Source organism: Podarcis raffonei, chromosome 6 (assembly GCF_027172205.1).
Source record: "Podarcis raffonei isolate rPodRaf1 chromosome 6, rPodRaf1.pri, whole genome shotgun sequence".
Taxonomy (NCBI): Eukaryota; Metazoa; Chordata; class Lepidosauria; order Squamata; family Lacertidae; genus Podarcis; species Podarcis raffonei.
The window spans coordinates 92,421,945-92,662,519 of record NC_070607.1 but is presented as its reverse complement, the minus strand read 5'-3'; the positions used below and the strand labels follow the sequence as shown (position 1 = coordinate 92,662,519).

At 46.7% G+C, this 240,575-nt stretch overlaps 5 protein-coding genes and 3 non-coding genes across 10 annotated transcripts; 6 read left to right on the top strand and 2 right to left on the bottom strand.

The window, feature by feature from the left end:
* The first annotated feature begins 11,563 nt into the window (after nucleotides 1-11,563).
* PCMTD2 (protein-L-isoaspartate (D-aspartate) O-methyltransferase domain containing 2) lies at nucleotides 11,564-31,427 on the top strand. Of its 2 annotated transcripts, none has more exons than XM_053394510.1 (6): nucleotides 11,564-11,725; nucleotides 22,025-22,361; nucleotides 26,436-26,538; nucleotides 28,221-28,392; nucleotides 28,587-28,710; nucleotides 29,945-31,427. In XM_053394510.1, the coding sequence occupies exons 2-6, from the start codon at nucleotides 22,055-22,057 to the stop codon at nucleotides 30,328-30,330; spliced, it is 1,092 nt and encodes a 363-aa protein (XP_053250485.1). In that variant the 5' UTR covers nucleotides 11,564-11,725; nucleotides 22,025-22,054; the 3' UTR covers nucleotides 30,331-31,427. The 2 variants fall into 2 exon arrangements, with proteins under 2 accessions (XP_053250485.1, XP_053250486.1); XM_053394511.1 differs by lacking the exon at nucleotides 11,564-11,725 and adding an exon at nucleotides 12,375-12,483.
* A 7,694-nt stretch (nucleotides 31,428-39,121) lies between these two features.
* On the top strand, nucleotides 39,122-111,196 carry LOC128416582 (peroxidasin homolog). Of its 2 annotated transcripts, XM_053394508.1 has the most exons (22): nucleotides 39,122-39,430; nucleotides 56,528-56,599; nucleotides 65,080-65,151; nucleotides 68,195-68,266; nucleotides 73,011-73,082; nucleotides 74,238-74,309; nucleotides 75,188-75,357; nucleotides 77,340-77,457; nucleotides 79,472-79,641; nucleotides 81,337-81,609; nucleotides 82,636-82,752; nucleotides 84,616-84,774; nucleotides 85,854-85,966; nucleotides 88,031-88,187; nucleotides 90,004-90,112; nucleotides 92,415-92,572; nucleotides 94,514-96,017; nucleotides 97,975-98,109; nucleotides 104,890-105,098; nucleotides 107,049-107,163; nucleotides 109,613-109,706; nucleotides 111,083-111,196. In XM_053394508.1, the coding sequence occupies exons 1-22, from the start codon at nucleotides 39,135-39,137 to the stop codon at nucleotides 111,179-111,181; spliced, it is 4,356 nt and encodes a 1,451-aa protein (XP_053250483.1). In that variant the 5' UTR covers nucleotides 39,122-39,134; the 3' UTR covers nucleotides 111,182-111,196. The 2 variants fall into 2 exon arrangements, with proteins under 2 accessions (XP_053250483.1, XP_053250484.1); XM_053394509.1 differs by lacking the exon at nucleotides 56,528-56,599.
* Nucleotides 53,222-53,337, top strand: LOC128416780 (U5 spliceosomal RNA). Its single transcript, XR_008331297.1, has one exon. It is a non-coding gene; the product is annotated as a U5 spliceosomal RNA (small nuclear RNA).
* A 7,393-nt stretch (nucleotides 111,197-118,589) lies between the features above and the next one.
* Nucleotides 118,590-161,818, top strand: SRMS (src-related kinase lacking C-terminal regulatory tyrosine and N-terminal myristylation sites). Its single transcript, XM_053394507.1, has 8 exons — nucleotides 118,590-119,221; nucleotides 134,477-134,598; nucleotides 141,031-141,197; nucleotides 144,903-145,044; nucleotides 146,094-146,249; nucleotides 153,354-153,535; nucleotides 155,808-155,964; nucleotides 161,253-161,818. The coding sequence occupies exons 1-8, from the start codon at nucleotides 118,866-118,868 to the stop codon at nucleotides 161,444-161,446; spliced, it is 1,476 nt and encodes a 491-aa protein (XP_053250482.1). The 5' UTR covers nucleotides 118,590-118,865; the 3' UTR covers nucleotides 161,447-161,818.
* Nucleotides 161,819-165,940: 4,122 nt separating this feature from the next.
* On the top strand, nucleotides 165,941-166,056 carry LOC128416777 (U5 spliceosomal RNA). The gene has a single exon (XR_008331294.1). It is a non-coding gene; the product is annotated as a U5 spliceosomal RNA (small nuclear RNA).
* Nucleotides 166,057-169,869: 3,813 nt separating this feature from the next.
* On the bottom strand, nucleotides 169,870-169,985 carry LOC128416776 (U5 spliceosomal RNA). The gene has a single exon (XR_008331293.1). It is a non-coding gene; the product is annotated as a U5 spliceosomal RNA (small nuclear RNA).
* Nucleotides 169,986-170,819: 834 nt separating this feature from the next.
* PTK6 (protein tyrosine kinase 6) lies at nucleotides 170,820-189,601 on the top strand. The gene is made up of 9 exons (XM_053394506.1): nucleotides 170,820-171,611; nucleotides 172,517-172,780; nucleotides 176,209-176,330; nucleotides 178,547-178,710; nucleotides 180,605-180,758; nucleotides 181,542-181,703; nucleotides 182,587-182,768; nucleotides 184,534-184,687; nucleotides 186,820-189,601. Exons 1-9 carry the CDS (start codon nucleotides 171,490-171,492, stop codon nucleotides 187,005-187,007), a joined length of 1,512 nt encoding a protein of 503 aa, XP_053250481.1. The 5' UTR covers nucleotides 170,820-171,489; the 3' UTR covers nucleotides 187,008-189,601.
* Nucleotides 189,602-217,718: 28,117 nt separating this feature from the next.
* Nucleotides 217,719-229,815, bottom strand: PPDPF (pancreatic progenitor cell differentiation and proliferation factor). Its single transcript, XM_053394503.1, has 5 exons — nucleotides 229,647-229,815; nucleotides 224,193-224,283; nucleotides 221,170-221,244; nucleotides 219,200-219,296; nucleotides 217,719-218,165 (listed from the first exon to the last, which is right to left on the bottom strand). Exons 2-5 carry the CDS (start codon nucleotides 224,245-224,247, stop codon nucleotides 218,051-218,053), a joined length of 342 nt encoding a protein of 113 aa, XP_053250478.1. The 5' UTR covers nucleotides 224,248-224,283; nucleotides 229,647-229,815; the 3' UTR covers nucleotides 217,719-218,050.
* Nucleotides 229,816-240,575: the final 10,760 nt, after the last annotated feature.

The following is a 240,575-nucleotide window of genomic DNA, read 5'->3' as shown; positions in this document are numbered from 1 at the left end:
CCACTGAATCGAAAGTACAAAAGTTGGAAGTAGAAGAAATTCCAGACCTACGAAAACAATTGGACGACCATAAACTGAAATTGTCTATGTTTGAGCTGAAAGATAAACAAGCTAATTTAAGGGTTAGAGGAATTCCAGAATTGGAACCTGGCAGTTTGGCATATTTCATTACCAAAGAATTTCAGGACTATTGGAATTTGGAAAAGGAGGAATTTGGAATTGTGACAGCATTTAGATTGGGAAGAGGAGGAAGGAAAGAAAAGAACAGAATAAGAGATTGCCTGATTACATTACGATCCAAAGAGGAGAGAGACAAAATTCTGAGTTGCCACTACGAAAAATCCTTAGAAGTCGCACAGTCAAGAGTGGAAATCTTCAAGGACATACCGAAACTTCTTTTGGAGTTAAGAGGGGATTACTATGATCTAGTAGGCCTCTTGAGGAAGAACAAAATCAACTTTAGATGGGAATTTCCCCAGGGCCTATCTTTCACATACAAAGGAAGGAAAATTAAAATCAAATCGGTGGAGGACAAAATTAGATTTTTGGAGAAACACGAGGAAGATCTGCACAAAGAGACAGGACAACAGCCGGGTGTATCTGCATTGGATGTACTGAACCTATCTTTTGGATTGAACAACAGAGGGAAACCAACAGAGGAAGAACAACTTCAAGGAGCAGTTGGAGGAAAAGCAGAATAAGTACACCATGTCGCTACAAATATTAAGTTGGAATATTAATGGCTGTAATGTCCCCGAAAGGAGAAGGAAAATTTTTCATATATTACAAAAAGAACAACTGGATGTGATCTGCTTACAAGAAACGCATGTGACTAGAATAGACAGGAAACTCCTCATTAATAAAAAAACTAGGACAGGAATTTATCTCATCGGACAAAGTTAAAAAAAGAGGAGTTGTGATTTATGCAAAGGAAAATCTATCACCGAAATTAAAATTTAAAGATGAATATGGAAGAATTTTGGCAATTGAAATTCAGCCGCAAGGAGAGAGATTCTTAATTGTAGGGATTTATGCACCAAATGAAGGAAAATCGGAATTCTTTAAAAAGCTACATGAGATTTTGCTGGACTATTTGGACTACAATTTGATTCTGATGGGAGATATGAATGGAGTGGTTTCAACTAATATGGACAAAGCACAGAAACAGGTAATTACCAATGATGGTAGATTACCAAAAACCTTCTTTGAAATGACAGACATCTTGGATTTAATTGATACTTGGAGATTTAAGAACCCTCTAGAAAAAGAGGGAACTTTTTTCTCTGAGGCAAAAATGACATGGACAAGGATTGATCAAATATGGGCAACTAGAGGACTGGCTCCGAAAATTACAAGAGTGGAAATTTGTCCTAAAACTTGCTCCGACCATAATGCAGTTAAGATGGATTTGAAATTAATGCCAACTGGATCCTTTAGATGGAGAATGAATGACTCTTTATTCAGAAATGAAGATATGATTAAAAAGGCCCAAAAAACCCTGAGAGACTATTTTGAGATAAATTTGAGTACAACGGTCGAGAAAAGAGTAATATGGGACACAAGTAAAGCTGTTATGAGAGGATTTTTGATACAGCAGAACGCAATCAGGAAAAGACTACAAAATGAGAAAAAAGATAAAATCTTGGAAAAAATAAAAGAAGGTGAAAAGAAACTGAGATTGAATCCAAAATCACAGGAGATTTTGAAAGAGATAAAGTTATACCAAGTACAGTATACGAAATTGATGAATCAAGAAATAGAGTGGAAAATTAAACAAATGAGACAAAAAACCTTCGAGTCGGCAAATAAATGCGGGAAACTGTTGGCTTGGCAATTGAAAAAAAAGACAAAAATTGAATACCATAACAAACTTGGAAGTTACAGATAGGTAGCCATGTTGGTCTGCCATAGTCAAAACAAAAAAAAATTTTTCTTTCCAGTAGCACCTTAAAGACCAACTAAGTTAGTTCTTGGTATGAGCTTTCGTGTGCATGCACACTTCTTCAGATACACATCTGAAGAAGTGTGCATGCACACGAAAGCTCATACCAAGAACTAACTTAGTTGGTCTTTAAGGTGCTACTGGAAAGAAAAAAAATGTTTTGTTTAAACTTGGAAGTGGAAGGAAAGAACATACAGAACCCAGGAGAGATAAGAAAGTGCTTCCAGAGGTATTTTAAACAGCTATATACACAGGAGCCGCAGAAAGAAATAGACATTGATTGCTTTTTGAAACTAAATGGTCTACCAACAATTTCACAAGAAAATAAATTAATGCTGAACTATAAAATAATGGATCAGGAAGTAGAATCGGCCATTCAGAATATGCAATTGGGCAAGTCACCAGGTCCGGACGGTTTGTCCGCGAAGTACTACAAATCACTGAAGGATTGGATAATACAACCATTAAAGGACGTTTGCAATGAGATACTGGACGGGAAAAGGGCACCCGAGTCGTGGAAGGAAGCCTTTATTACACTTATACCAAAAACAGAATCTGAAAAGACACAGCTTAAAAACTACCGCCCCATATCCCTACTTAATGTGGATTACAAAATATTTGCAGACATTTTGGCTAAAAGATTGAAAAAAGTATTAGCTGAAGTAATTCATAAAGATCAAGCGGGCTTTCTCCCGGGCAGACATTTGTCTGACAATACAAGGAACATCATAAACATTTTGGAGAAACTACAAGAGGATATTAATATTAAAGCTGTTCTTATATTTGTGGACGCGGAGAAAGCCTTTGACAACATTTCTTGGAGTTTTATGAAGAAAAATCTACAAGGGATGGGGGTTGGTCAGGGGTTTGAGAATGGTATAGGTGCAATCTACTCAGAGCAAAAGGCCAAGCAAATTGTTAATAATGTAGTAACAGAAGAATTTAAAATTGAGAAAGGTACACGACAAGGATGCCCAATCTCCCCATTGCTTTTTATATCTGTTTTGGAGGTCCTGTTAAATATAATAAGAAGGGATCAATTGGTTAAAGGTATTCAGGTGGGAGCAAAACAGTATATATTGAAAGCATATGCAGATGATTTGGTATTGACACTGCAGGAACCAGAGTCCAGTCCAAAAAGAGTACTGGAATTAATTCAAGAGTTTGGAAGAGTAGCTGGTTTTAAACTAAATAAAATGAAAACTAAGGTGTTAGAGAAAAATTTAACAGACAGTGAGAAAGAGAAATTCCAGAGAGAGACAGGATTAACTTTGGTTAAGAAAGTGAAATATCTAGGGGTGAATTTGACAGCAAAGAATGTTAACCTATACAAAGATAATTATGAAAAATGTTGGTCGGAGGTGAAAAGAGATTTAGAGGTTTGGTCAAACTTGAATTTGTCATTGCTGGGCCGAATTGCTGTTATAAAGATGAATGTATTGCCTAGAATGCTATTTCTGTTTCAAGCATTGCAGATTATAGATAAGATGGAGTGTTTCAAGAAGTGGCAGAAAGATATTTCAAGATTTGTCTGGCAGGGCAAGAAACCCCAAATAAAATTTAAGATTTTAACTGATGCTAAAGAAAGGGGTGGGTTTGCCCTGCCGGACTTTAAATTGTACTATGAATCAGCTGCGTTTTGCTGGCTGAGGGAATGGCTACTTCTTGAAAATACGGATGTTTTAGATTTGGAAGGTTTTAATAACGCATTCGGATGGCATGCATATCTGTGGTATGATAAGGTCAAAGTACACAGAGCATTCAAGAATCATATTGTTAGAAAATCCCTCTTCAATGTCTGGATAAGATATAAGGACTTGCTGGAAAACAAAACCCCAAGGTGGCTGTCTCCAATGGAAGCAAAAGCTTTGAAACAACTCAATATGGAGGCCAATTGGCTGAAGTATTGGGAAATTTTAGAACAGGAAGGAGATAAGTTGAAATTACAGAGTTTTGAAAAGTTAAAGAGTAAGGTGCGTGATTGGCTCCATTATTATCAAATAATGGAGGTTTATAATTTGGATAAAAAAATTGGTTTTCAGATGGAAAAATCAAAATTGGAAACACAGCTATTAGAAGCAAAAATTTGTCAAAAATGTATAACTTGCTGTTGAAATGGAATACTCAAGATGAGACGGTGAAATCAGCCATGATTAAGTGGGCTCAGGATGTTGGACATAATATTATGGCGGCTGACTGGGAACAGTTATGGACCACTGGTATTAAATTTACGGCATGCAATGCCTTAAGAGATACATTATGAAAATGGTTTACAGATGGTACATGACACCAGTCAAGCTAGCAAAAATTTACCACTTGTCTGATAATAAATGTTGGAAATGTAAAGAGGCTGAAGGTACATTCTTTCACCTTTGGTGGACATGCCCAAAGATTAAGGCCTTTTGGGAAATGATCTATAATGAAATTAAAAGGGTATTTAAGTATACCTTTCTGAAAAAACCAGAGGCCTTTCTCTTGGGCATGGTCAGCCAATTGGTGCCAAAGAAGGATAGAACTTTCTTTATGTATGCTACGACAGCAGCAAGAATACTTATTGCAAAACATTGGAAGACACAAGATTTACCCACCCGGGAAGATTGGCAGATGAAGATGATCGACTACATGGAAATGGCAGAAATGACCAGCAGAATTCGAGACCAGGGAGAAGAGAAGGTGGAAGAAGAATGGAAGAAATTTAAAGACTATTTACAGAAATACGGCAAAATTAAAGAAGTTTAGAAAGAGACTGGTATTAAACAATTTGACTTTTGCAAAAGTTGTTTTTAAGAGTGTGTGTAATATATTATTATGAAAAAGCAGGTAATGTTAAATCAGAAGGATTTGCTAAAATAACAAATTAAAATAGAATGCAAAAAGGGAGGCGAGAGGAAGTCAAAGGAACAAGTTAATGAAAGGACATTTTGGAAAGTTTATTTTTATGTGCTGTTTTTCTTTTTCTTGTACGTGTTTGATTGTTCATTTTTCTTTCTTGTTTCGTATTTTTTCTTCTTTGTATTTGTGTAGTGTGTAGTGGTTTTTGTTGTTATTGTTATTGTTATTGTTATTGCTAGTGATGAGTTTATTGTTAAAATCTCAATAAATATAAATTTTTTAAAAAATAGAGTCTCTAAATGTACATTGGAATGTAGACATTGGGCAGGGAGCGTATGCAAACCTGTGATTGCCTCCAAAACAAAACTGTCATCTCTTTTAATGAGTAAGGGTCTGTGCATGCAGAGGACAAGAAAGGGTTAAGTTAGGTGTGCTGGTTAATTTGGGTGTGTTTATCCTGCACCTGCAACTTGTTAAGCATGGAAGAGTCAGCAACCCTGGGAGAGTGATTCAGAACAATCTGAAGCATAGATGTTGTTGTTGTTGTTTAGTCGTTTAGTCGTGTCCGACTCTTCGTGACCCCATGGACCAGAGCACGCCAGGCACTCCTGTCTTCCACTGCCTCCCGCAGTTTGGTCAGCATAGATACACTTCTGTAAAGAGTGTTCTCCTTCATGGAGAGCACGTGTTGAGGTGGGGGTCTGACAGGCCCCCCCTCTGTTGCTGGGCGGGATCGTTTAGATGGCCATTGGCAGTGATTGAGCTGTTTGGGTTACTGGGGAAATTTTGATGCTGCCAATTTGTGGGATGGACCAAGGGTTTTATATACAGGGCACGCAGCATTGAGCGTTCTCTTTCGCTGCGTGCACCGGATCACCTGCCCACCCTCCCTAATTTAGGGCTCTTGCGTTTGACCTTGATACGCCTATCATGGGGTCGTCTGCTTTTGGGGCAGGGGCCTGGTAGGAATTTTGTCCATTTGGCTGATTGGCTGGTGCCATTTGGTTTTTGCCTGCTGCGTAGCAAATCATCACAACTTGTAAGGTTGTGGTTAGGCATTGGTTAATTTTTCGGTTGGTGGAGGGGATGTGGTTGGCTGTGCCTGCCCCTCCAATGCTGCTGCTGCAAGGGAATTCCATTAAAGGAATCCAGGGGCTCGCCATGCTTTTCGTCCGATTCCCTGGCGTGGGGCTTGGGCATGCTAGTCCCTGGGAGCATGCGGGGAGAGGTGAGGGTCTGGTACCCAGCTCCATTTTCTCCCCAATATCGTTTTCCCTTGCTGGCTTTCGCTGGAATCCAGAAGTCAGTTCTGTCCCTGGGCAATGAATCATAGAATCATAGAGTTGGAAGAGACCACAAGGGCCATCGAGTCCAACCCCCTGCCAAGCAACCCCCTGCCTAAGCAACCACTCACAGAGTACTGGTCAGGGGTCCCTTTACCTTTACCAGTGTATAATCAGATGTACCAAGAGGCTAAAAAACAGTTTCTATTTGTGGGTTGTCAGGCTGCTGAATGGAAAATAATATAGTGCAACTGACTTTCGGGGTTGGTGTGTTGTGCGACAAGAACACAGAGTACAATGAGATTGAGGGTTTTGGGGGGGAGGCTCAGTTGTGCGACAAGAACACAGAGTACAATGAGATTGAGGGTTTTGGGGGGGAGGCTCAGTTAATTTCATTGTACACAGGTTGTACACTGACAATAAAGGTATTATTATTTATTATTATTATTATTATTATTATTATTATTATTATTATTGCGGGTGGCGCTGTGGGTTAAACCACAGAGCCTAGGAATTGCCGATCAGAAGGTTGGCGGTTCAAATCCCCGCGACGGAGTGAGCTCCCGTTGCTTGGTCCCTGCTCCTGCCAACCTAGCAGTTCGAAAGCACGTCAAAGTGCAAGTAGATAAATAGGTACCGCTCCGGCGGGAAAGTAAACAGCATTTCCCTGCGCTGCTCTGGTTCGCCAGAAGCGGCTTAGTCATTCTGGCCACATGACCCGGAAGCTGTACGCCGGCTCCCTCAGCCAATAAAGCGAGATGAGTGCCGCAACCCCAGAGTCGGCCACGACTGGACCTAATGGTCAGGGGTCCCTTTACCTTTACTACTACTACTACTACTATTATTATTATTATTATTATTATTATTATTATTATTATTATTAAACAACAAACAGTAACAATAACCCCCTAATAGGTCCTCCTGACCATTCTTCCTTAGTGAGGTATTCTCTCTCTGGTTTTAACAGGCCCCTCATTGGGGACTACAGATGGCCTTCTGCTCTCCAGGCCGTTTAACAGGAGCTGGGTCTGGCAGCAGTGCCACAAACTTATTAAAACTGCCATCACTAATTAACCATTTAAATGTAACTACATTTCCGTATTACCAATAGCCATTATACAGGTGCAGTTTCTGAGAAGCTGAAGGAAGAGTAAGATAACTTCCCATCAAGCAATCAAAAGCCAATGCTCTTTATTAGCAGGAATAACATTTCATTTTCATTTTCTTTAAATTCATTCCACAGTACAGTAACACGTGGGAACAAAATTGTCTCAAAAATGTAAACATACCTCAAACTCCCAGCTCTGCTGGTTATAATGGACTTAGGCTGATTAATCAACTAAAGCTTTAGTTGTTTTAGTCAGTGGTTAAAACGTGAGGCCCTAATTTGAAAGGCAATTAATATGTATTAAAACAAACTATTAACCACATACAGCCACAACAAAGGAGGTTTGCCTTCACCCGTCTAATTTTCTAATGAACAACAGATGTGCTTCTTGCATTTCTCAAGAATTCACCATATGGACAGCATCTACTGTGCTGTAGCTTGTTAATACTTTTTGATTATTTTATATTACTAGGAGCGCAGGAGTACATTAGCATCCGAGAAGTGCCTTTAAAAATGCACAAGTGGGAATTGGGAAACTGGGACTGACCTCTGTGTGAAAGCTTCCTCTATTTCAAGGGTGGAGAAGCCGTCTCAGACCAATTCACTTCGGGAATCTTATTTGGTGGGTGGGGCCGAAAGTAAAATTTGTGTGGAGCAACAAATGCAAATTTTACCTTTAGCAGTAGCCTAGTTCCTGCACATGCATCGTGTGCTTCACCCAGACAAGCTAGAGACATTGTGAGTTCAAAGACCAGTGGAAGGTGCGGCCAGAGGAGATTTCCAAGATGCCACATTCAAGCCCAAGTCCTGGGGTCCATCCCCCCCCCACTCTAATTTCATTTAAATATGCAAGTATCCTAAGGAAGCACACAGCTGTGGATGGGGTAGGAAAAGGAGTGCTTTTAAGCTGCTCATCCACAGTCAGAACCTAGACCTTTCCTACTATAGCGAGATGCACTGTATTCTCTATATAAGAATTTACATCTGTGAATATAAATTAGCATGCACAAATATTACGCCAATATGCACCCTCTTTTGGGAGGTGATGCAGAAGTGGCCCACTGTAGCAGGAACTGGACTTCTGCTTGGAAAGATGATCTCCATGAGAAAAAAGCCACGTCCTTCATCTCGATCAGGTCGGTCCAACTTTTCATTCCAAGTGGGCTGCAAGAATACTTCAGCACGAAACCCATGGGCCTTACACTGACGCGCTTGTCAAGCCCTCACAGGAAGCCATTAATAGTCTTCCTGGCCCAGGCAACTGTCCCTTCCCTGCTAGTTTTTATCAGCTAAGAGAGGAAAAGGGACACGGGTGGCACTATGGGTTAAACCACAGAGCCTAGAACTTGCTGATCAGAAGGTTGGCGGTTTGAATCCCCACAGTGGGATGAGCTCCTGTTGCTCGGTCCCTGCTCCTGCCAACCTAGCAGTTTGAAAGCACGTCAAAGTGCAAGTAGATAAATAGGTACCGCACCAGCGGGAAGGTAAACAGCGTTTCTGTGTGCTGCTCTGGTTTGCCAGAAGCGGCTTAGTCATGCTGGCCACATGACCCGGAAGCCATACGCCGGCTTCCTCGGCCATTAAAGCGAGATGAGCGCCGCAACCCCAGAGTCGGCCACAACTGGACCTAATGGTCAGGGGTCCCTTTACCTTTAAGAGAGGACAAGGCCCAGAGTACAAGTGGTTGCACCCTGTCCACATCCTTTAGCCTTATTAACTGAAACTCATCCAACACAACAGGGCTAGACGGTGCTCTGGATACCCCTTGAGATTCAGCTGCTGTAACAGAAGTCAAGATCCTGCTGGATGCAAACAATTTTGTCCTCAAAATGCTTTGCAAGAAAGTCACAGCAAGCTCTCATCAGTTCTGCCACCTCCTTCAGGCCAGACGGTAAGAGGACCCTCACTATCTGGAAAAGCTCTGCTGGACAGCGTAAGGATGCAATAGAGGCTGCAAAGTATGCCTTCATTGCTGCCTTGACTGCCTCCACGCAGGCTCGATGATTAGCCCTTACCTGTGTTTGATTGCATGCAACCCGAGTTTTCCTCCACTCATGTTAAGAGCCATCTCCCAGCTTGTTTCCTCTCCCTAACCTCTGCAGTGTATCAGGGAGCAAAACAGGCTCCATGAAGCGAGAGAGGGCACTCAGGGGTGGTAATGTCAATCATGACCAGAGCTGTTCAGATGTTCTGGAAGTCAGGCAGGGCTTCGACACTTAATACATTTATATAGGAATGACCAACCGCATTCCTCTTTGGGCAGTTCGCAAATGAAATCATAAAAAATACAATCCCTTAAAAACAGCAGTTTTCAGTGTCAAACCATGGGGGGGAGGAGAGGAAAAAGAGCGGAGAACAGATTCTTTTCTGTGCAGAGCAATGCTGACACCTTGTGACCAAGTCAGTGTAGGGTCTCTGCCAAAACAACAAACGGTGTGGGTGCTTAGCCATGCAGGAGAATATTTGCATTTATGTTCAAGTGTTCAAAGAGATTCACGTACATTACCTTGGAATCTTTCCAATAGCCCTGCAAGGTAGGTCAGTGCTTGGATTCCCAAAAAACAGGTTTTAATTTTTATATATTTATTTAAATTTATATCCGACTTCCCCCCCATGGAAACCCAAGGCAATGTGTATGTGGTTGCTAGGTGGTCAGGCATAAGCTGATCTAGGTCAGCTTAGCTTCAGCCTTCAGACCATATCCTGGGATAGTGCAGATTATGTTAGTCACTACTCTATAAGAGTTTCAGGAGGGGAAAGTAGCAGAGTTTAATTTAGGGGAAGCAAATGAGATCTCTAGAAGTAAAATGTGCAGGTTAGGAGTGGAGATTAGATTCCTGCATTGTAGGCAGTTGGACTACATGACCTTGGAGATCCTTTCCAACTTTACAATTTATTGATTCTAGAAATCTTTTTTTGGGGAACAGCTGCTGTAGCTAATAACGACTTGACAGGTAGAAATTCAACAAGTGAGGCCTAAGAATAATAATAATAATAATTTTTTATTTATACCCCGCCCTCCCCAGCCAAGGCCGGGCTCAGAGCGGCTTACAAGCAATAATAAAAACAAGATGAATGATTACAACTTAAAAACAAAAATAAAATACATTAAAATAATGAAACATTAAAATATTAAAATGTAGCCTCGTTGCAGGAGGAGAAGGAAAAGAAAAAAGAAAGAGAGGGAGGGAGGGAATCAAATTGGCTCCAAGAAGAGTCCTGCTGAATCAGACCATCTATATGTATGTGGTTATTAAACTAAATAATAAGATATATTAATTGTCTCATTTCCCCCCAAGCTCTGGCCTCCTAGGACCAGCTTAGTTCCAGCCTGGAGAAAGGCACCAGGATGCTTCCTTCACAGAAGGTGCGGGCAGGAGCGCCTTGGACAACTTTTTTAAAAATGCAGGCTGATCTATGTAACCGTTCACATTCATTCAGATTGTCTGGTTTGATCATGTTAATCGTATATCAACTGTTCTTATGGTGTCATACATCTTATTGTACAGTGGTAACTCGGGTTAAGTACTTAATTCGTTCCGGAGATCTGTACTTAACCTGAAACTGTTCTTAACCTGAAGCACCACTTTAGCTAATGGGGCCTCCTGCTGCTGCTGCGCCGCCAGAGCACGATTTCTGTTCTCATCCTGAAGCAAAGTTCTTAACCTGAAGCACTATTTCTGGGTTAGCAGAGACTGTAACTGGAAGCGTATGTAACCCGAGGGACCACTGTATAGGCTGCTGGTACTATACTATACTATACTATACTATACTACACACACACACACACACACACACACACTGGCACCTTAATAGTGAAGGGTACTTTTTTTAGAAAATCAAATAATAAAAACCTTATATATATATATATATATATATAAACACCTAATAATAAATATTTTTTTAAACCCAATGATAAATTATATTTTCTTAAAAAAACAATTTTTTAAAAAAACCTAATAATAAAATAAGTATTTTTTTAAAAAAAACCTAGTAATGCATAATAAATAAATACTATTTTAAAAACAACAACTTAATAATAGCTAATAAATAAGACACAATTTTAAAGACCTACTAATACGTAATAAACAAACGAACAAAAACCAATTAAATACATGGTAAGTAATATAACGGCAGATAACATTTTAGAAAGGCGAGTGGCCTCAAAGTCCTCCCCGCCCCCATTAACCCTTCCATGGGAGCCTAGGCCGCCGTCCTTCGTCATCACCAGCCGCCTTCCGTCGCCCGCGCCGCTCCTCTCCCCCGCACCCAGTGGTACTTCCCTCCCCTTTCCGAAAGGCCGCGGCGGGCGTCCCCTCCATCCACAAATGGACCATTCCCCTCTCACCAACCCTCCTTCCCTCCCCGTCCGCCGCGTCGCGCGTCGCTCCGTCTGCCCGCCCCGTGCCGTTGGCGCCTGCGCAGTGGCGCCGCTGCCCTGAGGGTGGCTGTTTCTCCAGCTGGGCGACTGTTTACAGTTGCGGGGGGGCGAGAGCCTCGGCGTGCGGAGGAAGCGAGCGGAGGCTTGAGGGGCGGCGGCAGTTGGCGCTGGAGGAACAGGTAAGCTTGAGGGGGCAAGGAGACCCCTCCCCCTTTCCTTTCTGTCAGTCTTGGGGGGGGGCTCCAGGTCATAATAGCCCCCCCCAATCCCGTGACAAAGGGCGCCTCACACCGCCTGGCAGAAAAGGCCCCGGCCCTTTCTTCCCCCCTCTCCCCCCCCCAGATTGTTTACCACAACAGCCAATGGGGTGCTTACCCCGCCCGGGTTAGGGGGTCTCCTCCTCCCCAGTCTCCAGCCTCCATGGTGGTGCAGGGCCCAGAAAGGGCTTCCTTCTTAGGGGGGGGAGAGGCACTTTGTTATGGGGTGACACGCTTCCTCACCCTCCCCCCCCAGTCACACCCCCCACCCCAGACTCCAAGGTCATGGTAGGGGGCTTTGGGGTGGGCTGGGGTGATGTGGGGGTGTCTCCTGGAAGTGTAAAAAAAGACCAGGCTTTGAAAGGGCTGGTCCCTCTGGATCAAGTACAGCAGCCTCGCCCGAATTAAACTTAAGTGGTTTTAATTGGGGTTTGAATCGGCGTGCAATTAACTGTTGCTGTTTCTTTTCCCCGGTTTTGTTGCGCTTGCTTGATTTAGCGGGTCCTGCAAAGTGCTGTTCTGCATAATGCTTTTTTTTTTTAATAGGGTAGGTTTCATGGCACTGAGAAGAGGGAGGGCAGCCTCAAGAAAGTTTGGGAAGCCACTGGTATAAACCAAGGCTGCAACCCCTACGCCTGCTAACCTTAAGAGTAATCACAACTGGACACAGTGGGGTTTATGTAAGGCTGCTGCTCTGTATTTCTCCTGCCCCACGGAGCAGGTGGTTTGGCCACTTTACTCTGAATGGTCCCTATTCTGCCATTGCCTACAGCTCCTCACATATCCGCTTTTAGTCCAGCATGCTTCTGCTGTTGCTGTAGTCAGTTTTTTAAAATTTATTTTAAGACACCTTGTGAGGATTTGCCGTAAAAGACAGGGCGCTATTAAGATAGCAACAGCACAATCCTAACCATGTCTACTCAGAAGTAAGTTCTACTGAATTTAGTAGAGCTTACTCATTACTCCCTGATAAGTGAGGTGTTGCAGCCAAAATGACAGCACTTGAGAATTTCTCTGCTTTGGTTCACTTTATCCCTTCTCCAAGTAATTAGAATAAAGGCTATAAAATCCCACCCCACACATATCTTGCTTAGACTGGGGTCTTTCTACCCCTTCTCTCCCCCCATCCCCCTACACCTTGAGGGTAGAACTCCATAACTTATTTCCCTCACCACACTTTTAAAAATCTCTCTTCCTCCCTGCACTGGGCCTGGCAGCCCTTTCCCCCTCTTTCCCCACTTTTCTTGTAATAAAAATACCCCATAACTTCCTTTCCTCCCTTATTCACCCCACCTCCACAATAAAGTAGATGATTCTTCCCAGCTTGGTAATGGGACAAGCCAGCTCTTTATCTCTCTTATAATGAGACCCCATAATGTGTATCTTTCTAGCCCAACTTCCAAGATAATGGGCATAAAACCGCAGTTCTTTTTCACTACCGTCTACACAAAGTTGTGGGTCACCCTCTCATAGTTTTCACTCTGCCACTGCAGACCCTAGAGACAGGCAGTCAAGGCATGTATCCATAGCAATGACCAGAGGAGAAATGACTACTGCTAAGAACACAGAGAAAAGAAACACCATGGTGCAGCTGCTGCAGCACAACCAGATGCCTTCATCTGCCCCAGCAGGCGCTGCAACCTTCCAACAGCCTTACCTCACACTCAAAGGCATATTCCTCTATTGTCTCCCAAGACAGAAGGATGCCAACCAAATTACTTTCTCCAGAGTAATGGGTACATTTTTAAAAATTTTGCTGTTGTCATCCATGGCTTTGTGATAATTCTCCTCCCAACCCCAAGCCTCTGCAATCTCCAATGGAAGCTAAGCATTAATATTACCGTATTTTTCGCTCTATAACACGCACCTGACCATAACACGCACATAGTTTTTAGAGGAGGAAAACAAGAAAAAAATTATTCTAAACGAAACAGTGGATGTATGATTTTTGTGGTTCATGCTGTGGCCACAGACATGTGATCTGACAGTGAGTTTGGGGTAGCCCAATGCAAAAATCCTGAGGATCCATGTGAATCCATGCTTTGTAACCACATTTTTGCACCACTGCGGCCCCAGGCAACAGTGGGTGCATGATATTTTTGGGTGCAAGCTGTAGCCATGGACATGCTATGTGATCTGATGGTGAATTTGGGGTGACCCAGTGCAAAAATCCTGAGGATCCATGTGGATCCGTGCTTTGTAACCACGTTTTAAGTGGGGAGGGAAGGAAAAGCACTCAAGGGACAAGGAACATGCGTGGGGTGGGTGGAGAAGGATGCTGTTAATAATGCAGAAGAGGGGTATAAGAGGAGAAGGCTCCTCTCCTCTCCCGCTTTGCTCCTTTAAAGCAAGCAGGGTCTCTGTCCCTCTCTCCTCCCCACTCAGTGGCTCTTCTCCTGCTTTGCTTTTTCAAAGCGAGCCACGGAGGAGGGAAGGAAGGGGAACCATGGATCCTCTCACGACTGCAGCAGATCCCCCCGCCATCCGTAGGCATTCACTCCATAACACGCACAGACATTTCCCCTTACTTTCTAGGAGGAAAAAAGTGAGTGTTATGGTGCAAAAAATACGGTAATATTAATTAAATTTATAAGCCACCCTTCATCCGAAGATTACAAGGCAGTATACAGCATAAAAATACAAAATGAAAACACAAAATACATATAACAACAACCAATAACCCCCACCCACAACCATATTTAAAAGACCATAGATTGCTTAATCAGCCAAAGGCCTAGTTTTAGAGTTGCTACATAACACAAATTAGAGCTCAATACACTCTGCTGCCACCTGGCTCTTGGCACTTTTCTGATCTCTGCTGCAGAAGGGGAAAAGCCTCCAGGTAAGGTCAACCAGTAGGAGGTGGGAGAGCCAGTGGATCTTATTCACCTTCCCCAAGTCTCTCACTAGTGCCTACAAACTCCTTCTGGGCATCCTGCCAAGAACAAGCTATGCTGGTTCAAAATGTATTGCTCTGGGGAGCCCATTGGGGTGAGTGTTCTGCTGAGAGGCAGTTTTCTCCTGGGACTGTGACCCAAAGTCACCCCTTGGACCACAACAACTGTTTGCATTCAGGCAAATTCTCCTATCTGTGTTTTTCAATGCTGAGTAAGGTTACCACTCCCACAAAAGTTCCTCTGAAACTCTATGCATTTAAATGGTTTCCCCCCTATGTGGGTTCTTTGATTATGCAGCTCTTTCCACAAACAGCACACTTAAATGGTTTCTCTCCTGAATGTGTCCTTGGTAAGCCCTCTCTTGTGAGAATGGGTTACCATAATATTAGTTCTTTGTATTTCCAGCCCCAGCCTCCAGAGCAGTGGGTGCAGTCCCTCAATCTTTTTCACTACTTATCCCTAGCCTTATGGCAGTGGGATAATGCAGCCAGCCCCCCTACTCCTTTTGATAATAAGACCACCTAATGTTACCACACCATCTCGGGCATTCGGGTCTAAAACAGGGATGACCCTCTAGCTATTATTGCTCTCCCATTTCTCATCAGCACAACCCAGTATAGTCAGTGTTCAGAGACAATGGGAGTTGTAATACAGCAAATCTTGAAAGCCATAGGTTTCCCACCCTGCTCTAAAATTTCACTCATCCTTCCCCCACAACCTGTTTCTGACACTGCAGGTGAAGATCTTTTACAATAAAGGAGGGCAGCTGATTGAACCTGCCCCAAATATACTTGATAGAGAAATGCTTACTATGGCATTGAAATCTGGGGCTCTGATTTGAACTCCATTAAAGTTTTGGAAACTGCAGAATAATGTTTTTCAAAAGCTATACTCGGGAATTTCAGCAGTGCTTCCTCGTACAGAATAATAATAATAATTTATTATTTATACCCCACCCATCTGGCTGGGTTTCCCCAGCCACTCTGGGCGGCTTCCAACAAAATATTAAAATACAGTAGTCTGTCAGACATTAAAAGCTTCCCTAAACAGAGCTGCCTTCAGAATCCAGGTGGTCAACAATTAAAGGCAAGAGCTGACTACACTCAGTTAAAGCATATTTTTAAAATTGCTATTATGTCTATTGAGCTTTTCCCTGCACTGTGCTTTATGGAATTGGGAATTGGGTGATAACAAACCCTGGAAAGCAGCTTGTCAACATGTTTTAGACTGTTATTATTTACCAGAGCTGAGCTCTGCTTTGACCTTGAGTAAGTGTCAGCTAAGGGATTTGCTCTCCTGGATAGAATCTAGAAGGGACCTGCAACTATTTAGAGACTCCGTATTTCCTCCTTGGTATCCGTTCCTGAGAACAGAGCATTTTCAGCTAATTATCTAACCAAACTTTCACCAGTTTCCTTAAGAAATGCCTATATTGGGCTGCATTTCCAAGTGATGCCCTCTGCAGTCTCGGATAGTCTCTACAACAAGGTCCCATATGCAGACAGACTTTGTATTTATAGTCAGTGTCAGGTGGAAGACATCACTCATTATCTTTTAGCCTATCCCTTATATAGTGATCCAAGAGATTTCTTTCTAAAACCTTTGGTCCCACAAGCAAGCAGTCACACACCTTGACAGAAATGGTTTGGTTTCTTTTGAGTGACACTAATAGCTTCATAACAAATAATGATCCTCTATGTTCTGGCTGCAGAAAAAAAATAATTCAGCAAAAAGGGGTCACTATAAATTTATGTGACGAGTTGGAGGTTTAATCTGAAATTGAAGGTGGATTTGAGTTTGTTGGTGTCTTTGGTAACTTCTCCCCCTTTCATAATGAATGCTGGCAAACTGGATTTTAAAAAGGGAAAATAATACTAGAATTGTAGTTATCAGAGGTACACAAGGAAAAATGTGTTTTAATGATCAGGAACTTGGCAGAATGTTTGCAGATTTTTATATTATGAATGTATTCTGTTTATTATTACTATTGCTTAAAACAAGTTTGTCATGGCTTTCGGCTAGAGCCATAAACTTACGAAGTGAAACAGTATTCACCCGCAGTTTACCTCCAATATCACTGATGGTATAAGCATTGTGTCCTGCTTTAGTCCTAGGGACTCTTAGTTAACTGTTGCAATGAGAGCTGCTGTAGAAGTTTATCAGTAAATGCAAATTTCCCTCTTTCACCCATTATGATATGGCCTTATCCTTCACCATTTCTAGAATAAACCATGGAGGTTCTTCCTGGTTTACTGAAAATGTTGCTATTGGCTTTGAGATCTGAGCTTTGATCATTAAAAGTATTTCATTTTTCCAGGTGGCATCCAGTGAGTATCCAGACAGACGTGCAAAGTTCTGTAACTCCACCTAATTATTTGTACCATTCAGCATCCTGGCCTTTAGTCCACATAACAGTGTTTTGGTTCCGTATCTACGCACGAGGCACGGGGCAGCTGCCAGCGGCTGTAATTCTAGTGCCAGAAAACAAATGGAATACACAAATCATTCAGTGGCTCTAATGCATTTTGAATCCAGGGTGTCTGCAGCAGGTCTTGGCTGCAAAAGGAGCATTGCTCTGTGTTGTGGGAAGACTATTCGTTACCACCCGCCACCCTCTCTCCCTGTGCTACACAGTTCCTCTGTGTTAGGGCAACGTGGACAGGAGACTCTGTTTTCAGCAAGCGTGCCCTGGGTTGGCCGCAAACCAATTCTCTCTTGTAGTGGCAGAACAGAGCATGCAGAGGCATGCTAATAGCCCTGTGACTGGACTGCAGCCAGATCAGATGGCAGCTGCCTTGTGTTGGGGTGCTTTTTGACTTTGTGATCATGTTGCTTTGTGAAGAATGGAAAGCAAATGGGGTGGAGGGAGAGGTTAAGCCTCTTCTATTGTGGGTGTATGTAAATAAGGCCTAAGCTGTATTAAAGGTCAGAAGGAGAAAGCTGGAAAGAGGTGCATTCAAACTTAAATCACCCTCTGGATGCTGTTGGGAGGTTAGCTCTCCATCCCTGGAATATTTTCTGCAGCCAAATACTTCACACTGAATAGGAATTCCTAGACTCTGTTAGGTTTCTCTTTTTTAGAAAGCAACAGTTAGTCCCTTCACAGCTGGAGGTACACATTTCGATAATGTGAGGATTGTATGTTACCACCTTAATTTTTACAGTCATACCTCGGGATGAATACGCTTCAGGTTAAGCATTTTTGGGTTGCACTCCGTGGCAACCCGGAAGTAACGGAACGCATTGCTTCCGGGTTTCGCCACATGCGCAGGTGCTCAAAATGACATCATGTGTGGAAGTGGCAAAACGCGACACGCACAGACGCGCAGTTGCGTGTTACGTTCGCTTCAGGATGCAAACGGGGCTCTGGAACGGATCCTGTTCGCATCCAGAGGTACCACTATACTGCACAGTTATTGTGCCTGGTGCTTTACGGAGCAACACAGGTCAACGCCAGAAAGAACAAAACAGGCCCTTGTCCCAAAGAACTTACAAATTAATTTCAACAGGAAGACAAATGAAGGTAGGGGAGCTCTACGGAAATATAAGCAAAGTCTTTGGGCTGTGTTTCTCTTGAGGAAAAAGTAAGTTTTTCAAAGGATTTGACTGCCACCAATACGCTGACTAATGCCTGTAGGGTTCATATGTCATATGCATTGAATACCAGTTATTGGGGGTAAAGGAGAGAGTTAATATCTTCATGCAATGCTTCTGGGCTTCCCAGCAACATCAGTCTGGCTGGCCATTGGAAAATACAACTCTGGACTAGATGCAGCAGAGGCTTCTTGTGCTGGATGCCCTCGGGGTTCTTCAGGTATCTGCTGGACCAGTTAATCAACAACTAGATTGGTCAGAAGGCTAGTCTGGGGAAGAATGCAGAAGCAAATGGCCAAGTTATCATCCCTTTTACCTCTTTGTCAACATATACATAGTTAGCAGAAGCTGAAATCTCATCCTGGCACTGAGCCTTTCCAGAAAGTAGGAGAAAGACATCAGGCCCTGGGCACTTACACCTCTAAAGGCAACCAGGAGGAGCTTGTATGGGGCATAAAGTTACAAATTTAGCTACTACAGGGGCATAGGTGCGGGTGGGCCACTTGATGGTCATCCCTGAATCAAATAGGTCTCATGGAATACTTCTATTCTGTTGCTGCCTTAACTCCTCTATTGCCCAAAGAGTATCTGTGCTAAAGAGATTACACTGTCTCGGTGTCTAATTCTGAGCACAGTCAAATATGCAGTTTATAGTCAAAACATGCAGATAAGCAGGCATATACAAACGGAGGAATGCATTGTGCATAAATTTTAAACTCAATGTGTGCAAAGTCTGGTTTACTTTTGTGGTAATGAGTCTGAGCATTGCTGATGAGAATTGTTTCAAAGATGCTCAAGATTTCTGCAAGGATGATCATAATCTCCTGTGCCTTGGTTAGATTTTGCAGTACCTTCTGGTGCTGTTCCTAAGTTTTTGATGTGCACGGTTGAAACGTTGTTTCTGCTGAATACATGCAACAATGAAGCTGAGGCAGAACCTTCTAAAGCAGGAACAAACACTGAATTTGCCGCTTCTGCAGTTCTTGCCAGAAAAAGCACTGTAAATAAAAATTCATGTTGTGCTCTTCCAGTATGAAATGTTAGCTGTCTGTAGAGAAAAATGAAACAGCTTTGGCATTGCAAATTAGGTAATTTCCCATTAGAACCGGTTCTTTTAAAAAGGGCTGGTATTGTTCAAAGATTGTTGCATATTATATTGTGGTACAGATCACTGCAATGATCTCCAAATTGCTCTCTAACCCCACTACCATTCACCTCTGGGTGTTGGTGTGGTGTTTGTACATTTGCCTTAACAGTAAGGTTTTGGTTTGAGTCTGTTTGCCATCCCTCTGGTATATTTTGTTTATAACTAGAGCTACAGCCTCAGTTGATTATAAGGCTGGGAGCCAAGGTACCGGGTGTACTACTTTAAGGGCATGCCAGGTTCACCTAGGAGGATTTTTGACTATTCATTTCTATTTTAGCTTTTAGGTCGAATTGCTATTTTTTAATTGGCCAGCTGGCCACACTAAGGCAGACATTTGCCTTCCATCTTCTACTTGCTCCCTTATGCACATTAATACAAAAGGCTGTATTTTCTCTGTAAAGCAGGCATTTGTGTAGGTCTACATAGAATCATAGAGTTGGAAGAGACCACAAGGGCCATCGAGTCCAACCCCCTGCCAAGCAGGAAACACCATCAGAGCACTCCTGACATATGGTTGTCAAGCCTCTGCTTAAAGACCTCCAAAGGAGGAGACTCCACCACACTCCTTGGCAGCAAATTCCACTGTCAAACAGCTCTTACTGTCAGGAAGTTCTTCCTAATGTTTAGGTGGAAACTTCTTTCTTGTAGTTTGGATCCATTGCTCCGTGTCCGCTTCTCTGGAGCAGCAGAAAACAACCTTTCTCCCTCCTCTATGTGACATCCTTTTATATATTTGAACATGGCTATCATATCACCCCTTAACCTCCTCTTCTCCAGGCTAAACATGCCCAGCTCCCTTAGCCGTTCCTCATTAGGCATCGTTTCCAGGCCTTTGACCATTTTGGTTGCCCTCCTCTGGACACGTTCCAGTTTGTCAGTGTCCTTCTTGAACTGTGGTGCCCAGAACTGGACACAGTACTCCAGGTGAGGTCTGACCAGAGCAGAATACAGTGGCACTATTACTTCCCTTGATCTAGATGCTATGCTCCTATTGATGCAGCCCAGAATTGCATTGGCTTTTTTAGCTGCCGCGTCACACTGTTGGCTCATGTCAAGCTTGTGGTCAACCAAGACTCCTAGATCCTTTTCACATGTACTGCTCTCAAGCCAGGTGTCACCCATCTTGTATTTGTGCCTCTCATTTTTTTTGCCAAAGTGCAATACTTTACATTTCTCCCTGTTAAAATTCATCTTGTTTGTTTTGGCCCAGTTCTCTAATCTGTCAAGGTCGTTTTGAAGTGTGATCCTGTCCTCTGGGGTGTTAGCCACCCCTCCCAGTTTGGTGTCATCTGCAAATTTGATCAGGATGCCCTTGAGTCCATCATCCAAGTCGTTGATAAAGATGTTGAATAAGACCGGGCCCAAGACAGAACCCTGTGGCACCCCACTAGTCACTCTTCTCCAGGATGAAGAGGAACCATTGATGAGCACCCTCATCATGCATAGAGTCTTATGCATATTTTTCTTACCAACACAGTCTGCCTTGTGCATGTGTTCAGGCATGCACACGTGGCTCAGTTTGGAGTCTGATTTTCTCGGGGTGTTGTTGTTGTTGTTGTTGTTGTTGTTGTTGTTATACCCCGCCCATCTGGCTGGGGTATAAATTATTAAAGAATGTCTCTTTAAGAGCCAAGTGAAGCTTACATGGGAGATCTGAAGGGATTCTCCTTGACAGTCCATCTCATTTGCAAAGTTCTCCTTCCAGCAAACTGCAGTGAACTAGCACAAAGGAGAGCTGTGTTTTCTTCCACATGCAAGCAAGCACCTCCCAGTTTGGAGCAAGTTGCTTCATCAGGTAATCTCCAGCAACAAGAGTGGTCAGTTGGGATGTTTTTGGAGTAATGCCCACCCAGCCATTCCTGATTTAGGCTGCAATCCTGACATGCTTTAAGTTTGCACTGTTTGCGTTCATCCCAAGAACCCTCCTTGATCCATTGTCCAGTGGTGGCACTTAGAAAACCAATATGGTAGGGATAAGGAATCTGACCCGCCAGATGTTCTTGGACTCATCAGCATGGTCAGTAGTCCAACAGCCTCTGGAGGGCCACAGATTCCCCATCCGTGCAGCATGGGGTTAAGAAGTAGGCTCAAGAAGCCTCAAGAAATGTGAGACCAGACCTGTTGTGATACATAGGCTTGAGGTCTCGCCAATCCTCCTCTTCTAAGAAATGTTCAAAGTTCCTCCATGCAGTATTAGTGCTTTTCTGCTCCGAATGTTGGCAAAAGGCAGAATATGCTTCGGTGTGGGGAATGCAATATAGAACTATCCAGAATCCATGATGTTTCCATAACCAGAAGCAACTTCACAGAACAGCTGACAACACAATAAAAAGTGTCCAGAAGGGTCACTGGTATATCATATCAAAGGGTTTTTCTGCTCTAATGTGTTTGAAATCCCCCAGAGCAAAAAAGGAGAGCAGTAACTGGTGATGTTTGTATATGTGAAAGTGATTTTGGTTCTGTGTCTTTTGACATGCAGGATATGCTCTACAGTGCACTTAACATCACCTGGACTTTTGTACTTGAACAGTTTTCTTTGACTGGTACAGTGACTTTCTCCTTTTTCCCTCCTCTGCTCTCCAGAATTGGTTTTTGAATTTGTTAGCGTGGACAATGGGAGGTGCTGTGAGCGCAGGAGAGGACAATGACGAGCTAATTGATAACCTGAAAGAGGCTCAGTACATCCGGACAGAGCTCGTGGAGCAGGCCTTCAGGGCTGTCGACCGGGCAGACTACTACCTGGAGGAGTTTAAGGACAATGCGTACAAAGACTTGGCATGGAAGCACGGGAACATCCACCTTTCTGCTCCCTGCATTTATTCGGAGGTCATGGAAGCCCTGGATCTGCAGCCTGGGCTTTCCTTCTTGAACCTGGGAAGTGGCACTGGCTATCTGAGCTCCATGGTTGGGCTCATCTTGGGTAAGTGACTCTTTTGATCAGCTAAATGATCCCTGCAACTCTAGTTTCTTACTGTGTGGGGTCAACACATATTCTTTTCACTGACAGTACGGTGGGCGCGTTTAACCTGTGGGCATGTTTTGAGGAGAAGATTAAGAACAAACATAATACAGTGGACCCTCTGGATACGAATTTAATTCGTTCCGGGGGTCCGTGCACACCCCGAAAAATCCGTATACAGAGGTGCCGCTTCTGTGTGCGGCGTGATAGAGTGCTTCTGCGCATGCGCTTCTGCATATGTGCGTGACGTGCAGAGCGCTTCTGTGTGAGTGGCGAAACCTGGAAAAATACTTTCGGGTTTGCCGCTTTCGCAACCCGAAGTTTACGTTACTCAAGAGTAATTTAACCCGAGGGTCTACTGTAGTGGTCTTCAAATATCTGAAAGGCTGTCCTGTCTTGCAGAAGGTAGAGCAGGCTTGTCCTCTGTTGCTCTAAGAGGGCAGGACAACCTACGGAGTGGAGATTGCAAGGTGGCAAGTTTCAGTAGAGCTATTTGACAGTGGGACAGGGTGCTTCAGGACAGGCTCGACTCTTAGCCAAGACCGGACAGCCATCTATCTGAGATGCTGTAGTTGCTTCCAGCATTGAGCAAGGGGTTTGGATCATAGCTGTCAACTTTCCCCCTTTTTTAAAGGGAAATTCCCTTATTCCGAATAGGATTCCTCGCAAGAAAAGGCAAAAGTTGACAGCTATGGTTTGGATAGTTGTTGTTTTTATTTATTTATTTATTTATTTAGTTAGTTAGTTAGTTAGTTAGTTAGTTAGTTAGAAGAAGAAGAGTTTGGATTTGATATCCCGCTTTATCACTACCCGAAGGTGTCTCAAAGCGGCTAACATTCTCCTTTCCCTTCCTCCCCCACACAAAACACTCTGTGAGGTGAGTGGGGCTGAGAGACTTCAGAGAAGTGTGACTGGCCCAAGGTCACCCAGCAGCTGCATGTGGAGGAGTGGGGACGTGAACCCGGTTCACCAGATTCAGATTACGAGCCCACCGCTCTTAACCACTACACCACACTGGCTCTCACACTAACTAACTGGTTAGTTAGTTAGTTAGTTAGTTTATGTACTGCCCTATACTCAGGGCGGTTCACAGAATAAAATCAAGATATAAAACCACAAAGTACATAAAAAAAAAAAACCCCAACCCAATAGCCCCTCCCCACAAAACAAAAACACATTTTAAAAGGGCATAGGATGCAAATCAGATCAACCCAAGACCTGGTTTAAAAGAAATGTTTTTGCCTGGCGCCTAAAGGGGTATAATGAAGGTGCCAGGCGAAAGTCCCTAGGGAGAGTATTCCAAAGACAGGGAGCCACTGCAGAGAAGGCCCTGTTCTTGTGTTGCCACCCTCCAGACCTCTCGAGGAAGGGACACACGAAGGAGGGCCTCAGAAGATGATCTCAGGGTCCGGGTAGGTACATTTGGAAAGAGGCAGTCCTTGAGGTATGGTGGTCCTGAGCCATTTAAGGCTTTATAGGTCAAAACCAACACTTTGAATTGGGCCCAGTAACTAATGGGTGGCCAGTGCAGTCGGACCAGGATCAGTGTAATATGCTCAAACCTCTTAAGATCTCTCCTATCTTCATGACTCCATATTCTGCTCTTCTGTGGGGTCACTTCAGACAGAAGATGGTGAGTAAATCATCTTGCACATCAAATAATGTGCCAAGTGGCCCCATGGTGTCTGGTTTGGAACAGTGCATCTCTCTAGGACCAGAGTTGGTTATGTGCCTAGGAGGGCTACCTGTTCTTCACTACTACACATAATAACACATAAAGTTTGAAAAAGAAACACATCCAGCACAAGCACAGGTGGTTGCCTGGCTTTCCAAATTATGTGTGTATGCGTGTGTTCAGGAACAGCCTGAGCACCTTGCTGCACATTTATTATTTATTTAGAGCATCTTTACCCGGCCTTTCAGCTTTAAAAAATGCCAGGGTGGCTTACAACACACTTTGAAATCATTAAAAATGGAACAGTTAACAAGTAATGAAAGAATAAACAGCCTTTTATCCGGCAGCTGAGTCTTTGAGAGCACCCTTCTCCTCTCCCTTTCCCAATAAAAATAACCTGCGTTCAACAAGTTCCTTTTTTTAATTACAACATTTTATTTATTTTCATTTTCAATGCATCCTTCCTCCGAGAAGCCAAGCGTTGCACACATGCTGCCTCCCCTATAACTTCACAACAACCCTGTGGGGTAGATTATGCTGAGAGTGTTTAACTATCCTGTGAGTTTTATGACTGAGCAGCTATTTGAATCCAGGTGGTCTCACTCGTTAAGCCCAACACTAATTGCTACACTGCATTTTCTGTTGAAGTTTGTTCCTAAATACGACTGTGTGTGCTCTCTCCATCCCATCCCACCCACCCTTTTGTTTTTCAGCAGCAATAATAGCTTATAGAAGGGAGTTATCAGCAATAAACAATTGGGGCAAGCTGCAACTCTGCCAGTTATTTTCTGGAGTTCAAAATTAGTGCTTGTTTTTGTTTTTGAGCTTTCAGTGTAACTGCTGAATGGCAGGGATGTATCTAGAAAGGCTTAAGCACCATTCTTTTAGATTCCGAAGATGGACCCTGGAGCAGTTCCCAGGGTGCATAGATGTGAAAATGTTTGCCTAACTGGATCATCCATGCAGCGCGCCTCATTGCTGGCCCCGTACTCTGCTTCCAGGGTCATCAGTTAGGATGGTGCACTTGGGCAAAACGTTTTCACACACATATGCCATGGAAACTGCTCCAGAGCGATCCTGCAGATGCAAAATATTGTGAAATTTCAATGAGCAGAGAAAAATCTGGATTTTGCATTGTTGAGCTGACTCTCCTAAACTTGATGCTTTACTCCCTTGCTCAGAGAAAAACAGCTGTGGTCCCCTGCCCTTGAAATTCCCATCAACTGTTGCTGTGCTTCACTCATTTTTCATGCTCCACTTCATATTGTAGCACAGCAGTAAATAAAACCAGGAATGGGTGGTTGGCAGCTTGTCATTTGCCTCCCCCCCACCCTTCGAGAAACAGCCTTCTCTAATGGTGTTATGAAGCTCTAAGAATGGAAGTAAATGCAAAACCAACTGGAGGAGATTCTTGCTTAGTTGGGTCAAAATATGTTGGTGTAAATGGCCTTCTGGTCTAGAGAAATGGGAAAGATTTGTTTCCTCTGGAGAAACAGAGGGCAGGTAAACAGAAGCTCTTGGGAGAACTACCTTTGAGCCCATTAATTATATGGGAAGGTAACTTTCACTAGATATACCATCCGTAAGCAACTTAACAGAAGTCTCCGAATGCATTTCTCCAAGTTTTTAAATATGCTTTGCTAATAACTTGAAAATAAAGTAAGCTTACAAAATAAAAAAGCCATGTAAAAGCCAGGTGTTGGATTGTTGTTGTTGTTTAGTCGTGTCCAACTCTTTGTGACCCCATGGACCAGAGCACTCCAGGTGTTGGATTGGCCAAACCCAAACTTGCACATCTTTCAGATGTACTTTCTCATGCTCCCTTCGTGGTTTTCCTCTCACTGGCATCCTCTCCTGTTCCTCCCTGCCTGTTACAGTGGTACCTCGGGTTACATACGCTTGAGGTTACAGATGCTTGAGGTTACAGTGCTTCAGGTTACAGACTCTGCTAACCCAGAAATAGTACCTCGGGTTAAGAACTTTGCTTCAGGATGAGAACAGAAATCGTGCTCCGGCGGCACAGCGGCAGCAGGAGGCCCTATTAGCTAAAGTGGTGCTTCAGGTTAAGAACAGTTTCAGGTCAAGAACGGACCTCCGGAACGAATTAAGTACTTAACCCAAGGTACCACTGAACTTTTACTGACATGTTGGACTCATTTGGTAGCCATTCAGTTCTGCAGGTTGGGTAATTTATGCTAGTAACCAGCTCTCAAGTTTTGAGGAATTTGCTTTGTACCTGCGCCTTAAGAGAAGATCAAAACCAGCTCAGAGTCTGAGCAAAGCTTTCTGGGTTCATTCTGGTTCTCCATCCAGTTGTTTTTCAAATGTTTTTTCCCCTTGCATTCCCTAAACATATGCAGGCCCTTTCGGCGTTAACCATGGCGTAGAGCTTCACTCTGACGTTATAGAATATGCAAAGCAGAAGCTGGACTTCTTCATCAGAACCAGTGACAGCTTTGACAAGTAAGATTGGACATGCCTATTTGCATTTAAACTGATTTCCAGAACATTGTAGCAATCTAGGTGGTAACTCCTAGTTAGCAGCATACGGTGAGTTCAAGATGCATATGGGTGTCTTGCATATGCAATATTAGGTGCTAGGACGCAGAAAGAAATCGAGAACAGTTCTGTCTTCCACTCTTGTGGATTTTACATACCTGATACATGCCTGAGCTTAGAAACAAAAGCAATTAGTTGGGTTCACTCTAGAAATTTTATTCAGCTTCTTTATGGTACATTACAAAGGAATGCAGTTTTTGAAAAGGCTTCTGAGATAAAACAATGCAGTGGGTGAAGTTTTTATTTATTTATCAATATTAAAATTAAGATTTTAATCAAATCTCTAAGTGGTTTACATAACGTAGTATAAAATATTGATTAAAAATAGCTTTAAAAACAGTAGACATAATTAAATTATCAAAATATAGATAAAGCCAGCATTTTCTTTTTCTTTTATTCCCCAGTTTTATTTATTTATTAACATTCTTCTATTACATTACAAATATAATAAGCTCTGTAATGTAATATGACAATGTTTACCAAGCATTTTCAAAAAACAAATATACAGAATAAAAATTACGCGTCAGGGTAAGCTTGCCTAAAGAAATGAGTTGTTTTTCATACAACCCAAAACTTGCTTTTCCATCGGGAAATTGACATTGTGGTTTCACTGGGCAAGAAGGAGGAATATACACCACGCTGCAAACCAAACATGCTTTTACTGCTGGACCCCCATCCCCAAGGAAAGTGTACTTCTGGGAGAAGGCAGGAAGGAGCCATAACCCAGTGGCAGAGCACTTGCTTTGTACACAAGAGGTGTAGGTTCTGTCTCTGGCATCTCCAGTTAAAATTAACTTATATGGCTGGGAAAGAGTTCAACCTGAGACTCTGGAGAGGTGCTGCCAATAGTAGACTGACGGCTCACAGTCGCGTTGGTGGGTGGTTTTTGCAACCCAGCACGGGCTCCCTGGCCTCCGGAGCCATGCCATAAAAGCCTGCCATTGCTCCATCCCTGGGCTGGCTGCAGAGGCTGCAGTGCTCCTGCCTGGCCTTGGTTTAAATCAGCCAATCGACGGTGGCCTGGGGGCGGAGCAAAGACCAGGTAAGGAGGCTACTGCCTGCACTGGCCATTCAGTCATCTCAGAGCATCGTGGAGAGAGGTCCATCGTCAGGACGTTCTGGAGGTAGTTGATTGGGAACAAGGGAGCTGGGAAGGGACCGGGGACAGTGGTGGAAGGCATGGGGGGCTGGCTTGTAGCCCACATAGAGGATGCAGCACAGTGGCTCTGGGTGGCAAGGTTGGACGTTTTTGTTTGGGTTAGGTCCATAAGTTATCTCGTAGCCTTGGTATCTTGCCCTTTTTTGTTTTACGATGCAGTGTTGGGGGTTTTTTAAATACTGGTTTTGATAGACCAACTGTATAAGAAGGTAAATTGCTCATTTCGGCCCCAGCTACCTTAGAAAACTGTGTTTGCCAAGTTTCCATAACAGTATTCCAAAATGGCAAAGTTTGCAGTTCTGGAATGTATTGGCCATATACTTTGCTTGCCTCGATATTATTTGGATTGATATTTTAATATGTGGGGGCTTAGAAGCTCCAGCCTGTGAAATACTTGTGCCATCTACAAGCGTCACTCACTTCTCAGGTTTGAATTCTGCGAGCCTTCCTTTGTCAGCGGCAACTGCTTGGAGATCTCTCCAGACTGCTCTCAATATGACCGTGTCTACTGTGGTGCGGGAGTCCAGAAGGAGCATGAAGATTACATGAAGAACTTACTGAAAGTTGGTGGGATCCTCGTGATGCCATTGGAAGAAAAGGTTTGCTTGTGGGACGACAGGTCCTCTCATTCCTATGTACCGTTTACCCCTTGCTTTTTGCAGTGAGCTCAATTCACCAAATTACCAGCTGTGTGGCAGAAAGGGGAGAGGGTTCATTTTCAAGGCTGAGAAATAGGCCATCTATTCTTGCTATCAAGAGGTGATTCATCTTATGTTTTTGTTCTCAAACGCAGCTGACAAAGATAACACGAACTGGCCCTTTGGCCTGGGAGACAAAGAAGATCTTAGCTGTTTCCTTTGCTCCTCTGATCCAGCCCAACCACGCAGATTCGGGGAAGTCAAAACTTGTTCACTTGCGTAAGTGTGCCACTTATCTATGCACCTTCTCTATTTGTCTGTTTATTTGTTGGGTTGGGCTGTGAAAGGCTCAGAGAGACATTCCTCAGAGGTGGGCACTCTTTGCCATAGCTTGCAGTCTGACTTGCCCTAGGCTGTGCACTTTCTCACCATGGAAACAGGACTCACCCAGCATTCAGTTCTGCCTGTGTGTGCTCATGCTGGTGATATCATCACTGCATTGGCTAGCATGGAGGCACCAGTTACACAGCAACTTGTGTGGTGACCTGCCCTACTTTGAGAATGGCATGGGTTAGCCAGCTGCCGGCTCTTGTATGACGACATATACCTCGGCTTTGCTGGCGAAATCTGTGGCAAAGCTGCTGTGCTCTCCTGACTAGCTGTCAGTTTCTTCCAGCCATTATTATTGTTATTATTTACTGAATTATATACCGCCCTATGGGACGCGGGTGGTGCTGTGGGTTAAACCACAGAGCCTAGGACTTGCCGATCAGAAGGTCGGTGGTTCGAATCCCCATGACGGGGTGAGCTCCCGTTGCCTGCTCCTGCCAACCTAGCAGTTCGAAAACACATCATAGTGCAAGTAGATAAGTAGGTATCGCTCTGGCGGGAAGGTAAACGGTGTTTCCATGCACTGCTCTGGTTCGCCAGAAGCGGCTTAGTCATGCTGGTCACATGACCCGGAAGCTGTACGCCGGCTCCCTCGGCCAATAAAGCGAGATGAGCGCCGCAACCCCAGAGTCGGTCAGAACTGGACCTAATGGTCAGGGGTCCCTTTGCCTTTATACCGCCCTATACCTGGGGGTCTCAGGGCGGTTCACAGAATAAAATCAAGATATAAAACCACAAAATACCTAATAAAAATAAAAACAACAACCCCAATAGCCCCTCGCCACAAAAAAACACATTTTAAAAGGGCATAGGATATAAATCGGATCAACCAAAGGCCTGGTTTTTGCCTGGTGCCTAAAGGTGTATAATGAAGGCGCCAGGTGAACTTCCCTGGGAAGAGCATTCCACAAACGGGGAGCCACTGCAGAGAAGGCCCGTTCTCCTGTTGCCATCCTCTGAACCTCTCAAGGAGGAGGCACGCAAAGAAGGGCCTCAAATGGTGATCTCAGGGTCCAGGTAGGTTCATATGGAAAGAGCCATGATCTGAGGAAGTGTGCCTGCTCTTTAGTCCATGCCAGCCAAGGTCCTACGCTTCTTACTCTTCCCTCTCTCACATTTCCAGCACCAGTGATGGTCCGCACGCTTCAGGACCTTGCACGCATTGCTATCCGCAGCACCATTAAGAAGCTGATTCACCAGGAAACGGCGGGCAGAAACGGCAACGGCCTCAGGAACCCGCCGAGGTTTAAGCGAAGGCGCATCCGCCGCCGCCGCATGGAAACCATCGTCTTCTTGGACAAAGAGGTCTTTGCCAGCCGGATCTCCAACCCCTCCGACGATAACAATTGCGAGGAGTTGGAGGAGGAGGAGAGCAAGTTGGAAGAGGTGGAAAAAGCTGTCCCTGAACTGAAGCCCGAGCCTCCTATAAATGTCTTGAGAGAGAAGGTCTTGAGCCTGCCTCTGCCTGACCCTTTGAAATATTACCTGCTTTATTACAGAGAGAAATAAGGGTCACTGTCAGCATCCAGCAGAGAGGTAGGCAGGACAATAAAACAACTCAGTAGGGCTTGACAGATGTATGCCACTCGCTTGCCTGTTAATGTGACCACGCATGGTGGTAAGCTGGCCGGGGGAACGTGGCTGCCGTGTACTTAAAATGTGATAGCATTTTTCAGATTCCTTCCCTTGGTTAGTGTGCTCCAGTTTTGTCCTACAGCAGAGCTTCCTCGGTTGGGGTGGGGGGGTGGGGGCAGGCTGGCAGCAAAGCGTTCAGCTGCTTACTGAAATGAGGGTCTCATTCAGTATCGGAGGGAAACCAACTTTGCCGAGACATCTCTGGATTTCTCAACTATTGTTTTTTGCCAGGTGGCGGTTTCAGAATCATTTTGGGCAGCACCCAAACAAGTTGCTTCACCCTAAAAGTGGAAATCAGGAAGAAGACAGACTCACACCCACAAAGTCTGGTCTCCTCCAAAAGCCCACAAAAAAAGCACAATTTTACAAAAAAAAGTACAAAATTGTGGGTTTGGTGTATGTGCGATGCCCAGTTAAAGCTGTTGTTTTTAAATCAGCAGGGGCTTGGTTTAGGCAAACACTTTTTTTTTACAAGGGAGGTTACCCTCTAAGAGTATCAATATGGCCTCCTAAAAGACTCATTAGGAGAATTCCTATTTGATAGGAGAGAGAGAAATGGGCATTGTGAGGTTGAAACAGAAATAATTAAGATGCAGTGTTTTATGCTGCAAAACTCACTTTCTCTCCCTCTCTCTTTTTTCTTTCTTTTTTTTCTTTTTTTTTCCTTTTTTTTTTTTATTTGATGGCATGAAAAACTTGCTGGGCTCATCCAGTTTGTGGTTACATTCTCTGAAAGGATATTAAGTGGTTAGGGAGAGCAGCAGAGGGGGGAGGAAGTGCAGAAACTGATTAGTATTTAAAAAGCCATCAGACCTGTCTGAAGGTCTGTTGCAGGAGTGCTGAATTGGGTATGTAATGTTGACAGCTTTGAAGTTCTTTTTTTAATTGGGGTAAGCACCTCATCACTTGCAAGGTGCTTCTTTTTTTTTTCAGAGGGTGCCCAGAATCTGGAATCAGTGTTTGTTTTTTTTTTTAAAGAAAACCTAAAAGGCTAGGTGCATAGTGTTGTCATTGACCCAGCAGAGACCTCCGCTGCAGCATAGGTGACTCTTTGTGTAGCTTTTTCTAGGCGAAAGGCATATAATTATACAGCCTCATTCATCTTAGTTTGATTTTGTCCCTTTTCACCAGTTACACAGCTATACTTTAGTTTGACAGTGTACAAAGATGTGTTAGACTGCTCCGTGGCACATCTACTTAAATTATTTCTCTAGCGTTGGTAGGTAATCTTTAGCCTAGGAATTTGGAGTGAGAAAAGAAGGAAGAGTGGATCTTGTTGAAAGTCTAGGATTTTCCTGGAAGTTGAAATTTAATGCAATTCTTTTGGTCCATTTTATAGTCTTTGGAGTTTCCTGTTCATCTTGTAAAATGGTCATCTCATTGGCATTTTCATCTCAACTTGCAAATAGACAAATGAAAATTGTCCCATGTAGGAGTCGATCATCTCCCACATGCATATGTGAATCCATACTTAAGGATGCAAGTGTCTTTCTTATCCAGCCCATAGTATTCAGAGGTGTCCCCAAGCTGTACTCATGAAAGCAGGGATCTGCTATGATCTGCAGCCCAGACATTGCATGTCCAGTGTTCTATTATTTCATTTTGTGTCAACTGAAAGGTTTTAAGGCAACAAAAACTAATCCTTTGTAGAACTCTGGTCCCCATTTTGCACCTGCAAGTTCAAAATGCATCTTATAAAGTAAAATCTGAAAAGTAACACACCACAGCTGTCTGTCAAAATCCTTATGTACTTCTTAGTTCTCCTGTGCTTCAACCATTCAGCATTTTAAATTTATATGAAGCTGCCTTATACCGAGCCAGACTAATGATCCATTTAGCCTGGCGTTATCTTTTGTGGACGGCAATGGCTCTTGTATGGCATGTGCCTCCCCAGTGAGCAAGACCAGTTTTCATCTCCCAAAGAGCAGCTTGCCAGAGAAGCTATGAAGTTGCCCTCTGTAACGTCGACTTAATTTTCAAATGATCTGGTGAACAAGCCTCTTTGAGTTGTCAGCGAAAGCTGCCCCAGAGGGAGGCAATCTTTCCATTAACCATGTTTGACTTCTTTTCCCCTGCAGCGTTATCAAAGACATTGTGTAAGGGGTTCTCCCCCTATCATCTTGTCTAGTTTAAAATCTTCCAGGACTCTCCTTTTTTTAACAGAAAGATAGGCTCTTGTAGGGCTTTCCCCTCATTTTGGTTGAAAATAAATTCATGAGTAATTATGCTCTGTCCACTTGCTGTGTTATCGAAATGCAAAAGTAGCAAATGTTCGCTTGCGTGTGTATGTGTGCACACACAACATAATTGTGAAATAACGTAGGCTGTAGCATTGTAACAGGAGGGAAATTGTCAGTGGTATTCCTACACACCAGCATTTACACAATGTTTAATCCAGTTCAGTGGTTGTTCTTAGTAAACTAACTGTAGCTGCTGTCATTGTTATTATGATTATTATTTTGTGAAATCTGTTCATCTTTTATTTCGCCCTCGGACATCAACCGTCTGCAGTTTCACATACCTGCGTTTAAGCCTCATGTGGTTGTTTCGTAGCTTTCGGTAGGGTCGCCAAGTTGTCCGCATGCAGAAGGAAGCTTTCCTCCATAGGTTTCGTTTTCATATGGTAGCTGAAGATGTACATAGCTGTAGAAATGAAGGTTTTCAGGGGTGGGGAGTACTTTCTGAGGCATGGAGAAACGTTGGAAGCAAATGATTTAAAAAACAAATTTTTATCAAAATGAAACGTCTTGTGTCAATAAATATGTTCCCATTGTAAGCCTCCTTCAGTTGCTTTTGCTTGGTGTTCAGAAATCCCATACTGGAAAGATTTTCTAACCTGCTGTGGCTGGAGAGTCTGATGCTGGAGAGACATGTTTTGTTGCAGCTGGGGCAGAGGAAGGCGTCCAGTTGTGCTGCTGTAGATGCACCAGGGCCTCTGCACTCCTCCCAGCAGTCATTTCTCATCACACTAGAGTGATATTTAGCCACATTGATCTGCTTGATTTCGGTGGAGTTGAGGGTGGATGGCAAGCTCAGAAAGAAACTGATAGCAGAACGTTATGTTTCTACTCCCTGAAAACCAGCAATGACATGCCAGAATAATAGGGTATTGTGAAAGACCTCCATATTATTATTATTATTATTATTATTATTATTATTATTATTATTGAAGTCTGATGTTATGCACTGTTAATACAGTCTATGAGGTTTACCTGGAGAAAGAGTGACATCAGCACACAGCAATAGATGGAAATGGGTTTGGAATTTGGGGCAGGGGAACAGCTGGCCCCTACCCAAAAAATGTGCTCACGAGCTTCCTTGCTAACAGTGACTTTGGATGCATAACGGGTTGTTTTTACTTACTGGGAAATCATTAAATGGCTAAAAAGTGCAGGCTGGCATTTTGAGGACAACATTGGGTCAACTCTGCAAAAAGCTTGCATGCGCAAGCAGCCCTTGATGTCTGGGAGCGCTCACCATAGTCACATAACTCGGCCCATCAGTCGATGCATCAAGCTTTTGAGAGAGAGAGAAGGTGCTTTTGTTTGCCACTAGGGGGTGCGCTCTTCCCAAGTTGTAGGAATCCTCCAAGGGCGATGGCTTCCAGCAAAGTTTGTCCTTGGTTGTTGAGTTAGAGCCAAGGAAAACAAATAGCAGATTGTTTGGAGGCTTGAAACATGGAACTGCAAGCAACAAAGTCTTCAGTGTCGTGCTAGAAAGCTGCTGTTGTTTTTTTTACCACTATGTCGTTTTCCTTTCAAACCATGCCAGGTAATCGGGGTAGTGAAATGAAAGGTGCCGGAAGAAGAAGACCCTTCCTCTTCAGTGCTGCCATCGTGGAATGTGCAAGCTTCCAATTCCCTCTCATCAAATTCCCTTTTGGGTGTAGGCGCAACTGAAACAGCTTGGCGTTCTGTCCTTTTGCAGAGACACGGGTGGCGCTGTCGGTTAAACCACAGAGCCTAGGACTTTGCCGATCAGAAGGTTGGCGGTTCGAATCACCGCGACGGGGTGAGCTCCCATTGCTCGGTCCCAGCTCCTGCCAACCTAGCAGTTCAAAAGCACTTCTAAGTGCAAGTAGATAAATAGGTACCACTTCAGCGGGAAGGTAAATGGCGTTTCAGTGCGCTGCTCTGGTTCGCCAGAAGCGGTTTAGTCATGCTGGCCACATGACCTGGAAGCTGTATACCGGCTGCCTCGGCCAGTAAAGCGAGATGAGCGCCGCAACCCCAGAGTCAGTCACGACTAGACCTAATGGTCAGGGGTCCCTTTACCTTTAAAATGTACCACCTTCAACCATCTGCCGAGACGAAAAGCTTTACAGCGGAAGTGTATAATCATGCTCTTGGAGCGCAGTGTTGGGAACTGCCGGGTGGGGTGCGGGCTTACCAAGAAGTAAAACGGGAGCAATTCAAAGTGCCGTGCATGAGTGCGCATGCTCACACGTGCATGCACAGGAGAGGAGGAGGAGAAGGGTCGCTGGAATCAGCCAGCGCAACCCTAGTCAGCCTACGCTGCAAACCCTGCTATCATACCACCCATTCACAGAATGAGCAGGTGCAACCCCGGTTAAAGACCTCGGAGCAATAGTTCCATCTCACTCACGCGTGAGAGCCAAGCCACCCACCACAAAGAAAAACAAATAATCCTTAGTTATTGGTACACACACACACACACACACACACACACACACACACACACCCCGATTGGCCTGGGGAAAGATTCTTTCCTTCCTTAATCCCCAGCGGAGCAATGAGTCAATCCCCAAGCATGAGCAAACCCATCCACTGAGTCAGCCAGGGAGGTGGAGATGGGGAATGTTTCTTTGCAGTGATTGGTTGTGTTTGCGTGAATGTATAAGCGGATATAAATTTTGATGGTGGCAGGGGGGCTGTCTGTGGTTTTTAAAGACCCATGTTAGGGAACTCTGGGGTTGTTTTACAATGCATGGTGCTTTGTGTTGTAATTATTTCATGTTGTTTTTCATATCTTTTTATTTCGTATTTTGCTTTGAGGTGCTTGTGTAAAGCGGCCATTGAGCTTAATTGACGGTGCTGATCATCTTATTGGACCCCATGCACCACGCAGGTCCTCTGTGCTCTTGGGCTGAGGAGCAAGGGCAGCCCTTCCTGACCTCTGTGGGCCATAACTGAAGGCTCTCAGAAAAGAAAATCGCTTTCTTTGCCACTGAAGAAAAAAGCTGTTCTGTGAAATATTTGGTTTTGACTCCTTAATCCTCAATTGAAATGATGTCTTAAGTATCATAACAGCATTTGCTAGCAGAATCACGCACCGATGACATTAATCACCCAAACACTTGTTGGAGGGCTTCAAAAGAGTTTTCTCCAGATCAGTTGCAAGTTAGCTAGGTTGCTGTTTTTGGCATCCGTCTGTTTCAGGAGACAATGGAGAAGTGCCCCTTTGTGGGTGAAGTCAAACAGTTGGATGATTACAGCGCCTGCTGTGGCTGTAGAGACCGATATGGGAGAGACATGTTTTGTTGCAGCTGGGGCAGAGGAAGGCATCCAGTTGTTGTGCTGCTGCAGCTGCACCGTGGCATTTCTTCTCTCTGCGCTCCTCCCAGCGCTCATTCCTCCTCTGGTCACTGCTGTGGATGCACAACCTGACCGTCTGTCTCGAGGCACTGCAGTCGTCTGCAAGGGATTCCCACAGGTCAGGGCTAATCCTGCCAGCCTTCATGCCACATCTGCAGACATCTTTGTAGCACAGAGTGGGTCTGCCAACAGGCCTAGTGCCTGAAGCCAGCTCCTCGGGGAGCTAGGTGGCCCATTGATGTCACAGGTAAGTACTCAAAGTCTAGAAGGTAGATCTCTACATTGATCGGCCCAGCAACATCTGGGCAGCACCAAGTTGCTCTACAGGTCAGGTATGGGGAATCTGTTACCTTCTAAGTGTTGTTGGACCACAACAGGGGTCAGCATCCTTTTTCAGCCGTAGGCCGGTCCACTGTCCCTCAGACCATGTGGTGGGCCGGACTATATTTGGGGGAGGGGAAAATGAACGAATTCCTATGCCCCACAAATAACCCAGAGATGCATTTTAAATAAAAGCACACATTCTACTCATGTAAAAACACGCTGATTCCCGGACCGTCCGCAGGCTGGATTTAGAAGGCGATTGGGCCAGATCCAGCCCCCGGGCCTTAAGTTGCCTACCCCTGGACTACAACTCCCATCATATCTGGTCATCTGCAGGACCACAGCTTCCTCATCCTTACTATAGGGGCAGCTAGGCTTCTTTGGCCTGATGGTTGCATTCACCCTTAGTCAACCTCCTGGGACCCTTATATGCTATCTCATGCACACTCCTCACATGCAACAGCTCCCCTCTCCTCAGATTATCACTCCCTCGCCACTACTAGAGATGGGGCAGAAGTTTGATCCCATTCACATTGAAAGCCGAAGCAATCACATTTGCACTTTTTTAAACTTTATGAGAACTGAAGCACAGCCAACCTTCGATAATTCGTCGTTCTCCGAATTTTGCGATGCCGTTCGCCAGCCAAAGGATGTTTACAAAAATGCATATACAGGTGAAGACAACACAGAATGAAATAGCATGTTGAGGGAAATAACTTGCAAAAATCCATGCATTAGTAAAAGCTGCATACAAAACGTGCTTAGGAGAAATTTGCACTAAAATACTGAAGATTTTCCACGAGGATTAAAAATAAATAAATCATAAATTGAACATTGACAGTGATATATAAATGATGGGAAATTATAATGAATGATGGGATACTCTTCATGAATGCGTCCAACTCTGCCAGGAACCCAGTGAGGTTCTTTGCTCCGACAAGCACAATTAATTAATGTTAGTTAATACCCAGAGGCCGGCCAAGTGTGAATAATCCCCGAAACTCATGACGGCTGCTCTATTTGGCACTGGTACGGCCTTAAATGGAGTAATTTGTCTGGTCTGGGTCACCGCATTCTAAGGAAATTTGGGGGCGGGGGAGTAGCAGAGACCAAGTGGAGGTAACTGAGGGCTTAGAACAGGCATCCCCAAATTTGGCCCTCTAGATGTTTTGGAACTACAACTCCCATCATCCCTAGCCAACAGGACGCCAGTGGTCAGGGATGATGGGAACTGTAGTCCCAAAACATCTAGAGGGCCGAGTTTGGGGATGCCTGGCTTAGCCTTAGAACATTTAGAGTCCAAAGCCCACCATGGAACCAGGGCAGGGCCTGGTCAGTCAGTGTGGAGCCAAGATGGAATTTGGGTAGAGCCTGATGGTTCTTGCATGGAGATACATCTAGGAGCACCTTTCTCCCCACCTTCCAACCAAGGACATGGGGCTGTCAAGAGCCTTCACCTGCCACCGTCAGATGATGATGATGCCCTGCCCATTTGGTTGGATTGCCCCAGCTACTCTGGGCGGCTTCCAACATATATAAAATAATGAAATCAAATCAGGTATCAAATCTGCACCTCTGTGGATAGCTCTTCCTATTATCTTTCCACTGGTGCATGTTTCACTGTTGGTTAAGGGCCAAAGGTGCTTGAGTTGACATGCCCAGCGTGCTAAGAATAAGAAGAAGAAAGAAAAAAAGAAAAGAACAGTGCACATACACACTTGAGTCTCCAAAAACCAATGGCTCAAATGGGAACATTAGGCAGCTTGAATAGAGCAGGATTTATCCCCTGCCAACAACTGATGAGTGGATATTAAATCCTGCTACCTTGGCTATGGGAACCCCTTCCCTGCTGGGAACAGGTGTGTGCAGCCAGTGCAGGATTTAATCCTGTCCTCCCAACCAGCTGAAGGTCAGGTGGATGTGGTTTAAGTAAAATGGCCTCAAGATCCAAATTGAAGTCCCTAGTGGACCAAGATTGGCCCATGAACCAGAGTTTCCTAGTCTTGCTTGCTCTAGAGTTTTCAGAGTCCATCGCTGCTTATCAGACTGAACACGGCGGTTTCAGTGGTTGGGCGTTATGAACTCCTAGCCCAGGTTTAAGAAACCCATGGCACTCTAGATGCTGCTGGTCTGGTGTTCCCATCAACCCTGACCATTGGTTGTACTGGTTGGGGCTCGTGGGAGGTGGCTTCAAACAACATCTGGAGGACCAGAGGTTCCTCACCATGCCTACAGCACCAGGCACTCCCAGGAGGTCTCCCCTCCAAGTACTAACCTGTCTGGACCCTGCTTAGCCTCCAATATCAGGGTGTTATGCCTAGAGACAGGTACGCCCCCCCCCATGTCATAGCAGTTTGGTGCACCTGCAGCATGCAAGCCCTTGTGGAAAGTGCTTTCTTTTGTTGGTGATGCTCTGGTGAAAGAGTACACCAGCCATTAGCAGTGTCTCTAGAGTCTGCTACATCTGTGCTCCAAGGGTGATGGTGCCTTTGCCCTTCGACCATTGCATCTCTTTAGTAACAACGACTGGGTCTCCAAGATCCCTCTGCAAAGCAGGCTTCTCTGTCCCACCCTCCTTGCTGATCTTTGGGTCCTGAGACCCCCCCCCCCCTGCCACCCAGGGAAAACGAAGAGTTCCTGCTAATCAGGCTGGGAGCCAAGGCAGAATTAACGAGGAATCTGCTGTGGAGAGCAGAGCCCAACTGGGGTCGCAGTTTGATTTTCGGATGTTGTATGTGCATCGTAAGCTGGGAGGGTGGGAGTTGGCCTGTCAGACTGCCTTAACTTAATTGGAAACATATGTCCGTGTGTGTCCCCACCTCCTCCTTCCTCCCCCCTTCTTCTCCTCCCCGTCCCTCAAGGCTGGGAGATTTCGGTCTGCTTCTTTGCAGCTCAGAATCTGGGGAACTTAACATCCCTGCAAACACCATGCTGGGCAGAGCCGCAGGCCTCCTCCCCAGCATCTACCTGGTGCTTCTCTTACCTGTCTCAGCCAGCTCCTGCCCCAGCCGGTGCTTATGCTTCAGGACCACAGTCAGATGCATGCATTTGATGCTAGAAACCATCCCTGAAGTCCCACCACAGACCAATGTCCTGTAAGTAGCACTTTCCTTTGGCGATTCTCCTCTGGGTGTTAAACTGTGTGCGCCAGTTTAGTGGAGTGCCGCTAGATCCGGGTTTGGGATCCGGAAGGTGGGAGGGTCAAGTTCCACCTCTGCCACAGACCCGTGGCGTGGCCTTGGGCAAATTACTGTCTCGTGGTTGCAAGTTCCTTGCCTCTACATGGGAGAGTGGACCTACTTTGGGGAGTTGTTGTGGCACCAAAGACATTCACATTTCTGGAGAAACTATTGGAAATTATAAGTTCCCCAAGATTGTGTGTGTGTGTGTGTGTTATTGGTTACAAAGCACTGGAAGTTGCTTTGCAGAAAAGAATTCTGCAAACGGGGGATTGAGCAAAAGCAATATTATTCCTACGGCACCGTTCATGCACCGAGCAGTTGAGAGCAGAAGCAGGAAAAGAAAAGGTCTCTGTCTCCAAGGAGTTTACAGTCCGCCGTTTCACATGGAAAGGGGGAAAGTCAGAGCTTAACAAGGGAAGAATGTGCAGAAATGCACTCAACATGTTTAGGTTTTGCTGCAGACCCCGGGGTGGGGGTAGTTAAGCAAAGGATTTGCAGAAAGGAGGAGATGTTTGGAGTATGTTATAAAATAGCATGCACTTTTAGCATGGAAGTGGATCTTTATGTGACTTGAAAGGTGGCTTGGGATTCGTTTGTTCAGAGCATCTATTTCCTTCCAAGTGCTTACTCCATATCCTCGTCACAGTCCCTCGCTCATCTGCTTTCAAATGTGGGGATTTAAAAGTGGGGGGCCCAAGCAGGTGGCCTCATCTTAGCAACCTGAAATGAGATGTCAGCTGGGGGAGTCCCTCCTCTCCCTTGTTCCTTGGAGTGTGTTTGTGCATTTGTCTGCGTTTGTGTGAGTCGAAGGTAGACAGCTTCGCGTGAAAACGACACAGCTGTGATTCCTGCATTGCCGGATGTTGGACTTAGATGATCCTTTGGGGCCATTCCAACTCTACAATTCTGTGACAGATGCCCTTGTGCATCTCCCACTCATTTAAATGCATCTCCTTGTAAAGAACTTCTGGAAAGATTGTGCCCAAAGTTTTGATGCTGCCGGGCTGGTGTTGGGTAAAATCCTATCGTCAGAATAGCCTATCCCTCCTGCGGGAAGTGGAAAACTCAGCTCTGTGTGTGTGTGTGTGTGTGTTCATTCGTTCAACATAACGCCAGTCTTGCATTTCTAAAAGCAAACACATGTGCTTTCTAAACTTCTTTGCACTTTCAGTGTTCCCGTTTCCTTTATCTTTAAGCCGCAGCTTAACGTTCGGAGGGTGGGGTGCAGACAGAGCAAATGCACACAGTCCTCATTGAACCAACTCCAGCAGAAATATACAGGGGTACCTGTGTGTAAATCTGCAAAATTCCCAAACGTCCACTGGATTGGGTGTGATGTACATGTGTGTGTGTGTGTGTGTGTGTGTGTGTGTGTGTGTGTGTAGCTGAGGAAGTCCATGCAAAGTGGCTGGGAGAGGGGAGCAATGGGTGAAACTGACACGGCTGGAGAGGAAGGAAGTGGCCTTAGCAAGTCTGAGTCTGAGTCTCAAACTCCCAGGATGAAAGCACAGGGTAGGGGGGAGTGTGTTTCTATTGCCGACCAACATCTGACAGAAGGAAAATAGGTACACTTGTTTTCAGCTAAATGAACAAAAAGGTCCATAGTATAGTATCAAGGAAGCCAAATGGACAAGCCACATCCAGGGTGTCTGCCAGCCCTTTTCCAGAAACATTAGCTGTAAGGCGCACGTTTCAAGCTACCAAGTGTTCTTCCACATGCTCCTGGCATAGATGTGACTGTGGACTTTCTTGTTTTGCATTTTTTGGTTCAAGGTTCGTGTAGCATCTCAGCCCTCTCTTTAAACACAGGAAACTGCCTTATGCAGTCTCAGCCAATTGGTCAATCTAGCTTGGTACTGCCTACACAGGCTGGCAGCAGCTCCCTAGAATTTTCTGGCAGGGAGTTTTTTCCAGCTCTGTCTGGAGACGCTGGGGACCGAACTTGGGACGTTCTGCATGCAGGGCAGATGCCCTACCACTGAGCCACAGCCCTTCTGTATGTTGGGAGAAGCAACAGCCCTGAACAGTAGGGGAGGCGAACTTGACCCCAATGCCTACCGCACATTTTGCTGATCTATCGAATCAGCATTAAACACTGTTTACAAAAGGCTGTCGTAGGGACACGGGTGTTGCTGTGGGTTAAACCACAGAGCCTAGGACTTGCCAATCAGAAGGTCGGCGGTTCGAATCCCAATGATGGGGTGAGCTCCTGTTGCTCAGTCCCTGCTCCTGCCAACCTAGCAGTTCGAAAGCACGTCAAACTGCAAGTAGATAAATAGGTACCACTCTGGCAGGAAGGTAAACAGCATTTCCGTGCGCTGCTCTGGTTTGCCAGAAGCAGCTTAGTCATGCTGGCCACATGACCCAGAAGCTGTACGCCGGCTCCCTCGGCCAGTAAAGCAAGATGAGCACTGCAACAACCCCAGAGTCAGCCACGACTGGACCTAATGGTCAGGGGTCCCTTTACCTTTACCTTCTACAAAAGGCTGTCAGGGGTAAGTCCTCTGTTTGAAGATTTCCATTTGTTTGTTTCATTTATATACCACCTTTATCTTCTCAAGGGGGGTGTACACGGTTCTCCCCATTTCACCCACGCAACAACCCTGTGATGTTGGATAGGTTAAGAGATGGTGAGTAGCCTACGGTCACCCAGTGAGTCTCATGGCCGAGTGTGGATTCGAACCCTGGTCTCCTGGGCCCTAGCCGAACACCCTAACCATTATGCCACACTGGCTTTCATTATTATCATTTATTTAAAAGTGCTGTCCAGACCAGGTCTGATTTAAAAGCACCCCAAGAAGGCCTTGTAGTTGCCCATCATTCCTAAGCACCTGGGCAGCAGACTGAGCAGATACGCTTAGTTATTTATTTCATACAATGAATACACCGATTGATTGTAAAAAAAAGAAGGAAGAAGAGAAAAAGCTCAAAAAGTTTACCAAAAAAAAAGCATTTTTCACTTGGCATGTTGACCCCACTGTAGTGGGATACATCATATTCCTCTTCAAATCATTATTTTATTTCTTTATATACTGCTGTGACATTAAAAACAACAACGGCAAAGTGGTTTACAGCAGTAAAGTAAAGGTAAAGGGACCCCAACCATTAGGTCCAGTCGTGACCGACTCTGGGATTGCAGCGCTCATCTTGCTTTACTGGCTGAGGGAGCCAGCGTACAGCTTCCAGGTCATGTGGCCAGCATGACTGGTGAACCAGAGCAGCACACGGAAACACTGTTTACCTTCCCGCCGGAGTGGTACCTATTTATCTACATGCACTTTGACGTGCTTTCGAACTGCTAGGTTGGCAGGAGCAGGGACCGAGCAATGGGAGCTCACCCCGTCACGGGGATTCGAATCGCCGACCTTCTGATTGGCAAGTCCTAGGCTCTGTGGTTTAACCCACAGTGCCACCTGAGTCCCTACAGCAGTAAAACCATGCAATAAAAACTATATTAAAAAGTTAAAGTCAGATATCAATTAACCTTTACAGACAGTGGCTTAGCATGAGTGACATTTCCTCATCAGTTCTCCAAAGGACTGCTGTTACTTGGATTGTGTACATTTTTGTTCCAGGGACCCTGAAGTTCCTTAAAAGCTCACCAGAAGTTTCTCAATAGGGAGGGATAATTGAGAAGGTGTTTCCTGAAACCAATAGGTTTGCTTTGCAGAACATCTCCTATGGGTCCCTTTTCTGGCAATTCGAACTGCAAGTGCAGGAGGGAGAGCAAGCCAGATTGAGATGCAGCAGTGGTGGAGGAAATGGTTAAAGCCCCTCTAACCCCACGCCAGGATTAGGTCCCTGTCCGGATTAGGTCCCCCGCGCCTGGAATTCCCTCCCAGTTTAGTCAGCATGGGGCAGAGCTTATTATCAAACCACAGAGCCTAGGACTTGCCGATTAGAAGGTCGGCGGTTCGAATCCCCACGACAGGGTGAGCTCCCATTGCTCGGTCCCTGCTCCTGCCAACCTAGCAGTTCGAAAGCACGTCAAAGTGCAAGTAGATAAATAGGTACCGCTCCAGCGGGAAGGTAAATGGCGTTTCCGTGTGCTGCTCTGGTTCGCCAGAAGCAGCTTAGTCATGCTGGCCACGTGACCTGGAAGCTGTACACCAGCTCCCTCGGCCAGTAAACCAAGATCGCCGCAACCCCAGAGTCGGTCACAACTGGACCTAACGGTCAGGGGTCCCTTTACCTTTACCTTTTCACCCCACGCCAGGACTCTAGTCCAGTTAGGTCCCCCGCGCCTGCAATCCCCTCCCACTTTTGTCAGCATGGGGCGGAGCTTATTATCAACAGCGCCTCCATGAGTCAAACACTGGAATGACCTGCAAACCAGTACAAATACCGCGAAATGGTACAAACACATGTAAGTTTCAGTGGTACTTCGGGTTAAGAACTTAATTCGTTCCGGAGGTCCGTTCTTAACCTGAAACTGTTCTTAACCTGAGGTACCACTTTAGCTAATGGGTCCTCCTGCTGCTGCCGGGCCACCGGAGCACAATTTCTGTTCTCATCCTGAAGCAAAGTTCTTAACCCGAGGTAATATTTCTGGGTTAGCGGAGTCTGTAACCTGAAGCGTATGTAACCTGAGGTACCACTGTACTACAATTCACACGTGCTCAGCGCCTGAATAAGGAGCAGGAGAAAAGCCTGTTGTTGTTACAGGACTGACCCTGCATATGTACTGTATACATTTAGAGCACACACACCCGAAGAATCTTGGGAACTCTAGTTCATCCCTTACAGAGCTAGAATTCCCAGCGCCCTTAACAAACTACAATTCCCTGGGTTCTTTTTTTTCTGGAGGGGTGCTTTAAATGTATGCTGATCAAACGTGAATCATCCAGATACCCACCGACGCACAGCTGTCCTGAGATACAGCCTCCGTTCACACAGAACGTTACGGCATGGTCCAACAGACTTGTGTGACTCCTCAAATATCCCCCAGACTCCTTTACACAACCATTCTGTGGCTGATGCCTGGGGCAGTTCCTTGCCAGAAAAGTCAATGTGGGAAGCAATCCCTGATCAGAGAAAGTCTGAACACCACTGTCCCCAGTTCTCATAACACCACCCCCCCCGCTACTGCCAATTTTTAAACGTCTTCCTTGGAGAAGCAGTCCGCTCAGAGTTTGTATGCAAAGCCGGGTCAGGATCCTCGATTCTTATTATTCTGGCTTCCATGCATGTCCTGCCCCTTGCAGTTGGAACATGCAGAGGTCCTGGCTCCCATTGCAGACTGAAGCCAGCAACCCGCTTAATGAGAAATCCCTCTTCATCCCAAAACAGAAAGGGCAAATGGACAGAGAGGTCAGCGCTGAAAGTATGTGATGGATATGTGTTGGCTGCAGCCTGTTCCTCCGGAGCAACAGCAGCCCAGATGTGATCTGGCAGGACGGAGCCAACAGCTTGCAGAAAAGCAACAGCTGTGGACCGTTTGTGCAGACAGTAACTTTCGAACCAAGTAGGTCTTTGGCCATTTGTCTCGTAGTGTCACATTTGGGTGGTTTTTTTTTAAAAAAAGTCCAAGTTTAAGGATAGATGGAAAAGAGAGGGATATCTGGCTGGAAAGGTGGTGGCAACTCACAGATCTTACGCTGGTGAGATGTAGAAATTAGCCCAGGGATGGAGAAATTGAGAAGAGGAAAAGCGTTTCTCCTTCTCTCATAGCACTAGAAACCATGGACATTCATTGAAGCTGAATGTTGGAAGAATCTCTTTTTTAAATTTTTTTTCTTTTTCTTTTTTTAAATTTGCATTTTATTTATTTGTTAACATTCTTATATTACGTCGGTAAACATTGTCATATTACATTACTTACTATAATTTCCAACATGTATACAAAAATTATATACAAATTCTATATACCTAGAAAAAAATGAAACAAAACAAAAGAAAGAACAAAGAGAAAAAACAAAAAATCATATACCCACACACTAGATTTCCTGTCTATCCCATTGTATATTCCTTTTTTACAAATGAGAGTACTCTTATTATTGTATATTTCTTTACATTTTATCCAATACATTCCTATATCAATATGTGCTCTTAGTCTTATTTCTCAACTCAGTCTCACTCCAACGCCAATCAAATGCTAGCATAGATAAGGTAAAGCTAAAGGTACCCCTGCCCATACGGGCCAGTCTTGACAGACTCTAGGGTTGTGCGCCCATCTCACTCTATAGGCCGGGAGCCAGCGCTGTCCGCAGACACTTCCGGGTCACGTGGCCAGCGTGACAAGCTGCATCTGGCGAGCCAGCGCAGCACACGGAAACGCCGTTTACCTTCCCGCTAGTAAGCGGTCCCTATTTATCTACTTGCACCCGGGGGTGCTTTCGAACTGCTAGGTTGGCAGGCGCTAGGACCGAGCAACGGGAGCGCACCCTGCCGCAGGGATTCGAACCGCCGTCCTGACGATCAGCAAGTCCTAGGCGCTGAGGTTTTACCCACAGCGCCACCCGCGTCCCTCTAGCATAGATAGCGAACCTTTACTGCATAGCATAGATAGCTAGCATAGATAGCGAACCTTTACTGTATTTTTGAACATATGTTTTATATCTATCCCACTTTTCCATAAATTTTTGATTTGAATTGCCTCTCAGGGTATTTGTCAACTGCGCCATTTCAGCAAATTCTTGTAGCTTGTAATGCCAGTCCATTATTGTCGGGGCTTCTTGTTCCTTCCACCCCTTTGCCACCAAAGTCCAAGCTGTGGCCGTCGCATATAAGAATATCTCCCTAAAGGCCTTCGGGATGTCCCTGCCAACAATGTTGGAAGATTCAGGACAGATAAAAGAAGATTCAGGAAAGATAAACTATGGAACTCACTGCCACAAGAAGCTGTGATGGCTACCAACCTGCATGGCTTTAAAAGACTGGATAAATTCAAGGAGGAGGAGGAGGAGGAGGAGGAGGAGGAGGAGGAGGAGAGGGCTCTCGATGGCTTTGTTCTGCCTCCACGATTGGAGGCAACAATGCTTCTGAATGTCAGTTGCTGGAAACCACAGGCGGAGAGAGGGCTCTTGTGTTCGAATCCTGCTTGAGGGTTTCCCACAGGCATCTGGTTGGCCACTGTGAGAACTGACCCGATCCAGCAGTCTCTTTTGTGCCCCTATGGTTTTATTCCCTCACCTCCTGGAAAATAGAAGGGGAAGAAATGGAGGCAGTGAGAGATTTTACTTTCTTGGGCTCCATGATCACTGCAGATGGTGACAGTAATCATGAAATTAAAAGACGCCTGCTAATTGGGAGAAAAGCAATGACAAACCTAGACAGCATCTTAAAAAGCAGAGACATCACCTTGCCAACAAAGGTCTGTATAGTTAAAGCTATGGTTTTCCCAGTAGTGATGTATGGAAGTGAGAGCTGGACCATAAAGAAGGCTGATCGCCGAAGAATTGATGCTTTTGAATTATGGTGCTGGAGGAGACTCTTGAGAGTCCCATGGACTGCAAGAAGATCAAACCTCTCCATTCTGAAGGAAATCAGCCCTGAGTGCTGACTGGAAGGACAGATCCTGAAGCTGAGACTCCAATACTTTGGCCACCTCATGAGAAGAGAAGACCCCCTGGAAAAGACCCTGATGTTGGGAAAGATGGAGGGCACAAGGAGAAGGGGATGACAGAGGACGAGATGGTTGGACAGTGTTCTCAAAGCTATGAACATGAGTTTGACCAAACTGCGGGAGGCAGTGGAAGACAGGAGTGCCTGGCGTGCTCTGGTCCATGGGGTCACGAAGAGTCGGACACGACTAAACGACTAAACAACAACAACAATGTTACATTCAGAAGTAGACTAAGGTCTGGTTTGTACATGCCCCTCCATACAGAGCCCATTTGCAGAAACGTCTGAATTACTGCTGTGTATGCACATCCAGAAAGGGACACGGGTGGCGCTGTGGGTTAAACCACAGAGCCTAGGGCTTGCCGATCAGAAGGTTGGTGGTTCAAATCCCCGTGACGGGGTGAGCTCCCGTTGCTCGGTCCCTGCTCCTGCCAACCTAGCAGTTCGAAAGCACGTCAAAGTGCAAGTAGATGAATAGGTACCACTCCGGCGGGAAGGTAAACGGTGTTTCCGTGCCCTGCTCTGGTTCGCCAGAAGCGGCTTAGTCATGCTGGCCACATGACCCGGAAGCTGTACGCTGGCTTCCTCGGCCAGTAAAGCGAGATGAGGGCCGCAACCCCAGAGTCCCTTTACCTTTACCTTTTATGCACATCCAGAATTTCCATTAAGGCCCTCAAAATGATGAACACCAGCCTTTGACAACCCGGCACTCCCCAGGTGTTTTGGACTATAATTCCTATGAGCCCCCGTCAGTGTGGTCAGTGTTCAGGGATGATAGTATTTGTAGTCCACAACAACTGCGCTAAGCAGATCCTTACTATTCCCTAAGGAATAGGGAAACCCAGATGGGCAGAGTAATAATAATAATAATAATAATAATAATAATAATAATAATACCCATTTTACAGATAGGGAACTGAACCTGCAAAAGGATGTCTCCTGCCCATAATCACCCATCACTCTCCCTTTGCTCATTCTACATCCAAAGGTCTCTTCCATTTAAATACATCCTCCTTTTTTTTGGCCTTGCTGTTACCACAAAGTACAGAAAATGTTTTACTTAGAAATAATTCATTTGCAGTTGTGGAGTTCGAGAGCCTGAAGCTGGAACGGGGCCATCTCCTGTATTCAGGCCCCTTCTTTGGCTCCGCTAAACCTTCTAATTAAAATCAGGTTCTTCCCCTGCTGTTCAACCTGTGCATTAAACTAACCAGATAAAAATAAAGACAAGGTATGTGTGTGTGCAATGCGGGGGGAGAACATGGGGATGGGAATTCACTTAACATTACTTAGGAAGTTTCTCTCATTATTCATTTATTTGCCTTCAGTTTTGGCTGCGCCAGTCTGCATGAGGTTCAGGGTTGCAATGACTGCAGTAAAACTAAGTCCAGACTGTTGCTGATTCGCAGGTGGGATTCACTCGCATACCGGTGAATTAAGCTTCTGCGATTAAAGAGGATTTGGCACTCTTGCAAAAAAACCAAGCCTGCTTCCAAAAAGACAGCACTCAAGTTATTTCCAGACTACCTGTTAATTGAGCATGGCCCGTTTTGCACAATTTTTTGCCAGGAGGCAAACTCAGCTATTCAGTGGACATATAAATTCTGATTTGATTGCAGGGAGGTTAGACAATGCTGTACTGAAAAAAAAAATGTTTCTTTATTTTTTCATTTTTGTTTTTGTTCTTATTTTTATTTTCATTACATTTATATTCCCTTTGAGCTATTCCAGGAGCTCAAGGTAGCATATATACTTCTACTTACGGTCTTCAAATAAAAACATCTTGAAGGTCCCAGGCCACAGAGAGGTTAGGCTGGCCTCAACTAGAGCCAGGGCTTTCTCGGCTGCGGCTCCAATCTGGTGGAACGCTCTGTCACAAGAGACAAGGGCCCTGCAGGACTTGACATCTTTCCGCAGGGCCTGCAAGACAGAGCTGTTCCACCAGGCCTTTGGTCAGGGCGCAGCCTGACTCCCTCCTTGGCAATCTTTACAAAACTTTAGTTTATGGTTGCCATCAATTTCGATTTTAATTAATTTTTATAATGTTTTTATAATGTTGCACTGTTTTAGTGTTGTTAGCCGCCCTGAGCCCGGCTTCGGCCGGGGAGGGCGGGATATAAATAAAAATTATTATTATTATTATTATTATTACTCCTCCCCATATTATCCTCACGACAACAACAACCTTATGAGGTGGGTTAGGCTGAGAGTGACTGGCCCGAGGTCACCCAGTGAGCTTGATGGCCTCACTGTAAAGACTCGCTCAGTAAAGACTCACACACCACATATGCGATGCTTCTGTTATAAATTCATAGAAAATCACCCGTATATCGGATCTGTACTGTTCCACTTTTATTTTGCTCTATAAAGGAAGGACTATCAAAGGGGGAAGGTTTGATACAGGGCAGCCATAATCCCTCGAGCGTACCAACACGTCTGTAGGAGCTCTACCCAGTTGGCATGCCAACCTTGATGGTCCTAGACAGAAGACCATCACGCTCACAAAGAACCTGCATATGGGAGTGGATTCAGCATGGAGTGGAACAAAGGGCAGTGATCAGCTCTTCCCTCTGGGGACAGGAAACTGCAAACTCCCTTTGTCCTCTGGAAAGTACTCATGGGGAGGGGGAAAGGTGGAACCGGCCAGGTGACAAGACACTCAGGTTACCACCACAATTCTTCCCTCGACCCCTCCTTTTTGTGATGTGTCAATGATGTAGTCATGATGTAGTTGGGGGATTAAAGGTAAAGGTACCCCTGCCCGTATGGGCCAGTCTTGACAGACTCTAGGGTTGTGCGCCCATCTCACTCAAGAGGCCGGGGGCCATCGCTGTCCACAGACACTTCCGGGTCACGTGGCCAGCATGACAAAGCCGCATCTGGCGAGCCAGCGCAGCACACGGAACGCCGTTTACCTTCCCGCTAGTAAGCGGTCCCTATTTATCTACTTGCACCCGGGGGTGCTTTCGAACTGCTAGGTTGGCAGGCGCTGAGACCGAGCAACGGGAGCAGTAGCTAATAAAAGTTGGGGTCTCCTTTTGTTCAGGGCTTCCATCTTGTTTCATCTGGTGGCAGGTGGGAGTCCTGTCGCGACAGTCTTCCATAAAAACCAAGCCTACTGGCTGCTGTTTTGCTCTGGTATTCCTGGCTGGTGTCCTTGCTTTTTGTCCAAGGGAGCCCTCAGATTTCTCCGTTAACACACTCTAACCACTACACCACACTGGCTGCCTTCGTTATCCCACACATTGTGGTGCATGTCCCCCTTCAGTTTCCTACCACAAAAAAGGCAGGTTTTAGGTGCATCAGAACGCCAGATCAACTTTGATTTGGGTCCCACCTGGAAAGAGCAACGATCTGCGAAGTGCACTCAGACTTTTGGCAGAACAAAAAGCGACAGGGGAAGCGCACACTGGAAAAGCCGTTGCTGTCTAGCCTCCCGGCAAACTTTGTGCCAACAAGGCAGAGTGAAGGCTCAATAAATCTGTCGCCTGGAAGGGAGCGGAGATACTGCATCCTGAACACAGAGCAGAAAGGGGTCAATTCCAGATATCCAGGACTTTTGCTGTGATGCCTAATGTTATGTACTGAAGTTCTCACCCTGGGCCAGCAGGGGGATACTGTACATAGTTATGCACATAAAGGATCGGAAGTGACGTTCAGTGATTGGATAGTTTTTAGAAAATTGTTACAGTTACGTTGTACTGGAGCTCTATATAAGCAGGCTGACTGAACCCTTCAGTTCAGTTCTGTTCTGGCCTGTGAATAAACAAGAGCTGTGTCGTCTGATATGTTCACCCACAACTTAACACCTAAGGTCACATCCCAGCCCCAACAATAAGTTTAAAGTGCTCTTGTATACCACTTTAAACAGGTGTGGCTTCCCCTAAAGAATGCTGGGAACTGTAGTTTGTTAAAGGCTGCTGTAAACCTCCAATGTTTTGACTTTGCCCACCTCCCATGGTGCACTATTCCATTGTGTCTCGAAGCAGACGGGTGCCAACAATATTAAACAATGATATTGTTAAATAGTGGGTAGACATAGCAGATGACGCAGCGATTTCTCCAAAGCAGCTCTTTATTTGTAAGCTGGAACAGAACTGAACAGCAAACAGCTCAGCCAGCCTGCTTTTATAGGCAGCCGGCTGTCAACATTGTAGCAACAACAACCCAGGGTTTCCTGCCTAAAGTAACTGACGTGGACCTGAGTGAAAACTATATACACGATACTCCTGGTGGCCAGGGTGAGAACTTCAATACATAACAGATATAGCTACAATTCCCAGCATCCTTAACAAACTACAGTTCCCAGGATTCTTTCTGGGTAAAGTAAAGGTAAAGGAACCCCTGACAGTTAGGTCCAGTCACGGCCGACTCTGGGGTTGTAGCACTCATCTCGCTTTACTGGCCGAGGGAGCCGGCGTACAGCTTCCGGGTCATGTGGCCAGCATGACTAAGCCGCTTCTGGTGAACCAGAGCAGCATACGGAAACGCCATTTACCTTCCCGTCGGAGCGGTACCTATTTATCTACCGCATTTTTTGCCCTATAGGACGCACTTTTTCCCCTCCAAAAATGAAGGGGAAATGTGTGTGCGTCCTATGGGGCGAATGCAGGCTTTCGCTGAAGCCTGGAGAGCCCCACCGCCAGCCCCACAAACTCGGGGGACAGCGGGAGGCGCAGTGCGCCTTTCCTGCTGTCCCCCGACTTGGTTAGAAGGCTGGCGGGGGGGAGAAGCCTGCTCCTATGATTCTATTATGTCAGGAGTGCTCTGATGGTGTTTCCTGCTTGGCAGGGGGTTGGACTCGATGGCCCTTGTGGTCTCTTCCAACTCTATGATTCTATGATTCCTCCCCGTCGCCAGCCCCGCAAACTCGGGGGACAGCGGGAGAGGCACAGCGCGCCTTTCCCGCTGTCCTCCGACTTGGTTAGAAGGCTGGCGGAGGGCTTCCCCCTCCTCCAGCCCCGCAAGCTCCCAGAGCGATGCCAAGGCTGCACGCAGCTTCGGCATGGCTCTGGGTCCCGTTCTGGGGGCTGGGGGAGGGGGAAGCTTGAGCTTCCCCCGCCCCAGCCCCACGCCTGGGGGGGGGAAATAATTTTTTCCCCTTTATTCCCCCCCCAAAAAAATCTAGGTGTGTCCTATGGGCCAGTGCGTCCTATAGGGCGAAAAATACGGTACTTGCACTTTGATGTGCTTTCGAACTGCTAAGTTGGCAGGAGCAGGGACCGAGCAACGGGAGCCCACCCCATCGCAGGGATTCGAACTGCCGACCTTCTGATCAGCAAGTCCTAGGCTCTGTGGTTTAACCCACAGCGCCACCCGCATCCCGCGTCTTTGTGGGTAGTGACTGTTAAATACATACATGAGTTCTTTACAAATCAGGGCAGGAGATGGGACCTAAGGACCGTACACTTTCTCCCACTTTCTCCTGCCCCTTTCCGGGAAAGTTGGGCAGTGGGGGTTGATAGTACAGAATATCTGGAAGTTGCTAGGATGGGAATATTGCCCCTAGGGCAGTGGTGGCCAAACTTGGCCCTCCAGCTGTTTTGGAACTACAATTCCCATCATTCCTGATCACTGTTCCTGTTAGCTAAGGATGATGGGAGTTGTAGTCCTAAAACAGCTGGAGGGACAGGTTTGGCCACCATTGCCCTAGGGAGTAGAACAGGTCCACAGCCCCCCCATCGATAAAAATCAATAAAAATACCTAGCTGAGGTTCTCTCCCCCCCCCCTTTGACAAAGGCCAGCCCCCGCTAACAAAAATTCTGGCCACGCCCATGTAACAAGCCGCTGTCAAGTGAAAAGTCAGTTTTTCCCCATGTGTATGTATCTATTTTTCTTATCTCTATGGTTCCTCAATACTAGCTTTGCGCGGGCGGGGCTGAGAGCCGGCAAGGCTTCATTAGCATTCGTTGGGACCATGATGCATTGCGCTGAAGGGAGCCGGTTTTCCCTCCGTCGTTTTCGCCGTTAACGCGAACGGCTTCTACTACCGCAGGAGAAACACTGGAGCCATCTTTTATTTTTCCTTTTTCACCTATAAAAAGTCTTTTTCGGGGCGGGGGAAAGCTAAAATATAGGATCACCGTAACCTCAGTGGCAGGCGCCCGCGCAGTGGCGGGGCTCGTCGGCTTGCTAAGAGCATACTCTGGTTTCACCTCAGATCGTATAAATCTTTCGCCTTTTACTAAAGATTTCCGTGGGGAGGAACATTTATGAGTTTTCAACTAATTTTTTGAGGCCTTGCTTCGGCAGGGCTGCCTTTATGTGTCAAAAGAAAGAAATATTCTTATTGCTTTTTTTCTAGGTGCACTTTCCCAACACTTCCAAGAACGGAATGTGTAGATATTTTCATTTCTTTGCTATGCATTTTCTTGCACCTTTTTCTATCCATGTTTCCTGCTGTCCCATAATGCAGGCAATCGTGGTTTGGGTTTCTCAGCCACTATGTGAGCAGTGCATTTGACCATGTGCAGAGTGTCGTCACCGTGTTTGTTTTAACTGGGTTTCATAAACAAGAATAATGTTATACAAATAAGTTTTCCCATGTCATTTGTATAGCACAAAAATAGCATAATAAATGTGGAAAAATATCTGCAACATACGTTTCGTTCCTAGTGGTCAATGTATAATTTCTTGGTTTATGAATTGAAACAGTTAGGAAAGTGAATACTTGCATTTCCTTGGTTGTAAGAGAGGCTGGGTGTGGCTGTAGTGAGAATTTGTTTTTGTGGGTGAGCAGGGTGTGAGTGTGTATTTTTGAATCCGGTTAGCCAGATTGTCCTCACCATGTTGAACAATTGAATGCAGCAACCCTGGCTTCTCACTCTTTTATGTTTCTCTATAAATCCTCCCTTTCCCTGCCTCCAATTATTTTTACTATTACCTTGAGTCCCAGTCAGGGGAAAAGGAGAGAAATAAAAAAAATAAATTTATACCCCTCCTTTTTTCCTGACAGGGACTCAAGACGGGTTACAGATAAAAATAATTCCAGTTACAGATAGGTAGCCGTGTTGGTCTGCCATAGTCAAAACAAAAAAAAAAATTTTCTTTCAGTAGCACCTTAAAGACCAACTAAGTTAGTTCTTGGTATGAGCTTTCGTAAAAAAATAATAACAGGTAAAAACAGAGGAGGGGGGGGAAAACCACCATTAAAAAGCATTGGCAGAATTAAATCTCTCCCATCTATTAAAAGCATACAGTTAATTACCGTAAAAACAACATGGCGCCAGCCCTTCCATCATATTTATATTTTATTAAAATCATTTCTGCAACTGCCTTTCTTTTCAAGGAACTACCACGGTGGTTTGCAGAACAATAAAGCAGCAGCAATACCTAGCGATATAGCAATAAGATCCAGATCGATGATTAGCAATAAATCAATTAGCATTGATCACTGCAGTATAAGAAACCCAGAGGCTGTATGAAAAAGCAGGAAAAGGTTTGGAGAAGAGGTTTGCTTCACCTCCACTGTAGATGTTATACCTTGATAATCTGGAAATTAGACCTTTGGAGTCTTCAGGGCTGAAATCAAAGGTCGATTCTCAAGATTCCTGCACGAATATAGCTCTGTGATTCGATGTGGTTTAACCATCACTTGCGAAAGGGCATTATCACGCTGCTCAGCAACTGTTGTGCGTTTTTAGCTTTCAGTGTCACCAAAAAACCCTACACATTTTGTCAAGAAGTTCAGGAAAGGAGGCCTACACACACACACACACACACACACACACACACACACACTGCTCTGCTGCAGCCTGGGGACCTCCAGATGTTTTGGACTCTGATTCACATCAGCCCCCCAAAAAGCATGGCCAGTAGTCAATGGTAATGGTCACAGGTTCACCATCCCTGCTCCCATGGACTTTGCAGGGCAGTAGAGCATCGCCACTTAAGGGCTGTCACATGGAAGAGGGGACAAGCTTGTTTTCCCCTGCTCTGGAGGGTAGGACTCTAACCAAGCGCCTCAAGTTACAAGAAAGGAGATTCCGACTTAACGTTTGGAAAAACCTTTCTGACAGTAAAGGTAAAGGTAAAGGACCCCTGACCATTAGGTCCAGTCGTGACCGACTCTGGGGTTGCGGTGCTCATCTCGCTTTATTGGCCGAGGGAGCCGGCGTACAGCTTCCGGGTCATGTGGCCAGCATGACTAAGCCGCTTCTGGCGAACCAGAGCAGTGCACGGAAACGCCGTTTACCTTCCCGCCTGAGCGGTACCGCCGACCTTCTGATCAGCAAGCCCTAGGCTCTGTGGTTTAACCCATAGCGCCACCCACGTCCCATTCTGACAGTAAGAGCTGTACTAAAGTGGAATTGACACGCTTGGGAGGCTGTGGACTTTTCTTCCTTGGAGGTTTTTAAGCAGAGGTTGGATGGCCATCTGTCATGGATGCTTTAGCTGAGATTCCTGTATTGCAGGGGGTTGGACTAGATGACCCTTGGCTCCCTTCCAGCTCTGGACTTCTATGATTCTAGAGTGGCTAGAGCTGGTGCATGCCAGAGCCCTGTCGCCTTTCTTAGCAGAAGGCCATACAACACCAAGAATAAGGTGTGAATAAGCTTCTAGGGCAGTGGTGGCCAAATTTGGCCCTCCAGCAGTTTTGGGACTACAATTCCCATCATCCCTGGCCACTGGTCCTGCATAAGTGAAATTGCGTAAAATGGGGAGCACCCACTAAACACCCTTTAAATGCCCTCACTGGCACCCGCTCTTCAATCCATACCAAAAATATTGTATCCAAAAATATCCACAGCTAGATCTGAAGCTTGTTCAGGAGGCTGGAGGAGCGAAGGGGAAGTGGCTGCTGCTTCTGCGCTGCTTCGTATGCCAGCTGTTAAGCGGGGAGGCTGAGCAGCCTAAACCAGGCGTCAGCAAACTTTTTCAGCAGGTGACCGGTCCACTGTCCCTCAGACCTTGTGGGGGGCCGGACTATATTTTTTTTGGGGGGGGGAATGAACGAATTCCTATGCCTCACAAATAACCCAGAGATGCATTTTAAATAAAAGGACGCATTCTACTCATGTAAAAACACACTGATTCCCAGACCGTCTGAGGGCCAGATTTAGAATGCAATTGGGCCAGATCCGGCCCCCGGGCCTTAGTTTGCCTACCCATGGCCTAAACAAAACCCCACTGGGCCTCCAGTCTTTTCGGAGCTTCCTCTGCCCTCACTGACATCCTCTTTGGGTTCCGGGGAGGGTCTCCTCGTGAGCCAGAAGGACTCTCCTGTTCCCTCCCACCATTTCCATGTTTGGGTTGAATTATTTCCCAGTGCCGTGCACAAGTCGGTCGCACGTAAGGGGTGTGTGGGACACCTGTACCAGGCTTTCTGCAGAGAGTATTTTGGAGATGCATTTAGATTTCACGTGTGAACCTGATGTCCGCCACCTCCTGCACTCTTAGAGCCCACATGTGACTGATGGATTGAGAGATTCTCCTTTGCTTTCCAGGGATTTGCGCTTCAACCGCATCAAAGCCATCCAGCCTGGAGCCTTCAGGAATCTGAAGAACCTCAACACCCTGTAAGTGCTCAATCTTCTTGTACCTAAAATGGGAATCCAAAACCCAGAGGCGCAGCTTAGCTGTGCTCTGTGGGCCGTCCCATCCAAATCTGACAGAAATAACCCCGCTGGCTCGCGCACACAGAGGCAAAGTTCAGAAACGGTATGCTGGGCGGCTTTCAAGCCAACTTTTTTTTTTTGCTCTGGCCTCCGTAAGCAGTATCACCTGCTCCGTTGTTTTTGGACAGGTTCGAGTTTGTGTCGGATCTCAGATTTTAAACAGCTGAGGTGCTTGGCTCCAGAAATCGCTGGATCCTCGGAGCACTCTTGGCGAGCCGAGGTCCTTTCAGGATAACAGCACATCTGCAGGCGCCCGGGATGAGTTTGCTTCGAGCGACTTCCATGCTGCGTTCAATTAGGAGGCGGGGAATGAATTAGCATTTGGTACAATCCTACATATGGGTCTGTCGCAGCAGAACCCTCCAGCTTACAACCACGCTTCTGCTCGCTGGCTCAGTCCCTGGTCTCTTCCCAAAGGACCACCCCAAAGGGCCATCGCCCTTTGGCACCGATCCTTTGGCAATCACCCCGGCACTTTTTCTGGCTCCAGTCGAAATGCGCCAACCCAGATGTTCTAACTGGGTGGCTGCAGTTTCTGGCAGTGGTGCTGCAAGCAGACTGCTTTGGGCCAATGGTCCTCACTGCAGAATGCAAGAAAGTTTGGAGGGGGTGACGGTTTAAAAACACAATCCTGTATGAGTGCCTGGAGGCGGTTGGATGATGGATGGCGGCTAACAGATTGAGGTTGAATCCTGACAGGACAGAAGTACTGTTTTGGGGGGACAGGGGGTGGGCGGGGGTGGGGGACTCCCTGGTCCTGAATGGGGTAACTGTGCCCCTGAAGGACCAGGTGCGCAGCCTGGGGGTCATTTTGGACTCACAGCTGTCCATGGAGGCACAGGTTAATTCTGTGTCCAGGACGGCTGTTTATCAGCTCCATCTGGTATGCAGGCTGAGAGCCTCCCTGCCTCTGGACTGTCTCGCCAGAGTGGTGCATGCTCTAGTTATCTCCCGCTTTGACTACTGCAATGCGCTCTACGTGGGGCAACCTTTGAAGGTGACCCGGAAACAGCAATTAATCCAGAATGCGACAGCTAGACTGGTGACTGGGAGCGGCTGCCGAGATCACATAACACCGGTCTTGAAAGACCTACATTGGCTCCCAGTACGTTTCTGAGCACAATTCAAAGTGTTGGTGCTGACCTTTAAAACCCTAAACAGCCTCAGTCCAGTATACCTGAAGGAGCAACTCCACCCCCATCATTCTGCCCGGACACTTAGGTCCAGCACCAAGGGCCTTCTGGCGGTTCCCTCATTGCGAGAAGTGAAGTTACAGGGAATCAAACAGAGGGCCTTCTCGGTAGTGGTGCCTGCCCTGTGGAACACCCTCCTATCAGATGTCAAGGAAATAAGCAAATCTTATTTTTAAAAGACATCTGAAGACAGCCCTGTTTAGGGAAGTTTTTAATATTTAATGCTGCATTGTTTTTAACACTTGATTGGGAGCCGCCCAGAGTGGCTGGGGAAACTCAGCCAGATGGGCGGGGTATAAATAATAAATTATTATTATTATTATTATTATTATTATTATTATTATTATTATTATTGTCATCCCTTAGCTCCCTTTCAGCAGCAGCTCTCTCAAGGGAGACACGGTCACCTGTGTCTTCTCCTTTAGAGGTTGAGCAAGAGTAGTTGAATTGATAGGAGGGGTGCAAACTGTAGTCCAGGCATGTCCAACCGGTTGATCGCGATCTACCAGTCGATCGTGGGGTGCCTGTGGTCGATCATTGTCATCGCAGGATCCTGATCGATCCCTCCCCAAAAATGCTCAAGAACTGTGGCTCTTCCACCACAAACAAAGGTCAACAGCTTTGGTATATCCAATGGGTATAAAAAGGTAAAGGGACCACTGACCATTAGGTCCAGTTGTAGATTACTCTGGGCTTGCGGCGCTCATCTCGCTTTATTGGCCAAGGGAGCCAGTGTACAGTGTACAGCTGGTCATGTCGCCAGCATGACTAAGCCGCTTCTGGCGAACCAGAGCAGCGCACGGAAACACCGTTTACCTTCCCGCCGGAGCGGTACCTATTTATCTACTTGCACTTTGACATGCTTTCGAACTGCTAGGTGGGCAGGAGCAGGGACGAGCAACAGGAGCTCACCCCGTCGCGGGGATTCGAACCGCTGACCTTCTGATCGGCAAGTCCTAGGCTCTGTGTTTTAACCCACAGCGCCACCCATGTCCCTTATCCAATGGGTATACTGCCAGCTTATTTATAGTGGGAATAGATCGCAGTCTCTTGGCAGTTGGACATGCCTGCTGTAGTCAATTAAATACCCTGATCCTTTAAACAGCACCTTTTTTTAGAAAGGGTTGATTATTTCAATGGAAAAACATGTAGTTTCAAGTGCCATCTTGGAACGTTTTAGTAACAATAATAGTAATTTTATGATTTGCACCCCGCCTATCTAACTGGGTTGCCCCAGCCACTTTGGGCGGCTTTCAACATATATAAAAGCGTAATAAAACGTTGAACATCAAACAACTTCCCTATAAAGGGCTGCCTTCTAAAAGTCGTAGAGTTATTTGTTTTGCATGCTTGAAATTTCTCACTTCTATATTGCTCTTTCATTGATTTTTGGTTATGCTTTTGCGTTCGTGATATATCGCTTGCTTTTTGGACTGTACACCTCTTAGAGGTTTTTGAAATACTGTAGTAAGCAATTCATAAATTCCTTTAAATAAAATAAAATAAATTGAAGAGTGGTTAGGTGCCGCAGTGGTTAGAGGGTTCATCGTCACAATCCATTTATTTGTATGTCAGTTCTCCACAGAATTCTGCCCATAGTGGTTCACAGCCTATCAAACGAACAACAATAAATATAAAATTTTTAATAAAAAAATGTATTAGGAACAATAGGAAATAATCTGAATGTCGGTAACGCAAAAGGAAAATTGATTCTACACAGTACTAAAAACAATAGGGCTTTGCAACGGAGCGGGCAGGGATCCACTGGATTTTGTGTCAGCTCTGCTGCCGTTGTGTGACAGCTCAAGGCCTGATTTGATCTGGTTAGAATAATAGAATCATGCAATTGGAACGGACCCCAACCCCCTGCAATGCAGGAATCTGCCTGCCTCTCTGCCTTCCATCCCAGCGGATGGAAGATGTTTTTATTTTTCAAAAAAAAATATTCATTTTATAACGCAAATAAAGAACACAAACAGAAAAACAAACAATACAAACAAATTCTTGTCATAGCCTTATTTTTCTAAACATTGTTAAGTGGGCTTCCCCAAGTCCCACCAATCTGATTTTCATTTTACTTCATCTTTAGCAGTTTACATATATCATAATTTCTGACCATCTTTTTTTTAATCACACTTAAAATAACTTCGAGGGCCGCGGGTGGCGCTGTGGGTTAAACCACAGAGCCTAGGACTTGCCGATCAGAAGGTCGGTGGTTCGAATCCCCGCGACGGGGTGAGCTCCCGTTGCTCGGTCCCTGCTCCTGCCAACCTAGCAGTTTGAAAGCACGTCAAAGTGCAAGTAGATAAATAGGTACCGCTCTGGCGGGAAGGTAAACGGCGTTTCCGTGCGCTGCTCTGGTTCTCCAGAAGCGGCTTAGTCATGCTGGCCACATGACCTGGAAGCTGTACGCCATCTCCCTCAGCCAATAAAGCGAGATGAGTGCCGCAACCCCAGAGTCGGTCACGACTGAAACTAATGGTCAGGGGTCTCTTTACCTTTACCTTAAAATAATTTCACATTTTATCACTTACAAATAATACTATTTTAAAATACGCTATCTTCTACTTCTAACCCTACAGCCTATATCCACTTCCAAAGCTATTCTTTGGATTTAAATATTAACATATTTTTTTCAAATATTCCTTAAACTTCTTCCAGTCTTCTTCCACCGTCTCTTCTCTCTGGTCTCGGAGTCTCCCGGTCAGTTCGGCAAGTTCCATATAGTCCATCATCTTAATCTGCCATTCTTCAATAGTTGGTAAATCTTGTTTCACGGATGGAAGATGAAAAGTTCCACCAGGCTGGGGGGCATTTATCATCATCATCATTCTTACCCCACATTTTACCCAGATTTGGGGACTCAGCTAAACAGCTGCAAATATAACATTTTATGTGCATTATATAAATGTGACACTAGATTGTGATGGTGAGCTCATGGCAAATTCAATATATTTTTCAAAATGCTTCTTTAAAAAAGCATTTTCACAGCATGTTTTTTTAATGTGTCCAGATTCCACTCCGGACTTGCACAAATTAAAACGACGCAGATAAAATACAAAAAAGCTTTAAAAAACATATAAAAGATTCTTTTTTTAAAAAAAAAACTATAATAAAATTAAAACAATATTAAAAAAAAACAAAATACAGATGATGAAAACAGCACAGCACTGTTAAAACCCCTTTCCTTAAAAACAAAACAAAAAAAGCAGTCAGTTGCCAATGATCTGTTTCGAACTGGTTGAGGATGATTTAAAAGTCTGGGTAATTTTTTAAAAAAAGGATTGGATCAAGGGATCTCTGGCCAAGAAGACTCACAGCAGGAGAGCCAAGAATGTTATCACCCTCTTCTCTTGGCCAGTGCCACAACACAAATACTGAGGGAAGTTGGTGGAGGAGAGCAATTTCCCCCGGATATTAAATCCTCCCTGTGGGAACAGATGGCTAATTGTTTCTTGCCACAGCCTAATTGCATATAATCTAAAATACTGGCTGGTCCCGTTTGGCTTAACCGGCCTGCTTTGTTTGCAGTTGCCATGGCAACCCCGGGATGATGCCTCCATTCCAAGCGAAGAACTGGAACGCCACACGATGGTGGAGATCATGATAGTAAGGCATCAGGGCAGTCGGTCAGATTCCTCCCCCTTTGAGTTTTACTGTGAGTCAGTGGGGCAGGAATGAACTTGATTCAGGCTGTAGTTCCAACAGGAAGCTGCTTGTGTGGGATAGATCCAGCCCCATAGAACCAACATGCTTAACTCTGATTAAGGTTTGCCCTGTCTCACCAGAGTGGTGCATGCTCTGGTTATCTCCCGCTTGGATTACTGCAATGCGCTCTACATGGGGCTACCTTTGAAGGTGACCCAGAAACTACAACTGTTATGTACTGAGTTGAATAGGATCCAAAAGGCAGCAATCTGATTGGTCCTAGAACAATAGGATTCAGAATGCAGCAGTCTGATTGGTCCTAGAACAAGAGGATACAGAATGCTGCAGTCTGATTGGTCCACAGGAGCCACCCAATCCAGCACCAGGTGGAAGTGAATCCGCAACCTGATTGGCCTACAGGTGAATCCCGGAATTAGCCAATCACGTGGGGCCCATTGTGTAAATAATGTATATAAAGCAGACATTCTTGGGGAACTTCCATTCCTCCTCACCACTATGAGCTGAATATAGAGCATGAAATCCACTCTCGACTCCAAGTATATTTCAACAACTAATCCAGAATACGGCAGCTAGACTGGTAACTGGGAGCGGCCACCGAGACCATGTAACACCGGTCCTGAAAGACGTACATTGGCTCCCAGTACGTTTCCGAGCACAATTCAAAGTGTTGGTGCTGACCTTGAAAGCCCTAAACAGCCTTGGTTCAGTATACCTGAAGGAGCGTCTCCACCCCCATCATTCTGCCTGGACACTGAGGTCCAGCGCCAAGGGCCTTCTGGCGGTTCCCTCGCTGCGAGAAGCCAAGTTACAGGGAACCAGGCAGAGGACCTTCTTGGTGGTGGTGCCTGCCCTGTGGAATGCCCTCCCACCAGATGTCAAGGAAATAAACAACTATCTGGCTTTTAGAAGACATCTGAAGGCAGCCCTGTATTAGGAAGTTTTTAATGTTTGATGTTTTGTTGTGTTTTTATATGTGTTGGAAGCCACCCAGAGTGGCTGGGACAACCCAGTAGATGATGATGATGATGATGGGAGAGTGAAGAACCAGCCTAGGTGAGCCACAGCAGAGGCCTCCTCTGGAATGGTAGAGAACCTTCCTGTTCCACAGCAAACTTTTCGTTTACCAAAGAGAGAAGTGCAGTGCCAAAAAGATTAGCTTGGAATCCACAACCGCAAGGGTTTTCTCATGTGCTTCGGGGCTGGAAAGGAATGTTATGACAACGATGGCGAAAACAGTGCTGAAAGGTAAACAAGAGTCCAGACCACGGACAGGATCCTATTGTATCCGTCCTCCTGACCTTGCCTGCGGAGCTCAATTTGCCTTCCTTTGGACCGCGGAGCTTGCTGGTGTTCCAGCTCTGACCCAGTGAGAGAGGCAGACAAATTCCAAATGGCACCACAGGAGAATTCTGAAGCAGATAAGACATTTCTCTCCCTCCCTCCCCACCCCCCTCTTTGGCAGGATGCAAAACAAACACATTAATTTAAGGGCCTGGCTACATAAGGTGGCAGGATTTGGCCTGGTCCAGTCATTCTTCAGTGGATCTTTTGCAAAAATGCAGTTACATAGCACCCTGATCCAGAACAGGGTTATGGTGCTCTGGCGGTGGGAGTTTAAGTCCAATCCAAATTTATCCTTTATTTATTTAATGTCATTTGTATCCTGCCTTCCTCCCAGTGCAGGACCTGAGGTGGCTCGCAGCATAAATTAAGCCAGGTGCAAACAAATAATAATAATAATAATAATAATTTATTATTTGTACCCCACCCATCTGGCTGGGTTTCCCCAGCCACTCTGGGCAGCTTCCAACAAAGATTAAAAATACATCAAAATGTCACACATTAAAAACTTCCCTGAACAGGGCAGCCTTCAGATGTCTTCTAAATGTCAGGTAGTTGTTTATCTCTTTGACATCTGCTGGGAGGGCGTTCCACAGGGCGGGCGCCACTACCGAGAAGGCCCTCTGCCTGGTTCCCTGTAACTTAGCTTCTCACAGCGAGGGAACCACCAGAAGGCCCTCGGCACTGGATCTCAATGTCCATGCAGAATGATGGGGGGGCGTAGAGATGCTCCTTCAGGTATACTGGGCTGAGGCTGTTTAGGGCTTTAAAGGTCAACACCAACACTGTGAATTGTGCTCGGAAATGTACTGGGAGCCAATTTAGGTCTTTCAAGACCGGTGTCATGTGGTCTCGGCAGCCGCTCCCAGTCACCAGTCTAGCTGCCACATTCTGGATTAATTGTAGTTTCTGGGTCACTTTCAAACGTAGCCCCACGTACAGCACATTGCAGTAGTCCAAGTGGAAGCTAACCAGAGCATGCACCACTCTGGCAAGACAGTCCATGGGCAGGTAGGGTCTCAGCCTGCGTACCAGAGGGAGCTGATAGATAGCTGTCCTGTGCCTCCATGGACAGCTGTGAGTCCAAAATGACTCCCAGGCTGTGCACCTGGTCCTTCAGGGGCACAGTTACCCAATTCAGAACCAGGGAGTCCTCCACACCAGCCCGCCTCTTGTCCCCCAAGAACAGTACTTCTGTCTTGTTCGGATTCAACCTCAAACAAAAACACACAATGAGCATAAATATTAGAAAACAATTAAATAAGAAACACTATTGAGAACCTTGGTGAGAACACTTAAAAGCACACACACACACAAGCCTAAGACCCAGCCTAAGAAGACGCTGTCACAACAGCCAGCTGTTGGCCAAAGGCCAGTCAAGATAAAAAAAAATATTTGTCTCCTAGCAAAAGGAAAACAGAGAAGGAGCTGGGCTGTCCTCTTGTGGAAGGGAGTTCCACAGTCTTGGAGCAGCCTCTGAGAAGGCCTCTCATGGCCTCACCAATCTCATACCCTCCAACATTTCTCCAATGAAAATAAGGACGTCCCATTCCATAATGATAACTTTGCTTTTCATACCCCACACATCTTAATGGGTTGCCCCAGCCACTCTGGGCAGCTTCCAACATATATGAAAAAACATAACAAAACATTAAAAAAACCCTACCCTGTACAGGATTCCCTTCAGATGACTCGGGAGTCGGATAACTTAGGGCTGCCATATGTCTGGATTTTCCCAGACATTATCAGGATTTCAAAGGCAGAATTGATGTCCGGGCCAAATTGTCCTGAATCTTAGGCAAGTCAAATTTTTTGGCATTTTTGTAGAAACCCACCAGAATTGTTGAGTTCTTTTTATGGGAAAATTGCCCCCTGACACCATTTTTACACCCTAGGGTGCAAGCCTAGCGTGTGCTGGTTTTTACTTTTTGAAATATGGCAACCCTAGGATATATCTCCATACCCTCCAACATTTATTCAGTAAAAATAGGAACATCCTTAGGAAATGTGGGACATTCTGGGATCAAATCAGAAAACCGGGATGGCTTCTCTAAAGCAGGGACGTCCCTGGAAAACAGGGACACTTGGAGTATCTGCAGTCATAATACTGAGACCGCAGCCTGCCGCCTTCAAAGCAATGCATTAATGTGTGCCTTCCTTTCCCTTATTTTCTCACAGGCTTTTGAACAACAACCTGATAAAGCAAATTGCACGAAGATCCTTCGAAGGACTTGACAGCTTGAAATACCTGTAAGTGTCTGTAAGGAGTTCAGCCTCTGAACATTAGTAGCGGGAAAGTGAAACACTCCTGATACTTGTCAGATGACAGTTGCTTTATCGTATCTACATCCTGCTACACACATGTGCATAGTAAATATTGAGCAGGAAAATAAATTGCAGCTGCATATTTTTTTCTTAATTATTCATATGCCATTAGACAGGGCCTTCTTGGTGGTGGCTCCCAGGTTGTGGAATACCCTCCCTCCTTATTAACTTTCAGATGGAGCTTGTAAAAATTCCTGTTCACCCAGGCATTTGGTGGCTGAAAATTCCTGCTCCTGGCAACCACGACAATTATTAGCTGTGAGGGTATGCAACCATTTTACCCATTATAAGATTTTTTTTGGTGGTTTTTAGGTTTTACACGTTTCAAGATATTTTAAATTACTTTAAAATGATTTAGTCATGTTGTTACGTTATTCTTGTATTGTTGTACAACTTTTCTCTGCTCTGGGCTCCTTTGGGAGGAAAGCCCGGATATAAATTTAATCATTCAATTAATTAAGTAATTGATCAGCAGAACACAATTAGATAAACTGGCTTTTTCATGTCGCTAAGCCAGAAAAGAGGTTTGGATCATCCACTGCCTGCCCCGTGTTTTTGTGTTTGCTTTGCCAAACTTCATACCCATATCTTTTCCCCCTCGAGGGGACGGAAAAGCAGCTTGAAGTGTGTCTGATTTTTATTTTTTGAAAAATCTCGGGCAGGAAAAGGATTAGCTATGCACATAACCTCCACTCCCCTTCTCAGCAGGACTGGCGTCAGCAGCAGACATCCTCATTCAGCTGCCAAGGGGTTCTGCCCAGCGCTTTTGGCACCATTGCCCTGGGCCTCCCCTCCTCCAGGGCTCCTTCGTTAAATGAGCACCAGGTGGTCTTCGTTGCAATTGCACCCTGGAGTGACATTGCGGCACAGCGGGGCATGATGGGAAATTGCAACGGCAGCTGGCCTTTTGCTCATCCTCCTCTTCCAGCGAAATATTCACGTGTGTCGGGTAGTGGGGAGTTTATTGTCGCCAAGCGCTGCAAACACGGCCCGCAAAGACCTGGGCATTCTAGTGCCGCCTTCGCCCATCTGAAGCCCGCCAGATTGTTGTGGACTACTGCTGCCTTGAAGGGATGCAGGTGGCACTGTGGGTTAAACCACAGAACCTAGGACTTGCCATCAGAAGGTCGGCGGTTCAAATCCCCACGATGGGGTGAGCTCCCGTTGCTCGGTCCCAGCTCCTGCCCACCTAGCAGTTCAAAAGCACATCAAAGTGCAAGTAGATAAATAGGTACTGCTCTGGCAGGAAGGTAAACAGCGTTTCCATGCGCTGCTCTGGTTCGCCAGAAATGGCTTAGTCATGCTGGCCACATGACCCGGAAGCTGTACACCGGCTCCATCGGCCAATAAAGCAAGATGAGTGCCGCAACCCCAGAGTCGGCCACGACTGGACCTAATGGTCAGGGGTCCCTTTACCTTTACCTTACTGCTGCCTTGAGCCCGAAGCCAGCACCACTGAGAGAGAGAGATAAAACTTTATTCACATTAGCCAATGGCCATAGCAACAGTAAAACATTACAGTATACGCAGAAAAGGAAATTTGATATAAAAGCACAATTTAAAGTCCTGAAGCAGCAGTGGCCCTTATCCTGATTGCCCCTGCTATGAACCTAGCAACCTTTGCTGTTATCTGCTCATTTTGATCTGATAGAAGAAGGACATTGTGGCAGTGGTTGAGCGCCCTGGGATGGTTAGTACGAGTCTGGTGATGATCTCGTTCCTCAGGTCTTTGTAGAGCCAGCACCACTGAAGTTCAAAACATCTGGAGGGAACCAGGTTTGAGGAAGGCTGCCTAGTGCCTCCTAAACCACGACGGGGAGGTTCAGACACTACGGTGGCAGATAAAGGATGGAATCAAAGAATCATAGAGTTGGAAGGGGGGTCGTCTAAGTCCAACCCCCTGGAATGCAGGAATATGCCCCTGACCCATGCAGGGATCGAACCTGCAACCTTGGCATTGTCAGCACCATGGTCTCACCAACTGAGCTATCCACTGAGAGCCAGTGTGGTGTAGTGGTTAAGAGCGGTAGACTCATAATCTGGGGAACCGGGTTCATGTCTCGGCTCCTCCACATGCAGCTGCTGGGTGACCTTGGGCTAGTCACACTTCTCTGAAGTCTCTCAGCCCCACTCACCTCACAGAGTGTTTTGTGTGGGGGAGGAAGGGAAAGGAGAATGTTAGCCGCTTTGAGACACCTTCGGGTAGTGATAAAGCGGGATATCAAATCCAAACTCCTCTTCTTCTTCTTCATCCAGGCCAGCCGATAGTTACCTCTGTTTTGTTATTTATTTACCTATTGCCTGCCATTCACCCTACAGTCGCAAGGCAGGTTGCAGCATTGAAACACGACACTTAAAACCATTCAAAACAACTTACCACCATAAAAATAAGGGAGGTCCTCAAAACATACGCCCCAAGTGTCAAAAGCCAGGGTAAAGAGGTGCATCTCCGGAATTATCTGAAAGCTGTATAATGACTGTGCCAAACGCACCTCTGTGGGTAGGGGCTTTCACAGTTTGGGGCCACCACCAAAAAGGCCCTCTCCCAGGCAACGCCGATACACAGTGCCCCGAGCCTTTGAAGGCAGAGGAACTATCAAGAGGGCATCCTCTGCTGATCTCATGACTCTATAGGGTCTCTCAGGTATTTGGGGCTTGAGTCATTTAGGGCTTTAAGCACCAGTGTGAGCAGATTGAATTGGGCCCTGAAACAAACTGGCAACCAGAGCAGCTGTTTTAAAACATGGGTTACGTGTGGTCTCAATGGGATGCCAGCCAGCAGTCTGGCTGCTGCATTTTGGACCAAAGTGGAGTTTTTGAGTCGTCTCCAAGGGCCACCTTAGAGTGCATTGTAATAATATGATTTTAGGCTGTTGCATCCAATGCAGTCCTCCTGTTAGCCAGCCAGAAAGCTTTTCTCAACCGATGTAATTTTATTCTCCTTTTCCGCTCTCCCTCTCTTTGCAAGCTACCTTTACAAGAATGAAATACAGAGCATCCAGCAGCATGCATTCAAGGGCCTTTCTTCCCTGGAACAGCTGTAAGTTGGCCGAGGTTTGTGTTGGAAATTGCATGGAGACGAGGGATGGAATTTCGCCTCTGGATTCCTGCCAGCCCCCTGAGACACCATCTGCAAGCGCTCCTTAGAGTCCCGAGAAACTGAGCTTTGATTGAAAAATGAAATAAAAGTAATATGTTTTTATTTATTTACTCTTAGGTATTCCTAGGCTGCTTTTCTGAGCAGCGCCGACTCAAGGCAGCTTGCAAACATTTCTAGTTATCATGGTGATGTTGTTGTTGTTGTTTAGTCGTTTAGTCGTGTCCGCCTCTTCGTGACCCCCTGGACCAGAGCATGCCAGGCACTCCCGTCTTCCTCTGCCTCCCGCAGTTTGGTCAAACTCATGCTGGTGGCTTCGAGAACACTATCCAACCATCTCGTCCTATGCCGTCCCCTTCTCCTTGTGCCCTCCATCTTTCCCAGCATCAGGGTCTTTTCCAGGGAGTCTTCTCTTCTCATGAGGTGGCCAAAGTATTGGAGCCTCAGCTTCAGGATCTGTCCTTCCGGTGAGCACTCAGGGCTGATTTCCTTAAGAATGGAGAGGTTTGATCTTCTTGCAGTCCATGGGACTCTCAAGAGTCTCTTCCAGCACCATAATTCAAAAGCATCAATTCTTCGGCGATCAGCCTTCTTTATGGTCCAGCTCTCACTTCCAAACATCACTACTGGGAAAACCATAGCAGTAGTCATCGTGGTGATAGAGCTACTTTTAAACATCTCCTGCTTTTTAAGCTTTTGTGTTGAGATTTCTGTCGCTCATGTTAATCCACGTAACTTGAGGATGATGATTTCAGAAGTAGATTGCTGCAGAGCACTGGTTGGGCAACTCCTAAAGATGATCTCCTTATCACGAAAAGCATCGCTTGCTAATTTCTGCTTTGCAAATGGCCATTCAGAGCACAACTGCAAGAGAGGTCTGAACCATTTGCTATAAAATTCTGGCCAATTGACAACCCAGTTGCTACCTGTCTGTGAGGATCTTCTGGGGAAGATCTAGAATAATATAATTGTAGAGTTGGAAGGGACCCTATGGGACGCGGGTGGCGCAGTGGGCTAAACCACAGAGCCTAGGACTCGCCGATCAGAAGGTCGGCGGTTCGAATCCCTGCGATGGAGTGAGGTCCCGTTTCTCGGTTTCTGCTCCTGCCAACCTAGCAGTTTGAAAGCACGTCAAGTGCAAGTAGATAAATAGGTACCACTCCGGCGGGAAGGTAAACGGCGTTTCCATGCGCTGCTCTGGTTCGCCAGAAGTGGTTTAGTCATGCTGGCCACATGACCCAGAAGCTGTACGCCGGCTCCCTCAGCCAATAAAGCGAGATGAGTGCCGCAACCCCAGAGACAGCCACGACTGGACCTAATGGTCAGGGGTCCCTTTACCTTTAAGGGGCCCTATGGGTCATCTATCCAACCCCCTGCAATGCAGGAATCTCAACTAAAGAGGCCTCTGCTTGATGCCCGAGAGAGCTGCTGCCAGTCCGTGTAGACAATATTAAGCTGGACCAGAGGTTTTCGACGCTTTTGAGTCCACGGCTCCCTTGACCAACTACATTCTTTCCGCAGCTCCCCTGTGGGGCTCAGGAACCCAGCTATGTCACCCCTTGCCTGCAGAGCTGGCAGCCTTTCACCCTTTTTCAAACACCCTCCCTTGTGGAGTGTTCCCTCAGCCTCCTTCCGCCTTTCCTTGGGAGTCTTCCACTGCTGCCACCCTAGTCTCTCAGCTGCCCTCACCCCCAAGAAAGGTGCCCCCCAGAGGCACCATTCGCCTGCGGAGCTTATAGCCAGGGCTGCTGCAATAAACAGCTGTGCAAGCCTTTGGGAGGCAGAGATGCAAGAGGGCATCAGAAGAGGGAGGGAAAGAAAGAGGGACAGAGGCCAGTGTTGCCCACGGCACCCCTGACCATCATTCAAGGCACCCCAGGGTGCCACAGCACTCGGGTTGAAAACCACTGAGCTAGACATACCAATGACCGGACCTAGTATACGGCAGCCTCTTAGGTTTCTCTTACACCAGGGGTCAGCAAACTTTTTCAGCAGGGGGGCAGTCCACTGTCCCTCAGACCTTGTGGGGGGGCCAGACTATATTTTTTTGGGGGGGGGAATGAACAAATTCCTTTGCCCCACAAATAACCCAGAGATGCAGTTTAAATAAAAGGACCCATTCTACTCATGTAAAAACACACTGATTCCCGGACTGCCCGCGGGCCGGATTGAGAAGACGATTGGTGCTGGATGTGGCCCCTGGGCCTTAGTTTGCCTACCCATGTCTTACACACATCCCTCCTCAGCCAGCCATGTTTTGTGTCAGAGTTGGAGCCAAACACAGGCCAACGATAAAAGAAGCAGATCTCCGTTGTCAGTGAAGTTCATTCTTTATTCAAGGAAACAAACATACAACTCGGTGGTCTTGCCCTTAAGGGGCAAATCCCAGGTCTGAAGGTCCTTGCCTTCCACCCTTTCTAAGGCGGCTCCTCTGCCGGATGTTTCCCAAGCAAATTGCATCTGCACACCTCTGCTATTCTCATCACTCTGTGCGTTCTTGGAGACCGGTGAGAAGGGCACTGGCAGAGGAAGAGAGGGCGGGGGGAGCGCACTGCCCCCGGCACCACGATCCTGGTGGGATGCCATTGCGGCTGGGGGCCCCCCCCTCGCTGGGCACCACACCCCTGGGACACGCATCATGAAGCTCCGCCCCGGGCTAAGGCGAGCTTGTCGCAGCAGGAGAGGCAGACGCCTTAGATCAGTGGTTCTCAACCTGTGGGTCCCCAGATGTTGTTGGACTACAAATCCCATCATCCCTGAGGTCTGGTCTTGCTAGTTAGGGGTGATGGGAGTTGTAGTTCAACAACATCTGGGGACCCACAGGTTGAGAAAGGCTGCCTTAGATTCTTCTGCAGTCTCTTGACCTGCTTCCTCTGCTTCAGCCTCTGTGTCTGCACTGCTTCCTGTCACAGGCTCTTCCTGCTCACAAAACCCTGTTGCCCCTTTGGGATCCATCACCTCCTCCCACCCATCTTTCCCCTCTGACCTCTCCCCAATGCCCCACCACCAATCCCCTGGCTCTGAGCCTTCTTCCTCTGGGGGTTCCCTTGGCGGGGGTCCCCGGCTGGTGTCTCCCACCTCTCCTTTGGATCCAGCCCAGTCCCTGACACTTTGCTGAGCTCACACATCACAGTTGAGATGAATCCTTCGCCTCGGGCTTTCTGACTTATTTTAAGCACAGATGCCTTTGCCTGCAATGTGGGCGAAGTTCACTGGTATTCAGGAAGTCAGAGCCCTAGCTGTCTCCAACCTAGTGTCTTCCACATCTGGTGGGACTACAATCCCCATCCTCCCTGGCCTCTGGGCTGCTGGGATTTGTAGTCCAAAACATCTGGAGGGCACCAGGTTGGGGGCAGATGGGGTGATCTCCGGATAATAATTCTTTGAGTTAGAAAAACCGAAAAAAACTCTGAGATGACACAACAGCTCCAATAATATTTGCTTTGTAAAAAAACAACAACCCAGTCCTGTTGAGATGACGTAGTCCCTGACCAGAAATGTCTCACAAGGCACACTAGATAGACAAAATAAAGAGTCGTGGGGGAGATGTAGGAAAGTATGTGCTCCTTCACAGATGATCTCATGTGCAGCACTGTGGCCAAGATCTAATCTCTCGCTAGCAAATATAATCAACGGCTTTGTAGATGATGTATTAGGAAGGAACAGTCCAGCACTTCTGCGCCCTCAACGAGCCGCCTGTAGTTTTCTTGAGAATAATCTCAAGAGTCTGAGGAATCAGCCTTTGCCGCAAAGAGTGGCTCTTTATGTTTTCATAAAACTTTCTAAATATACCATTTTTTAGAGAGTCACGCTTCTGGCTCTACACGTGTCACAGCAGTTGTCGATTATAGATAGAACAGTTCAAAGGAACGAGGAGCCCCTCTGCTTTGAGCCTTTGAAACAGGTTGTTGTTCAAATGTTATGGCCCTTTCCCCATCCTGCCCATCAAAATTCAAAACTGTCTTGTAAAGCATTGAGCAGATGGATGGATTGGTGGTCCATTTGAGTTCAGGTCTGCTGCAGGATCATCATGCAGGAATATTTTGCATTCCTGGTCCCCTTTCGCCAGAGAGGAACCCATTTACCCATAGCATTGAACGTCATTTATACAATTATTTTTATACCATCATTGCATTGTTTTTCACACCGGCCTTAAACATTCATTTTCTGCCAGGCCTTTCGCTCTTAATTATCTATGTCCTCAAGTTAGTGGCATGTTTTAATCCTGCCTTTTTAAAAATAGAATGTCTTTTATGTTTTCCTTTGTTGCCCCCCTCTTTTATGTCAGTTCTTTTGTATGTATTTGCTTATATATTTTATGTCGCTTTGAGTTACTTTGTTTAAAAAGCGACCAATAAATTTAATTCATAATAATATATTCGTAGTTGCTCATTTAAGTCACAGCTTCCCAGATGTTTGCATGAAAGCATTCCTCGTCCACAGTTGCACGGCATAATGGGTTTTGTAGTTTTTCAGGCTGCATAAACAGTCAGTTGCATGCATGCGTAATGCAGTCGGTGCATTGCATGGAATTGCAATGCATCAAATGCATTGAGTGAATCTGGGTCTCCTCTGTTCTATCCTGGCTCGCAACCCCCGCTTTACATGTGGCATGCTAGGGTGATCCCGCATGCACTTTGGGAATTAATGATCTGTTCCATATGTTCTGTTTTCTTCTTCACCTCAGTTACCTGCATTTTAACAACCTTGAAACCTTGGAGCCAGAGACGTTTAGCGACCTGCCCAAACTGGAAAGGCTGTAAGTCATGAGAAAATCACCAAGTGGTTTGTATGTGTGACATTCGTGCTAGTCAATTTGTGGTTTGTGCAATTAACTATTAGAGGTTACTGACCATAACACCTTCCCAAAGTGTCTAGCAGAGTTTCCCTGGAGTCAGACAACAAAAACTGTAGTCATACTCGAATGCACAGTCAAGAATTACAGTGGTACCTCAGGTTACATATGCTTCAGGTTACATACGCTTCAGGTTACAGACTCCGCTAACCCAGAAATAGTACTTCGGGTTAAGAACATTGATTCAGGATGAGAACAGAAATCGTGCAGCGGCACTGGGAGGGCCCATTAGTTAAAGTGGTACCTCAGGTTAAGAACAGTTTCAGGTTAAGAACAGACCTCCAGAACGAATTAAGTTCTTAACCTGAGGTACCACTGTACTTTGTGCAAGCATTTGGCATTTCAGTTACTACTATCTACAAACTATACAGTCCTTCTTCCTCTCTTTGGCACGGTATACAGTACCTCGGGTTACATACGCTTCAGGTTACAGATTCCACTAACCCAGAAATAGTACCTCAGGTTAAGAACTTTGCTTCAGGATGAGAACAGAAATCGTGCTCCGGCGACACGGCAGCAGCAGGAGGCCCCACTAGCTAAAGTGGTGCTTCACGTTAAGAACAGTTTCAGGTTAAGAACGGACCTTCGGAACAAATTAAGTACTTAACCCGAGGTACAACTGTACTTTCAGTCTAGTAATAAACAATCCTGATCTCGCAAACTCATAGTATCAGCAGCACACTTTACCATACATCCAAACTAGTTGTAAGCATGCGTACTAACAGCGTATGTGTGCTCTCCTCGTTCCTCAAATTGCAAACTCATCTTCCTCCTTTTAATTGCATCTCCAGCTGACACCCATTAAGCATGGAGTGCCGCTCCCACACATTGAAGGAACTTCTGGAATGCTTTTTAAACTTGAACCTTATCTGTTTCGTGAAGAATGTATTCCTAACATTAACACCATGCCTAGCTTGGTCCAGTGAGAGGGGTGCTCAGAAGCTGCACACCTAGGTGTGTTAAAACTTCACCCAGGGACAGTCTCTGCCTGTCACTTGGGAGATGACCCAAAGAATACCCAGCTAACATTCTGACTCTCTTCACTTCCCCCCCGTACAGCTTCTTGCACAACAACCGGATTTCCAGAATCCAGCCGGGCGCTGTCACCCAACCAGAATCCCTTAAACGCCTGTAAGTGGATAATCGCTGCAGCAAAGAACAATTCATCATTCTGGGAGGAGGGAAAAAGCTGGTTTCAACTGGACGCAGCTGTGTGGCTTTGCTAAATGTGGGAGACCCATGGTCGCTCCCACATAAACTTAACCTCTCAAGAAGCCATGTTGCTGGGTGGGCAAGATGCTAATTTGGTCAGCCAGCCCTTTGGTGGGGGCCTCTAATCCCCCTGTGCAACTGCCCCTGCCCCCCAACCAATTTCAATATGGAGTCACAAATCGCAGAAGGTCCAAGTTTCCATCCCTAGCTGTTATGTACTGAGTTGAATAGGATTCAGAATGCAGCAGTCTGATTGGTCCTAGAACAATAGAATTCAGAATGCAGCAGTCTGATTGGTCCTAGAACAATAGGGTCCAGAATGCAGCAGTCTGATTGGTCCACAGGAGCCACCCAATCCAGCTCCAGGTGGAGGTGAATCCGCAACCTGATTGGCCTACAGGTGAATCCCGGAATTAGCCAATCACGTGGGGCCCATTGTGTGAATAATGTATATAAGGCAGACATTATAGGGGAACTTCCATTCCTCCTCACCACTTTGAGCTGAATAAAGAGCATGAGATCCACTCTCAGCTCTGAGTATATTTCACTAGCGTATCTCGTTTAAAAGATCTTGGCCCACCAAGCTAGAAAAGCGCTGCCTGAGATGGTGGGAGAACGTCTGTCCATGGAGAGGGGAATATAGAGAAGGGCCTCAGTTGATGATCGCAGGGTCTGAGTCGGTTCATCTGGGGAGAGTTTTGGGGTCTTGAATGCAAAGTCACCATTCCTGTGGGGCTACCGGGAAGTCTCTGGCAATTATGATCCCCACTTCTTCTTCCTTCACCTCTTCGCCTCAGGCGGCTGGACTCCAACGCCTTGCTGTGCGATTGTGACCTGATGTGGCTGGCAGAATTGCTGAGGAAATTCACTGTGCAGGGCAACACCCAGACGGCAGCTACCTGCGAGAACCCAAGGGAGCTGCAGGGGCGCTCCATCGTCACCCTGACCACCCAAGAATTCAACTGTGGTGAGCTCCCTGCCACAGGCACCACAATATCGGTTTTGTTTATCTCGTTGGCATCCAGTGCCTCGCATAACCTTGCTGTAACTTTAAACTGCACCCACCCCTTTGAAGAATCATTAACCTCTGCATCAAACCACCTTGGTGCTGTAGGAGCGTTCATGGCCATCCTACCTGTTATGTACTGAGTTGAATAGGATCCAAAAGGCAGCAATCTGATTGGTCCTAGAACAATAGGATTCAGAATGCAGCAGTCTGATTGGTCCTAGAACTATAGGATTCAGGATACAGCAGTCTGATTGGTCCTAGAACAATAGGACCCAGAATGCTGCAGTCTGATTTGTCCACAGGAGCCACCCAATCCAGCTCCAGGTGGAAGTGAATCCGCAACCTGATTGGCCTACAGGTGAATCCCGGAATTAGCCAATCGCATGGGGCCCATTGTGTAAATAATGTATATAAAGCAGACATTCTGGGGGAACTTCCATTCCTCCTCACCACTATGAGCTGAATAAAGAGCATGAAATCCACTCTCGACTCCGAGTATATTTCACTACCCAGAATGCCTCACTCTGAAGAAAGACACACACACACCCCGGTCCTTCCTACAGCAAGGCAGGGAGAGAGATGTTGGCAGATCATTTGATTTAATACATAACGTGGCCTGAGGACGCTGCTGCCAGTTTACCCATACAGCCCAGCAGAGGCTCCAGCTTGCAAGGGCGACTGGAGGGAACAATGTCCCGTGTGTGACTTCACGCATGACATTTACCTCCCGATGTTCTGACATCCGGACACTGGGAGGAGCCAGGGGCGGAGCCAAATGCGGCCATCGCAAGGCTTCAGGAGCAGACAGCTCCTTTGCCTCTTCCTGGCGCCATCACCAGGAGGTGGCTGCTTCAGCGCTCCTTCGTCTCCACGGAGGAGGAGAAGGAGCCAGCCTCTGGAGCCATGCTTCAGTTGGCTCCACGCTTCGCCTCTGTGCTTTTTGGACATAGGGGCCCCTAGCCCACAAATATTTGGGCCCCCCGAAAGAGCTCGGCCCCCAGGAGCTGGCACACTGCAGTACCACCTTGCCTTTCCACCATCCTGGTAAAGAGCAGTGATGGAACCGGTGGTATCACATCATCACCTAACTGCTAGGTCCATTCCTTGCTAAAGATGGGGGATAGGAAAGGAAATGGAAGCTGCGGGGATGGGAAGATATGCCACCATCTTGAATAGCCCAAAACCATCAAGGGGATGGAGTAATTACCTTGTGGCTTAGGGCCCTCGTATTTACTGGACCTCCTCTCCTGGTCTGCCCCGCAAAGGACCTTAAGGTCCATGAATAATCATAGTTTAGAGGTCCCGGGCCCTAAGGAAGTCAGATTATCCTCCACCAGGGCCAGGGCCTTCTCAGTGATGGCTCCGACCTGGTGGAATGCTCTGTCCCAGGAGACCAGGGCCCTGCAGGATTGAACTTCCTTCCGCAGGGCCTGTAAGACAGAGCTATTCCGCCTGGCTTTCAATTTGAACTTAGCCTGATCTTTTATTCCCCTTCCTTCTCTCCCCCTCCCCTTTTTATGAAGATTACCCGCTCTGGGATCCCACAGCTAATTCTCCCCTGGTCTCCTCGCTGGCCCAAATAGAACTAACTGACCCAGCTAGCCCTGGCGATCATCTAATGTTTATTGGATGGATTTCCCCCCTAAATTGATTTTTGAATTCTGAATTTATTGTTATTCACGTTTTATACTGTATTTCATGCTGTTTTTTGGTTGCGTCAATTAAGTGTTTTAAATTTGTTGTTAGCTACCCTGAGCCTGGTTTTCTGAACCTAGAAGAGCGGGGTATAAATAAAAATTTATTATTATTATTATTTATTATTACGCTGAAAGGCTGCAGAATCTGGGGCTTTTGAATTCAGAGAAAAGGCGAGTAAGTTGACCTGCTAGAACAAGGCAGTCCAACTTCTCAAGCGGGGCACCCTTCGCGGTCTTTTTCAGAGAGGCCCCGCATCACGACCGAGCCACAAGACGCAGATGTCACCCTGGGCAACACCGTCTATTTCATCTGCAGAGCAGAAGGTAACCCCAAGCCCAAGATCATCTGGCTCCACAACAAGTAAGTCTCGCACGATTTTCACCATAGCTGTCATAGAATCATAGAATCATAGAGTTGGAAGAGACCACAAGGGCCATCGAGTCCAACCCCCTGCCAAGCAGGAAACACCATCAGAACACTCTGTCAACTTACAGATTTGAAAATAAGGGACCAGCAGCCTCGAAAATAAGAGATCAGCAGCCAAAATAAGGGATTTTGCGAGCACAGGCATGTTCAACTTCTGAGCCCCTCCAAGCCAAAGGCAGAAAGCCCAGCCAACAGCCAAACGAAGCCTCAAGCGGTGGTTCCCACAGCACAGCAACCCGGCAAAGGGGATGCAACAAGGAAAACCACCATCACCTCTCCGCTGGGAAGCGCTGAGCAAAGGCGAGTCCCCAGGCAACACGGCTGATTTGATCGGCACAAGGCATGCAAGCTCCACCCCCCCCAGTCATTCTTAGACTCCTTATTGGGTGAGCAACGCAGCCAAGCAAAACAGTTGGAGCCTCCCTCCTCCCTGGCCGGCAGGGAGGGAGGGAGAGGAGCTGCTTCCTTTGAAACCTGGGAAATTTAAGGGACATCATCAATAAGGGACAGCAGCGGGACACGGCACTGGGATAAGGGACTTTCCCGCCAAATAAGGGACAGTTGACAGCTATGATTTTCACCCAGCTGAGCCAGAACGCAAGGGTGCTCTCTCCGGAGGAGCACAGGGGTAAACCAGTCTGGCTCTGACCTGACCCTCCCCTCAGAGAATCTTGGGGATTGTGCCTTTGGGCTCACCATCTTAAAAAACTCTGACACGCGAGGAAGAAGGGCTGCGGAGGGAGGAGGGGAAAGCAAGGCTCAAGCACAAGTTATTCAAGTTAAAATTAATAATAATAATAATAATAATAATAATAATAATAATAATAATAATAATAATTTATTTATACCCCGCCCTCCCCGGCCAGAGCCAGGTTCAGGGCGGCTAACACCAATAAAATTACAATAAAAACATAATGTGGGGGGGGAAGAAAAACATTTTAAAATGCAGGTTAAAATACAATTTAAAATGCAGCCTCATTTTAATAGTAGCCCATAGATCAAAACCATAAGGGGAGGGAAAGTTAAGGGTCAGACTGAGTCCAAACCAAAGGCCAGGCGGAACAGCTCTGTCTTTCAGGCCCTGTGGAAAGATGTCATGTCCCGCAGGGCCCTAGTCTCTTGGGACAGAGCGTTCCACCAAGTAGGGGCCAGTACTGAAAAGGCCCTGGCCCTAGTTGACACCAATCTAACCACCTTGCGACCTGGGACCTCCAATGTGTTGTCATTTGTGGACCTTAAGGTCCTCCACAGGGCATACCGGGAGAGGCGGTCCAATAGGTACGTGGATCCTGACATTACGTCAGTGGCAGTTCTGGATGTCTTGCCCTTGGTAAAGGGCAGTTGTCCCCCCCACCTCGCACTCTTCTCTCCCCACATTTCCACATCAAATGCAGGAACAGAGCAGGTGGCAATATTCAGGACAGGAGCGCAAGGCAGCTGATGTCACTATACGCAAAATTCTAGGACTACTTCTAAGACTCCATCAGAGTCCAATATCAAGGAGTTCTGATTTCTGAGCAACTCCTGTCCCTAGCTTTACAGACAATTAACATATTTTTTGCTCTATAAGACACACTTTTTCCCTCCTAAAAAGTAAGGGGAAATGTGTGTGCGTCTTATGGAGCGAATGCAGACTGCACAGCTATCCCAGAAGCCAGAACAGCAAGAGGGATCATTACTTTTGCTGCGCAGCAATCCCTCTTGCTGTTCTGGCTTCTGGGATTCAGAATATTTTTTTTCTTGTTTTCCTCCTCCAAAAACTAGGTGCATCTTATGGTCTGGTGCGTCTTATAGAGCGAAAAATACGGTATGTGCATATCTATCTCTTGAGTTAGCGTATCTAGGGATGCCCCTGGCTGACTCTTGGTTAGGCTGAGCTAACATGACAGTTTCCTGCTCCCAGGAGTTCCAAGTTTCGGAGCGTTTAATCTTCCTTTCTGTTTCTCAGCAACGAGATCGACATGCAAGATGATGGGCGTCTGAACCTCCTGCAAGACGGAACATTAATGATCCAAGATACCAGGGAGTCGGACAAAGGCGTCTACCAGTGCATGGCCAAGAATGTCGCCGGAGAAGCAAAGACCCAGGAAGTTGTGCTGCGCTACTACGGCCACCCATGTAATGGCTTTTAAAGATCTTCTGAAGTTTAAGAATTGCCCTGCATCCGTTAGAGAGCAAGCAGCCTTATGCTAAGTTGGACGCATTGGTCCATCAAGCTTAGTACTGACTGGCTGGCAGCAGCTCGCTAGGGTTTCAGGCAGGGTATGTTTCCAGCCCCACTTGGAGATAAAGGTAAAGGGACCCCTGACCATTAGGTCCAGTCATGACCGACTCTGGGGTTGTGGCGCTCATCTCGTTTTATTGGCCGAGGGAGCCGGCATACAGCTTCCGGGTCATGTGGCTGGCATGACTAAGCCGCTTCTGGTGAACCAGAGCAGCGCACGGAAATGCCGTTTACCTTCCCACCAGAATGGTACCTATTTATCTACTTGCACTTTGACGTGCTTTCGAACTGCTAGGTTGGCAGGGGCAGGGACCGAGCAACGGGAGCTCAACCCGTCACGGGGATTCAAACCGCCGACCTTCTGATCAGCAAGTCCTAGACTCTGGGGTTTAACCCACAGCGACCAAGGGATTAACTCCAGAACCTTCTGCATGCAGAGAAATCTACTGCTGTCCCTTTCCATTTTAAGAGATGAATGGTGGAAAAATTTGGTTCAGTATCCTTCTAGTATAAACCAAGCACTCTCATTAATTGTGATTCTCGACGGGTGCAGAGTGGATCAGCAATAAGTCAGGTGTAGAGAACCTGTGGCCCTTCAGGTGTCATAGAATCGTAAAGTTGGAAGGGACCCAGGGGTCACCAATCCAACCCCCTGCAATGCAGGAATTAGACTCCAACTCCCATCAGTGGGCAGGCAGTGTGGTCAACGGTCAGGGTTGATGGGAGCTGGAGACCTGGAAAGTCACAGTTTTCCCACTCCTGCTCAAGGCTTAATTCCTTTGTGGTGAAAGCCCTGCACACTTTGTACTGGAAAGTAGAATGGGAATCTGTCCGTTTTAATAGTGGAAGTGCTGGTAAGGAGACTCTGAAAACTCAAGGTTGTGGGTTTGAGCCCCATATGGGGTGAAAGTTTCCTGCATTGCAGGGGGTTGGACTAGATGACCTTTGAGGTCCTTTCCAACTCTACAATTCTATGATTCTGTGACTTCATTGGGCTTGTACCTCTTTGTTGCCAAGACCACAAGGCAAGCCTGCCGGTTCAGACCCAAAGCCTACCCATCTAGTCCAGAAATGTGTCACTCCCCTATCGATCTTCATGCACTCTCATTCCCTTCTTTAACAGTGGGAGAATAATGACTGTCCTACCTTATAGGGCAGGGGACATGGGTGGGGCTGTGGGTTAAACCACTGAGCCTAGGGCTTGCTGATCAGCAGGTTGGCGGTTCGTATCCCCACGACGGGGTGAGCTCCCACTGTTCGGTCCCTGCTCCTGCCAACCTAGCAGTTCGAAAGCACGTCAAAGTGCAAGTAGATAAATAGGTACCGCTCCGGCGGGAAGGTAAACGGCGTTTCCGTGCGCTGCTCTGGTTTGCCACATGACCTGGAAGCTGTACGCCGGCTTCCTCCGCCAAAAAAGCGAGATGAGCGCCGCAACCCCAGAGTCGTCCGCGACTGGACCTAATGGTCAGGGGTCCCTTTATCTTTAACTTATAGGGCTGTTGTGAGAACATGCATTCTGAGCACCAGATAAATGCTAAGCACCAGCAACCAACTGACAACACCAGCTCTTGTTTGTCTTTTGCTTTCAGCCAAACCCAGCTTTGTGATCCAGCCCCAGAACACAGAAGTGCTGGTTGGGGAGAGCGTCACTTTGGAATGCGGGGTCTCCGGGCACCCTCTGCCCCGCGTCACCTGGGTGCTGAGCTCTGGGTCTCCACTGCCGCAGGACCCTCGCTTCACCATCACCAGCTCCGGGGGGCTATATATCCAAAACGTCACCTTCTCGGACCAAGGGCAGTACAGCTGCAACGCGAGTAACAGTGAGGGCTCCATCCAAGCCACAGCCAACGTCATCGTGCAAGGTGACCAAGACACACACAGTAACCACCGGGCACCGGTGGGCGGGACGTTGTGCCAAAGTTGGGGAGATCTACCTCGGAACAAAAAGTATCAGACGTGAGAAGGGCCTCCTTTTTGAAATCCTGAAACTTTCGCCCCACCGTCTTGATTCAAAATGGCATTGATCTGCAGCCAAACAAAAATGAAAACCTGCCCCTGTTCACAGAGACCACCATGCAAAATTTGGTTATGATATCTTAAGAAGTGTCCAAATGCAAATAAGTTTCCAAAATAGACAGGCGCCCCCCAGCTTGGGCGGAGGTTATTCTCTGGGCCTTTGCACGTATAAGAAAAAATTGTATAACTGGGGAGCCTAAAAAACATCTAACTAATGGGTACACAAACTAAGGCCCGGGGGCCGGATCCGGCCCAATCGCCTTCTAAATCCGGCCCGCGGACGGTCCGGGAATCAGCGTGTTTCTACATGAGTAAAATGTGTCCTTTTATTTAAAATGCATCTCTGGGTTATTTGTGGGGTATTGGAATTCCTTAATATATATTTTTTTCAATATATAGTCTGGGCCCCCACAAGGTCTGAGGGACAGTGGACCGGCCCCCTGCTGAAAAAGTTTGCTGAGCCCTGATCTAAATGCTCACTTTTTCTGCTCTTCAGCAATCTCTCCCGCTCTCTCTCCACACAATTCTCTCTTCAACTAGATGCCTGTATAGCAGTTTCGTCCTGATTTGCCTGCACAATGCTTTTGCAGAGGTTAGACCAGGGGTAGTCAACCCTTTTATACCTACCGCCCACTAATGCATCTTTCTCGGTGGTAAAATTTCCTTACCACCCACCAGTGCTCAATGGAAGTAGGATTCAGCTTGTGCCGTAGAACCCCCTAAAGCCCACCTTGAATCCTGAAATGCCCACTAGTGGGCATTAGGGACCAAGTTGACAACCCCCAAGTTAGACAATGTCTAGTTCTGTGTGGAAAGGGATTTATTGCCATTATCGAAAGGCCTGATTTCTGTTCTTTTCCCCCTTCCCTCAGATACTCCCAAGTTTCTGATCATCCCCACCGACCAGACCGTAACAGAGGGTCAAAGCGTTGATTTTCCCTGCTCTGCAGAGGGCCGTCCACTGCCAGTCATTGCCTGGACGAGAGCAGGTATTCTTTGTTCTCCCTGTTCTTCTGTAATGATTTGCAGACTCCAGAAGCTGTAAACATGCAGCATGCACTACCCAGCTTTCCCGGTTTGGTGCCCTCAGGACCTTTTGGATTACAACTTCCCTCAGCCCCAGACAGCACAGAGGTAATGAGAAGTCGCTATCCAAAACCTCTGGAGGACCAGGTTGGGTTGGTTGGGTCTATCACTCTCCCTCAGAGGTTGAAAGACCGAGAGGCCACAAAGGCTCTTTGCTTGCCTGCTTTTAGCTTTTAGCTTTTAATAATCTGGGTCAACGGTGTATTCACATAGATGACCTAACTGCAGCTATCACTGGGCAACTGCTCTCCCGTGGATCAACAGGAAGTGGGTTCTTTCAGCACTGTGTGGAGTAACCTCACTGCATAGGTAATTCTGCCAAGAGATCCCAGGGCACAATGTGCCCTGTATAATGCTCACGTGCCAAGCTAGTGCCCCACTCAGCCTTTCCAAAGCTCAGGCCAGTGTGCTTTGAATTGGTATGTTTCTGAGTGACTGGGAGCGGCCACCGAGACCATATAACACCGGTCCTGAAAGATCTGCATTGGCTCCCAGTACATTTCTGAGCACAATTCAAAGTGTTGGTGCTGACCTTCAAAGCCCTAAGCGGCCTCAACCCAGTATACCTGAAGGAGTGTCTACATCCCCATCACTCAGCCCAGACACTGAGGTCCAGCTCTGAGGGCCTTCTGGCAGTTCCCTTCCTGCAAGAAGTGAGGTTACAGGGAACCAGGCAGAGGGCCTTCTCAGTAGTGGCGCCCGCCCTGTGGAACACCCTCCCACCAGATGTCAAGGAAATAAACTACTCTCTGAATTTTAGAAGACATCTGAAGGCAAGCCTGTTCAGGGAAGTTTTTCATGTTTTATCGCTTTTTAATGAATATTCTGTTGGGAACCGCCCAGAGTGGCTAGGGAAACCCAGCCAGATGGGCGGGGTACAAATAAATTATTATTATTATTATTATTATTATTATTATTATTATTATTATTATTTTATTTTATTTTATTTTATTTTATTTTATTATATTGTTGTTGTTGTTGTTGTTTTGTTGTTGTTGTTATTTATTATTATTAGCATCTTAAAAGGTAAAGGGACCCCTGACCATTAGGTCCAGTTGTGACAGACTCTGGGGTTGCGGTGCTCATCTCGCTTTATTGGCCGAGGGAGCCGGTGTACAGCTTCCGGGTCATGTGGGCAGCATGACTAAGCCGCTTCTGGTGAACCAGAGCAGCGCACGGAAACACCGTTTACCTTCCCGCCGGAGCAGTACCTATTTATCTACTTGCACTTTGATGTGCTTTTGAACTGCTAGGTTGGCAGGAACAGGGACCGAGCAATGGGAGCTCACCCCGTTGCGGGGATTCGAACCACCGACCTTCTGATTGGCAAGTCCTAGGCTCTGTGGTTTAACCCACAGCGCCACCCACGTCCCTATTAGCATCTTACGGGGTCATAAATAACCAGATCCACACCATCCATTCAAAGCACATCCAATGCACATTTAAAGCACGTGACGTCCCCCAGGCAATCCTGCAAACTGTAATGGCCCACTTGCAGAGCTACAATTCCCAACCCCTGTAACGAACTACTATTCCCAGGGAACCACTGTCTTAAAACAGTCCCAGTGTTCCTCAGAACCAGCACCAAGCCTTTGGCAGCTGCCCGCTCCTCACCTAGATGCATTGTGGGAAATAAAAAAATTGTGGCTTGGCCCATCTTCCCAGGGCTGCCACCACACCTCATCAAGAACGCCCAACTGGAGCTGGCCTTGCCCACAAGAACTCAGTCCAAACATGGCCGCCTTACGGCATGTCATTGTTGTTAGGTGGTCCGTTGCCGAGCGACCGGAGACACAGCATCCTTTCCACAGGCACCCTGAGGGTGGTCCGAGTGGCCCTTCACGACCAAGGCCAGTACGAATGCCACGCCATCAGCGCCATTGGGGTCCGAAGCTCCCCTGTGCAGCTCTGGGTGACTCCGCGAGGTATGTTTGGTTGTACATCTTTTGCTCCTCAAATTGCTTTTGCCTCCTGGGGCCCTTATAGCTTCTTCCCCAGTTGTTCCTTTTATAAGAAAAAACTGTTCCTTTTCCCTTATGGGGTATCCAAGAGTCCATAAATCAAACAAACCAAACCAAACCTTCCCTGTTTAGGGAAGTTTTTAATGTCTGGTGCTGTATTGTTTTTAATATTCAGTTGGAAGCCGCCCAGAGTGGCTGGGGAAACCCAGCCAGATGGGCAGGGTATAAATAATAAATTATTATTATTATTATTATTATTATCCGTATAGAGTCCTTAAAGTGGGTCCCCCTATCCGTAGGAGAAAATAACAGAGGCAAACCAGAGTATATTGAGAAGCAAAGCCTGATCTTTTTAAACTGTTGCAACAGGGTCCCCACAACCTGGAGGGAGAGAACTCCAAACAATGGTGCGCAAGTCCTTATATAGACTTTTGAAATTGCCCACCCTGTAGCCCAAAACCCACCCCCCGAAACATCATACAAACATCACAGAAGGAGGCGGTCTACAGCAGAAATACTGTCTGCCAGGAAACCTGATAATGGTCACTGATTGCTTTACCTGGGCTGCCTGGCCATTCTTTTGTGATGGTAAATACTTTAATTCCTGAATCCAGGTCACAGGCTCACCGTATTCATACACAAATCTGCCCTTAAGACAGGTAAGCAAAAGACAATGGAGAGACTTTCCCATTTCCTTCCTCCTTGCGGAGAAATATTTGAGGTCAATTTGGGAGAGTCCTGTACTATTTCGGACACGTGGTTTATATACTTATGTGTGTATTTTATATTTGAGACCTTGGAATTCCTCCTTTGGTAATCCTCACAGAACTCTAGCTCAATGGTTGCCATTAATTTGATTTGATCTGATTTTATAATGAATTGATTTTTAGAATGCTTTATTATTTTTCTGTTGTTAGCCACTCTGAGCCCGGCTTTGACTGGGGAGGGTGGGATATAAATAAAATTTTATTATTATTATTATAACATTCCTGACCGAGAAGTTTGGGGTGTCTGCCTGACTCTTTCCTCTTCGCCCTAAACAGTGATTCCGGTCTTCCTTCACCCCCCGCAAGATATGGTGGCGGAGACTGGACAAGACATCGAGATCACCTGCGCTGCCCAAGGCGATCCACAGCCCACCATCACATGGGCCAAGGTACCTGAGTGTTAATCGATGCACTTTGAACACCTGTTGCCTTGAGGCCTGCCTGCCTTGGATGGGGAACCCACTGCTGCTGCTGCAAATGCACAATATCTTTTAAACACATTTGAAGCGCGCGTGCACACACCCAGAGGATCCTGGGAACTGTAGGGTGCTGAGAATTTTAGGCCTGTAAGGGGTAAAATACAGCTCCCAGTTGGGCTACCAAAAGTTTGTAGACAGAGAGAACGGTGGACTGAATGTGCAAAGCCTTTTCCATACCACCTCCAGTATCCGGGGGGGGGGGGAGCAAAGGTTATTTTGGGTCTCCAAAAAGAGTTCAAGCAGCGCAGACATCCCTAATCTGAAGCCCGGCCCTCTGTCCCAAATCTCAAAGAGAACTTTAAAGAGTGCATGCGAAGGAACACAGCCCAATGTGCCATGCGACCGTAGCCTGAGATGACTTGTCTTTTGCTGCCAATCGAATTTTTGCAATGCCTTTGCTGACATCTGGTGGACAGCTGGGTGAGACGCCGTAGCCTGCAAGCCCTAGTTTGCACTTGCGAGTACAGTGGCACCTCAGGTTAAGTACTTAATATGTTCCGGAGGTCCGTTCTTAACCTGAAACTGTTCTTAACCTGAAGCACCACTTTAGCTAATGGGGCCTCCCGCTGCCGCCGCACCGCCAGAGCATGATTTCTGTTCTCATCCTGAAGCAAAGGTCTTAACCCGAGGTACTATTTCTGGGTTAGCGGAGTCTGTAACCTGAAGCATATGTAACCTGAAGCATCTGTAACCCGAGGTACCACTGTATTCTGGTGGCTGTCAAAGTGTATCAGTTCACACAACCGTTTCTTCCTGGATCAAAGTCAGCATGAATTGGGGTTTTTCAGGAGACTTGCACGTGCCAAACAAGCAGCCCACGCACAGTTTGGGGATCAAGGTGTCCAATTTCATCTCATTTTTTTCTGGGGAGGTACAATTTGTTCCAGGACGCGGGTGGCGCTGTGGTCTAAACCACTGAGCCTCTTGGGCTTGCCGATCGAAAGCATGCCAAAAAGTGCAAGTAGATAAATAGGTACCGCTTTGGCAGGAAGGTAAACGGCGTTTCCGTGCGCTGCTCTGGTTTCGCCAGAAGCGACTTAGTCATGCTGGCCACATGACCCTGAAAAACTGTCTTCGGACAAACGCCGGCTCCCTCGGCCTATGGAGCGAGATGAGTGCCACAACCCCAGAGTCATCTGTGACTGGACATTGGTCCTTTACCTTTACCTTTACAATTTGTTCCAAAACAAAATCGTCGCACGCAAGTTTTGCACATGCAGATATCCATTGGAGGAAAGCAAGTGCCTGCACACTAATATCAACCCAGGCAATCATCATCATCATCATCATCATCATCACTTTGTTTTGGCTTTCTGACTCAGTCAACACATAAAAGAAGACTGGAAGGGATAAGTTCAAGTTTTGAATGCACTTCCACATTAGTAAAAGTCTTCTTTTTAAAAAATCAACCTTTGAAATAGAAAAATAGCTCACCTACTGATTTTCTATTTGCATTGTGGTTTGCTTGTCTTAGCACAGAGGAACATTCACACATGTGATGCACCCCTCCCCCCATGCATTTCCACCCCATTCTCCTGTGTGCATAAAAAGGTAAAGGGACCCCTGACCATTAGGTCCAGTCGCAGATGACTCTGGGGTTGCGGCACTCATCTCGCATTACTGGCCAAGGGAGCCAGCCTACAGCTTCCGGGTCATGTGGCCAGCATGACTAAGCCGCTTCTGGCGAACCAGAGCAGAGGAAGGAAACGCCGTTTACCTTCTCGCCGGAGCGGGACCTATTTATCTACTTGCACTTTGATGTGCTTTCAAACTTCTAGGTTGGCAGGAGCTGGGACCGAACAACGGGAGCTCACCCCGTTGCAGGGATTTGAACCGCCAACCTTCTGATCGGCAAGCCCTAGGCTCTGTGGTTTAACCCACAGCGCCACCCGTGTCCCATCCTGTGTGCATAGCCTGCGCCAAAGCTGAACCTAGTCTATCCAAGCTCCAAAACCTCTTTCCCTTGCATATCAGGAAGGAATTCAGATCACAGAGAGTGGCAAGTTCCACATGAACAGAGAAGGGACCCTCTCCATCCGAGACCTGGGGATGGCTGACCAAGGGAGGTACGAGTGTGTAGCCAGGAACACTTTTGGGTTTACTTCCAGCACCATGCAACTGACAATCACAGGTGAGAGCAATCTTCCTTTGCATCTGCAGTGTTAGCCTGGTCATGCAACCTTCCCGAAGTTGGCGCCCTCCAGCTGTTTCAGACTATAACTCCCACTGGCTGGCGCTGATGGGAGTTGTAGCTGGAGGGCACCAGATTGGCAGAGGCTGGTCTAGTTGGAGCCAGTTTGCATGGCTGGCTTTTCTGCACCCCTGTACCCGCATACAATCCATACCAACATGCAACCCTAGATCTACGTTTTCTTTTCTTTTTTAAAAATAATTTTTATTTTATTTTAAAAAGAAATAAATGTACAACAAATTCAATTGCAAATCCATGCTCTGAATCTCGAGATTTCCCCTCTTCCCTTCCATGGGTCCTAATATCAACATTTACATCTGCATATCAATCTGTTATCCACTTTTTGAGTTGTCCATAGTTTTTGTTGTGGTTCAAGGACCCGACCCCCGCAATGTGAAATGAATACACAAGGACACATGATATAAGGTTAATGGGCAAGGAAAGGCCACAACTTTATTGATTACAGCAGTGAAAAGGTATTGGCTTAGGCATTGGATCTCTAAAACAAGTGGGTTTATTCACCAGAAGGTGGAGCCTGTTGATGCTAATCCAACTATAGGCTCACCCCTGATGTCACCGAGGGTCGTGCCATGGCCTCCCGCCAAGCAGGCATCGGACGGAATACACGACCGCCAGATTCCTTTAACGGAATACCCAAAAATTGAAGGCATAGGCGATGGCCACACCTAGCCCTTCGACACACCACAACACATTATTCCAATGCCTAACCTACCCACCAATACCACAAAAGTTGTGACGATTGCTACGAGGTAGGCGAAAAAACCAAAAGGCCTAATGCCAAATGGAAAAACTCCTACCAGGCCCCCCAGACAACCGGGGCGACCAACCTAAGGTCCATAGCAAGGCCAATGACCTAAGCCCTAACTCAAAGGGAGTGGAGGGTGGGTGACTCGCGACGAGACGACGGCGAAGAATGAGGCCGGGGAGAGGCTGGCGCTGCAGCAAAAGGCTGCTGAGCACGCCCCCTCGGAGGCACCTGGTTGGGTGCCTGCCGAGGGTCGTGGGCGCCAGCCAGGAGAGGTGGAGGCAGGGGGCTAACGCCCCCTGCTAGGGGCGGTGCTCGGGCTCCCGCCCACAACCACTCCCCTCTCTTCCAGGGAGGAGAGTCTTTACCTTACAAGTGAGATTAAAATCCTCTAGATCTACATTTTCTAAGCAGGGCTGTCACCCAGTTACAGAAACCCTAGTTGATTAAACATGTACATTTTCTTGATAATTGATTAGCTGGTTGATTAAATCTGCATACATTTGCAAAATATTTCCCCCCCCCCCATAAAACGAAAAGGATTCTTTGCAGATCCCTGCCTGTAGCCCCTTCTCTGGGTGACACAACGCAGCAGGGAGCATAGGAAGCTTTCTAATGAGTCACACCATGGCTCTATAGCTCTATATTGTCTACACGGACAGGCAGCAGCTGCTGGGGTTTCAGGTGGGAGTCTTTTCCAGCCCAACCTGGAGAAACCTTTTATTTGAAACACAGATCTCTGCCACCAATGTGTGCAGCGCAGAAGGTTATGCTAAAAAGCAAGGGAAAGGCATTTATGGGTGTAAGAAAAAGCAAAACTATTCTTATTGTTCTGACATTTTTACGTGCCGAGCAAACTCAAAATATGTGCTAGGAGCTGGTGTATTGAGTGGAAAGGTTACTGTTTTCAAGGCAGATGATTCTAAAATGGAAGTGGTTTAAATTTTGAATCTCTTTCCCTCCACCACCACCTTTGTGGTTTTAAAAAAGCTACGAACGTTGGCAGAAGCGGCGACACCTTTGTAGCTACCTCGATCCAAGAAGCCATCAGCAGTGTGGACCACGCCATCAATTCTACGCGCACCGAGCTGTTTAGCAAGTAAGACCGTTTGGAGAATAAATTCACATTTACAGGGGCAGATGGGAAGGCCGCACAGATGCAGAAGCCATTTTGTGTGGGGAGGGCAGTTTTGCGGTCATTTCCCACCGTGGCTGGGTCTAGACACATCAAAGAAGCAATTCGGTTAAACACATTGCAAATTTCATACAGAGAAATCCCGTTAGCGGAAAACGGGACTTCACAGCGCCGTCTGGTGTCACAGTGTTATAATGCATGTTGTTGTTGTTGTTGTTTAGTCATTTAGTCGTGTCCGATGCTTTGTGACCCCATGGACAAGAGCACGCCAGGCACTCCTGTCTTCCACTGCCTCCCACAGTTTGGTCAAACTCATGCTGGTAGCTTCGAGAACACTGTCCCACCATCTCATCCTCTGTCGTCCCCTTCTCCTTGTGCCCTCCATCTTTCCCAACATCAGGGTCTTTTCCAGGGAGTCTTCTCTTCTTATGAGGTGGCCAAAGTGTTGGAGCCTCAGCTTCAGGATCTGTCCTTCCAGTGAGCACTTAGGGCTGATTTCCTTCAGAATGGATAGGTTTGATCTTCTTGCAGTCCATGGGACTCTCAAGAGTCTCCTCCAGCACCATAATTCAAAAGCATCGATTCTTCGGCGATCAGCCTTCTTTATGGTCCAGCTCTCACTTCCATACATCACTACTGGGGAAATCATGGCTTTAACTATACAGACCTTTGTTGGCAAGGTGATGTCTCTACTTTTTAATAAAGGTTTTATTTCCACAAGCCTCGGGAGAGAAATACAAGTCACAGGACAGTTTCAAAATAAAAAGAAATTGCATATCTTTTGTTAAGTTTCATTTTAGTGGGGGGCGGGGGGAAATCATTAATGTGGCAATGGCTTAGATGCTGTCTAAGTTTGTCATTGCTTTTCTCCCAGTTATAATGCATATAAAACACTTTATCTTCACAAATGTAGCAGAGTCCCCAAATGTCACTCGGCCAGGGACTTCACGGGAAGTAGGAATTGCCATACAAATGGAAAAGGAAGCAGGAATGGCTGTGTTCCGCCTGTCTGTCTATGGTCAGGAATGGACATGAGCCAAGCAAATTCAACCTTTCACATCACTGTTTTCTTAAGTCTTCAAACAATTCATACCGTATTTTTCCATGTATAACACGCCCCCATGTATAAGACGCTGCCTATTTGGGGGGGCTCAGACTTAAGAAAATGGGGGGAGATTTCCCAGAGTTGTTGAGATTTTTTTAGGGGGTGGTGGAGCATAGCTGTCAATGTTTCCCTTTTTCTTAAGGGAAATTCCCTTATTCTGAATAGGATTCCTTGCAAGAAAAGGGAAAAGTTGACAGCTATGGGGTGGACCAGAGTTGTCGAGCTTTTTTAGGATTACTGAAAATCACCCACCCGTCTGACCTGCGCGCTGCTGCAACCGCCGTCAGAAGCCTCAAATCACCCGCACTGTTGCCACAGCGACAGCAAATAAACACCAGCCCTTTTTGCAGACACCAAGATCACCGCTGGCAATCTCCAGCTAGCAGAACCAAACAATCCCATGTCACCAATATGCACTGACTATGTATAAAGTGCATTCCCCCCATTTTTTAGCATTCTTTTTTGGGGGGGGTTGAACCTCATCTAATACACAGAAAAGTACGGTAGTTTTCATGTTTCCTCAGCATGGAAATGAACATAAACAGTTGTGTAACCCACACTGAATAGCAGACAGCAAGACAAAGAATGCAGTATTTGTCAGAAACCAAACTGCAGCAGAACAGAATCGGCGCTGATTGTGACGGATGCAAGTGGAAGCGGAAACTGCCGTTTTCTCGCTTCCCTAACTGAAAGTAAAAGTAACAAGTGGGAGCTGTGACAAACTGTTCCATTGTGGCCTGCTCTTTTTCAGGATACTCCATTCCACTCTCCTCCCCTAGTTTTCTGTCTCCTGCCCCAATAGTCAGCCAGCATTGTGTGACCACTGAGCATCCTTAGTCATCCCTGGGTAGCTTTGGGGGTCGTCGTCCCCCCACTTCCAAGGCTATAATCCTATACCCACTCAGTTGGAAGGAAGCCCCATTGAACTGAATGGGACTTTCTTTGGAGTAGAAAGGTTGTTTATCCCCCTGCATAGCTCGGGGTTCCCCCAAGCCTGCTGATATTGCCCTCTTGTGGACAGGAGGAACAGAGCCATTTTGACTGCAGTAAGGACCAGCACGTTTGAGAACTCAGATTGCTATTAGTATCTCAGCCGATAATGCAGAGGCTTTTAGAAAATGCGATGCCGCTTAAAAATGGCTTTCTGTCCTCTCCGGACAGGCGACCCAAAACTCCTAATGAATTGCTGGCTCTTTTCCGTTACCCGCGGGATCCGTACACCATCGAGACAGCTAGGGCCGGAGAGATCTTCGAACGGACCTTGCAGCTCATCCAGGAACATGTGCAGCAAGGCTTGGTTGTGGACATGAACGGAACAGGTAATAAAGACACCAGTGAGCAGGAGCAACAAAACATGAAAGCACGTTATGTGTTATGTCTCTGTTATGGCGCCCTAGATATGGAAATCCCTCCCACTAGAGAACTGCTTGTCCCCCATGTTAGCAGCTTTTCAGTGTCAAGTCAAGAGGTGTTTTTCCCTCCAGGTGTATAGGACACTAAGTTAAGGAACTGGTGTGTCTGCTGCTAAGATTCCATCCTAGAATTGCTTCTGTCTTCGAAGCTAAATCCTTCGAAGACAGAGGTCCTGTGGCTGGGACGGGACGATATGGGATTGGGGGGGGGGCAACTCCCATCTCTTGCGGGGGTGCAGTTAGTGCCAGCACCGTCCATTAAGAGTTTGGGTGTAATCTTCGACACCTCCCTTTCCATGGAGGCGCAGATTGCAGCTATAACAAAGGCGGCATTTTTCCATCTCCGCCAAGCTAAGCAGTTGGCTCCTTACCTCTCTCGCCCTGACCTAGCCACTGTGATCCACGCGACGGTCACCTCCAGACTGGATTATTGTAACTCGCTCTACATGGGGCTGCCCTTAAGACTGACCCAGAAACTCCAGCGGGTGCAGAATGCTGCAGCGAGACTCCTTACGGGGTCTTCGCTGCGAGATCACATTCATCCGGTGCTATATCAACTGCACTGGCTCCCAGTGGAGTACAGGATCAGGTTTAAGGTGCTGGTTTTAACCTTTAAAGCCCTATACAGCCTAGGACCCTCGTACCTACGGGACCGCCTCTCCTGGTATGCCCCACAGAGAAACTTACGGTCTTCAAATAAAAACATCTTGAAGGTCCCAGGCCACAGAGAAGTTAGGCTGGCCTCAACTAGAGCCAGGGCTTTTTCGGCTGTGGCTCCGACCTGGTGGAACACTCTGTCACAAGAGACTAGGGCCCTGCGGGACTTGACATCTTTCCGCAGGGCCTGCAAGACAGAGCTGTTCCGCCAGGCCTTTGGCCAGGGCACAGCCTGACTCCCTCCCTCGGCAATCTTCGCGGAGCTCTGGCCCAATGGTTGCCAGTGGCTTGAATTAATTAATTCTATAATGAATGATTTTAGAGTGTTGTTTGTGTTGTACTTTTGTATTGTTTTATTGTTGTTAGCCACCCTGAGCCCGGCTTCGGCTGGGGAGGGCGGGATATAAATAAAATTTTTTTTTATTATTATTATTTCTGGTTTTTATTTGGACGTAGACTGCATTCTAATAAAATGCTGAGAATGTGTTGCATTTGAACGGAATCTTCATTGGCCTAGAAACCTTTGGGTTAAAGGGAAGGCTATAAGGACCTCTCGGTGGTCATTCCTTTGCCTTAAGAAGGCATACCGTATTGGCCTGAATATAAGCCACAGTTTCCCCCCAAATTCCGATCGTGAAAAGTTAAAGTGTGGCTTATATTTGCGGCCGTACACCGTCGACAAAGCGTCATGGCTCTCCGCCCACCCCCCCAGGAAGCAGCCCAGGAGTGCAGGGCAACAGCGCCCAGCCCACCCACTGCTCCCAAGCTTCCCCCAAGCTGTTGGAACAAAGGGGGGGACAGGGGAGGCCCCCAGCAAAGCGGTATGGCTCCCCCCCCCAGAGCAGCCCGGGAGCGCAGGGCAAGGGTGTCTGTCCCATCCATGGCTCCCAAGCCTCCCCCAAGCTGCAAAATTTGAAAGGTGTGGCTTATTTGCGGGTGCAGCTTATATTCGGCCCAATACGGTAGCTCATATGTAATTAGAGTTTCCCTCTGAAGGACTAGGCATTTGCTAGAAACTTTAAAAATAAATATAAACCTGCGACGGTTTAGGGAAGGTTCCAGATATCCTGGAATTATTAGCCTCACAATCCGGTTGTGAGATTTGCAATGTTAGAAAAAGGAATTCGTTTTGTAGCGAATGCTTGTTCTGATTCTAATCCATTGGGTAACGCTCTGGGAGTGGTCTTTCAGGGTACCGCTACAATGACCTAGTCTCCCCGCACTACCTGAACATGATCGCCAACCTGTCCGGCTGCTCTGCCCACCGCCGCACCCCCAACTGCTCCGACATCTGCTTCCACAGGAAGTACCGGACCCACGACGGCTCGTGCAACAACCTCCAGCACCCCATGTGGGGAGCCTCCCTCACTGCCTTCGAGCGCCTGCTCAAGCCGGCCTACCAGAATGGGTTCAACCTGCCCAGAGGCTTCTCTCTGGCCGACGACTCCCGGGAGCTCCCCCTGCCGCTCCCTCGCTTGGTCTCGACCGCCATGATTGGCACCGAGACCATCACGCCCGACGACCAGTTCACTCACATGCTGATGCAATGGGGACAATTCCTGGACCACGACATGGACCAGACCGTGGCGGCCATTAGCATGGCGCGCTTCTCCGATGGAGCGTCGTGCAGCCAGGTGTGCACCAATGACCCTCCCTGCTTCTCCGTCATGATCCCGGAAAACGACCCGCGGGTGAGGAACGGACACTGCATGTTCTTCGTCCGCTCCAGCCCCGTGTGTGGTAGCGGGATGACCTCTCTGCTGATGAACTCCGTGTACGCCCGGGAGCAAATCAACCACCTCACCTCGTTCATCGACGCATCCAACGTCTACGGGAGCACGGAGCACGAGTCTCTGGAGCTGAGGGACCTCAGCAACCAGAGGGGGCTCCTGAAACAAGGGCAGGTGGTCCCCAGCTCCGGGAAGCACCTCCTCCCCTTCGCCGTGGGGCCTCCCACCGAATGCATGCGGGATGAGAGCGAGAGTCCTGTCCCGTGTTTCTTGGCCGGCGACCACCGAGCCAACGAGCAGCTGGCCTTGACTTCCATGCACACCCTGTGGTTCCGGGAGCATAACCGCATGGCCGCCAAGCTCCTGGCCCTGAACCCTCACTGGGACGGGGATACCATCTACCACGAGGCTCGGAAGATCGTGGGGGCCGAGATGCAGCACATCACGTACTCGCACTGGTTGCCCAAGATCTTCGGGGAAGCCGGGATGAAGGTCTTGGGGGAGTACAAAGGCTACGAGCCCAACACCAACGCCGGCATTCTGAACGCCTTTGCCACGGCCGCCTTCCGCTTCGGCCACACCCTCATCAACCCTCTCCTCTACCGGCTCAACGAGACTTTCCAGCCCATCCGGCAGGGCCACCTCCCTCTTCACAAGGCCTTCTTCTCGCCATTCAGGATCACCCAGGAAGGCGGCATCGACCCGCTTCTCCGCGGACTCTTTGGGGTCCCCGGGAAAATGCGAGTGCCTTCCGAACTCTTGAACATGGAGCTGACCGAGAAGCTCTTCTCCATGGCCCATTCCGTCTCTCTGGACCTGGCAGCCATCAACATCCAGAGGGGGCGCGACCACGGCATCCCCCCTTACAACGATTTCCGGGTCTTCTGCAACCTCACGTCCGTGCAGGAGTTCGACGACCTCAAGAACGAGATTAGGAACCTCGAAATCAGGGAGAAGCTCAGGAGGTAGGACACCTCGGCCAAAGGGCACCAGAGAGGTCAGCGACGATTGTAACCAACCCTCCTTTAGGTATCTCCTTTGTGCAACAACCAAACTGCAGCCTTCCTGCTTCTCCCCCCGACCCCAGCACATGAGACCATTTACTTCTGTTGCTCTAGGTCAGGCGCAGAGAAGCTGTGGCTCCAAATCTTGCTGGGCAGCAACTCACATCTTCCCTGATCATAGGCCCCACTAGGAGAGGCTGATGGGAGTCAAAGTCCTCTAACCTCTTGAGGCTCACAAATTATATTGCCTTTAGCAACAAAAGTGAACACACAAAGGGATTGTAGTGTTTACATGCCTCCGTTCCATGTCAGGCTGCAGTCCATAGCAAGAATTGACTCAGTCACTGCAAGTATCTTGAAGATTGCCCAAGGTATATCTGCACTGCAAACCTATCCTAGTTTTATGCTGCTTTAAGAGTCAAATCAAGGGACGCGGGTGGCGCTGTGGTCTAAACTACTGAGCCTAGGGCTTGTCGATGAGAAGGTCGGCGGTTCAAATTCCACGACGGGGTGAGCTCCCAGCTCCTGCCAACCTAGCAGTTCGAAAGCACGTTAAAGTGCAAGTAGATAAATAGGTACCGCTCCGGCAGGAAGGCAAATGGCGTTTCCGTGCGCTGCTCTGGTTCGCCAGAAGCGGCTTAGTCCTGCTGGCCACATGACCCGGAAAAACTGTCTGCGGACAAACGTCGGCTCCCTCGGCCAGTAAAGCGAGATGAGTGCTGCAACCCCAGAGTCGTTCACAACTGGACTTAACTGTCAGGGGTCCCTTTACCTTTTTAAGAGTCAAATCAGATGTGACAGGAGAGACTGGTGATTAGATATCCTAACTTTTTAAAACCTTTTTTTTTTCTAGGAGGGAGACTATTTTTATCAGAGCATCTGGGCAGTGTGGGGGACTATTAAATCCCCCCAACACACCATTTCCACAAAGTGAGCAAAATACAAGTACCTGTATGGACACTCCAGAGTTTCAGACTGTGCTTCTGGGACCCTATGCATGCAAAACAGATACCCTATCACTGAGCCACAGTTGTTCCCAATTTGCATTAGAGAAACAACATGGGAGAGGGCTGAATACCTCCTACCCTGGCATTGCCCCTCTGATCAAACATGGGTCCCCTCACACTGGCTTCAAAGCAGCAGCAGCAGCCACAACAATAAAGCTGAAAGATCTGAACACAGATCCGCCATGTCTGTAATGCCTCTGTTGCCCCTGACCTGTCATGGCTTCCCCCAAAGAATCCTGGGAACTGTAGTTTGGTGTGGGTACTTCAGATTCTCCACTAGAGGCACCCGGCACCCTCCACAAAGTTACGATCTCCCCTCAGGTCTTTTTAAGCCATACTGCAGATACCCTCCTAGGTCAGTATGGGGAAGAAACTGTGGACCTCCAAATGCTATTGAACTACATCTCCCATCATTCCAGACATGGGCCGTAGTAGTTGGGGGCTGATGGGAGTTAGGTAAAGGGTAAAGGGACCCCTAACCATTAGGTCCAGTCGTGACTGACTCTGGGGTTGTGGTGCTCATCTCGCTTTATTGGCCGAGGGAGCCGGTGTACAGCTTCCGGGTCATGTGGCCAGCATGACTAAGCTGCTTCTGGCGAACCAGAGCAGCACACAGAAACGCCGTTTACCTTCCTGCCAGAGTGGTACCTATTTATCTACTTGCACTTTGACGTGCTTTCAAACTGCTAGGTTGGCAGGAGCAGGGACCGAGCAACGGGAGCTCACCCTGTCGCGGGGAATCGAACCGCCGACCTTCTGATCGGCAAGTCCTAGGCTCTGTGGTTTAACCCACAGCGCCACCCGCGTCCCAGCTGATGGGAGTTCAGCAAAATCTGCAGGGCCACAACATTCACACACACCAGGCAAACTTTTGCTCCTCCAGCGGATGTCTTTCCCCTCTCCCTCTGCAGTTTATATGGAATTACAAAGAACATCGACTTGTTTCCTGCTCTGATGGTGGAGGACCTTGTCCCGGGTACGAGAGTGGGGCCGACACTCATGTGCTTATTAGCAACTCAGTTTCGAAGACTCCGAGATGGAGACAGGTAAGCCAAGTCAAGTCCATTTGCTATTCCATCTGAGGGAGTTAGAATCATAGAATCATAGAGTTGGAAGAGACCACAAGGGCCATCGAGTCCAACCCCCTGCCAAGCAGGAAACACCATCAGAGCACTCCTGACATATGGTTGTCAAGCCTCTGCTTAAAGACCTCCAAAGAAGGAGACTCCACCACACTCCTTGGCAGCAAATTTCACTGTCGAACAGCTCTTATGGTCAGGAAGTTCTTCCTAATGTTTAGGTGGAATCTTCTTTCCTGCAGTTTGGATCCATTGCTCCGTGTCCGCTTCTCTGGAGCAGCAGAAAACAACCTTTCTCCCTCCTCTATGTGACATCCTTTTATATATTTGAACATGGCTATCATATCACCCCTTAACCTCCTCTTCTCCAGGCTAAACATGCCCAGCTCCCTTAGCCGTTCCTCATAAGGCATCGTTTCCAGGCCTTTGACCATTTTGGTTGCCCTCCTCTGGACACGTTCCAGTTTGTCAGTGTCCTTCTTGAACTGTGGTGCCCAGAACTGGACACAGTACTCCAGGTGAGGTCTGACCAGAGCAGAATACAGTGGCACTATTACTTCCCTTGATCTAGATGCTATACTCCTATTAATGCAGCCCAGAATTGCATTGGTTTTTTTAGCTGCCGTGTCACACTGTTGGCTCATGTCAAGTTTGTGGTCAACCAAGACTCCTAGATCCTAGATCCTTTTCACATGTACTGCTCTCAAGCCAGGTGTCACCCATCTTGTATTTGTGCCTCTCATTTTTTTTGCCCAAGTGCAATACTTTACATTTCTCCCTGTTAAAATTCATCTTGTTTGTTTTGGCCTAGTTCTCTAATCTGTCAAGGTCGCTTTGAAGTGTGATCCTGTCCTCTGGGGGGTTAGCCACCCCTCCCAGTTTGGTGTCATCTGCAAATTTGATCAGGATGCCCTTGAGTCCATCATCCAAGTCGTTGATAAAGATGTTGAATAAGACCGGGCCCAAGACAGAACCCTGTGGCACCCCACTAGTCACTCTTCTCCAGGATGAAGAGGAACCATTGATGAGCACCCTTTGGGTTCGGTCAGTCAGCCAGTTACAAATCCACTGAGTGGTAGCATAGTCAAGACCGCATTTTACCAGCTTCTTTACAAGAATATCATGGGGCACCTTGTCAAATGCCTTGCTGAAATCAAGGTAGGCTACATCTACTGCATTCCCTTCATCTACCAGGCTTGTAATTCTGTCAAAAAACGAGATCAGGTTAGTCTGACATGACTTATTTTTCAGAAATCCATGCTGACTGTTGGTGATCACAGCATTCCTTTCCAGGTGCTCACAGACTGTTTGCTTAATGATCTGCTCCAGAATCTTCCCTGGTATTGATGTCAGACTGACTGGGCGGTAATTATTTGGGTCCTCTCTTTTCCCCTTTTTGAAAATAGGGACAACATTTGCCCTCCTCCAGTCTGCCGGGACTTCACCTGTTCTCCAGGAATTCTCAAAGATGACTGCCAGTGGTTCTGAGATCACATCTGCCAGTTCTTTTAATACTCTTGGATGCAGTTCATCTGGCCCTGGAGACTTGAATACATCTAAACTAGCCAAGTATTCTTGTACTATCTCCTTAGTTATTCTGGGCTGTGTTTCCTCTGCTGAATCATTTGCTCCAAATTCTTCAGGTCGGGCATTGTTTTCTTTATCGGAGAAGACTGAGGCAAAGAAGGCATTGAGGAGTTCAGCCCTTTCTGTGTCCCCTGTTTGCATTTCACCATCTTCTCCTCTGAGTGACCCCACTGTTTCTTTGTTCTTCCTTTTGCTACGAACATACCCATAAAAGCCTTTTTTGTTGCTTTTAACCTCTCTAGCAAGCCTGAGTTCATTCTGTGCTTTAGCTTTTCTGACTTTGTGTGTACACATGCTGGGTATTTGTTTGAATTCCTCTTTGGTGGTTTCCCCCCTTTTCCATTTTTTGTACACATCCTTTTTTAATCTTAACTCACTTAAAAGTTCTTTAGATAGCCACCCTGGCTTCTTTAGGCACCTTCCATGTTTCCGTCTCATTGGTATTGCCTGAAGTTGTGCTTTTACTATCTCCCTCTTAACAAACTCCCAGCCATTATGAACTCCCTTTCCTTTTAGTATTACTGTCCATGGGATCTCACCCAGCACTTCCCTAAGTTTTATGAAGTCGGCTTTCTTAAAGTCAAGAAATTGAGTCCTAGTATGCTTGGCTGCTCCTTTCCACTGTATAGTAAACTTCAGAAGAGCGTGATCACTCACGCCTAATGGTCCTTCCACTTCTACCCCACTAACCAGGTGATCAACATTGGTTAGGACCAGATCTAAAATGGCTGTTCCTCTTGTTGCTTCTCCCACTTTCTGGACAATGAAGTTGTCTGCAAGGCCAGTGAGGAATCTGTTTGACCTTATGCTCTTGGCTGAGTTTGACATCCAACAAATATCCGGGTAATTGAAGTCCCCCATTACTACTATCTCCCTTCCTTTTGCATGCTTGGCCATCTGTTCCAGAAAGGCATCATCTATGTCCTCCGTTTGGCTTGGGGATCTATAGTAAACTCCCACAATGAGGTCACTGTTATTTTTCTCTCCCTTAATTTTGACCCAAATGCTCTCACTTTGGCTTTGAGGTTCTAAATCTTGGATCTCTTCACAGGTATACACATCCCTGACATATAACGCCACTCCTCCTCCTTTCTTGTCTGGTCTGTTTCTCTGAAATAGATTGTATCCCTCCATTATTACATTCCAGTCGTGGGACTTATCCCACCAGGTTTCAGTGATGCCTATTATGTCATATTTAGTTTGCTGTACCAAGAGCTCAAGCTCATCTTGTTTATTTCCCATGCTTTGCGCATTAGTGTACAGACATTGAAGTCCATTAATCATTCCCCCGTGTCTCTTATTTAAGGATTTTTTCCTCCCACCACTAGGTCTGCGTGCTGTTTGCTCCATTTGGTCTATGACATTTGGATGATCATCTTCATCAATTGATAGACTCCTACCTTCAGGAGCACTGTCTCCCTCCCCCACATTAGTCAGTTTAAAGCCCTCCTGATGAGGTTTCTGAGATTTTTGGCAAAAACATTCCTCCCAACCGTTGTGAGGTGCAGCCCATCGCTTGCCAGAAGTCCATCTTTAAGAAACTGCAGTCCGTGATCTAAGAATCCAAACCGTTCCTGTTTACACCATTTGCGAAGCCAGTTGTTCACTTCCACTATTTTTCCCTCTCTCCCTGGGCCACGTCGTTCAACTGGGAGGACAGATGAGATGACAATTTGTGCATTTAATTGCTTCAATTTCCTGCCCAGAGCCTCGTAGTCTCTTTTGATCTTCTGGAGGCTATTGCTTGCAGTGTCATTGGTTCCCACATGAACCAAGAGGAAGGGGTATTTGTCAGTGGGTTTTATGATTCCTTGCAGTCGTTCAGTTACATCTTGGATCTTAGCCCCGGGGAGACAGCACACTTCCCGAGACATCTTGTCAGGCCCACAGATCACTGCTTCTGTTCCCCTCAGTAGGGAATCCCCTATCACCACTACACGCCTCCTCTTAGGTCTGGTCGGGGTTCTTCCGTGAGCTGTCCGTTCCAAGGTCGCCTGCACATTCCCTGAGGACTGACTTTGCTGCTCGTCTTCATATACCTGATCGACTGTAATGAGGGAGAGATCAATCAAATCAAATTTTATTAAACGGTCACAGACCAGATTAACTCGTACAGCTAGTCAGCAAAGCATAACACCGGAAAAAACAAAGGACAATTTCAATACAGATTAGGCCATAACAGCAATTTAAAATTTGACAGCATAAATAAAATTAAGTATTTGCCTTCGCCTGCATATTGGCATTGGAAAGCTCTTGTTTCCTGCGCCTAATAGCGGCTACACAGAATTTGGCAACATTGATCGTAATTTTAGGAACCTTATCTTCTACCAAGGCTCTCATTCATTGGAGTTCTGGTTCATTTTTAAGCTTTTGTAGAACTGGGGCAATAAGGGTCAGGCGTAGATCCTCGTAGTAACTACAGTGCAGCAATACATGCAGACTTGTTTCCACTTCCGATGAGCCACATGGGCAAACACGTGACTCATATGGTTTGCCCTCATATCTGCCTAGCAGCAGGGCAGAGGGCAGAACGTTAAATCTGGCCAGGGTAAAGGAGTGTCTGTACTTAGGTATTTGTAAATCAGCCAGATAATTTGCGGATGAGAACCCTCTCCCAAAGTCTCTAATTGTGGCATATTTATCCATTTTGCCCATATGACATTGCAGCTCTATGTCCCTAATGCGTTGAAGCACTTGACTTCTGGCTCTCTCATATCCTGCCGCTATCAAGATCTGCGGGGAGAAGCCCAAGCTTCTTATCTTTTCAAACAGGGAAGCTTTCCAGGTAGAATGAAAGGTGTCTAAGAGTGTTAAAGGAGCCAAACCAGCCGGGGAAAAAATAAGTTTTAACCAGTAGTGTATCTTTAGAGTCCACAACCGCGCGTTGACGGGTGGTTGTCCAACTTCTAAGCGGACAGCTATATTAGATACACAGGGGGGGATCCCCAATAAACACCGATAGAATTTTGTTTGAAATGCCTCCATAGGCGCAAAATTTTTAAAACTGCAAACCTGGGATCTATAAGTGAGTTGTGGGAGTATTTTTGCAGCAAAAACCTGGGAGGCCGCCGGAACGTATTTACCCCCTTTCCCGTGAAAAAATATTGTAAGGGCTTTATTGGCCCTTCCTGCGTTGGCAATGGCGTTTTTCATCTGTTGGTGCCACGAGACCCTTTCCTGAAAAGTTATTCCCAGATATTTGAAAGATGCTACCTGGTCAATAGGTTGACCATTAATTCTCCATTTGTGTTTCCTTCTTTTTTTTGAAAACACCATAATTTTAGATTTGCTGTAATTTATTGATAGTTGTTCCGCTTGACAATAGTCAGCAAGTGATCTCAAAAGCTTCCTCAAGCCAACGCAGGAAAAGGAGAGTAGGACTGCGTCGTCCTATGAGGGAGAGATCTTTTGATTTGTTCTTTTGATTTGGCGAACCCTCAGGGTTTAGACGTCTCCCCGTTGGATCCTTGGGGCCTTGCCTTTTGGGGTTGGGTGAGGTTGCAGACGTGATCTACTCCTACAACAGCTGTTCCCTGCCAGCGGAGAGCAGCACACAGTCACAGCCCTCAGTCACCAGGGCTCAAGATGGGAGTGGCAACCGGTCCACCAGCACAAATCAACTGGATAGCTCGGTTGGTTTGAGCAAGGTGCTGACAATGCCAAGGTTGTAGGTTCAATTCCCCATATGGGGCAGCTGCATATTCCTGCGTTATGGGGGGTTGGACGAGATGGTCCTCCGGGTCCCTTCCAACTCTATGACTCCAAGGACCAGGTGCGCAGCCTAGGAATCATTCTGGACTCACAGCTGTTCATGGAGGTGCAGGTTAATTCTGTGTCCAGGGCAGCTATCTACCAGCTCCATCTGGTACGCAGGCTGGGACCCTACCTGCCCTCAGAGTGTCTCTCCAGAGTGGTGCATGCTCTGGTTATCTCCTGCTTTGACTACTGCAACACGCTCTATGTGGGGCTACCTTTGAAGGTGACCCGGAAACTGCAATTAATCCAGAATGTGGCAGCTAGACTGGTGACTGGGAGTGGCCACCAAGACCACATAACACCGGTCCTGAGAGATCTGCATTGGCTCCCAGTATGTTTCCGAGCACAATTCAAAGTGTTGCTGCTGACCTTTAAAGCCCTAAACGGCCTCGGTCCAGTATACCTGAAGGAGCGTCTCCACCCCCATCATTTAGCCCGGACACTGAGGTCCAGTGCTGAGGGCCTTTTGCCGGTTCCCTCCCTGCGAGAAGTGAGGTTACAGGGACCAGGCAGAGGGCCTTCTCGTTAGTGGCACCTCCCCTGTGGAACGCCCTCCCAGCAGACGTCAAGGTTTATGAAGTTTTTGACCTATTTTTAAGGAAATTCACGAAAAAATCATCACTTCCCACATGGGTTTTCCATGACATTTTTACTGATTTTCGAATATTCTGCCCCAGACGCTATTTCCGACAGACAAATCCTGGATATGTCCAGGAAATCCTGGACGTATGGCAGCCCTAGTGTAAGGTATTTGTTTGTCTATAGACATGTTTGTCTATAGTGATATCTTATTCACTTATATAAACACTTGCTGCTGTGCTTATGCTGCAATAAACCTCCATGCATAAACATTTCACATTTACCAGCCTGTACACCGGAGATTAAGAATCTTCTGATAATAATTATTAGTTTTCAACTAATAATTATTAGTTTTCAACTACAATAATCCAATAATAGCCTCATTATAACAATGCCAAATTATAATACAATCATTAATACCAATCGTTCAGATGCCAAATTATGCAATTTAGGTGGCACCCTGCGTGCTAGTATTGATGGTTTGATGATTTACTTTATTTCTGCGTTCCAAAATCTTATTAATTCCAATTACACTCCAGTCAAAATAACAATCCTTTATACAACAACTGCAATTTTAACGACTTCCACAAAGAAGTCACACTTCTTTGAAGCCTCACTCACTTCACAGAGTGTTTGTTGTGGGGGAGGAAGGGAAAGGAGATTGTTAGCCGCTTTGAGACTCCTTAGGGTAGTGATAAAGCAGGATATCAAATCCAAACTCTTCTTCTTCCTGAAGACCAAAGGCTCTCCACCTTGTCCTCGCATCCCTTGCTTGCTGTTTACAGGTCCATCGCTGATGCTCTTGCCTGCAATTTCCCCCATCAGGTTTTGGTACGAGAACCCAGGTGTGCTCAGCCCTGCCCAGCTCACGCAGATAAGGCAGGTGTCTCTCGCCCGCATCATCTGCGACAACAGCGACCACATCAGGCAGCTGCAGAAGGATGTTTTCCAGGTGGCAGCCTACCCACAGGGCATGGTCAGCTGCGATGAGATCCCGGAAGTGGATCTGCGCCTCTGGCAGGACTGCTGCGAAGGTAACATGATGAGGACGGGAGGGGGAATTGTGTGGGGGGTTTTGTGTTTTGTGTTGCTTTTTTAATAATCTTTATTAATTTAAATTACACACATATACAAAGAATTTACAATCTCATGCTGCAAAAAGAAAATTAAAGAAAAAGCAATTAAGAAAAAATAAGAAAATACAGAAAGAAGGAAGAAGAAAAAGCAGATTTATGTGCATAAAAAAACTTAATCTTCCTGACTTCTGACAAAACAAGTCTTCCAATCATTCTCATTGTACTGTTTATACTGTCGTCGTTTATTCCGCACAGTTTTATATTCTTTAATATTGTTCCCATCTACTCCACAAACAAATTTGTTGTGTTTATAAGTATAAAGTTCACTCAAGTTCTGCTAATATGGTGTGGTTAGTACAATATGATCTTATATAATCCATAAATATTCTCCATTCTCCAAATATTTTCTGGTTCAATACTCCACTAACTCTTCCCGTCAGTTTTGCTAGTTGTAAATATTCTAGCATGAGTATCTGCCAATCTGTGATTGTCAGTATTGTTTTGTTTTTCCACTTCCTTGCCACAAGAATTCTTGCTGCTGTGGTATTGAACAGTGGTCTTATGTCTTTTTTAATTTCTAATGGTAAAATGCCTACTGTTTTGAAAAGTTGAAATTGGAGAGATTTGCTTCCAAACGTGAAATGAATCAAATTTCTCCTCGCGTTCCTAGTTGTGGCAAGCGCCACCTGCCTAAAGGCTTCTTTCTGTACACACAAACATACACATCCGCCATACCTGTGCAACCTGGATGTTTGTAAGCAAATTATTAGAAAGGTGTGTCTCCCCATAGGAGCCAGCCCAGACCCTGCGATCATCATCTAAGGCCCTTCTTTGTGTGGCTCCTCCAAAAGAGGTCAGCAGGGTGGCAACACAAAAACAGGGCCTTTTCTGTAGTGGCTCCCATTTGTGGAATGCTCTCCTCAGGCGCCAGGTGAAAACAGTCCTCTTCAACCCGGCCTTTGGCCTGCATCCTAGATCCTTTTAAGTGTGTTTGTGGGAGGAGGTGGGGTGAGCGAGGTTATTGGTGTGTTTTGTTCTTGTTTTTATTATGTATTTTGTGTTATCTTGCATTTTATGCTGTGAACCACCCTGAGGTCTACAGATGGTGGTATACAAATATAATAATAATAATAATAATAATAATAATAATAATAATAATAATAATAATGCTTCCTTTTCAAGATGAAATGAAGCCTGAAAACGTCACCCTCCACCTCCCTCTGCCAGAAGCCGCTAAACATGGAACACTAATATGTTAAATATTTTGGGGGTGGGCATGTGTTTCTGAGCTTTTCAGTTTTTTAGTTTTCTTTATTTTTTATTTATACTTTCCAAGTTTGTACATGTGATTAATTTTACAATCAATTTAACATTTCAAAATTTGACTTCCTTCCCCCTCTTTCTGCGGTTCCTTAATTTATTTATTTTTTAAATTATCTTCTGCATATCCAAATTCCTTTCACTTGCTCCTTTAATTATCTGTTGTGCATATATACCCTTGCGAAACTGCAGGTTATTACAATAATCCTGCTAGTGTTTTTATCTGTTTACAATTTATCTGTAAATATTCGATAAACCATTCCCATTCTTTTATAAAAAGTTTGATTTCTTGATTTCCTTTTCTTCCAGTAAGTTCGCCATTTCTGCATAGTCCATGAGGGTTTTTTCTGGCAAAAAATACAGCCTGGTCATAATGAATTGCCTCTTTTAATACCAATTTCAACCTATTTGCTGATACATTTGCAAAAGAGTTTATAATCATCATTCAACAGAGATATGGGTCAATAATAATTTTTTAGCTGCTCAGGCTGTCTTGTTTTGGAATCAGAGTTATATGAGCATTCTTCCAGTGTTTCTGAGCTTTTCAAACCCTGCTGCCTCAAACTCACACCTTCCTCTTCCCCCCAGACTGCAGGACCCGGGGCCAGTTTAGGGCTCTCTCCCAACAGTTCCGAAGTAAAAGATCTTCTGGCTTCAGCTACCCAGAAGAAAACCCTTCCAAGGCCAAGCCTGGGGATCTAAGGTGAGCTGCAGAGTGGTCACTTTTTCTCCACAAATCATTTTTATTTGATTTTGTGGGAATGTTTGGGGATGCAGGAGAGGATTAGCAGAGTAACATTCCCCTTTTTAAACTCAGCGGATGCGTTTGCTCAGGCTCGCTAAAGCCTCTATAATAACTGTTCTGGTATTTCCCCCTTAAATGTAAAGGGACCCCTGACCATTAGGTCCAGTCATGGCCGACTCTGGGGTTGCGGTGCTCATCTCGCTTTATTGGCCGAGGGAGCCGGCGTACAGCTTCCGGGTCATGTGGTCAGCATGACTAAGCCGCTTCTGGCGAACCAGAGCAGTGCACGGAAACGCCGTTTACCTTCCCGCCGGAGCGGTACCTATTTATCTACTTGCACTTTGACGTGCTTTCGAACTGCTACGTTGGCAGGAGCAGGGACCGAGCAACGGGAGCTCAGCCCGTTGCGGGGATTCGAACCGCTGACCTTCTAATTGGCAAGTCCTAGGCTCTGTGGTTTAACCCACAGTGCCACCCGCATCCCTGTTTCCCCCTTATTCCCTCATAAAAGATAAGACATGACACAGTCTTCTATAAAAGTATAAAAAGAGTTTACTCACTCACATTCTGTTCACAATCGGATCCTAGAAGGCAGATTTAGCTTAGAAAAGTAACATACACCTGGAAACTATCTTATAAGGAGACAGTTCCTTTGTCCTCTCTTGGCTGGAAGCCAAGAGAGCATCTTTCGCTAAGCAGATGTTGCTTCTTCAATGAAAGTAGTCACAGAGAGAGAAAGCACTGCCCTGTGCTTTTGTCCTTACCTGCACAGGTGAGGCCACGCCCACCTCTAGTCACATGCAGAGAAAGTCTGTCCCAGCCCAGAAGGAAACAGGAAGTTTACCTGCTGGCTGGACAAACATTCCTCCCCATGTGTAAACATGTTCACTCTAGGAATGTTGTACTTGACTGCTCTTGTGTTTCACATCCCACAGATTTTAGAAATATGAATTTATAGCCATACCAAATACACATCCATGTAGAGATATTACTCTGAATCTCAGCACTCCCCCCCCCCAATTCTCTCCATAAGTCCTGTTGTCAACATTTTCAACTGCATATTATTTTGTAATCTATATTTTATGTCTGTCCATATTGTCCATAGTATTTGTTACATTACAAGTGAGATTAAAATCCTGCTAATGTTTTCATCTGCTTACAGTGGTCTCCTAAATAAATTATAAACTTTCCCCATTCATTCTTGTCCAATTTCTTGTCTTCCTGGTCTCTGAGTTTTCCGGGCAGTTTTGCCATTTCAGCGTAGTCTAACAGCTTAGTTTGCCATTCCTCTCTGGTAGGGGACTCTTTCTTCTTTCCATCTCTGGTCTAATAGCATCCGTGCTGCTATTGTTGCATACATAAAGAGTATTTTCTGTTCCTTTGGAAAGTCAATACCTATAATTTCCAATAGAAAGGCTTCTAGTTGTTTTTTACAAAAGTTATTTTAAACATTTTTTTCAATTCATTATATATAATTTCCCAGAAAGTCTTTCTTTTCCTTTACATTTCCAGCAGGTATTTGTACTTGTTTTATATATTTTTGCTAGTTTAAGTTAAAGGTAAAGGGACCCCTAACCATTAGGTCCAGTTGTGGACGACTCTGGGGTTGCGGCGCTCATCTCGCTTTACTGGCCGAGGGAGCCGGCGTACAGCTTCTGGGTCATGTGGCCAGCATGACCAAGCCGCTTCTGGCGAACCAGAGCAGCGCACAGAAACGCTGTTTACCTTCCCGCCGGAGCGGTACCTATTTATCTACTTGCACTTTGATGTGCTCTTGAACTGCTAGGTTGGCAGGAGCAGGGACCGAGCAACGGGAGCTCACCCCGTCGCAGGGATTCGAAACGCCGACCTTCTGATCAGCAAGTCCTAAGCTCAGTGGTTTAGACCACAGCGCCACCCGTGTCCCTTTTTTATTTTGCTAGTTTACTAGGAGTTAAATACCAGCAGTACAACTTTTCTTTCAGCGTACAACATGCCACGAATTTCAAATCCGTTTTCCATAACCTTTCCCAATCTGAAATCTGAATATTGTGCCCCAAATCCCTTTTTCTTGTTGCTGCCTAAAATGCCCAAAGCTGCACCCGCTCTGATAATTCTGTGCCAGATTGCTTGGAAAGCATTTTCAAAGCAGGCAGGTGTTCAAGGTTTTGAACTTTTGGACCTTGTATATTGGACCCAACCAACACCTTATCGTGCTTCCTGGGACAATGGGCAGCAGGTTGGGGGACAGGGCAAGGAAAGAGAAGACAGGATTATCCTCCGGTGGAGGTTCAAAATTTGAAGAAGGCCGGTTGCACATCCTACCCAACCTCAGCATCCCTTTGCCTTGCTCATAGCAGGAGAGAGCAGTCACCTGGACACGCCCCTCAAATGAAGCCACGCCTCTTTTTTCTACCTTTCCTTGCAGGCCGGAGGAACCTTCTCAGACCCCACCCTCAGAGGAGGACCTCGAGGCATTAGTAAACGAACTGGAAAAAACCATCTCCTCTCTTCAGAGAAAGGTAGACTTTGGCTGTGTATCCACCAAACATTTAAAGTGAATTCTTTTCTTCGAAGGTATGGGGTGTTAGGGAAGGGGTGGTACCTGTTATGTACTGAGTTGAATAGGATCCAAAAGGCAGTAGTCTGACTGGTCCTAGAACAATAGGGTCCAGAATGCAGCAGTCTGATTGGTCCTAGAACAATAGGGTCCAGAATGCAGCAGTCTGATTGGTCCACAGGAGCCACCCAATCCAGCTCCAGGTGGAAGTGAATCCGCAACCTGATTGGCCTAAAGGAGAATCCCAGAATTAGCCAATCACGTGGGGCCCATTGTGTGAATAATGTATATAAAGCAGACATTCTGGGGGAACTTCCATTCCTCCTCGCCACTATGAGCTGAATAAAGAGCATGAAATCCACTCTCGACTCCGAGTATATTTCAGTACCTCTGGTGTGGGCATGCCATGCTCTTTCTGGGGCAGTTTGTCCACCTTTGGTCCTCACCCTGCACTCAGCTCTCCCATGTGGCTCCTGGAAGCTGTCAGCATGCAACGGCGTCCACATCACGGAAACGGCTTTGACTGGCCGGCTAAACCAAGTGAAGGTAGCCAATGGGTCTCAAACCCTCAGTGAGTTAGAAACTTCCCCTGCATGCGAAGACGGGCTCCAGTGGATTGAGTGGACAAGATCGAGAGTGGGTCCAACGGTCAAGAAGTGGGTTTCTGCCTGTGCTGCAGAGGGAAGTGAGGGGCAGATGGGAATCATCAACCTGGGAAGGTAGTCGATCTAGGTAGGTGAAATATACTCTGAGTCGAGAGTGGATTTCATGCTCTTTATTCAGCTCATAGTGGTGAGGAGGAATGGAAGTGCCTACAGAATGTCTGCTTTATATACATTATTTACACAATGGGCCCCATGCGATTGGCTAATTCCGGGATTCACCTGTAGGCCAATCAGGTTGCGGATTCGCTTCCACCTGGAGCTGGATTGGGTGGCTCCTGTGGACCAATCAGACTGCTGCATTCTGGACCCTATTGTTCTAGGACCAATCAGACTGCTGCATTCTGAATCCTATTGTTCTAGGACCAATCAGACTGCTGCCTTTTGGATCCTATTCAACTCAGTACATAACAGTAGGAGAAGGCAAATTCTGGTCCTAAACCTCCGCTGCCTGGTGGGAGATCTTTGGGTGGAGAAAAGGCTGAGGAGTAAACCCTACACAAATCCCTAAGGCAGTTGGATGGTGCCTTTTTATGCTGCCTCCTTCCAGCAACTCCTGCAGCCAAGCTGGTCCCAAACGTAGACCAAGAATTTCTGGAGGGCCACAGATTGCACCCCCATCTTTGAATGCAGTTGCTGATCCGTTAATGAGGCCTCTTGTTTCCTCCGCTGTCAGGTTAACGGCTTGGAAAGTCAACTGAGACAGCATCAAAGAAGCACCACAGCCGGATATGGCTGGCAGCAGAAGAGTGGAGCTGCCTTGAGGAAAAGATGACCCACTCTGCACGGTGAAAATCCATGCTGAAAGTGTGTGTGTGTGTGTGTTGTGTTTGTGTTATGGGGCAGTTGCTGAAGGCAGCTGGAGTTTCAAGAGCACCTTCTGTGGTAGCAAACCTGTGTTCTTGTGTGTTTGTCACCCCTTTCTGCCTTGCCAGGCACCTGGCTGGCCACTGGAGAAGGAATGATCGCCTAGACAGGCATTTCATAGAACCCTAGAACTGTAGAGTAAGAAGGGACCACGAGGGTCATCTAGTCCAACCCCCAGCAATGCAGGAATCTTTTGCCCAACTTGGGGCTCGAACCCGCAACCTTGAGATTAAGAGCCTTATGCTCTACTGACTGAGCTATTCGGTCTGGTGCAGTAGGACGCTTCTCGGACTCAGCCACCTTCCCCTGAATTTTCAGCTTTTCTTAAATGGGGAGTGTGGGGAGAATAAAAAAATATTTCCAGGGATGCAAGCAAAAGTCTCCAGGCAGAATTCTTCGTGGTTGATCAGTGAGATGTACCCCTGCTTTTCTTGAAATACAATTACGTTTAATTAACATGATTTAATATTTTGGAGGGACACGGGTGGCGCTGTGGGTTAAACCACAGAGCCTAGGACTTGCCGATCAGAAGGTCAGCGGTTCGAATCCCTGTGATGGGGTCAGCTCCCGTTGCTCAGTCCCTGCTCCTGCCAACCTAGCAGTTCGAAAGCACATCAAAGTGCAAGTAGATAAATAGGTACCACTCCAGCGGGCAGGTAAATGGTGTTTCCATGTGCTGCTCTGGTTTGCCAGAAGCAGCTTAGTCATGCTGGCCACATGACCCGGAAGCTGTACGCCGGCTCCCTTGGCCAGTAAAGCGAGATGAGCGCCGCAACCCCAGAGTCGGTCATGACTGGACCTAATGGTCAGGGGTCCCTTTACCTTTACTAATATTTTGGAGCTCACCCAAATTAACTGCAGCATCATATTTAGGTGTCCTGTGGGTCTCCCCAGGGCAAAAGGTTCTGGCTGTCAGCTTCAGCAGAGCGGGAACCTGCACAAATGTAGGTTTCCCCTTCCTGCAAGGACCCAGCCCATTGCTCCACAACCAGGACTTAATGTGCCACCTTGAAAAAACTCCCTGCCTTCAGTTTTAATCCACCTCTGCCCTGTTTTGTCCTCCTCAGGCTGCTTCACGAACTGTCATCAAGATGCACTAGCTGTCCCCCCCCAAGAAAAGCCCATTTTCCTTCAATTGAGACCCTCAGTGTCAGCATCATTACGACCAAGGGTTTGTCGAAATCTGGTCATGCCTCTCCGAACTACTGCACTTCTCTGAACCCCTCGCCCACTGCACTGATAAACCACAGACTCCCCAGATCTCCATACTTCCCCTTGCCTCATCAAGGAATGACTTATTCTTGGCTTCTACGCTGTCCAGAGCAGTTTCCTCCTGGAATCTCCTAGGGCATCGCTTCCTCTCTTTAAAGCACTTGGCTAAGAATGGTGAACGCTGCTTTAGAATAAATCCCGTCACCCCGGGGAAGCTCTCCTTCCCATATTTTTGCAAGCCATCCTGCCCAATTCGATCTTTCGCAGAGGTGCAGTCACAAAGAGCAGTCTTCAAAGACCCACCTGGGGCCCGCGCAAAGCCAACGTTTGCTGAGCACACATGCTGTTGGCAGGGGAAGAAATCCGAATCGCTGAGCAACTGATGAACCGAGAAGAGCTTTTGACAGCAGGCCGCGGCATCCAACAAGAAGGGGCACGTCTGTCAGAAACGGCCCCCTGCCATGCCAGGTGCAAAGCCAGCCGTGTTGAAAAGCATAGCCCGGAAAAGGTGGGCTGAACTCTCCCTTAGGCTCCTTCTTCTCAACAATCGCTCCAAAGCTACGGGTGAAATTTTGAAAGAAACGCCCCAACCGGGTTGAAACCCGCTTGGATACTTGAGCCGATGCTGAACTTGCTTCTCCTTGGGCTACATTCCAACACCTGCTTCTGCCCTTTTTGACAAAAGACACTTCCACCACCACCCCCAAACTTCCGGGAGGCTTTTAGTCGGCTGGCGCATGGAAAGCACATTGCCAATGGTGTGGTGAGCAGGATTCTCATTAGCAAAGCACCCCCGCAGACTGTTCTTTGATGCAGATCTGGTTTCTGTTCAGGTGCCCGGTAACCTGCCCAAACAATCTCAGGGCGCTTCCAGACTGTTGCTGTTTCATTCACAAACTGGCAAGTTCAGGTTGAGTAATCAAAGTTGATTGAGAGCTCTGGCACAACATAGGAAGCTGCCATAGACCATTGGTCCCTGTAAATCTGTGCTCATTGGCAGTGGCTCTCCAGTTTTGGGGTAGGAATCTCTCTCACCCCTGCCTGGAGGTGCCCCTTGCAACTCTACAGTTCTATGATTCTATGTACCAGAAGGCGAGGGATAACGCTGGCTTTGCGTCGACGCCATCTAACCTCCCCACAAGCAAACTGGAGCAAATGCGTATTAAGCAGCCAACAATGTCTCATCTCCCCGGAGTGAAAGAGCATTAAATAGCCAACATCAGACAGACAGGTGCCAACACACAACATCTGAGCTGTGGACACAGTCCTGTTCACCCTGCTGCACATGACACTGGCAGCAATCCCCTTCCGCCATTCCTTATGAAATACTGCATTTTGCTGACTTTAGGGTTGAGATATTTTGGCAAGCAAAAAAAGAGGATTCTAGGACGACCCTCATTTTAAATACCCCTACTACAGTGGTACCTCAGGTTACACACGCTTCAGGTTACATACGCTTCAGGTTACAGACTCTGCTAACCCAGAAATAGTACCTCGGGTTAAGAACTTTGCTTCAGGATGAGAACAGAAATTGTGCTCCAGCGGTGCGGCAGCAGCAGGAGGCCCCATTAGCTAAAGTGGTGCTTCAGGTTAAGAACAGTTTCAGGTTAAGAACAGACCTCCAGAACAAATTAAGTACTTAAACCGAGGTACCACTGTATATCTAGGCTATAGAAGCTGTGATATATTGCTGAGGGGGGCAGGAGAAGGGAAGAGGAAAGCAAATCTTCAACCACCAGTTATGTCTATGTCTCATCCAGAAAGTATAGCCAGAGACATTTTGGCAAATTTTTAAAAAATCTACCCGGACAGAAATTTTGCCTCTGAAAAAGAGGATGTGTCCTGGAAAAAGAGGACACATGGCAACCCTAAACTTCCACCCCCCCAACCACCTTTGATCCAAATTGAGATAAAGAAGCAACCCAGCTGCATTTAATCCAATAATGTGTACAGAGGCTTGGTCTAATCTCTATGCAAACAAGTCAGGATGAATGCTCAATAAACAGGTCGCCTGGAAGAGCCCTCAGCCTGCCCTGGCCTGCTGCAGACAGGTGGTGATTAGGAAACCTGAGTCGAAAGCACATGGAAGCAGGGACCGATTTCCCCCTACCCCACCCCATCCTATAGGAACATGAGCAAGTTCCCTTCTTCCCTCTTAGCACCTGCAATCAATGCGCAAACGTAGGGATTCCCTGGGTCAACATCCTAAGCCCATGCTGACGCTACAGAGTTAAAGCACGAAGCTGTCATGGTTTACCAGAAATAATCTTGGGCATTGCAGGTCTGCCTGGGAGCTAGGGCTCTCTAGGCACCATCTCAGAAATATCCTGGGTAGGCAAGCTAAGGCCCAGGGGCCGGATCCAGCCCAATCGCCTTCTAAACCTGGCCTGCAGACGGTCAGCGTGTTTTTACATGAGTAGAATGTGTGCTTTTAGTTAAAATGCATCTCTGGGTTATTTGTGGGGCATAGGAATTCGTTCATTTCTTTTTTCAAAATATAGTCCTGCCCCCCACAAGGTCTGAGGGACAGTGGACCGGCCCCCTGCTGAAAAAGTTTGCTGACCCCTGCTCTCTGCGATGGCTTGGGAGAAGCCATAACTGTGGTATCGTGTCATGGAAGCTACCTAAGAGGCAGGATCCGCATCCTGCTAGGTGGCCCAGAGGCAATGCAGAGCCCCTGCCCACAGCCATCCCTGGTTGTGCTCCAACCACCAACCTTCTGGTTAGCTACAATACACGCTAACCTAAGGTTACCAGACGTCCCCGTTTCCCAGGGACAGTCCCCGGATTTACACATCAGTCCCCTGACAAAATCCTATCATTCCTATTGAAGTTGAAAAGTGTCCCTGGATTCACTGAAAAAAATCTGGTAAACTTGCGCTAACCCCTTGTGGCACTTTGCTGCCGAAGCTCCAACCAGTGCAACATCTTCTCTGTATTTATTGCAATTGCGAGTTTAGTCTGAAGCTTATCCTGGAAATACAAAACCAGGGTTTGACCTGGACTTGTGGTGCTCTGTCTATTTTGAGGTGCTATTTTAAAAAATGGTGCTATGCTCCATCCACTGTGTTAGTTTATGCTGCTCCGTGTAATTATTGGGTTCAGGTTGACTTTGACTCTTCGGCTAAAAGGGATTGCAAGCAGTGCTAAAAGCATTGAGATTCTTTATTACTGATTTGTCCTTTCCCGGTTACCTTAACGTGTTCCTACTGTCTTCATTCCCCTACAATTTGAGACTTATGAGAGGAACAAGGGAGAGTTCATGGTGAGATCCGGCACCTCTTTTCCAAGAAAAATACCGTATTTTTTGCTCTATAGGACGCACCAGACCATAGGACGCACTGGACCATAAGAGGGGGAGAACAGGAAAAAAAGAATCTCCCCCTCTCTGCGCAGCGCCCCTTCAGCGAAGCGGCAGGAGAAATGGAGCCCCTTCCATTTCTCCTCCCGCTTCACTGAAGGGGCGCTGCGCAGAGAGGGAAAACTGTGCAGCGCCTCTCCAGCAAAGCGAAGCCAGGAGAGCAAGAGGGATCGGTGTGCACCTACCCTTCTCGCTCTCCAGGCGGCTATCCGCAAGCCTTCGGAGCGCAGCGGGAACTGCTGCTGCGCTCCGAAGGCTTGCAGATAGCTGCCTGAAGCCCCCTGCCTGAAGCCCCCTGCCTGAAGCAAACTCCCGCTGCACTCCGGGGGCTTCCGGCGGCTTCAGCGAAAGCAACGGGTTGCTATCGCTGAAGCCAAGGAGCCTGTATTCGCTCCATAAGACGCACACGCATTTCCCCTTAATTTTTGAAGGGGGAAAAAGTGCGTCTTATAGAGTGAAAAATACGGTAGCCCTTGTGTTAAGTATTCCTCGATTCTTGCACATGGGCACAAATTCTGGCATTTCCAGAGACACTGCCAGCAGGGGGTGCTATGGAGGTGGATCCTATCCACAAATTCTAGTTTCTTCTGAGCGGCTGGACGGTGTCAAGAGGAACTGGGTGATCTTGGAACCACAGTCCATTTCCTGTTGCATCTCTGATACTGCTGCTTCTAGTATGCAATCACTTCCTGTTAGAGAGCCAGAAGAATGGGATTGTGCCAGGCAAAATACCAGGTGCACCTTCCTCCCAGGAGAGAGGTGGCCCAAGCCGTGGAGATATCTCACTACTCTGCACATAATTATTTGTTAGATGCAACACGTGCATGGTTTTTTTTGCTTATGCCAAGGTTTCAAACCGAGAAACCCGTAGGTGTAATTTGTTTAGCTTAGCAATGCAGTGCCTCTCTGATTCCGCCCTCCAGTTTCCTTCAGCCAGAAACCCAAAGTTGGACCGCGGGAAGGTGATCGACAAGAAAAGCTTTCAAAAAATTCTGGATTTCTACATTATTGGAAATAAAACTATATGTGGAGGAAAATAGATTTCTCTGTGTGGTGTCTCTGTGTGTGCTTTAAGCAAATTTCTCGCAGCCTTCTCCTTAAAAGGATCTAAAATTTTAAAAATTCCTTCCAGTAGCACCTTAGAGACCAACTAAGTTTGTTATTGGTATGAGCTTTTGTGTGCATGCTCAGTTCTATCGGAAGAAGTGCGCATGCACACGAAAGCTCATACCAATGACAAACTTAGTTGGTCTCTAAGGTGCTACTGGAAGGGATTTTTTTATTTTGTTTTGACTACGGCAGACCAACGCGGCTACCTACCTGTAACTTAAAAGGATCCGCTATAGTTTTACAGAGCAAAGCTGTGAAATGCACGCTCAGATGGCTCGGTGGTTTACGCACACACCCAATCCTCAGATTATAAACAGACGTCGAACAAGAGGCATGGGCAAGGTCTGCAAAAACTGTCTCCCACCATGAGATTGGGTCCTCTAATAGGTGAACATCGGAACATAAGACGACCCTTACTGAATTGTGCCTTTGGCCCATCTAGTCCAGGATCGTGTTCTCACAATGACCAACAAGCAAGCAGGATTCGACCATAGGAACCTCCTGGAACCTCTGAGCATGGTGGCAGGAGCATAGACCACTTGCCCTCTTCTCCATGAATTTGTCCAGTCTTCTTTTAAAGCCAACCAAGTTGATGACCTGTGGCAGTGAGTTCCATAGATTTCACTATGCCCTGTGAAAAGAAGTTCTTTTATCCATCCTGATATTTTGAGTGGTATCAGGGGGTAGTTAGAAGCCATAGTCAACAAAAATGGACCATTGGCAGTAGAAACATGGTTCATTTTTGTTGGCTTAGGCCAGGCTTCCTCAACCTCGGCCCTCCAGATGTTTTTGGCCTACAATTCCCATGATCCCTAGCTAGCAGGACCAGTGGTCGGGGGTGATGGGAACTGTAGTCTCAAAACATCTGGAGAGCCAAGGTTGAGTAAGCCCGGCTTAGGCCAACTTTCCTCATAGAAAGCCCCTGTGGCACAATTGCTGCTGAGTGGGCATCTGTAGGATGGCACTATCAGCTTATTAGGGAGTAAATCCCATTGAACGCAATGTAACTTCTGCGTAATGGAAAGCTCACATGACATTTGGAAGTGTGACCTAAGTACACAGTAGGGGGCGGGAATGCATATTGCTCAGATCTTATATGTTCCAATGTGTGTACGCTCACACTGCATCATGGGCTTTACAGTCTCCGACGGACTCCAAAGCCCATGATGCAGTGTGACAGGAGCCAACGCACGCAAGCATAAAAGCATCTAGAATTTGTATAACAGAATATTCTGCACACTTCATCCATGGCCCCGCTCATAGTTCTTTTGAGATGCTGTCCATTTGTGCACAGGTACGCATACCTGGAGACTATGTTGAGGGCATGTAGTATAATACGATCACACTGACAAAAATTAGAGTGGACGGGATGTGTGATAACACTTAAGATACTGTTTATTTCTCTTCTGGCCAAGCTTCTTAGAATTTGCAGAATTCGAGTTTGCCCTCGAATTCTGCTTTGAAAATGACGCAGCTGGCGCCACGCCAAAGAGAAGTGAATTTAAACACACTCTGCCCAACACCGTGGAAATGAGTGCTAATTTGAGCGCAGCTCAGAGCATGAGCAGAGCCGGTAATTAAGTGAGTTCCAGCTGCAACTGCCCTCAACGGATGTGTTGGCAGGCCTGAACCCATGACTTGGGCTTGCAGCGAACAAGTTACACCAGATTCTCAGGTCTCACTTTTGGGCGTTCCCAAGAGCCTAGAAGCACACTCAGATGTTCCAGTGCCAAGCCGGCATCTCATATTGCTTCTTATCGGTTTGGGGAGCAGGGGAGCTCATGGCGTCCCTGGATACAGGCAGCCGATGAAGAAGAGGGCAGCGATGAAGGCTGTGTCACCTTTGAGAAGCCCTTTGGAATAGCAAAGCTAAACCCTCCTTGAAAAATTCTGCAGAAAAAGGAAGGGGATGGACCAGTTCCTCAGGAAACACTGTGCTTTCCTCACTACCTTCTGGAACAAATTTCTGCCCCACAGGGTTTCCAACAGCTGTCCTTTGGAGTTCTGGGAGCCGGTCTCCGGATCCCTACACCCCACACTGGATCCCGACCCTGAAGAACCCGCTTTCTCCCTCTTTGGGGTGCTCTACGACTTCACAGCCAGGAGTGCAGATGAGCTGAGTGTCAACAGAGGAGAGAAACTTTGCGTCCTCAAAGAAGAGGGAGGGTATGTCTTAGCAAGGCGGCTCTCGGGAGACCCAGTAATGGGCTACGTGCCGGCCAACTACATCAGCAAGCTCAGCCAGGAACCGTCTGCGCAGCAGCCGTGAGTATCCGAGTCTTTGGGGGGTGCCAGCCGAGTCTTTGCGGGTTCTGTGCAACATGGTTTGGGGGAGTGTGGGCTTTTTGGGAGGGGTGAGGAAGAAGCAACAAGAACAGGAGAAAGTATCTTACCCAAACATCTCCAGAAGGGAACCTTCACTAGTATAAATAGTACAGTGGGTCAGTTCATCTGGCTGTTAACCCGAAGGTTGGTGGTTCGAGCCCACCCAAGGGTGGCAGTGGGCAAGATTCCTGCGTTGTGAGAATGGGCTACATGACACAGCTGTTTGTGTGATTCTAAAATTTTGTGAGCTGTTGGGTGTGAAAAGAGTTAACAGATCAAGCAACATTCCTAAAAATTTACCACTTTCCCCCCAAAATAAATAATGTAGCTATGTATACTAGTTTTGCTGATTTGCATCTGTGTGTTCTTAATTGTTTTAAGCACATCACTTTGATTTTTAAAAAAGCTGTTTATTCTTATTTTTTTATTTAAAGATAAGGAATAGATCTATAGCAACCAAATTTGATAAACAGATCGCGGTTGACATGTGTCTAATGCAGAAGACAGACAGGAGACCCTCTTTTTATTCTTGATTGGCGGGTCGGCCTCAAAGCATCTTGGTTATGATTGGTCTGATTTCTAAATAATAACTATGGCTAGCCAAATGACTACCAAAGGATGGGAATGTGTCTAGGGAAAGATTTGCTGACTGGTTGTTGCTCCCCTTTGTATGTCCACATTCAGTCTCGTCTCTTTGCTTCGCAGTTTGCCAAATAGGAAAATGTTTGCCCCTAGTGTGAGGTGGTTTGGTTGCTGCTTATGCAAATAGGTCTGAGATGAGAGGGGGGACTGGCCAGTGCTGCTGTCACAAAGCCACGAATTTCCTCATAAACCAGAGGAAGCCAGTGCTATTCTCCAATGCAGTTCCTAGGCAGAAGGAAGTTTGGGAAGCGAAGGCAGATGGACTTGTGGGACCCTTTTTAGCCATGACTTTCTGTTACCTCACGTCTTCCAAGGCTGGGACATTTATACTGAAAGTAAGCGTAAGCCACAGTGAAACCCAGGTTCAAATAATGCACCATCTCTCTCTTTTTTATTGACATTTGTATTAAATTTCAGAAATTTTAACAAATTAACTTCAACTTTCATACATATTTCTCTTAACGGTTTGACTTTCCACCCTTACCTCCATGATGTTTCTATTTACACCCTTTTTCCTGCTGCATTACGCACCATCTTTATGGTATATCTCATACTTATTTCCTCTCTTACAATTGCTGTCGGTTCTTTTCCGCTACTTAAATTACAACTTAATCTGGCTATAATACGCCCTCAGATAACCCAAAGGGGGTCTCCACTCTAGTTCATAATTTTGATATCTTACCCTTGCTGTCAATTTCAACATTTCTGCATAGTCCATTAGAGCCAAATTCTTCCTTGGACGGAACTTCTCCTTCTTTCCATTTTCTGTTGTTGTTGTGTACATAAATAGCTTAATCATCCTCTTTGTGGGACACCCGTCCCTATTACCATTAGAAGGAAAGCTTCACGTTTTTTGTTAGCAACCAATTTTAACATTGTCTTCATTTCATTGCGTGCCATTTCCCCCAAACCCTTCGCTTTTTCACACATCCACCACATATTTAAAAAAGACCCTTAGATATGTTTACATTTCCAACATTTACCAGACATGGTTTTATAGATCTTGGCATTTTATGTGGCGTTAAGTACCACCTGCATATCATTTTCATATTGTTTTAACATGTAGCAGGCAGTCAATAATTCTCCATCTCTGAGCCTAACACCAGAAGGATCCGGATGCTGCGCCGTCAATCCCGCACACATACTAGAAAGTGTTGTGCAAATTATCCCGTAGATCAAAGCTGTGTTGTTGTGGCTCCTAGATTTGACACACCTGCTTCCAGTCCTGCCTTTCCTCTCACCCGGCAGGTGAAATTAGGGCTTTTGCACAGAGGGACAGTATTTGGGTTCCATGGTTGGTGGGCTGGTGGGCCGCTAGATGAATCCAACAGGAGAAGGCAAGAACTCATCCTGGCTCATAAGTAGCATTTGCCAGAGAGACCATCACTAGAACCTTTGAGCTCCTTGGGTTGTGATAGGGCCCATGGAAAGTAATCACCAAGGACACAGTGCCCCTGAGCATGTGCAGTGTGCTTTTCTCTCGTCGCTCAGTAAACTAAGGTTACCAGATTTTTTCCAAAGAATCCAGGGACACTTTTTTTAAAAGAGAATTTTTTAAAAAAAAATAATCAAGAAGTAATATCTTGTCTTCTGTGGTCTCCTCTGTTGCGCAGCCTTAATCTGGGCACCGGCCTGCTCTCTTGGAGCGCTAGCCGCTATGGAGTGGGCTCGGGTCGGGCCTGGGCTCGGCCACATGTCCTTGCCCTCCCAGTGCTCTCCTACCTCTCCTCCTCAGTAACGTCGGCAGCAGCGGCGCAGCAAATTCGGGGCTCCCCTCTTTTTTCTCCTTCCTCTTTCTCTCTCTTCCTTCTCCTCCTCTCCTTCTTCTCCCTGTGTTGGCTCTGGGGTTTTCCTGGCCCCAGAGCACCGCTGGGCGGTCGGCTGGGTGGCCAGGCGCTCTCGCTCCCGGCTCAATTTGGGTCATGGGGGGTCAGTGGTTCCCCCACTTGATGCACTGGGCGTCCCTGGTTCCCCCTCAGCAGTGGCAGTCTCAGCAGCCCGGAGCCAGCCTGGTAGCACAGTTGGCTCTGGCTGGCTTCAGGAGCAGCTCGCTGCCATGGCGCCCGCCATTTTGCCTCACCAGAAGTCCCCATATGATGTGTCTTGCGCCATTGAACCAATCACACAATATTCATTCCCTACTAATAAATCTACAACACTTGAAATATAAATTCGGGGACATTCCGGGGACGGATTTTGTCCAGGGACAGATTTGTAAATCCAGGGACTGTCCCTGGGAAACGGGGACGTCTGGTAACCATACAGTAAACACACTGGTGTTAAAGAGTCAGAGGGTGTCACATTCTGAGTGAACAGCAGGTGGAAACTGCTCTGAGCATCCACAGATCGCCTGACTAGAGAATTGTGTGTTGGGATCAACTCAGCCCCCCATTTTTGGCACATTCCCATTGAGGGGGACACGGGGGGCGAAAGGCAGTGCTGCCTTGTTCCTGAGTCCTGGCCCCTCTCCCCCCGGCAGCACTCCGTGTGGGGTGGAGGGAAGGAGACCAGAGGTCAAAGGCAGTGTGGTGCAGTGGTTAGAGTGTTGGACTAGGACCTGGGTTCAAATTCCCACTTGGTCATACAGCTCACTGGGTGACTTGGGCCAGTCACTGCCTCTCAACCTGACCTACCTACAGGGTTGTTGTGAGAATAAAATGGGCAGGAGGAGAAGCTGGTCCTGAGTTGCATATTGACTTATATACCAACAACTGGTATATAAACTACAACTAATCCAGAATGCGGCAGCTAGACTGGTGACTGGGAGCGGCCGCCGAGACTATATAACACTGGTCTTGAAAGACCTACACTGGCTCCCAGTACGTTTCCGAGCACAATTCAAAGTGTTGGTGCTGACCTTTAAAGCCCTAAACAGCCTCGGTCCTGTATACCTGAAGGAGCGTCTCCACCCCCATTGTTCTGCCCGGACACTGAGGTCCAGCGCCGAGGGCCTTCTGGCGGTTCCCTCACTGCGAGAAGCCAAGTTACAGGGAACCAGGCAGAGGGCCTTCTCGGTAGTGGCACCCGCCCTGTGGAACGCCCTCCCAGCAGATGTCAAAGAGAAAAATAATTACCAAACTTTTAGAAGACATCTGACGGCAGCCCTGTTTAGGGAAGTGTTTAATGTTTAATAGGTTATTGTGTTTTAGTGTTTTGTTGGAAGCCACCCAGAGTGGCTGGGGAAACCCAGCCAGATGGGCGGGGTATAGATAAATTTATTATTATTATTATTATTATTATTATTATTATTATTATTATTACTGCAAGAAGAGCCAAAATGGGCCAGTGGTCTGACTCTACATAAGGCAGTTTAAGATGTTCTTAGCTTGGCCTGAGCCAAATGTAATTCCCTCAGCAAAGTTGTGGTATCTCCTCCACATAGCGACGTAGATGCTGCCTGCCTGCCCCCCCAAATCAAGTAAATAAATAAAAATAAAAATACTTAATTCACTGACCATTGCAGATAACATACATCCTGGCTAGGCCCATACCCCAATATGTTGAGCCTCAAAACCAGGATGCAAGTTTTCCCAGCCTTGCACAAGTCATAGAATCATAGAATCATAGAGTTGAAAGAGACCACAAGGGCCATCGAGTCCAACCCCCTGCCAAGCAGGAAACACCATCAGAGCACTCCTGACATATGGTTGTCAAGCCTCTGCTTAAAGACCTCCAAAGGAGGAGACTCCACCACACTCCTTGGCAGCAAATTCCACTGTCGAACAGCTCTTACTGTCAGGAAGTTCTTCCTAATGTTTAGGTGGAATCTTCTTTCTTGTAGTTTGGATCCATTGCTCCGTGTCCGCTTCTCTGGAGCAGCAGAAAACAACCTTTCTCCCTCCTCTATGTGACATCCTTTTATATATTTGAACATGGCTATCATATCACCCCTTAACCTCCTCTTCTCCAGGCTAAACATGCCCAGCTCCCTTAGCCGTTCCTCATAAGGCATCGTTTCCAGGCCTTTGACCATTTTGGTTGCCCTCCTCTGGACACGTTCCAGTTTGTCAGTGTCCTTCTTGAACTGTGGTGCCCAGAACTGGACACAGTACTCCAGGTGAGGTCTGACCAGAGCAGAATACAGTGGCACTATTACTTCCCTTGATCTAGATGCTATACTCCTATTGATGCAGCCCAGAATTGCATTGGCTTTTTTAGCTGCCGCGTCACACTGTTGGCTCATGTCAAGCTTGTGGTCAACCAAGACTCCTAGATCCTTTTCACATGTACTGCTCTCAAGCCAGGTGTCACCCATCTTGTATTTGTGCCTCTCATTTTTTTGCCCAAGTGCAATACTTTACATTTCTCCCTGTTAAAATTCATCTTGTTTGTTTTGGCCCAGTTCTCTAATCTGTCAAGGTCGTTTTGAAGTGTGATCCTGTCCTCTGGGGTGTTAGCCACCCCTCCCAGTTTGGTGTCAAAGTCACATGATCACGGAGCCTAAAATATTTGGGGAGGGTTTTTTTGGGGGGGGAGATCTCAGCCCGAAATCATGGCGCCCACAATGGCCACCATGCTCTTGCCGGAAAGAAACAGGATGTCCCATTTTTTCCAGGGCACTTGTGGGGCATTTAGTGCATGAACGCTGCATTATCCCTGTCCAGGAATTGTCATGGCTGCTGTGGCAGCCAGAATAGGTCGAAGGCAGCCACTGAGGTCATCTGGGCCTCTAGTGACAAAGACGGATTTAAAACTAACCCCCAAGCTACAAACCTGTGCCTTCAACCCCATCCAGAACTGGCAACTGATCTGGCTCCTGGACATGCCCACAGGGCTTGTGTCTTGCCAGGACTCTGCCTCAGTTTGTTGGCTCTCATCCATCCCGTTGCCAGTTCAGAAGCTGCACAGCCACGCCTGGTTCAGATGATGCAGAGAAACAGAGCTGCGTGTCCTCAGCACATGGACCCTCGTGGACGCGGCTGGCGCTGTGGTCTAAAGCACTGAGCCTCTTGGGCTTGCCGATCAGAAGGTTGGCAGTTCGAATCTCCACAACGGGGTGAGCTCCTGTTGCTCTGTCCCAGCTCCTGCCAACCTAGCAGTTCAAAAGCACACCAGTGCAAGTAGATAAATAGGTACCGATGTGGCAGGAAGGTAAATGGCATTTCTGTGCGCTCTGGTTTCTGTCAAGGTGTTCTGTTGCACCAGAAGTGGTTTAGACATGCTGGCCACGTGACCCGGAAAGCTGTCTGTGGACAAATGCCGACTCCCTTGGCCTGAAAGCAAGATGAGCACTGCAACCCCATAGTCGCCTTTGACTGGACTTAACCATCCAGGGGTCCTTTACCTTTTTCCTTTACCTTCCAACTCTACAATTCTATGAGTCCATGATTTCTTAGGCTGCAGTACTATACACAGATATGAGAAGCAAGTCTCACTGACCTCAATAGAGGTTATTTCTGAGTAAGGATGTAAGGCAGGGCTTAGTGAACTGTGGCTCTCCAGATGTTGGTAGACTACAAGAACCATCATCTCTGATCATTGGCCATGCTGGATGCAACCTGATGGGAGTTGGAGTCCAAAAACATCTGGGTGGCCGGGTGTACAGGATCGTATGGTGCATCGCATTCCCAAAGCTATTGGTAGCTTATCATAATAAAAGCAAACTGACAGTGAAATCCTACAGTGGCTCAGTCAGTAGAGCATGAGACTGCTGATCTCGGGGTTGTGGGTTCGAACCCCACGTTGAGCAAAAGATTCCTGCATTGCAGGGGATTGGACGCATGCGGTCTCTTCCAACTCTACAACTCTATGATTCTATGAGCTCATATTGGAAGGAAGTTGCACTGAGTTCGATGCGGCTTATTTCCAGGAAGATGCTTTTGGGACTGCAATTTTTGGCAGCAATCCTAAACTAGGGACGAGAGTAAGTCCCATTGAGCAGTGTGGGATTCGTTTCCAAGTGTCTTTTTGCTACTTCTTTGCTTTAAAATAGTTACATATTGCCTTCTGGGAATGATTCCAAGTCAGTTTAAACAAATAGAAAAGCCATAAATCCAAACAAAGCAAATTACAGATAAAAATGCCATTTGAGGTTGCAATTTTGCAGTCCCTGGAAGCATGCCACAGTGGGGGGAAAGGGACATAGGATTCTTTGGATCTCCCTCTTTGAGACAGGAAGGACAGATCTGTCTTCCGAGAGAGAGCTCACACGCCTCCTCCGTGAAGCTGCAGAAAGGTCTGCAGATGGTGCCCCCATGACATCAGAGAGGACGAAAAGGAAGCAGGGTGGGGGGGCATTGCGCCAAGAGTGCTCTGGGAGGGCCAAATCACATTTGTGAGTTCAAACACTGCAAGGCTGTGTTTACAAGTCTCATTTTTACAATGCTGTACACACCAGAGGGATGTCTTTGCCTGATGCGCATTACCTGATTTGTCTTCCCGGGGCCTGCAACACACACTGCATTCCATGAATCTGAAATCTGCGCATGCGCTTCTATCCGCACATGCGCAGCGGCTGTCTCGAGTGCACACGCCTCAGCCTAATTGCATCTTACATCTTCAAATTAGATGGAAGCTGGCGCTGTGGGTTAAACCACAGAGCCTATGGTGATGTATGGATTTTGGACTCGGCTTCCAACACTAATAATAATAATAATAATAATAATAATAATACACCGCCCTATACCCCCAGGTCTCACTAGCAGTGAGAGCACACTGAAGCCAGAGTAAACGGCACACAGCCCATGCTCTTCACTTCCTCAGGCACGCTCCTGGGACACAGATCAAACTGCACCATTCTTACAGCTGGTGTGGTTTATTTTGGGAGGGGAACCATTTTTAGAGGTGGGGTGGGGAGTGTTGATATTTTCACCCCCTCCCATTGCAAGAATCTCCTGATCTTCTACTCTTCCACTCCTGACTGACTGCCTGACTCTGTGTGTGGAGAGAGTCTTATCTATGTAGTGACTAGATGGCTGAGTGGGAGCTGTAGCACTCATGCAAGCCAGTAGTTCTTTAGTTTGTAGTAGCTATTAGAAATAAAAGTAGTTATGCTTCACAGCTTTCTTCCGTGTTGTTCATACTCTGCTGAGTCTGGTGCTCACAATGCAGTTATGAGTCCAGTGCACTAAGACCTGTTTTCCAGGATTGGGAGGTCTCTGAAAGTGATCCAGTTGCCTAGCCCAGTCGGGGCAGAACCAGCTATTGAGCCCAGTCACTGACATCGGTTGAAAGGCGTACTGACAGGGAGAAAAAGAAAAGAAAAGCACAGCACAGCACACATTTTGTTCTGCTGACGCTAGCAGAACATAGGAAAAGGCAGTTTGGTTCTCCTTCTCTTCCTCTCCCTTTTGGGTTGCTCTGCAAAATCAGAGGGAGGCATTCAGCTAATCTTTACTCATGTTGTTATTTAGTCATTTAGTCGTGTCCAACTCTTCGTGACCCCATGGACCAGATCACGCCAGGCACTCCTGTCTTCCACTGCCTCCCACAGTTTGGTCAGACTCACGTTTGTAGCTTCCAGAACACTGTCCCACCATCTCGTCCTCTGTCGTCCCCTTCTCCTTGTGCCCTCCATCTTTCCCAACATCAGGGACTTTTCCAGGGAGTCTTCTCTTCTCATGAGGTGGCCAAAGTATTGGAGCTTCAGCTTCAGGATCTGTCCTTCCAGTGAGCACTCAGGGCTGATTTCCTTAAGAATGGACAGCTTTGATCTTCTTGCAGTCCATGGGACTCTCAAGAGTTTCCTCCAGCACCATAATTCAAATCTTTACTCATAGCAGACCCATTTAAAAGTAATCACAGAATCGTAGAGTTGGCAGGGACATTGAGGGTCCCCTTGCAATTCAGGAATCTCAGCTAAATCATCCATGACAGATGGCCACCCAACCTCTGCTTAAAAATCTCCAAGGTATGAATGAGACCCAACGTTGATTATTATCCCTTAATTTTAAATGGGTCAACTCTGAGTAAAAATTAGTTGTATACCACCCAGGGAGTTTAAAACATTTCAGATAGTGATTATGTGTTTCAAAGTCTACATGAACAACAACAGTAAAATGTTTAGCACTAACAGGCAGACCTCCCTAGGACTGCAGCTGGGGCAGTACTGCCAGAAGGGAGTAAACAATCAGGCATAGGATTATGCTGTAAAATATAGTAAAAACACACATATTAAAAAGGAGAATCACCGGACTGGCCAGCAGCTCTAAAGCCAGACAAAATAAACGTCGCTTGCGAAATTGAGTAAATTGCCTACTTATAATCAACCCTCTGTTGCAACTTACTCAAAACCTTTTCATGAGTTCCATTAGTTATAATAGACTTGCAGAAAATGTTCCCTGGATTGCACCTCGAAACCTGCTGAATTTTCAAAGTCTGAAATAGAGCCATAGGATTGTAGAGTTGGAAGGGACCGTGAAGGTCATCTAGTCCAACCCCCTGAAATGCAGGAAACTCAGCTAAAAATTTTTTTGAGAGGAGCACTCGCATGTGAAAATTCAACTGTAGTTTCTCCAGCTCCCTTCTCCATTAATTTCTGCTCTGGTTTGATGAAAGCATCACGACAAAAATCAGAATACAGTGGTACCTCTGGTTAAGTACTTACCGTATTTTTCGCTCTATAAGACGCACCAGACCACAAGACGCACCTAGTTTTTGGAGGAGGAAAACAAGAGAAAAAATAGTCTGAATCTCAGAAGCCAGAACAGCAAGAGGGATCGCTGCGCAGTGAAAGCAGCGACCCCTCTTGCTGTTCTGGCTTCTGGGATAGCTGAGCAGCCTGCATTCGCTCCATAAGACGCACACACATTTCCCCTTACTTTTTAGGAGGGAAAAAGTGAGTCTTATAGAGCAAAAAATAGGGTAATTCGTTCCGGAGGTCTGTTCTTAACCCGACACTGTTCTTAACCTGAAGCAACACTTTAGCTAATGGGGCTTCCTGCTGCTGCCGCACCGCTGGAGCACAATTTCTGTTCTCATCCTGAAGCAAAGTTCTTAACCCAAGGTAATATTTCTGGCTTAGCGGAGTCTGTAACCTGGAGCATATGTAACCTGGAGCGTATGTAACCCGAGGTACCACTGTATAGAGAGCAGTGGTTATTCAGTCTCAACTTGAACCTTTTTCTTTTTAATTGCTAAAATGTGTTCAGCGAAGCCTATGCACAAGCACACACACACATCAAAAGTTGCTGTCACAAACAAAATGAACAGCTGCCCCCACTGAACTCAAACATGAAAGCCTGGCATGCATTCAGAAGCTAGCATCTGGTGTCCACATTTGGAATCTTAAAATTTCAGAATTTGGAACCGGAGGTGTAGAAAGGCACCACGCTGCTTCAAAACAGGAGGACCTGGGTGGCTACAGTTCCCACAAACACAAGGGAATTTATGGGGTGAGAAGTGGCCTCCCAAAAGTAATTTCACAGCTAATAACTTCTCTTTACATGCGAGTCCCTTCCCTCTTGCTAATTATAGGTTTCGACAGGGAAGGAGGAAATGTATACTGTATAAACAAACAAAAAATATGCTAAGTAATCACATTTCCATTTTCAATCCAAACCCACTCAGGGCCACAAGTTCAGTGGCTTGTCTTTTTTTATATAATATTTTTTATTAATTTTAACATATAAATTATAAAATGTACCACAAAACTTATCACTTATACAATCTTTGACTTCCATCAGCACCTCTGATGATCCACCGTTTTAACCACTTCTTATGCATTTCTTAACTTTATATTGCCTTTACATCTCTTAACAAATCATCCTGCCCCTTCTCCATTTTTACAATACTTCCAATAATACTCCTCATAAAACTTCTTGTAACCCTACAAACGTCGTCTGTTCTTCACAATTACTTTTCAAATAGTCCGTAAATTTACTCCAGTCTTCTGTGAATTTCTGGTCTCACCGGTTTCGAACCCTTCCTGTTAGTTTATCTAATTCTGCATAGTCCATTAACTTCATCCTCCATTCTTCAATCGATGGTAACTCTTCTTGCTTCCATTTTTGGGCCAATAATATTCTTGCTGCTGTTATTGCAAGTTCAGTGGCTTGTCATGTGGTTCAGGCATGCCCATTTCATACCCTCCAAGGGCTCCTGTTTTCCAGGGACAGTACTGGAATTACGAAAGCCATCCCAGCTTCTGATTTGATCCAGGAATGTCCCTATTTCCCCTGCCAGTACAAAATGCTACAGAGCTTGGGGGGAAAGGATGAGCTGGCGCTAGGCTCTCCATGTCCTCTCCAGGGCTACTGCTGAAAGCCTTCTTCCTGGGGCAGCTCGTAGCAGCTGCTGGGGGGGGGGGGCAAGGAGCAGGAGAGACTGGTGCCTCTGAGGTCCAGCCCCACATGACATGCTGGTTCCGAGGGGCAGACAGAGGGCAGCGCCCCCCGGGTGGGAAGTAAGGGGGAGCAGAGCAGAAAGCAATGAGTCTTGATTTTTAAAAAAAAATATGCTTTGTGCATTTGCCCTTCTTCTGATAGGAAATGCTCTGCCAGGGGGGCGGGGGAGACACAAAAATGTGGGGTCAAGGAGGGTCAGTTGGTAGGGACTGAAAAATGCCCCGATTTTCATTTGAGGAAAAAATAATAATAATGATAAATTTTATTTATATCCCGCCCTCCCTGGCTAGAGCCAGGCTCAGGGCGGCTAACACAATAAAATCACAGTAAAAACATAATAGGGGGAAAGGAGAGGGGGAGGAACCAATTTAAAATACAAGTTAAAATACAATTTAAAATGCAGCCTCATTTTAAAATTGCCGATAAATCAAGACTACAAGGGGAGGGAAACATAAGGGTCAGACCGAGTCCAAACCAAAGCCCAGGCTGAACAGCTCTGTCTTGCAGGCCCTGCGGAAAGATGTCAAGTCCCGCAGGGCCCATGTCTCTTGTGACAGAGCATCCCACCAAGTCGGGGCCAGTACTGAAAAGGCCCTGGCCCTAGTTGAGACCAATCTAACCTCCTTCAGGCTCGGGACCTCCAAAGTGTTGTTATTTGTGGACCTTAAGGTCCTCCGCGGGGCATACCAGGAGAGGCGGTCCCGTAGGTACGTGAATGTTGGAAGGTATGCTGTTTCATTTGCTAATGGTGCTTGTGAGGGCGTCCTGTGCTTGGACATTGTGCACATGCTTGCAAACCCACAAGATAAGGAAGTGGTTTGTTCCTGGGTGGATTTCTGTTGATTGGTCAGCGTGAGAGACTGGCTTATTTTTTTATTGATCATTTTATACACATCGGTGAGCCGAGTGGGGGGGGTGTCTTGTCATTTGGGCAGCCCAGGCCCTCCAGACACACTGCCCAGGCTTGCACCCTAGTGAGGTCGCTTCAGTGCTGCTAATGCAGCAAAAACAACATGAGAGGCAGCTCTTAGGGGTTACTGGCCTCTGCAGCCCACAGCAGGCGCCGCGATTCTCACAGCAGGCGCCGCGATTGTTTGACTTCACCCCCGGAGGCGCCCTCCATTGTCTCTGGAGACAGACAAATGCCAACAACAATGATTATTTATTAAATTTCTATGGCGCCCTTGACCCAACCGTCGCAGGGTGATTTGCAATATAAAAACACAAAAATACACAGCGTAGAAGCAAGCAAAGACAATTTCAAGTAAGCTGGCCCCAAACCGTTCGCACACTATGTCTTTAAAGCACATTGCATGCACAGGAGGTATGAGAAATGCCACAAACACCTCACCCAATTCCCTTGCAGATGAAAGACAATAACAAATAACTAGCAATATACTGTCCTTTCATGAAACCTCAAATCAGCAGTCTGAAGCAGACACCTCTCTCTGCCTGAGGGAGAGCCAGCCAGGGTGAACTTGCAAACAAAAGAAAACACCTATTTTGACACACACACCCTTTATGAGTGTCAGCCTTTTCCTTTCTTCCTGTCGAGTTTCTGAACTGTTTTTCAGGAATTGCTCTCTGAGTTTGCGGCCAGCTGGTCAGGTCTGGGCACCCTGCCTCTCCAAACCAGATCTTCTCAGGGCCAGTTAGACCTAGCCTTCAAATCCCTGGCTCTTTTTTCCTGAATGGTTTTGAGTTCTACGTAGCGATAAGAAACCTCAGAGTGGGGAGGGTTGCTTTACAGAATCGCAAACAGCTGTTTTTGTTCTTTTAAAAAGGCCATCACGTAAAGAAATAGCTGTATTAAATCCCCAACACACTTTGAAGTCTCTTGATCAAAGAAAAACACTTCTATTTACTCCCTGGTGAGGGCTGCTTCCAAGCTTTTCAAGCTGCAGTTAACTAAAGCAGGATCAAAAATAAGTTTTTATTTATACAGAATCAGAGCTTTGGTTCATCTTGCTCAGTACTGTTAACAAACTGGGCAAGCAGCCTTTTTGACCAGATCTTTATTTTGCCTCCCCACCCCATGGGTTAATTTTGAGAGGTGGGGGGGACCCCCCCGTCAATCATCTCACAGGTGATGGATGGAGAGGCGCCCTGGTTTCCTGTCAAAGTTGGCCTACAGAGTGTGGGGAGAGAGGGGTCTACTTCTACTGCTATGAAGCAGCCCCCAACAGGACTGGACTCTCTGCTCACCAGCCCTGATCTCTGCACAGGCTGCCAGCGACTGTCTAAGTTTTCAGAGAGTGGCCTCTCCCAGCCTTAACTGGGAAAAATTGAAGTTGAAACCTTCTGCATGTTGTTGTTGTTGTTTAGTCATTTAGTCGTGTCTGACTCTTCGTGACCCCATGGACCAGAGCAGGCCAGGCACTCCTGTCTTCCACTGCCTCCCACAGTTTGGTCAAACTCATGCTGGTAGCTTCGAGAACACTGTCCAACCATCTCGTCCTCTGTCGTCCCCTTCTCCTTGTGCCCTCCATCTTTCCCAACATCAGGGTCTTTTTCAGGGAGTCTTCTCTTCTCATGAGATGGCCAAAGTATTGGAGCCTCAGCTTCACGATCTGCCCTTCCAGTGAGTACTCAGGGCTGATTTCCTTCAGAATGGATAGGTTTGATCTTCTTGCAGTCCATGGGACTCTCAAGAGTCTCCTTCAGCGCCATAATTCAAAAGCATCAATTCTTCGGCCATCAGCCTTCTTTATGGTCCAGCTCTCACTTCCATACATCACTACTTGGAAAACCATAGCTTTAACCTTTGTTGGCGAGGTGATGTCTCTGCTTTTTAAGATGCTGTCTACCTTCTGCATACAATGAAAATTCTCGGCCACTGAGCTAGCCCCTGGGGCTAGTTTAGGAGAAATACGGCAGGCCTGTGGCAAACATAGCTCTAGTTCCCAACAGAGGGGAATAGCTGAGGAGCTCACTGCTGCCCTGCACCCTGAGACAATTGCCCAATTCTGTCTAATGGCAGGGCTGGCAGTGCAAGCAAAGACTTGTCTCTGTGCCCAAGCAATTGTAAGATTGTTGGTTGAGAGTAATTTTGATTCTCTTAAGCTAAATTTCATGTAATTCAAAGGTTCTGACTTGTGAGTTGAAGGCTATGTGCCTCTGAATGCCCATTGCTGGGATCCACAAGTTGGAGGGACTGCTGTTGTGATCAGGTCCTTCCCAAAGGGATCTGGTCGGTCACTGTGAGAACAGGGTGCTGGGCTAAGATAGGCCTTTGGCTTGATCCAGCTGCAAGGCTCTTTTTAAGTTCTTGTGCTCTTATCGTGCCCCATTGTAGGAATGGATTTAGACTCCGGAAGAGGATATATTGTTTAGTTATTCTCCTGCCTTGCTCATGTTAATGAGCTCAGCAGAGTGCTATCCTTTGCAGCTTAAACTTGGAAGCTAAGACAAGATTGATTTAACCTTCTAGAAACAATGATCTAGGATGCTTTAAGGCAGACTGGATTTTCCTGGCATTGCCCCCTTTTCTCCCCCTTAAAAACAACAATCTCTCACACACATTGTTTTGTGAAGAAATAAAAGTAGCATTTACTTACATACTCTAAGTTGCAATTACAGTAGCAAAATGAAGGCAGGTTTAGACAAAAGTCCAAAATGTAAGTTCATGTAAGGTTTCTGAGCTGTACGGTGAAGAAAGAAGAGGGTGCCCAGGCAGGCAGGAAGTTTGTAGTGTTATAGTTTCCTGCCAAGGGACAAAAGAAGTGATCTCACAGCGTTTTCTCTAGAAAATTTTACAAAAAGGCTCTGTGAGCCTCAGCCCCTTCATGTGCCTAGCTGGATATCCCAGACAGATGGGTGGGGTACAACAACAACAACAACAACAACAACAACAAAATAATAATAATAATAATAATAATAATAATAATAATAATAATAATATTGTTGATTTCCTATATAATGTCCCACACCACTCTGGGGTCAAACTGGATGGATACCCAGCTGGATAAATGGGTCTTTGCCATGATGTGTGTCTGCTTTGGAAGACTTTAATTTTGTTTAGAGTGGGGTGGTGTTCTTAATTGTTTGAAACTGTTCTTTGTTGTTTTATTGTACATTGCCTTGAAATGATTCCATAAAAATCAACTCAAAGAACCACAGAGGTGGAAGGATCATTTAATCCAAACCCCCTGCAATGTATAAATTGGCGGTGATAATCATCAATTATGATGAGTGCCAAGCTAAAAGTATATTGAGAGAGGAAGCAAGCAAGCAAGCAAGAAAAAGATTTATATGTCACTTTCTTTTCCAGCTGGTACATAAGTGGGATTAGCAGAACCAATGCCAACCATCTCCTCCTCTCGCCTCCGAATCGCCATGGCTCCTTCCTCATCCGGGATAGTGAGAGTAACAAAGGGGAATACTCTCTATCAGGTAACCAAATCTCTCCTTATGCCTTCATGAGTGCTTTGAGCCAGCTGAACTGCCAATACCTGCCCCAAGGGAGTGTGTTCAATGTGGTTCCACGATGGAAGAATTCTCCATGCCTTCCTCAAACTGCATCTCCCATGGTTCCTTGGGGAAAGGAAGTCAGCCTTGGCAGATACTAAAAACTGAGTCAGAATCTGTATGGCATAGATTGACATCTCATTTTTTCGATCCATTTGACACAGTTGAAGCTCAACGCTGGTGGGTTAAAAAAAACAATAATAATTCACAGACTAGGTAAAGGTAAAGGGACCCCTGACCATTAGGTCCAGTCGTGACTGACTCTGGGGTTGCGGTGCTCATCTCGCTTTATTCATAGAATCATAGAATCATAGAATCATAGAGTTGGAAGAGACCACAAGGGCCATCGAGTCCAACCCCCTGCCAAGCAGGAAACACCATCAGAGCACTCCTGACATATGGTTGTCAAGCCTCTGCTTAAAGACCTCCAAAGAAGGAGACTCCACCACACTCCTTGGCAGCAAATTCCACTGTCGAACAGCTCTTACTGTCAGGAAGTTCTTCCTAATGTTTAGGTGGAATCTTCTTTCTTGTAGTTTGGATCCATTGCTCCGTGTCCGCTTCTCTGGAGCAGCAGAAAACAACCTTTCTCCCTCCTCTATGTGACATCCTTTTATATATTTGAACATGGCTATCATATCACCCCTTAACCTCCTCTTCTCCAGGCTAAACATGCCCAGCTCCCTTAGCCGTTCCTCATAAGGCATCGTTTCCAGGCCTTTGACCATTTTGGTTGCCCTCCTCTGGACACGTTCCAGTTTGTCAATGTCCTTCTTTAACTGTGGTGCCCAGAACTGGACACAGTACTCCAGGTGAGGTCTGACCAGAGCAGAATACAGTGGCACTATTACTTCCCTTGATCTAGATGCTATTGGCCGAGGGAGCCGGCGTACAGCTTCCTGGTCATGTGGCCAGCAGGACTAAGCTGCTTCTGGCGAACCAGAGCAGCGCACAGAAACACCGTTTACCTTCCCGCCGGAGGGTACCTATTTATCTACTTGCACTTTTGTGCTTTTGAACTGCTAGGTTGGCAGGAGCAGGGACTGAGCAATGGGAGCTCACCCTGTCACGGGGATTCAAACCGCTGACCTTCTGATCGGCAAGTCCTAGGCTCTGTGTTATTACCCACAGCGCCACCCGCGTCCCTCAATTCACAGACTGCAAAGCAATAATTAATTATAATTTTTATTTGTTGGATTATTTACGAATTATTCACTGTAGGATATCAGGATTGTTGTTTTCATCATCCTTCTGTCTCGAGACAATGGAGTGCACATTCTCTAAGGGGGGCGCTGCCTGGGCAGTGTGTCTGGAAGTCCTGGGCTGCCCAGACAACAAGAACCCCCTGTCCGCTTCGCTGATGTGGTCCAAAGGAAAGCAGAGCAATACATTTGGCACCAGCTTGGCTGCAGGAGTTGCCGGAAGGAGGCATAAAACAGTATGCCATCCAACCATCTTAGGGACTCCACTCCTAATTTGTGTAGGGTTTACTCCTTAGCCTTTTCTTCTTCCCAAGATGTCCTGCAAGGAAACAGGGACAGATTTTCCTCAGGGTTTTATCCCGAAGCCTTACACACAAATGAGTACAGCTGCAAGCCAGTGGAGGTTTAGGACCAGAGTTTTCCTTCTCCTAGAGGGGCCACCTAGTAGTTCAAAAGCACGTCAAAGTGCAAGTAGATAAATAGGTACCACTACGGCGGGAAGGTAAACAGCGTTTCCGTGTGCTGCTCTGGTTCGCCAGAAGCGGCTTAGTCATGCTGGCCACATGACCCGGAAGCTGTACGCCGGCTCCCTTGGCCAGTAAAGTGAGATGAGCGCCACAACCCCAGAGTCGGCCATGACTGGACCTAATGGTCAGGGGTCCCTTTACCTTTTAGATGGACCACCTTGCCAGGTTGACGAGCCCCAAGTGCCCCTCACTTCCCTCTACAGCATGTGCAGAAAGCTCCTTCTTGACCGCTATCAGTTAAAATAATTTACAATCAGTCGAATGGGGTGTGCCCTAAAGTGTATATAAATATATCTCAGGTGCCAACGGGCAGGAGAAAGAGGTGAGTCTTCAGCATACCTGTCCATCCAGTTTCAGCATGCAACCAGCGGCCGATGGTGGAACCAGACAGGGGGGCAGGCATTGCTCTCCTGCCTTCCCAGCACCAAATGTTAGCATGCTAGGCATAAGGTGGACAAGGCAATGGAGCCTGTCCAATGCTCCTGTTGCTGTACTTTGCTCCTAGCGCCTCTTAGGTATGATGGGAAGGCAGGTGAGCAAGGCTAAGCTACCTGTGCCGCCCCACCAACTGCTTCTACACAGACTTTATTCCTGCAGAGCTCCATAAGGCTCATTGTTTTAAGAGGCTCCTAACCCATGTGCCATGGGACACAGGTGGCGCTGTGGGTTAAACCACAGAGCCTAGGACTTGCTGATCAGAAGGTCGGCGGTTCAAATCCCTGTGACAGGGTGAGCTCCCGTTGCTCGGTCCCTGCGCCTGCCAACCTACCAGTTCAAAAGCACCTCAAAATGCAAGTAGATAAATAAGTACCGCTCCAGCGGGAAAGTAAACGGCGTTTCCATTCACTGCTCTGGTTCGCCAGAAGTGGCTTAGTCATGCTGGCCACATGACTTGGAAGCTGTACGCCGGCTCCCTCAGCCAGTAAAGCGAGATGAGCGCCGCAACCCGAGAGTCGGTCACAACTGGACCTAATGGTCAGGGGTCCCTTTACCTTTATATCACAAATGGAGACGCAGGTGGCGCTGTGGTCTAAACCACTGAGCCTCTTGTGCTTGCGGATCAGAATGTCGGTGGTTCGAATCCCTGCGACGGAGTGAGCTCCTGTTGCTCTGTCCCAGCTCCTGCCAACCTAGTAGTTCGAAAGCACACTAGTGCAAGTAGATAAAAAGGTACCGCTGCAGCGGAAAGGTAACCGTGAGCTCTGGCTTCTGTCACGGTGTCCCGTTGTGCCATAAGTGGTTTAGTCCTGCTAGCCACATGACCCGGAAAGCTGTTTGTGGGCAAACGCCGGCTCCTTCAGCCTGAAAGCGAGACGAGCGCTGCAACCCCATAGTCGCCCTTGTCTGGAATCAACCTTTACCTATACAGTGGTACCTCAGGTTAAGAACTTAATTCGTACTGGAGGTTCGTTCTTAGCCTGAAACTGTTCTTAACCTGAGGTAGCACTTTAGCTAATGGGGCCTCCCGCTGCCGCCACGCCACCGTGGCACAATTTCTGTTCTCATCCTGAAGCAAGGTTCTTAACCTGAGGTACTATTTCTGGGTTAGCGGAGTCTGTAACCTGAAGCATCTGTAACCTGAAGCGTCTGTAAACCAAGGTACCACTGTATCACAATATTGAAAAGCAGACATCACCCAGCACATAAGGGAGTTGTCCTTGAACGTAGGCACTCATCTTGGTGAGTAGAGGCCCCTGGGAACACTATCCTTGATGCAAGATCGCTGCTGCCCTTTCATATATGTGTGTGAAAGGACAGATAAGAAGCGTTTCGCAATTGCTCCCAGCAAGTTTGTTCCCAGCAAATGTGGGGCGGCAGATTGGGCCACCGCTTTGCAGAGGCAAAAGAAACTCTCAGGCGTACAAGGGAGTGGCAGGGAAGGTCAGGGAACTGGTGCGTTTGAGTACCTCTTCTCACAGTCGGTGGGGGTAGGGAAGAGGGTGGAGGTGAGTTTCAAGCACTTTAAGCTTCTTTTTCAAGAGAAGGAAAGCAATCTGCAGAAGCGAAAGAGTCTGCACCTGTAAAATAAGACACAATAACTTTAAAAGTCTACATAAATTGGGGGCGGGGATTGCCACTGGACCTCCGGTGCTGACCTCAGCATTCAAAGATAGCAGCAGCCAGCTTGTTCTTAGGTGTTTATCAACACCGTTTCCAGAGGATGTTTCCGGCTTGTTTAATTATAGGTTTGTTAAAGTTGCCACCTTTTTCTGGAAATGGCAACCCTCCAAGAATGAATCAGGCTCCAACATTCCGCGGCCACTGAGCATGCCCAAAGTTTTGGTCGATGCTGTTTTGGTGCACCAACATAAAATGGCATGTGTGGATGCACTGAAGCCCATTGCATGGGCCAGTGTGGGTGTGAATGTTTAGATACATGATGGCATTTTGCTGGGTCCCATCTATCACACCGAAGCACAGCCAAGCCATTTTGTTTCCATTGTCCCAAAGGGGATTATCAATTTGTTTTTGTTCTTATTTTTGTTATGTATTTTGTGTTTTTTGTATTGTATTTTTATGTTGTGAATCTCCCTGAGGCGGTATAGAAATTTAATAAATAAGAACATAAGAAAAACATTTTTTCAAAAAAAGCTGCTTTGTGCAAACCTGTTCTTGCACAAAACACCTGTATTAAAAATAAAAATAATAAAATTTGCCCTTGCAGGTACAGGATAGGGAAAGGGGAAAAAAAACACCTCTGCGTCCAAATTCCTCAGGAATTAGACAGGAATTTCAGGCACTCCACAAGCTTGTATCAGCTGAGCTATTTTTCTAGAAAAAGAGGTGTCACCACGAACACCTCCCTTGTTCTCTTATAATGGCAATGGCGCTCACCTGAGAGGTGCCGGAACTGAGTTCCAGTGAGTTCCAACTAAAAGAAAGCCTTCCGTGACAGTATTATGGGATGTAACAGCTTACAGGCCCCCTCCCCCCCAAAAAACACCCACCCACAAGTGGCTTTTTAATATTGAGCCACTCGCAAAGCTGTCTTCATACTGATGAGGATGAGCTCATTCCAGAAACTTTCTTGTACGGAATATCTTCTCGGATCTACAAATGCTAATTACTACACCACACATACAAACATTCCCTCTCTCCCATGTAATTATACTAAATTGTGAAACAAACAATGGTGTCCTTCCCACACAAGTCATTTGGTGCAAAGGATGAGACGGCCGCAGGCTAAGCGGTGACAGGGCACAAGCAAAAGTCTTCAGACTAACTCTAGAAGCTTGGCTAGTCCATTCCCACCATCAGATTTGGAGCCCACCTTGAAAGCATGCCAACGAGGGTCTTTGGGTTTCCTTCCAGAAATGTTGTGGATGGGCAAGGACAGTTTCCATCCCTTTTCTTTCCGCTTTTCCAACCCCATGTCAGAACCATCATGCAGGAGGCCGAAATCTGGATTTTGGTGGCGCTGTGGGTTAAACCACAGAGCCTAGGACTTGCTGATCAGAAGGTCGGCGGTTCAAATCCCCGCGACGGGGTGAGCTCCCGTTGCTCGGTCCCTGCTCCTGCCAACCTAGCAGTTTGAAAGCACGTCAAAGTGCAAGTAGATAAATAGGTACCACTCTGGCGGGAAGGTAAAGGTGTTTCCGTGCGCTGCTCTGGTTCGCCAGAAGCGGCTGTACGCCGCTGTACGCTGTGGAAGCTATATGCCGGCTCCCTCGGCCAATAAAGCGAGATGAGCGCCGAAACCCCAGAGTCGGACACGACTGGACCTAATGGTCAGGGGTCCCTTTACCTTTACCTAAGAGGGAGAAGCCATGCTTGGAAGGCTAAGCAAATCAGTCTGTTAAGCTTAAGCCAAGAAACAGTATTCTCTATGAAACTGAGTATCAATATACACATCAAGGCTTTGAGATTAGACCACTGAAGAAGCCCAGAAAACTACCTTGGGAGTGGGCTACCTGCAAGCCCCAGTAAAAGCAAACAGCGGCCTCCTGATTACTTGGACTGCCAGAGCGAAACAGGTGCAAAACGCAGGCACCCTGTCATCTACAACTTCATTAACATCCATCTACAACTTCATTAGCATCTCTCGGTATTGTGAACAACACCAAACTTACCTTTTGTTGGTACCTTCATGAACTTATCCTATCTTTAAAAGACAACTGAAGGCAGCCCTGTTTAGGGAAGTTTTTAATATTTAATGCTGTATTGTTTTTAACACTTGATTGGGAGCCGCCCAAAGTGGCTGGGGAAACTCAGTCAGATGAGCGGGGTATAAATAAATTATTATTATTATTATTATTATTATTATTATTATTATTATTATTATTAACTAAAAAGATAAAGAAAACAAAAGACTGAGTTAAGCACTTGAAAAATCCATTGAAATCAGATATTATAAGTTCATCTTAGGTTGGGCAGTTCGCGAGTCTCTGTGGCTTTGCATAAGGTTTTGTATTTTTCTCAGAAGATTGATAAAGAATGTATAATCACTTTGGTAATTATTGTGTGTATATTAGTCGCCAACATGTTGCAGGAGTCATACTACTCCTACAGCAGCACAGGTTGTATTTTTCTAGCATGCTTGCAAACCAGGGCTAGCTCAAGACATACCGTATTTCTGGGGGCAAAGCAATCACGAGTTGTGTCGTCTTCTCCTTCCCTTCAACCTTCAGTTCGGAACCATACCAAAGTGCGACATTTCAGAATCTACAAAGAGCCTGGAGGGAGTTTTTACTTGGAAAAGGGACACATGTTTCCAAATCTGGAGCAGCTCCTTGCCTACTACACAGCCAACTGGAATGTCATACATAGTCCCTTGCTTCATCCCTGCATCCAAAAGGTTAGTATAGGGGTATGTTTTCCTGTATCATCACTCATTTCCTTCTGATCTCATGCATTACTTCTGTCTTCTGCTTGTCTTCTATATTACTTTTGTCCTCCTCTTATGCATTACTTCTGTCTTCCGCTTGTCTTCTGTATTACTTTTGTCTTCCTCTATCCATTCAGGGGACGCAGGTGGCGCTGTGGGTAAAAGCCTCAGTGCCTAGGGCTTGCCGATTGAAAGGTCGGCGGTTCGAATCCCCGTGGCGGGGTGCGCTCCCGCTGCTCGGTCCCAGCGCCTGCCAACCTAGCAGTTCGAAAGCACCCCCGGGTGCAAGTAGATAAATAGGGACCGCTTACTGGCGGGAAGGTAAACGGCGTTTCCGTGTGCTGCGCTGGCTCGCCAGATGCAGCTTTGTCACACTGGCCACGTGACCCGGAAGTGTCTCCGGACAGCGCTGGCCCCCGGCCTCTTGAGTGAGATGGGCACACAACCCCAGAGTCTGTCAAGACTGGCCCATACGGGCAGGGGTACCTTTACCTTTACCTTATCCATTCAGTATCTCCATGTAAGCCTTCCCTGACCTGGTGCTCTCCAGATGTTTTTGACTGGAACTCCCATCAGCTCTGGCTAGCATGGGGCTGCTCTATGTCTGTACACGACTCTCTCCATTACATCTGATTGTCCCTCCCTCCATCTATTCATTTTTATTTGCGGTTCAGCCTGCACAATTGCAAATTCACATGCCACATCTTTGAAATTTGGGGGGGCTTTTGGGGATAGGAACGCTGACACCCATAACCCAATGCATATTTTTCTGTGACTAAATTCTGTAGCCAAACGTCGAGAGTCCGTGGCCATATTGGAAGTGGAAGTCTGAATTGTGACGCTTGTGGGTTTCATGCACACACACACAGTTTCAAAATTTATTATTGTTATTATTAAGTTCAGATTACATCGCAGGAGGAGGGATTTCTAATTGACGCAAAATTACAATTCAGCAATGAGAAATGTTGCCCTTGTACCTTTCCCCCGTATAAGATGGGATCCTCCTCCAGATTTTGCTGCCTTAGAAACATAGCTCAGTTAGACACTTCTGAAGTTTCCTGGGAGGGGCTGAAAGATCGGGCTAAAAAAAGAGGGCTGGCACCCTGCCTGCCTTCACATTCACCTACTCAGTTTCCTTGCTATAGATTCCACACCTCCTAGTCACCTGCACACACTTGCCAAATTTTCCTGGCCTCAAGCCAGGCCCCACCTAGAAACCTCAGCCTGTCTCCTTAATTCATACCTCCCACCATCTTTTCCTACCTCTGATCAAGCAACACAAAACAGCAGGGTTGGGTTTGTCTGTCCGTCTGGTTTTTTCTCTCTCTTTAGTTCTTGTCATCCAGATTTTCTTTTCAAAATTTCTTTATATCATTTCCCTGTTTACAGTTACATTTCTTTCCCAGGAGTTTGGATGCTAAGCAGAACCAAGCCCTTCAAACCAAACAGCCTGATCTTGTGCAGAGTTAGAAATACTTAATCCAGGGTCTCCAACATGGTGCCCGTGGGCATAATGGCACCCTTAAGTTATTCCCATAGTGCTCATAAAACACCTGAGCCCTCTTCTCAATGTCCCTGTCTGTCTGTCCTGGTCATGAGGCTGGTTACCTTCTTCTCCCTTGAAAAGTACCGTATTTTTCGCTCTATAAGATGCACTTTTTCCCTCCTAAAAACTAAGGGGAAATGTGTGTGCGTCTTACGGGGCGAATGCAGGCTGCGCAGCTATCGCAGAAGCCAGAACAGCAAGAGGGATCGCTGTGCAGCACTCCCTCTTGCTGTTCTAGCTTCTGGCTTAGCCCCTCAGTCCCTTCCCTCACCTCCCAGGAAAGCCCCCAAGAGCCGCGCTCTCTTTCACGAGCCGCGCGGAGCGTGTGTGTGGCTCTTGGGGGCTTTTCCCTGAGGTGGGAGAAGGGCAGCCCGTCAGCAATGGGCTGCCCTTCTCCCTCCTCGGGGAAAAGCCTGCAAGCGCCGCACACACGCTCCATGCGGCTCGTGAAAGGGAGCGCTGAGCAGAGCCTGGGATGCATACAGGCTCTGCTCAGAGCTCCCTTTAAAGAATATTTTTTTCCTTGCATTCCCCCTCTAAAAACTAGGTGCGTCTTATGGTCAGGTGTGTCTTATGGAGCGAAAAATACGGTACATAGAGCTGAAGGAGGAAATGGCAAGAATGACACTCTTCCTCACTTCCTCCTTCTGCTCTATGTTCTTTTCAAGGCTCATATTAATTGTAATGGATCAGACATTTACTCATATCCTCTGGAGGAACACAGAGTGTGTTGGCACGCTTCCTTTCTGTCCGCCTCTCAGCGGGAAAGATCCGCCGGAGGGAGAGAGAAGTGAGGGGGTGACATCCATGGTGCCCTTGGACCTAAAACCATTGTTGACCCCTGACCCAAGTCTATTGAAATCAGTGGACCTGAGATCATCTAACTTTGCAAAGATCAGAGTCCACCTTCTTGTACTGGCGGACACCATTTTGCATGGGGGTTTTATTCCTGACCCCTGCGCGCATCCGTAGAGCACACATAATCCTGCTCTGCCCAGTTGCGCCCTGTCCCAACCCCCCATTCTGCCCTCTTCCAAATCCAAAACGACCCATGTATCAGGGGTCATGCATCAACTGGACGCATGCAAAATGATCACTGAATGTACTGCATTTCAGATTTTCTTGGTTAAAAGCGAGAATGCAATTCCCCACGTACAATTCCAAGTTGCAAATGTGCATTCTTTATTATATGGCTCAAGAAGTAACCATTTCCTGTGGTGTATGACCTGTCAATCACCTTATCCACAGAATCATAGAGTTGGGACCCACAAGGCCATTCCTTCAATGTAGGGAAGCATCACAGCTAATAAATCCCTAACAGATGGCCATCCTACCTTTGTTTTTAAAAAACCCTGATGGAGAGCCCACCAGCCTTCAGGTAGGCCCTTCTGCCTGGGCAGGTTTACAGTGTCAGTATTGTTGGAGATTTATTCCCCTTGTCTGCAGTCATGGGATTGTTGTCTATCACATGATGGTGTGTGTTTTCATTCCACAGTGTGGGAAGTGATGGAGACAGGATGTTTTGGTATTACAGCGGTACCTCTGGTTGCGAACAGGATCCGTTCCGGAGGCCCTTTTGCAACATGAGCAGAACACAACCCGCGTCTGTGCATGCGCAGGTCGCGATTCGCGATTTTGTGCGTCTGCACATGCGCGAGTGGCGAAACCCGGAAGTAACTCTTTCCAGTATTTTCGGTTCGCCGCAGGACGCAACCTGAAAACGCTCAGCGTGAAGCAAACGTAACATGAGATATGACTGTACTGTGTTCCATGAAGTGGGACTATTGTCCTTTGTTCTTTCTCTCTTTACTGTCTGATAAGAAAGATGAAGGAGCTAAAGCAGAATGCTCCGAGTATATTATATGTAAATAAACGTAGATTAGCCAAAATGCTGTGCTACTGAGTTCTGTTACGCAAACTGTGAATACTCTGCGGATCCCTAAGTGTACTAATGCCTTTTGGCATCATTCGCTGTGATGTTCGGGCAGAAGAAAGCTTTTGAAGCTCCCGAACGATCGACCAGGAGGAAGAGAACATGCCAGGTGAGCATGCGTCTCTGCCAGGGTCCTACACGAGAGTAGGACGCTCCTAACACGTATTCCCCCCCCCATGTGCCTGCCCTTTTTCAGAGGCCTACTGAGACGGACCAATGGGAACGTCCCCGCTCAGAGTTCCAGCTCTGGAGGAAGATGGGCGAAGGATGCTTCGGAGAGGTGTGGGAAGGAACGTGGAAGAACACAGTGCCGGTGGCCATCAAAATCATGAAGCAAGGTTTGTGGGGTGCAGAACATGCCATTGGTTGTGGAATCCTTCTTTCAGGGATGGGCTGTAGCTCAGGGGTACAGCAGAAGGTTCCTGGCTCAACCCTCAGCATCGTCAGGTAGGGCTGGGGACATCCCATCATCTCTGGCCATTGCTCACACCGGCTGGGACTCATGCGAATGGGAGTCCAATACAGGCTGTGGACACACCAGTGCCAGATTTACATATAAGCTAAATAAGCTATAGGTTAGGGCCCCACTCTCTTGGGGGGCCCAAAAAAAATTAAAGGAGAAAAAACTGGATGTACATTTCCAAAATGGAAGATAAAAAAACAAATAAAATAAAACCTACATACCGCAACAGTGTTTTGTGTTGTGTAGGCTCCTATGATGTAAGTAATGGGCCTCACCTGCTCCCTAAAATATCACTGGTTTGCTCATTTCTATATACAGTGGTACCTCGGGTTAAGTACTTAATTCCGGAGGTCCATTCTTAACCTGAAACTGTTCTTAACCTGAAGCACCACTTTAGCTAATGGGGCCTCCTGCTGCCGCTGCACCGCCAGAGCACGATTTCTGTTCTTAATCTGAAGCAAAGGTCTTAACCCGAGGTAATATTTCTGGGTTAGCGGAGTCTGTAACCTGAAGCATATGTAACCTGAAGCGTATGTAACCTGAGGTACCACTGTATAGGGTGCCTACATTCTGCATGGACTGGTTGCACGGCAACATGTGCAAATCACTTCAGATACCTATTAGGTCCATAAACTACCATATAGCATATATCCAACACAAAAAACAGTGACAATTTGTTGTTGACGAAGGACAGCTGGATATATAAAGGGCCCCATTACCTTCAGTAGTTTAGGGCCTCATCAAATCTAAACCCAGCCCTGGGACACACCATACGTGTAAAGCACACATACCCACAAAGATTCCCAAGTTTGTGAAGTGTGCTGGGAATTGTAGATCTGTGAGGGGTAAGCTACTTTCCTGGAACTCATAGAATTTCCTTGAGAAACCTTTCATCCCTGCAGCGTTTTGGTCTTTCTTCCACAGCTGACATGAGAGATGACTTTGCCAAAGAGATTCAGAACTTGAAATGTCTGAAACACACGAGGCTCATCAAACTCCTGGCCATCTGCTCTGTAGGAGAACCTGTCTACATCGTCACCGAGCTGATGAGGAAGGGGAACCTACATAGCTACCTCAACAGTGAGTATCGCTCCAGCAGTTGCCCTGAACTTGATGCCCCATCAAAGTGCAGGGATGTCAGAGAATCCCAGCAAAAAAAGTGGAAACAAGAGCTAAAATTCCTGAGATCCACTTCCTCACCCCATGTGCAGAATGAAAATTAATCCAGCAAATACAACCATATCGCAATTGTTGTTGCCACAAACAGTAAGGTAAAGGTAAAGGGACCCCTGACCATTAGGTCCAGTCCCGGACGACTCTGGGGTTGTGGCGCTCATCTTGTTTTATTGGCCGAGGGAGCCGGCGTACAGCTTCCGGGTCATGTGGCCAGCATGACTAAGCTGCTTCTGGCGAACCAGGGCAGTGCACGGAAACACCGTTTACCTTCCCGTCGGAGCGGTACCTATTTATCTACTTGCAATTTGACGTGTTTTCGAACTGTTAGGTTGGCAGGAGCAGGGACCGAGGAACGGGAGCTCACCCTGTCGCAGGGATTTGAACCGCCAACCTTCTGATCGGCAATTCCTAGGCTCTGTGGTTTAACCCACAGCGCCACCCTCGTCCCTGCCACAAACGGTACATAACCCATTACATCTTTCCCTATTTGCAACGCGTTTCTTTTGCGCTGAAACAAACTTGGCACAATAGCACGACAACATAGCTTACGTAGCCTGCAGAAGTTACGTAATTTGTTGCATAAATTGCACAAGTTTTACTGCAGCGAACAGCAAGACGAAGAGTGGTTTGGCGAAAGACGAACTGCAGCAGAACGTAAACAGAGCTGCGTGAGATAGGTACAGGGAAATATGGGAGATGGTTAGGGTTGCCATACGTCTAAAATTCCCCAGACATAACTGGTATTCGGGCCTCGGAAACAGTGTCCAGGCAGAAATCGCTGGAAGTGTAGATTTTGGCGAATTTCATTTAAAATAGCTCAAAAACTCTCTATCTTTTGGATTTTGCAATAGCAGGAGTCCTTGTGTTGACTTCTGCTGGCAGCAGGTTAGTTAAATCTGGCCCTTAGTTTTAAGTTGCATTCTTGCCTATGTGCCAGTATATATGCACATATAAAACTTTATTATTTCCATTTTCATTGTCCTTCCTGTTAGAATCATTCACATTTTGGTAACGCTGTGAAACCTGACTTAGCTTAGGTGCTCAGCATGCCTTCGCCTGTCCCTGCCAGATGACTTATTTGTGACTTCATTGAGCCACACAGCCCTCTTCCTCTGTGCCACAAGGCAAAAAAAAGAGCCCAAACATGCTCACAGTAAGGCCCCACCCACAACACATGCGCCCCTCCCCAAATCATGCTTAAAGCGAAGCCTGTCTAATAGATACTTTAAAAGATGTGTGCATCAGGACCCTGAAGTCTATGCATAAAATAAAAGTAGTTTTGAAGAGAATTTTGTGGGTGCAAAACAGATATGCACACGGTTGCAAGTCACAGTGCTTCAACAACACACGCCACTGTTGTAAACAAAAATCTGCCCTTTTCCCCCTTATGGGGTACCCAAGAGCCCATATACAGTCCTTACGTAGGTTCCCTATTGGTAGGAGAAAATAACAGAGGCCAACCAGAGAATATTGAGAAGCAAAGCAGCTAGTAAGCCTGATCTTTAATGATCTGTTGCAACAGGGTCCTCACTCACCACACGCAGGACGGAGGAGGAACCCAGAACAATGGCGCGCAAGGCGTTATATAGACATTTTAAATTCCCTGCCCTGGAGCTCAAGACCACCCCCAGATACATCATACCTACATTACAGAAAGGGTGGTCTACAGCAGAAATCTGAGTGCTTTGTTTACCTCCTGTCTGCCAGGTTACCTGTTTAATGGTCACTTGATTGGATTGCCTGGGGAGCCTGGCCAGTCTTTTGTAATGATAAATACTTAGTTCCTGAGCCAGGTCACAGGCTCACACCCTATTCATATCTTAAATGTGCCCTTAAGACAGGATTTGTGAAGGAAAAGACAATGGGGAGGCTTTTCCATGTTCCTTTGACCTTGCAGAGAAAACATTTGGTCCGTTTGGGAATCAAAAATGGTTTCAGGTCGGTCTTCCTGTGCTGATCTATGTACGTGCTTGGTTGGTACACTTATGAACATTTAACGTGTATCTAAGACCTCAAAATTCCTATCACACCACGTTCCACATCAATCAATGGGTGCGTTGTGAAGTGAGCACACCTTGAGAAATCATTGTAGCTGCCACCTACATCTAAGTAGAAGGATTGCACATTGCAACAAATGTCCGAGCAATGAGGAAGCCTATTTGGCTCTCTGGAATGTCCGTGTGCATGTGTGTGTATAAGCATTACATGCGCAGGCCTTTATTTTCTCTCCTGGCCCACAATGCATCACCTTTCAAAAGCACCCAGTTCCAGCTCCTGCGCTTTGTTGCACAATGTTTATAACTCACGGGTTCGCTAGAGAAAATTGATGCTTAGGACGAGCACAACACCCCCAAAATCTCCTCCCTCCTGGGCAGCCAGGATGTTTCAATTTGTCTGTACAGATCTCGTGAAAGGGCACCTCCCCTTTCAGCACCCAGGTGGCAACCACAACAAAAGAACACCCCTGTGGTGCAAATATTCTCTCTCGCCTTTTCCTCCCAGCTGAGAAAGGTTTGGCCCAGGAAGCCGGTTGAACAGCTTGCAAAGTAGGGCGTTCGTTCGCGAAAGACAATCTGCGGTGAACAACTTGACCTCCTTCTCAGTTCTTCTTTGTTACCCAAGGAGGGACAACTCCCAAGGAGAACAGGTCTAGGAGCCCCACTGATGAGGGAGAGCAGTCACTCTTCTTGGCTAAACGACTCCCCAACACTAGCTTTGTCTAATAATGAACTTCCTTATTGCACCATGATGTCACCCGGAGGTTGGGAATTAAAATTGCATTGGTTTCTTATTTCACTGTTGTTTTTTAATGATGCACCCGATCCATAGCTGTCAACCGTCCCTTATTTGGCGGGAAACTCCCTTATCCCAGCACCATGTCCCACTGCTGTCCCTTATTGATGATGTCCCTTAAATTTCCCGGGTTTCAAAGGAAGCAGCTCCTCTCCCTCCCTCCCTCCCTCCCTGCCAGCCAGGAGGGAGGAGGGAGGCTCCAACTGCGTTGCTTGGCTGCATTGCTCACCCAATAAGGAGTCTAAGAACGACTGGGGGGTGGAGCTTGCATGTCTTGTGCTGATCAAATCGGCCGTGTTGCCTGGGGACTCGCCTTTGCTCAGCGCTTCCCAGCAGAGAGGTGATGGTGGTTTCCTTGCTGCATCCCCTTTGCCGGGTTGCTGCGCTGTGGGAACCACCGCTTGAGGCTTCGTTTGGCTGCTGGTTGGGCTTTCTGCCTTTGGCTCAGAAGTTGAACCTACCTGTGCCCGGAAAATCCCTTATTTTGGCTGCTGGTCCCTTATTTTCAAATGTGTAAGTTGGCAGCTATGACCCGATCCGCAGAAATTCCGATTCAGTGGTAAAAAGCGGGTTTCTCCAGGGAACAGGGGAGTCGCTGGGCAAGTGGAAGTGGGGATGAGCCTTTACACCATGGGTAGGCAAACTAAGGCCCGGGGGCCAGATCCAGCCCAATCGCCTTCTAAATCCAGCCCATGGATGATCCAGGAATCAGCGTGTTTTTACATGTGCCCTTTTATTTAAAATGCATCTCTGGGTTATTTGTGGGGCATAGGAATTCGTTCATTTTTTTCAGCAAAATCTAGTCCGGCCCCCCACAAGGTCTGAGGGACAGTGGACCGGCCACCTGCTGAAAAAAATTGCTGACCCCTGCTTTACATGCAGGGAGGAGAACTGCAAATTAGCACTTTAATCTGGGGCCTTTTAGAAGTGAGTGGGATGTTTTTTAATGTATTTCTTTATTTCTCTTGCCTTTAATGTATCCATATAGGGAGTTATTGTCTGTCTGGTTGGTTGGTTGGTTGGTTGGTTGGTTGGTTGGTTGTAAGTTGCATTGGGTTGCCTTGGGCAAGATAAAGCAACTGACAAATTAAATCAATAAATAAGCTGCAAAGACTCAGCCCAGATAGACCTTAATGGGGAAGGAGTTCCACAGTTCGGGGGCCACCGCAGAGAAGTCTCCACCACAAACCACTGCACACCAGACCTCTGAGGGTGGCAGCATCAAGGCCTTCTCCACTCGTCTCAATAGCAAAGAAGCCAGTACTCTGAGAAATTGCAGGGTGTGGTTTTTTTACACAACCTGGAATGAGAATTTCATCTATGCCTAATACCCTTTAGGGCTGCCATACGTCCGGACATTTTCCCAGAAGTTAATGGGATTTCAAAGGCAGAATAGACAACTGAAAAATCAAAGTTTCTTTGTGTTTTTGTTTTGGTTTTTTAAAAAATAGCTTTCAGGATGTCCTGAAATATGACAACATTATAAGACAAAGGCCTGAGGCAGAGCAGTGACTAAGCCACAAATCAGGATGTCAACTCCTTGTTTAATTGTGCACCTGCCGAAACCCGAGAATATTATTTTAAGAAAATTGACTCTATTGAGAATGTATTTGATTCTCCAAAGCATCAGAGCTCAAGCTCCCCCGAAGTCTAGAGAGGCTTCAAAGCAGATTAGATGAATTTTTGGAGGAACGGGCTCCCAGTGGGTGGCTACCAACCATGGTTCTCCCCCTACTGTCAGGCAAGGTGGCAAGGTAGAGGCAAGGTGTCTCTGAATGACACTCGCATGAGATCATTAGCAGAGGGAGGGTTGTTACACTCAGGTCCTGTTTGCAGGCTTCCCATAGGCATCTCATGGGCCACTGAAAAGGTTAAGTTGTGGGTGAACATATCAGACGACACAGCGATTCTTCAAACAGCTCTTCTTTATTCAGATGCCAGAACAGAACTAACTGAGGAGCTCAGTCAGCCTGCTTATATAGAGCTCCAGAACAATTGTAACTGTTGCAACTTTCTGAAACTATCCAATCACAGAACGTCACTTTTCGATCCTTCATTTGCATACAAACTATCCAATCACAGAACGTCACTTTCGATCCTTCATTTGCATAACTATCTACAGTATCCCCCTGCTGGCCCAGGGTGAGAACATCAGTACATAACAGAAAACATGATGAAAAATTTTATGAACATTATGCACACAAGTACAGGTTATGATGAGGGACACGGGTGGCACTGTGGGTTAAACCACAGAGCCTAGGACTTGCCGATCAGAAGGTCGGCAGTTCGAATCCCCGCGACGGGGTGAGCTCCCGTTGCTCGGTCCCTGCTCCTGCCAACCTAGCAGTCTGAAAGCACGTCAAAGTGCAAGTAGATAAATAGGTACTGCTCCGGCGGGAAGGTAAATGGTGTTTCCGTGCGCTGCTCTGGTTTGCCAGAAGCGGCTTAGTCATGCTGGCCACATGGCCCGGAAGCTGTACGCCGGCTCCCTCGGCCAATAAAGCGAGATGAACGCCACAACCCCAGAGTCGGCCACGACTGGACCTAATGGGCAAGGGTCCCTTTACCCATTACAGCTTATGATCTCCCAAGAAAGCCTAAAATAACTCTCTTTTTCATCATTCTGAAGTCATTAATAATGATTTACAACTCATTGCTATGGGGCTAACAACAGCAAAACAGTGCATTGCACAAAAATGGAAAACAATAACCCATAACTCATTGGTTATGGAAAACCTGGCAAACTATCTTAATGATAAAACTTACATATAAGAAAAACACATTACATAAAAATCAAGAAAACAAATTTATTGAGGAATGGGCCTTATTCTTACATTTCTGGAATGACAATGTAAATATATTTTTCCTTTAAAATTTAGTCTTGGCACCAGTGCTTTTTTTCTGGGGGGACACAGGAGTATGCATACCCCTAAACATTTTGTGAATCTTTGTTCTTTTGTCCATTTACTGTATTTAGTTCCCCCGATTTGAACTATAAAATGGTGATTTTTCTTGAGTCAAAATGAGAATACCCCTAAACATATTTTTAGTAAAAAAAAGCACTGCATGGCACTATAGAATTATTTTATTACCCATTCTCCCCTCCACATGCCTTTTGGCAACAGATTGCAATAATATAATATGAATAAATTTATTTAAAAGAACAAAAAACCCAAGGTGCAGAACGAGATGAGACTTTGGCCTCATCCAGCACAACTCTTCTTATGCTCATATGCATGTGTTGAAGACAAGGTCTTCAAGAGAGCAAGGAGAATGTCACCTGTTTCCTGTTTGCACCAGAAGTATAAAAAACAGCAAGTGAGGCTTGAACCAGTTTTTTGGGGGTTTTTTTGAAATTTTATAAGCCTATTAATATTTATTTAAAAAAAATTTCAAGTAATTTTTTATTGTTTTCCTTACATATTCTCTTCCAACAAACCATATTAATAATGCCATACATTCCCTTGGACTCTGCCGAGTCGCGACTCCCCTCCCTCCCTGCAATTGGTATATTTAACCCCTTTCTATCACGCACATCATTCTCACAATAGTATTATTATACATTGAAGGTATTATGTCAATCCTGCTAGTGTCTTGACCTCTTTACAATTCTCCTTTAAATATTCAATAAATTTACTCCAATTATTTTGGTATCTTTGATCTCCCTGGTCCCGGATCCTCCCTGACAATTTGGCAAATTCTGCATATTCTGTCAACTTCACCTGCCACTCCTGGATGGTTGGTATGTCTTGTGTTTTCCATCTTTGGGCCAGGAGGGTTCTTGCGGTGACCGTAGCATATATAAACAGATTTTGGTCTCCCATTTTTATTTCCATTCCTATTAAACCTAATAGACACGCTTCCGGTCTTTTGGGAAAAGTATACCTAAATATTTTTTTGAGTTCATTATAAATTGATTCCCAAAAATTTTTAACCTTATCACAGGTCCACCACATATGAAAATAATTCCCATCTACTTTTTTACATTTTCACCATTTTCTTCATCTTTTTCTATACATTTTAGCTAACTTTACTGGCGTCAAATGCTATCTATACATCATTTTTAACAAGTTTTCCTTTAGAGCCATACGTCCTGTAAATCTCAAACCCTCCTTCCATAGTCTTTTCCATGCTTCCAATTCAAAGTTTGAACCAGTTTTGGCGATTAGTGGAAGTTAACTCACTCCTTCTGTTTGTTTGTTTGTTTGTTTGTAGGTGCAGCAGGGAAGGAACTGACCACACACCACTTTCTCAGCATCTCTTGCCAAGTGGCCGATGGCATGACCTACTTGGAAGAACAACACGTTGTCCACAGAGACTTAGCAGCCAGGAACATTCTGGTGGGAGAAGATCTCGCTTGCAAAATCGCAGACTTTGGTCTTGCCAGGCTCCTCAAGGTTTGTTCCAGGAAGCCTTGGAGACATGGCTGATTCCTGCCTATCTAACTCCTTTCACTGAAGGGCTTCGCATGCGCATATATGAAAGAAACCACAATGTGCTTTTTGCAACTTTTCATACTGCATATGTTCAGGAGCGGGGGCAGGAAGAGGTATTGTCCCACTTTTATTGCAGTGATGTAAACAAAATCTGCTCCTGAGAGCCAGTGTGGTGTAGTGGTTAAGAGCGGTAGTCTTGTAATCTGGTGAACCGGGTTCGCGTCTCCGCTCCTCCACATGCAGCTGCTGGGTGACCTTGGGCTAGTCACACTTCTGTGAAGTCTCTCAGCCCCACTCACCTCACAGAGTGTTTGTTGTGGGGGAGGAAGGGAAAGGAGAATGTTAGCCGCTTTGAGACTCCTTAAAGGGAGTGAAAGGCGGGATATCAAATCCAAACTCTTCTTCTTCTTCTCTTATGGGGTATCCAAGAGCCCGTACAGAGTTCTTAAGTGGGTTCTCTATTGGTAGAAGAAAGTAACAGAGGCCAACCAGAGAATATTGAGAAGCGAAGCAGCTAATAAGCCTGATCTTTATTCAACTGTTGCAACAGGGTCCCCACTCACCACATGCAGGATTATTATTATTATTATTATTATTATTATTATTATTATTATTTATACCCCACCCATCTGGCTGGGTCCCCCCAGCCACTCTGGGCGGCTTCCAACAAAACACTAAAATACAATAACCTATTAAACATTAAAAGTTTCCCTAAACAGGAGGGAGAAGGAACCCAGAACAATGGTGTGCAAGCCCTTATATAGACTTTTGAAATTGCCCACCCTCTAGCCCAAGACCACCCCCAAAAACATCATACCTACATCTCAGAAGGAGGCAGTCTACAACAGAAATCCTGTCTGCCAGGATACCCGATAATGGTCGATGATTGCTTTACCTGGGCATCCCGGCCATTCTTTTGTGATGTTAAATACTTTAATTCCTGAATCCAGGTCACAGGCTCACCCTATTCATACACAAATATGCCCTTAAGACAGGTAAGCAAAAGACAATGGAGAGACTTTCCCATTTCCTTCCCCATCTGAGGTCAATTTGGGAGAGTCCAAATGGCTTTCAGCTTTGCTCTCCTGTACTATTTCAGACATGTGGTTTATATACTTACGTATGTGTTTGCCTTGTAAATTTATGAACATTTAATTTATATATCTGAGACCTTTAATTCTTATAACAGCAGCATAGGGCCAGTGTGCCCTTCCTGAAGGCAAAAATGTGGCAGCTAAATCTGATGTGTGAGATGCATTATGGCATTTCCTTAAGTCTTCTTTTTTTGCTAAATCAGCTATGGGAAGGACAATTAGATTGAACCTGCTTTCTACGGGGAAGCAGTCCTAATTCCCCAACACCAACTCACAGCCTCAATCCAATTTCCCTCACCCCAGAAGCTACTCTAGCCATGGAACTGAAATCATTTTGGCACTTACAAATTTGTGGTGGCATAACATGAAAGGAAGAAGGTGGAAGGGGCTCCTTTAAATGCGTGCTCAAATTCTGCTTAAAACTGTCCCTTGGTATCAAATACCGTATTTTTTGCTCTATAAGACTCACCTTTTCCCTCCTAAAAAGGGGAAAAAGTAAGGGGAAATGTGTGTGCGTCTTATGGAGCGAATGCGGGCTGCACAGCTATCCCAGAAGCCAGAACAGCAAGAGGGATTGCTGCTTTCACTGTGCAGTGATCCCTCTTGCTGTTCCGGCTTCTGAGATTCAGAATATTTTTTTTCTTGTTTTCCTCCTCCAAAAACTAGGTGTGTCTTGTGATCTGGTGCGTATTATAGAGCGAAAAATACGGTATTTGGCCAAGAACACAAGATGTAGTTGCTAGAACAGGCCTTTGATCATTCGACAGCTTTAGCTTCTGAGGTCATTTCCAGAGAACCAGCTTCTTATGTGTCCTGATTTCTCAACGCAAAGTTTGCAGGCAGGATAGACAACATCAGTCTATTTATTCAGATTTGTTTACAGGGAGGTTAGACTATATGGCGCCTAGCAAGAGTTTATCACACACTTGCAGCGAATTTCTCTCTCGCTTTTCTTATTGCAAAAAAGTTTGTTGTTCGGGGAAAGTGGCTGAAACTGTGTGACTATGAATTTACTGGTACATGACTGAATACCACCCAAAAATAGCAGAAGTCCGGAAACACCCTCAGGTATAGAAGCAGCTTTCAGGTGAATAATTTTGATGGCTCTTGTTAAGAACCCAATCTTGGCTTCCTTCCAGGATGATGTTTATTCCACCACAGGCAACGCCATGATCCCTGTGAAATGGACGGCGCCAGAAGCAGCCATCTACCAGACCTACTCTCCAAAATCGGACGTTTGGTCCTATGGGATTTTTCTCTATGAGGTGTTTACGTATGGACAATGCCCATATGAAGGTAAAGTATTCAAGAAACAGTCATTGCCCTGCTGTAATCTTAGGGCAGGCTCCCTCAACCTCGGCCCTCCAGATGTTTTGAGTCTACAATCCCATCATCCCTGACCACTGGTCCTGCTTGCTAGGGATCATGGGAGTTGTAGGCCAAAAACATCTAGAGGGCTGAGGTTGAGGAAGCCTGTCTTAGGGTATGTTCAGATTAGTTGCTTAAAATGAAGTAGTAGTAGTAGTAGTAGTAGTAGTAACAATAATAATAATAATAATTTATTATTTATACCCTGCCCATCTGGCTGGGTTTCCCCAGTCACTCAGGGCGGCTCCCAGCAGAATATTGAAAACACGATAAAACATCCAACATTAAAAACTTCCCTAAGCAGGGCTGCCTTCAGATGTCTTTTAGAGATAGGATAGCTGCTTATTTCCTTCACATCTGAAGGGAGGGTGTTCCACAGGGCGGGTGCCACTACCGAGAAGGCCCTCTGCCTGGTTCGCTGTAACCTCACTTCCTGCAGTGAGGAAACCGCCAGAAGGCCCTCGGCGCTGGAACTCAGTGTCCGGGCTGAATGATGGGGGTGGAGACGCCCCTTCAGGTATACAGGGCTGAGGCCATTTAGGGCTTTAAAGGTCAGCACCAAGCAAGGTCCCCCCACACAGTTGCATTTCAAACCGCATTTGCACAGTGTTGTTCACATCGGACAAGGAGCAGGGATGTCTTCACCCAATGCATGTGACCTTTTTGGTTTCCGTGTCCCTGCAGCCCCATTCTCCAGAAACTACTATTTATGAAGCTGTCAGCTGTGCATGCGTGCTCATCTGCGCATGTGCGATGGCTGTTTCAATAATTAATAATAATAATAATAATAATAATAATAATAATAATTTATTTATACCCCGCCCATCTGGCTGAGTTTCCCCAGCCACTCTGGGCGGCTCCCAATCGAGTGTTAAAAACAATACAGCATTAAATATTAAAAACTTCCCTAAACAGGGCTGCCTTCAGATGTCTTTTAGAGATAGGATAGCTGCTTATTTCCTTCACATCTGAAGGGAGGGTGTTCCACAGGGCGGGCGCCACTACCGAGAAGGCCCTCTGCCTGGTTCCCTGTAACCTCACTTCTCGCAATGAGGGAACCGCCAGAAAGCCGTCGGCGCTGGATCTCAGTCTCAAACGTTCACATTACTGCTTACTCCACATCGAGCTTTCTGGTCAGATTGAAGCTGGTTCGGAAAGGAAAGAACCGCTTCCAATGACAGGATTTGCCAAGAGACTAAGAGGAGTGATATGGATTGTGGCTAATGTTGTGTGAATGTGACTCTAAAAACTATAGTTATGAGAGTGACCTGGATGCAGAGGAAGCAGGAATGTGAACATACCCTTTGCTTGCTGAGTAAAGCGGAAATACAGTTGGAACAGCACAATCGTACTGCTCAGAGGTCAAGTTCCACCACGTTCAGCAGCAAATACTGGGTGTTAAGCAACTTTAGGTTTGCAGCCTGAACGTGTGTAAAATGGCATTCCACACTAAGGTGGGAACTCAGTTTTGAGTGATTAAAAATCAGAGCCGTGCAGGCCTTGGAAATGTTATAGGGGGGGAAACTGCTCCTTTTCCCTTATGGCAGGGGTCAGCAAACTTTTTCAGCAGGGGGCCGGTCCACTGTCCCTCAGACCTTGTGGGGGCCGGACTATATTTTGAAAAAGGGAGGAAAGGAACAAATTCCTATGCCCCACAAATAACCCAGAGATGCATTTTAAATAAAAGCACACATTCTACTCATGTAAAAACACACTGATTCCCTGATCATCCGCGGGCCAGATTGAGAAGGCAATTGGGCCGGATCCGGGCCCCGGACCTTAATTTGCCTACCTATGCCTTGTGGGGTATGCAAGAGCCCATACGGAGTCCTTAAGTGGGTCCCTTATCGCTAGGAGAAAATACAGAGGCCAACCAGAATATATTGAGAAGCAAAGCGGCTAGTAAGCCTGATCTTTATTAAACTGTTGCAACAGGGTCTCCACTTACCACATGCAGGAGAGAGGAGAACCCTGAACAATGGTACGCAAGCCCTTATACAGTGGTACCTCGCAAGACGAATGCCTCGCAAGACGAAAAACGCGCAAGACGAAAGGGTTTTTCGTTTTTTGCGATGCTTCGCAAGACGATTTTCCCTATGGGCTTGCTTCGCAAGACGAAAACGTCTTGCGAGTTTGTTCCCTTTTTTCTTAAAGCCGCTTGAAGAGGCGCAGTTGCGACGGACCGTATTTCGCAAGACGAAAAACATCGCAAGACGAAAAGACTCGCGGAACGAATTAATTTCGTCTTGCGAGGCACCACTGTATAGACTTTTGAAATTGCCCACCCTCTAGCCCAAGACCACCCCCAAAAACGTCATACATACATCACAGAAGGAGGCGATCTACAACAGAAATCCTGTCTGCCAGGATACCTTATAATGTTCACTGATTGCTTTACCTGGGAAGTCTGGCTATTCTTTTGTGATGGTTAATACTTTAGTTCCTGAATCCAGGTCACAGACTCACCCTATTAATACACAAATATGCCCCTAAGACAGGGTTTGCAAGTAAAAGGACAATGGGAAGGCTTTTCCCATTTTCCTCCCTTACTGCAGAGGAATATTTGAGGTTATTTGGAGAGTCAAAATGGCTTCCTGTACTATTTCAGAGACGTGGTTTATATATTTAGGTATGTGTTTGCCTTGTACATTTATGAACATTTAATTTATATCTGAGACCTTCGAATTCTTATAACAGAAACTTTAAAAGGAATTTCAGGCGTGGGTAATAATATCTAAATTGCTTCAGGTTATCTCAGAACTGAACGGACATAAACTATGTGAGATCCAATTAACCCAAAGTCCACCGCTGGGCAATACCTTTATCAGGATCAATCAATAACTCAGGAAAATGTGACTCACTTTCAAGTTCTCCAAAACTCTTCATCAGGCAAGACGTTACACAAATTTGGAAAGCGGCTGGAGGAAGGAAAAATTAGGCTGGATTTTACAGCCATGGGATCTACTTAAACTGGAGATTGCAGACTAATTACCTCCCAGGTAATTAGATAATCAGAAAACGGGATCCCTTGCAGACAGCCTTTTTATGGAGCATTCATTCTGAATTGTTTTCTGGGGGGATTATATAGCACTACATCAAGTAATGTCACCCCACAGTTTCTTGTGAATTTTCACATCACTTTCCCGGTCACAGAAAGCCCAATATTTTGGAAGGAAACCGCATTTGTTGCCAAGGGATCTTAACAGAGCAACCTGCATTTGGCAATATGTAACAGGGACAGTCTGGAAGCCCCCTAAGACGAAGAATTGAAAAATGTCTCCTTACCCCCACTAGCTAGGAGAGAACAAAACCTGGCTGACAACCCAGTTCTGCCCCACATCTTAAATCAGGTTGAGCAAACACTTTCAGCCTAAGGCAGTGATGGCCAAACAGCCCTCCAGCTGTTTTGGGACTACAACTCCCATCATCCCTAGCTAACAGGACCAGTGGTCAGGGATGATGGGAAGTGTAGTCCCGAAACAGCTGGAGGGCCAAGTTTGGCCATCACTGGCCTAAGGGCTTTTGCATTTGCTTCTATGCAACTTCACCCTTGGAGGCGTGGCAAGAGTCAAAAGTGGGTGGGGCAGCAACAAGAGGGCGGAGCAAATTTTTACATTTGCTCAGTAAGCCAATAGGGTCTACACACACACACAGCCTCTGTCCTCCATCCAGCAAGAGGGGTTATCAGAGTTCAAGGACCCAAGATGAGAAGCAGAGTTGCTGAGGGGTTTGGCCTGTAGGGCTGCATTTGATCCTTGGATGCAAGGCTATCATAGACTAATATCAAAGACTCGTCGAGTTGGAAGGGACCCTGAAGATCATCCAATCCAACCTCCTGTAATTCAGGAATCTGCAGCTGTCCCATACAGGACCCGAACCCACAACCTTCGCACCACGCTCTAACCAGCTGAGCTATCCATGTCTGACTCTTGCCTTCAACAAAACACCCCAGGTTTCTGGGCATGCATAGAGGAACGCGGCGGTCTTACTTGTGGCAAAGCCTGTGTTTAATGTATATATTGCGGATGCCACTGTGGTCTAAACCACTGAGCCTCTTGGGCTTGCTGATCGGCAGGTCGGCGGTTCGAATCCCCACAACGGAGTGAGCGCCCGTTGTTCTGCCCCAGCTCCTGCCAACCTAGCAGTTTGAAAGCATGCCAGTGCAAGTAGATAAATAGGTACCGTGTGGGAGGAAGGTAAACAGTGTTTCCGTGTGCTCTGGTTTCTGTAATGGTGTCCCATTGCGCCAGAAGCGCTGGCCACACGACCCGGAAAGCTGTCTGTGGACAAACACCGGCTCCCTTGGCCTGAAAGTGAGATGAGCGCTGCAACCCCATAGTTGCCTTTGACTGGACTTAACCATCCAGGGGTCCTTTCCCTTTACCTTTTTATGTATATATTAATGTAATAAATAATATCTATCTAATACCTGGATACAGTGGATGCTCGGGTTGTGAACGTGATCCGTGTGGGAGGCACGTTCGCAACCCGCAGCGTCCACAACCCTCAGTGCGGCATCTGCGCACATGCGGGTTGCGATTCAGTGCTTATGCGCAAAGCGCAGTTTAGCACTTCTGCACATGCGCAACCACCAAAACCCAGACGTAACTGTGGCGATCACACAGGGTCCCCGGAGGTTTCACGCTCTATTGATCCCTGTGCCACCACTTTATTTCTCGCTGCCGCCACCCAGGCCCTACCTGGTACAATACTGAGTCCAGTCAGGGTTAAATTGGAACATAAACTTCTGTTTATTTATTGCAGTTTAACAAGCGTGTGGTTTCATAAACGGTATCGGTCCATTACAATCATAGGATGCCTATCCAGACCTATAACTTCCGCTACCTGCTCTCACTCACTAAACCACCTCTCAGATATTTACTCGTTTTCCTAGCTCCTGTTCCTGACTCAGCTTATTTCGCTACCCTAACTCAACCTCCCCACAGACTCTATCCCAATTCACTCCCACTCCAACCAACCACCCAACTCCCAACCAACTCACCCCTTCGCCCCTCCCAGAGCTGGTTTTATAGTCCCTCTGACTCCACCCCCTGGGTTCTGATTGGGTAACCTGTTTAACTATTTCACCTCCAGCACTCTCATATGTTAACATCACAGTAACCCGGTACTTCCAGGTTTTGGCACGTCCGTAACCCGAAAAACGCAACCTGAAGCGTCTGTAACCCGAGGTATGACTGTATATGTTTTGCTTCCAGGGATGACCAACCAAGAAACTATCCAGCAGATCACCCGGGGCTACCGCCTCCCCCGTCCCAACAGCTGCCCCGCTGAGGTTTACGGCGTCATGCTGGAGTGTTGGAAGAGCCACCCGGAGGACCGGCCGCCTTTCCACAGCCTGAGAGAGATGCTCTTCTGCATCTACAAATGGGGTCACTACCCATTCTCTTGAAGGAGGGGAGAAATTGCCACCAATGGCATTTAGAAATGGACAGCAGATCCTATATCCCCTACAGGATTGGCAGAACTGCTACAAGAAGCCAGTTCATGTCAGCCTTGTTGCAGGAAGAAGCTTGGGGTTATGTGAAGGCCTTGTTTTCGTGAAGCTACATCGCGAGATACCCTGATTATGGCTGGGGTGGCAGCCCCTTTTGGGTTTGCTGCCTGCACCTGCCAGAAGATAATTCGCTATAGATCCTGCACAGCCAAGACGCCATTGCGAAGTCGTTTCAGCACCCTTCCCATGCAAACCGTGGACTAAGATTGGATTCCTTGCCATGCGTGCCAGTTGACTTTCATTACTCAATAAATGTGTGCCAAGAAACAGGAGATGATGTTATCCTTTGGGTGCAGCCTGTTAAATGCAGAGCAAAAGGTCTCTGTTTTGTTAGCAGTGCTGTGAGACAGATCACTGTTGCCCCCATTTTACAGATGATAGTAGGCAAATAGTTGCCCAAAGCAAAAAACCCCAAACACCATTGTGTCCATACGTAGCCATCCAAAAACGTCACCGCTGCTGTCGACTCACTGCCGTTCAGCTGAGCGCTGTTTGAACAGCCTCATCTTTTGAGTAGGATGCATGCATTCACGGCTAAGGTGTGATTATATTTGGATTTGGGTCAGAGCCTTACTCAAGTCTGCCTGGCAAACTTACAGATGAGTAAGGCCCAACTGAGGTCTCTTGCAACTGGAGTCAGTGCACAACACATTAGCTAACCACCTCCTACAAAATAAGGTCAACGTGTTGATTAAGGATTTAAGCACTGGGAGGAAGAAGACGTTTCAGCTGCATGGAAGCCACTTCTCCCTCCTTGAGCAAGGAACGCGTCAACCACCCATCGGGAAGCTTCGTTAACGTGTGACCCCGAAATTTTGTATCCTCTCCAAACAAGAGGCCAGAGTTTTGTGCTAGTTTTGAATCGTTTTGCGCTGCGAACTCTGTGTTTTGTGCTGTCCCCCAAACTGAGTTATTGGCAACAGTTTGGAGGGGATCCAAAATTTTGGGGTCACATGAAGCTCCCATCAGCTGCTCCCGCAAAGGAACAATGGAGAGCTCACTTTAGGCTCCCAATTGTTCCTTTGAAGCCTCACACCACGTAAGACATCAGGTGTAATGGAAGTCGCCGTGGCTTCCCCCATAAGAGCCCAGGAGGACAAATGAGGAGGCTTAACAGGCCAAGTTCACCCCTGGATTAAGAACATGAGTTTCCCTGCACTTGGAGAACTTACTTTCACTGCCAGATCAGTCCATATAAATCAAGTTGACTGGTCCCAACTTTGATGAAATGTATGTTTCTTTTCCATCGAATAATAAGAAAGCTGAAAGCTCTTCATGTTTTTTTTAAAAAAACCAAACCACTTCATGTTATACACTCCCCCCAGTTATGTTGAGTTTTAATGTGAGATGCATTTGACCGCAGAGTCACATGGATGTATTTTCACACCCCTTTTGGACATGTCTCTCCCACCTTGTCTTAATGCCTATGTCTATATAAAACTGTTCAAAGTCCATCTATCCCATGAATTTATTTACCGTATTTTTCCACCTGTAAGACAGCCATGTATAAGACGGCCCCTATTTTTACAGACTCAGATTTAAGAAAATGGGGGGAGATGTATTTGTGTATAAGACGCCCCTAATTTTTCACATCATTTTTTATGGGAAAAACCTAGTTTATGGGAAAAACCTACACAGAAAAATACGGTGTTTTTTAATATAGATTTAGCAAGGAGAAATGGATGTGTTTAGTGACTATAACCTTTTGGAAGAGAGTTGTTAAATTAATATAAACCTGTGTGTGTGGTGCTTTTAAAAAAAATATTTGTATCCATCTCTCCTTTTGCTGAAATTGTGTGTGTGTGTGTGTAGATAAGCAGGGAGATATACAAATCATGCAGCAAATTAATGGGCAAAGCTATCAGTGACCATTTCCTGGGCTCAGGCCCTGCTTGCAGGATTCCCACAGTCATACAGAATCATAGAATAATAGATCTGCAAGGTACCCAAAGGTCATCTAGCTCAACCCGCTGCAATGCAGGAATCTCAACTATGTTTAGCTACAATGAGAACAGGGTCTGGACGGGATAGACCATTGGCCTGACCCAGCAGGCTCGTCTTACGCTCATGCAAAAATATTAATACCGTGTTCAATGAAACATATTGTCAAATATTGTTCTGGAGCTCATTCCAATGTAATGCCAAGATCAATCAACCTGCAATGAACACACTTTTCTTGTCAAGCTCTCTTAGGCCTGAACGCAATACGTCCATTTCGTTACTATGGTATTTTACGGCAACCTCCCAGGTCCTATAAAAGCAATTTACAACAGGTGGGGCAATGGAAAAATCAACTTTTTATTACAAAGCAGAAAGGCAGGCACAAAGGTCAGGAGAAAGATATGCAGATGGCATTTTATTTTACTGCTGCCCTTTTGAGACTATTATAGAGATCATGGAATCTGATTTTACAGCAATTTAGGCTGCAAATCCCATGCACACATAACTTGCAAGTTAAATCCCACTGAACTGACTGGGGCTGACTTCTCAGTCAAGCTCTTTAGAATTACATCATGTAGTACTTTTTCGGATAAGCTTCTTTTAGTAACGATTATATGAGACAGGCACTTGTCACTCGCGTTTGCAGCTGCATCTAAAATAACAGCGATAATAAAAATGTGATTTAAGAAGGCAAAAAGCAGTGGAATGCAGTTCCTTGAAAAAAACGGTACTTACAAGTGATAGCAAAGATACAAGTGTGTAAGGAACTGAGCCTTCATAGACCAGGTGTCCTCCAAAAGTTTTGGACTACAGTTCCCATGAGCTCGAAACAGTTGGAGGACACCATGTGGTGATTGCTGGAAAGAAGAGAATTTCAGCTAAGCCTGGGGGGCCGGTGCAGTTTATTTCCCTTTTATTTCCCGCTCCGGGTTCTGATCCCTCCTGAGCTTAGTTGCAGCAGGAGCATAGCTGTCAACTTTTCCCTTTTCTTGCGAGGAATCCTATTCGGAATAAGGAAACGTCCATTAAAAAAAGGAAAACGTTGACAGCTACGAGCAGGAGTGTTTCTGAGCGCATGCAGAGCGCCTACCCCTCGCTTCTGAGCCACAGCGGCGGCAGCAGATCCTGAATAAATTGCCTGGGACAGCAAGGTGCCTAGTACCCTCGTACCTACGGGACCCCAGTATGCCCCACAGAGGACCTTAAGGTCCATAAATAGCAACACCCTAGAGGTCCCGGGCCCTAAGGAAGTCAGATTAGCCTCAACCAGAGCCAGGGCCTTTTCAACACTGGCTCCGGCCTCTTGGAACGCTCTGTCTCATGAGACCAGGGCCCTGCGGGATCTGATTTCTTTCTGCACGACCCGTAAGACAGAGTTGTTCCGCCTGGCCTTTGGCTTGGAGCCAATTTGATTCCCTCCCTCTCTTTCTTTTTCCTTTCCCCTCCTGTGATGGGGCTGCATTTTAATATTTTAATGTTTCGATATTTTAATGTTGTATTTTAATCTTGTTTTTAAGTTGTATTCATTTATTGCTTGTTAGCCGCCCTGAGCCCGGCCTTGGCTGGGGAGGGCGGGGTATAAATAAAAATTATTATTGTTATGGAAGGAAGGAAGGAAGGAAGGAAGGAAGGAAGGAAGGGCAACTTCAGCCAGGGAAATGCGGGCGATGCTTTCTGCCGTGCTCTTTCTCCATGCAAAAGGGCAGAGTGTTTCTGAGCGTGTGCAGAGGGCCTTCCTGTGGCTACTGAGCCACAGAGGAGCAGCAAATCCTGAATAAATTGCCTGGGACGGCAGGGTGCAAGCCAGGAGGGAAGGGAGAATACCGCCAGACAGGGAATGCGGGCGATGCTTTCTGCCCTGCTCTTTCTCCCCGCTAAAGGGCAGAGTGCTTCTGGGCGCGTGCAGAGCGCCTTGCCGTCGATACTGAGCCCCGGCGGCAGCAGAAGCAGCAGATCACGAGACAGCTGGCCGACATGAGCGGGTGCAGGCAAAGAAGGGAGGGCGGGAGGGGAAACGCCAGCGATGCTCTCCGCCCCGCTCCACGTTTCTCCGCAAATGACCCGAGACTAGAAGAGGAGCTACGGAGCCGCAATACCGCACTTCGCCGCCAGAGGGCGCAGCACGGACCGCGCTCCCTTCCGCGCTTGCCGGCTGCACACACGTCACTGTCGGCCTCGCGAGGGAGGGGCTGAGGCCCGGGACGAGCCGGAGAGTGCTCATTTGCATCCCGCCGCGACCGGCATGCCTTGCGCCCACCACCACGCGGTTCTCCCGGGCCCCGCCGGTTCGGTGCCGGTTCCGGCTGTGGCGGGGACGCCGCTTGCAGGGAGGGCGAAAAGCGTATTCCGGGGCGCCCGGGCATTTCGATCTTGGCCCGCAGGCGAGGGCACCGTAACCTCAGGGGCAGGCGCGCGTGCGGGGGCTGGTGCCGTGCGGGTGCAGAAGGCATACTCTGGTTTCTCTTCAGATCGTATAAATCTTTCGCCTTTTACTAAAGATTTCCGTGGAGAGGAACATTTATGAGTTTTCAACTAATTTTTTGAGGCCTTGCTTCGGCAGGGCTGTCCTTTCTTGGTGCAAAAATAGAACTAGTTCTTAGTCGATTATTTGGAGGTACAAATAGCAACGAGTCAGTCTTGGTAAGGCTCTGTTGTTGTTTAGTCGTTTAGCCGTGTCCGATTCTGTGTGACCCCCTGGACCAGAGCACGCCAGGCCCTCCTGTCTTCCACTGCCTCCCACAGTTTGGTCAAACTCAGGCTGGTACCTTCGAGAACACTGTCCAACCATCTCGTCCTCTGTCGTCCCCTTCTCCTTGTGCCCTCCATCTTTCCCAACATCAGGATCTTTTTCAGAGAGTCTTCTCTTCTCATGAGGTGGCCAAAGTCTTGGAGCCTCAGCTTCAGGATCTGTCCTTCCAGTGAGCACTCAGGGCTGATTTCCTTCAGAATGGAGAGGTTTGATCTTCTTGCAGTCCATGGGACTCTCAAGAGTCTCCTCCAGCACCAGAATTCAAAAGCATCAATTCTTGGTGAGGCTCTACTACTACTCAAATCTGAGCTTGTAGTTCCGCACGATGTCTCCCCCCACCAAAAAAGAGAGATGCATTTGGAGCTTGTTCGTTTATCTTGTTCATCCTTCTTTTGGATCTCTCCATCCAATGGCAACCACAGCAGAAAAGTAAAAAACAACTGCCCTGACTTCTTCAGATGAATACAAATTTAATAGATATAATAGAGCAATGATGGGGAAGTAGAGCTTTGTGTCATCCACATATTGCCAGACGTACTGTCTCCTAGTCCTACCTGTATATTTATTTTATTTTACGGTATTTTATTTTATTTATTAAATTGGTATACTGCCCTATACCCCTAGTTCTCAGAGGATGTTGGAGATTGAAGCTGGGACCTTGTGCATGTGAAGCAACCTTCCCTTTGCCTTGTTCAATGCAGGGCTGCAAAATCAGAAGCAAGAGCATATATGCTGGAGAAAATAAGTGAAAGAGAAACAGGAGATCCCAGCAGACTTTAGGGATGCCAGAATTGTCAATCTCTTTTTAAAAAGGTGACAGAATGGATTGTGGAAACTATCACGGCATCTCTTTATTAGCTGTGGCCGGAAAAATTCTTGCAAGGATCTTAGCAAACTGTCTCTTAGCAATATCCGAGGTGACCCTTCCTGAATCCCAAAATGGTTTTCAGCCTTCTAGGGGGACAGTGGGCATGATTTTCACCACTCAACAGCTTCAAGAAAAATGCAGAGAGCAAAACCAACGCCTGTACATGGCGTTTATTGACCTGACTAAGGCTTTCAACACTGTAAAAATTGGCTGCCAGGATAAATTTGTGAACATCATCCGGCTCCTCCATGATAATATGACAGCAACGATCACAGATAACAATGGCTCTCAAAGTGAACCATTCAGTGTTATCAGGTGTTAAACAGGGTTGTCTTATTGCCCCAACTCTATTCATTATTTTCATTGCCATGATCCTACACTTTGTCGAAGGGAAACTCCCCACTGGAGTAGAAATTATATATCGAACAGGTGGAAAGTTCTTCAATCTGAGTAGGCTGAAAGCAAAGAGTAAGGTTACCGTAACTTCCGTCATAGAGCTTCAGTATGCTGACAACGTAGTGTGCACACGCTCAGAGGATGACCTCCAAACCATCCTAAATATCTTCGCAGAAGCTTGCGAAAAGCTTGGCCTATCACTCAACATCCAAAAAAACAAAGTGCTGCACCAACAAGTACAAAATAACCCCTCTGCAGCGACACAAATCCAACTCAATGGGCAGTTAGTTACCTTTCCACAAGGGCCGACATTGATGCCGAAATCCAGCATCGCCTGAGCTCTGCGAGTGCAGCTTTCTCCCGACTGAAGTGCAGAGTGTTTGAGGACCAGGATATTCGCAGGGAAACCCAAATGCTTGTTTACAAAGCTATTGTACTACCAACCTTACTGTATGCTTGTGAAACATGGACCACTTATAAACTCCTCGAAAGATTCCATCAACAGTGTCTCCGGAAATTTTTACACATCACTTGGGAAGACAGGCGAACTAATGCCAGATCTTTGGAAGAAGCAAAGATGTTGAAGCAATGATTCTTCAACATCAACTTCCTTGGACTGGTCATGCCTGATTATCGTCTTCCAAAGCAACTACTCTATTCCGAACTTTAAAATGGAAAGCGTAATGCTGGTGGTCGACAAAAGAGGTTTAAAGACTCTCTCAAAGCATATCTTAAAAATTATAGTATAAACACCAAGAATTGGGAAACACTGGCCTGTGAGTGCTCCAGTTGGAAGACAGTCTTTACCAAAGGCATCGTGGACTTTGTCGGAAACATATGTCCCCACTGTGGAAGGACTTGTGGATCCAGAACTGGCCTCCAATCACTTACTGTTAAGACCATATTCAAGGAAAACAATCTTACTTGACTAATAATAATAATTATTATTTATTATTTATACCCCGCCCATCTGGCTGGGTTTCCCCAGCCACTCTGGGCGGCTTCCAACAGAATATTAAAATACAATAGTCTATTAAACATTAAAAGCTTCCCTAAACAGGGCTGCCTTCAGATTTCTTCTAAAAGTCTGGTAGTTGTTTTTTTTCCTTTGACATCTGGTGGCAGGGCATTCCACAGGGTGGGTGCCACTACCGAGAAGGCCCTCTGCCTGGTTCCCTGTAGCTTTGCTTCTTGCAGTGAGGGAACCGCCAGAAGGCCCTCGGCACTGGACCTCAGTGTCCGAGTAGAACACCGGGTAGATGGGGGTGGAGATGCTCATTCAGGTATACTGGACTGAGGCCGTTTAGGGCTTCAAAGGTCAGCACCAAGACTTTGAATTGTGCTTGGAAACATACTGGGAGCCCAATGTAGGTCTTTCATTTTTTTTTTATAAATGTTTATTAAAGTTTTACAAAACATACACCACATATAACAAAATAAAAACAAAGACAACAGACAAAAAATACACACTTAACAAGAAAAAGAAGGAAAAGAAAAGAAAATTCCACTTTTAGGTTTCAAAATTCCATATCCCTCTTTCCTGACCTCCTCACATCTCCCTTTTTTGTATTCCTCTTTATTCCGTCGAATTCAGCAAATTCTAACCCTTTTTCCAACCTCGTTTATAATTGTGTTTCCACTTATTATGTCTCTAATTTCCCTTATCTTAATCCTTTACTCCACCTTATATACTTTGACATAATATTATTCTAGTCATAACCCCTCCTTTTTTAAAATTCTTCTTTTCATAGCTCTTTTAACCATATCCCAAATGCCATGTTACCTTCACATCCCACATCATTTTAACACTCAAACATTTTACAATATCTTTGTAGATAGTTCTTGAACTTTTTCCAATCCTCTTCCATCAATTCTTCTCCCTGGTCACGGATTCTGCCAGTCATTTCTGCCATCTCCATGTAGTCAATCACTTGCGCCAATGTAGGTCTTTCAAGATCGGTGTAATGTGGTCACTCCCAGTCACCAGTCTAGCTGCCGCATTCTGGATTAATTGCAATTTCCGTGTTACCTTCAAAGGTAGCCCCACATAGAGCGCATTGCAGTAGTCCAAGCGGAAGATAACCAGAGCATGCACCACTCTGGAGATACACAGGTAGGGTCTCAGCCTGTGTACCATATGGCGCTGATAAGCAGCTGCCCTGAATAGAGAATTGTCCTGGGCCTCCATGGACAGCTGTGTGTCCAAAATGACTCCCAGGCTGCACACCTGGTCTTTCAAGAGGTACAGTTACCCCACTCACAAACAAGGAGTCCCCCACACCTGCCCACCCCCTGTCCCAAAGAATAAGAAAACAGGAACAACATCAAATATAAACGATTTCTATTTTTTCACCAAGAAAGGACAGCCCTGCCGAAGCAAGGCCTCAAAAAATTAGTTGAAAACTCATAAATGTTCCTCTCCACGGAAATCTTTAGTAAAAGGCGAAAGATTTATACGATCTGAAGAGAAACCAGAGTATGCCTTCTGCACCCGCACGGCACCAGCCCCCGCACGCGCGCCTGCCCCTGAGGTTACGGTGCCCTCGCCTGCGGGCCAAGATCGAAATGCCCGGGCGCCCCGGAATACGCTTTTCGCCCTCCCTGCAAGCGGCGTCCCCGCCACAGCCGGAACCGGCACCGAACCGGCGAGGCCCGGGAGAACCGCGTGGTGGTGGGCGCAAGGCATGCCGGTCGCGGCGGGATGCAAATGAGCACTCTCCGGCTCGTCCCGGGTCTCAGCCCCGCCCTCGCGAGGTCGACAGTGACGTGTGTGCAGCCGGCAAGCGCGGAAGGGAGCGCGGTCCGTGCTGCGCCCTCTGGCGGCGAAGTGCGGTATTGCGGCTCCGTAGCTCCTCTTCTAGTCTCGGGTCATTTGCGGAGAAACGTGGAGCGGGGCGGAGAGCATCGCTGGCGTTTCCCCTCCCGCCCTCCCTTCTTTGCCTGCACCCGCTCATGTCGGCCAGCTGTCTCGTGATCTGCTGCTTCTGCTGCCGCCGGGGCTCAGTATCGACGGCAAGGCGCTCTGCACGCGCCCAGAAGCACTCTGCCCTTTAGCGGGGAGAAAGAGCAGGGCAGAAAGCATCGCCCGCATTCCCTGTCTGGCGGTATTCTCCCTTCCCTCCTGGCTTGCACCCTGCCGTCCCAGGCAATTTATTCAGGATTTGCTGCTCCTCTGTGGCTTAGTAGCGACAGGAAGGCCCTCTGCACACGCTCAGAAACACTCTGCCCTTTTGCATGGAGAAAGAGCAGGGCAGAAAGCATCGCCCGCATTCCCTATCTGGCGGTATTCTCCCTTCCCTCCTGGCTTGCACCCTGCCGTCCCAGGCAATTTATTCAGGATTTGCTGCTCCTCTGTGGCTTAGTAGCCACAGGATGGCCCTCTGCACACGCTCAGAAGCCCTCCTGCTGCGCCGAAGCTCAAAGGGATCAGAATCCGGAGCTGAAAATAAGTGGGAAATAGAAGGGAAATAAACTGCACCGGCACTCAGGGTTAGCTGAAATTTGGGTCGGTGCGTTGGCGTGTTGGATTGGGAAATACTTGGATCCCAACTTTCTCCTGGTCTTCCCCAGACTCGTCTCTGGCGCACGCCCCCTTTTCAGCCCTGGAGCTCTGACGTCATCAGGCCATGGGAGTTTCCACAGCACGTGCAGGGGAAATCCTACATGAGATCCTCTCTCTGCCCTTGAGGAGGAAGATCCCATGCATCTTCCTTTAGCCTCCGGGAGAACCTCGTGTTGGGTTACTTTTGGGAAGAAAGAATTCACATCAAAACAATAGAAGTGATGAAGGAGACTTCTGAAGTTATTATTATTTCCTATTAGGATTTGCATACATACCCTTCACCCGAAGATTCCAGGGTAGATCGCAACAGAAAAATACAAAATGAGAATAGAAACAAAAACAAACAAACCACCCCCTTACCACAAACACATTTTTGAAAACCATAAAATGTTAATCAGACCAATGCTTGGTTTTTTCCAGGCATGGAGCCACCGCAGAAAAGGCCTGTTTGGATTCAAGGTGTGAAAACAGGTATGCCAAGAGACATTTTGGCACCTGAGGCTCACCACAAAACGGGGTCCTTCTCCCCACCAGGAAAGAAGGGGTAAGTGAAGATCTACAATCACAAATGTGGGACAGATCTGCATCGAGATCTGCTGTCCCTGTGGATCCCGCCAACTGAGGCAGTCGCCTCACTTTGCCTCATGGGTGGGCCGGCCCTGGTGTGTGTGTGTCACACACCTATGGGATGCTCTCCCCTGGGAGACTCGCTTGGCACCATTGTTGTAGATCTTCAGGTGCCAGGCAAAAACATTCCTCTTTCACCAGGCCTTTGGCTGCTAACTTTCTGTGTGCCTCGCAGGGGCCCACTCTCCCCTGCCATTGCTGTCGGGGTCGTATAGCAGCGGCTTCTGGCGAGACCTCGCAAGAATTCCCAGAGATCTTGCTGGATCTCACGCAAGCGTCTGAGCAAGGCTTTGGCAGCGTTGGCACGGTCCCATGTCGCCTCGGGCAGCGAAACGGGATGGGCCTCCCCGCTTAGCCCATCTCCCAAAGGCTGACTCAGACGCCGAGAAGCCACGAGGCGTCGGGATTTGCATCTGGAGCCCCAGTCTCAGAGAAGGGAATCCGCGAGTTCTCTTTCTCTTTCACCACCTCCTCCTTCCTCTTCTGTTGAAGGAACAACAGGGCAGGGCAAGGGACAGGTTATTGCTCTCTCTGTCTCTCTCTCTCTCTTTCTCTCGTTCTTCCTTATAAAGAGGAAGTGGGGAAGGTTTTTCTCGCAAAGCCTTCCTTGGCAGCCTCCACCTGATCTGGTGCAGATAAAAGGCAACTCCGTAAGATTTGCAAAGGCTTTCCGAAGGTTCACCCGCGGAGGTTTGTAGCAGGCGCTGGGCCTTTGAAAAGGATCTGTGGCCAGAACGAACCTGGATTTCTGCAGTGTGTGGTGGGGGTGATTTTCTACAGAGGCATAAGATTTCACCCACACAGGCCATTAATCTGCTCCAGCCTTCAGCTTGCCTGCCTTCACACCATGAGTTCCAAGCCTGCGCCACCATGGAGAGCCAGAAACTGCCTTTACACCAGCCTGTGGGACTTCAAAGCCATGACGGAGACAGAATTGAGCTTCCGGGCTGGAGATCTCTTCCAAGTGATCGAGAAGAAAGGAGAGTGGTGGTGGGCCAAGAAGCTGGATCCGTCCCGGACGGGTTTTGAGGAAGGCTATGTGCCTTACAACTACTTGGCCAAGCAGGAGACTATGGAGGCAGAGCCGTAAGTACACGTCTGCAAATATCCCCAGCCAGTTTTAAAAGGAAGAAAATTGTGGCGTGCAGATGAGATCTGGGCATTGAGTGGTTTGGATTTAGGGTCTCCCCAATACCTTGACTTAATGTGGATTGAGAATCCCTTTGTCCATCCCCAAAAGACCAGAAGCATGTCTGTTAGGCTTAATAGGAATGGAAATCTAAATGGGAGGCCAAAATCTGTTCATGTATGCTACGGCCACTGCAAGAACCCTCCTGGCCCACAGATGGAAAACACAAGACATACCAGCCATCCAGGAGTGGCAGGTGAAGTTGACAGAATATGCAGAACTTGCCAAATTGTCAGGGAGGATCCGGGACCAGGAAGATAAAAGATACCAAAATAATTGGAGTAAATTTATTGAATATTTAAAGGAGAATTGTAAAGAGGTCAAGACACTAGCAGGATTGACATAATACCTTCAATGTATAATAGTACTATTGTGAGAATGATGTGCGCGATAGAAAGGGGTTAAATATACCAATTGCAGGGAGGGGGGAGTTGCGACTCGGCAGAGTCACAGGGAATGTATGGTATTAATATGGTTTGTTGGAAAAGAACATGTAAGGAAAACAATAAAAAATTACTTGGAAAAAAAGGAGAATCCCTTTGTCCTACAATTTCCCCTTGCTTTCTCCTCCAGCAAGCGCTGCACACCACTTTCTGCTCCCTAAACCCAGAGGTTCCCCATACTTTGAAAATCTGATTTGGGGAGATACATCAGTGGCCCAGGGAATTTGGAAAGAGTTTTGGGCAGCAGTAGTTGGGGGGGGGGAGCTACATGGATGAGGGGAAATTAAAAAGATGCACACGAGAGGTTTACAACCTGCATTAAACCGAGATGTGGACAGGCACCTAACCCACATTCCGATTCTGGGACCGCAAAAGCCAGATTGGTTTGATATGCAGATTTGATGGATTCATTTGATTTCACATGCAAAACGAAAACCAAAAACAGGTGCATTCCCTCTTCTCCTACTTTGGCAAAGCCTTGTGAGGAGACAGTGAAGCACAGGAGCAGAATGCAATTTCACCCGTACATTATCTCCTGTCTTCATTCCAGCCTTGTAGGATTGCTTTGTTGTTGTTGTTTAGTCATTTAGTTGTGTCCGACTCTTTGTGACCCTATGGACCAGAGCATGCCAGGCACTCCTGTCTTCCACTGCCTCCCACAGTTTGGTCATACTTATGTTCATAGCTTCGAGAACACTGTCCCACCATCTCGTCCTCTGTCGTCCCCTTCTCCTTGTGCCCTCCATCTTTCCCAACATCAGGGTCTTTTCCAGGGAGTCTTCTCTTCCCATGAGGTGGCCAAAGTCTTGGAGCCTCAGCTTCATGATCTGTCCTTCCAGTGAGCACTCAGGGCTGATTTCCTTCAGAATGGAGAGGTTTGATCTTCTTGCAGTCCATGGGACTCTCAAGAGTCTCCTCCAGCACCATAATTCAAAAGCATCAATTCTTCGGCCATCAGCCTTCTTTATGGTCCAGCTCTCACTTCCACACATCACTACTGGGAAAACCATAGCTTTAACTATACGGGCCTTTGTTGCCAAGGTGATGTCTCTGCTTTCGTAAGAAATGTAGGATTGCTTACTATAACTTTAAGGCTTGCCTTTTCAGGCAAAGGAGGAAAAAAGCTTGCGGCCGCTCCCAGGGATGTGGGTTCTGCACCTGCTTTTGTGCTGGAGGTTGCAGAATTTTGCTGCATGCTGTGCATAGGAAAGCTATGGAGCGCACTTTCTTAAGAAGAGGGGGCTATTGAAGGCTGCTAGCCACGATGACTCCGTAGTAGGAGGAAGTAATATTTCTGAATGCCAGTTGCTGGAAACTGCAGGAGGAGAGAGAGGGCATTTGTGCTCAGTTCCTGCATCTGACATCTGGGTGGCTGCTGTGAGCACAGGATGGTGGAATAAATGGGACCATCAGCCTGTCCAGCAGACTCTCCTCATGTTTCTGCATGTCCCCAGTACTGGATTTGCCTTTTTGGACCACACCTGCACATTGAACCACAGAGCTGGGAAGGAGGAAAAAGCTCTCCAATGCAACTGCCTGTGGTTCAGGTTTCTCGTTTTTAAAATGTCTGTGCCCCTCAATCATACTGTTCTCTCTTTTTTTAATAAAAAAAATCTTTCCAGTAGCACCTTAGAGACCAACTAAGTTAGTTACAGTCATACCTCAGGTTACAGATGCTTCAGGTTGTGCTTTTTCAGGTTATGGACCCGCCAAAACCCAGAAGTACCAGAACGGGTTACTTCTGGGTTTCGGGGCTGCGCATGCGCAGAAGCGCTAAGTCACAACCCGCGCATGCGCAGACACACCACTGCGGGTTGCAAACGCTGCAGGTTGCAAACGTGCATCCCGCATGGATCACGTTCTCAACCCAAGCACCTACTGTATTGGTATGAGCTTTCATGTGCATGCACACTTCTTCAGATACACTGAAACAGAAGTCACCAGACCCTTATATACAGTGAGAGGGTGGGGAGGTGTATTACTGAGAAGGGTGGTGGGAATGGGTGATTGGCTGATAGGTGTGGTAAACCTGTTGGACTGTTATATAATAATAATAATAATTTATTATTTATACCCCGCCCATCTGGCTGAGTTTCCCCAGCCACTCTGGGCGGCTCCCAATCAAGTGTTAAAAACAGTACAGCATTAAATATTAAAAACTTCCCTAAACAGGGCTGCCTTCAGATGTCTTCTAAAAGTCTGGTAGTTGTTTTTCTCTTTGACATCTGGTGGGAGGGCGTTCCACAGGGCAGGTGCCACCACTGAGAAGGCCCTCTGTCTGGTTCCCCGTAACCTCACTTCTCGCAATGAGAGAACCACCAGAAGGCCCTTGGTGCTGGACCTCAGTGTCCAGGCTGAACGATGGGGATGAAAACGCTCCTTCAGGTATACAGGACTGAGGCCGTTGCTAATGACTGCAATTGGTCTTACAGGAAAAATCAAGGGGTGAGATGGCTAAAAATAGCTTTATCATGTATAATGAGAAAAGAATCCAGTGTCTCTATTCAGACCAGGTCTCTCCATGGTTTTTAGTTTGGTAATAAGTTGCAATTCAGCAACTTCTCTTTCCAGTCTATTTCTGAAATTCTTTTGTAACAGGACAGCTACTTTGAGATCTTGTATAGAATGTCCTGGGAGATTGAAGTGTTCTCCTACTGGTTTCTCTGTCTTGTGATTCCTGATATCAGATTTATGTCCATTTCTCCTTTGGCGTAGAGCAAATGCAGAGCTATGCCCTATCCTAACAAACAGTTACCTTTCGATGCATTGCCATAAAATTACTGTTTCCCATTTCTATGACCATGTTGGGAGTTGCTCTACCGCTGAACTACAACCCTTCTTCCCTGAAAGGAAAGCAATGTTTTAAATTGTCCCTTCTGCAGGTGGTTTTTTGGGCAGATCTCTCGTTCTGAAACAGTCCATCGGCTGATGTCGGAAGAGAATAAGGTCGGAGCCTTCCTAATCCGTATCAGCGAGAAAAAGGGGGCTGAGTATGTTTTGTCAGGTAAGTGTATTTCACTTCTTATCTTTCCGACTTGAGTGACCAGTTGCAAAGGAGAAAAAGCTCCTAGTAATTTTCTTATAGAGCTGGGTTTTCATTTTGTTAAACGTATATATCGCTCGCCACTGCAAGAAGCCCTGCAGCGGTTTACGCCAGAGACATCGGCAATAAGATTTCTGCTAACCGTTCATTACTACCGTTTCTTGGTGATTCTTCTGCCGCGGCAGATTACAAGTTTTAATATAGAATGGAACAGAATAGGAATCCTCATAAACAGGCCAGAATAGGCTGTCGAAAATCCAGCATAAAACAAAGGCAGAATGGAAATGGAAAACGAAACAAAAGACCTGGTCATTTTTAAAAGAAAAGTTGTCATCCAAAAGTTGCCCAAAAGAAACTAACAATGGTGTCGGGGGGGAACTCCTTGTGCGAGGAGTTCCAAAGATCAGATTCTATGGTGGAATAGACAACCTTTTTCAACACTTTTTAGCCGTGGGCCGGTCCACCGTCCCTCAGATATTGGTGGTGGTGGGGGGGGAGAATGAACAAATTCCTTTGTCCCACAAATACAGTGGTACCTCGGGTTAAGTACTTAATTCGTTCTGGAGGTCTGTTCTTAACCTGAAACTGTTCTTAACCTGAAGCACCACTTTAGCTAATGGGGCCTCCCGCTGCTGCCGCCGCGCCGCTGTGCGATTTCTGTTTTCATCCTGAAGCAAAGTTCTTAACCCAAGATAATATTTCTGGGTTAGCGGAGTCTGTAACCTGAAGCGTATGTAACCTGAGGCATATGTAACCTGAGGTACCACTGTAACCCAGAGATGCATTTTTAATAAAAGCACACATTCTACTCATGTAAAAACACCAAGCAGGCCCCACAAATAACCCAGAGATGCATTTTAAATAAAAGCACACATTCTACTCTGGAGAGCCAGCATGGTGTAGTGGTTAAGAGCGGTGGACTTGTAATCTGGTGAACCGGGTTCGCGTCTCCGCTCCTCCACATGCAGCTGCTGGGTGACCTTGGGCTAGTCACACTTCCCTGAAGTCTCTCAGCCCCACTCACCTCACAGAGTGTTTGTTGTGGGGGAGGAAGGGAAAGGAGAATGTTAGCTGCTTTGAGACTCCTTAGGGTAGTGATAAAGTGGGATATCAAATCCAAACTCTTCTTTTTCTTCTTCTACTCATGTCCAAACATGCTGATTCATGGACTGTCCGCAGGCCGGATTGAGAAGACGATTGGGCCGCATCCGGCCCCCGGGCCTTAGGTTGCCTACGCTGGAATAGTCCCTGTCTCCCATGACCTAGTCCTAGCGGGTCCTCTGAGGGCAATCTCAACATCTGGGCAGGTTTATGCTGGAGCAGACGGTCCTCTAAGCAACTTGTTTCCAGGTTGTTTAATCCTAGAATTGTAGAGTTGGAAACGACCCTGAGGGTCATTTAGTCCAACCCTGTGCAATGCAGGGTTTTTATTATTATTATTATTATTATTATTATTATTATTATTATTATTATTATTATTATTTGTACCCCGCCCATCTGGCTGGGTTTCCCCAGCCATTCTGGACAGCTTCCAACAAAGATTAAAAATACATTAGAATGTCACACATTAAAAACTTCCTTGAACAGGGCTGCCTTCAGATGTCTTCTAAATGTCAGGTAGTTGTTTATCTCTTTGACACCTGGTGGGAGGGTGTTCCACAGGGTGGGTGCCACTACCGAGAAGGCCCTCTGCCTGGTTCCCTGTAACTTGGTTTCTCACAGTGAGGGAACTGCCAGAAGGCCCTCAGCACTGGACCTCAGTGTCCGGGTTGAACGATGGGGGTGGAGACGCTCCTTCAGGTATACTGGGTCAAGGCCGTTTAGGGCTTTAAAGGTCAGCACCAACACCTTGAATTGTGCTCAGAAACGTACTGGGAGCCAGTGCAGGTGTTCTGTGGTCTCGGCGGCCGCTCCCAGTCACCAGTCTAGCTGCTGCGTTTAAAAGTCAGATGCGGAGGAACATTTGCCCAAAGCCTCTCCCACGCTCGGGTATGAAGCGCAGCAGATCCTGTCCTGAACAGAACCGTGTGGGAGATGGCAGCCTGCCTAGTTTTCACCAGGGCATTTACGGGAACAGGAAGATAGCAACCTGTAATGATTTGGGTGTTCCCCCGGCTTCCTCTCCACTCTCTGCATTGTTCCCTCTTTTTCTGACTCTCCTTTCCGCGATTTCACAGTCCGAGATGAGTCACTGGTGAGGCACTACAAGATCTTGCGCAACGACCAGGGAGCTTACTTCATGAATGCCACACGCTCCTTCCCAGATCTGCTCTCTCTCGTCGAGTATTACAAAGAGAAAGCGCTCACCCACGGGCTCAGGCTCTTGACCCCGTGCTACAAGGTAAGTCCAAATTTGCAACTGCAGAATGAATGTTAGAATGATGTTCGATTGAAAGTTATGGGGTTTTTAGTTATAATACTATAAGGAGTATGAAAAAATGGACTATTAATAAGTAAAAATCTAATGTTACATTATTTTAAGATTAAAGATTAGGACAAGTAAAGAGGGGAAGGATTTGCTGAACTGATAAATTAAACTGGAATACAAAAAGGGAGGTTAGAGGAGGTCCAGAAAATTAAGTAAATGAAAGAACGTAATGGAAAGATGGAACTGTTTTTTCTTTCTTTTTTATTTGTATTTTTCTTTTTCTTTTTTCATTTTGTAAAACTTTAATAAATATTTTATAAAAAAAATAATAATTTGCAACTGCGAGGCATTGGACCGGCGCCGGTTAGCAAACGGAAGTGAGGATGAAAAGGTCAAATGTCCTTTAATAACCTAACACTTTGTTCTCCATGTCTTCTCAATGGCATCTACCGAAAAGAAATTCAACCTGTATTTTAAAGCCGTCTGGCATCTTCCCATATGAACCTACCTGGACCCTGAGATCATAACCCAAGCCCCTTCTGCATGTGCCTCCTCCTCAAGAGGTCCGGAGGGTGGCAACACGAGAACGGGGCCTTCTCTGCAGTGGCTCCCCATCTATAGAATGCTCTCCCTAGGGAAGTTTGCCTGGCGCCTTCATTATACAGTGGTACCTCGGGTTACAGATGCTTCAGGTTACAGACTCTGCTATCCCAGAAATAGTACCTCGGGTTAAGAACTTTACCTCAGGATGAGAACAGAAATTGTGCCGTGGCGGCAGCGGGAGGCCCCATTAGCTAAAGTGGTGCCTCAGGTTAAGAAGTTTCAAGTTAAGAACGGACCTCCAGAACGAATTAAGTTCTTAACCCGAGGTACCACGTTCCTTTTTAACCAGGCCTTTGGTTGATCTCATTGACATCCAACACTCTTTTAGAATGTGGCTTGGGGGGCGGGGGGCGCATTATTGAGTTACAGTGGTACCTCGGGTTAAGTACTTAATTCGTTCCAGAGGTCAGTTCTTAACCTGAAACTGTTCTTAACCTGAAGCACCACTTTAGCTAATGGGGCCTCCTGCTGCCGCCACACTCCCGCTGCGTGATTTCTGTTCTCATCCTGAAGCAAAGTTCTTAACCCGAGGTACTATTTCTGGGTTAGCGGCGTCTGTAACCTGAAGCGTCTGTAACCTGAGGTACCACTGTACTGTTTTTGGTTTGATTTTATATGTTGTGGTCTTGTCGCGAACCGCCCTGAGACCTCCTGGTATAGGGCGGTGTATAAGTTGAAATAATAATAATAATAATAATAATAATAATAATAATAATAATAATAAAAATATTATCTAAATTCTACAATTTATCAATTTCTAACATTCACCAGCTCTAGCGGCTATGGGTGCCCGTGCACCCCACCAACAGTTCACAGAAAGATGGCCATCAGTCATGGATGCTTGAGCTGAAAGTCCTGCATGCAGGCAGTAGGATGAGATGATTCTTGGAATAACTTCCAACTCAATTGTTCTAAGAACTTGAGCAGAAAAGTTAAGTCTTTAGGGTTACTGTTATGTACTGAAGTTCTCACCCTGGGCCAGCAGGGGGATACTGTAGATAGTTATGCAAATAAGGGATCGAAAGTGACGTTCAGTGATTGGATAGTTTTAGAAAATTGTTACAGTTACGTTGTACTGGAGCTCTATATAAGCAGGCTGGCTGAACCCTTCAGTTCAGTTCAGTTCTGGCCTGTGAATAAACAAGAGCTGTTTGAAGAATCGCTGTGTCGTCTGATATGTTCACCCACAACTTAACAGTTACATTGGTCCTCTGGGTGAACCTTAGGTAACAAAGTCTTGCCATTTCTTTTCTTTCGACTCCAGCAAGAGCCCACGGCGATGCCGCACTGGGACGACTGGGAGAGGCCAAAGGAAGAGTTCCGCCTTGCCCGGAAACTGGGCGCAGGTTACTTTGGGGAAGTCTATGAAGGATACTGGAAGGACAGAGTCAGAGTTGCGATCAAAGTGCTCCCCAGAGGTGAGAGTTCGGCTTCGCACAGGAGCAAAGGAAGCTGCCTTTATCATGCCAGGTCAATGTTGAAGAGGCCTTGGAAACATCAGCTGGTTCAAAGAGAAGTCGCCAGATTAGTGATTGGGCTTCCTTGTTGTTGTTAATATGCAGCCCATCTGACTGTGTTGCACCCAGCCAATCTGGGTGGCTCCCAACAAAATATTAAAAACACAATAAAACCTCAAACGTGAAAATATTCCTATTCACCCTTCTTCAGCCAGGGAAGTAAGGTTAAAATATACCGTATTTTTTGCTCTATAAGACTCACTTTTTCCCTCCTAAAAAGTAAGGGGAAATGTGTGTGCGTCTTATGGAGCGAATGCAGGCTGCGCAGCTATCCCAGAAGCCAGAACAGCAAGAGGGATTGCTGTTTTCACTGCGCAGCAATCCCTCTTGCTGTCCTGGCTTCTGAGATTCAGAATTTTTTTCTTCTTGTTTTCCTCCTTCAAAAACTAGGTGCGTCTTGTGGTCTGGTGCGTCTTATAGAGCGAAAAATACGGTGCATTCCTAAATTGCCTCTTGACAATACAAAGTTTTCAGACCTTGAAAAGGCTTGCTATGCTTTCCTTTACAAGTGCGACAATGGTCAGTGTAATAGGTCGATGAGAAGGTTGGTGGTTCGAGCCTACCCAGGGATGACTGTGGGCAGGATTCCTGAATTGCGGGGGTTGGTCTAGATGACCCTCAGGGTCCCTTCCAACTCTACAGTTCTGTGATTCTATGTGCTTGCTTCTCTCCCACCCCCTGCAGCTGATCTGACATACCAGGACATGTTCAAAAACGAAATTGAGGCGATGAAGAAGCTGAGGCACAAGCACATCCTCTCCCTCTACGCCATCTCGACTCGTGGGGACCCCGTGTACATCATCACGGAGATCATGAGCAAAGGGAACCTCCTAGAATTCCTCCGAGGTGAGACCTTTGCACAAGGTGCTTCCTTCACCGTAACCCGCTTCCTGCATTGCTCGCAGGTAGGGCTCTCACAGTTTCCTGAGTGGGACAGCATTTCTCTCTCCACTTCTGACACCGTGTTGCCACCTTCTGATGCTCACGTGTCGAGGGTACGCTGGGGAAACTCCCCACAGGTGTTTCCACACAGGGGATCCACAGGGCTGGGAACCCAGTACAACTGAGGGTCCTGCTTGCGTGAAGACCCTGCTCACGAGAAGCCCAATGCTTTGGAGGGCAGAGCTAGAGCAGCCACAGGGGGCAAACAGGAAGCACAGCCCTGCTTCTGCCTGAAATCACGAGTGCTGAACACAAGAGTCACATGTGAATGTTGATGTTTGAGCTGGATGATCTAGTGTGGTCTTTTCCAGCTGTGCAGCAGGTACTGGTCCAAAGGGGCAAATGGGGCACTGCCACAACGACTTCAGTTTTCCCGTTACCCACCTTCCTGCTTGCAACCCATCCAAAGTGTGGTGTTGTCTACTAGCTTCCTCCTCCTGAGGTCTCAATGTTGCCCATGAAGAATTCAGCAGCGAGGATGACGGAGGAGGCAAATCCACAATTAGTTGGCTCTGCCTGTCCTTGGCTCTCTGGCGAGTGACGCGGTGGCTTGGGTGCCCGCAGGCTCCTAGCTGCCCCAAACGGCCCGCCCACTGCCTGCCCCCCAGCTGTAGGGTGGCTGAGTGGGAAGAGGCAGGCAGACTCCTCAGAGGCCCCACGGAGCATCCTGACTGCAAGGGGCCATTGGCATGATCCAGCAGGCTCTCCTTATGGAAACGATAAGCAAAAGTTTCAGAAGAAACGCAGACAGGTCCTAACCGGAATGCGCCTCTATGTTTACTTCCAGGTTCCGAAGGGGAGCATCTGCAGATAGCAGAGTTGGTGGACATGGCGTCCCAGGTTGCAGATGGCATGTGCTACCTGGAGACGCAGAAATTCATCCACCGAGACCTCGCTGCCAGGAACATCCTGGTTGGAGAGAACAACATCTGCAAAGTGGGAGATTTTGGGATGGCCAGGCTGATCAAGGTATTCTCTTGAGGCGGTGGACTTGTAAAAGGGTAAAAGAGAACTCGGAAATGATCCCTAATGAATTGAAAAAAATGTTTAAAAGTACTTCCCCCCCCAAAAAAAAACCCCTGAATCCTTTCTTTATATAACATCTTTATCAACGACTTGGATGATGGACTCAAGGGCATCCTGATCAAATTTGCAGATGACACCAAACTGGGAGGGGTGGCTAACACCCCAGAGGACAGGATCACACTTCAAAACGACCTTGACAGATTGGAGAACTGAGCCAAAACAAACAAGATGAATTTTAACCGGGAGAAATGTAAAGTATTGCACTTGGGCAAAAAAAATGAGAGGCACAAATACAAGATGGGTGGCACCTGGCTTGAGAGCACTACATGTGAAAAGGATCTAGGAGTCTTGGTTGACCACAAACTTGACATGAGCCAACAGTGTGACACGGCAGCTAAAAAAGCCAATGCAATTCTGGGCTGCATCAATAGGAGTATAGCATCTAGATCAAGGGAAGTAATAGTGCCACTGTATTCTGCTCTGGTCAGACCTCACCTGGAGTACTGTGTCCAGTTCTGGGCACCACAGTTCAAGAAGGACACTGACAAACTGGAACGTGTCCAGAGGAGGGCAACCAAAATGGTCAAAGGCCTGGAAACGATGCCTTATGAGGAACGGCTAAGGGAGCTGGGCATGTTTAGCCTGGAGAAGAGGAGGTTAAGGGGTGATATGGTAGCCATGTTCAAATATATAAAAGGATGTCACATAGAGGAGGGAGAAAGGTTGTTTTCTGCTACTCCAGAGAAGCGGACACGGAGCAATGGATCCAAACTGCAGGAAAGAAGATTCCACCTAAACATTAGGAAGAACTTCCTGACAGTAAGAGCTGTTTGACAGTGGAATTTGCTGCCAAGGCGTGTGGTGGAGTCTCCTTCTTTGGAGGTCTTTAAGCAGAGGCTTGACAACCATATGTCAGGAGTGCTCTGATGGTGTTTCCTGCTTGGCAGGGGGTTGGACTCGATGGCCCTTGTGGTCTCTTCCAACTCTATGATTCTATGATTCTATGATACTGTTGGGGATAATTCAGACTGAAATCCCCAGGTGTCAAAAAAGGTTGTTTATGTATGCCACTACTGCGGCCTGTGTTTTGTTAGCCCCAAAATGGAAAACAAGTGAGGTCCCAACCAAAGGAGAATGGCAACTCAAGCTGACAGAATATGCACAGCTTGCAGACTTAACATATAGAATAAGAGAACAAGAAGAACATACGTTTAGAGAAGATTGGGAAACGTTTATTGAATATATGGGAAATAACTTTGTGCAGCTGAAAACACCGGCAGCATTAAGATAAATTTAACAATGTAAATAGGTTTTGATGGATGTAGTAATGGAATACCGAATGGTATAGTTTTCGTAAAATATGCAAGGATTTATGATATGTAAAATGAACCACGGAAAGAGAAGAAGAGAAGACCTTGATATCTTAAGGATGTAAAAATGAGTACTTTAAATTGTAAAACAGAAACTTTAATAACAATTATATACAAAAACAAAAAGGAATTTTCTTGAGGCTTGGGGAGTGTTGAAAGTAAATAAAAATAGGTTGTGCCCCGGCTGGAGTTTGCTGTGTGTTTAAAAAAAAAAAAATTCTGCACCAATATGACACCAAGTTTTGCTGAATTCTGTGGCTCATGCAGTTAATAATAAAAGTGCACAACCGTTCAGTGGGTTGTTGTTATACATACATGTTGTACTTCTGTTCTCGCAGGACAACGTTTACGAATCTTACTCCCACAACGTCCCCTACAAATGGACGGCACCGGAAGCCCTTTCCCACGGCCGCTACTCCGTCAAATCCGACGTTTGGTCCTTTGGAATTCTCCTGTATGAAATCATGACCCTTGGCCAGAACCCATATCCAGGTGCGTTTGAGATCCGGGGCATCGTAGGAACCGAGGAAACTGCTTTATACTGAGCCAGACCACGGGTCCTCCCAGCTCAGTGCTGCCAGCACTGACTGGCAGAGGCTGTTGATGTTTCCCGGCAGGGCACATTCCCAGCCTTACAGAGGCGGAACCAGGGTAGCTTCTCTTTCCCTGAGTTACGGCCCTTCTGCAAGTCATTTTGGCAGCGGAGGCAGCCCAGGACCTGCCCCAGCTGGAGGCTTTTAAGCAGAGATTGGACGGTCATCTGTCATGGATGCTTTACTTGAGATTCCTGGGTTGGACTAGATGAGCTTTGGGGTCTCTTCTATGATTCTATGATGAATGCATAGCCGTGCGAGTCTTAGGCTACAAGATTTATAGTGTTAATTCAGCCCTTCCAGCTGGAAGGATTGCACACATGAAATAAATGGATATTTATATGCTTGGGAAACAACAAAGGCGCTGGTTGCAAGGAAACAAGAAAGGCCAGCTCTGAAAATGGATTAAAATAAATAGAAGGATGAGAAGGTGATTAAAGAAGAAGAAGGATGTGGTAAACAGGAAGCAACGGACGTATGTTTGTAACAGGAGCGGGAAACCTAATCATTTTTTTAAAAATTGTATTAAATTTAAATAATTTGGATTGATTCATTAAAATTTGGAAAACCAATAAAAATTAATAATAATTTTAGTATAAAGACACAATATATAATAGTGATTAAAGATTAAAGGATGTCAAGCTAAGGAGGGAGGAAGCCACATGGATATATAGTACAGTCGTACCTCCGCTTATGTAGCCCTCCGGTTACGTAAACTTCAGGGTATGTAAGCGGCAAACCCGGAAGTATATTTCCGGGTTTTTGCCACGCACACATGGGCAGAAGTGTTAGACCGCATGCGCAGAAGCGGTCCTCCAGTTGTGAAAACCTCGGGATCCGGCCGGACCTCCAGAACGGATCCCATCCACAACCAGAGCTACCACTGTATAGTTTCTATTACCGTATTTTTCGCTCTATAAGACACGCTTTTTCTCTCCTAAAAAGTAAGGGGAAATGTGTGTGCGTCTTATGGAGCGAATGCAGGCTACACGGCTATCCCAGAAGCCAGAACAACGAGAGGGATCGCTGCGCAGCTCTCCCTCTCACTGTTCTAGCTTCACCGTGCGAAGCCTCTTCAGGGCAGCAGGGAGCCTTCATCCCCCTGCCCTGAAGAGGCTGCGCAGCTATCCCAGAAGCCAGAACAGCGAGAGGGATTGCTGCACTCCCTCTCACTATTCTAGCTTCTGGCTTAGCCACACTTTGTCCCTTCCCCCACCTCCCGGAAAAGCCCACAAGAGCCGCGCGGATCGTGTGTGCGGCTCTTGGGGGCTTTTCCCTGAGGAGGGAGAAGGGCAACCCGCTCCCTTTAAAGAATTTTTTTTTCTTGCATTCCCCCTCTAAAAACTAGGTGCATCTTATGGTCAGGTGCTTGTTATGGAGCGAAAAATATGGTAATTTGATAAACACAGGATTTGAATTTGTTAATACGATACGATACAATATCTTTATTGTCATTGTCCCATACAGAACAATGAAATTGAAAAACTACATAAAACGTTCAAAAACCCCTAAAAACTCTGAAACCCCATTTTAAAATACAATATACTATAATTTGTAACTGTGTGATTTTGCAACTGTAATTTTTCATTCTTGAACAATAATAATAATAGAAATAAATTGATGATCATTTAAAAAATATAATGTTAATTCAGCAGCACCTGCTGCATTTTAAATGCAGCTACACTTACTATTACTATTACTATTACTATTACTATTACTATTACTATTGTTATTATTACAGTGGTACCTCTGGTTGCGAACAGGATCCGTTCCGGAGCCCCGCTCGCAACATGAAAAAAGCGCAACCTGAAGCGCCGTATCTGCGCAGGTGTGCGGCACCATTTGGCGCTTGTGCGCATGTGCGAAGCATGATTTAGCGCTTGTGCACATGCACGAGCGGCAAAACCTGGAAGTAACCCTTTCCAGTGCTTCCAGGTCGCCGCGGGACGTAACCTGAAAGAACGTAACATGAAGCAAACGTAACATGAGGTATGGCTGTATTAACATTATCGTTTTCCTCGCTCTTTGCAGGTATGACCAACAGTGAAGTTTTCAAGCACGTCCAGACCGGTTTCCGGATGCACTGCCCTCTCAACTGTCCTGCCACAATGTACAACATCATGTGCGCATGCTGGGACCTGAACCCAAAAGAGAGACCAGACTTCAAGCAGCTCCGAGGGCAGCTCCAGAGTTTCACCATGTACGAGAACCCGGAATGAAAGGAGCAGCTTCCTCTTTCTTCCTCCTCCTCCCTTTAAACCTCGCAAATTTCGTACGGAGAAAGCGACCTCTAGCGAACCGAAACATGCACACATCTTGGGAGGGTAGAGGAGCAGGCTTTGGGCTTCTGTGATAAAAACAGACTCCGACTGCGGGCATGTGATCTCCGTGCCATATTTGTTCAATTGACATTGCAGGATAAGAGACTAAGAAGAGATCAGGCCAAACTCCTCGCAGGGCTGGCATCTTGTTCTCCCAGTGGCCAACCCAAGGAAAGCCTGCAAACAGGACATGAGTGCGAGAGCCGTCCAAGCTGGTGCCCATTACTACATCTCATGGGAAGAGAAGAAGGGCGGGATCTGGGGACAGGCCCATTTAACTGTCGCTCATGAAGAGCGGGGTGGCGCTGTGGTCTAAACCACTGAGCCTCTTGGGCTTGCCGATCGGAAGGTCGGCGGTTCAAATCCCCACAACAGGATGAGCTCCCGTTGCTCTGTCCCTGCTCCTGCCAACCTAGCAGTTTGAAAGCATGCCAGTGCAAGTAGATAAATAGGTACCGCTACAGCAGGAAGATAAACGGCGTTTCTGTGCGCTCTGGTTTCTGTCACGGTGTTCCGTTGCACCAGAAGCAGTTTAGTCATGCTGGCCACATGACCCAGAAAGCTGCCTGTGGACCAACGCCGGCTCCCTCAGCCTGAAAAGCGAGATGAGTGCTGCAACGCCATAGTCGCCTTTGACTGGATATAACCATCTAGGCTTCCTTAGCCGTTTTTTGTTTTTTTACCATGAAGCACCACCGGGAATGTTCATCAGGCTATAAAAGCTATGATGCACAAGAAAGGAGAATCAACATACAAGGCTTCTGGGCGTCCCCTGTTTGGATGGAGGCAGGAAGGCAAAAGAGCAGATAACCTCTTGAAGATGAAGGCTTCATTTGCAGAACAAACCTCGGCGGACTCGTGTGTTTTCTGCGGCTCAGATCGGCAATATTTGAGTTCAAATCTGAACTTTTCCACCTTGGTTTTACCGTTCCAGAGAGACCATACCCCCCTCAGGAAGGGACTCTGAATGCTGCAGGGCTTGCCGATTTTGGGAGGCCAGTGGGTGTATTTGGAATTTTGTAAATGCGCAGTGGGCGCCGGGCACAAAATGCAGAATGTGGCAGCACAAAATTGCGGCCGCATCTGAAGGAACAGGAAAAGAGACAGGGCCGCAAAATGGTACCAGCGTGTTTTATTGGTGTTTTGCAACTTTGACCTGTTGCAGGACCTTAGCCAGAACTTAGCAGAGCATATTCAGAGTTCCAGAAAGCAATCAGTTGCAGGCAGGATGGACGAAGCAGGAACAAGACGCTGCTACTAGTAACTTGATTACTTATAGGTGTTTATTATTTACAGCAGACTCTACAAGTTACTAAGGACGTGGGTGGCGCTGTGGGTTAAACCACAGAGCCTAGGACTTGCTGATCAGAAGGTCGGCGGTTCAAATCCCTGCGACAGGGTGAGCTCCCGCTGCTCCCTGCTCCTGCCAACCTAGCAGTTCGAAAGCACGTCAAAGTGCAAGTAGATAAATAGGTACCACTCCGCCGGGAAGGTAAACGGCATTTCCGTGCGCTGCTCTGGTTCTCCAGAAGCGGCTTAGTCATGCTGGCCACATGACCCGGAAGCTGTACGCCGGCTCCCTCGGCCAATAAAGTGAGATGAGCGCCGCAGCCCTAGAGTTGGCCACGACTGGACCTAATGGTCAGGGGTCCTTTTACCTTTACCTACAAGTTACTATATACAAGAACAGAAACGGATCTTTACTATCTCTCTCTTAAACTCCAAACGACCCTCAGAACTCAGAACACCACACTGACCAACACACACTCCAGTCAGTAAGGTCATAAGTCATCAAGGCTGTGTGAGACCTCAAGCAATGGTAGAGCTATATCCAAGGTCTCATATCTCTAGGCAGAATAACTCCTCTCTGCCCAGTCATCCTTGGCCTTCGGCCAACTCTTAATTGACTCTGTGTGAAGCTGCACAGAATGGCACGTAGTCAAAAAACCCAACATGTTTTCCCACCAGACCCTCACCTGTGGGGTAAAACACACACACATCTACATCAGTCACTGGTGCTCAGTCCTAAGGAGAAGGTTTTTGCGCCTCTCCTCTCTTCAGAACAGGAGGAGGGGTAGGGTCTAATCCTGGCATACAATGGAACACAGGTGTGTTTAATGCAGGAGAGACGGAGCCAATACGAGGAGGAACAGCAGGAAGAGCAAGAAGTCTTCCAAATATTGTGGATTTTAAAGGGGGTGTACTGAGACCTTTTGCAGCAGTAGGCAAACTGGCAGGTATGGTTGCTGCTTGGCGACCCCTTCTCTGTGGCAGCAAACCTGATGGTCTTCAATTGATGCTGATGTGCTTGTTTGGGAGCGCAGCTGTTTAGAATAAAAGGGCATCTGCCTGGTAGATTCCACTGGCTTGTTCAGATCAAGTGACCAAACGTCAAGGGACTGTCCTTGGAATTAACTCACTGCAACCTGATTGCTGCATTAATCAGCTGTACATTAAAAGTGTGTTAACGACAAAAGAAGTTTCTCTCTCTAAATATCACGTCTGAAAGCGGCCAAAGAAAATGAATACAGTGAGAGCCTAATTTATCACTGCATCAACTTATTGTATTGTTGCATGCCCCCCCAAAAAAAAAATCTCTAGAGGGTGCAAGATTCCAGGAGGTTCCAGGTGTCCTACCCAGGGTTTGTGTTTCCTTTTGGAAATGAGACACAGGACTCAGCTACATTAGTCAAAAAACAACAGCATTTTAAATGTTTTATAAACATGCAACACCAGGTGGCACTATAGAGCACAAAACTTTTCAATGCGATTTTATATACAGTATTTTATCTTTTAAAACAATTTAATTTATGACTTATTTATAGTGTTCCCCCCCACCCCGTGTGTGTAGATTCACCCCCAGTGGAGACTGCAGTGTCTTTATGATATATGGTTTATTTACGCATATATACAACCTGAGCCTGTCATGCAGGGGTCCACAGCATTAACACCCCAAAGGGTCTTGTTTCTCCCGTAGCCACAGCTATGAATTTCTGCAGGGAAATTCAAGGAAATAAAGGCTCAGCATTTGAGCTGAATGCTTCCTGTTTCCTTAGGGGTGGGGGTGGGGAATGTTGCAATCACTGGAGTCAAAAGGCCATCATATGGGTTAACAGCAGTAGGCCGTGACATTTGTGTATAGAGCCCAGGTGAGATAAGAGATATAAACAGTGGCTGGGAGTTAAAGGACAACACACCTAGTTCTACTCAACCCATTGGGTCCTAGTACTTCTGTCTCTTGCAAACACACACAGCGCATTATATTATCAAGCTGCTTTTGAAATTGAGAGGGCTTTCAAAGGCAGGTTTTGATAGGCCGAGTGAGGATGGCGGCTGATACAATTCAGTACAGTGGTACCCTGGTTCTCAAACTTAATCCATCCCGGAAGTCTGTTCCAAAACCAAAGCGTTCCAAAACCAAGGCACGCTTTCCCATAGAAAGTAATGCAAAACAGATTAATCCGTTCCAGACTTTTAAAAACAACCCCAAAAACAGCAATTTAACATGAATTGATCCATAAAATGAAAGCAATAAACAATGTACTGCAGTCACACAATCAATCCATCAGTAGCTGGACTTTGTTCCACAGTCACAAAAACAAAACAAAAAAGAGCACAAAAAACAAAAATGCAAAATAAATAGCAAAAAGAGACAGTCTTCAGCATAACACTCAAAACGGAAGTATGGCACTCAAATCAGAAGCGTAACGCTCAAAACGAAGCACGTTCGGCTTCCAAAAAAAGTTTGCAAACTGGAACAGTTACTTCCGGGTTTGCAGTGTTTGGGTTCCAAGTTGTTTGAGTACCAAGGCGTTTGAGAACCAAGTTACCACTGTATGCACTTAAAGGCGTACCTATTTCACACCTTCAGAATCAGAAGGTGAGCAGAAACACAGCCGCCTATTGGGACTTACACTGCTCAGTATTGTGCAGCATGGTTTCTCCAGCCAACCAATGCGTACAGAAATGCGTATATCAGGGTAACGTGTGCATACGAATGCACACGTTCTTGAAAATAGCATACGAAGATGCATTATAATAGGGGAAATTGCTTTGCCAAAATGTGCCCTGAACTGTGGAAAACTGAGTCTAAGAGTGGAAGAATGAGAAACTGACAGATTTGACCATCCTTTGCCAGGAGGGTCTGAAGTTGTTTTTTAAATCTCCACCTAAAAATCCCCGCTGGGCACATCCAGCTGTAATAAACGAAAAATTGTTCTTATTCCCTTATGGGGGACACAAGAGCCCTTATAGAGTCCTTTGCAGGTTCTCCATCGGTCGGAGAAAATAACAGAAGCCAACCAGAGAATATTGAGAATCAAAGCAGCTCGTAATCCTGATCTTTATTGAACTGCTGCAACAGGGTGCTCCCCTCACACGCAGGAGAAGGAGGAGGACCCCAAACCAAGGTGTGCCTGCCCTTATATAGACATTTTAATTTGCCTGCCCTGGAGTCCAAGGCCACCCCCAGACACGCCATACGTACATCACAGAAAAGGCGGTCTACAACAGAAATCTGAGCGCGTTGTTTAGCTCCTGTCTGGCAGGTTACCTGTTAATGCTTACTTGATTGGATACCCTGGGGAGCCTGGCCAGTCTTTTGTAATGACAAATACTTAGTTCTTGAGCCAGGTCACAGGCTCACCCTATTCATACACAGACATACCCTTGAGACAGGATTTCTGAAGGAAAAGACAATAGGGAGGCTTTTCTATTTTCCTTGACCTTGCAGAGAAATCATTTGGTCAAGTTGGGAGTCAAAATGGTTTCAGGGCTGTTTTCCTGTGCTGCTTCAGACATGTGGTTTATATATTTATGTACATGTTTGCTTGGTACATTTATGAACATTTATTATATATATAATACCTTATTTATTTTTATTTCACAGCAATTTGGACCAGGCATTTTGCACAGTCTGTCACAGGCTTCCTATGCCTGTTGCACTTCATGGTATTTTCGTCTCATTGTTGACGATTCCCTCATTCCTCTCCTCTTATGCACACACCAACTTGCGTTTCCGGGTGTACAACGGGTTCACCAGAAGGTAACATGCCCTGCGTCTGACAATGTGGACTTTCACCTTGCAAAGCCCACGTCGCCGTTTGTTTTTATAAAGTGCCACAAGACATTGCTGCCCTTCTGGAATTTGAACTTTACTGTAAACACCATTCCTGTACGAGAGGAGAGGACTTGAAGGGGCTGAGCGATATCTAAATATTTGTGCCGCTCTTTATCAAAAGAAACCAGGAAACGGCTCACCGGGCAAATTCCCCTGTAAGAAGCAGTGAGAATAAACAGTGAGTTCTGTTTTAATACGGTACAGCAGATCTGATACTGGTAAAAACCTGGATACAGGAGTGCTTTGGGTTCCTTGACATGTAGGAGCAGTTAACGGAGAAATCCGAGGGCTCCCTTGGACAAAAAAACAAGGACACCAACCAGGAATACCAGAGCAAAACAGCAGCCAGTAGGCTTGTTCTTTATTGAAGCCTGTCGTGACAGGACTCCCACCTGCCACCAGGTGAAACAAAATGGAAGCCCAGAACAAAGAAGACCCCAACTTTTATTAGTTACTAATCCCCCAAACTACACCCCTAGAACTACATCATTGACACATCACAAAAAGGAAGGGGTTGAGGGAGGAGTTGTGGAAGCAACCTGAGTGGCTTGTCACCTGGCTGGTTCCTCCTTTCCCCCTCCCCATGAGTCACTTTCAGGAGACAAAGGGGAGCTTGCAGTTTCCTGCCCACAGAGGGAAGATCTGATCATTGTCCTTTGTTCCACTCCATGTTGAATCCACTCCCATATGCAAGTCCTTTGTGACCTCGATGGACTTCTGTCTGGGACCATCAAGGTTGACATGCCAACTGAGTAGGGCTCCTGTGTATGTGCTGCTACAGTTAAGGGATTATGGCCGTCCTGTATCAAACCTTCCCCCTTTGATAGTCCTTCCTTCATGGAGTAAAATAAAAGTAGACCGGTGTAAATCCGATGTATGGTTGATTTACTATGAATTTATAACAGAAACGTTGCGCATGTCGCATGTGAGTGTGTGTGTGTGTGTGTGTCGTGTTTGTACAAACTGAATGATTGGGGGGGGGGAGTTTCCTGCAACAGAGCTGAAGCTTGCCATGACAGTTAGCAACTGGAACATAGGAAACTGTCCTGTACGGAGTTAGGAACCTTTGTCAATCTAGCTCACGCTGTCTACACTGATTGGCAGTGCCGGATTTACGTATAAGCTAAACAAGCTATAGCTTAGGGCACCACTCTCTTGGGGGGGGGCCAAAAAAATAAAGGGGAAAAACACACCTGGATGTCCTGTTGTAAACAAAATCTGCCCTTTTCCCCTTATGGAGTATCCAAGAGCCGGTATAGAGTCCTTATGTGGGTTCCCTATTGGTAGGAGAAAATAACAGAGGCCAACCAGAGAAGATTGAGAAGCAAAGCAGCTCGTAAGCCTGATCTTTATTGAACTGTTGCAACAGGGTGCTCCCCTCACACACAGGAGAAAGGAGGAGGACCCAGAACCAAGGTGTGCCCACCCTTATATAGACATTTTAAATTCCCTGCCCTGGAGCTCAAGACCAGCCCTCCATACATCATACATACATCACAGAAGGGGTGTAACCCAAGACCACCCCCCACAAACATCATACCTACATCACAGAAAAGGTGGTCTACAACAGAAATTTGAATGTTGTTGTTTTTCCTGTCTGCCAGGTTGTCTGATAATGCCTTATCTGATTGCCTTTCCTGGTAGTCTGGCCATTCCTTTGAAATGGTGATTACCCACTTACTGTAACAAGGAAGGTTTTTTTCACCTCCTCCCTCCTTGCAGAGAAACATTTGGTCAGCTTGGGAGTCAAAATGGTTTCAGGTCGGTCTTCCTGTGCTGATCTATGTACGTGCTTGGTTGGTACATTTATGAACATTTATTATATATATAAGACCTTAAATTTTATTATTACATTTCCAAGATATAAGATAAAAAACAAATAAAATAAAACCCACATACAGCAACAGTGTTTTGTGTTGTGTGGGCTCCTACGATGTAAGTAATGGTCCCCGCCTGCTAGCCTGCTCCCTAAAATATCACTGGTTTGCTCATTTCTATATATAGGGTGCCTACATTCTGCATGGACTGGTTGCATGGCAACATCAGCAAATGGCATGAGATACCTATTAGGTACATAAATTGCCATATAGCATATATTCAACAACAAAAATAACGACAATTTGTTGTTGACAAAGGACAGCTGGACATATAAAGGGCCCCATTACCTTCAGTAGCTTAGGGCCTCATCAAACCTAAATCCAGCCCTGTCTACAGGACTTTAGAGTTTTTCCCCACCCTGCCTGGAAATTTGTTGTTGTTTAGTCGTTTAGTCATGTCCAAGTCTTTGTGACCCCATGGACCAGAGCACGCCAGGCACTCCTGTCTTCCTCTGCCTCCCGCAGTTTGGTCAGACTCATGCTGGTAGCTTCGAGAACACTGTCCCACCATCTCGTCCTCTGTCGTCCCCTTCTCCTTGTGCCCTCCCTCTTTCCCAGCATCAGGGTCTTTTCCAGGGAGTCTTCTCTTCTCATGAAGTGGCCAAAGGATTGGAGCCTCAGCTTCAGGATCTGTCCTTCCAGTGAGCACTCAGGGCTGATTTCCTTAAGAATGGATAGGTTTGATCTTCTTGCAGTCCATGGGACTCTCAAGAGTCCACTCCAGCACCATAATTCAAAAGCATCAATTCTTTGCTGATCAGCCTTCTTTATGGTCCAGCTCTCACTTCCATACATCACTACTGGGAAAACCATAGCTTGAACTATACGGACCTTTATTGGCAAGGTGATGTCTCTGCTTTTTAAGGTGCTGTCTAGGTTTGTCATTGCTTTTCTCCCAAGAAGCAGGTGTCTTTTAATATCAGGGATTAAAACTGGGACGTTTTGATGCAGAGCAGCACTGAGCTATGATTCTTCCCGCACTTATAGCAACTGCCGCAGGGTTTTGTCCTGGGTCCACTGAGTTGGCCAGAAAGTGCAATGACTTTGTTCGATATGGCCCCTTCATGTTTATTGCTGTTTCTGTGTTATATTACATTATAACAATAGTTATTATTATTTTTGCTAAGTTTCATGGATATTTTCTTTTTTAATTGCTTATGTAAGTCACCTGGAGATGTTTTGCATTAGCTGCTGCTGGTAATTGAAATCGTCGTCTTCATGCATTTTAAAAAATAGAGTGTCCTTGGTAAACTGGCGCCTTCCCCCCATCAAATTCTGGAAGCACCATTGGGGGAGATGAATGCAATCTGCTGCTGAACAGTTCAGTTAATGATTCTGTCAATGGTAGCCTAGCAGACAGCTGGAAGAATTGTTGATCTCTATTCCACCGTTAAAGCAAACATTATAAACCCCATACAGACACTAGCGAGCTCCATCCAAAATGTTTGCACTGAGGACTGGGCCGGGGAGCCCTTCTCAGGCTTAAGTACCTGCCTCTCTCCTCTGAGCAAACATCGCTGGATAATGGGGTCTGTTTGAAGGATTCAGACAGTTAATGAGCATCTATAATTCCTGCTGAGTACACCTGGAGTTGTGTTTTTTTCTTCTCTGGACTATACACCAGAGCTCCGCATGTGAAACTAGCATTTTAGTGCCATTAGGTTGACTCAGTCCCTCTCCCTGGAGATCTGATGTGAAGCTGGGAACTTTTGAAGTCTGCTTGGGGTGTTTAATGCAATATCACCATCTATGCTCAACATGTCTAAGTGTAAATAAACTGAAATATTATGAACTCCCTAAGGCTCCAGGGATATCCTTCCAAATAATCATAGAATAGAATCATAGAATCATACAGTTGGAATCGACCACAAGGGCCATCGAATCCAACCCCCTGCCAAGCAGGAAACACCATCAGAGCACTCCTGACATATGGTTGTCAAGCCTCTGCTTAAAGACCTCCAAAGAAGGAGACTCCACCACACTCCTTGGCAGCAAATTCCACTGTCGAACAGCTCTTACTGTCAGGAAGTTCTTCCTAATGTTTAGGTGGAATCTTCTTTCTTGTAGTTTGGATCCATTGCTCCGTGTCCGCTTCTCTGGAGCAGCAGAAAACAACCTTTCTCCCTCCTCTATATGACATCCTTTTATATATTTGAACATGGCTATCATATCACCCCTTAACCTCCTCTTCTCCAGGCTAAACATGCCCAGCTCCCTTAGCCGTTCCTCATAAGGCATCGTTTCCAGGCCTTTGACCATTTTGGTTGCCCTCCTCTGGACACGTTCCAGTTTGTCAGTGTCCTTCTTGAACTGTGGTGCCCAGAACTGGACACAGTACTCCAGGTGAGGTCTGACCAGAGCAGAATACAGTGGCACTATTACTTTTAAATAAAACCAAACCTGGGCAATTGCCACACTCCTGGAACTTCTTGTGGCAAGGAGGACGAGTGAGAGTATCATAATACTGTTGGTTTAAAAAGTAAGAGTCTTTGCCAGGGGTCAGCAAACTTTTTCAGCAGGGGGCCGGTCCACTGTCCCTCAGACCTTGTGGTGGGCCGGACTATATTTTGAAAAAAAATAATAATGAATTCCTATGCCCCACAAATAACCCAGAGATGCATTTTAAATAAAAGGACACATTCTACTCATGTAAAAACACGCTGATTCCAGGACCATCCACGGACCGGATTTAGAAGGCAATTGGGCTGGATCCGGCCCCCGGGCCTTAGTTTGCCTACCCATGGTCTTTGCCTTGTTTTGCACCCTCCCTTCAACAGCTGCTCCTCAGATTGTAAGCGCCTTGGGGCAGGTTTCTCCTCCTGCTTCTCAAATTTGACTTCCAGTTGTAAGACCTTTTCCTCACCAGAGGGCGCAAAAAGGGCGGCAGCTCAGATCCCACACACAGCAAACCAAGTACAGTACATAGGTTAGATTGCATCTGAGCTTTATTTGGTATGCATTCTGGTTTGTTTGCAGGTGCGGTGCAGAGAGAGAGGTTATACAACAGTGAACAATCATTCTGATTTGCTTGCGGGTTGTTTACATGTTCTCTCATTCATTTGTTCGTTCTGACCTTTCCAATGCGCTTCCCCGACTCAAAGCACAAAAATGTTAATTATTATTTTTTTAATAGGGGGTTTCTTGCACTAGGGCGACCGAGAGCTTTAATCCACTTTAAGGTCACAAACTTTTGACCAAAGAGTGGAAATGGTTTGTTGAATATTTACAGATAAATGGAAAGCCGATAAGAACATTGGCAGGATTAGTGTAATAACCTGCAGTTACATTAGAGTACATATTTAAAGAAGATAAACAAATGAGTAAGTTAAGTGAATTTGGCTAGGCAGAAGATATTAAAAATAAATGTATTATATGTTAAATATTATTCCAAGAAAGATATGCTAATATGCCTAGAATAAAAATGTAAAGTATATCTATGAATTGGAAAAGAGAAGAGATAAAAGAAATATAAAGAATGATACATTTGGAGAATGCAAAGATAAAGGTGGAAATAGAGATTTATAGAAGTTGAATTGTGGTGGAGGGAAGCTGCGGGTGGGGAAGGGAGCATTATATAAGTATGTAATATTTGTTTTCAATGTTTTTGGATTGTTTTCAATCTATTTTAATTTCTTTTTAGTTGTTGTTTGTTTTTTTCTATATTATTTAAACGAAAAATAAACAAACATGCAAATAAAAATAAATGTAAGGAACCGCAGAAGGTGGGGGAACGACATCAAGTTTTAAAATGTCAAAATGATGGTAAAATCAGTGAAATGTATATACAGTGGTGCCTCGGTTTAAGTACTTAATTCGTTCTGGAGGTCCGTTCTTAACCTGAAATTGTTCTTAACCTGAAGCACCACTTTAGCTAATGGGGCCTTCTGCTGCTGCCGCTGTGCCATCGCTGCACAATTTCTGTTCTCATCCTGAAGCAAAGTGTGGTGTAATGGTTAAGAGCAGTGGACATGTAATCTGGTGAACTGGGTTTGCGTCTCCGCTCCTCCACATGCAGCTGCTGCGTGACCTTGGGCTAGTCACACTTCTCTGCAGTCTCTCAGCCTCACTCACCTCACAGAGTGTTTGTTGTAGGGGAGGAAGGGAAAGGTGAATGTTAGCCACTTTGAGACTCCTTCGGGTAGTGATAAAGCGGGATATCAAATCCAAACTCTTTTTCTTAACCCGAGGTACTATTTCTGGGTCAGCGGAGTCTGTAACCTGAAGCGTATATAACCTGAAGCGTATGTACCCCGAGGTACCACTGTATCTGAAAAGTATAAATATTTTAATAATAATAATAATAAATTCCCTGGCATGTGCTTGAATGTTGTTGTTGTTGTTTAGTTGTTTAGTCGTGTCCGACTCTTTGTGACCCCAGGGACCAGAGCACGCCAGGCACTCCTGTCTTCCACTGCCTCCCGCAGTTTGGTCAAGAGGCTTGAATACCTCTTGCAAAAACAAAAACAAAAAACCTGCCTGTTTGGCCGATAAAAACAACAAGACTTAGAGAGACTAGCAAATTTAATAGCACTGTAAGCTTGAAGTCTCTTTTGTTCAGCAGCAGGCAAACAGGCCAGCATAATTCGAGTGGCGTTGGGAGAAGGAGCAAAGGGACCTCTGCCCTTGTGAAAGGAGAAGCCCAGGTGTTCGGAAGCAGCTTTGGCCCAGTTGCCGGGCAGATTTGAACCCCTCCCTTCTTAATGCAAGCTTTAGCCGCTTGCCAGGCAGGCTTTGTGAGTTTCATGTCTGCTGCCTGGCATCAGGTAAACAGAACGGCTGAAAGACTTCTGTGGCATTCATCCCTGGAAGGAGGAAGAGAGAGGGAGGGACTTGGATGAATTCTCCCATCCTGCAATTAAGCCTAAGCAGATGCATATAGGTTTTGGATTTTACAAAGAAGTCGTTCTGGACTGCTGTCGTTTCCTTGCTCATTTCCAAAATAGATAGATGATAGAGAGAGAGAGAGAGAGAGAGAGAGAGAGAGAGAGAGATAGATGACAGATGATAGATAGATGTTATTTATTTGATTTTCAAAAAGAGAGAAAGAAAAAGAAAATAAGAAAACAAACATACATAAAAAAGTACAAATTCAAAATATAGAGATTACTCTGAATTTCCTGACTTCCATCCATCCCTTCCATGGGTCCTTTTGTTTCTATTTTCAACTGCATATCAATACAGTGGTACCTTGGGTTACATACGCTTCAGGTTACAGACTCCGCTAACCCAGAAATAGTACCTCAGGTTAAGAACTTTGCTTCAGGATGAGAACAGAAATCGTGCTCCGGCGGCGTGGCGCCAGCGGGAGGCCCCATTAACTAAAGTGGTGCTTCAGGTTACGAACAGTTTCAGGTTAAGAACGGACCTCCAGAACGAATTAAGTACTTAACCCGAGGTACCACTGTACTTCTCCAATTTTTCATCTTCCTAAGTTATCTATACGTTCTGTTACATTACAAGTGTATTTAAAATCCTGCTAATGTTTTGACCTGTTTGCAGTGATTGCGTTTCAAAGATTTTATATATTGCAAGGCAGCCGACAACATCACTGTTAAAACAGTTAAAAATCCAGATCAACAAAACCCAAGCAGCATAAATGGTGAAATAAAGGCATACTTTATGGAAGGAGCAGCAGAAAGCAACCTTCCCCATATAGCCATGCAATTCCATTCCTCAAATGGGGCACTGCTAAGAGGACTGTGCTTAGCTTAGCTTTTAGAAAACCAGGCTTTTACTGTTCCTGCACCTCCAGCCCTCTGGAATGACACGTAAAATCATAGAATTGTAGAGCTGCAAGGGATACCCAGGGTCATCTAGTCCAACCCTCCCACAGTGCAGGAGAGGTACGTTTCCAGGGCTCTCCCTGTTCCTCTGATTGTAGCTTCTTTCACACTGCTTTCAATACTGAAGTTCCAATTGTTGCAACCTAACCCAGGCATCTTACGGTTAAGAAGGGCAGGTACGAAATAAATAAATCCTCATCGTCATCATCTAAAGTGGGGAGGTTGGCACGGCCACGCGTAAGACAATAGTCTAAATCCAGTGATGGGGTGGCTGATCAGTTCGAGAATTTAGTTTTCAATCGTTTTATTTATTTATTTAAAAATGCAGTGATGCTGCAAATTTATTTATTTATTTCCTAAAATTTGTATGCGCCACTTGATTGTGTGTTTTTTTAAACCCACACCCTCAAAGCGCTTTACAAAAGAATGAACAGGAGTAATAATAATAATAATAATAATAATAATAATAATAGCAACTGGCCAAGTGATCCATGCGACGGTCACCGCCAGGCTTGATTATTGTAACTCGCTCTACGCGAGGCTGCCCTTGAAGCTGACCCAGAAACTCCAGCGGGTGCAGAATGCCGCTGCGAGACTCCTTACGGGGTCCTTGCCGTGGGATCACATTCATCCAGTGCTTTACCAGCTGCACTGGCTCCCGGTGGAGTACAGGGTCAGGTTTAAGGTGCTGGTTTTGACCTTTAAAGCCTTTAAAGCCTAGGACCCCAAGTACCTACGGGACCGCCTCTCCTAGTGTGCCCCGCGGAGGACCTTAAGGTCCACAAACATTCTGGAGGTGGTTAGATTGGTCTCAGCTAGGGCCAGGGCCTTCTCAGTCCTGGCCCCGACTTGGTGGAACGCTCTGTCACAAGAGACTAGGGTCCAGCGGGACTTGACATCTTTCTGCAGGGCCTGTAAGACAGAGCTGTTCCGCCTGGCCTTTGGTTTGGACTCAGTCTGACCCTTATGTTTCCTTCCCCTTATGGTCTTGATCTATCGGCTATTTTAAAATGAGGCTGCATTTTAAATTGCATTTTAACCTATATTTTAAATTGGAGTTTTTTGTCCCCCCACCCTTCTTTTTCCCCTATTATGTTTTTACTGTGATTTTATTGGTGTTAGTTGCCCTGAGCCCGGCTCTGGCCGGGGAGGGCAGGTATGTATAAATAAATAAATAAATAAATAAATAAATAAATAAATAAATAAATATTAATTACGTGGCACAAGCTTATCCAGAAGCAACAATATTTTGGGGATCTGCTTTGCTTTGCCTGGATTCAGCAGCAAATAAGTGCTGCGGGGCAAAAAGAAAAGGAACGGGAGGTCCATTTTCAAAGAGGCGTTTTAAGGGCAAATTTCAGCTTGCGTAATTGCATTGTCTGTCAGCCAAGCCAAGAGTTCATTTCAGGCAACACTTTCCTGGGAGGCTCAGGCGGAGGGACAGTTTTCATAACAATCGCTATGGCAGCCTCCCCTGCTGTCGTAGCAACCAAGGTGAAAGCCACAGCCTGAAACTCCACCATTTATCATTGCCCAAAACTTGTTCACAGAATCGTAAGAGTTCGAAAGGTCCTCTAGTTCAACGCCCTGCAATACAGAAATCTCGGCTAAATCAAAATCAAAACAAGTTCAATACCTTGCTATGCAAATACAGTTGTCACAATACACAAAGCGCAACAGGCTGAAGGATAATAACTGTGATAATGTTATTGGTTATTTCCTATCGTAAAGGTCTAGTCCAGTATGTGCAACGTATACAGTTCATATGTACGGTGTATAACCTATGGGGCTCATTCCAATGTTATTGCATTTCATCTTTTCTTAACTTTTCTTAATAATAATAATAATAATAATAATAATAATAATAATAATAATTTATTTATATCCTCCCCAGCCGAAGCCGGGCTCAGAGCAACTAACAACAGTAAAAGTAACACAGTTTACATAAAATCACAATTAATTAAAATACATTCTAAAATCAATTCATTCTAAAATCAATTCAGAATCAAATTAATGGCAACCATTGGGCTAGAGTTCTATGGGGATTACCAAAAGAGGGGGTCAGACTGTCCCTTGGCCAAAGGCCTGGTGGAACAGCTCTGTCTTGCAGGCCCTGCGGAAAGATGTCAAGTCCCGCAGGGCCCTAGTCTCTTGTGACAGAGCTTTCCACCAGATCGGGGCCACAGCCGAAAAAGCCCTGGCTCTGGTTGAGGCCAGCCTAACCTCCCTGTGGCCTGGGATCTCCAAGATGTTCTTGTTTGCAGACCGTAAGGTTCTCTGTGGGGCATACCAGGAGAGGCGGTCCCATAGATACGAGGGTCCTAGGCCAATTAGGGCTTTAAAGGTTAAAACCAGCACCTTAAACCTGATCCTGTACTCCACCGGGAGCCAGTGCAGCTGGTATAGCACCAGGTGAATGTGATCCCGTGGCAAGGACCCCATAAGGAGTCTTGCCGCGGCATTCTGCACCTGCTGGAGTTTCTGGGTCAGTCTCAAGGGCAGCCCCACGTAGAGCGAGTTACAATAATCCAGTCTGGAGGTGACCATCGCGTGGCTAGATCTTACTGCTTCTTGTTATAAGTTCCTGTATAACACAATCCTTAGGTAAGAATAGAAAAGTCCCCAAGGTATCGAGAACAACACAGCTGATGTAGACTGCTGGCACAAGCTGGCTCTTGTCGCAAAATATTTTTAAAAGGTTGATTTTAAAAGATGATTCGCTAAGTTTCCCAGGTGATTTGGGGAGCAGTGGGCAGGATTGAGCTTCTCCTAGATCTTAGTTAGTTACTGATAATGTTTTGCACCGATGGCATGGAAGTCTCTGAAAATGACTGAGGTACCTGGTGAACTGGCATGCTGGATGCCAACAGGTTTTAAATGCCAGTTTGATGCCCTCCAGATGTTTTGGGCCACAGTCTCCATCACTGCCGGCCAGAACAATAGTTCAAGGAGTTAAGAGGCAGAGGCACGGGCCATACAACTTATTGGACAGTTTTTGGATATTTTGGAAAGTTTCCAGTTTTTCAAACTGCATCAAATATCTAACTTTTTAATATTGTTTTTATTATTATTAAAGAAGACTCTTGAAAGCTTTCCCCCTAAAAATTCCTGTTATCGCCCTTTTTATGTGGTCTGTCGTATCAGTTTACTCCTCCTTTCCTTCCCTATGCCTTTTAACAGTGGCATGGTAACTGGGCAGATATTCAACCGGTGCAGTTTTCCCCCACTGTGGCGTATTCATAACCTCAGATGTGGCGGAAAGTATGAATTTGGCAGGAGCAACTTCTCGGTGTGGGCAGACAGCGACGAAAACCAGATTCCTCTTCCCTCCCACTTGTTTTTATGAACTTTGGAGAAGTTCTCTTGAGCTCTGCGTTTCCCTGTTCTTGGCTCCTGACGGCGCTTGCGAAAACATTAGAACTAAAAATAACTTCAGTTTAGGTTCAGGCCGGGAGAGAGAGAGGAAGCACAGAGTTCCCTGCTCAGTGTTGGGGAAACAGGCGATAAGGAACGTTCAGTACATCTTAACCAGCATGCAACTGGTTAAAGGTAGCACACTCGCACCCAGGTCTCATTGTCATTGTGTCTGGGCTGGTGCCACTTGTAAACAAAAATTGCCCTTTTCCTTTATGGGGTATCAAAGAGCCCATATAGAATCCTTACATAGGTTCCCTATTGGTAGGAGAGAATAACAGAGGCCAACCAGAGAATATTGAGAAGCAAAGCAGCGAGTAAGCTTGATCTTTATTGATCTGTTGTAACAGGGTGCTCCCCTCACCACACGCAAGAGAGAGGAGGAACCCCGAAAAATGGTGCGCAAGGCCTTATAAAAACTTTTGAAATTGCCACCCTGTAGATCAAGACCACCCCCAGAAACATCATACCTACATCACAGAAAAGGCGGTCTAAACAGAAATTTGAATGTTGTTTTTCTCCTGTCTTTGTTTATCTCCTGTCTGGCAGGTTACTTGATTGGATTGCCTGGGGAACCTGGCCAGTCTTTTGTAATGATAAATACTTAGTTCCTGGGCCAGGTCACAGGCTCACACCCTATTCATATCTTAAATGTGCCCTTAAGACAGGATTTGTGAGGAAAGAGACAATGGGAGGTTTCCCACTTTGACCTTGCAGAGAAAACATTTGGTCAGTTTAGGAATCAAAATGGTTCCAGGTTGGTCTTCCTGTGCTGATCTATGTACGTGCTTGGTACACTTATGAACCTTACCATATATCTAAGACCATAAAATTCCTATCACACACTTCAGAAGGGATTCAAGAGTTCCTGTTGAAGGTCGTGGCCCAGGAAGAGTGTTGCCATTTTTTAAAAAGTGGATTTGTTCTGCTAGGGTGACAGAGTGCTTTCACCCACGTCAGCCACGCCAACCTAAATTTCCTGGTACCCGCTTGAATTCCTCGCACAAAATAGCGACACACTGAAGGCACGTCACCCAATGCCCTGCAGCTAAAACAAGACCAATGCTATGCAGTTAACAGGAGATGGTTCTCCCTTTGAGCAACCTGTTTGCAAAAATAGTTCGAAGATGTCTAAGTGGACAGGGAGCAGCCAAGTCAGCTTGGATAAAATTCAGTTATGCAACACATCAAACAAATACTTGATAGCACCTTGGAAACTGCTGATGGGAGTTACAGCTTTGGTAAATAATGGTTTGGAGTGCTTTGTTTTTTACAAACAAACACCAAGGCTGTTGATGTGTCAGTTTCTGCTAGAGACTGCTCCAAGTTATGCTTAACCCACTATGATTGGGTACAGATTGTGGTTCTGCTCATTCCAAGAACTGAAGACACTCTCCATTGCCCAGGGATGTCTGCCTAAGATTACTAAAAATAAAAATAAAAATATTATAACTTGTACTCCACCCATCTGACTGGGGCTGGATCTAAAGACATTTTTTAAAAAAACATTTCAGGAAAACATGTTGCCGAAAGTCGGAACTCCACAAAGCCATCAGGGTGGAATCTACTATGGCACGGTTTCAAACATTGCCAACTGCTTATTTGACCGGTAGATACACAAAAACCCCAGTAGAACATCGTTTATGTCCTTGACTTATGAAAATTAAAGAGGATCTTACACATTACCTCCTCTATTGCCCCATTTACTCGGGCTTTAGAGACGCATTGCTGCAAATTATACCCAACTCTATAACCAGTCCTGAAGATAGAGTAAAATTTTTGTTAGTTGATGCAAACCCACGCATTACCCATGTGGTAGCGGTTTTTGTGATGAAGGCCATGAAAGCCAGGGAAAGATTTATGGACGACAATGTAAAGACCTCTTCATCGTCTGTTTAACTCGTTGCTCGTTTTCCCTTCTTTTCTATTCTGTGGGAAGAAGGTTTTGTTGGCATAGTATGTAATGAATTTTAATATTTTTAACTATTGTAGTGTTGATGTTTGTGCACAGGCATGGTCCTCACAATAAATGGATTTTGATTTTGATTTACACACTTATAAAAAAATGTTTTGAAAATGCTTTTTTAAAAAAAGCATTTTTAAAAATACATTGAATTTTCCATTACTCTCACCATCGCCATCTAGTGCCACATTGTATATTGCACTTAAAACACTCTTAAAATATTTTATTTGCAGCTATATAGCTGAGTCCCTGGTGTTATTGCGCATTTAAAACGCTTTTTCTTTACTAATGTAGCTGAGTCCTGGGTTGCCCCAACCATTCTGAGCAGCTTCCAATGAACTAAAACATCAAACACAGGAAAACATCAAACATTAAAAACTTCCCAAAACAGGGCTGCCTTCAGATGCCTTCTAAAACTCAGATAGACATCTTGACATCTGATGGGAGGACGTTCCACCACTACCAAGAAGGCCCTCTGCCTGGTTCCCTGTAACTTTTCTTCTCGCAGGGAGGGAACCTCCAGAAGGCCCTCAGAACTGGACCTCAGAGTCCAGGTAGAACGATGGGAGTGGAGATGTTCCTTCACAGTAGTTAAGAAATGTGCCAGTGCATACCTCCGTCAGAGTTGCGAACTAGTATTCACTGAGGTCTGGACTGTACTTGCAGGCTCACCTGAGCCAACGTCCCTCACACAAAACAAGTTTCTTAGCTAGGATTCCTGCATTGCAGAGGGTTGGACTAGATGACCACTGGGACCCTTCCAACTCTGCAATTCTAAAGTCCTTGCAAGGTAGAAAACCCTATCAATTTATCTTGAGAACTGTAGTTTGTGCGCCCAACTGAGCTCCATTTCCAAGCTCCTGCACCAAACTACAGTCCCAGGGTTTCTTGGGGGGAAAGCCATGTGTTTTAACTGTTACACGTGATGGTGAAATTCATCCTGGGATCTGAGCATGGAGAAATCTGCCACCACACACACACAATGGAACCCAACCCTAAACTCTACAGATACACCAATTCAAAGTGTTGGTGCTGACCTTGAAAGCCCTAAACAGCCTCAGTCCAGTATACCTGAAGGAGCGTCTCCACCCCCATCATTCAGCCTGGACACTGAGGTCCAGCTCCGAGGGCCTTCTGGCGGTTCCCTCCCTGCGAGAAGCAAAGCTACAGGGAACCAGACAGAGGGCCTTCTCAGTAGTGGCGCCCACCCTGTGGAACGCCCTCCCACCAGATGTCAAAGAGATAAACAACTACCTGACATTTAAAAGACATCTGAAGACTCAGGGAAGTTTTTAATGTGTGACATTTTAATGTATTTTTAATCTTTGTTGGAAGCCGCCCAGAGTTGTTTTTTATTATATTATTATTATTATTATTATTATTATTATACAGATAGGTCTTACTATCTTCCTTGGCCCAGTCGTGGCTCGCTCATTTATTGACGCTCATCTTCTCCCCTGCTTTTCAAGGTGGACCTGCCTATGTGTTCGTGGGCTTGTGTAACATTCCCTTGGGGCTTATCAAGCGGCATTTGCCAGCCCTTCCCTATCTGAACTGCTGTTGTCCTGAAGATTAGTGAGCGAGGTTACAAAAATGCATTAAGGGCTTAAACCAAGGTCGGACGGTTGGTACCAACATCCTGCTGGTATCATAATGCATAAGGCACCCTGCGCTGTTCAATCAAGACCAGCCCTATAGTTGCAGGACCCGCTGCTCTTCCCAAAGGCCAGCCTTGTGACTTTGTTCAGAATATATTTTCTCTTGATGGTTGTGGCTTCTTTCCTGGTCTTCTGGCTTATTGTAGTTCCTCTACTACTCTTTTCGAAACAGAAAGTGTAATGCTGGTGGTCAACAAAAGAGGTTTAATGACTCTCTCAAGGCAAATCTTAAAAAAAAAGTAGTATAAACACTGGGAAACACTGGCCTGCGAGCGCTCCAACTGGAGAACAGCCTTTACCAAAGGTGTCATGGGGCTTTGAAGACACTCGAACTCAGGACACAAGGGAGAAACGTGCTAAGAGGAAGGCATGCTTGGCAAACCCTCACCGTGATCAACTCCCGCCCAGAAACCCATGCCCCCACTGTGGAAGGACGTGTGGATCCAGAATTGGCCTCCACAGTCACTTACAGACTCATTGTTAAAACCGTGTTTATGGAAGACAATCTTACTTGGCTACGAGGGATCGCCAAAGAAGAAGAAGAAGACTTTACTTTGGAGGACAAATATGTTCAAATTGAAATCCTGGTTTGATTTTAGTGACAATAAAGGGACATTTAAAAACTATTCAAACTTTTCTATAAACAAACAAACAAAAAAGATTTCTGAAATATAAAATTTCAACTTTATGCAGTTTCTTCTCACTTGTATAAAAGGTAAAGGGACCCCTGACCATTAGGTCCAGTCATGGCCAGCTCTGGGGTTGCAGCGCTCATCTTGCTTTATTGGCCGAGGGAGCCGGCGTACAGCTTCCAGGTCATGTGGCCAGCATGACTAAGCCGCTTCTGGCAAACGCCATTTACCTTCCTGCCAGAGTGGTACCTATTTATCTACTTGCACTTTGATGTGCTTTTGAAGTGCTAGGTTGGCAGGAGCAGGGACCGAGCAACAGGAGCTCACCCCACCGCGGGGATTCGAACCGCCGACCTTCTGATCGGCAAGTCCTAGGCTTTGTGGTTTAACCCACAGCGCCACCCGCGTCCCTCTCACTTGTATAGGTTGGGTTTATTTTTACCTCCCTTGTTTTAGCTTTTCTTTACACCAAGCTAGGTCACACCCATTCCATACATTTAAAACACATGGCTTCCCGCAGAGAAACCTGGGAACTGCAGTCGTCTCCCCCCAGTGCTATAATTTCCAGCACCCTTAACTACTCTCCAGTTAACAGACGAATGGGGCCAGGCTGAAAGGAAGCAAATCTCCATCTGAACTGGAGTCCTAAATGTCACCTGAAGTATCCTTCAACACTCACTTATAGTGTGCTTTGAAACATCTTCGGTGTACACTGAAAAATATAACGGGAAGCGATTCCTATGTGTTTGCATCCCGAAACAGCACGGATTAGTCCCTTCCAGCTAACGGAATCAGGAATCCCAGTTGACAAACCTCATTCTGTTCCCAGTAACTTGAGCTCAAGGACAGGATTGTAGGAAAAACCCGACTCGCACTCTCCTCTCTAAATCACTATTTATGATTCGAGCCAGCTGCCTGGACTCGTTGCTGCTTTGACTGCCAAGAGATTCGCTTGGCTCAGAAATGACTAAGGATGCAATTTTTAAACTTCTGCCTGGAATATATTTTAAAAAAACAACAACCCAGTTGCAGTGGCATCTGAAGCTTATTACAGCCCAGTGAATTGATGTTATTTTTGGTCGTCCTCACGGAAAACTTGGGTCTTGGATCCGATTGCACTCTCCTGCAGGGATAATGGAGAGTCACTTCCTGTTCTGATGCAACTTCCAAGATGTGAAATCTCTCCACAGCCCATATGTACCGAGAGTTAACCATGTGAAGGGTAAAAAGCTAATGCACACAGGACGGGGCCATAGCTGTCACAGATTTGAAAATAAGGGACCAGCAGCCTCGAAAATAAGGGATTTTGCTATTGTAAAGAGTTACATACATTGGTAGGATTGACAATCCAGCATGAGGCGGTTGCAGCGCCACGGCGGCCACTGAAGCGCCGCCCTTCTGCATCCCTCCCCATCCCATCCCCTCCTCTTCCTCCTCCCTCAGGCCGCCTCCTCAGCTGCCACCACCGCTGCCGCCTCCGGGCTCGCGGGCGACGTGGGCGAGAGTCTCTCTCCCTCCCCCCCCCTCAGGCGGGGAAAGGCCAATGGAACTCCTTGAGCCAAGACGACAGTGCCAGCGCACACGCTCTCTCGCAGTGGAGGACCCCAAGCCTCTGCTTCCCTCCCGAGCCGGGCAAGCATGAAACCTGGGAAATTTAAGGGACATCATCAATAAGGGACAGCAGCGGGACACAGCGCTGGGATAAGGGAGTTTCCCGCCAAATAAGGGACAGTTGACAGCTATGGACGGGGCACGTTGAAGGAGCATTTCTAGTTACCAGGACAAACATCCAAGCCCCAAATCAAACCGCAGAGAAAGATTATTATTCTACAAGTGCAGTCTTCAATGTCATTATGATCAATTGTATAACAATAATGTATGAATTGCCTTCTACCTGTGCCCCAAGCAGGGCTGGCCCAACACATTTTGGCACCTGAGGTGAACCACAAAATGCCCCCCAGTCAGGGAAGAAGGGGTGGTTGAGGAGGAACAGGGTGGGGAAAAAGATCGACTTTGGGATTTTCTGCCCTTGTGGATTCTGCCGCCTGAGGCAGTCACCTCACCTTGACTCATGGATGTGCCGGCCCTGGCACCAAGGCAATGTCATATATTTTTGCGTTTTTGTGTTTTCATATTGCAAACCGCCTTGTGATATTCAAATGAAGGGAGGTATGTAAAATTAACAAATATAAATAAAACAAATGTGCACAACATAAAAAAAGCAGTTACAAAAATAACAGAAAAGAATTTGACAACAATCTAAAATGGGACACGTTTTGCCTCCCTTACTGCAGAGGAATCTTTCAGGTCATTGGGAGAATCAGAATGGCTTCAGGATTGCTCTCCTGTACTATTTCAGACACGTGGTTTATATGGACTTCTGTACAGTGGTACCTCCGATGATGAACAGGATCCGTTCCGGGGGCCCGGCCATATCCCGAAAATTTCGTAACTGGAGGACTGCTTGGAAATCTGAAGGGTCTACTGCAGTTGACCCCCTAGAATGGAAGATCTGGAAGCGACCCTGGGAGTCATCTAGTCCACTGGGGGGGGGGGTTCCCCTTGGCCTATGGCTTTCTTGCAGAGGGAAGAATTCTGCTTCCTCTCACATTCAGAACTTTTGCACTGGCATTGTTGTATATTAAACAGGGACTTTCCCAGATTGTCTCTTAACGAAAGGAATTGATGGTTAGCCTGCTCCTCTTCAGCTAAAGAACTTCAGAGGAATATTCCTAGGAAGCTGCCATGGACAGAGTCAGTCCTGTGACCCACTGACTTCAGCATCGCCTTCACTGACCGGCAGCAGTTCTCCAGGGGTTCAGACAGGGGGGGACATTGTAGTTAGGGTTAGGTGTAGGGTTAGGGCTGGGGGTTGGGGTTAGGGCGACAGTTAGGCTTGGGTTGGCATTTTAGATAGTTAACTAGTTTAGAGAGGAGTTTGGGAATTTTTCGTGGCAGAAATGGGCAGGCTGTAAGTAGCATTCCTTCCTTTCTCTTCGTCTCCTGGGTTGGGGGGGTGAGTCCTGGGGTCCCCTGCAGAGTCTTGGCTCCTTATTCAATGAACTGTTGCAACAGGACTTTCAACTGCCAACTGGAAGAAGCAGAAAAAGGTCAATTTTACCAGAGCCATTTTGGCTCCCAAACTGATCAAATGTTTTCTCTGCAAGGTCAAAGGAAAATGGAAAAGCCTCCCCATTGTCTTTTCATTCACAATACCTGTCTTAAGGGTATATATGTGTATGAATAGAGTGAGCCTGTGACTTGGATCAGGAACTAAGTATTTGTCACAACAAAAGACTGGCCAGGCTCCCCAGGGTATCCAATCAAGTAAGCATTAACAGGTAACCTGCCAGACAGGAGATAAACAACACACTCAGATTTCTGTTGTAGACCACCTTTTCTGTGATGTAGGTATGGTGTTTGTGGGGAGTGATCTTGAGCTAAACCCCTTCTGTGATATATGTATAATGTTTCTGGGGGTGGTCTTGGACTCCAGGGTGGGCAATTTAAAATGTCTATACAAGGGCAGGCACACCTGGGTTCTGGGTCCTCCTCCTTTCCTGCGTGTGAAGGGGGCACCCTGTTGCAACAGATCGATAAAGATCAGGCTTATGAGCTGCTTTGCTTCTCAGTATTCTCTGGTGGGCCTCTGTTATTTTCTCTGACCGATGGAGAACCTGCAAAGGACTCTGTAAGGGCTCTTTTGTCCCCCATAAGGGAATAAGGGCAGATTGTTGTTTATTATACCCCCCCCCTCTTGTCGTGGCCAAGTACCCAGTCCATGGAGGTTGGATCCACTCTTGTCCTTGAGATGGCGACCTGTCTGGCCCTCAGAGACCAGGATGGCCTTACAATCTTCCAACAAAAACATCTTGGAGATCCCGGGCCACAGGGAGGTTAGGCTGGCCTCAACCAGAGCCAGGGCTTTTTCGGCCGTGGCCCCAATCTGGTGGAACGCTCTGTCACAAGAGACCAGCGCCCTGAGGGACTTGACATCTTTCCGCAGGGCCTGCAAGACAGAGCTGTTCCACCAGGCCTTTGGCCAAGGCACAGCCTGACCCCCTCCCTTTGGTAATCCCCGTAGAACTCTAGCCCAATGGTTGCCATTAATTTGATTTTGAACTGATTTTAAAATGAATTGATTTTAGAATGCTGTGTTACTTTTATTGTTGTTAGCCGCTCTGAGCCTGACTTCAGCTGGGGAGGGCGGGATATAAATAAATAAATTATTATTATTATTATTATTATTATTATTATTATTATTATTCTGCTGAGGTTTCACATCCCTTCTCCAGGGGTGGGTATCTCCCCATTGCCTGGGCTATTTTGCGCCCCCACTCTGCCCTCTCAGATGCGGAGAGGCCCCCGCACCCCGCCATCAAGGACTGACAGCCTGACTTTTGTATTTCAGCTGCTGGAGGACAAACAGCGCTACCTCCTGGGGGGTGATCAAAGAGTGCCAGGCAGCTAAGCTCAGGGGGCTCCGAACTCTGAAGTGCTCCAAGCAGGAGATGGCCCAAGCCATTCTGGTGAGTGATGGGTGGTGTGAGGGACTGGAAAGCCAAGCCGGGCCTTGGGGGTCAGAGCCATCCTCCGAAGACCCCCGGAAAGAGCTGGCTTTCCTCCTCTGTTCTCTCCCAGAACATCTTGGGGCCCTTGGAGCACTTCAGGGATCACTCCCTGACCCTGGCCCTGACCTTGGAGGCCCTCATCCAGCTGAGGTGTGGGGTCTTTGGGATGGATGGGGTTGTGGGAAGGGGGCAGAACTCCAGGGGGAGCTCCGAGTGGTGGGGAAGAGGAGGCAGGAGGGAGAAGGGGCAAGGGAGACTGGGAGCAGGCAGCGTCTAACCTGCACCCCTTCATCTCTGCAGCAACATGGGGCCAAAGTTCAGCGGCGATATGCTCAGTGCCATCCTTCACAGGACCCTGGAGGCTGTTCTTGGGGGCCCACAAAAGGAGGAGGACAGAGAGGTATGTCCTTCATCCGGACTTCCCTTTGCACAGCTCTTTCTTCTTCACACACACACGGAGAATCTAACCCAGCACCAGAGCCGTCTTTCCCATAGGGCATAGTGGTGCGTTGCGCCAGGGCGCCATGCTCTCAGGGTCGCCACAGTAAGTGGGGAGCTGCACGGCTTTGCCAGCGGCCTCCCCTTTCCCTGCACACCCGCCGGCTGCGCCACACCAACCATAAGGCTGGCGGGCGGGCGGGCAGCTTCCCTCCCAAGACTCTGCAGGGATCGCTCTCCCGCAGTGGCATGGGGGAGAGGTTCCCCCCCCCGGTGGCTGGCAGTACGCAGCTACGGCCACCCCAACGCTATCCGTGGTAATTTGGGGGCACTGGGTGGATATTTGCACCCCGGCGCTGCATCTTCCCAGCACTCAACTTCTTTTCTCTCTTTTCCCGCAGGAACTGAAGCGGCACTTCCGGCTCCTGCTGGGGAGTCTCCTGATGGAAGCCCCCAATCCTGGCCCCCTCCTCCAGCTGCTCAGTGTAAGTGTCCCGATGGCCCTTGTGCGCTCCCCCCAACTTGCTCGGGGCTGAGGCCCTTGAGCCTGTCCTGCTGCTTTGGCCCCAACTGAGACGCTCTTTGCTCCCGCAGGACCTCCAAGGATATGCCCTTGGCGAAACTGGGGAGGCTCAGGAGCTAGCGGCCATCAGCATATCTCTGCTGCTGGCCGTGGCGCGGAGATTCCCCCAACTCAGAGTAAGTACCTCGCCTTCTTCTCTTCATTTCTGCGGTTGCTTCCACCCCCCCCAAGAGCACACCCTGTTGAAATTTCTATTCCACCTTAAGGTGCAGACATGTGGAACTGTTGCGTGTCACGTGTCTGTTTATATTCCAGCACAGCTTGCTGGGAACTTCCATTATGTATAGCTTTTGTTTTTCCCATTCTCTCTGAGAAGACGCCGAGAGAGAGACGACATGTTTCTTGGTGCTGATTTATGATTAATAAATCTGTAGTTGTAGTATGCTTTCTCAAGCCACAAGCCTATTCTGTGTGCGCAGTTCGATCTGCTGATAGTGTGCCCTGGCTTTGAAGCCCGGGTTGCTGATTTACGTCGGAGCAGAGGCCTATGGGTCTTCACAGCGGGACTGCTAGAATGAGACAGCCCAGCTGGGGCTAGCCAGCTGGCCTCCCGGCCCTCTGCATGTTGACATCCCCCCCAGTGACTTTTAACGCAGATGATGCGCTGTGTGTCCCTGGGGGCCAGGATGAGGCCAGAGGCTTTTCCTGCCCCCTTTCCTTCTGCTGCTGCTGCCCTTCCACCTCTGCCCAGGAGGCTGCAGGGCCCGGGGAGGTCCTCTGGGACAAAGGATTGGGCCCAAGGCAGAGAGAGACCCGTGGTTCTTGGCTTGGGGCTGCTTCTGTGCTCTCTTGCACCCATTCAGGTTGGATTTCGTAGTATCACCTGACCTGGATTTTTCTTTGCAGATGTAATAGGAATTTTGAGGTCTTAGATATATGGGAATGTTCATAACCGCACGTACATAGATCAGCACAGGAAGACCGACCTGAAGCCATTTTGATTCCTAAACTGAGCAAATGTTTTTTCTGCAAGGTCAAAATGGAAAAGCCTCCCCATTGTCTTTTCCTTCACAAATCCTGTCTTAATGGTATGTCTGTGTTTGAATAGGGTGTGAGCCTGTGACCTGGCCCAGGAACTAAGTATTTATCACTACAAAAGAATGGCCAGGCTACCCAGGAAATCCAATCAAGTAACCTGCCAGACAGGAGATAAACAAGTACAAGAGAAAAACAACATTTAAATTTCTGTTTTAGATCGCCTTTTCTGTGATGTAGGTGTGATGTATCTGAGAGGTGGTCTTAGGTTACACCCCTTCTGTGATGTATGTATGATATTTCTGGGGGTGGTCTACAGGGTGGCAATTTAAAAAGTCTTTATAAGGCCTTGCACACCATTTTTCTGGGTCCCTCCTCCTCTCCTGTGGGTGAGGGGAGCACCCTGTTGCAACAGATCAATAAAGATCAAGCTTACTAGCTGCTTTGCTTCTCAATATTCTCTGGTTGGCCTCTGTTATTCTCTTCTACCAATAGGGAACCTATGTAAGGACTCTATATGGGCTCTTGGATACCCCATAAGGGAAAAGGGCATATTTTTGTTTACAACACAGATGACAGTAATTCAGCCACACCTGACATGCTTCCAGTGGAGACCCAAAGAAGGTAAGCCCCACACCTTGGAAACAGCGAACTCCCTTGTCCCTTGTTTGCTTTAAGGTCCTTGCCTCCCCAGTTTTCCTGCTGGGAGTCCTGCAGGACCCGTTCCCCTGCCTGGCAGGCCTTTCCGACCTGGCCTGGGAGGGCAGCGACCGGACTGACTCTCATTTTCATTCTCTTCCATCCAGATGGCATCATCATTGAAGACTTGTAGTCAGTGCAGACCTCGGGCTCCGCTGGACACCAGAGAGAGGCCACTGGGTAAGGAGGATGGTGGTTTTTCTCCATTTGGTCTTATTTGGTTGGTTTTCAAACCAATCTCTGGGTTCTTTCCATCTTTTTTGGGGGGGGGGGACTGTTGGGGCTAAGGGTCCAGAGGAGGGGAGATGTATTTTTGCACAAGTAACATATGAAATGGGCGCAAAGGTCCAAATGCATTCAGCAGGTAAGGCTTTCTCAAAGGCCCACCTGTTGTTAGAGATGCCCTGCTTCACCTGTGAGAGAAGCTGGCACTCCTGGCGTCCTGCTTACCTGTTTTTCTCTTGCAGGTGACAGAATGATGCCGGCAAGACCTCCTGATCTGCCTTTACATAGGGGCAATGTTGATATTTTCACCCCCTCCCATTGCGAGAATCTCCTGATATGATGTTTTCAGAAAGGAGGGGGCAGAAACTGCTCTTCGCTTCTTCCGCTCCTGCCTGACTCGGGGTGCTGTCTGAGTCTTATCTATGTGGTGATTAGATGGCTGAGTGACAGCTGGGCTGGATGGACCAAGGGCCTGATTCTGCATAAGGCAGCTTCTAGTGTTCCTATGGGTAACTTTAGCTCGTACCTGTCAAGCGAGCCCAAGTAGTTCCGTGTCCTGATTTTCACTGTATCAAATTACTGCTTTTTAGCTGGCAAAGAAGTACTTTTGACAACTCCTGCGAAAGAGCTAGTTGTATCACCGGTATTTTAGCCGTTAAACCACAGAGCATATCCCCGGCCCTGTTAATGTGCAAATGTGGTAGCAGGGTGGGAGCGGCTGGGCAGGATCTTTGAGGGGCGGATGTTTCCGAAAAGTCAAAACAATGGCCGTCTTTCTAAAAGGGCTTATGCAGGAAAAGCGATGCAAGACTTGAAAGCACAGAAGCACGCAGAGGCCTGTTGCAGATGGCAACGCACACGGCAGCTGAAAACACAACAGAATGGATGCTGCCTCCTTTCCCTGTGGTTTTGGAATGCTCCAAATTTGCAACGGGAGCAGCTGCGGCTTCACTTTTTCTCCAGGGAACATCCATCTGCCTCTCTTAGGCTCTCTCTAAGGTTACCAGATTTTTTTCAATGAATCCCGGAACACTTTTCAACTTCAGTCGAATTCAGTGGATTTTGTCAGGGGACTGGTTTGTAAATCCAGGGACTGTCCCCGGGAAACGGGGACGTCTGGCAACCTTACTCTAGTGGATCACCTAGATCACCACAATCTACATGTGCAATGAATGAGAGGTGCCAAACAGACTCCTAATGGAACAGAGGCGTGGCTTGCGGCAGGGAGCTGAAAGTGGCCCTCCAAGCCTTCTTGTCTGGCCCTCAGAAATCTCCCCAGAAATCTCCCCCTTCTGGTTCTGGTTTGCACCTCGGTAGGTGTTTCTTCCTGGCTGGAATGGACCCCTGAATTCTTGGGATAACCTCTTGCTTGTCTGATGGAAGACTGTAGTACAGGCACCAGCAAACTTTTTCAGAAGGGGGCCAGTCCACCATCCCTCAGACCATGTGGTGGGCTGAACTATATATTTTTTGAGGGGGAGAACGAATTCCTATGCCCCACTAATAACCCAGAGATGCATTTTAAATAAAAGCACATTCTACTCATATAAAAACACGCTGATTCCCAGAGCGTCTGCGGGCGGGATTTAGAAGGCGATTGGGCTGGATCCGGCCCCCAGGCCTTAGTTTGCCTACCCATGCTGCAGTGTGTTTGTGTAGAAACTAACGTGCAGTAGAAAGGTAAAATTCGCATCCGTTGCTCGGCTCACTTTTGCCACTGGCCCTGCACCCCCATAGTATATGGCCCCCAGAAAGTTGCCCAGTAGGAAATGTGGCCCTTGGGTGGTGTGGGGGTAAATGCTCCTTGCCTCTGTAATAAAACAAGCGGAACTTGTAGGATTGAGGTTTGATGGAAACTTAAGATCTCAATGTGGTACTTTTTGGGTCTCGGACAAGAGCGCGTCTGTCAATTTCACTGTGTTAAAATGCTTCAAGACAGCAGGATAAAAATAGGTGGAGGAAAAGCTGGAGGTTTCAGGGCTGAGTAAGTTGTGCACAGAAGCCAGTGTTTGGTCAAGCTAAACCAGGCAATGCAGGCCGTTAACTTTGGAAAGTTAAAAGCCGCAAACGGACCCCCCCCTTCCTCAAATGCCTCTGGCTCATGGCTGGAGAAAAATGAGAAATCTGGGTAAATGGAAGCAAAAAATGCTTTTTGTTCCATGTATACCTGGATTGGGACGCGGGTGGCGCTGTGGGTTAAACCACAGAGCCTAGGATTTGCCGATCAGAAGGTCGGTGGTTCGAACCCCGCAACGGAGTGAGCTCCCGTTGCTCGGTCCCTGCCAACCTAGCAGTTCGAAAGCACGTCAAAGTGCAAGTAGATAAGTAGATACCGCTCTGGCAGGAAGGTAAACAGTGTTTCCGTGCGCTGCTCTGGTCGGTTGTGTGACCCCTTGTGATGCCTCCTGTACTACAGTCCCTCTCAAATGTAGAGGTCAAACCATGTTACCTGCACTAACACTTAGTAACAAGGCAACCCTGTATAGGGAAGCCTTTAAACGTATGATGTTGTGTTGTGTTTTTAATATTTTGTTCGAGCTGCCCAGAATGGCTGGGGCAACCCAGTCAAGATGGACGGTATACCAATAAAATTATTCTTCTTATTAAAGTTCTTCGGGCAAGAAATAACTTGCGCCTCCCGTTCGCAAGAGTACAAAGCCACACGCAAGCGGTTTAAAAGGCTGCTCAGGATTTATTAGTTTCCATCAGACGAGTACAAAACAAGAATGAAGTGTTAACAAGGCTTCGTTGGGTGGGGAGGGAGGGGTTAGAAGACGTAGCTGCACCAAAAAAAGAAAATAAAAAGAAAGGTGTAGAAAAGGATGGTACAGAAGATTTCTTTTTTTTTTTCCTTTTTAGTTGCCGTTTCTTGCTTTTATAAAAACCTACGTCTAAGGAGTACTCGAAGCAGCCTGCCCTACTCTACGGGGAAGGGGAGTGGAAAATGGGCTCTGCCTCCTAGCGTTCAAGTCAGAAGCGTCTGGCCAGGGGGGAGCCAGCCTCCTCACGCGGTCGGATCCGCGTTCGGTTTGCTGGGCTCGCTGGCGTGGCGCTTCCTCATCACGTCCTGAGCCAGGCCACATGTGATCATGCCGTTCGCCACCTGGAAAGTGCCTGAGCTGGAAGGTCAAAGGGGAGAGAGAGATCAGAGGGTCAGAACGGCAGTATTGTTACTCGAGAATCACAGAACTGTAGTCGGAACCACGAGGATCATCTAGTCCAACCCCTTGCAATGCAGGAGTATTTTGCCCAACATGCGACTCAAACCCAGGACCCTGAGATTAGGAGTCTCACACTCTACCGATTAAGCAGTATGGTAGCCCACTTGCCCTGAAAGCGTACAGGGCAATCCTAAATGTGCTTACTCAGGAGCCCAAACCCACTAAATTTGAATTATATTTATCCTCTCTCTCTCTAGAAATGTCTATGCTGGCCTGACCAGGGATAAACTCTCCCCACTAGCTAGCGTGAGTTTAATTTACAAAGAGCATATGCTTTTTGTTATTATTGATTTATTACTGTTACCATTTGCTTTCAGTCATTTGCTTAATTTTAGTGTGTATTACACATTTCTTTGTGTTGTTGTTGTACTCTGCTTAGGGATTCATTTTTATAAGGCAAATAAATAAGTGGCCTTGCACAGGGGACTAGAAACTTGCGCTGCACGCAAATCTTCCCTCTCGCCCAGCTATTTGGATGCAGAAAAGCAGGTGTGGATTAAATGAAGAGTTGAGATGGCCATCTCTCATGGGTGCTTTCGTTGAGGTTCCTGCATGGCAGGGGGTTGGACTAGATGACCCCTGAGGTCCCTGCCAACTCTGATTCTATAACAGATACAAATCTTTTACATTGCACACACTCCACCCATCCCCACATAGGACCATATGCCAATGTTTGGAAATATAATGCAATGCTTAAGTATTTTCCAAAGTTAACCTAAACACTTATCTACCCATTTAGGAAGTATATAGTCAGGAAGAACAAGGATTGAGCTAATTATAGAATCAGTGAAGAACAGCGGGGCAGAGAAAATATTAGCTTCCCAGATCTCCTATCCCAGTTACACGTCTGTTCGCGATTTTCCAAGATCCCCACTTAAGATCCAAACACACACGTGATATTCCATTTCCAAACTTGGCACAATTTCACTTACTTCTCTGGGGATTCTGACACAGTTGTCATGACTGGGTGGGTCGTCTTTCCAAAGAAGAAGCTGGCCCACCAGTGCCCAGGGTCAGACTTGGGGAGACCTGTGAGAATGGAGACAAGTGTTGCAGTCAGAAAATGGGGACTCCTCTTCGATGTCCAGCTGGTGGAGAATTTGGCAGACAGATTGCTCACCGAAACAAGATGGTTTGAGCACATTTCATCAATCCTGGCCTGACTGCACTGGCTGCCAATTAATTTCCGGGCCCAACTCAAAGTACTGGTTTTAACCGATTAAGCTTTAAACAGCTCAGGACTGCAATATCTCAATGACTGCCTCTCTCCATAGGAACAAACCTGGACCCTGTGATCATCATCTCAGACCCTTCTTTGTGTGCCTCCTCTGCAAGAGGTCCAGAGGGTGGCAAGATGAGAACAGGGCCTTTTTAGTGGTGGCTCCATGTTTGTGGAACGCTCTCCCCGGGGAGGCTTGCCTGCTGCCTTTGTTACATATCTTTAGGTACCAGGCAAAAACAGTTTCTCTTCAACCGGGCGTTGGGCATGGTGAACATTCTACGGACTTTTAAATGTGTCTGTGGGAGGGAGGCTATTGGATTGTTTTATTATGCAGTTTGTGTTTTCATTTTGTATTTTTATGTTGTGAACCACCCTGTAGTCTTTGGATGAAAGGCAGCATACACATTTAATAAAAGTTAAAAATAATATTTTATAGAAGCACACACACACACACACACACACACACACACAAATCAGGGTGTTGTACAACAATATGCACATGACAAAATATAAAACCAGGATAAAAGCAATCGTTAAAATTGCTGGCTACTCAAAAGGTTTTAAATGGCAGCATTTGCCCGTGGGCAGGAAATGTCTTCAGCAAGAGCAAAAGCAAGGATGCCTTATGAATCTCTACTGGAAGAGTATTCCGCAGGAATGGGACCAGAGACACAAAATGCATGGCTTGTAGTGGAAGACAGCTGAACTTCAACTAACAGCCCTTCTCCGGATGATGTCAGAGACTGATCTGAGATACAAGAGCTCAGGCGGTCCTTAAGGTATCCTGGACCCAAGTTCCACAAGAGCCCTGAACTTACTGCAAGGATGGGGAAGCCATGTCCTTCAGATGTTGTTGAATTAAAACTTCCATCACCCTTGGACTCCCACCAAGGGCAGACCCTGATGATATGGTGCTCTGCGGGAGACCAAAATTTGCTGCCCTCTCCAGCCCTTCCCAAAGACTGTGAAGCAGGTATGAGGCTCTGGCAGGGTCCTAGAGCCCACCTTCGTCCTTCCCAAAGCCCAGCAAGAGCTTGCCTGCTTTGGGAAGGAGGGGGGAGGACTCTAGGACCTTGCCAGAACTTGCCACCCCCTTTTCCCAAAGCTGGGCAAGTGATCCCTGGGCACCTGGTGGCACTGCCCTAAAACCGCCTCTGCTCCCACACCTGTCAACGTAAAGGTAAAGGGACCCCTGACCATTAGGTCCAGTCGTGACCGACTCTGGGGTTGCGGTGCTCATCTCGCTTTACTGACCGAGGGAGCCGGTGTACAGCTTCTGGGTCATGTGGCTGGCATGACTAAGCCACTTCTGGTGAACCAGAGCAGAGCACGGAAACGGCGTTTACCTTCCCGCCAGAGTAGTACCTATTTATCTACTTGCACTTTGATGTGCTTTTGAACTGCTAGGTTGGCAGGAGAAGGGACTGAGCAACGGGAGCTCACCCCGTCACGGGGATTCGAACCGCCGACCTTCTGATTGGCAAGTCCTAGGCTCTGTGGTTTAACCCACAGCGCCACCCGCATCCCTGTACACCTGTCAAGAGCAGAGGCCAAAGAGCAAGGCATCACGGTCCGAGCCAGCGCTCCAGAGAAACCAAATATGCACCCTAAAACGAGCCTGCAGACAGCCCCGGGACCGTCCCCCACAAAGGCGACACCCTCAGAAGCAAAGATACTGACCTGGATGGTGAGGGATGACCTCCCCATACTCTGCACTTCCACAGGAGCTGTTGCTGGAAGTGGAACCCAGACGCCCTGCAAGACAAGACATGTTTTTGCCCCATTAGATCACCACGCACCACAGTTCCTGCTGCAGCCGGGAAGCATGCAGGAATAACGCAAACCGCAGTGGAGCTCTCCCTATGGAGGAGGAAGAGTTTGGATTTGATATCCCGCTTTATCACTACCCAAAGGAGTCTCAAAGCGGCTAAAATTCTCCTTTCCCTTCCTCCCCCACAACAAACACTCTGTGAGGTGAGTGGGGCTGAGAGACTTCAGAGAAGTGTGACTGGCCCAAGGTCACCCAGCAGCTGCATATGGAGGAGCGGGGAAGCGAACCTGGTTCACCAGATTAAGAGTCTACAGCTCTTAACCACTACACCACACTGGCTCTCTTCCAACCAGGGCCGGGCCGTATCTGGGTTTCAACATTGTGCTATATCGCCAGGTATTCATGACATACCAATGTATCACGAAGTCTGAAATAAGGTCAGAGCTACGTAGAAGCATCGTCTGGCTTCACGGCTTTTTCCACACTTGAGATTTTTGCGTAGCACACAGACACACGATTTGCGGTATGTCGCCAGGTCAGAAATTACAAAACGGATATCACAATATGGACTTCAAGCCCGTTTTTGGATGATATATCAATATATTGCCCAGTCCTACTCCCAACCTGCACGGCGTCAACATCCATGTCAGAGCCACTTTGTGAGGGTGCTGGGAATTGTAGTTCTGCGATGGATAAACGGCAGCTCCCAGGACTCTTTGAGAGGAGCTGTGAGCTTTTAATCTGCATTAAAAGTACGGTGTGGCTCCAACCCCAGTGCTGTGTTCCGTGGGAAGACCTTCTGCAAGTGGGAAGGAGAGACCGGACACTACTTTTGTCTCTAGCAAGGACTTCCACTGGAAGCAATGGTCAAAGCAACGGGAAACTCTTTTTGGAGCGCTGCCTGCCGACAAATAGCAAATTTGCAGAGCGTTTGGCTTGCACAACCAAACACAGCAGCTGCTCTCAAAACTCTTGCTGGCTAAAGAACTGCATTTCTCAGAACTGGAGCAGAGAGGGGACCCCACCTAGCCAAGGAGGCCATTTTCCCTTACTGGTTTCTCCTGCAGCACCAGCCCCGCTACACTTTTAGATGAGCACACTGGGCCCAGAGCCCAGATAGAGAGAGAGAGAGAGAGAGAGAGAGAGAGAGAGAGAGAGAGAGAGAGACAAAGGGCAACATTCAGCCTCCTGTCCAACACACACAGGCTTTGTTTAGCTGAAGAACCGTTGGAGCTGACCTTTTATGGGGGCTTGGCTCCAACGCAGCGCCTTTTTCCTCTGTGCCAACGTTTAGGAAGGTTCCCTTGAAGGGAATAAAATGCCGGGGGGGTGTGTGTGTTGGGATTGAGCAGCGGCCCCCGCGAGCTCGAGGCCCCGGGCGAGCGGCGTAATTCAAGACACCCAGAGAGGTTTGGAGAAGGAAGAAAGCAGATGTCTTCTTTTCCTTTCATTTATTCCAGTGATGGCCAAACTTGGCCCTCCAGCTGTTTGGGGACTACAACTCCCATCATCCCTAGCTAACAGGACCAGTGGTCAGGGATGATGGGAATTGTAGTCCCCAAACAGCTGGAGGGCAAAGTTTGGCCATCGCTGATTTGTTCCCTGCTCCAGACTCACTCCGGTGCAAGTCAAAGGAATGTCTGCCCACTCCCACAAGCTATCTGTGCATGATTGTGGTGAATGCAAGGATAGTATTTTCTAGCCAGCCTCTATCCATTTCTGGGCGCTGGGGGGCTATTAAGAAAGAGCCAGGGTGCCCACAGCATCATGGTTTTGCAATAAAATAGCCCACCAACAGGGGTCTTTTATTATTATTATTCTAACATGATAAAAAGGTCCTTAACATGAACCGATGGTGATTTACTGTTATCATTACAGTGGTACCTCGGGTTAAGAACTTAATTCGTTCCGGAGGTCCGTTCTTAACCTGAAACTGTTCTTAACCTGAGGTACCACTTTACTAATGGGGCCTTGCACCACCGCTGCGCGATTTCTGTTCTCATGCTGAAGCAAAGTTCTTAACCCAAGGTACTATTTCTGGGTTAGCGGAGTCTAACCTGAAGCGTCTGTAACCTGAGGTACCATTGTAGTGTTATTTGTACATATTACCCCCCCTCTTTTTATTCATCTTTAATTTTACTTCATTCCCCACCTTTATTATTATTATTTAATTATTTATTATTAATTATTTATTATTAATTATCATCATCATCATCAATTACATTGATATATCACCTTTATCATCTAAGGAGCTCAAGGTGGCTGGCGTACATGGTTCTCCCCCTCCCCAAGCTCACAACAACCCTGCGAGGTATGTTAGGCTAAGCAGCAGTGACTAGTCCAAGGTCTGCCAGGGAGCTTCATAGCTGAGTGGGGATTCGAACTCTGGTCTCCCCGGTCATAGTCCAACACCCTAACCATTATAGCATGGGTAGGCAAACTAAGGCCCGCGGGCCGGATCCAACCCAATCGCCTTCTAAATCGGCCTCCGGACGGTCCAGGAATCAACATGTTTTTACATGAGTAGAATGTGCCCTTTTATTGAAAATGCATCTCTGGGTTATTTGTGGGGCATAGGAATGCGTACACCCCCCCAATATAGTCCAGCCCCCCACAAGGTCGAGGGACAGTGGACTGGCCCCCTGCTGAAAAAGTTTGCTGACCCCCGCATTAGAGTACTCCAGCCGCTTTGGGACTACAATTCCCATCATCCCTGACCACTGGGTCCTGCTAGCTAGGGATGATGGGAGTTGTAGTCAAAAAAACAGCTGGAAACTTGAGTCTGGGAAACCCTGATCTAGACCTACAGCACTGACTCCTACGAGGCATAAAGCACAAGTCTTTCCCAGCCCCACAACCAAAGATCCTGGAGACGCCAAGGGCTCACTCTGGACCTTTCTCCGCGCAACTCGCACCCCTTCCCCGTTCTTACTTCGGTAGTAGTCGTGGGTTGCCACAAGGGAGCCGCTTGACGGGATTGCTGCCATGTTTCTTTGTCTTCGTTCTTGTGCAAGTTGTAAACCCTGGGAGACAAAACAAGAGTAGCTGAAATAAAGAGAGACTGTAACCTGGTGCCGAAAGACAAACACAGGGAGGAGAAAGGCTATGGTGCATCTGCAGCAGCAAAACCGGACGCCTTCCTCTGCCCCAGCTGCAACAAAACATGTCTCTCCCCTATCAGTCTCTACAGCCACAGCAGGCGCTGAAACCGTCCAACAGCTTGCGCTCACCCCCAAATGCACACTCCTCCGTTGCCTCCCGAGACAGACAGATGCCAACCAACCTGGTGCCCTCTGCATTTTTGAGGTTACAATTCCCCTCGGTCCCAGGCCAGTACAGGCCGCTTTACAGGGCCAGATTCACTCCCATGCTTTTCAAAAAGCATCAGTGGCTATAGGTAAAGGGACCCCTGACCATTAGGTCCAGTCGTGACCGACTCTGGGGTTGCGGCGCTCATCTCACTTTATTGGCCGAGGGAGCCGGTGTACAGCTTCCGGGTCATGTGGCCAGCATGACTAAGCCGCTTCTGGCAAACCAGAGCAGCGCATGGAAACACCGTTTACCTTCCCGCCAGAGTAGTACCTATTTATCTACTTGCACTTTGACGTGCTTTCAAACTGCTAGGTGGGCAGGAGCAGGGACCGAGCAACAGGAGCTCACCCCGCCGCGGGGATTTGAACCGCCGATCTTCTGATCGGCAAGTCCTAGGCTCTGTGGTTTAACCCACAGCGCCACCCACCACGCAAAGACCACCTGTGTGAGCTATACTCCAGATGCAAGAAGCTGTGCTCAAAACCATGTGAGCCAGGTGGGCACCGAGAACCTGTGGTCCTCTGCTTGCAGCTAGACTACAACTCCCATCTGCCCTGACCACGCTGGCTGGGACTGACGGGAGAGCAGGCGCTCAACAAAATCGGGAGCATCAGACGTTCCACATCCCTGGAGGGCACTGAACATTTCACCACATCCCAGCATTGCTAACTGGCTGGAGGAGTGCGGGTTAAGTTTGCACCTGAATCAAACACAGCACAGAGGAGGGCATGGCAATATTCGTTTCAGGCTGCTCAGTGAGTGATCTGATCTGTTTGCCCACCAAGTTTGCAGGGCATGGGGTAAACTGGGTCTGGACTGGTCTTTAGTGGATGAGAAGAGTCCCCGCCTCCAGTTCTGCATGGCATGGTTTTCTCGAAGCTGGTTTGTTACACAAGAACCTCTTTGAGCAGCCTTTTCAGCAGTGCTTGCCAGAGGTTTCTTGCTGCGGCAGCACATTCCACAACAAAACTGCAAGCGTTGTTGGAGATGATGGCACGTGGGCAGAGACCGAAGCGAAACTCCAGAACGCTTGGCACAGCCAAACCTCCCAAAGCAGACAGGCTCACAACGACCAACTGCTGGGGGAAGAAGTAAGCTGCCTGTAATCCACCTTCCGTGGGGGAAGAAACAGTTGTCAGTTTGGCTTGGTTCTGCATCTGTACCTTTTACCATAACCTCTGCTATTGGTCTGCAGTTTTATTGTTATTAGGTATCTTGTGGTTTTGCGGGACGCGGATGGCACTGTGGGTTAAACCACATGACTTGCTGATCAGAAGGTCGGCGGTTCGAATCCCTGCGACGGGGTGAGCTCTCCCTGCTCCTGCCAACCTAGCAGTTTGAAAGCACATCAAAGTGCAAGTAGATAAATAGGTACCACTCTGGCGGGAAGGTAAACGGCATTTCCGTACGCTGCTCTGGTTCTCCAGAAGCGGCTTAGTCATGCTGGCCACATGACCCGGAAGCTGTACGCCGGCTCACTCGACCAGTAAAGCGAGATGAGCGCCGCAACCCCAGAGTCGGCCACGACTGGACCTAATGATCAGGGGTCCCTTTACCTTTACCTTACTATCTTGTGGTTTTCTATCTTGATTTTATTCTGTCAACCACCCTGAGACCCTAGGGTACAGGGCGGTATATAAATTCAATAAATAATAATTTATCCACGTTTCCTGCCTGCGCCCAGAAGCAAGCAGAAGGAACGATCAGCCGCAAAGTGCAAATAACATGGGGGAAGAGGGAACAAGACCAAGAAGCAGTAGGGATGAATTTTACACGACATTTTGAATTTGGCAACCAATATTTTGGGTTTAGAATTAAACTGACACTTTTGTCTGTATTTAGTATTTGGCTAACTTTTCCCCCCCAAAAGGTAGGAGCTCCCAGTTCCTAGCAACCTTTTCATCAGGTCTGGACTATCTAACAGGAACGGTCAAAACACACTGGGCAACTCAGGAGAAAAATTAGCCTGCTGTATACAAAAGAGAAAACAGGACTCCATTTGGTAATCTTGGCTGGCTTGCATCGTATTAAAAACATTTGACCATTTCAAGCCTGGATTCAAGCTCAGGCCCTGAACGTAACTCAAGGATGTGGTGATGGTAGGATTTTTGTAGCAATACCCCATGCTGCCTCTTGATTAACCAGTTTGCATTTAGTGGAGAAAGTGGGGGCTCAGCCACACCACACATTTAAACCACATGGCTCCCCCCCCAAAGAATCCTGGGAGTTGTAGCTTGTTAAGGGTGCGGGAAATTGTAGCTCTATGGGAGAACTACAGTTCCCAACAATCTCTGGGGAGAAGCCATGTGCTTTATGGTGTTGATGTGATGTTATTCTTCTGGAAGCCTATAATGTAAATATGACCAAAGAAAATGTGCTAGCTCTAGAATGTAATATTTCTATATAATTTCACTCATCAGAACCACTTTCCCAACCTTGTTGGACTACAACAGGATTAGGCAAACTCGGCCTTCCAGATGTTTTTGGTACTACAACTCCCATCATCCCTGACCATTGGTCCTGTTAGCTAGGGGTGATGGGAGTTGTAGTCCTAAAACATCTGGAGGGTCGAGTTTGCCTATGCCTGGACTACAACTCCCAACAGACCCAGCCAAAGTTTTTTCTACATGGAGGACTCACACAAATCAGACTAAGATGTTCCCTGTGGATAGAGAGAAGTTTAGAAACTTCATTTTGGTTGTTTTGGCACCCCCTTCCCTAAAATGCAGGGTTTTACTTTTTCCCTAGGACTAAAACAGCATTATTCCCTCACTTGTAGAGAACAATGTTTTGTTGCATTGTGGATTTTATTAATTATATAGATATGAGGTTTCTATTGTTTTACATTTTTGTAAACAGTCAACTTGAAAGCAGAGTAAAAAAAAAATGTTGAAGACACAAACAAACCAAAAAGTTAAAAAGGGGGTGCACTGTTTGGGCAAGGGGTCAAGTCTGTCCCTGTGACCTTGGGCCATTAAGAAGCCCCACTGAATTCCCCTAGATGTGGTCCCAGACGTTGATTTGAACAAGCAAAACTTCTCTTAAGCCCTTACATGCACCAACAAAAGCCATTCTCTGCGAGAGTAGAAATCTCCTTTACTTTTAACCCCCCCCCTTTAAACTTTAGGGGTTTTTTTGCATGTTACCACACTGTAAACTATCAACCAGCCAAGAGACTAACATGGAACATTATTAGTTTATTGTTTTGGTAAAAAGCAGAGGACACATGGCATTAAATGAGTCAAAACCACCAACAGGAAATCAGAGATCTGGTTTATACCAGTTTACACACACACACTCCTCTCTCTTTTGTCATAACAGACTCGCGCATTCCCAGTTCAAGTGGAGATTCTGGGCTACAAAATGCACTCCGAGACAGAAGCACATGCTAAACTCTTCCCTCTACCTCAAGTAAAATAATTGAGATTTTTGCGGGGTAAGGGGACCTCAACACCACATTCTGTTGACTCAGGGAGTGTGGGTGAACAGATCCTCCCTTCCTTTGTGCCTTTCTACAGAATGTTCTCATATCTCTTGTGTGCGTGTGCGCGCGTTTAGCGGGTGGGGGAAGTCTTCCACAGCCAAGCAGCCAAAATCCGGACTGAACTGGCTTGCTGCAACCTACACATATAGAAACCTCCTTCCTCAACCCCCAGCCTTTGCAGTCGAAAGACACAAGCAGGGCGCGTGTCGCTTTTGCGTGCTGAAACAGCATTTCGGGGGACGGAGGAGGAAGCGAGGGTGGGGGGGGGAACAGATGTAGAAAAAAATTATGCAAAAGCTCGAACAATGAGCCGAATTTTGGCGTGGGTGCCCCGAGCGTTTGCTCTCAGCCAATATGGCCACAAAGCCACCACATGCAGGGGCAGGACTTGCTGCACAGCTGTCAGCCAGCGAAAGGCGGCGGATTGGAAAGGAGCGGGCGGATAAATATTTAAGTCCCACCAGCGGGAGAGAAAACGCCAAGAAAACTACCGCCCGAGTGGTGGCAACTAGGTTGCAGGTAATAAAATTAAAAGGTTTCCAGTCAACGCTGCCCCCCCTCCACCCTGGGTAAGGCGGTGGTCTGCAAGCCGCGAGAAAGGGCGGAGACCCGAATGGAACGTTGAGACCCGGGAATGGAACGTTGGGACCCGGGAATGGAACGTTGGGACCCGGGAATGGAACGTTCATCAAGCGAGTAGAACGTTCACTCTTTGTTCGCAGCGGATGCACCGTCAGGAAGTAAACAATCACGCCCTGACGGTTTACCAAAACAAATCTCCCCCTTCTCGAAGCGATTCCCTTAACTGCTTGAACGATCGAAATCCGCGCATTCCTCCCACTTTTCAGTACCATCAACACATTTCAAAAGTTGGCAGGGGCTATAAGAGCAAAGGTCGCTCGCCCCCCACACACCCTGCGCCCCCCCCCATCGCAGCAGTCGAGCAAGCCGCCGTAACCCGAGGCGCTGGCTTTAGCCAACACAGATCGGCGTTTTCGAATTTCACAACTTCTCCAGCACTTTTAACAGCCGGGTCTTGCTCGGAACTGCGTCTCGCCGCCGCCTCCAATAAGGGCTTCTTCTGTTGCAAACCTAATTAAGCGCCGCTTGCATGCGAGCAAGTCGCATTGCCTCAGTGGGGTTTTCTGAGTCGCTGTGTAGTTCGAACCGAGCCTCTCCAGCAAAGTGTGCTTGGCGAAATTACAAACATAAGCTTCCCCCAGCCCAACTTTCACTTGTCAGAGGTTTAAAAATCAGACGGCCCTTAAGCAGGCGTGTTACTAGCTTTCAAATAAAAATAAATTGCAAAACCCCCAAAGGTACGACAGCGAAGCTTCCCTCTGAATTGTTTTTTCCCCAGGCTTCAGCAGATTGAATTGTCGGGGGGTGGGGGGGGTGAAATAAATAAAAACAGCATGCAAGCGATTTAAATCCACGCAATTACGCGCAACGTTCATGCCCCAAGATGAATATGCTTTTTTAAAAAAATTAAACGGCGGAAGCTCACAGATCTTCGAGCGAGCAGAGCCTTGCTACACGGCGGCAGAGAAAGAAAGGAAGAGAGAGAGAGGGGAAAGGAGTTTTTTTTACCTTTAAGACTCAACGCTTCGCTCAGCAAAATCCCAGCGGCTTCAGACCACAGGTGACCTGGCTCAGGGGAGTAAACGCTAGGCGACGGAGCCCATTTGCAAAGGAGATTTTGGGAGTACACTCCACGTCCACAAAAAAACACAGAGGCGTATATGGATTTAAAGGCTGGGGCTGCCGCTGCGGCGCTTTATATAGGGTCAGCCAGCCTGGCTACGTCAGCTCAGGTGACGCCTCCATCCCCAAAACGGGGCGGAGAGGAGGGTCGGGTGAGCTAATCGGGGTGAAACACACGGGCTGGGCTGCGGCGTCTTCCCTCCTCGCCTTTTCCAAGCGAACAATAGGAGAAACGCCGTTTACGCGCAACGTTACTTGCGAAATTGGGAAGGAAACCACGACTGCAGCTTCTGTTAATAACCACAAATGAAAAGAACTAGGCTTCCCCCCCTCCAAGACGTCTGGGAAATGTAGTTCGTTAAAGGTGCTCGGAATGGTTGGGGTAAACTACAGTTCCCATGATATCTTGTTTTTTTCGGGGATGGGGGTGGAGCACCATACACTTTAAGTCAGCCATGCCAAAGCTTCCAGCTGTTTTGGGACTACAACTCCCATCATCCATAGCTAACAGGACCAGTGGTCAGGGATGATGGGAATTGTAGTCCCAAAGCAGCTGGAGGGTGGAGTTTGGGGATGCCTGCTTTAAGTGCATTGTGTGAACGTGGCCTTGGACTCGGAAAAAAACGGTAACATCTTTAGCATGCTGTTGGCTTCTCCCAAGGAATCCTGAGAGTTGTAATTTAGCCCTCCCAGAGCTATACTTCCTGGCACCCTTAAACTGCCATTCCCAGGATTCTGGGACTATCCTATGAAAAAAACAGAACCTTATTTTGAGGTGCAGTTCAAAAGGCCGTGCTTCTACTGTGAATCATAGAATCATTAAACAGTAGAGTTGTAAGGGACCCTAAAGGGTCATCTAGTTGAACCCCCTGCAATGTAGGAATACCTCCTCCACATCAGTCGGCCTGGGTGTCAAGTTCACCTTCGGAGGAGGAGCTGCTTTTGCGGACCAAGGCAAGCCAGGTGTGAGGGCCAGTTGTGGAACATTTTCTCCTGGGACTTGCTGCCCTTATCTTTTTGCTGCCAGGCATTTTAATTAATCATTGGTAGAATTGGTTTTATGCTGTTTTTAATCTTCTGCTCTTGCTGATTTTTTTTTATTTTTAAAAAAATATTACTGATACCTTTTTATTTGTTCAGGTAACACCAAGTTAAGTCCTCTTTGTTCCAGCAGGTTTTCTGGAATGCTTGAGAGGAGGGGAGTCACATTCAGAGCCAGCTGTTCTGTTGTATCACATTTGAGGCCTAATTTCACCCCAAATAACAGGCTTCTCTCGTCTGTTTATTTCCTGCTTCCTCCTGCTGCTTCACTGCGCACAGGCCCGCAAAAGATATTCTGTATTGTGGTTTTAATGCTGCATTTCTCTCTTTTTTGTTAGATGTCCTGGGCTCATCATCATCAACACCATGGAACAGGCTTCCTCAACCTTGGCCCGCCAGATGTTTTTGGCCTACAACTCCCATGATCCCTAGCTAGCAGGACCAGTGGTCAGGGATGATGGGAACTGTAGTCTCAAAACATCTGGAGGGCCGAGGTTGAGGAAGCCTGCCATAGAAGATTGTGCTAGAATTTGCACCGTTCATCTCAATCTATTGACTGAATTTCATACAGTTGCATTTAGCAACATAGGAAGCTGCTGCCTTATGCTGAGGCTCCATGCATTTAAAACACATCATTTCCCCCCAAATAAACCTGGGAACATGTAGTGTACCCTTCTTGGAGCTGCAATCCCCAGCACATTTATCAAACTACAGTTCCCAGAGTTCTTAGGGGAAAATAATGTGCTTAGAACAAGCATCCCCAACCTGTGGCCCTCCAGATGTTTTGGCCTACAACTCCCATGATCCCTAGCTAACAGGACCAGTGGTCAGGGATGATGGGGAATTGCAGTCCAAAACATCTGGAGGGCCGAAGGTTGGGGATGCCTGGCTTAGAATATATGGTGTAAACGCAGCCAATTAGCTCATCTAGCTCTGCAAAGAAACCTGGGAATAGTAGTTCACCCTTTGCACAGATAAAGTTCCCAGTGCCCATAACAAACTACAGTTCCCAGAATCCTTAGGGAAAAATGTGCTTTAAATGCATGGTGTGTACGCAGTCGAGTCGCAGGTCCATGCAGCATGAGAGAGGGCAGGGGTTTCTCTCCCGGGCTTACCTGGAGACCCCAGAGATGGAAACAGGGACCTTCTGCATGCATTTCAGGTGTTCTTCTATTAAGCTTCCCGGTTTTTCTGAAATGAGGGGTGAAAATTGTTAAGTTGTGGGTGAACATATCAGACGACACAGCGATTCTTCAAACAGCTCTTGTTTATTCACAGGCCAGAACAGAACTGAACTGAAGGGTTCAGCCAGCCTGCTTATATAGAGCTCCACTACAACACAACAGTAACCACTTTCTGTAACTATCCAATCACTGAACGTCACTTTCAACCCCTTATTTGCATATGTGGACCTGAGTGAAAACTGTCTACAGTATTCCACCCTGCTGGCCCAGGGTGAAAACTTCAGTACATAACAAAAATCTCTACATAAATAAGGGGTGGGTGGGTGTTTTGAAGCCAACGTGACCTGATGCTCACCCCACAGATCTCGCCCACGAGCCCCAAAGTTTATCCCCTTCCTCATTAACATCAAGTGGGATAGCTTAGTTGGTAGAACATGAGGCTCTTAATCTAAGGGCTGTGGGTTCAAGCCCCAACTTGGGGCAAAAGATTCCTGCATTGCAGTGGATTAGTCTAGAATGATGATCCTTTCGGTCCCTTTCAACGCTACGATTCTACGGCTTCTCTTGCTAAGAAGAGCTTCAGGGTTCCCCTCTTCGTTTTGCAGCTGCCTGTTTTTTTTTAATCAGTAAGTTTGGTAAACATCAAGGAAACGAAACGTCTCAAGTAACACCATGTACTTGGCACATGCATGCAAACACACACAAAGAACCCTCATCGAGAAAGGGTAACAAATTGTGTCGAGATGGAGAACTGGATAAACTCCGGGCCCTGCCAGGACATAAAAGGGTACATTATTCATCATAATATGACATGCCTGGGACTCGAAAGCAAAACAACCCAATTAGTTATCTCTTGCCTTTGCAGAGTCGCTTTCCCCCACCTGGCAAATTTCAGTCTGGAGCAGCACAGGAAGACCGCCCTGAAACCATTTTGACTCCCAAACTGACCAAATGTTTTCTCTGCAAGCAGGGAGGGGGTGAGGGAACCTTCCCATTGTCTCAGGAATTGGTTTATCACCATCTCAAAGGAATGGCCAGACTACCAGGAAAGGCAATCAGATAAGGCATTATCAGATAACCTGGCAGACAGGAAAAACAACAACATTCAAATTTCTGTTGCAGACTGCTTTTTCTGTGATGTAGGTATGATGTTTGTGGGGTGGTGGTCTTGGGTTACACGCCTTCTGTGATGTATGTATGATGTATGGAGGGCTGGTCTTGAGCTCCAGGGCAGGGAATTTAAAATGTCTATACAGTGGTACTTCGGGTTACATACACTTCAGGTTACAGACGCTTCAGGTTACAGACTCCGCTAACCCAGAAATAGTACCTCGGGTTAAGAACTTTGCTTCAGGATGAGAACAGAAATCGTGCTCCGGCGGTGCGACAGCAGCAGGAGGCCCCATTAGCTAAAGTGGTGCTTCAGGTTAAGAACAGTTTCAGGTTAAGTACGGACCTCCGGAACGAATTAAGTACTTAACCCGAGGTACCACTGTATCAGGGCAGGCACACCTTGGTTCTGGGTCCTCCTCCTTTCCTGCGTGTGAGGGGAGCACCCTGTTGCAGCAGTTCAATAAAGATCAGGCTTACTAGCTGCTTTGCTTCTCAATCTTCTCTGCTTGGCCTCTGTTATTTTCTCCTACCGATGGAGAACCTACAAAGGACTCTATAAGGGCTCTTGTGTCCCCCATAAGGGAATAAGGGCAGATTTTCGTTTATTACATCTGCAATGCAGGAATCAAGTTTTAAAAAGGAACCAAGCTCAAAGGAGCTCAAGGCGGTGTCAATGGTTGTCCTCATTTAATCTCCCAAACAACCCTGTAGGGTAGGCTGAGAGGCAGCGACTGACCCAAGGTCACCCAGAGAGCTTCATAGCCAAGTAGGGATTTGAACCCTGGTATCGCAGGTCCTAAAGGAACCTGATGTATGGAAGTGAGGGCTGGACCATAAAGAAGGCTGATCGCCGGAGAATTGATGCTTTTGAATTCTGGTGCTGGAGGAGACTCTTGAGAGTCCCATGGACTGCAAGAAGATCAAACCTCTCCATTCTGAAGGAAATCAGCCCTGAGGGCTCACTGGAAGGACGGATCCTGAAGCTGAGGCTCCAATACTTTGGCCAGCTCATGAGAAGAGAAGACTCTCTGGAAAAGACCCTAATGTTGGGAAAGATGGAGGGCACAAGGAGAAGGGGACGACAGAGGACAAGATGGTTGGACAGCGTTCTCGAAGCTACCAGCATGAGTTTGACCAAACTGCGGGAGGCAGTGGAAGACAGGAGTGCCTGGCGTGCTCTGGTCCATGGGGTCACGAAGAGTCGGACACGACTAAACGACTAAACAACAACAACATCACAGGTCCTAGTGAGAGACTCTAACCAATCTACCGCTTTGGCTCTCAGTTATAAGGACTGCTTTCCGGCACAATTCGGAGATTTTTGAACTAGATCGTTCCAAGAACTGTCTGTATCTTGGTCCTACGTGAGACGTGGGGATTTGCAAAGCTCTTTCGCAAGCATTCAAAGCGGCCTTCTGGTAAACATTGCCTTCTCGAGGGAGAGACCTTCCTGCTCTGAGCTTACGGTATTTCTTCTGGGAGTTTTATGACTCTGGATGCATGGCCAAACCCTTTCGGCACGTTGCATCACTGAGCAAGGGAAACCCACGTCTGATAAAAAACAAACAAACATCCGGCCTGCGTTTGCCAGGATCAGAGCAGGAGAACTAACTTCTGGTAAATTAATACTAGAGCGGTGTTGAAATTTTCATTTTTTTTACCATTGTGGGGGATGGGGGAGAAGAAAAGGAAATTTCAAATGTTCTGGTGGTGGTGCAATTGCCTTAACCTTATAAGGTGGCTTGAGGATTCCTGCTCCCCCCCTTTTTTTTTCTTGCTATTTTAACTTTTTAAAAAGAAAGTAAAATCCCCGCAGTGGCACAAAGCTGTCTCTCCAGAGCTTCTCACCAGCTACGCTTTCTGGAATTGCTTTTGGAGCGACTCATGTCTCATCGCTTCCAAGGCATTCTGGGAAGTGGGGCTGGGGGGGGGCAGCAAGACGAGCTCTCTCTACCAACTCTGGGGTTGCAGCGCTCATCTCGCTTTATTGGCCGAGGGAGCCAGCGTACAGCTTCTGGGTCATGTGGCCAGCATGACTAAGCCACTTCTGGTGAACCAGAGCAGAGCACAGAAACGGCGTTTACCTTCCCGCCGGAGTGGTACCTATTTATCTGCTTGCACTTTGACGTGCTGTCGAACTGCTAGGTTGGCAGAAGCAGGGACCGAGCAACGGGAGCTCACCCCGTCGCGGGGATTCGAACCACTGACCTTCTGATCGGCAAGTCCTAGGCTCTGTGGTTTAACCCACAGCGCCACCCATGTTTCTTTTTAACTATCAATTCTTTATTGATTAAAAGATTTGCATGTCTATACAAACATGTATCATCTCTTAACAGGCAAAAGAAAAAAGAAAAAAATATATAAAATAGAAAATTTATAAAGAAAGAAAAAAGAAATGAAGAAGTAACAAAGATAAGAAACAAAGAAATCAAATTTTTTAAAAAGAGACAAATTTATTTACATTATAAAGTACTCATCAGCACAATCCTTCCCACCCTTCTCATTATACTGTTTGATATAACATTCTTTTTTACACAGGTTTACATTGTATAATATTTCTTTCTGCTTTGTATACATTCCTTTGATCGTTTTCTTTACAAATATCACTCAATTTCTGCTAATATGGAGTTGTTTGTACAATAAAGTTTTACATAATTCTTAACTATTATCTATTCTCTAGTTGTTTAAAAAAGCACTGCTAGTGTAGGACATATCCAGGATATATTCAGAATACTGCAGCTGGCATCAGTGCCCGTTTTTGAGCCATAAAAACCGCTCAAAAACGTCATTTTTTTTGGTGATTTTGCTTTGAAAAAAAGAAAAAAAAAGAAAAAACCTCTCAGCAAGCTTTTTGCCCAACAACCCTATGAAAATCTACCAGGCTTGCTTGTTAAGCGTGCACACAGTTTTTTGGAATTAAGCAGGGCCGGGTTTAGGTTTGATGAGGCCCTAAGCTACTGAAGGTAATGGGGCCCTTTATATGTCCAGCTGTCCTTTGTCCACAACAAATTGTCGCTGTTTTTGTGTGTTGAATATATGCTATATGGTAATTTACAGACCTAATAGGTATCTCAAGCCATTTGCACATAACGAAATATGTATTTTATCAAAGTAATTGTTGAAAAGTCTATACAGAATGTAAAGCCCATGCAGAATGTAGGCACCCTATACAGTGGTAACTCGGGTTACATACGCTTCAGGTTACATACGCTTCAGGTTACAGACTCCGCTAAGCCAGAAATAGTGCTTCAGGTTAAGACCTTTGCTTCAGGATGAGAACAGAAATCGTGCACTGGCGGCGCAGCGGCAGCAGGAGGCCCCATTAGCTAAAGTGGTGCTTCAGGTTAAGAACAGTTTCAGGTTAAGTACAGACCTCCGGAACGAATTAAGTACTTAACCTGAGTTACTACTGTATATAGAAATGAGCAAACCAGTGATACTTTAGGGAGCAGGCTAGCAGGCGGGGCCCATTACTTACATGGAGCCTACACAACACAAAACACTGTTGCTGTATGTAGGTTTTATTTTATTTGTTTTTTTATCTTCTATTTTGGAAATGTACATCCAGGTTTATCCCCCTTTAAATTTTTTTGGGGCCCCCAAGAGAGTGGGGTCCTAACCTATAGCTTATTTAACTTATATGTAAATCCAGAGTAAGTCATAGGCAACTTTCACCCTCCAGGAGCGATACCCCAACACCCTGACATGCATACTCTCTTTTATATACAAAGGGAATAGATATTATCCAAGGCAATGTTGCTGCCTCTGCCCGGTCTACCTTGACACTCCCATTTTAAGGTCATTTCCCTAAGCCCTCTTGCCTGGACGTAAGTCAGTCGACATGATTCAGAGTTGGGTCATATCTTCAGAAGCTGGGTGTGCCTACAAACACTGACGCATAAAACATTATCCAAGCCAAGGGCCTTGCTTAACCTGACGCCTTTCTCTTGCAGAGCTCTGCCCGGCCCACAGGGACTGGGCGAAAATTGCAGCTGTCTTTCGGGGAGACGTCACCCCCTGGTGGAGCACCGGCACAGCACACCGGGAGAAAGCTTTTAAAATAAGACATTACAGTGGTACCTCGGGTTATAGACGCTTCAGGTTACAGAATCCGCTAACCCAGAAATAGTACCTTGGGTTAAGAACTTTGCTTCAGGATGAGAACAGAAATGAGAACCTGAAACTGTTCTTAACCCGAAGCACCACTTTAGCTAATGGGGCCTCCTGCTGCCGCCGCGCCGCCAGTGCACGATTTCTGTTCTCATCCTGAAGCAAAGTTCTTAACCTGAAGCACTATTTCTGGGTTAGCGGAGTCTGTAACCTGAAGCATCTGTAACCTGAAGTGTATGTAACCCAAGGTACCACTGTACTTAAAACTGATTTTTCATATGTAATTTTAATTGCTGTGATCCTTCTTGGGGCGTTATGGTGAAGGATGGGTAATATATCAGCACCAGCGCTTTAATTTGTATTTATGCTTTCTCTAGAGTTTCCAAGGTGCTCAGAGGATGTTTGCCGCATGGGCCCAGTTCCCCTCGCCTCTTTGAGCCTTCGCCTCTTTGTGCGAAGAAGCTGTAACTTGTGCACCTGAGACAGCTTCCAGCCCAGGATGAAAACGCTGTTTCTTCCTCTCTGATGGCTCCATATCTGTGATGTGGCTTGACAATAACAGGTAGCAGGAATCCCAGGGAGAGCGGTTGCTCAGGGATGCAGCTGGTTGCCATGGCGACACTGAGCAGCATCGCTGCTTTGCAAAGATGCCAAGCGAACTGATGAAGCCACTGGCGTTTCCCAACAGTTAGACATATGTATTATCTCATAGAATCATAGAATTGTGGAGTTGGAAGGGACCCGAGGGTCATCTAGTCCAACCCCCTGCAATGCAGGAAAAGATTGTGCGTGTGTTCAATACATTTATTTATTTTATTTTTACTTATTGCATTTATATCCCACCTTTTCCTCCCAAGGAGCTTATGGTGGTGTACATAGCTCTCCCCGTCCTCATTTAACCCTCTACAACAGCCCTGTGAGGTAGGTTAGGCTGAGAGGAAATGTCTGGCCTAAGGTCACCCAGTGATATAGTTAAGCACCAAAAAGCATATATTTATGAAATCAGCTAACGAAACAGAGATACCAAATCATTTCAGCTTCCGGCTTCTTCAGGTGCTCTGAGGTGAATCAAAGGGTAGGACGCTTTTCCAGGGAGTCTTCTCTTCTCATGAGGTGGCCAAAATATTGGAGTCTCAGCTTCAGGATCTGTCCTTCCAGTGAGCACTCAGGGCTGATTTCCTTCAGAATGGAGAGGTTTGAACTTCTTGCAGGCCATGGGACTCTCAAGAATCTCCTCCAGCACCATAATTCAAAAGCATCAATTCTTCGGCCATCAGCCTTCTTTATGGTCCAGCTCTCACTTCCATAAATCACTACTGGGAAAACCATAGCTTTAACTATATGAACTTCAAATATATCAAGGGCTGTCACATGGAAGAGGGGACAAGCTTGTTTTCTCCTGCTCCGGAGGGTAGGACTCGAACCATTGGCTTCAAGTTATAAGAAAGGAGATTCCAACTAAACACCAGGAAGAACTTTCTGACACTAAGAGGTGTTCAACAGTGGAAAGGACTCCCTCAGGAGGTGATGGACTCTCCTTCCTTGGAGGTTTTTAAGCAGAGGTTGGATGGCCATCTGCCATGGATGCTTTAGCTGAGATTCCTGGATTGCAGGGCATTGGACCATCTGATCCTTGGGTTCCCTTCCAGCTCTGTAGTTCTTTGGTTCATCAAGTCCAGCATCCTGTTCTCACAGCACCCAGCCAGATACCTGCAGGAAGCCCACAAGCGGAAACTGAGCACAACAGCATTCTCTCCTCCTGCGGTTTCCAGCAACTGGGATTCAGAAGCTTTACTCCTCCTGCTGGGAAAGCAGAGCATAGCCTCCATCACAGCTAGAATCCATGAATTTCTCAAATCCTCTTCCAAAGCGATCCAAGATGGCGGCTGTTATGTACTGAAGTTCTCACCCTGGGCCATCAGGGGGATACTGTAGATAGTTTTCACTCAAGTCCACATATGCAAATAAGGAATTGAAAGTGACATTCAGTGATTGGATAGTTACAGAAAGTTGTTACTGTTGCTTTGTAGTTGAGCTCTATATAAGCAGGTTGGCTGAACCCTTCAGTTCAGTTCAGTTCTGGCCTGTGAATAAACATAGGCTGTCTGAAGAATCATTGTGTCGTCTGATATGTTCACCCACAACTTAACAGCGGCCATCACTGCCTCCTGTAGGAGTGAGTTCCAAAGATTAACGAGAAGAAGAAGCTAAGAGACTGCACACAGTCACCGGTGGCATTATAATGCAGTGCAAAAATGAACTTGCCGGGCTAAGAGACAGGGGCAGATGCTAGACAAGATCTTTAACACAACAAACCAGCAAGGCTATAAAGAATGCTGTTGACCCCATCTTGTGCCTTCTCTCTATTTTCTCAGGAATTCATGCTGACCTCCCTTTAAAACCTTGGCTAATTCTCCTTTCAGTTGCTTCTAGACTGGTGCTAACACAGGGAAGGAAGGCTGTTTTCTGCTGTTTGTGTGAGCTGTTGGTATAAGAAAACTTTGTTCTGAGGTGCCTCAGAAAAACAACAACCCATTTTCTTCAGACAGAGTGGTTCTCGTGCTTTTTTCTCTGGGCCACACTTTCAGAATAAAAATTTGTTTGCCCCACACCTATTTTTTTTCCATTGATAAGAAATATATTGGAAAACAAAAAGAAACGGTTCCTGGCGATGTTTGATTTATAACATAGAACAGAACGGAAAATAATTCTTAAAAATGCGATACTACACTGAATTGTTTCAATGGTTGTTCGATTGCACTTGAATCTTCCTGCCGTATTTGCAGCCATCCTCTGGCAAGTTTGACATCCAATGGCTCCAAGTTAAAAGAATGGAGACTCAGACTAAACATCAGGAAGAACTTTCTGACAGTAAGAGCTGTTTGACAGTGGAATGGTCTCCCCAGGGAGATAGTAGACTCTCCTTCCTTGGAGGTTTTTAAGCAGAGGTTGGCCGGCCATCTGCCATGGATGCTTTAGCTGAGATTCCTGCATTGCAGGGGGCTGGACTAGAGGATCTTTGGGTTCCCTCCCAAGACTACAATTCTATGAAAGGGTAGCAGTTCTACAGCAAGGACAAATGTGTTTACTGAAGCGGAGTGATGCTGTAATTGGGTTTTATCCTACAGGTTCAAGCTGTGAGGTGTTAAAGTGCAGAAAGAGAGAGTCTGTTTGAGGAAGATGGGGTTACATCATGTCAGGAAGCACCTGAATTTCATCTGGTTGCAACAGCATACTTGTTGGGGGGGGGAGAGAAGGCGGGAGAGTATTCTATTTCTTTCTCTCTCTCTGCTCAGATTCACATGATCTGTTCGTCTGAAGAGCAGAGACACGTCAAAGTAAAATAAACTGTTGCTTGCAAGATTCA

Bases quoted from the DNA above. Each gene is read 5' to 3' on its own strand.
- PCMTD2 (XM_053394510.1), top strand. From the start codon at position 22,055: ATGGGAGGTGCTGTGAGCGCAGGAGAGGACAATGACGAGCTAATTGAT. The intron at 22,362-26,435 runs GTAAGTGACTCT...AAACATATGCAG, and splicing joins CATGGTTGGGCTCATCTTGG to GCCCTTTCGGCGTTAACCAT. The intron at 28,393-28,586 runs GTTTGCTTGTGG...TCTCAAACGCAG, and splicing joins TGATGCCATTGGAAGAAAAG to CTGACAAAGATAACACGAAC.
- SRMS (XM_053394507.1), top strand. From the start codon at position 118,866: ATGGACCAGTTCCTCAGGAAACACTGTGCTTTCCTCACTACCTTCTGG. The intron at 141,198-144,902 runs GTTAGTATAGGG...GCCCTTTTTCAG, and splicing joins TTCATCCCTGCATCCAAAAG to AGGCCTACTGAGACGGACCA. The intron at 146,250-153,353 runs GTGAGTATCGCT...GTTTGTTTGTAG, and splicing joins CCTACATAGCTACCTCAACA to GTGCAGCAGGGAAGGAACTG.
- LOC128416582 (XM_053394508.1), top strand. From the start codon at position 39,135: ATGTCCGTGTGTGTCCCCACCTCCTCCTTCCTCCCCCCTTCTTCTCCT. The intron at 81,610-82,635 runs GTGACCAAGACA...CCCTTCCCTCAG, and splicing joins AGCCAACGTCATCGTGCAAG to ATACTCCCAAGTTTCTGATC. The intron at 82,753-84,615 runs GTATTCTTTGTT...CATTGTTGTTAG, and splicing joins CATTGCCTGGACGAGAGCAG to GTGGTCCGTTGCCGAGCGAC.
- PTK6 (XM_053394506.1), top strand. From the start codon at position 171,490: ATGGAGCCACCGCAGAAAAGGCCTGTTTGGATTCAAGGTGTGAAAACA. The intron at 176,331-178,546 runs GTAAGTGTATTT...GCGATTTCACAG, and splicing joins GGCTGAGTATGTTTTGTCAG to TCCGAGATGAGTCACTGGTG. The intron at 181,704-182,586 runs GTGAGACCTTTG...GTTTACTTCCAG, and splicing joins CCTCCTAGAATTCCTCCGAG to GTTCCGAAGGGGAGCATCTG.
- PPDPF (XM_053394503.1), bottom strand. From the start codon at position 224,247: ATGGCAGCAATCCCGTCAAGCGGCTCCCTTGTGGCAACCCACGACTAC. The intron at 219,297-221,169 runs GTCAGTATCTTT...CCATTCTCACAG, and splicing joins GGTCATCCCTCACCATCCAG to GTCTCCCCAAGTCTGACCCT. The intron at 218,166-219,199 runs GTAAGTGAAATT...TTGACCTTCCAG, and splicing joins GTGTCAGAATCCCCAGAGAA to CTCAGGCACTTTCCAGGTGG.